This window comes from Bos taurus, chromosome 21 (assembly GCF_002263795.3).
Source record: "Bos taurus isolate L1 Dominette 01449 registration number 42190680 breed Hereford chromosome 21, ARS-UCD2.0, whole genome shotgun sequence".
Lineage (NCBI taxonomy): Eukaryota > Metazoa > Chordata > Mammalia > Artiodactyla > Bovidae > Bos > Bos taurus.
Window position 1 is genome coordinate 67,918,306 of NC_037348.1, and position 245,843 is coordinate 68,164,148.

Below are 245,843 nucleotides of genomic sequence, written 5' to 3' on the forward strand. Positions count from 1 at the left end.
GAAGCCCACATCAGTTTTCCCAGACTGAGTAGGAAAAAAGGAATGTAAAATATCTCACGAGGTTTTGTTTGTTTGCTTGAATGGCTGTGGTTCGCAGTACATGGGATCTTAGTTCCCCAGCCCTGGACGGAACCCAGGCGCACCGCATGGGAAGGGGCAGAGTCTTAACCACTGGACCACCGGGGAAATCTCTAAAACATCTTGATAGTGATAATGCTGATTGGATGTTGAAGCATGCTGAAATACTACTTTAGCCTAATAAAACAAATCAGTAAAATAATTTCACCTATTTCTGTTTTTACTTGCTCCCGTGACTATTAAAGCTTCCCGTGTGTGGTTCACGCTGTATCTCCACGGGACAGCCCTCTCCTGGAGCTCGCACACCGCCCCCTTCCGAACCTGAGAGGAAACCCCTGTTGATCCCGCCCCACCCTGGCTCCCCTCTGGGTGGGAGCACCGATCCCCCTCCCCAAAAAGACCAGCCACCCTTACAAAATCCTGAGGTCCCTCAGGGTTCCGACGAACACGACTGTATTGATGCTGTCAGCAGGAATACTGGCGGGGACGGGGTGAGGCCAACGAAGGTCAGACATGGGGTGGTGGCCCCTGCTGTCTCCACACACGCCCAAGCGATTGGGTGAAGGCAGACAGGCCCGGCCAGTGCCCACCATGCCCTCCGCCGGCCGGGAACCTGAGGGCAGCTCAGCTGCCCTGGACCACCTGACCATCTCCCGGTTTCCCCACCAGCCACACATGGGCCACCACAGTTGGGAAAGGAAGGGAAATGACCCTGGCACAGTGACCATCCTGGCAAAAGTGCCCCAATGTCACCAGGCTAGTGAGGACCCGGGAGACCCCCTCCGAGATCCCATCTCCTGTGAGTCGACTGAAAAATGCTTGTCCCTTAGGGAATGATGCTGGTCACTGTCCAGATATCAGACATAATGCCGGTGGGGCGCCCTATCCCCCACAACCCTGGGCTCCCACCGCAATTCTGCAACTTCCCACTGCCCACACAGAAAACCTGGAAAACCATGGAAGCCTTTCTCTTCAGGAGAATTCTCTCTAGCTTATAAAAGCACCAGCCCCTCCAAAATAACCCCAGCCTCCCCAAGCGCCCCCCCCAGGACCAGGGCCTTAATTAACAGGGCAGTTCAGCCCCACTCCCCACTCAAGGCCATCCAGCGAGCTGCCCCGGACATAGACCCGAGCTGTGGGGACACAGGTGTGGGTCCCCCACAAAGACACACCCAGCCCCACACCCCCCCACTCCTCTTCTCTCACTCCCGCGCCCCAGAGCCGGGGGCACAACCCTGTACCCAGTTCTGGTTGTCTGGATGGGAACACTGACCCCCTCACTTGCTGGGCAAGTGACTCAGCCTCTCAGAACCTCTGTTGCCCCAGCTTTGAAACGAGCTTCACGTGAAATCCACGGTGAGGCGCGTCTCACGAGAGGGAGGCCTCTTGGCTGACAGACTCTGTGTGGGCACCATTCCTGCCCCCCGTGTGAGCGCGAGTCCCCCCCGCCCTGCCCCCGGCCCGGGGCTCGGCTCCATCCCACCCCCGTGGCAGCCGAATGTCAACAAGCCTGCACCCCCACCCCAGGTGCGGTCCTCCAGGCTTGGCAAGGAGGGGTCTCATCACTCTGCTGGGTCCCCCCAAACCCTCAGCGTGACAGCCTAGAGCAAAAAACACTGAAAGAAGGGATGGATGAGGAACAAAGGAACGAACGCCCCGAGAAGGAAGAGACAGACACGCCTTTCTGCCAGATGGAAAAGACAAGGGTGACCCGGGTACCTCCAGAGCTTCCTGCCGGAGGAGCAGCAGCGCTCCGGGGGTCTCGATGCCTGCGGAACCAGGCCAGGATCGCCCATCGTCTATTTTTGGGCTGGCTTTTGAGTCTTCTCTCTGCTTCTTCCCTTTCCTCTCTTGATTTCTTTTTCCACCGACCCATCTCCCTCCCTTGACCGTCCAGCTCGGCAGACAGCCGCTCAAGCCTTCTGAGTCACTAGCTTTCTTAGTCATTCTCTATCAAACAACAGAAATTAAAGGCGGGAAGTTGGATGACAGCCTGAGAAACTTCCTCTGCAACTTTGTAGGCTTTCCCGAGTCTCCCTGACCAGGGCTCCCTTCTAATGGCAGGTCCATTAATTAGCCCATGGATGCTTCCCTGGTGTCTTGGGTCAACTCTCAGATGGAGCAAAGGCCAGGCAACTGGGCAGGCCACGCGAATCCTGTGCTCACAGCGGACCACACCACCAGCACACTCCCACCTCATCACTGCCATCAGCGGGAAGAGTGCACTTTTGTTTAGGTTGTTTTTTTTTAATCTGTCATTAAAGAGAAATTATTTATAGCTGTGATTTCTTTCTTTTTAAAACAAATTGTGGTAAAATATATACAACACAAAATTTCCATTTCGATCATTTTTAAGTGTTCAGTTGAGCAACATTAACTAATACACATTTTTGGGCAACCACCACCATCATTCCCTCCAAAACTCCTCTCTTGCAAAACTGAAACTCTGTCTCCATACTGACTCCCCACGCTCCCCGAGCCCCTGCCAACCTCTCTTCTCTTTTCTGTCTCCATGAATTGAGTATTGTAGGAACTTCGAGTGGGAGAAGGCAATGGCACCCCACTCCAGTACTCTTGCCTGGAAAATCCCATGGACGGAGGAGCCTGATGGGCTGCAGTCCATGGAGTCGCTAAGAGTCGGACACGACTGAGCAACTTCACTTTCACTTTTCACTTTTATGCATTGGAGAAGGAAATGGCAACCCACTCCAGTGTTCTTGCCTGGAGAATCCCAGGGACGGCGAGCCTGGTGGGCTGCCGTCTATGGGGTCACACAGAGTCGGACACGACTGAAGCGACTTAGCAGCAGCAGCAGCAGGAACTTCATGTAAGTGGAACAAACAGTATTTGTTCTTTAGTGGTAATTTATTTCAACTCAGTTTAAAGTCCTCCAGGTTCATCCATGCTATAGTATGTGTTAGCCTTGCCTTCCTTGTAAAAAAAAAAAAACAAAAAAACAAAAACGAAGGGCTATGACCATCGTCTGTGGACCACCCGCTAAGATCCTGCAGTCCCAAGGGAGGGGCCTGGGTTCTATCCCTGCTCAGGGAACTAGTCGCACGCCGCAACAGAGATTGCTCCCGTGTACCACAGCTAAGACCCGTCTCAGCCAAACAAATAAATATTTTCTAAAATATATGAAACTTTATTATCAATTCACTTTTTACAATTATTTTATTGTGTCAAAACACACATATCTTTACCATCTTCTCTAATAAGGAGCTGACTTTTTACATTTTTATGTATTTATTTTTGGCTGTGCTGTTTCGCCGTCACTGCTCCAGGGCTTTCTCTGTTGCCGCGAGCGGGGCTCCTCTCTGGTTGAGGTGCGGGGCCTCTCATTGCCGCGGTTTCTCTGTGGGCCAAGCACAGGCTCGCGGTGCGCTGGCTCCAGGAGCTGCGGCTCGCGAGCGCTAGAGCACAGGCTCGGTGGTGGTGGCGCACGGGCTTCGTCGCTCGGGAGCACGTGGGATCCTCCCAGACCAGGGAGCTAACACGTGTCCCCTGCATTGGCAGGCGGGTTCTCTATTGCAATTACTCTTTTAAGTAGATAAATTAAGCTTTTAGTTGGAGTTTCAATATCAAACTCAAAAATAAATAGAATGAGTAGATAGAAAAGTAGAAAGATAGAGTAGATCTGAAAAGCACTATGAACCAGTTCAATGTAATTAGAGGGTTTCCCTGGTGGTTCAGATGGTAAAGAATCCACCTGCAGTGCAGGAGACCCAGCTTCGATCTCTGGGTCAGGAAGATCCCCTGGAGAAGAGAATGGCTATCCGCTCCAGTATTCTTGCCAGGAGAATTCCATGGACAGAGGAGCCTGGTGGGCTACAGTCAACAGGGTCATAAAGAGTTGGACACAACTGAGCGACTAATACTTTCAATATCAAACTCTCAAAAATAAACAATGAATAGACAGAAAGCAGAAGGCTGGAGTAGACCTGAAAAGCACTATGAACCAAATCAACATAAGTAAGGTTTATACAATTTTCACACAACAGTAGGACAATTCTATTCAAGTTCCCATAAACTATAAACCAGGAGACGTGGGAACATATCCAGGTCCCTAAAAAACAAAGGTGCAAAAATTTCATCGCCCAAAGGTGTTGAAATCATACAGTCTGTTCTCTTATCACTGTAGCATTATGTTAGAAATTAACATCAAAAGATATTAAAAAAATAACACTTATTTTCAAGTGCAATGTGAAGTTTACCAAGAGAGAACTTTAACTTAGCCATTGAAAGCCTCAATGAAGTCATAAGACTGAAAAAACAGAGAGGATGATTGCAGAGGAGAAAGCATTTAAATGAGAAATTAACATCAAAATGAGAAGTTACTACCAAAGATATTTTAAAAACCCCATGTATTTGGAATTTAAATGTCTACTTTTAAATGATAGGTCTATCTAAGAAGCCATAACAAGGAAAATTTGAAAATATTTGTAACAATAAAAATGAAAACAGAATTTATCAGAATTTGTTGCGTGTAGCTGAAGCTGCTCAATGTGACTGGCAGGTAGATTCTTAACCAGGGGACCAGAAATCCTCACTCACCATTTTAACTGTTAGGTGAACCAATGTGGGTTGTGAAAGAATTCATAGAAGTGTTAACAAGAGAAGAAAAGAAAGTTTTTATTCACTTTTCCAGGGAGGAAAGGGGCAGATGCATAGAGTGGCTCTGGCCTTGGAGGCAGAGGGTTGAGTCTTTTATGGAGTTTAAGGGGCAAAATGCAGGAAAGAGGGGGAGCGCTCACGTCTATTCTGGACTCCAGCAGCATCCGGGCAGGCTGCTGTCTATAAGATGTGGTTTTTCTGGGAATCTGTAACGTCTTGTCTTCAGTAATTTTCCAGTTCTTGGGTGTCTGCATGAGACTTGATAGTGGCCCTTGACAGACGTTACTCTATTCTGAACAGTGTTAGATGAGTTTACATTTCCCCCTCGGAATGGTAACTTATTCTTTGGTGTTACATGTGCTTCCCTGATGGCTCTGTGGTAAAGAATCCGCCTACAGCTTTAGAGATTCTGGAGACCTGGGTTCGATCCCTGGTCAGGAAGATCCCCCTGGAGGAGGAAATGGCAACCCACTTCAGTATTCTTGCTGGGAAAACCCCACAGGCAGAGGAGCCTGGTGGGCTGCCGTCTGTGGGGCCAGAGTCGGACACGACTGAGGCAACTGGGCATGCCTGTGCCCGAGTGCTACATGGGACTCAACTGACCCATTTTGGGGAACTGAGGCTGAGGTTTCCTTTTCCATAACTTCTCCCCACTGAGCTGGGAATGGAGCTGTTTTCCTTGGGAGGCCAGGTGGGTTGTCTTGGAGGTGAATGAAGACCCTTGACAGGGAAGAAAGGTTTGGTAAGGGCAGTGAGATGGATTTTTTAAGAAAAGAGGAGAAACCTGATAAGACAGGAGCCGGGGCACTTGGCTGGTGGTCCAGTGGTTAAAACTCCTCCTTGCAATGCAGGGAATGCGCGTTCAATCCCTGGTGGGGGAACTAAGATCCCACATGCCAAGGGGCAGCTAAGCCCATGCTCCACAACTACTGAGTTTGTACTCGAGAGTCTATGCTTGGCAGCTAGAGGTCTGTGCCCCACCAGGAAAGATGCCGCATGGCAACGAAGGTCCCTATGCTGCAACTAAGATCCGACACGGCCAAATAAATGAATAAAGATTTTAAAAAGAAAAAGACAGGAGCCCGAATGAAGGAGCAGAGTCTGGCAGTTATGGCTGAGTGCTTGATGGCTGCAGTGCTGCCCCTGAAGCCAGAGCTGTGGCCTCAGTTACCGGGACCGACAGAGGTTCTCGTTTAGTCCAGTATCTGCAAAGGTGGGCGAGAGGCCCCCACCTGGTGCGGGGGTGCATCGGGGTTACAGGGGCACGACGGTGTGGGTTTGGATCCAGGTAGGAGGTGTACGGAGATATGCCAAGGTCCAGAAGGAGGGTGTGCAGGCTGTAAGAGTCATGTTCAGGAGGAAGCTTGTACCTGAGCCTTCTAGCAGGGGGCAGATGGCAGTCGGACAAGTCCCGCCAAGGGGTTAAGCAGGCAGAAGCTTTGGGAAGGCTGGAGGTGTTATTTTCCCAGGTGAGACGCTATTATCAAAAAGCAAAGCCCCAAGCTTTGGGGGAAAGAAAGAGCCGATGTGTCTGGGGCAGGTCCCACACTCTCCTGCGTAGGGAAGGCGCTGCGGGTCGTCTACAGGCGAGGCCAGGCGGCAGTGGTGCATTTGACAGGATGACAGACACAAGTACTGCGAGACAGCCGTTGGTTCAGGAGGATGTTGGTGTTGCGTCGTGCTCAGTCACTCAGTCCTGTCTGACTCTGCGACTCCACAGACTGTAGCCCGCTGGCTCCTCTGTCCGTGGGATTCTCCAGGCAAGAATACTGGAGTGGGTTGCCTCCTCCAGGGGATCTTGCCGACCCAGGGACCGAACCCTTGTCTCTTATGTCTCCTGCATGGGCGGTGGGTTCTTTACCACTAGCGCCCCCTGGGAAGCCTCTTAATGTCTAGAGCTTGAGACACCTGTTGGGTAACTTAAGAGGTGAAACCTGGGTAATACTTTTGTCCTGAGACTCCCTGGGCGATCCCTCTTCTCACAATTGTATCGTAGGAAGGGCTTCTCCGAGTCTGGGAGGGCCAGGGCCGGAGCGGAGGTGAGGGCTGTCTGGAGGGAGGAAAAGGCTGACAGGAGAGAAGAGTTCCCCTCCAGGGGTTCATTTCCAAGTCCCTGGAGGGCCTCAGAAAGAGGTCCCTTTATCAGGCCACAATGCGGTATCCAGATGCGAAAGGAACCAGTGAGGCCCAGAACCTCCCTTAATTCCTTTTCGTTATGACGCAGGAGAGAGGCTATAAGCTCTTTGTGTTGAATAGTGACTGCTTGCTGTCCTGGGGACAAGAGAAATTCTAGATGTTTGACTGGGGCTTGGTTAGTTTGTGCTCCGGAAGGAGAATCAAGAGACTCTAACTGTATTCCAAATACATGAAACAACCTCACTGAAGGAATCGGGGCAGGGGGAATTTGCTAACTTAACTTTTGAAGGGAAGAGGCTGTAAGGTGAAGGGCGAAAGAAACTGCACGTGCAGTGTTCTACGGTTGACGAAACTGCTTCCTGCGGGAGAACGGGGATTGTGACCCGGCTCTACACACGCGGCGGTAGTCCACTTGCTCAGTCGTCTCCGACTTCTGTGGCCCCGTGAACTGTAGCCCGCCAGGCTCCTCTGTCCATGGCATTTCCCAGGCCAGAATACTGGAGTGGGTTGCCAATTCCTCCTCCAGGGGATCTTCCCAACCCATGGATTGAACCCAGGTATCCTGCATTGCAGGCAGATTCTTTACTGACTGAGCCACCAGGGAAGATTTACTCTACATGCATAGAGGATTTGAACAGTTTAATGAATTGATGACAATGCAGGAGCCAGGTTTCTCTCTGGGAAGTGGGAATTTAGAAATCAGCAAGGGTAGGAGGCGAGAATGATCCGTGTAACGGATTGGCGTTGGAGATATCAGTGAGACATCAGTGAGAACTCATGTTTAACTTAATGTAGACACAAATGACAGGAATACGCACCTATGTGTACGCACAGGTGATCGGGATTGCTGTGGCTGTGTAACCATCACCACAATGGGTTGCTAAAAGCAAGCAAAATGCCAGGAGCCGCAAGGCCAAGGTCAGCGCGTCAGCAGGACTGCCTCTTTGGAGGCCCCGGGGGAGAGTCTGTCCCTGCTTCTTCAGGTTCTGGCTTCAGGCATCCCTTGGCTTGTGGCCGCCTCACCCCAGTCTCACCTCCAGGACCACATCACCTCCTGTTTGTGCGTCTCCCTTCTCTGTGTGTCTCTCCTCTTTGTGTCTCTTTTATAAGGACATAGGCTGTGGCATTTAGGGCCCACCCAGATAATCCAGGGTTATCTCCATATTTGCAAGACCCTTAACTTAATCACAATTGCAAAGATCATTTTCCCAAATAATGTACATTCCAGAGGATCCAGGGACTTAAGGTAGATATCTTTGTTTTGGAGGTGGGGGAGCATCTTCAGCCCACCACATGCAGGCTAGTACACACCCATATTTCTCGTCCCTGTCGGCTGAGGAGGCCTAAGCAAGCATGACCTGGCGGCAGCAAGTAGGCCCATTGCCCAGACTTTGGTTTCTAAGTCCGTGATCTGGTGGAGGCAACTGGGGCCCTTTGGATCAAGGGCTGATCCTACGACCCAGGTAGGATACATACAAGCCTTCTAGTGCCTTCTCAAATGACAACAATAATAACACATTTATAGGAGTATTTCAAAGTGGCAAAGGAGCCAGCTGAGAGTGTTCTCAATGGCCAGAGCTGGGGAAATTTGAACAAGAACAGCAAATAATACTCAATTACGACCCAAAGTATAAAATCACTATCCATGAGTCTGTATTGGCATAAATAAATGACTGAGCAAACCAATAAGCTGGACAAATCTCCCATGAAGAATTCTGAATAACTTGTGTAGACACTTTACCTAAAGGAGGAGAATGTGATGACGCATCCTTGAGTGTGGGCTGTAAATAGTGGCTGCCTTCCAAGCAGAACATTATGGAAAAGGGAGGTAAGAAGGTCACTTCCCGCTGGAGAAACCTGACAAATACTGCTTCAGCTGGGTGATGAAGGCCAGCGTCAGTGGTCATAATGCACAGTGATGGTTTGTACTGTTGATACAGCATAAGGAAAATGACACTTCACCTCTGAGCTCTTCCTTCCAGAACCCAAAACCCTAGTTATCATGATAAAAAACATGAGGCATGTGTGAAATAGATCGCTAGTGGGAAGCTGCTGTATAACAGGGAGCTCAGCCCAGCGCTCTGGGACGACCCAGCGGGATAGGATGGTGGGTGGCTGGGGGAGGCTCAGGGGAGGGTATGTACGTATACCCATATGGCTGGTTCACATTGTTGTATGGCAGAAACCAACACAACATTGTAAAGCAATTGTCCCCCGACTAAAAAAGAAAACTGAGGGACATTCTACAAAATACCTCACCTGTACTCCTCAAAACGTTGAGGTCTTTGAAGACAAGGAAAGTCTAAGAAGCCGTCACAGCCAGGAGGAGCCTAAGGAGGCATCACAATTAGCCATGGTGTCTTAGACGATGTCCTGGAATGGAAAATGGACATTAGGGAAAAATGAAAGAAATCTGAATAGAGTGTGGGCTTAATTTAATAATATGTATATGTACTAATTCGCTCAGTTGTGTCCGACTCTTTGCAACCCCAGGACTGTAACCCACCAGGCTCCTCTGTCCATGGAATTTCCCAGTCAAGAATACTGGAGTGGGTAGCCATTCCCTTTTCCAGGGGATCTTCCTGACCCAGGGAGCGAATGTGTGTCTCCTGCATTGCAGGCAGATTCTTTACCATCTGAGCCACCAGGGAAGCCCCAAGTTAATAATAATGCATTAACATTGGCTCATTGTCACAAATATGCCACACTACTATTTTCTATCAGTAAAATGTGACTAATAGAAGCAAGGTGCGCAGAGGTGGGGGTAACATATTGGCACTATCTGTATGATGTGCTCAATTTTTCCTGTAAATATTGTATCCAAGAACAAAGTCTGTTGATAAAAAAAAAAATACTGAATAAGCGTGCTGCGTGGAAGCACTAGGGTGGATGAATCAGAGGCTCAGGCTTGACCAAAGAGGCGGGGGCTCTTTAAATCCCCGAGGGAGGGAGGGCCAGGTGAGTTGTTGAGAGTGTCAGAGTCCATCCATGTAAAAGCACATATATCCTGAGACTCTCAGGAGAGAGGGATAGTGAAGAAAGCATCTTTTAGAGGGAGGACAGTAAAGGCCTGAGTGTTAGGAGGCGTTGAACCGAGGATGGTATTGGGATTTGGGACTGCAGAGTGGAGAAGGACCACCTCCTCGTTAGCGATGTGAAGATCCTGGGCTGGACCATAGAGGCCACCTGCCTTTTGATGGGCAGAATAGGGAGCTCTAAGGGGGGCTGGTGGATCCAAGGAGTCCAGCATGTAGAAATTTGTTACTGAGGGGTCTTTGAGTTCTAAGACCCCTCAGATCTTCCACTTCCACAGGATGTTAAGAGCGACGGGGACAGTGAGAGAGGTGCCCCATGGTCATAGTGACAGGAGGTTAGGTGAGAGGCCCTCCCGGGGGTCCATGTCCCACACAAATGAGGGAATCTATTTATTTCTAGTGGGAGGGGGGAGTGCTGAGCATCAGAGGACGAGCCTCCTAAGATTCCAGGGAAGGAGGCTTGTGGCTGGAGAATCAGCTGATCATTTGGTCATAAGGCCCCTGCCTACGAGTGGGGTGGGAGAATTGGGAAAGACAGGAGAGGATGCAAGATCTGATCTCCAGTGAGCATACTAAGTCAAAGGTTTGGAACATAGGTTGAGTTTTGCTTTCTCCTCCTATAACGGTGATAGGCAAGGGAATCAAGGAACCCGAAAGCTCGAGAAGAACAGAGTGAGGGTCTTCTGTATCAACTAAGAAATTGATTTCTTTACCTGCTATCAAGAGAGGTACCTGAGGCTCGGCCAAGTCTATCTGACATTGTGGAGCCAGGGAGGGCAGCGTCGGGCCGGATAGTCAGAAGGTTGTAGAAGTCCTCAAAGAGCTGCGGGGGAAGAGGAGTTCACCTCAGGGGCATCGCTGCTTCCAGAAGGGGATTTTGTCCCCTCGAATCGAGGAGAGGCAATCTCGCTTCCGGTGCCCTGTTAGTTTACAAAGTGGGCACACTCCCGGGGGCACCTTTCCCAGGTAAGCTCAACTCCAGTGCCCCACTTGTTTGCAGCTGAAGTAGGAGCCAGTGCTGGGGCTCAGCGGCTGTTTTCCTTTTCGCTGATTAGGGGACCTCGGATAAGTCTTATCCTGAAGGCCTCTCTGATTGACAGCAGTGGCAATCATTTGGAAAGATTATTTCAGCTCTCAAGACCCTTTTGGGTCTCCTTCCCTCTTTTCCTTTCGTACATCCTCATCTCAGCTGTTAAAGACCTTAAAGGCTAGTCAGTGAGTTTGGACTGGAGAGTCTGAGGGCCCTTTTTCAATTTCTGGAGTTTGCAATGGCTATCAGGGCTGACTGAGAGATGAAATACAAACCCTAACCCTAACCCAGGAGAGTTTTGTTTGTCTGAGAGGTTAAATCTAAATCGATGAAAAGGTGGAGAGCCTCTGAAAGGTCAAACCGATCACACTGTTGTATACCAGAAAGTAACATAACATTGTAAAGCAATTATACTCCAATTAAAAATTTGTCTAGGGCTTCTCTGGTGGTCCAGTGGTTAAGAATCTGCCTTGCAATGCAGGGGACACCAGTTTGATCCCCGGTCCGGGAAGATGCCACATGCCATGGGGTACCTAAGCCTGTGTACCGCGACTACTGAGCCTGTGCCCTGGAGCCCATGAGCCACACTACTGAGCACACGCGCAGCCACCACCAAAGCCTGCATGCCCAGAGCCCGTGCCTAGAGGTGCCCAGAGCCCGTGCCCTGCCACCGGAGGCCGTCGCAACGAGGAGCCCGCGCAGCGCAATGAGAGAGGAGCCCCGCTCGCTGCAACCAGATAGAGAGCCCTCGAGCAGCAACCAAGACAAAGACCCAGGGCAGCCAAAATAAATAATAAGTACGTATTTTTAATTGTTTAAAACACAACAAGGCTAAAGATTGGATTCCATTGTTTTTGACAAAGAAGCTTAACCAAGGTGCTGTGACATACAATATTTTAAGATAACAACTAGAAGTATGCCTGGTAACACTATACCAGGACATATCCGAGTTTCAGAAATGCACACAGTTTCTAGAATGTCTATCTCAATACATTTACCAACACAGTATCATCTGAGGAGGCTTGTCACTCCTTTACAAAGCTTCCTACTTAACTTAACATACCAACCAATCCTAGTTAGTTTAATATTTCTCTCTGACATGCCTTAGGGGCCCTCTGAAGCATTCCAAAGTTAGCTGGAGGTCAAAAGAAACTTTAATTAGAATTTAGGGGCTGGTGCACTGGGATGACCCAGAGGGATGGTACGGGGAGGGAGGTAGGCGGGGGGTTCAGGATGGTACACCTGTGGCGGATTCATGTTGATGTATGGCAAAACCAATACAATGTTGTAAAGTAATTAGCCTCCAATTAAAATAAATAAATTTATATTAAAAAAAGAATTTAATAGGAAGTTTGTCAAACAATATCAAAGTTTCAAAACACTTGGTCAAATAGAATCATGGGTCACTGTGAATATTTATTCACTTAATCAACGTGACAAAAGATTTGAAAAGCAAATACAGATCACTTAAAGACAAGTCCACACAATCTGTTATCAAAGGCAGCATTCCAAGAAAACTTTGAACCAAATCTAGTCCTGCACAGGCCTACTGCTAATAACAAAATCAATTTGCCTAGTTAAATTCCATCTAATCCCAGCCTGTCCATACATGAAGCTCCTTTTGCAGGGCTCCTCCTTCTGCAAGCCTTTCACAACTTTCTGTGTCCATATTAATTGGCCCTTATTCTTCCTTCCAGAAGCAACTAGCTCTAGGATAAAATTACCCGCTTTTCCTTTGAGAAAAATGTATTTTTGGGCTTCCTTGGTGGTTCAGTGGTTAAGAATTCACCTTGCAATGCCAGGGACACCGGCTCCCCTGGTCCGGGAAGATCCCACACGCTGCAGGGCAACTACACCTGTGTGCCACGCCTACTGGGCTCTGGAGCCCGCAGGTCACAGCTGCTGAGCCCGCGTGCAGCGACCTCTGAGGCCTGCGCGCCCTGGGGCCTGTGCTCTACAACAGGAGATGCTACCAGATTGAGAAGCCCGTGCAGCGCAGCTTGAGGGCAGCCCTGCTCTCCACAGCTAGAGAAAGCCTGCGCGCAGTAACGAAGACCCAGTGCGCCCACAATAAATAAAGATGTATTTTTTGAGTGTATGTTTCATTCTTCATGCTTTCTTACACATCCTACTTTCCTGGCATACTGAAATGTTTCTCTTATTATTTTAGTAGCTGTATTTACATAGACTATAATTTTAGCCCTTAAAAACCTTAATCTCCAGGAAAAAACAAGAAGCAAGCAACTGTGGACTGTCTGTCATACTAGCATTTCCTGATCGGAACTTATGAACACATCCCCTAACTTCCTGAAAGATCTGTTTACTCATAGTAGGATTTCTTTCCTAGATGTGATGTAAGACATGTGTCTAACAACCCCAAACATCCTTAGTTTTCCTTCCATCAGAAGGCAGAGGTAAGTGGACTTAGAACCACCCAGCAATTAACGTTCCAATGTTTTGTCCTCTTTGAAGTGATCCATATAGTCAATGAAATTTTGTTATTTGACTTAATTTAGCAAGTTGCCAAAATCTGGGGAGACTATTCTTGAGTAGACATTCCTAAAACATGATTATTCCAAAAGAGTTAACCCAAAAAAACTATCTCACTTACATATAATTTTCTTGAGTTTTATCACATCAAATTACTTTTCTTGCTGACAAATTTGCAACAGATATAAGGTCTTATTTGACCTTTAGTAATCAGGTACAAATAGGAAAAGGAGTACGTCAAGGCTGTATATTGTCACCCTGCTTATTTAACTTATATGCGGAGTACATCATGAGAAACGCTGGACTGGAAGAAACACAAGCTGGAATCAAGATTGCCGGGAGAAATATCAATGACCTCAGATATGCAGATGACACCACCCTTATGGCAGAAAGTGAAGAGGAACTAAAAAGCCTCTTGATGAAAGTGAAAGAGGAGAGTGAAAAAGTTGGCTTAAAACTCAACATTCAGAAAACCAAGATCATGGCATCTGGTCCCATCACTTCATAGGAATTAGATGGGGAAACAGTGGAAACAGTGTCAGATTTTATTTTTCTGGGCTCCAAAATCACTGCAGATGGTGACTGCAGCCATGAAATTAAAAGATGCTTACTCCTTGGAAGAAAAGTTATGACCAACCTAGATAGCATATTGAAAAGCAGAGACATTACTTTGCCAACAAAGGTCCATCTAGTCAAGGCTATGGTTTTTCCTGTGGTCATGTATAGATGTGAGAGTTGGACTGTGAAGAAAGCTGAGTGCCGAAGAATTGATGCTTTTGAACTGTGGTGTTGGAGAAGACTCTTGAGAGTCCCTTGGACTGCAAGGAGATCCAACCAGTCCATTCTAAAGGAGATCAGCCCTGGGATTTCTTTGGAAGGAATGATGCTAAAGCTGAAACTCCAGTACTTTGGCCACCTCATGCGAAGAGTTGACTCATTGGAAAAGACTCTGATGCTGGGAGGGATTGGGGACAGGAGGAGAAGGGGATGAAAGAGGATGAGATGGCTGGATGGCATCACTGACTCGATGGACGTGAGTCTGAGTGAACTCCAGGAGTTTGTGATGGACAGGGAGGCCTGGCGTGCTGCGATTCATGGGGTCGCAAAGAGTCGGACATGACTGAGCGACTGAACTGAACTGAACTGAATCAGGTACAGGGCTTCCCTGGTAGCTCATCTGGCAAACAATCTGCCTCCAATGCAGGAGACCCTGGTTCGCTTCCTGGGTTGAGAAGATACCGCTGGAGAAGGGATAGGCTACCCATTCCAGTATTCTTGGGCTTCCCTGGTGGCTCAGATGGTAAAGAATCTGCCTGCAGTATGGGAGACCTGGGTTCCACCCCTGGGTTGGGAAGATCCCCTGGAGGAGGGCCTGGCAACCCACTCCAGTATTATTGCCTGGAGAATCCCCATGGACAGAGGAGCCTGGTGGGCTACAGTCCATAGGGTCACAAAGAGTCAGACGCAATTAAGAACAGCACAGCACAAACTTAGGTACAGCAGAAGTACTATATTTAACATTAATGAGTCTAAAGACAGGTTCATATTAATCAAACCAGTGAGCTTAAGCTAGGTTTAATACAAGGTATTAATTTAATGAATTCATTCTGGCCAGTTTCTTTTGCATTTCTGAGAATGTATATGTGCTCAATTTCCTTTAAGGCAATGGAATAGAGCTCATTTGCGAGTTAACTTTGACATCCATCCATATATACAAAGAACTCAAAATATTCCTGCTTAAATTTTAAAAATCCTTTATTTTTCTCTGCAGTCTCAGGGATCACAGATAATTAAACAGAAGTTCCTGAGAGCCAGGTAGACCATTTATATCCCCAAAGCAGGTTCATCCTAGAAAACTGGCTTCTTCTAACAGCCTAAGCAAAACTCAGCCACCTTGGCCATTTCAGGGATTTTTTTTTTTACTTTCCAAATATGTCTATTACTGCCTGATAGTAATAAGCAATAATACATGGCATTCACTCACATTCATATCCCTCACTTTCAGAGGAACATGAATCAGCATTCAAGTCACCAGGACACTTAACAAAAGAAACCAGGAAGAGAGCACAGGATATGGAGTCAGGTGCAGAGACACTCACACACACCCCCAAGAGAAAGCCAGACCAGTTCCAAAAGACTCACTTTGCTGTAACGGCAGAGCTACTGCGGGTCTTTGTTCTCCGGCTATCAGGGAGTACTAAACCCAAACAGTATTACAATCAAAGTCTCATCTTCTTTCATTTGTGGGAGTGTAACTGAAGATCTCCCAGTTTTGCAAAATACACCCTAAGGGGACCACAAGACGGAACAGAGCTCTGACCACTCACACTTCATTATCCATGGCGGGTATTGGCAAACAGCAAACCAACCGACCATCACAATGCAAATCGGTCTCTCAGGGGCGCAGCTTCCCAGCCACAGAAAAGATTCCCAGCAAAGTCACACGACCAAGTCTTAGTTCAAAGGGGAAATCCCAGCCAGGGCTCCACTGGAGGTGAAGCCCACACACTAGGGAAGGCTAGCTTGGTGTCATCACCTGCGAGCGCCCCATAGACATCTCAGTTGGGCAGTGCGAGAGCCTTGTTTCCTCTACTACAAAAACCGAAGGTGTTAAAGACAGAAATATAGATCAGTGGGACAAAACAGAAAGTCCAGAGATAAAGCCACGGACCTATGGACACCTTATCTTTGACAAAGGAGGCAAAAATACACAATGGAGAAAAGACAATCTCTTTAATAAGTGGTGCTGGGAAAACTGGCCAACCACATGTAAAAGAATGAAACTAGAACACTTTCTAACACCGTACACAAAAATAAACTCAAAATGGATTAAAGATCTTAATACAAGGCCAGAAACTGTCAAACTCCTGGAGGAGAACATAGGCTAACATTCTCTGATATAAATCATAGCAAGATCCTCTATGACCCACCTCCCAGAGCAATGGAAGTAAAAACAAAAATATACAAATGGGACCTAATTAAACTTAAAGGCTTTTGCACAATGAAAGAAACTATAAGCAAGGTGAAAAGGCAGCCTTCAGAATGGGAGAGAAACATCACCAGAGGAATCAACTGACAAAGAATTAATCTCCAAAACACACAAGCAGCTCATGCAGCTCAATATCAGAGAGACAAACGACCCAACCAAAAAGTGGGCAAAGAGCTGAACAGACATTTCTCCAAAGAAGACCTACAGACGGCTGGTGAACACATGAGAAGATGCTCAACATCACTCACTGTCAGAGAAATGCAAATCCAAACCACATGAGGTCCATCTCACTCCAGTCAGAATGGCCACCACCAAAAAGTCTACAAACAATAAATCCTGGAGAGGGTGTAGAGAAAACGAAACCCTCTTACACTATTGGTGGGATTGCAAACTGGTACAGCCACCATGGAGAACAGTGTGGAGATTCCTTAAAAAACTGGAAATAGAACTGCCATACCAACCAGCAATCCCACTGCTGGGCATACACACAAAGGAAACCAGAATTGAAAGAGACACATGTACCCCAAGGTTCATCGCAGCACTGTTTACAATAGCTAGGACATGGAAGCAACCTAGATGTCCATCAACAGATGAAGGTTAAGGAAGTTGTGGTACATATAAACAGTGGAATATTACTCAGCTACAAAAAGGAACACATTTGAGTCAGTTATAATGAGGCAGATGAAACTGGAGCCTATTATACAGAGTGAAGTAAGTCAGAAAGAGAAACAATAATACTGTATATTAACATACATATATAGAATTTAGAAATACGGTAATGATGATCCTATATGCAAGGCAGCAAAAGAGAACAGACTTCTGGACTCTGTGGTAGAAGGCGAGGGTGGGATGATTTGAGAGAATAGCACTGAAACATGTATATTACCATATGCAAAATAGATGACCAGTCCAAGTTAGGTGCACGAAACAGGGCACTCAAAGCCAGTGCTCTGGGACCACCCAGAGGGATGTGATGGGGAGGGAGGTGGGAGAGCAGTTCAGGATGGGGGAACACATGTGCACCCATGGCTGATTCATATCGCTGTATGGCAAAAAAATCACAATATTGTAAAGCCATTATTGTCCAATTAAAATTAATTACTTTAAAAAATCAAAGGTGCTGAGGGTCAGCTACACCTGATTGGCAGCCAGCCCTTGAGGCTGTCCCTGAGACAAATGCACTCATGCAGCTGCCCTTTCAGGAGCCGCCAGCGCCCAGGGGCCAATGTGCCACCAGGGGGATGTCCACTTGGGACTCAGGCTCCACGCTGGACACCAGAATTGTTTTTGAACCAGTGTTGGTCTGCTTGCCCACATGCAGTAAAGCATCTACTGACACCAGGTGGTGGCGAAGGAAGGCACAGCGTTTATTGTAGGGCTCCAGACAAGGAGTTGGGAACAGATAATGCTGCTGCTGCTAAGTTGCTTCAGTCGTGTCCGACTCTGTGCGACCGCATAAACGGCAGCCCACCAGGCTCCCCCGTCCCCGGGATTCTCCAGGCAAGAACACTGGAGTGGGTTGCCATTGCCTTCTCCAATGCATGAAAGTGAAAAGTGAAAGTGAAGTCGCTTAGTTATATCTGACTCTTCACAACCCCATGGACTGCAGCCCACCAGGCTCCACCGTCCATGGGATTTTCCAGGCAAGAGTACTGGAGTGGGGTACAGATAATGCTAAAAAGCCCAAATTCCCCAGTGAGTTCAAGGCAGCCTTTTTTAAAATAATTTATGTATGTATTTCTTTTCCGTTGCGCTGGGTCTTCGTTGCTGTGTGCGGGCTTTCTCTAGTTGCGGCATGCAGGGGCTTGCTCTCCATTGTAGCATGCAGGCTTCTCACTGCAGTGGCTTTTCTTGTCGCAGAGCACAGGCTCCAGGCATGCAGGCTTTAATACTTGCGGTTCGTGGACTCTTGAGTTTGGGCTCAGTAGTTGTGGCCCACGGGTTTTAGTTGCTCCATGGCATGTGGAATCTCCCTGGACCAGGGATTAAACCCATGTCCCCTGCATTGGCAGGCGGACTCCCATCCACGGTACCACCCTGGAAGTCCTAGAGTGGCCTCTTAAAAGGCAAGAGCGGGGAGGGAAATTGCAGGGTATGTGAATGGCTCGTGCACAATTCTCTGACTGGTAGATGGTGAGGGAACAGGGTGATGTCACAGGGGTTAACATTATCAATCCTCAGGCTCCAGGAGGTCTAGGGGCTATGTGCTCATGGTCATCAAGTATTAATAGTTAATTTTGCCCATTGGGGGTGATTTTAGCACCTGTAAAACAACTTAGGAAATGTGCATCAGATACTATTATCTGGGTACTTCAGAGAGGAGCTAAAGCAGCGGGCCTGGGGGAGGGGTCTGTCCAGGGAAGGCCTGTGGGGTCCACTCAGTTACAACAGCCAGCAGGACACAGAGATGGGCCTCTTCAGGAAAGGGAAAGATGGAACCATGTTGGGATCATCTTTCCCACACCCTAAATTCTCATGAAACATAAAACTGTACAACAGGCCTGCCAAAGAACTGTCAGATCTCAAGGTTCATCTTGACACCCACTTTTGTTTCCAAAACCTGACTGTCCGGCCCCAACCCTGCCCGGGCCTGCTGCCTGAGGCAGGTGGGCGTCTTGTGAGCAGGGCAGCACCCAGCCAGGTGAGTAGGACCCAGTGGAGGCAAGGCCGTGGATAGTGGAGGGTGGGCACAGGTGGGAAACACAGGGTAAGCCCAGGTTACCTCGGGTGCCCGGGGTCAGTCTGCTCAGCCCAGGTAAGAACGGACTCTGAGGAATGCGGCTCGGCTCGCGTGGCCGGAGGCTGAGGCTACAGGAAACACCCCTGTCCGTCCTCAGACCCTAAAGAACATGCACCCAGAGGGTGGGGGTGGACGCTCCAGCCTTCATCCACCCTCATGTCTGCAGAGGAGCCCACCTGAGGGCCCGCATGGGCCCAGGCTGTGGCCCCCAGGGTGGCACCACTGGGTGGGCAGTCACTCCAGCACCCGCTCCCCACCCCTGTCAGAGTGTGAATGCACCCTGACTGACCCCCACCTCCCCCAACCCCCCGAAGCCCACCGCCTCTCCTCCAGGCCCAGACTTTCACCCAGCCTCGGCTCCCAGAAGCCCGGCAGCAGAGCAGATGCGGGCGCAGGGCTGGGGTGTGGAGGCTGGGAGCCCAGATCTGGAATGAGGGAAAGGCCTCCTCCCAGAACAAAACACCCGAATATCTCAAGGAGGTGCCCCTTCCGGCAGTGTTGAGTAGCTGGGCCACTAGTTATCTCAACAGGGTTAAACAAATCAAACACAATATTGATGTTCTGTTGGTTATTTGGTCACCTGAATCAAATCTGGAAACTATTTTAGCAGAAAATTAGAAAAGATTCAACTCACCAGATTTCAAAATTAAGACCAAACAAAAAACAAAAACCACTATATGCAAAGGTTGCAATGAGTGACACAAGCACGTGCGTGTGCGCACGCGCGCGCGCACACACACGGAGGATTTATTCAAGCCAATTAAGTGAGAAAAGGAGAAATGACAAAGTGAAGCAAGTGGGAAATGTAAACATGAGACTTGCTACCAGATGACTCAATAATCCACGTTCATGGTTACACGTCTGAGTAACAGCAAACGAGGGTAAAGTAAATTCAGCAAGCTTCTCTTTAACTCGGCGAAGACTGCAGTGCATTCTGAAGGTTTTCCGTCTAGACTGGAGCTCCGGTTTCCTCGTGGGCTCTTTGCTCTTCCCTCTGCTCCGCGCGGCGAGGCGATCCGTTGAGGGGAGAACAGCGCCAGCAGCAGCGGGAAGCAGGTGCGCCAGGAGAAGGGGGCGCGGCTGCAGGGGCGGCGGCGCGGGGCTGCCCCGGGCGCCTCCTCTCGGCTACGCGGCCTTTCGCTCGCTTCTAACCCGGTCCCAGCCGCCCTGCCCTGGGGCGGACCGTCCCGCAGCGGCACCTGGAGTGCCCGCAGGTCTGGCACCCTCGGCCCACGCTCACCGGGCGGGTCCCGACGCCAGAGGGCTTCTTTCCCCCGGGCCGTAGCTTCCGGGTGAGCAGAGGGCACGCCCCGGGGCGCTGGCGGGACCGACCGGAAGCGCGTCGCCGCGGTGCCGGCGCCTGACGGGCTGAGTCGCTCCTCGTGGTGCTGCGTGCAGGTGTTCCACGGGAAGGGCGCATTGCCCACCTGGGGGCGTCTGCTCCCGGGTGAGCCCAGAGCGTGGAACTGGTCTCTTTCCTTCCAAGGAGAGCTGAGAGTCTGATCAACAGGGGCTACTTTCGGAGTACTATTGCAGCAAACATTTGAAAACTTAGAGTTCTTTCAAGAAAAATCCTCTCCATGGGGCTTCTTTGGTAGTCCAGTGGCTAAGACTCCGAGCTTTCAGTGCTGGGGGGCCAGGGTTCCCATCCCTGATCAGGGAACTGGATCCTGCATGCTGCGACTAAGTTCGCATGCCACAACTTAAAAAAAAAAAAAAAGGTCCCACATGCCAAAACTAAGACCTGGTGCAGCCGAGTTAAAAAAAATTTTTTTTAAGAGAGAAATGTTCTCCAAAACAAAAATGTGGAGTAGGGCAGAGAATGGGGAACACTGATTATTACAGCAGCAGCAGTGCCCTTATTATCACCAGGCGCTGTTACCTCTCTGGTTCTCTGACACCAACACGGCCACCGGAGACAATAGCTTTCACACCCCAGTCCACAGTAAGAGACGCATCTCAGGTGTGACCCTGTGCACACCCACACAGACACCTGAAGTAACATCTACTCTCACACTGTGAGGCCCTTTCTGAGGCTTTCATTTCTACACCACTTAGGGTTGCCAGATTTAGCCACAAAAATAAGGGACTCCCAGTTAAATATGACCTTAAGATAACAAAGACTTTTGATTAGTATGTGTAAGCCCTGTATAACACTGCGGGTATATTTATACTGAAAACAATGCCTTCATTGTCTGAAATTCAGATTTAACGGAGGTCCTGTATTTCCTGACAACCCTTTAAAATGCTGGTCACAATCCCCTAACCTGATGTCACTAGTGAGTCTCAGGCCCCTTAGGTGACAGGACCACAGCACTTCTTTCTTTATGGGAAACCAAGTTAAGTGCAGGAACTAGATCCGAAGCCCGCGGGCACCACCCCTCCCGGCTGTCACACTCTCCTCCCCTCCGCCCACCCCACCCCAGCAAAGGCCTGCACTTGCTGCAGTAAAAGGTTTGTGGTTTTTTTTTAATCAAGCAAGAATCTGTTAACAGTTTTATTATTTTTGTGTTAAATACCACGGGGCCGGATTGGAAAAATGAAAAACTCAGTCAACAACTGTTTTACAAGGGATAAAAAAAAATCCTGCCTTGATATCAGCAAAGGTGAAGGAGAAAACTTACACTGTACAAGGCACCATTCCCCCACAGAACACCTCCTGGCATTTCCTGAATGAGTGGGATTAGCAATCTAAATAGATCATATTTCAAGAGTTAACAGCAACAGATAAAATTCAAAGGGATCATTAAAATAACATTTGCAAGACTCTGGACAATTCTTGAACTCTTATTAAAACCACAAAGAAAGAACAGTTCTTTATTTGTGAATTTCATAAAGGACTGAATGTGCAACCACACCCCGTAGGGATTGTCTGGTGACAGTGGCGCTTCTGGGGGCCAGAGATCTGCCCTTCCGTGTCTCTTCCTAACCATGAGGCCGAGGCTGGCGAGGCCTGCAGGACGCTGTACACACAAAGCGTGGTCACTGTGGACCACATTACCAGTAACACAGTTGTTCAGTTGCTCAGTTGCATCCGATTCTTGGCAGCCACATGGACTGCAGCATACCAGCCTCCCCAGTCCTCCACGATCTACCAGAATTTGCTCAAACTCATGTCCACCGAGTCGGTGATGCCATCCAACCATCTCATCCTCTGTCGTCCCCTTCTCCTCCTGCCTTCAATCTTTCCCAGCATCAGGGTCTCTTCCAATGAGTCAGCTCTTCGCATCGGGTGGCCAAAGGATTGGAGTTTCAGCTTCAGTCTTTGCGATGAATCTTTTCTGGTCAAAAGGAAACAAAGAGATAGCACTCTGTGTGCTTCGCTCTTCAAGCTGAATGTCCCTATAAAGAATCCAGTGACGATGGCTGCAGTGACAGCAAGAAGTAAAGGCGGGGTACTGGTGACATTCTCTCTGGAGGCCCCAGGTGGATCCAGGTTTCTCCGGATGTGCTACCTTCCTGAGCCTGAGTCTCCTCCCTCGGGGGCTGGTTTACCTCTTCCAGCTCTCCCTTGGAGCCTCCTGCACTGTTCCTTGAGCTTCCTCGTCTCCGTCTTGTTGAGGGAAACACAGTGGGGCTTTGGCAGGGGTCGTCCAGCTTCACAGCGCTCAGAGGAGCGGCTTTGCTGGGTTCTATGTCCTTCTATTTATCATTTGCGCTGGGCATCTCAAATACACATCTCAACTGAGAACCCATTCCTTCATGGGGTTTTGCCTCTTTCCACATGGCTTCCATGTCTGAAACGCTTGGTGGAGCAAAGATCGCCTGTACCGTAAACTTGTGTTTACTCGTCTCACTGGGGTCACTGTCCACCCTGGGTCAGCGATTCCCCTGTTGGGCCTCACACAGTACCCACGAGGTGCTGTCATCTTCACTTTGAAACACACCTTTCGATCTGATGGATTTTTCGATGTGAGATTTGTAGTGACTCCATCTGTGAAGGGGCCTTTGAATTTGACAGGATCTGCTTGTGCTTTGCCACGGCCGCAGAGGTGGATGCCATCGGAAACAGCGCAGAGCCAGGGCATGCCCACAGCGTGTGGCTGGCTGCGGGTGGGGGTGGCAGCGGCATGCCCAGGCCTCCTGAACCCCGCACCCGCCACTCTGTCGCCGGCTTGCCGGGCCACCCGCGGGTCCACAGCTCCAGGTCTCACGACTGACTCAACCCCACACCGGCCACTGTGGCCATGCGCACTCTGGAGTTTATTTAAAGATGACTTTTGTGTGCAGAAACAACTAGTAGCAGTCACTTTGTTTTTTAAATAAAGTTTTTCAATAAATTAATTAAATTCCATTTATTGAAATACTACGTTTAAAAACATAGTTTTTCCTTAAGCATTGACGTCCAACTTAAAAATCTTTTATGTTTATAAACCCTATGTTCTGTGCTTAGTCACTCAGTCGTGTCCAACTCTTTGGGACCCCACGGGCTGTAGCCTGCCAGGCTCCTCTGTCCATAGGGATTCTCTAGAAGAATACTAGAGTGGGTTGCCATGCCCTCCTCCAGGGTGTTTTCCCAAGCCAGGGATCGAACCCAGGTCTCCTGCATTGCAGGCAGATTCTTTACTGTCTGAACCACCAGGGAAGCCCCTTTATAAATCCGGTCAATTTTAACAGTCATTTACCAGCAGCCTTCTTTGATTGATGTTCAGTCTTCCTGACAAACCAGTTTAAGTAAAAACTCTTAAACTTTTAAAACTACATATTTAAATGCTTCAAACACTTCAATTCAGTAGTGAACAAAGCATTACCTAGCAATACGGTGGGTCTTCGGTCCTGGCACAGAAGTATCTTCTTTGCATCACTCGCTGTGCTGATGCAGGGCTGGAGAGAGAAAGAGACAGATGGACACACATATACACACCCACAAACCAAGCCATGTCCTAGAGGGGGCAAGTGTTACCCTCTTTACAAACCCGTCCGTAACAACCTCTTATCAGTGACCACTTGTCCGCCTCCTGAATCTCAGCAGAAAATAATTCATTCCAGATAAAGCATTGCCGGCTCCCTTCTGAAGAAGATGAGCACCTTGGGGAGCAGTGGCGCTGAGTGGGAAGGACAGGAAGGCACGCTCACAGCTGGAGAGGCGGAGGACAGCCCAGCCATCTTTACGGTTAGAGAAAACCAGCCTTCCAAACACCTCGGGATATCACCTTTGGGGTGACAGAGCTGGTCAAGAGTGCGGTTTCAAAGTGCAGATGTAAGGTTCTGTTTCGTGATCGGGGCACTGGTTCCCACAGGGGTCAGTGTGTGAACAGTCAGTGGGCCATACATTCTGCATGTAGATCATGCTTCGGTTTTGTTGTTGGTCAGTCGCCCAGTCATGTCTGACTCTTTGCGACCCCGTGGACTGCAGCACGCCAGGCCTCCCTGCCCCCACAGTCTCCTGGAGTTTGCCCAAGTTCGTTCCATTGCATCAGTGATGCCATCCAGCCATCTCATCCTCTGACACCCTCTTCTCCTTCTGCCCTCAGCCTTTCCCGGCATCAGGGACTTTCCAGTGAGTCGGCTGTTCTCATCAGACGACCAAAATACTGCAGCTTCAGCTTCAGCATCAGTCCTTCCAACGACTTACTCAGAGTTGATTCCCCTTAAGATTGACTGGTTTGATCTCCTGGCTCTCCAGGGGACTTTCAGGAGTCTTCTCCAGCACTGTAGTCCAAAGGCATCAATCCTCTGGTGTTCTGCCTTCTTTACGGTCCAACTCTCACAATCATACGTGACCACTTGGAAAAGCATAGTCTTGACTGTACAAACTGTTGTTCGCAGAGTAATGTCTCTGTTTCTCAACACACTGTCTAGGATCGTCATTGCTTTCCTGCCAAGAAGCAATCGTCTTAAGAATTCATGGCTGCAGTCACCATCCACAGTGATTTTAGAGCCCAAGAAGAGGAAATCTGTCACTGCTTCCACGTTTTGCCCTTCTGTTTGCCATGAAGTAATGGGGCTGGATGCAATGATCTTAGTTTTTTAAATATTTAAGCTGACTCTTTCACCTCCTTCACCCTCATCAAGAGACTTTTTAATTCCTTTTCACTTTCAGCCATTAGAGTGGTATCATTCGCATATCTGAGATTGTTGATGTTTCTCCCACCTGTCTTGATTCCAGCTTGTAACTCATCCAGCCCGGCATTTCTCATGATGTGCTCAGTGTATAGGTTAAATAAACGGGGTGACAGCAAACAGCCCTGTTGTACTCCTTTCTCAATCTTGAACCAGTTCCATACAGGGTTCTAACTGTTGTTTCTTGACCCGCATACAGGTTTCTCAGGAGACAGGTAAGATGGGCTGGTATTCCCATTTCTTTAAGAGCTTTCTACAGTTTATTATGATCCACACAGTCAAAGGCTTTGGTGTAGTCGATGAAACAGAGGTAGATGTTTTTCTGGAATTCCTCTGCTTTCTCTATGATCTAGAGAATGTTAGAAATTTCATCTCTGTTTCCTCTTTCTTTTCTAAACCCAGCTTGGACATCCGAAAGTTCTTGGTTCGCATAATGCTGAAGCCTAGCATGCAGGATTTTAAGCACGGCCTTATTAGCATGGGAGGTGATTGCAATTGTCTGATGGTTAGCACATTCTTTGGCACTATCCTTCTTAGGAACTGGGATGAGGATTGACCTTTTCCAGTCCTGTGGCTACTGCTGCATCTTCCAGATTTGCTGACATATTGAACACAGCATCCTGATGGCATCGTCCTTTAGGGTTTTGAATAGTTCTACTGGAATTCCATTGCATCCACTAGCTTTATTAAAAGAAGTATTTCCTAAAGCCCACTTGACTTTGCTCTCCAGGATGTCTGGCTCTGGATGACTGACCACACCATCATAGTTATCCAGTTCATTAAGATCTTTTTTGTACAATTCTTCCATGTATTCTTTCCATCTCTTCTTGATCTCTTCAGCATCTACTAAGTCTCTACCATTTCTGTTCTTTATTGTGCCCATCTTTGGGTGAAATGTTCCCTTGAGATCTCCAATTTTTCTGAAGAGATCTCTAGCTTTTCCCCTTCTGTTGTTTTCTTCAATACTTCAGTAAAAAGCTCCAAAGTTTACTTTGAAAGTCAGTTAAGCTTCTCTCCCTCTGGATACACATTCGTAAGCCAAAAGTTCACTTCCTGCAGGCCCAGGTAGAGGAGCCTTTTTACAGTAGGGTTCTTACCCCAAAGCATGCATCTAGCAGCAAGTACCCCGGTGTTAGCTCATTGTTCTGGTACTTCAGGTCAACCAGCCCTCTCCCACCAGGCATCAGCCCAGGCCCTGGACCCTCTGCTGGGCCCCAGGACAGCCTGGGGTGGCGGGAGGGGCAAGGCTGAGCTCAGCCGTGGACAGGAGCCCAGGCACAGAGTGCCCAGGACAGGCAGATCAGGCTGGTATAAGGGGGAAGTAGGGGAAGATGCAGGGTTGAGCCGTCTAGGGAGGGGTGGAGGAATGGGGGTCCTGACATCCAGGCAGCAGGGGGAGAATCACTGACACCCTAAATGCCACCTTGAAAGTGAAAATCAAAGTCAAAGTTGCTCAGTCGTGTCTGACTCTTGGTGACTCCGTGGACTTAGTCCATGGAATTCTCCAGGCCAGAATACTGGAGTGGGTAGCCTTCCCTTTCTCAAGGGGATCTTCCCAACCCACGGATCAAACCCACATTCCAAGCAGATTCTTTACCAGCTGAGCCACAAGGGAAGCCCAAGAATACTGGGGTGGGTAGCCATTCTCTCCTCCAGGGGTTCTTCCCAACCCAGGATTTGAACCAGGGTCTCCTGCATTGCAAGCAGATTCTTTACCAACTGAGCTATCAGGGAAGCCCAAATGCCACGTTAGAGCTCCCAAATTCAAGCCAATCTTCTCACTGCATCTCTAGAACTCTTAATACATTGTCCCAGGTTGTACACAAGGCCAGCAGGGCCAACACTAACCAGGAAGCAGTCACGCCAGCACCAGGATGAAAAGCTCCTAACTCCGACTACAGACCTGACCCCGCAGCTGTCACTCCCAGCCAGAAAAAACCCCGTGCTCAAACCAACTGAGGCCCAGCGGACCAGGGCCTCGCCCGGGCTCCCGCCTCTGTGTCCAGCACCACCAAAGGCAGAGACTGAGCCTGGGTCCAAGCCGGTCACTAGGAACACCAGGGCAAGTCCATGGCCCCCGAGCAAGTGATCCGTCAAGTTCAAAGTGTGGGCCACACTGCTGGACACCTTCTTAAATGTCAACAGCCTTACACTGCAGGGAGGGCGGGGGGTGGCGGAGCGGTGATGAGAGTTTGAGACATAGAGACCTTACAGACATGTGAGTGAGTCTTCCCAGTGCTCTTCTGACTTTTCCCTCATCATCCTAGAGAACTGCTGGCAAGTTCTCTGCCTTAAGGAGAAGGGGGAGCACACAGAGATGGAGCCCAAGGCCGAGCCCCTCGGCAAGTTCATCACTTTCAACAGACACCCACGGAAAGAAACCCACCTCCATTATCACCCAGAGCACTCGGGGCTCAGCACTGGGCCCTTGGGGCTGACAACAGGAGACATGGCTCTGAGCTCAAGTGATCAGGCCCAGGACTTCTTCCCAGACAGCGCAGTGGTAAAGAACCCACCTGCCATTGCAAGAGACATAAGAGATGAGGGCCGAATCGCTGGGTAGGGAAGATTCCCTGGAGAGGAAATGGCAACCCACTCCAGTATTCTTGCCTAGAGAATCCCATGAACAGAGGGGCCTGGTGGGTTACAGTCCACGAAGTCGAAAAGAGTCAGACATGACTGAGTGACTAAGCACACACACCATCAGGCCCAGGTGTGACCCACACCCCTGACCCCACTGCCTGGGGCAGCCCCCCTCCCCCCAAGCTCAGTGGGAAGTGCGGAGGGCAAGGACCGTGGCCCCTCCTTTCCTCACTCAGAAAGAAAGAACTCCTGGGGGGACATAGCCTGGGACTTGAGCCCTGGGACTTGAGCTCCAGCCAGAACATCCGGTTCAGCTGTGGATGGGCCGTTCCTCCCCAGGGCCTCACCTGCCTCTGCTGCAGAGTAACACCAGGATTTGGTGATGGCTCAGTTGCTAAGAGTCGGACATGACTGAGCGACTTCACTTTCACTTTTCACTTTCATGCATTGAAGAAGGAAATGGCAACCCACTCCAGTGTTCTTGCCTGGAGAATCCTAGAATCCTAGGGGGAACCTGGTGGGCTGACGTCTATGAGGTCGCACAGAGTTGGACACGACTGAAGCAACTTAGCAGGAGCAGCAGCAGCAGTTGGTAAAGAATCCGCCTGCAATGCAGGAGACCCGGGTTCGAATCCTAGGTTGGGAAGAACCCCTGGAGGAGGGAACGGCTACCCACTCCAGTACTCTGACCTGGAGAATTCCATGGACTGTATAGTCCATGGGGTCCCAAAGAGTTGGACACAACTGAGTAACTTTCCCTTCATTTGGTGATTTTACTAAAGATGGCTCCCACCTTATGAAAACAGACTCATAGACCCAGAAAACAAGCGGCTGGCTGCTGGAGGGTGGAGGAAGGCAATTTGGAGAAGAGCATCGAGAGGCAGAACCCTCCAGTTAGGAAGTAAATAAGTCACGGGATGTAACACACAGGATAAAGAATATGGTCAACGATATTGTAATAACTCTGTGTGGGGACAGATGGTTACCAGACTGACCGTGATGATCACAGCGTGTGCAATGTGAAGTCATTCAGTATACCTGAAACACAACACTGCATTAGCTACATGTCAATCGTTTCAGACTTCCCTCGTGGCCCGGTGGATGGGAATCCACCTGCCAGTGCCTGGGACACAGTTTCGATCCCTGGTCCGGGAAGATTCCGTATGCCATGGAGCAATTAAGCTACTGAGCCCGAGCTCTAGAGCCCACGTGCCTCAACCACTGAGCCCGCATGCGTAGAGCCTGTACTCCGAAACGAGAGATGACACCGCGATGAGACATCGACACGCTACACGTACAGAGCAGCTCCTGCTCACCGCAGCTAGAGAAGAGCCCCCACAGCAGCGAAGACCCAGCACAGCCAAAAATAAATAAATAAAAGATTTTTTTAAAGTTTGCTCCCACCTATACTTATTCCACAAATGTTTATTAAGTTACCCAAATACACCAGACGGTGTTTTCTAGGTCCGACATAAAGCACCCCAGACTGGGGGTCTTAAACAAGAGAATTTTCTCCCAGTCTCAGAGGCTGGAAAGTTCAAGACCAAGGTGTCAGCAAGGCTGGTTTCTCCCGAGGCCTCTCTCCAGGCTTGGGGACACCCGTCTTCTCTCTGCCACCTCCACGGTCCCCCCTCTGTGCAGCTGAGTCCTCGTCCCCTCTTCCTGTAAGGACACCAGTCGTAGCCCATCGGGACCCCCTAGTGACCTCTTCCTGACCTGACATCATCTGTCAAGACTCGTCTCCAAATACAGCCCCATTCTGGGAGACTGGGGGTTCGGACTTCAACCGGCCAATTTTGGATGGACACAACTCAGTCCATAAGATGGATATTGAATCTTAAAAAAGACAAAGAAAACAGAGTCCTGGGACCCCTCAGAGTCTGGGAGATGTGACTACGGCCCCACCCAGAGAAGAGCTCAAACCCGCACGGGACCATCAAGGCAGGAGCCCAGAAAAGGAAGGCATGGGGGCTTGCCTCACCATCGTGGAGAAACCCCACCCGGCCCAGCAAACCGTGTGCGTGCGTGTGTGTGTGTGTGTGCGCGTGCGTGTGTGTATGCGCGTGTGCGTGCGCGTGTGCGTGTGTGCGTGTGTGTATGCGTGTGTGCGTGCGTGTGTGTGTGTGTGTGTGTGTGTGTGTGTGTGTCCAGGCCACAGATGCTACGTCACCTGTGCTGCAGGTACCAGTGGCTCCCACCACATCCCCGTCCCCAGGGAAGCCTTTCAGGGAGCCATGCCGCATCACCTTTCCAGGCAGCACTCAGGTCAAGGCCCGGAGAGGAGAAACAAGAGCGCAGCACAGAGCAGAGGTCACAGAGCAGAGGTCAAAGAGCGAATCCCTCCTCCGTCCAGCCCCTCCTCCTCCCCAAGAAGTCCCCCGCCGTCCCAGCTGCTAGCTCCATCCAGCAAACACTGCTCTTACAAACAGCTGACCCAGATTCTCAGCTTGAATTAGGATGTTTCCCAGGCAGGCCAGGACGTACAGGGATGAATTTAAATGTTTCTTAAAAGCAAACTCGGGCTGCCCTCCCCAGCGGGGACAGCGGTGTGGGCACCAGCCAGTGGCCGTGACCCCCAGGCGGGACCTCATCACGGTTGCCGCATCTTGGGCCTCCTTCCCCATGCTCCACGCTGACTCACGGAACCACTGCAGAGACATCTGTGTTTTAAATTTTAATTAACCCACATTCTTTCCTAGATCTCCTGACCTGATTTTCCATTCTCTCTCTGCTGGGACCTCTGTGTAGCAATAGAATCACGTTCCATTTTAACCCCAATACCCATCAAACAGGGACTTGACCCTCCAAGCAAAGGACACACACATCAGGCAGCAAGCAGGAACTGGTGACAAATGAATGCGTTGGTTAGGGCCACTGTTCCCCTGGACCACTGCAGCTGGGATCACAGAGGTGGAGGGGAGGGGCCCAGTCCAGGCCAGTCATGGGCAAGGGAGTGTGGACCCTGCAGATCCAAGAATGGTAATCAACCCAGGGTCCCAGCTGCTGAGTCTGAAATTCATGCTCCCCGCAGCCCCTCCCAGCCAGGGACCTAGAGCAGCAAGGTGGAGAAAGCAGGCCTGCTCCTAGGAGCCAGCTCCTCTGATGGCCTGGCAGGACCTCTCATAGGCTGCAGGGCTCACAGGATGCCATCAGTCTCCCCTCCTTCCCTGGGGTCCGACCTGCATGCCTGCCCACCCCCTCATGTTCCCTCCCACAGACATTCTCATGTTAAAACGTTTAATCCCCTTGCTTCTCAGAAAGTGAAAGTCGCTCAGTCTCTTTGAGACCCCAGGGACTATATACAGTCCATGGAATTCTCCAGGCCAGAATATTGGTGTGGGTACCCTTTCCCTTCTCCAGGGGATCGTCCCAACCCAGGGATTGAACCCAAGTCTACCCACATTGCAGGTGGATTCTTTACCAGCTGAGCCACCAGGGAAGCCCAAGAATACTGGAGTGGGTAGCCTAGCCTTTCTCCAGGGGATCTTCCTGACCCAGGAATTGAACCGGGGTCTTCTGCATTGGAGGCAGATTCTTTACCAACTGAGCTATCAGGGAAGCAAAACAAAGAGACCAGCTGCCAGGCCTCATGCCTCCTGAGCTGACCCCATCCTCCACCAGACAGTGGCCAAGCCCTTCCTCCCGGTCCCCCACCCCCAGAGTCTGTCCTTCAATGCAGCAACCAGACTGACCCCACCTGTGGCCTGACCCTGCTCCTGTCTGACCAGACATCTTCTGCAGCCCCTTTTCTCCCTCTGCTCTGGCCCCCGGCCCCCATCTCTCTGCACAGCTGTTCCCTCCACCAGCAGCTCTTCCCAGACGCCTCCTCCTCCACTCGTTAGACCGGCCCTGACCACCAGCTCCTGGGGCAGCCTCCCCTCCCCCTCCCTCTGCTCCAGTTTCCTCCACGGCAAGGATACCTGCTTACAGAAGAAACAGTTCACAGCGTCACTCACTCTGCCTCACCACTCCACAAGAACAAGGCAGGCCGCGTATTCATTTGCTTACCAGCGAAGCCCCAGGAACCAGGAAGGGCCCCTGCATTAAACAAGGGGACGATGGAGCAGAGGAGAGAAAAGCCAAGCGTCTTTACACCGTCATCTCCTAGGACTTTTCAGAAGAGGAAAATAAAGGGGAGACAAAGAAATAGTAAAACTTTTCAGAGCAGAGAAGAGACTCAAGTTTTCACTGTGAAAGAATAAGCTGAGTCCGGAGAGGGACAAAAGTAAAATAAAAATGAACTCTATTCACAATATATAAAGAACTCTTGAAACTTAGAAAACAAACACCACAATTTTTTAAAAGGCCAACAAATTTGAACTGACACTTCACCAAAGAAGTCACACAGATGGCAAAAACCATATAAAAAGATGCACAACGTCATTAGTCATTAAGGAGATGCAAATTAAGGCCACGATGAGGTGCTGCTATGCACTTATTAGAAAGACTGAAATTAAAAAGGTGGACAAGGCGCTTCCCTGGTGGTCCAGTGGCTCCACACGCACAATGCAGGGGGCCCAGGTTCAATCCCTGGTCAAGGAACTAGATCTCACATGCCACAGCTGAAAAAAAGAAAAGAGGAGACTGTCCAGCACGTCACAGTGAAGACGGAAGGCCCCGCGTGCGGCAGCAAAGACCCAGTACGCCCAAATAAATAAGTGAAATATTTTAAAAATTAATTAATTAATTAAATGGTGTTCTGTTTAAAGGAAAAAAATGTTTTAAATATGGCCAGTTTTGTTGCCCAAGCTGTTCCAGGCCCTTGCTCAAAACCTACCATCCCCCACCTTTACCACGAGTTAATAAATCCTTAAGCCACAGGTTCTAGAGATAAGAAACGAAGCTCTAGAGAGAGCCAGACAAAAACCAGATGGCACAGACTGGAATCAGTATGGCCTTGAATCTGACCTCCAGTAGACCCTGAGTCCATTATACCCTGATTTTAATATATTAATGTATTGAATGACACACCTATTGGCTGCGTGACTGGAAATTACAAACCAAAAAAGGACCTTTGTCAGCAAAGTGATGTCTCTGCCTTTTAATACGTTATCTAGGTTTGTCATAGCTTTTCTTACAAGGAGCAAGCATCTTTTAATTTCATGACTGCAGTCACCAGTCTCAGCGATTTTGGAGCCCCCAAAAATAAAGTCTGTCACTGTTTCCATCATTTCCCCATCTATTTGCCATGAGCTAGTGGAGGTGATGGAATTCCAGCTGAGCTATTTCAAATTCTAAAAGATGATACTGTGAAAGTGCTGCACTCAATATGCCAGCAAATTTGGAAAACTCAGCAGTGGCCACAGGACTAGAAAAGGTCAGTTTTCATTTCAATCTCAAAGAAGGGCAATGCCAAAGAATGTTCAAACTACTGCACAATTGAATTCTCTCACACACTAGCAAAGTAATGCTCAAAATTCTCCAAGCCAGGCTTCAACAGTACGTGAACTGTGAACTTCCAGATGTTCAAGCTGGATTTAGAAAAGGCAGAGGAACCAGAGATCAAATTGCCAACATCTGTTGGATCATCAAAAAAGCAAGAGAATTTCAGAAAAACATCTGTTTCTGCTTAATTGATTACACTAAAGTCTTTGTGTGGATCACAACAAACTGGAAAATTCTTCAAGAGATAGGAATACCAGACAAACTTACCTGCCTCCTGAGAAATCTGTATGCAGGTCAAGAAGCAACAGTTAGAATCAGATGTGGAACAACAGACTGGTTCCAAATTGGGAAAGGAGTACGTCAAGGCTGTATACGGAGAAGGCAATGGCAACCCACTCCAGTACTCTTGCCTGGAAAATCCCATGGACGGAGGGGCCTGGTAGGCTGCAGTCCATGGGGTCGCTAGGAGTTGGACACGACTGAGCGACTTCACTTTCACTTTTCACTTTCATGCATTGGAGAAGGAAATGGCAACCCACTCCAGTGTTCTTGCCTGGAGAATCCCAGGGACGGGGAGCCTGGTGGGCTGTCATCTATGGGGTTGCACAGAGTCGGATACGACTGAAGTGACTTAGCAAAGGCTGTATATTGTGACCCTGCTTATTTAACTTATATGCAGAGTACATCATGAAAAACGCTGGGCTGGAGGAAGCACAACGTGGAATCAAGATTGAGGGAGAAATACCAATAACCTCAGATATGCTCCATCCTAAAGGAGATCAGTCCTGGGTGTTCATTGGAAGAACTGATGTTGAAGCTGAAATTCCAATACTTTGGCCACCTGATGTGAAGAGCTGACTCATTTGAAAAGACCCTGATGCTGGGAAAGATTGAGGGCAGGAGGAGAAGGGGACGACAGTGGATGAGATGGTTGGATGGCATTACCGACTCAATGGACATGGGTTTGGGTTGATCCTGGGAGTTGGTGATGGACAGGGAGACCTGGCGTGCTGTGGTTCATGGGGTCGAAAAGAATCAGACATGACTGAGTGACTAAACTGAACTGAACTGATGCAGATGACACAATCCTAATGGCAGAAAGCAAAGAGGAACCAAAGAGTCTCTTGATGAAAGTGAAAAAGGAGAGTGAAAAATCTGCCTTAAAACTCAATATTCAAAAAACTAAGATCATGGCATCAAGTCCCAATAGATAGATAAGGGAACAATGGAAACAGTGACAGTCTTTATTTCCTTGGGCTCCAAAATCCCTGAAGATGGTGACTGCAGCTGAAATTAAAAGACACTTGCTCCTTAGAAGAAAAGCTATGACCAACCTCGACAGCATATTAAAAATCAGAGACATTACTTTGGCAACAAAGGTCCGTCTAGTCAAAGCTCTGGTTTTCCCAGTAGTCGTGTATGGATGTGAGAGTTGGACCATAAGAAAGCTGAGCACTGAAGAATTGATGCTTCTGAACTGTGGTGTTGGAGAAGACTCTTGGGAGTCCCTTGGACAGCAAGGAGATCCAACCAGTCAATCCTGAAGGAAATCAGTCCTGAATGTTCACTGGAAGGACTGATGATGAAACTGAAGCTCTAGTACTTGGACACCTGATGTGAAGAGCTGACTCACTGGAAAAGACCCTGATGCTGGGAAAGATTGAACACAGGAGAAGGGGACGACAGAGGATGAGATGGTTGGATGACATCACTGACTCGATGGACATGAGTTTGAGCAAGCTCCAGGAGTTGGTGATGGACAGGGAGGCCTGGGGTGCTGCAGTCCATGGTGTCACAAAGAGTCAGACAAGACTGAGCGACTGAACTGAACTGATTTTCCATGAAGTGATGGGATCCGATGCCATGATCTTAGTTCTCTGAAAGTTGAGTTTTATGCCAGCTTTTTCACTCTCCTCTTTCACCTTCATTAAGAGGCTCTTTAGTTCCTCTTTGCTTTCTGCCATTAGGGTGGTATCATCGGCATATCTGAAGTATGTGTTAGTCACTCAGCCCTGTCTGACTCTTTGCAACCCCATGGACTGGAGCCTTCCAGGCTTCCTCTGTTCATGGAATTCTCCAGGAAAGAATACTGACATGGGTTACCATTTCCTTCTCCAGGGAATCTTCCCAACCAAGGGATAGAACGCAGGTCTCCTGCATTACAGGCAGATTCTTTACCATCTGAACCACCAAGGAACCTCTGTATCTGAGGTTGTTGATATTTCTCCTGGTAATCTTGATTTCAGCTTGTGATTCATCCAGCCCAGCATGTCTCATGACGTACTGTATGTATAAGATAAATAAGAAGGGTGTCAATATACAGCCTTGACGTACTCCTTTCCCAATTTGGAACCAGTTCATTATTTCACATCTGGTTCTAACTGTTGCTTCTTGGCCTGCCTACAGGTTTCTCAGGAGACAGGTAAGGTGGTCTGGTATTCTCATCTCTTTAAGAATTTTTCCAGTTTGTTATGATCCACACAGTCAAAGGCTTTAGCATAGTCAATGAAGCAGAAATAGATGTTTTTCTGGAATTTTCTTGCTTTATCCATGATCTAACAGATGTTGGCAATTTGATCTCTGTTTCTTCTGCCTTTTCTAAATCCAGCTTGTACATCTGGAAGTTCTCGGTTCACATACTATTGAAGACCAATTTGAAGGATTTTGAGCATTACCTAGCTAGCATGCGAGATAAGCGCAATAGTCCGATAGTTTGAACAGTCTTCAGCACTGCTCTTCTTTGGGATTGGAGTGAAAACTGACCTTTTCCAGTCCTGTGGCCACTGCTGAGTTTTCCAAATTTGCTGGCATATTGAGTGCAGCACTTTGACAGCATCATCTTTTAGGATTTGAAATAGCTCAACTGGAATTCCATCCCCTCCACTAGCTTTGTTCATTGCAATGCTTCTTAAGACTCAATTGACTTCACATTTCAGGATGTCTGGCTCTAGGTGGGTGACCACACCCTTGTGGTTATCTGAGTCATTAAGACCTGTTTTGCACAGTTCTGTGTATTCTTACCATCTCTTCTTAATGTCTTCTGCTTCTGTTAGGTCCATACCATTTCTGTCCTTTATCGAGCCCATCTTTGCATGAAATGTTCCCTTGGTATCTCTAATTTTCTTGAGAGAGCTCTAGTCTTTCCCATTCTACTGTTTCCTTTATTTCTTTGCATTGATCACTTAGGAAGGCTATCTTATCTCTCCTTGCTATTCTTTGGAACTCTGCATTCGGTTGGCTATATCTTTTCCTTTCCCCTCTGTTTTTCACTTCTCTTCTTTTCTTAGCTATTTGTAAGGCCTCCTCAAACAACTCTTTTGCCTTCCTGCATTTCTTTTTCTTGAGGATGGTTTTGGTCACCACCTCTGTACAATGTTACAAACCTCTATCCATCGTTCTTCAGGCACTCTGTCCATCAGATCTAATCCCTTGAATTTATTTGTCACTTCCACTGCATAATCATAAGGGAAAAGATCTAGGTCACAGCTGAAGGCCTAGTGGTTTTCCCTACTTTCTTCAACTTAAGTCTGAATTTTGCAATAAGGAGCTCATGATCTTAGCCACAGTCAGACCCAGGTCTTGTTTTTGCTGACTGTATAGAGTTTCTCCATCTTCAGCTGCAAAGAATATAGTCAATCTGATTTTTATATTGAGCATCTGGTGATGTCCATGTGTAGAGGCATCTCTTGTGTTATTGGAAAAGGGTGTTTTCTCTTACCAGTGCATTCTTTTGGCAAAACTCTGTTAGACTTTGCCCTGCTTCATTTTGAACTCCAAGGCCTAACTTGCCTGTTACTCCAGGTATCTCTTGACTTCCTACTTTTGCATTCCAATCCCCTGTAATGAAAAGGACATCTTTCTTTGGTGTTAGTTCTAGAAGGTCTTATAGGTCTTCATGTAATTGTTCAACTTTGGCTACTTTGGCATTAGTGGTCAGGGCGTAGATCTGGATTACTATGATGTTAAATGGTGTGCCTTGGAAATGAATAAAGATCATTGTATCGTTTTTGAGACTGCACCCAAGTACTGCATTTCGGACTGTTTTGTTGACTATGAGGGCTATTCCATTCATTCTAAGGGATTCTTGCCCACAGTAGTAGATATAATAGCCATCTGAATTAAATCTGCCCGTTCCCATCCATTTTAGTTCACTGATTCCTCAAATGTCAATGTTCACTCTTGCCATCTCCTGTTTGACGACTTCCAATTTACCTAACACTCCAGGTTCCTATGCGATATTATTCTTTACAGCATCAGACTTTACTTTCACCACCAGACACATCCACAACTGGGCGTCGTTTCTGCTTTGACTCAGCCTCTTCATTCCTTCTGGAGCTATTTCTTTGCTCTTCCCCAGCAACATATTGGAAACCTACCAACTTGGAGGGCTCATCTTCCAGTTTCAGATCTTCTTGACTTTTCATTCTGTTCATGGGGTTCTTAGGGCAAGAATACTAAAGTGGTTTGCTGTTCCCTTCTCCAGTTGACCACGTTTTGTCAGAACTCTCCACCATGATCCTGTCTGTCCTGGATGGCCCTGCATACGTGGGTCATAGTTTCATTGAGTAACACAAGGCTGTGATCTGTATAATCATTTTGGTTAGTTTTCTGTGGGTTCCATTCGGAAAGCCATGGGGTAGCAGTTCCTCCTTCTGTCTGCCCTTTGACGGATGAGAATAAGAGGCTTGTGCAAGTTTCCTGATGGGAGGGACTGACTATGGGGAAAACCAGGTCTTGCTCTGGTGAACGGGCCATGCTCAGTAAATCTTTCCAATTTTCTGCTGATGGGCAGGGCTGTGCTCCCTCCCTGTAGATTGGCCTGAGGCGGCCCAGTCCTGGAGTCCACAGTCTCTATGGTAGCATTACAGCCTCTACAATAAGGCTAACCGCAACCTGCTGCACGAGAACTTATGCTAACATGCTGCGCCTCCCCGGACTGCGGCTGTCCGTGTTCCTGACCCTGCAGCAGGCCGCTGCTGACCCGTGCCTCCGCAGGAGACCCTCAGACTCTCACAGGCAGGTCTGGCTCGGCCTCCTGTGGGTTAGTGCTCCTTTCCCCTGGGTCCTGTTTCACACAAGGTTTTGTTTGTGCCTTCCAGGAGTCTCTGGCGGGTATGGGGTTTGATGTTAATGTGATTGCGCCCCTCCTGCCATCTCGTTGCAGCGTCTCCTTTGTCCTGAGATGTGGGGTATATTTTTTGGTGGGTCCCAACATGCTCCTGTCGATGGCTGTGCAGCCGCTAGTTGGGATTCTGGTGTTCTCGCAGGAGAGGACGAGCGCACGTCCTCCTACTCCGCCATCTTGGATGTGTTCACAGGCACAGACGTATATCCAAACTTAGCAGGTTATACATTTTAAACATGTGCTGTTTATTGTATTTAGTTACACCTTAATACTGGGCTTTCCTGGTGGCTCTGGGCTTCCCTGGTGGCTCAGACGATAAAGCATCTGCCTGCAATGCAAGAGGCCTGGGTTCGACCGCTGGGTTGGGAAGATCCCCTGGAGGAGGGCATGGCAACCCACTCCAGTACTCTTGCCTGGAGACTCCCTATGGACGGAGGAGCCTGGCAGGCTACAGTCTATGGGGTCGCAAAGAGTCGGGCATGACTGAGCGACTAACACACACACATATAATATTATTCAGCTTTACCAGGAATACAGATGGTCAGTAAATTATGGAAAAACGACCAAATCACCAAGACAGTAATGTGACTTCAAACAAGTGTGTACCAGACAAGAAGGTTTACCGTAGAGCACAGGGAACTGTATTCAGTATTCTGTGATAAACCATAATGGAAAAGAATACTTTAAAAAAGAATATATATGTGTGTGTGTGTGTGTGTGTGTATAACAGAGTCACTTTGCTGTACAGCAGAAACTAGCAACGTTGTAAACCAACCATACTTCAACGAAAATAAAATGTGTAACTGATAACACAACCTCAAGACCTCTAAAGTGAAGACTGGAGAACTTCAAAGAGAAAAGGCACAGAGCGACTGTCTTAGGAAGAGATTTCAAGTCATCCTTCAGATATTGATCCTTCAGATACTGACAGAAAAAAAAACAGCATGGAGGTAAAAGATCCGGAGCCCAGTGGGTAACACACAGAGTTCTGTGGCCTGTAAGGAAAGAATGCACACAGGTGCCCTTTATGAGAACCTGTCATGGGCCTCCCTGTGGTCCAGTGGCTAAGACTCCACACCCCCAGTGCAGGGGCCCAGGGAACTGGTGAGGGAACTGGATCCCCCTGAGTTCACACTAAGTGGTCCCGTAGTAATCCCACTAGAGTTCGCCACAACTGAAGGATCGAGGGCAGCCAAATAAATAAATATTAAAAAAAAAAATCTGCCATGGGCCCAGCTGTCCTCCACCTGCCTTATACAAGGTCCAGGGAGGCCCCTGGGGGCTTCAGAGTCCCCCACGGGCCACAAGTCCCAAGAGTGGGGACAGCAGCCGGTTCGCTGGGATTTCCCAGAGCCTGACACCAGAGGACTGGTCACCCCGCACCCTCACCACATGCAGACCAAGGCCCATTTCCTCTTGCCCCTCAATGGGCCTCGGAAGGGCAGATGCTGCCCAGCATTGGCTCCCCTGTGGCCACCGCTCTGCTTGGAGCCTTGGAGAGCTCTCCTTCTACCGCTTTCAGGCATACACCTGCGGTCACACTTCACACTTCACTTCACTGCTTCTTCATCCTCCACGAGCCCATGTCCCTGTTTCATTCTGAGCCCTTACACCTGCTGTTCCCTGCCTGGAACGTCCCCCACTCTGCTCATCTGGCCATTTCCTGCTCAGAATGTACAGCTTTGTGGAACCTGTCACTTCCTGAGTCAGCGCCCTGGGTTCCCCTTTGCGCTCAGCTCGTCAGGTTCCTGCTGTCTCTGGTTTACATCTGTCCACACCCGAGAGCAAGGACCACAGCCATCCAGGTCATCGCCGTATCCTGGGGCCTCACACATGGCCTGTATTCAGGAGGTGGCTGATAAACATAATTACTTAGCTGATCAAAAGCGGAGGCTACGACATAGCACTCCCCACCCTCCTCCCCAGCTCAGCCCTGCCTGCCACCGCTGGGGGGCTACTTTGCTTTCCAAAGGCGGTCTCTGCTTCCACACCTCCACCTCTGCGGTTGGCTCCTGCTATTCACCACCTCAGGACAGATGCCAACCATCCCCTCCTTCTGCCTCTGAGGCTGGGTCTCCTTTCCTGCCCACCCCAGCCCACGGTGCTTCTCTGAACACGAGGCATTCTGGATTTAGCAGTTGTCACATTGCATCAGACATAGAAAGTCGGTGTTCTTGGAAGCATGGGGGAGGTACTCAAGGTGTGCTGCTGGATGAATGGAAAGTCAGGGCCACTGGAGGAGATCCTGGAAGGTTAGCATCAGATGCTCTCTCAGGCCCATTGCCCCTCAACCGGGTGCTTTTCTGAGGGGAAAACAGCTGGGGATGACTCTTCCACAGCTGTGTGAGTAGTAAGTATCACTACACCCCGTCCCCTGAGGCGATGGGGTCTCATCACCAACCCTGATACTCAGCACCCAGTAGCTGATGCGGCAGGACACCTTCCGGGTGCCACAGCGGCCCAGATGCCAATTGTAGCATCCGGTCACCAGGAAACTGGCTGGAAAGCAATGGAGTGTCCCAAAGAGGGTCAGAGAGACCCTTGGTCCCCTGGTGGCCCTTGGGAGGATGAAGCATGATAAATAGATCTTTTTGTTTCAAAGTCTAGATCTCTCAAAGCAGCAGATTCAGTTGTTCAGCCTGGGAAGTCATTGGCAATGGCGTTTCCCAAAAAAGCAGTAGGAAGCTGTTGCGTGGATGTGGGGCTCCCTAAACAGCCATAACAGTCCTGGATCCTGGAGTGGGCTGCCATTCCCTTCTCCAGTGGACCACATTTTGTCAGAACTCTTCACTATGACCCATCCATCTTGGGTGGCCCTGCCTGGCATGGTTCATAGCTTCCCTGAGTTACCCAAACTTCTTCACGATGACAAGTCTGTGATCCATGAAGGGGATAACAGTCCATAAACAGGTAGAAAAACTGGGGCTTGCCAAGGTGGAGGAGGGAACATGGGCATTCTCCAGGAGGGGACTGGCGAGAGCTAGAGGGGGTGCCAGGGCATAGAGAAGGCCCACAGCATCATTTGGAAGAAGACGTGGCACCCATTCCAGTCCGGGGGCAGCAGGTACCCTGAATTCAGCACAGGCTCCATCCAAGGCGACCAAGCTGAACCGGCCAAGAAGCAACATCCCTGGTCACTTGGTTTAAAAGAGAAAGTGGCCAAGGGTGGCCCCTGACTGCTGAAGGCATCCTGACCTGTGTTGGGCCCACCCTGGGGGACTCCAGCTGCACGAGGAAAGAGCCAGGCATGCCACAATGGGAGGCCTGGGGTCCTGCAGGAGTCTCCTTGGAGCCCCCAAAATCCACATCCCTCCCTGGCCCCGAGGTCAAACCTCCACTCCACGAACAAGTCAATACAGCAAACACGGTGATCTCAGGGTGATCTCTGCCCCTTGAAGCAGAACATGAGAGAATGGCCAAAACAAATTTTCCCCCACCTCAGATCTTTCATTTGGGCCCTCGGCGTCCCCGCCTGCACCCCACACCTGCCGGCCACCTGGTCAAACGCCATCTCTGACCTCCCTCAGCTCTTCTAGGAGTGGCTGCCCCCAAACCTTCCGAAACAAAGCCTGACTGTAGCAGCAGGTAAATCACACCTTCTCCCCACACTCCAGGCAGGATACTAGCGCAACCTGCCCGGGAGGCACCGTGACCACCCCCATCTCACGGCTGACAAGCAGGGGTCCCCAGGGGTACAGTATGTGCTGGGGTCACACACCAGTGAGCCACAGAGCAGGTGTCAAACCCTGACCGCCCCCAGACTTCCAAGGCCTCAAGATTCCGGGTCCTCCACCCCCGTCCTGCCTTCCTCCACGTTCCCAGCTGTCTCTTCAGTCCCTTCCCCGGGGCCTTCTCGGGGATTCCTCCCTACCCAAGGGAGCCTTCCAGGTTCTCCCCAGCCTGACGTGCCCCTGGCCCCTCAACTCTAAGCAGTGCATCTCGACCACCTGTCACCACGACCCCGTTAGAAAGTTTTACATGACTGCCTGGCACAGGTGTGCTTGATAAGGGACTAGTGATCCATTTTACATCCTTCCATTTTCTTTGAGATGCTCTTCCACATAAAATGTCCACCAAGAGTGAACCCCAAATCAATCCATGGACTTTAAGTGCTAATTATGTGTCGTTGGAGGTTCATCAACTGGAACAAAAGTCCCACCTGGTGGGGGTGCGCGTGGGGGGTGGGTTGTGGGGAGCCTGTGACAGGCGAGTAGTAGAGGGGAGCTCTGTACTTTCTGCTCAGTTTACCGTGAGCCCAAAGCTTCTCTAAAAAAATTAAAAATACACATTTAAACAAACACTCTTCTGGCCTCACTACACTGCTTTTACCCCTGGCCATCACCTGCAGAGTTGAATGTCCTAGAGAACTTGATCTTGATCATGCTTTTGGCCCACTTTTTTTTTATTCCTCTTGGTGCTATACCAGGTTATTTAGATAAAATGAGTGCCCTCCCCTGGGTGGCTCACTGCTGGGGTTTGCTGGGACAGAGAGGAGTGGGAAGACCGGGAAAGTCCTGAGCAAACTGGAACAAGTTGTTCCCCGGAGTTCCCCTCGCAGCCAAAGCTCCGTTAGCGCCATGGAGTCTGACTTCTAACCCTTGAAAAGAACCTTGCTCAGAATCCACAGGAGGTGAACAGACGTGGGCCACTGCTTTATGAAGATTATTCATATCGATGGCCCCTGTGCACCTGACCATGGGGATGCTTCCATAAATGCTGACTGGGCTGCATGGGACCGGAATGGTTTTAAATTCCATTCCTAAATGAGGGTCTCCTTTGTATCTCCTCAGCCCTCACCCCTTCCATGAGGATACGACTTCCAACACTCTGGCTAAAGAGCCACACAGCCAGAGGCAGAGCAATAAATGGATCTGTTCCCTGTCCAGGGGGCCAAGTCCAGTGACCGCACGTGGGGCTGTCCTGACATGGTCAGATGATACGCTTGACCTCGGAACTCTCCTTCTAGAGAACCTCAGTTTCACAGCACGGCACTGTGATCTTGCTTTAGTGAGACAGATCATGACCTTGCCTGGTGGTCCAGTGCTTAAGAATCATCTTCCAATGCAGGAGTTTCAAACTTGGGTTTGATCCTTGGTCGGGGAACTAAGATCCCACATACCAAGGGTCAATGAAGCCCAGGTGCCCCAGTGAAGATCCCGTGTGCTGCAACTAAGACCCAACACTGCCATAAATAAATAAACAAAAAGAGTCATTGGTGGGGGAGTGGAGGAGTGTGCTGGTCTTCCCAGAGCACATGATGACCTCAGGCATTTCATTCCCCTCTTCTCCTCCTCGCCAAGCACAACCACATCTGCAGGGGCCATATGCATTCCAGGTAGGCCAGCTCGTGCCGGTTCAGAGTTTTCTTAGAATAATCTGAATTCTCACAACTGATGTTAATAATCAAAGAGCCAGAGAAAAACCTGTCTTTTGCAAGACATGTTAAAATCTCTCAGAAGGCCAGCAGAAGCAGAGATGCGAAGATGTCCACCAATGAACTCCTTTTGGCATTTTAATCCAAACAACCAGATACAGATATAGCATATTGAAAAGCAGAGGCATTACTTTGCCAACAAAGGTCCATCTAGTCAAGGCTATGGTTTTTCCAGTGGTCATGTATGGATGTGAGAGTTGGATTGTGAAGAAAGCTGAGCACCGAAGAATTGATGCTTTTGAACTGTGGTGTTGGAGAAGACTCTTGAGAGTCCCTTGGACTGCCAGGAGATCCAACCAGTCCGTTCTGAAGATCAGCCCTGGGATTTCTTTGGAAGGAATGATGCTAAAGCTGAAACTCCAGTACTTTGGCCACCTCATGTGAAGAGTTGACTCATTGGAAAAGACTCTGATGCTGGGAGGGATTGGGGGCAGGAGGAGAAGGGGACAACAGAGGATGAGATGCTGGATGGTATCACTGACTTGATGGACGTTGAGTCTGAGTGAACTCCGGGAGTTGGTGATGGACAGGGAGGCCTGGCGTGCTGCGACAGGGTCGCAAAGAGTCGGACACAACTGAGCGACTGACCTGAACTGAAGCTTTTTTAAAATATTTATTTATTTTTGGCTGAAGTGGGTCTTCATTGCAGCACACAGGCTTTCTCTGGTAGCGGAAAGCAGGGTTACCCTCTGGCTGCCATGAGTGGGCTTCTCATTGAAGCGGCATCTCTTGTTGCAGAGCATGGGCACGCAGGCTCAGCAGTTGTGGCGCACAGGCTTAGCTGCCCTGCAGCGTGTGGGATCTTCCCTGACCAGGGACCGAATCAGTGCCCCCTGCACTGCAAGGCAGATTTTAACCACTGAACCACCAGGAAAGCCCCAGATAATTGCAATTTTAAAAAGCTACTGGCATATAATAAGTATATCAAAATTTCTGCCTACCGTTGAGCATTGGATTTTGTTGGGAACTGGCAGCTACTATTAAAATAGAAAAATGTTGTACTATGGGCTGACTTGATCTGGGCAGTAAGATGAAATTAAATAAATTTTTCTATATTGAAAAAAAATAAGGTTGCTCCCTGTGGCTCAGACGGTAAAGACTCCACCTGCAACCAGAAGACCAGGGTTTGATCCCTGGAGAAGGGAATGACAACTCACTCCAGTATTCTCACCTGGAAAATCCCAAGGACAGAAGAGCCTGGTGGGCTGCGGTCCATGGGGTCACAAAGAGCCAGCCACGACTGAGCGCACACAGCAGCAACGGCCTCTGTGGTCCCCGCCATTCCTTACTATTCACACCGTGCTGCCGCTCTTGCTCTAGGGGGCTAAGAAATTTCCAGAATTACACTGATTCCTTTACACTGTACACCCTACTAAGGGGTGATCTCAATTTACTTTGGTTCCCACTTGTGTTTCAGAGTCTATTTCATGTCTTTAACTCTCCCTCCCTCTTTGGTAGCCCTGTAGAGTTAGTGTCCCTATTTTACAGGATAATAATAGCTCAAAATGCTAAAAAGACTTGCACCAAGTCACACAGTAAGTCAGAGAGCTAAAATTATTTATATTTGCCAAGGAACTTTTTAACTTAAAAAATATAGACAAGCACAAAACAGTGAACAAATTCTATAAAACTATACATGTAATTGTTAACAATATTTATGATATATATCATATTTAATTGTGGGAATGTGAGGTTTTATATATTTTGTATGTATATAGATATGTTCAATATATGTTGATAAGGGTGAAAGAGGACAGTGAAAATCTGGCTTGAAACTCAACATTCAAAAAACTAAGATTATGGCACCTGGTCCCATCGCTTCATGGCAAATAGAAGGGGGAAAAGTGGAAGCAGTGACAGATTTTCTTTTCCTGGACTCCAAAATCACTGTGTACAGTGACTGCAGCCATGAAACTAAAAGATGCCTGCTCCTTGGAAGACAAGCTATGAGAAACCTAGACAGCGTTTTAAAAAGCAGAGACATCACTTTGCCAACAAAGGTCAGTATAGTCAAAGCTATGGTTTTCCAGTAGTCATGTACAGATGTGAGAGTTGGACCATAAAGAAGGCTGAGCACCAATGAATTGAAGTTTTTGAACTGTGATTCTGAAGAAGACTCTTGAGAGTCCCTTGGGCAGCACAATGATCAAACCAGTCAATCCTAAAGGAAATTGACCCTGGATACTCATTGGAAGGACTGATGCTGAAGCCCGAAACTTTTGCCACCTGATGTGAAGAGCCGACTCATTAGAAAAGACCCCGATGCTGGGGAAGATTGAAGGCAAAAAAAGAGGAGCAGTAGCAAAGGATGAAGTGGTCAGAAGCATCCCTGAGTCAATGGACATGAACTTGAGCAGATTCTGGGAGTTAGGGGAGGACAGAGGAACCTGGTGTGCTGCAGTCCATGGGGTCTCAAAGAGTCGGAAATGACTTAGTGACTGAACAACAACATAAATACATATTATATGGATTTACAGTGACTTGGGTTATTGTAGGCATTTTCCCCTTACTGTGGTGAAATAGACAAAACATAAAATGTACTGTGTTACCCATTTTTAAGTGTATGTTCAGTGACATTATATAATATATGTTGTTGTGTAGCCATCACCTCTGTGCATCGCCAGGACTTTTTCATCTTCCCAACTGAAACTCTGTCCCTATTAAACACTAACTTTTAGGAATGGAAATAGTTCTTGCCATATCAGTAAACAAGGATGTAACAGTCGTCAGCAATTCCAGCCTTCCAGTGTGAGCCTAAGAGCATTCGGGACGGAGAAGAATACCTGGGATCTAACGGCCAGATTGCAGCCACTCCCTATGGTGAGCCCTGGGGAGCTTGGGGCGTGAGACACACAGGACACTGACCCAGGATTGCTGAGATGCCCACGGAATGATGCCTCCAGTGAGCTCAGACTCTCCCATTTTTCCCTTCGTGGAAAAGTACTAAGTTCCTTAACTTGGGATATCTGGTTTTCTTTAATTAACAATGATATTTTGATGCTCAGATTACCTGCCCTTCATTGTAAAGCTTCTGTATAACCTGGTTCCTCCCCTCGCCTCCTTGGAGCACTTCTCTCAGGGTTACTTGAGATGCTATCTCCCAGGCTTGAAGTCCTAAAAATTCTCACCAATAAAGCATAACCCTCAACTTTTAGGTGATGAATATTTTTTAAGGTTACACTCTCTACTACTCCTCCCCCCTCTTCAGGCCCTGGCAATATCCTTCTACTTTCTGTCTCTCTGAATCTGCCTACTTTAGGAACCTCATATAAGTGGACTTACACAGTATTTGCCCTTTTGTGACTGGCTTGTTTCACTTAACTTTCACTTAGACATTATGCTAACTGAAAAAAATCAGTCATAGCTTTAAATTCTGACTGTGGTTTTAAGGTAGCCGAGGTGTGTGTTAAAAATAGCCATGAACTTTGTATATACCTAGCAAGAGAGTATGAAATGTGAGTGACCTAGCCCAGAAGACTTCTTTCTGCATGAAATACCCAAACATACAAGCAGCCTTTATGAGCTAAACTAAAAAAGGAACTCTGAGCTCAGACTCCTTGCACATGAAGCTCAGAATAGCTGTGCTTAACTTACCAAGTATAACAGTACAAAATGTCATACTGGGAATATTGAATGTGGGAGTCGATCACCCAAGGAAAAAAATCTCTCATCTAATTTAAGGGAACTCAAAATGAATCCATTCTCTCGTTCAGAATTCTGCTCTGCAAAAGTCCCATCTGGTACTAACTATATTTACTTAGATAGATCAGTACCACAAAAGAAAGGTTATTTAGAGCATCTTGTTATGGTCTTCTGGATGATTCTTCCATCTACGAGAGAATGCAACAGAGACACAGGAAATTGACCCTAAATATGGACTATATTTTGCTCAAATGTAAATGTAGAGACATCACCCTTCCAGTCAAGAAAACAATCGGACCTTTCATACATGACACACACAGCCTCTGCAATCACCCTGGGAAGTCCCTGGAGCAGCAGGGAGTGTAAATGAGGGGACTGTAAATGAGATAAGCACAGGTTTCATGATGGGGGCCAAGATACAGGCTAGCTTCACGCTGTCTGACGTCCACATCGTGGGGAAAAGTCAGATGGGCAGGGGAAAGCAGTTTGCTGAGCTTCACCCACTCCCTGGAACTCACTGTTCTGTTTTCACACTGAGCTCTGCTTCCTTGGTGACCTTCACAGTGTAACCTTTCCCTGCCTCAGTTTCCTCATCTGCAAAGTAAAGTCACAACAGTCCGCCTCAGAGGACACAAAACCGAGTCAGCGTACGTGCCCCACACAGGTTGTCACTGGGGTGCTTTGCTGACGTTTCAGGAGTCTTGTCTCCCGAAGTGGATGCTGAGCAAGGGCCGTGGGTTGTTTGAGGTGGGTTTTTTCATGATTATTATTCACTTATTTTGGCTGTGCTGGGTTGTTTTTGTTGCGCTCGGGCTTTCCCTCCTTGCAGTGAGCAGGGGCTCCTCTCCAGCGCTGGTGCAGGGGCTGCTCATGGTAGTGGCTTCTCTTGTCTCAGAGCATAGACTCTAGAGACCGTGGGCTCAGTACTTGCAGCTCGCAGGCTCCAGAGCCTAGGTTCCATAGCTGTGGTGCACAGTTTGAGCTGCCCCACAGCCTGTAGGATCTTCCCAGACCAGAGATCAAACCAGAGTCCCCTGCATTGCAAGGCAAATTTTTAATCACTGGACCACCAGGGAAGCCCAAGTTGTTGGGTTTTTTTTTTAATGTCGGTTGTGAGTTGAATTGCATCCTCCCGAAAGACATTAAAGTCCTGACCCTGATGAAACTGAGTGAGGCCCTGTTTGTAGCTGCCGCTTGCTGCAGATGTAATCAAGGTGAGGTCAGGGCTTCTCCAATGGCCCAGAGGGAAAGAATCCGCCTGCCGATACGAGAGACATTGGTTTGGAAGATTTCACATGCTGCGGAGCAGCTAAACCCTTGGCCACAGCTGTTGAACCTGTGCTCTAGAGCCCAGAAACCGTGCTCCAGAGCCTGTGTGTTTCGCAACAAGAGAAGCTACCACAATGAGAAGCCCGCTCACCACAACTAGAGAAAAGTTTGTGCAGCAAAAAAGACCCAGCACAGCCAAAACTAAATAAATATATGTATCTAAATAAATATAAAGATGAAGTCACACTGAACTGAGAAGGAGGGTGGTGTCCTTAATGCATCATGCCTGTTGTCCTTCTGAAAAGAGACACAGAGACAGGCACACAGAGAGGAAAAGGCCATGTGAAGACAGACACTCGGAGGGCAGGTCACACGACGGAAGCAGAGACTAGAGTGATGCAGCTGCCAGTCAAGGACTGCTGGCCACCCACTGCGGGCCTTGCCAACACCTCTGGCCTCCAGAACTCTGAGAGACTAAACCTCTGTTATTTAAGCCAGGCAGTTTGTGATGCAGCAGCACTAAGAAACTAACACAATGCCGTAAGTGTTTAAATTCCTGAGAGCTGGCACACGGAGGGCATTTGATGTGTATCAGTTGAAGGAATGAACCCATGAATAGATGCGTGAAGAAAACAGGGAGGCAGGCGACGGGAGCAACAGGACAGATGTAGACACGGGTGTCCACGCACACCTGGATGGACAGGCGTGACACTGGCTCTCGTCCACAAACACTCACGCCCCATTTAGGCTCTGAACGACAGAGAGTTGGTTCCTGGCAAAGCTGGCATGTGGGAATAGGTCCCCGTGTGCCAAAGCCTCCAACTTTCCAAAGAACCAGAGATCTGGGGTTTTAGGTGAAATCTCCAAAGTTCTTAGATATTCGTTCACAGCAAAGTGAGTGTACAAGCACCTCCAGAGGCTCAGCTGCATCTCTCACGTCTGGCTCAGCCTCAGGCAGGAGACACAGCGTCTGCCTGATGAAAACCACTGGCATAAAATAGGCATCATTCGTAGTCTTGCAGATCTTTGGAGAACAGCACTAAGATAGGGACCTACAGATAAGTCTGTCCTTCCTTCCTTCCCCCTTTCTACTGTCAGGGAAAATAATCAATAAACAACTCATCATAGGTACAGAAAAGGGTTTTATTTGAGCCAGACTGAGGACTACAGCCCAGAAGCCAGTTTCCCAGATTACTCTGAGAAGCTGCTCCAGAGAAGCATGGTTTCCAGCACAGTTTTAGGTCTGGCCAGAACAAAGAACATCACACAAGTCAAGAATATATTCCCTCAAGATTTCAAAAATCAAATCAGTACATACCCAGCGAGTCAGTATGGCCTCGGCACCTGGGAGGGGAGTCTTATCATTGAAAAGAATATAAGCATTGGTGCTCCAGAAAGGGAGGCATTTAACCTTTGTTTTTAACATGGACGTTCTTTCATTCTGGTCAATGCACCCTTTTCTTCAATAATTAAAGCAGACGTATAATGCATGCTTGGTAGACCGCAAACAGGCTATTCTAGTCAGCGTAAGACTCAAGCTAACTCAAGTTATAAGCCAGAATGACTCACCTGTACATCAATATGTGAAATTTCCTGTTATCATTTCCCCTTTTTTGATTGTAAATCTTTCTATGGAAAGCCCTGATGATCAAAATATTTGTCCCTCGGGGCTTCCTTGGTGGCTCAGTGGTAGAGAATCCACCTGCAGATGCAGGACACAGGTTCGATCCCTGATCCGGGAAGGTCCCGCATGCCACGGAGCAACTAAGCCCACGAGCCACAACTGCTGGGCTTGTGCTCCAGAGCCTGGGAGCCGCAACCACTGAGCCCTGGCGTCCTGGAGCCTGCGCTCTGCAACAAGAGCAGCCACTGCAATGACAAGCCCGTGCATCACAACCGGAGAAAAATCCCGTGCAGCAGTGAAGACCCAGCACAGCCAAAGATAAAGAAATAATTTAAATTATCTAAAATATATTAGTCCTTCAATGCCAGGGTGATTTCTGCCTGCCTTGGGGCTATCATGTCCCTTGATCATAGATCAATCTCTTTCCTTTGCGCTTTTTTTTTTTTTTTTGTATTTTTATTTTTTATAGGAAAAGAGTTGCCTAGTTATCCTCATTTGGGGGTAACCAATTGAATGTAATGGATATATATCGATGGGGGAAACATAAGCTATATGTATTATCAACTGTTATCAAATTGTCACACAAACATAATACTTGTGATCTCAGCAGTAGATAATGCAAGCAGTGATACGTATTATGAGTAGCTTGACAGGAAAATAATGATAGCATATATTATAAATATAATAATCATCTGTAAAGCAGAGTGGGAAGAAACATCTTATTCCTGAAGGATGCTAACTAAACAGGTGACTTAAGGGTCAGTTTTCCTTATGTCTTGTAACTACCTTGCCTTTGGGGAAGTTATTTCTAGGCAAGTCTCAATTTCTCCAGAGGTACTGATATAAGTAGAACAAGAAGTATGCACAATAGCAGAAACGGCTCCTTGTTTAGCCAGTAGACCATCCAAGGCAACCCCACTATCTAACAGTACTTTGGGTAAGGAATTTAGGATGTCTGTTATGCTTCAGTGTTTTTTGCAGTCTCTTCAGCTATTTGACCAATGGTAGCTGATAGATTTCTAATTCTCTCTCTGTTTACATATATTCTTGTGTTCAGAACAAAAATATTTTGCTTCCAGGGATCTTGGCCTTCCCAGGTGGCACTAGTGGTAAAGAACCCACCTGCCTATGATGCAGGTTCAGTCCTGGGTGGGGAAGATGCCCTGGAGGAGGGCAGGGCAGCCCACTCCAGTGTTCTTGCCTGCAGATCCCATGGACAGAGGAGCCCGGCGGGCTGCAGTCCACAGGGTCACGCAGAGTCGGACACGACTGAAGTGACTTAGCACACATCTTGGTGTCTTGTTAACGTGGACCTCTTGACTCTGTAATGAGGACAGAAAGGAAGTTCATCTATTTCCTGATGTGTACACAATGGGGCAACGTAATGTCCTAGTAAACATAAACCTTCTGTTTGTCAGCTGTTGAGACATTTATGTGCCCGTCCTTGGGAAGCTGGATCAGTTCCAATACCACATGTGAAGACAGAACCTGGGGAGCACAGGAGATCCCCGCCAGGGTTCTCCCACTGATAGCCTCATGAACTGAGAGTTCTGTCAACACAATTTTATTAAACTATAGATCACTTCTCTTGTAGGTTTTCCAAAAATCAACTAGACTCTTGATATAAAGAAGTTGCTAGCACAATTTCTAGCAACTTTTCTCTTTAAGACATTTTTCAGTTGAGTAAGGAACAGGGCAAGGGTGTCCTGGGGTAAATATGTCCAGTCTCTGAGAACAGAGGATGGTATCAGACAGGGGCGGGCATGTTAGTATGTTGGAGAATCTGAACCTGAAAGGTTAGGTCAGAGGGCAGGTGGCCTGGGTGAGTGGTCATGTTAGGAGAATCTGAACGGTCGTGGATAGGTATTACGAGGGGCTTATCCCAGTAACTCTATTGATGACAACTTTACTAGAGCATTTTCTTCCCACCCTGACTATTGGAGCAAAAATATAGCTAGAAGTAAAACAATAACTTTCCTTTATGATAGGAAGACAAATGTTTGATAAACAGTTCAACTGAACTAGTAGGATCAGTCTCACAGGCCTGACCCAGATTCTTTGGCCAGCTGTTTGCCGTTGTCATCTTCGTATCCTGATGAGGGTGTCATTTGAGCTTAGTTACTTGAAGTCAGGTGTCAGAAATATGGAACAAAGTCCACTCAGGTGGAGAGGCCTTGTGTGTGTGTGTGTGTGTGTGTGTGTGTGTGTGTAGGTTCAAGATTCTTTTTTAAAAACTGAAGTACAGTTGATATGCAATGTTGTCTTAGTTTCTGGAGTACATCAGAGTGATTCAGTTTTACATGTATATATTTCCCTTTTTCATACTCTTTTCCATTATGGGTTGTTACAGGATACTGACTATAGTTCCTGTGCTCTACAGTAGGACCTTACTGCTTATCCATTCAATATACAGTCACTTGCATCTGCTAATCCCAAACTCCCAGTTCATCCCTCCCCAACTCCGCATCCTCCTTGGCAACCATGCGTGTTTCCTCTGCGTCTGTGAGTCTGTTTCCGTTTCTGTAAGTCAGTTCGTTTGTACCATAGTTTAATTCCATGTATAAGTGATACCATATATTTGTCTTTCTCTTTCTGATTTGCTTCATTTAATTAATTATCTCTAGGTCCGTCCACATTGCTGCAAATGCCATTATTTCATTATTTTTTATGACTGAATAATATTATACATATGGATATATTATGTAATAGTATACATATGGATATATATATAATGTTAGGCTTCCCTAATGGCTCAGACAGTAAAGAATCTGCTTTTGATGCTGGAGACCTGGGGTCAATCCCTGAGTCGGAAGATCCCCTGAAGAAGGACTGGCTACCCACTCCAGAATTCTTGCCTGGAGAATCCCATAGACAGAGGAGCCTGGAGGGCCATGTTCCATAGGGTCCAAACAGTCAGACACGACTGAAGTAACAGTATATATATGTATATATATATATATAGTATCTTCCTTATCCATTCATCTGTTGATAGATATTTAGGTTGCTTCCACGTCTTGGCTATTGTAAATAGGGGTGCATGTGTCTTTTTGAAATAGAGTTTTGTCCAGATATACACCCAGGAATGGAATTGCTGGATCATACAGCAACTCTGTTTTTAGGTTTTTAAGGAAAATTCATACTATTTTTGATAGCAGTTGCACCAACTTACAATCCCACCAACAGTTTAGGAGGGCTCTCTTTTAGAGGAGGTTTTTAAAATTAGATGTGGGCAGTAGCAGCGGCGCCGGGTCTGCAGTGGAGGTGCTCCAGCGGTGTTGTTTTGAGCGGCGGCAGTTCTCGCTACAGCGCCAGGGCAAGTCCGGTTCGTGTTCGTCCGCGGAGATCTCTCATCTCGCTCGGCTGCGGGAAATCCGGATGAAGCGACTGAGTCCGCGATGGAGAGAGAAAAGCACCAGTTCTGTAAACTCTTTATTGGTGGCTTGAGCTTTGAAACTACAGAAGAAAGTTTGAGGAACTACTACGAGCAATGGGGAAAACTTACAGATTGTGTGGTAATGAGGGATCCTGCAAGCAAAAATCAAGAGGATTTGGTTTTGTGACTTTTTCTTCCATGGCTGAAGTGGATTCAGCCATGGCCGCAAGAAGTCATTCAGTTGACGGGAGAGTGGTTGAGCTAAAACGTGCTGTTGCAAGACAGGAATCTGGAAAGCCAGGGGCTCATGTAAGTGTGAAGAAGCTGTTTGTTGGTGGAATTAAGGAAGATACTGAGGAACATCATCTTAGAGATTACTTTGAGGAATATGGAAAAATTGATACCATTGAGATAATTACTGACAGGCAGTCTGGAAAGAAAAGAGGCTTACTTTTGATGACCATGATCCTGTGGATAAGATTGTGTTGCAAAAATACTATCAATGGTTATAATGCAGAAAAGAAAGGCTTTGTCTAGACAAGAAATGCAGGAAGTCCAAAGTTCTAGAAGTGGAAGAGGAGGCAACTTTGGTTTTGGAGATTCTCGTGGTGGTGGTGGAAATTTTGGACCAGGACCAGGAAGTAACTTTAGAGGGGGATCTGATGGATATGGAAGTGGCTGTGGATTTGGGGATGGCTATAATTGGTATGGAGGGGGACCTGGAGGTGGCAATTTTGGAGGCGGCCCTGGTTATGGAGGAGGATAAGGTGGTGGAGGACTTGGATATGGCAACCAGGCTGGGGGCTACAGAGGTGGTTGTGACAACTATGGAGGAGGAAATTATGGGAGTGGAAATTACAATGATTTTGCAAATTATAACCAACAACCTTCTAACTATGGTCCAATGAAGAGTGGAAATTTTGGTGGTAGCAGGAACATTGGGAGACCATATGGTGGAGGAAGCCATGGTCCAGGAGGCAGTGGAGGAAGTGGGGGTTACGGAGGGAGAAGCAGATACTGAGCTGCTTCCTATTTGCCATGGGCTTCACTGTATAAATAGGAGAGGATGAGAGCCCAGAGGTAACAGAACAGCTTCAGGTTATCGAAATAACAATGTTAAGGAAAATCTTATCTCAGTCATGCATAAATATGCAGTGATATGGCAGAAGACACCAGAGCAGATGCAGAGAGCCATTTTGTGAATGGATTGGCTTATTTAATAACATTACCTTACTGTGGAGGAAGGATTGTAAAAAAAAAAAAAATGCCTTTGAGACAGTGTCTTAGCTGTTTAATTGTTGTTTCTTTCTAGTGGTCTTTGTATGAGTGTAGAAGCATTCCTTCTTTGATAATGTTAAATTTGTAAGTTTCAGGTGACATGTGAAACCTTTTTTAAGATTTTTCTCAAAGTTTTGAAAAGCTATTAGCCAGGATCATGGTGTAATAAAACATAACGTTTTTCCTTTAAAAAAATGTAAGTGCATGTGTAAAGAAGCTGTTGTACATTTATGATTTAATAAAATAATTCTAAAGGAAAAATAAGAGATGTGAATCCACGAGTCTATGCCTTCTATTAATAGTTTGGCAACACATGGATTAGTAAATAGTAACTGATAAGATCCTTTCTGATGTTGCTGCAACAAATCTTTTATGTCTTTTCCAATAAATAAAACCTCCAGATTATAATCCATGATCTTTAAGGATTTCATCTTCCAAGAGCTCACAGTGAAAGGGGCTAGCTACTAATTTTTCATTTTCCTTATGTGTTTTAATAAGGCCCTGACAATAATGTAATATATCCCCTTGGACTGAGGTTGGTCCATATATTCCCTCATCTAATCACAGGCCATCCTGTTAATTCTTTCAAAAGGACATGGCTCGTGCTCACCAAAAGGCATAGGTCTAAGGCCAAGAGGCTCTAGGAGAAGAGTTTTTGGCCGTGAAAGAACTGTTTCTGAAAGTTTTGCCAGTTGCAACTTGATGGTGCCACTAGTCCTTTCTACCGATGCTGAAGATGTGCACAGTGAAAAGGCCACGTAATTGGAAATGTCACATTAGATTTAATTATTTGTGCAGTAAAATGTGTTTCCCAATCACTGTGTAATTCAGAAGGACTTCCCCAGACAGGAATTATTATCTTTCCTATGACAGCATATTAAAAAGCAGAGACATTACTTTGCCAACAAAGGTCTGTCTAGTCAAGGCTGTGGTTTTTCCAGTAATCATGTATGGATGTGAGAGCTGGACTATAAAGAAAACTGAGCACTGAAGAACTGATGCTTTTGAACTGTGGTGCTGGAGAAGACTCTTGAGAGTCCCTCGGACTGCAAGGTGATCCAACTAGTCCATCCTAAAGGAGATCAGTCCTGAGTGTTCATTGGAAGGACTGATGTTGAAGCTGAAACTCCAGTACTTTGGCCACCTGATGGGAAGAGCTGACTCATTTGAAAAGACCCTGATGCTGGGAAAGACTGAAGATGGGAGGAGAAGGAGATGACAGAGGATGAGATTGTTGGATAGCATCACCGACTCAATGGACATGAGTTTGGGTAAACTCCTCCAAGAGTTGGTGACAGGGAGGCCTGGCGTGCTGCAGTCCACGGGGTCGCAGAGTCAGACACAACTGAGCGACTAAACTGAACTGAATTGAATAGCAATTTACCTACTGTTAAAGCCATTGCTCTCTTGCATGGAAAAGTGTCAAGCCAGTGTGAAAACATGAAGATCATTATGAACATATATTTATTTCTTTGAGATGGTGGCAGCTGGACAAAATCCAACTGCCATACGTCAAAGGGTCCCTTAGGAAGGGGAAAGTGGGCCTGTGACCCACAGAGTGACTTTCCTGGATTATACATAGGATGTACATTACAGCAAGCGTATACACTATGAACCAGTTGTGGGGAAAAAGCTCCTAAACATTCTTTTCCCCACAGAATCATTTTCTTAGGCACCCAGTGAGTAAAAGAATGTATATATTGGAGCCATGGCAATTGGGCTCCAGCAGGCACAACAGGTTTCCTCTCAGGTCCAAACCATATTTGTGTGACAGGGTTAAAAATTTCTCCTTTTTTATTACCACATCTGTTCTTCAGTGGCAGTTTCTTGAGCTTGCAGAAGGAAATCCTTCACTGAGTGAGCAGGGTTGACAGAGAGCGGTGGACATTCTCAACGCTGGACAGAACGATTATTTAGAGCTGCTTGCTGTCGGTGGCCGTACCAGCAAGCTGATTTCCTTTAGTTTCCATAGCCTTCGATTTCAAATGTCCTGGGGCTTTAATAGGTGGTAACTCTTTTGGTAATTGTATAGCATTTAATAACTTTGCAAGCCGTTTCCCATTATCATTGATTTATGGCTCTGTTGGGGCTTCCTTGCTGCGTAGGCTTTTCTCTAGTGGAGAGTGGGGGCTACTCTCTAGCAGCAGTGCAAGGGCTTCTCGTTGTGGTGGCTTTTCTTGTTGCCGAGCACGGGCTCTAGGGCGTGCAGGCTTCATGGCTGTGGCACGTGGGCTCAGCAGATGCGGCTCTCAGGCTCACAGTTGTGGTGCACAGGCTTAGCTGCCCCACGCCAAGTGGGATCTTCCCAGATCAGGGATCAAACAACGTCCCCTGCACTGGTGGACAGACTCTTTACCACTGAGCCACCAAGGTAGCCCTCGTTTACCATTTTTTTTTTTTGGTAGGTTGTCCCGAAGAGGTAAAAAAACCTCATTGTTGCCATAATATCCCAAAGTCACGGGCCACTCCAAATGTATAAGAATTATCAGTATAAATAGTTGCTATCTGGTCTTTAGCTAGTTGACAAGCTTGAATTAAAGCAGTTCCGGTAAACAAGAGTTTTCAATTATGTGCACGTTGGACGTTACTATATTTACAGCTTGGTGATATTCTCGTGGTGCTGGAGAACACTCCTGAGAGTCCCTTGGCCTGCAAGGAGATCCAACCAGTCCATTCTGAAGGAGATCAGCCCTGGGATTTCTTTGGAAGGAATGATGCTGAAGCTGAAACTCCAGTACTTTGGCCACCTCATGCGAAGAGTTGACTCATTGAAAAAGACTCTGATGCTGGGAGGGATTGGGGGCAGGAGGAGAAGGGGACGACAGAGGATGAGATGGCTGGATGGCATCACTGACTCGATGGACGTGAGTCTGAGTGAACTCCGGGAGTTGGTGATGGACAGGGAGGCCTGGCGTGCTGGGATTCATGGGGTCGCAAAGAGTCAGACACGATTGAGCGACTGAACTGAACTGAATATTCTTGTTCATCTTTTAAGCAGGACCCATCAGTAAACCAAATCAGACCAGCATTGTCAATGGGAGTTTCTTGTAAGTCATTCCTAGCAAGAAGATAATCCATCAATAGAACATAGTCAGTCTTTCTAGATGGTGCTAATGGTAGAGAACCCACCCACCAATGCAGGAGACACAAGAGACTTGGGTTCGATCCCTGGGTCAGGAAGATCTGGTTGAGGACACGGCAACCCACTCCAGTATTCTTGCCTGAAGAATCCCATGGACAGAGGAGCCTGGCGGGCTAGAGTCCATAGAATCACAAAGAGTCAGACACAACTGAGTGACTTAGCACACAGCAAACAGAATGCAGTCATGGTTGTTTAATCAGCAGTCCTTTCTACAGACCAAGTCTAGTGCATGACTTAGCAATGAAACAACAGGTAGAGAGAAAAGATAAATGCTTCCAGTCTGTGTGTTTGTTTAGTCACTAAATCATGTCTGATTCTTTTGCTACCCCATGGGCTGTAGACCACCAGTCTCCTCTGTCCATGGGATTTTCCAGGCAAGAATACTGGAGTGGGTTGCCATTTCCTTCTCCAGTGAATCTTCCCAACCCAGGGATCGAACCTGTGTCTCCTGCATTTCAGGCAGATTCTTTACCACTAAGCTACCTGGGAAACCCTCTAATCTGTTTACAAATGTGCAATTTACCAAATTGCTGTAAGTCATAATTAGCTTAAAGCAAAAGATCCCCTTATCTGGAAGATTAAAATTTAGTAATATTTCAGACAAAAAGTCACACAAATTTTATTTATATTTCATATTTATCAGTTCATTTAATCCAAGGTAATTAATTTTTGTTCTACTTGAGTCCAGTTTCTCCATTACTGTTTTGACTTTGCCTGATAACTGAGGAGCACAGTCACAGCGATAATTTTAAGAAGTTCGTGAGGTTTTTGTTAAGATTAGTATGATTTGCCCAATAAAGTGGGTGCCTTGATCACTGGAGATTGTGGAAAGCATAACCCTAAGTGGAAAACACAATTTCTATCAGCTTATTTGTCTCTGTGAGGGCATTAGCCTTGCAGCAAAGGAAGGCTTTAACCCCCCAAATGAAAAGCAGTGTTTGCCAGGGAGTCAGGAGGAGCCAAGCAGGCATCTTGGGTTTCCTGAAGCCCCAGCTGCTCAACTCACAGCTATCGTTACCATCTAATTTTTCTGATTTAGGAGCAGACTGTCCTAAGGACCTCAGGATGGCAGAAGTTTGACAATGAGGGGTTAATGTTCTGTAGAAGCAGGATGGACTTTATCTACATGTGCCATCATCTCTATGGTCAGTCGTCATTGCCTTGGCATGAAAGTCAGCGAGGGCATTTCCCAAATACTCGGGTTCAGTTCTTTAATGGGAGCCTCAATTTTGATGACAGATAGCATTTTATGTCAGAACATCTATGATTTCCAGGAATTTCATGTAATTTCTAAAATACATATAATACATATACTTACATAGACATAACATAAAGAAGGCTTAATGGTACGTCTTATTTGACAGTGCTTCCTACATAATTTAATCTACCAAATAAGCTTAGTTAGGTTAATATTTTTCTGAGATGACTCAGGGGCCCTATGAAGCACCTCAAAGTTAGCTGGAGGTCAAAAGAACTTTAATGAGAATTTGATATTCTAGACGTTTGTCAAAAATATCAGAAAGCTTCAAAACACTTGGTCAAATAGGATCATAGGCTACTGTGAAACAATACTTATTTACTTAACCAAAGTGACAAAAGATTTCAAAAGCAAGTACAGATCATATAAAGGCAAGGAAATTCACACCATCTGTTATCAAGAGTGGCACTGCAAGAGAATTTTGTTCTCTCAGCAGAGAGAAAACCAAATGCAGTCTTGCTTCAGCTTACCTTTAATAACACGTTTTATTTACCTAATTAAATGCAATCTAATTTTAATCAATTATGACCACATACAAAATTCTCAAGTTTTCTTTTCTATAACCTTACATCACTGCTTGTATTCATTATTTATTTGTCCTTTTTTTCCACCCAGAAACAACTCATTCTATGACAAAATTATACTCCTTTTTTTTCTCCTAAACAAAGATATTTCATTTTTTATATTTTCTGTCAACATTAGATAGACTACTTTTTTATAACTGAAATGCTTACTTTATTATTTTAGTATCTTTACTTACATAGATTATAATTTTTAAACCTTAAAAAACTTTAGTGAAAATCAGGAAGCAAGTAATTGACTCTGTCATACCAGTATTTCCTGATTAGCAAACCTAAGAATATACTCCATAACCTTTAAAAACATACCTTTTCCTCATAGCATAATTTCTCTTTTATGTGGTGTGAGACGTGTCTAATAAACCTGAATATCTTTAGTTTTTTTCTCTTGTAAGACAACAAAGTAGGTAAATGTAGACATGTTTACCAATGAAGGTTTTGGTACTTTTATCTTAATTGGAAATGATCTAGATATCAAAAAAAAATTCCCATCATCTATCCTAATTTAACAAAACTCTGGAGTTTTAAATTACCAAAAATCTGGAGGAACTACATTTAGACATCCCATAAAACATAATCATTCTTTAAGAGTTCACCTAAAACTTTTATCTCATTTATCTCTACTTCATTACTTGTGAAAATATCATCACACCAAGTTAATTTTCTTGCTGAGAAATTTTGTGACATAGATAACATGAACTTATTGACTTTCAGCAAACTTGTGCCAAGTCGCTTTAGTCATATGTGAATCTTTGAGACCCTATGGACTGTAGCCTGCCAGGCTCCTCTGGCCATGGGATTTGCCAGGCAAGAATACTGGAGTGGGTTGCTGTGCCCTCCTCCAGGCGTACAATAAAAGTTATCATACTTAATGCTGATGACCCTAAAGACATGTCTGCATTAATCAAACCCACAACTTAAACTTGTTTCCATTTATTAAAGATTAATCTTGATTAATCCTGGATCACATGATCCTTTAAGCATTTGGATTACTTTTATGTTACGTTTGCTGCTGCTGCTGCTGCTGCTGCTGCTGCTAAGTTGATTCAGTTGTGTCCGACTCTGTGCGACCCCACAGATGGCAGCCCACCAGGCTCCACCGTCCCTGGGATTCTCCAAGCAAGAACACTGGAGTGGGTTGCCATTTCCTTCTCCAATGCATGAAAGTGAAAAGTGAAAGCGAAGTCGCTCAGTCGTGTCCGACTCTTAGCAACCCCATGGACTACAGGCCACCAGGCTCCTCCATCCATGGGATTTTTCCAGGCAGAAGTACTGGAGTGGGTTGCCATTGCCTTCTCCATATGTTACATTTAGAAATACTTACTTTTTAAAAATTGAAGTATTATAGATTTATAATACTGTGTTAGTTTCTGGTATACAGGAAAGTGATTCAAAGATAGATACATACATATAGAGAGAGATATAGGTATATAGCTATAGATACAGTGTATATTCTTTTCAGATTATTTTCCATTATGGTTTATTACAAAATATTGAATATAGTTTTATGTGCTATACAATAGGACCTTGTTGCTTATCTGTTTTATATACAGCAGTATGTCTGCTAATCCCAAACTCCTAATTTATCCCTCCCCCGTTTCCCTTTTGGTACCAAAGTTTGTTTTTGATGTCTATGAAACTGTTTCAGTTCTGTAAATAAGTTCATTTGTGTTGTTTTTTCTGGATTCCACATAAGTGACATCATATGATATTTGTCTTTATCTGACTTATTTCACTTAATATACTAATCTCTAGGCCCACCCATGTTGCTGCAAATGGCATGATTTACTTTTTTTTATGGCTGAATAATGTAAGAGCTTGGGCTTCCCTGGTGGCTCAGATGGCAAAGAATCTGCCTGCAATGAAGGAGATCCAGGTTTGATCCCTGGGTCGGGAAGATCCCCTGGAGAAGGGAATGGCAACTCACTCCTGTATTCTTGCCTGGAGAAGACCATGGACAGAGGAGCCTGGCGGGCTACATACAACCCATGAGGTCGCAGAGAGCTGGACACAACAGAGCAACTAAGCACAATGTAAGAGGTCACTTTTAAGTCAATCAAATAAAGCTCTTTTACAAATTCATATTGATAATATTGTCCAGAGGTAGAAACATATCACATTCATAACATACACACAGACATACATACATCTAGATAGACACAGAGATCTCACAGTTTTCTTACTTGAATTTTAAAAGTTCTTCAGGACTTTCCTGGTGGGAATGCAGGGGACACAGGTCCAATCCCTGATCTGGGAAGACTCCACGTGCCGCAGGGCAACTAAGCCCATGCACCACAACTGCTGAGCCCACGCACCTGAGAGCCTGTGCTCTGCAGCAAGGAACCACCACAGTGAGGAGCCCACACGTTGCCGTGAAGCGTAGCCCCAGGCACAAGTAGAGAAAGCGCACACACAGCAAAGAAGACCCAACGCAGCCAAAAATTAATTAATTTTTTAAAAAGAGAAAAAGCCTCCCTCGCTTTTCTCCCCCTTTGGTTTTAGGTTCTACTCATTGAGCTAAGGCTGTAGTCTCAGGCAATGCTGCTGTTTGTATTTCAAGGACATGATAAGAGTTACAATTTTGTTTTCTCCTGGGAGCACTTCTGTTCTCTCAGGGTCAGAATTTTGAAAAGATGTTTATCAAGCCAGCTTTCTTTAGTTGTGCATGCAGAAATCAGTTTTGGAATGTCAAAAAAGCTTTATCCTGGCTATTTAGGGTTAGGAAAGTACTTATAAGTATTCTTTCCGTACAAATTGAAGAAGCCAGCCAGAGTTCCAATGGATGACTGCCTGCCCGGGTGCTGATAAGCTTTAGAAACACATTTTCCCCCCTTTTTAAAAATACTTATTGACCTATTTATTTGGTTGCTCCAGGTGTTGGTTGCAGCATGTGAGATCTAGTTCCCTGACCAAGGATCAAACCCGGGCCCACTGCATTGGGAGCAGAGAGTCTTAGCCACTGGACCACCAAGGAAGTACTCCCCCTTTTGTTTAGATTCATTTTGTTATAAAGTGCAAGTCTTAAGGGCTTCCAAGTGGCTCAGTGGTAAAGAACCTCCCTGACATTGCAGGAGACACAAGAGATACAGGTTGAAATGCAGGAAAATCCCCTGGAGTAGGAAATGGCCACTCTCTCCAGTATTCTTGCCTGGAAAATTCCATGGACAGAGGAGCCTGGCAGGCTATAGTCCATGGGGTCACCAAGAGTTGGACACGTGCATGCTGCATGGCATGAGCAAAAAAAAAAAAAAAAAATACAAGGAAACCCAGATATCAGGAACAATGTACAGAATCGCCTGAAGGGTACTGAGAAGCAGCAGGGGTGCAAGAGGCCCAGGCTTGGTACCAACTGCTGGTCCAAAGCAGAGTCTGGGTGACATTATGTGGGTTTTTCTGATATCCTGCCAACTATGCCAAGTAACTTTGACAAAAACAATCAATAAACAACTTATAATAGGTAGAGATAAGTGTTTTGTTTGAGCCAAACTCTGATTACTCTTGAGAAGCTGCTCAGGAGAAACATGGTTTTCAGCACAGTTTTATGTCTGGTCAGAGTAAAGAACATCACACAAGAATATAATCCCTCAAGGTTTCAAAAATCAAATTGGTACATACCCAGCGAGTCAGTGTGGCCTTGGCACCTGGGGAAGGAGTCTGATTATCAAAGGAGGATGTCCCCGAAAGGGAGGCATTTAATCTTTATTTTTAACAAGGACATTATTTCTGGTCAGTATGCCCTTTTCTTTAATAATTAAAGCAGATGTACAATGTATATATGTTTGATAGGCCACATAAAGGCTATTCTAGTCAGTGTAAAACTCAAAGTTAACGTGTATAAGCCAGAATGACTTCCCATACCTCAATACGTGAAAATTTCTTTTATCACTACCTTTTCTCTTTTTATTTTTTGCTTAGCAGTGTACTGAGTATGCAACTGGTACCTAACAAGTACTTGCACAATAGAATCAAACATTTTTAAAATATTGAAAACTACAGAGAATGATACATTAAACATCAATGTATCCCCATATAGAACTAACGCATTTCAATAGCCTGTAGTCTTTGTTCCAGATCTTTTCCATTACTCATGAAACACAGACAATACAGATTCAGTTGAATCTTTCTTTAGTATGTAAGTTATCTTTTTTTCTTAATCTCAAGGGCTACCACAATCATAGATGTTACGTTTACATACCTGTTATATTTAGACATTATATATTTATCATATAATGTTTTGCATATATAATAACTTGCATTTTTTTATTCTATACTTTTTGAGAAATTTAGGCATATTCCTATTATGTAAATTAACTGCCATGTAGTACTTTATTACATACATATACCTCAACTTAATTATCCTATTCTGTATTGATGGATATTTTAGAACATTTTTAATTTTAGAAACAATGATGCAATGAACATTTGCCTTATATTTCTAGAATACATACCTAGAAGTGGAATTTTTGAATTGCAGTAGTCATTGCCAGAATAATCTCCAATGTTGTTCATTAAATTTATACAACTATTGATGGTTTATAGTCATTTGCACTTTTCAAGCTGTAGTCAGAGACAATCAATACCATCTCCAAGATGTATTAATAAAAATGCTTCCCTGAAAAAGAGTAGTTCGCGCTTTTCCAAGATCTGGTCAACACCTGACGAAGCAGACTTTAACTTCTGCTGACAGGTGGGCAGAGTGGGTGCTCGGCTCTAGTAAGGCGGGATGTTTATTTTCTAGTTTTATCAACCATTTAGAGTTCTTCTTCTGTGAATCTGCTGTTGGTATTCTCGAGTTCACTTTTCAATTTGGTTGTTTGGGTTTTTTATTGATTTGTAGAAGATTCTTTGTTATGTTTTGAATATTAGTCCCTTCCTAGCTCTTTTGTCTGCGTGTGCACGTATTAAAATCTGCAAAAGTCCATTGTTTTTCTTCGTTCATTTTGTGTACGGTGACTTTTACTGAACAGGATTAAAATTTTCCATATAGTAAAACAAAAAATAAAGAAAAATGAGTGGCATAAAGAAAACGTTATCAGCTCATAGATCCCACCTCCTCTAAAGAACACAGCACTAGAGCCACCGGAATCCGACTAAAGGAGAAGCCAACTGCATGAATCTGGACACGCCAAGCAGGGTAAGTAGTCCCTACCACATGGGAAAAGCCCTAAAGCTGGGAGTCAGAACACCTGATCCCAAGAACGAGGTAAACCCTCTCTCGTTCACGAGGAGGGGGTACCGTGCATACTTGCCACCTCCCTGAGGTGTCAGGATCCCAACGAGAGAAAGCAGGCGATAGGGCTTCAGCAGCAATACAGCCTCATCAGAACTGTTAGCCTAACTCTAGTGGGTGCGGTCAGAATAAGGCAAAGTCTCTGGACAGCCAGTCTCATAACTCCGCCATTAGGCCAGGTGAGCACTGCTGCAACGCAGTCATGGGGCATCAGTTTTGTTCTTTACTTATTTTGATTCACAGACAGACTGCCTGAATCAGGGCACATGGACTATCTCAGAAGAAAGCTACTGGGACTCTGGTGTGGGGGAAAAGAGGGACCCAGACTCCAAAGTCACATGGTCCTGTGGCTCTAAGGCAACGTTTCCGGAGGCCAGCAGCTCCCACAGCACCTGGAAATCTGGTAGAAATCTAAACTCCGGGCCCACCCACACCTACTGAATCCCAGTCTGAGGAAGGCCCAGGGATCTGTGTTTTTCTGAGCTCTCCCAGGAATTCTAAAGCTCACCCCTACTTGGGAACCACTGTCTTAAGGAAAACAGGCCATGCACAGATAAGTAACATAGGAATCCTTCAAGAAATACAGAACCCAGAAGGTAATCACAGACGTTTGCTCTCAAAAACTAGTCCTAAGTGTCAAGCCTACTCCAAGTGGCAGCTTACTCAGCGAAGAATGTGCTTCCCTGGGCGTGGGTCTAGGGCTTGAATCCAAGGCCTAGGCCACAACCTGAGAGCAATCAGGGGGCTCATTGGCTGGCTCGTGGATAAACTGTTCCCAACGTGACTCCCAGCTAGAGAGGCAGTGTGTGGCAGCAATGGGAACATGTTCTCACTGGAACTTCTCTGGTGGTCTAGTGGCTAAGACTCTGCGCTCCCAATGCAAGGGGGTCTAGGTTCAATCGCTGGTTGAGGAACTAGATCCTACGTGCCACAACTAAGACGCAGTGCGACCAAACATTTTTAAAAAACATACGTTCTCTCACAGAGGTTTGCAAATGTCAGGAATCAGAATGGGAATCCAGAGTCTCAGCAGGAGAGCCGGCTGCAGGGCACCCCGTGAGCGAATGCTGTGCCCACTGCCACTAAAATCTCGGAGGAGAAGGTCCAGTTCAGTACACACACACCTTGCTTCCCTGAAGAACCCGAGGGGACCAGAAGCCACCAGTGTGGTCACTGTCCCATCCGGAGATGCTGTGTGTGACTGGGACAACCAACCCACGGGCAGGGCCTGCCTTCCAAATCGCCCTTATTTCCCTGTCATCTACTGACTCGATGCCACTTTGCACTTTTCCTTTTCTTCCCAGGAGTGACACAGGATAGACTCTGGTTGGATTATCAGTCCCCACTGACACCTGGCCTAGATACCTCCTCTTTCCCTCAGAGGCACCTGTCCCCTTCCCCAACTGAAGGTCCCTAGTCCTCAGCCAAAGTTCAGATTCCTTGTTTCTCCTCAAGGATAACTGTCCTGTCTACAAGTTACTTACCCTAAGGAAGAAGAGGGCCAAGTGAACAGGCAACTACAATAAAGTGCCGTGAATGCGCGGTTTGGGGTGGGAGTGGGGCCAGTCACAAAGGCAGGGAGACATCCTGCCCAGAGGGTCGCTGAATCCACAGAGCGGGGTAAGCTTCACTTGGGTGTCCACCAGGAAGGTATTAGCCCCTACTTGTTGACATGTGGTCTCCCTTGGCAGGGCCTGAGATGTAGGCAGGGCCTTCATCCTCTCTGCCTAGTAATCCAGGAATGTTTGCTGACATGGGTGCATTAGATTAACATGGCTCAGGACGCTAGCCCTCAACACAGCCAACGCCCTCCACTACCTCTGTACTCCCCAGATAACCTCGTTTCCTCCAGCAGCTTCGAATGTCTGCCTGCATACATTTACAGACTTGTGCTAGAAAAAGAATGATGCATACCCCCCGTAGCCCATCCTCAAGGGGGGAAGACAGGAGCTTAAGTCACAGCTAATAATGCACAGCTTTAAAAGTATGCTAGAGAGTAGAGAGAGCTGAGAGGGATGTCTTAGAAACCCAACACAGAGGGCAATGCCTTGGTCCCTTCAGTGGCCCTCAGCTCAGCACAAGGTTCCCAGGGCACACAGACTTGGTCTTGCTTAATTCATGCCAAACAGACTCACAGACACCAATAACTAAGCAATCATAAGGCCAAGTTAATAATTTACCTTTTCAGTAGCTAATCATGTTTGTCCAGGACATTCCCTGAAACGCACAGCTCAGGCACTCATTCGACAGGGATTTCATAGGCACTAAGTACCCCTATTTAGTAAACTGTGAGCACCTGGTTGGGGGAAATAATGCAGCCAAATGAGGCGGAGACCCAGAAGTGGCAGATGGAATTGTGCAATGAGCTTGGCGTCAAGCTGGAGTTCAAACACTGTGCACTATTTACTAGACAGGTGACTTGAGGAAACAATCTTCCTGAGTCTCTTTCCTCACCTGTAAATGTGCATAACAACACTCCCTCATGTGAATGCTTATATTCATCTGGAGAGGCTGTGTGGGTAATGGTGAAGAGAACAGACCCTGGGATCAGACAGATCTGGTTCTAGTTCTACCACTTACTAATATATCTAGGGCAAGCTGCTTTATTTTTTCCAGTAAGCTTCAGTTTGCTCATTTGTAAAATGGGAATAAAGACTCCTCAGAGGCAAAGAAGTAAGTGAAATAGTGTATTCAAAGGACTTAGAAAATTCTAGGTTATGAAAAACATTCAACAAATGGTATGTTTGAGATTTTTAAAAATTGTCCATGATTAGATACAATGAATGACACATGTACTAATTAAAATTAGTACAAACTTCAATGAAATAAAATACGGGGCCATCAAACATGATCCAAAAAAAGTGATCACTTTGTATTTAGTTATTAAAAAACTCTTTAAGGAAGCAGGCCTCTAGCCTCAGACTAGTTTCATGCTCATAAACTAGTTTCTAAAATAGTGTCATTTGTGTGCAGTCATGCAAAAACTCCAAAGTTTCAATACTGCTAAGTCATGCCTCAGCGTGAACCAGAGAAGCATGTCTGGATTTATCTATCCAGTTTGTGTGACCAGAACCCTGGTATCCATAAAGCATTATGCATTTGGTTTAACAATTATGTACCAAAGTATACACCGTGTGATTATAATAAAAGCCCCTGCAGCAAGGGACAGATCACTTCTCTCAATTCTGGATCATCCATTTTATTTATTCTCTCCCTTTTATTTATTTTTCCCACTGACCCTGTCGGGTTTTAAATGATTTATAAAGCTTATAAAACCTTGCAAGAGTAATCTTGAACTTTGATTTTAAAAATCAACATTTTTCAATCCTAACCTTGCAAATTTGAATGGTGTAAATCAAAGGTCAGCCCCTTATCCAACTCACCCTGTCCTCAGCAACACTGCTACTTCATCCAGATCCGGGAAACCACACAGCTGCCCAGGACACTGCTCCAACCGCCCGGTTATTTGGCTCTTACTCTATTATAATCAAGTATGTTTTCACATTTAAAGGTGGACTCTGCATTTTTACAGTCGCAACCGAAATTTTACACAAAATAAAAGTATCTGAAAGAATGAGAGTTTCTGTAATCACCAAAACTAAAATTTGAGAAGCTCCTGGTAAACTGTAATCGTTTGCAAGTGAATACACTGGAACTGGAACCTCACTAGTACACCCACTTTGATCTCTGCTTTGCCCAGCAAGGAGGTCACAATTCGGAAACACTGCGGGGGATGATTCCACGAACGGTAAGGTGATGTGAGGCTTATTTTGAGCAGTGATGGTAGAGCACGAGAACGTGGAGACATTCCCCCCGCCAAGATCACTTCCAGGAGGTCCAGGGGTTAAGAATTACTTTCATGTTTTCCTCTTTAGAAAACATGTGGACAAGAGACACCAGTCAAGCTTGGCCTGCAGACCGGGCGCCGGGGAAGGGGCGAGGCGGACGGTTGAATCACGATCGCCGCGACTACGCACACCTGAGCTTCGGAGGATAAAAGGCGGCACGTGGGACGAAAGACCCAGAGCCTCCAAGCTTCGCTCTCTGCCCAGGCCTAGAGAACTGTGGAAGAAAAGCAACTTCTTTCTTAAGACTGGAGGACGAGGGTCCCCGGAAAAGGAGGGACAGAGAGGAGCCCCCGAGAGTTCCCACACCCATCTCGGGAACACCTGAGGAAACGCGGCCTCGGGAGCCGCGACGCAGCCAGCGGGGGAGGGGGAGGACCAACCGCCATCTTCCCCGGCGCCCAAACCGACAAAGCACAGTGTAGCGGCAGATCTCCGCCGCCGAGGCCCGCCCACTCTCGCGAGACCGCAAAGGCCTCTGGGAAAAGCGGGGGAGGGGAGAGCGAGAGAAGGAAGCCGGGACGCGGGGCTGGGGGCGGGCGGAGGCGGCGAGTGGAGCCTCAGGAAGCAGAAAGGGCGGGGAAAAACGCGACAGACGCGGCATGCAGGCCAATGACGAGCGAGCTCGGGCGGACCGCCAGCCAATGGGCTGTGCGGCTTGGCGCGGGGGGCGGGCGCTGGGGCCGAGGGTAGCTTGAGCGCGGCGGCGGCGTTGTTCAGTCTGAGCGAGAACATTCCAGAGGTGAGTCCGGTGGAGGGGCGGCAGCCCCGCGCCCCCTCCCCCGTCTTCCCCGCCCCCTCGACCCCCGCGGGCCGCTGGCTGGCGGGGAAGGCGCCCCGTCGCCCGCAGCTCACTGCGCCGTCTCTCCGCACCAGGTCGCCAGGCCCCGGGCGCTGAAGGGTGTGGACCCCGGACGTCGCTGGGACAGCCCCTCCCCGCTGCTCGGCGGCGCCTGGCCCGGCCGCTGCTCGCTGCGCTGCCTCCGCCGCCGCTCCTCGGACTCGGGTTCGCGCGCCTCACTTCATCCCAGTCCCGGGCGAGCAGCGTTGGGTTTATGTCTTTATTTGACGAAAACGGTGAGTCGGCGAGCGGGCGGGCTCGGGCCGGTGGGGAGATGGCGGCCGCACAAGATGGCGGCGCGCCGCGTGACCCGCGCGCGCGCGTGTGTGTGTGTGAGCGCGCGCGTGTGTGTGAGTGTGTGGCGCAGTTCGGCGGGCGGCGGGGCCGGCCTCCGCGTCCCCTCCTCGCCGCACCCCGCTCTCCCCCACCCCCGCCGCGGCCTCCCGGGAGCGCGCCGCGCGGCCCCGCCGCCGCCCGGGGCTGACTCAGGCCTAATTGCTGCATTTATGAGTCATCGCCGCGGCGGGGCGGGGCGGGGCCGGCGCCCCTCGGCCGGTTTCGCTTCCCCCGGCGGAGAGGCGGCCCTGCGTCCGCGGCGAGAGCCCCGGGCGGCGCACATGGCGGAGCTGCCGTGGAAGCTGGCGATGTCGCGCCGGCGCCACGCTCGCCTTGCGGGGGCCGCCGGATCAGCCCTGACAGCTGGGGGCGGGCGCGAAGGGGGCCGGGGTGTTTGCGTGGAGAAGGGAAAGGGGGCCACACTCCCCGCGCGCCAGTCCGGCGAGATCATGCTCCGCAGGCGTAGTTACCGAAGTGTGGCTCTGAAGTAAGCGCTCGCTGCCAAAGGCTTCGACCTCGAAGAACAGCTGCACAGCCTGCCGTCCTGGAGTGATGTTGATGTGTCTGAGAAGTTTGTGGGTACCACAGTCTGGGTTGGTGGGGGCGGGGTAGGTCTGGGTTGGTCCTTCGGTTAAAATACGGCCAACCCGCGGAAGCAAGCCGTCGACGTGATGACTGGTCTGATGAAAAGCTGATGCAGCGTAATTTGTCTTGTTTCAGTCAGGCACCGACCAAAGTCACATCTTCGTCAAAATGAAGGCTTTTTGTTGCTACAGGTGTCCCGAGTTACATGAGACTAGTAGCTGTTCTTTGTACATAAACTCATGTTTTTAACGTAGGGGAAGTAGGCGTAATTATACAGAACGGACACGGAGGGATTTCGTTGCAGGAGTTGTTAAACGTGGGGGTTGGTTTGTTTTCTCTTTCAGAGCTGTTGCGCAGCCATTGGTACCTGTATTGGGGAAACATAGCATACAAGCAAGAAGCTTACAGCCTCAGTGGCGAAAAATTTTTCATGTCAGAGACCGAGAACTCTTGCAGTCGTTTATGTCATCCCTTCTTCTCCAGACAGAGGATACCAAAAAATTGCAATCAAAGATCTCTTCATCTTATTGATAAAGTCACTAATAAGCCAAAATGTCTGTCAACGTCAACCGCAGCGTGTCAGACCAGTTCTATCGCTACAAGATGCCCCGTCTGATTGCCAAGGTAATACTAAATTTTCATTTTAGTAGCAAGTTCTCTGCTTTTTTCATGGGTTGTTAAAGGTTGCTTCTCCCAGTGTGGACAATGCAAAATTAAAATTTTTACTTCCTTTAGGTTGAGGGCAAAGGAAATGGAATCAAGACAGTTATAGTCAACATGGTTGACGTAGCGAAAGCGCTTAATCGGCCTCCAACGTGTAAGTAATGCCTCTTAAAAGGAGTCTGAGAACGCATTTTATTGACATAATTGTGATGCTCTCGGTCTGCAAATCTTGCCTGAATTGAGTTAGCTTTTGAGTTAAGTGGAAACTTGGATTTAAAACTGATTGATAGCATTAGTATATAAAATTACCAGGGCAACACTTTTTTAATCTTTTCCATTTAAAAAGTGATAATTCTATAAATGAGGGTGAGTAGCCAAAGAGTTCTAGAGTAGGAAATGGCAACCCATTGTAGTATTCTTGCCTGGGAAATCCCATGGACAGAGGACTCTTGTAGGCTACAGTCCATGGGGTCAAAAAAAGTCAGACATGACTTGAGTGACTCAGCACTCATCCAAAGATTAGTTAACTGTAATAAATTTTTTCCCCCCAAATAGATCCCACCAAATATTTTGGTTGTGAGCTGGGAGCACAGACCCAGTTTGATGTTAAGAATGACCGTTACATTGTCAATGGATCTCATGAGGCGAATAAGCTGCAAGACATGTTGGATGGATTCATTAAAAAATTTGTTCTCTGTCCTGAGTGTGAGAATCCTGAAACAGATCTGGTGAGTGCCTTTGAGGTTCTTGTCAATAGGAGAAAAACTGTATTTCTGTGATGTCACCAAATCATGTTTCCAAGAAGGCAGAGCAGACTTACATAAATTGCAAAACCTCAAATTTTATTGATGTTTCCATACTGACCTTATGTTAAAAAAAATTCTTTTGATGTTAAACTGGGTTTAGGTGGCTTTTGATGGTTAGTTTCACACTGTTTTTGAATTTTCATCATGTGTTAATGGATGACATATTTTTTCTTTTTTGACAGCATGTCAATCCAAAGAAGCAAACAATAGGTAATTCTTGTAAAGCCTGTGGCTATCGAGGCATGCTTGACACACATCATAAACTCTGCACATTCATTCTCAAAAACCCACCTGGTAAGTGCTTATGATGAACTTCTAAAACCTTAATGTGAAGCAACTGATTGTTGAAAACTGTGGAAGTGTCTTTACCACTATATAGAATAAGGTTAATCCTTGAACACCCCTGCAAGTGAAAGTTTGCTTATAACAATAAGGTCAGCCCTGTGTATACAAGGATCAACCAACCAACAGTGAATAGTGTAGTACTGTGGTATGTAATTATTGGAGGGGGGGGGAAACTCCATGTAAATGGATCTGTGTGGTTTCAACTTACGTTCAAAGGTCAACTGTTGAATAAACCTGCTGTTGTATGTACTACTAAAGGTTAAGTACAGGCTACCATTAAACTCAACCATATCCTCAGTTTTTAAGACATCTTAGGATGTATGAAATATTGGACAAATTGTGATGGGGTCATAGTAAAAGATCTACCTCTGGAATTGTTTAGTCGCTAGTTGAGTCTGACTCTTTGCAACCCCACGGACTGCTTCTGGAATACTCGTTTGTACATGAGGGCCTTGGCTCAGTAGGCCGAAGTGGCTTTAGAGCATGCAAGCAACACTCTGTGGCAGATAACCAAAATTGTCTGACACAATTTGAGCTTGCTATAACAAGAAAGTCTAACCTATTCCGGTGTTCTCTTTTCTGTGAGACTAGCCGTTATATAGACTTAAACACTGTTCCAGTTTTTGGCTGAAGCATAGTTGAGAATACCTTTGTTTATCAGTTTATGAGGAGTGGAAAGAGAGGGCCATGAGTGCCCACTTTTAACTTGAAGTACTTGATCCACTGAGGTGTCACCTTGTGGTCTTTATTTCATTGTTCAGTCGCTACGTGGTGTCCAACTCTTAATTTTACTAAAACAGCTAACATCTTTGATATTTACTGGCTTTTCTTTCTTAGACTTAGTCGATTACCTATGAAACACAGTAAATGAATTTGATTTATGAACCCTTATAGAATTACAGGTAGCATTTTCTGTGGTTTTCTGAGGGGAGGGTTTTAAATGTTAATGGTGGCAATAAGGTGTAATTAACTCATGGTACTCAACTTTCTTTCTTTTTTATCTGTGTAGAGAATAGTGATAGTAGTACAGGAAAAAAAGAAAAGGAAAAGAAAAATAGAAAGGGCAAAGACAAGGAAAATGGCTCCGTTTCCAGCAGTGAGACACCCCCACCACCACCAAATGAGATCAGTCCTCCTCCACATGCTGTGGTGAGTGCAAGGTTTGAGGGGTGGTGGGCACTAAAATGGTGTAAAATGTGACCTTTGGTTGAGGTGGGCAGAAACAAACTGCTTTTCTGTGAACAATGCACCAGTACATTGGGTTCCAGGTGCTTATTGGTTGATTAAATAGAAATTTAGTGAGAAAATGATAATTTCACTAGAAATCTGGATTTTTTTTTTTTTTTTTTTTACACCTTTAAGGTCTCTTTTTGGCCAAGCATTTTTGTTATTAAAAACAGGAAGAAGAAGAGGATGACGACTGGGGGGAGGATACAACAGAGGAAGCTCAAAGGCGCAGAATGGATGAAATCAGTGACCATGCAAAAGTTTTAACCCTCAGTGACGATTTGGAAAGGACTGTTGAAGAGCGGGTCAATATCCTGTTTGATTTTGTTAAGGTAAAAACATTTTGTTGATCAGTAAGTCAGCTTCTACCTAGCCTTGAGCTTTTGCTAGATATTTATTACCTTAAGTTGTTTGTTCAAAAAATTTCTGAGGGTGGTTCCAGGCACTGTTTTTGGCAGGTGTGTATTATTTAGAAGTTGTAGAATCTTCAGTTAGGTAAGGGAAAGGTTCATCAGAGCAGAGACTATGGTGCTGTGCTTAGTCACTCAGTCGTGTGCAACTCTTTTGCGACCCCATGGACTATAGCCTTCCAGACTCTGTGGAATTGTCCAGGCCTGAGTGGGTAACCGTTTACTTTTCCAGGGGATCTTCCCAACCCAGGGATCGAACCCATGTGCAGGATCCTGCATTGCAGGCAGATTGTTTACCATCTGAGCTACCAAGGAAGTCCCTGGGGATAAGAATGAGAGTCCCTCCATCTCACTGAATTGCTTCTTTTGTTTTGTTTTTAACGTGCTTCCTTTTATTTGCAGAAAAAGAAAGAAGAAGGTATTATTGACTCATCTGACAAAGAGATTGTAGCTGAAGCAGAAAGACTGGATGTAAAAGCCATGGGCCCTCTTGTTTTGACTGAAGTTCTTTTTAATGAGAAAATTAGAGAACAAATTAAGAAATATAGGCGCCATTTCTTACGAGTAAGCAAATTGTTCTGTGTTCATAGTGAGATTTGCAGATGTGTGACCTTGGAAACAACATTTTAAGCTCCCGTTTATTCTGTCATCCTGAAAAAATGGAAATAACTGACCTACCTTAACAAGCATGAGAGTATCTGGAAAATGCTACATGTGGTCCCGTATACGTGAAGTAAATTAGAAATCTTTAAGCATTGACTTCTTACTGTTATAGGGCCGTTACATCTAAGAAAGCTTGTTAACGCCAAGAATATCTATTTGCAGTTTTGTCACAACAACAAAAAAGCTCAGCGGTACCTTCTTCATGGTTTGGAGTGTGTGGTAGCAATGCATCAAGCTCAGCTCATTTCCAAGATTCCACATATCTTGAAGGAGATGTATGACGCAGACCTTTTGGAGGAAGAGGTCATCATTAGCTGGTCGGAAAAGGTGGGGAATATATTGATGAGCTCTAAAAGATTAGAAGGATTGGGGCTTTTTTGGAAAAAGTTTTCTAACGCCTAGTCTCTACTTGCTTGACTGGTATAATCTGTAGGGTGATCCCCACCATGGTAGCTTCTAGTAACGACCAAAGAAAATCTTTTCCTCTTTGCTGAATACGTTTAATCTGTTGAGAGTTTGAGATTAATATGTGTGCCAGTCTCCTCAAAGGATGGGTATAGACAATTATGTATAACTCAAGTTAACTGTTAAGTAGTTTGAACTAAAAATTTTACTAAACGTTTTTTAGACCTCTAAGAAATATGTCTCAAAAGAGCTTGCCAAAGAGATTCGTGTCAAAGCGGAACCTTTTATAAAATGGTTGAAGGAAGCAGAGGAAGAATCTTCCGGTGGTGAAGATGATGATGAAGATGAGAATATTGAGGTAAACGCTGGGGAAATTGTTAAATACCATGTTAGTGGTAAGTGTTTGAGAACTATAAAATGCCAATATTAGATAGTTGCAAATTAAACATAATTAGGAAGGGAATTACATTAATAGAAAAGGTGCTAGAAATCTCTCCTACCCCCGGACATCATGATTTCAAATAAATACTGTGTGGGTTCTCAGAGGGTTTTGTTTCACCTCAGTTATATAGGGGTCTATAAATGCAGAGTGTTAACTTAGTTTTTACATAAATTTAAAATTTTTCATGAACAAATGCTATTTCTAGGTAGTTTTTCTCCTTTGTTGACCACTCAGAGGGTTTTGTTTCACCTCAGTTATATAGGGGTCTATAAATGCAGAGTGTTAACTTAGTTTATACATAAATTTAAAATTTTTCATGAACAAATGGCTATTTCTAGGTAGTTTTTCTCCTTTGTTGACCACTGACTATTGTTTTTATGAGCAGTTTTACAGGGATAAAAGTTTACAATGAAAAATCTTCTGTTTTACCAGGTGGTGTATTCAAAGACTGCCAGTGTACCGAAAGTTGAAGCTGTAAAGTCTGACAACAAAGATGATGACATTGATATTGATGCCATTTAAAGGGGTGGGTGCAGCCCAGCTTAACAATGTAATGCTGAGAATCTTTTTGCATCATTGGCCAGAAGTGCAACATGAATGTGCAAAAGCTAAAATGGCTTAACATCATGCTACACTTTTCTACTAAAAATGTATTGCTGTGAGTGGTCTGTATTTAAACCCAACAAGACATCTAGGGAGTCCATACACATATCAGTGAGCAGGTATAGTTTGCTTATTTATAGCATGTTTCTTTTTGAAAAATTAGTGGTGGACACATTTGGATCACATTTATACAGTTCTAAAAAATAAAGATTTGATTTTGGTCATTCTTCAGATTTTTGACTCTGAATGACTTAAGTAAGCTGAAATAATCGGCTCCTTGAAAAATGTTGTACCATCATTTAACCTGATAGGATTGTTGGAGCCTGTTAGATATTAGGTGCCGAGACTTTAATGAGGTCCTTTAGCAGAATGTGAACATAAACTTACAAATACCTTACTCAGTCATTAGGGAATACATAGTGCTTTTTAAGTCTTACCTCTGGTCCCTGAAATTGGCATCTGATGATGTGTGTGCTTCCCGTGCCGAGGTGGACAGATGATCAAATGGCAGTGCAGCACCTTTATCTCACCAAGAAGCGAAAATGACCTGAGTGTCCTATAAACTTAAGAGCAGGTTTTGAAACTTGAATTGTGTTTGTTTTTTAAAAGTCTATACTTGCCCCAAATTGTAGTCTTGAAGTCGTATGCATTGCACGTTGGATGAGCCAGGGGAATTATTACATTAACATAAAAGCATTTTATTATGTGTATGTAGCTGTTGCTTTATACTGAGAAAATGGAAATTTGGGGGAGTGATTAAATACTAACAATCTCTGATTTTATTTGAGGGAAACAGGAAAAGATGAAATTGATCTCAAGCAAAAACTGAGCGTTAACTTCTCAGCATTTACTCTTGATTCAAATTACAGTTTCAGAATACTTAGACATACTGTATCTTTTGTTTAGTGTGAATTTTTCCCTGGATACTATGGTTCTTTTATTTTTGCATTTGGATACGTAACTTATGCTTTTTCGGTTTTTGTTGCTATCTTGCCAAAATAAGTATTAACTGTGTCTCAAACTCCCTGCTACAGCCCCCCAAAAATGTGTTATTTAAAAGAAGAAAAAAAGCTAAAAGCATGTTTCTAAATCATAGCCTATATTTTGGTGTAAGACTTGGTGTGTTTTTATTTCATACTGAATATAGTGAGATACCCAAGAAGACTGGTGATGGCAACGAGGGCCTGACCCAGCCCATCCTGGGCTTTAGATTTGGGAATAACATCATTGGGAATTGCTTGCCCAATTTGCTGATCTAAACTCACTTGATAGAAGGGCTTATGAGAATATCTTAGAAGTCTTGAAGGTACAAATTTACACAGAACATACAGTGTGGGAATCAAATGCATGGAGTGAACTTTGCTTGGAACACTGGCTTACATCATTCATCTCTTTGTGATCCATCTCATAGATTACAAGATGTTAACAAATGTATGTAAGTTTTTTTCACATTGAAATTATACAATCTGGTATAATAAAACCTTGTTAGCTTGATACTTTAAGGAAAAACACTGGCATTCTCACTGGGGAGATACAAAGTGGTCTCCAGCTGCCTTTTTTTTTTTTTTTTTTAATTTTGAGATTAAAGGAGAGTCATATGTCTATGTGGAGGGAATGTGCTTTGTCACACCAAAGATAAGAGGCTTTTGTAAATTCACATCTTACCTAGGTGTTAAATTTCTTGCCATTTTCTGAAATTTTGGGGAGTACCAAGTTGCATTCAGGATACCCATTATCAAGCTAATGAGGTTCTGTTATAGAAGGGTTTTTTCCCTTTTTTCCTCCTCTCCCCCGCCCCTCTTAAATCTGAAGGAAAACGTTCAGGGCTTCTAAAACACTAAAGAGAAAATTTTGGCTTAGACCAGTGTTCAGTCTAGTGCCAAACTTAAAATGGGATTCAAATCCACATAGTAAGGAATTTATTCATAGTAGCTATCCTGGTAGAGTGATCTTTCACTTTGCTCTATTCAACTGTCTTAAAATTTCCTGTTTCAAACAGCTGTTATTTGATTAAAACAATGTTAAAATTATTTTTGTCTCTGCTTTAATATTAATCTGAATTTTTGTTTATAAAGTTGGAGAATTGAGAACTCCCTTTTGGTAGCTGTTGCTTCAAATTTGTGTTGGATGTTTCTTTGTGCCGTTGTGTCCCTACTCAGAAAACCCATGTTGCTAATTAAAATGGCTTTCCTTAGATCTTGTGTTCCTAATCTGTATCTCAAATTGATTAGAAACTGAAAAAATCTGCCTTCATCTGATTTCTTAGTTGATGAGTGACTTTAGCTGGGTCAAGTATGCAGTTAAATAACTGGGTATAGCATTTCTCTTTAGTTAAGAAAGGAATGTTTCTAAAATTCTCTGAGGTTAATGAACTTGTAAGGTGCTATGTGGGGTCCTAAAGGTTTGAGAGAAGTGGTGGTCTCTGAAATCCGGTGTGTTCCACGTGCAGCTGTGTTAGGATTGCTCCCCACTGTTTACTGTAATACACTAAGCCTTTGACCTGGACAAAAACAACCAAAGGGTACTGGTGTGGATGAGCCTTCTACATTTTGTGTGTTAGCTCAATCTTTGTGGTATCTGAGATGTATTACCCTGTGGTCACTCGACTAGCCTGGCTGCTGTGTCTTGTAGGGCTTAAATAACATGTTTAAAACCCAAACAAGATTCTGTTGGAATCTACTTAAATTTTAAGTAAATTTTACTTTTAATGAAACCAAACTCTTAAGGGTTTAAATTTTTGTTACCATGCAAACCTTATCCAAGGAACTCTCGATTGCTCTGACCTGCCAGTATTCCAAGAGTAGCTCCAAAATGCCAGTTTGTCCAGTTTCTGCATTGTCAGTTTCAGTGGTTGTACAAATTTCAGTTATACATGACCATTCCAAAGGTTCAGAGTGCTCTCAGTACCAGGAACAGTATAGCACTGGAATCTCTCTGCCTCTCGCACTGTTGTGTGGTTTGTGTTCCGTGTTTCCTAAACTGAGTTACGCTTACATCTTCTGTATCCCCGGTACCCTGTACAGACCATTCCACAAATGACACTTCTTAAAGACCTGCTGAAGTTGTTACGGTGACTGTGCACAGCCTCCAGAATTTGTCCTTTTGAGCCCTTTGTTCATAGGAGATTGGGAGCGCAAGTGCAGAGTTCTTTCTTCTAGCCCCAGCCCGATAAAGAGGTCTTCAGAAATTGCCAGTTCTTTATTGTTCAGTTGCTGTTATGTCCAACTCTGCAACACTCAGGGCTGTAGCACACCAGGCTTTCCTGTGCTTCACTATCCGAAGTTTGCTCAATTTCACGTCCATTGAAATTGGTGATGGCATTCAACCATCTCGTTCTTCGCCGCCCTCTTTGACCTTCAGTCATTCCCACCATCAGGGTCTTCTACATTGAGTCAGCTCTTCACATCAGATGGCCAGAATACTGTAGTTTCAGTACCAGTGCTTCCAGTGCCAACCTTGCACCCTACCTGTACTGGCCTGCACTCACACTTGCTCCAACTTTGGCTGTAACTTTAAGATTTACTTAATGGCCGCAGTTGGTCTTCATTGCTGCATGTGGTCTTTCTCTAGTGCCAAGTGGGCTCTGGTGCACAGGCTTCACTAACTGGCAGCATGTGGGCTCAGTAGTTCTGGAGCATGGTCTTAGTTACTCCTTGCCATGTGGCATCTTCCCAGACCAGGGATTGAACCCAAGTCCCTAGCATTGGCAGGTAGGTTCTTTACCACTCAGCCACCAGGACCGCTGTGCCCACTTCACACAGGACAGGGATGGAACTCTGGAGGAGGGAGGAAATGATTGAGACTTTGAGGAATGTCTTTTAAGAGGTAGCATTTCAAAGAGTATTTTGCCTGGTAGAAGTAAGCAGGGGAGCACTAATGAAAAGTAGAAGCTCCTCTTAGCTGAATGCAGTGCATGGTGGTGGTGAGGCGGGAGGAGAGGACAGGATTGACCTGGAAGCTGAGCTCCAGAGGGCTGAATGTCTACAAGTTGCAGGAATGGAATTGCATTTGTATCCTGCCAGGAGTGCTAAGCCACTGTGGGAATGGAGAGGTGTGGAATGGAGATCTATATCCCATGGCTCACAAAACCAGCAACTGCCTCAAGGGTAGACTGGTCAGATGAGGATGCACATTGCCTCAGGAAGGCTGGGGTCCCCAAGCAACGTGTCTGTTCTAAGGGCATAGTGTCAAGTTGGAAGGATTAACAACCCCAAACCCCTGTCCCATCTGCAGCAGAATCTGAAAGTGCAGGAGTATTGGAATTTTCCCTTGAGACAAAGATATCCTGTTTGGGGTAAGGGCAGCACCCAGGAGGGGGTTCCAGGAGGTTTCAGAGCCTGAGTGAACATGGTTCTCCGGTTAGGACCTTCAGGTCGAGAGCAGCCATCAAGTGGTTGCAGGGTTGGATTCCTCACAGAGCAAAGGAAGAGTTTCAGATGTGATCAGCAATCACGTGTAGTCAAGTTCATTTGGTGACAACCCAAAGTCATGTGGAGAAGGCAATGGCACCCCACTCCAGTACTCTTGCCTGGAAAATCCCATGGATGGAGGAGTCTGGTAGGCTGCAGTCCATGGGATCACTGAGAGTCGGACACGACTGAGCGACTTCACTTTCACTTGTTACTTGCATGCATTGGAGAAGGAAATGGCAACCCACTCCAGTGTTCTTGCCTGGAGAATCCCAGGGATGGTGGAGCCTGGTGGGCTGCTGTCTATGGGGTCGCACAGAGTTGGACACGACTGAAGCGACTTAGCAGCAGCAGCAAAGTCATGGGGAGAAGGGTTTCCCAAGGGTTTATGACGGTTGTATAGCACAAGCCTGGCCTTGCACAGATCCAAAGATAGCAGCAGATCCAGCCTTGTGGACACATGATATCAACTAGGCATCTGAGCAAGAAAGGACATTTCCTCCAGTGTGCTGCTCACCTGTGCTTCTCTCAAGGTTTCTCTTGACTGTCTCCACTACCCATGAGTTTTCTGGCCCTGCAGGGCTGCACCAAAACTATTTGGCTCTTTCATGGCAATCGGGGTTCTGTTGAAGCTACATAATGCCTAGTTTTCCAGACTTCCCAGTTCAGATCTGATGGGCTCCACAGGTCTTCAGCATTTGTCAGGTTGACTTGTACTATGAGCTTCACTGGCAGCTCCAGTCAAACGTACCTGGGAATGAAGGGGTGAGGGTGTGTGGATTTTAAACACTGCTGCCAAAGGCTACCTCACAATGGGAATTTGTGATTGGAGCCAGAGAAATCCTAGTCCTTGGAGATATTTAGAACAGGTTACTTTTCACTGGAACCTAAGTTCTCTGTAAAGGACATCTGTTCACCAGCCACCTGATACCACCGGTTTAACAGCAAATGGACTCTGCCCTTCATTGAGTGACCAGCACTTGAGTTTTCCTGTGTGGGAGGCAAGAGGGGACAGGACATGGGTCCTGCTGAGGCGATCATGCAGTCTGCTGGAGGCACAGTTTGGGAAGCTGCTGGAGGTTACTTGAGAGGTGGCCTTGCACAGTTGTGGTTCGTGTCTGTGAGTGACCATCAGTGACGGTTTCCTGAGAGGATGCAGAGTGGAGGAGTCCATGAGTTTAGTAACATTCTCTGGGCCATTTGGGAGACCCGAATGATAGAGCCAGAGAGAGTAATATTTGATAGAAAAATCAAGACTGGTGGCCAGACTATAGGTAACAACACAAGGGACATCAAGGAGCTAAAGATGTGGAGAAAGTCAAGATGATGTCTTAAAATGTTGAATTATGGAGTTAAAAAGTACAGTAGCCAAAATGAGAAATTCACCAGAGGGATTTAAGGCAGCATTTGGACACATACAAGAGTCAGGAAACTTTAAAGATAGGCCAATGGAAATTACAGACTGAAAAAAAAATTTTTAATAGAACCTAAGTGACCTGTGAAACACCATGAAGAGTAACATATGCATTGTGGGAGTCTCAGAAGGGGAAGAGAGAGAGCTAAAAGGACGAGAATATTTGAAGAAATAACAGGTGAGAAGGTCCCTAAGTAAATGAATGAGGCTCCACAAACATCTAAGAGACTTAAGTTCCAAGTAAGATAAACAGGGCCACCAGAGACCATCAGATTTCTGAAAGGTAACAGAGATCTTGAAGGCATTAAGAGAAGCAAGTCATACAGGGCCCTGATAACACACAGGTTTGCATCAGGAATCTCGGAGACTAGAAGGCAGTGAGTTGATCTTTTAAAATTCTGAAAGAAGGAAAAAGCCTGTCAACCAAGAATACAAGACTGTCAAAACTTCAAAAAGGAGGGAGGAATTGAGACATTCCTGGATAAACAAAAGCTGAGGGCCTTGGCAAGAAATGCTTGAGGGATTCCTGCAGGGTAAAACTAAAAGGACGGGGCAATAAAGCAAGCAAAAAATTCCGATAAAGGTAAATACATTAAACATTACAAAAGCCAACATTGTTAACTTGTAATTGTCTACGTGGTTTAAGAAAATGATACATTAAAAATAATTATTCATCTAAAAGCTAGTAGTATAACTGGTTTGTGTTATGTTTGAGGGCACTACACAGTATAAAGATGTTACTTCGTGACATCAACAGGTACAGTTAGGGATAGAGGGTAGGGTAAAGCTATAAAGGAGAAGAGATTGTTAGAATTGTGTAAATTCAAGTTAGAGTGTCGTAACTGAAGGGTGTCATATGTAGTGCCCATGATGACCACAAAAGAAAACAGCCCTGGATGCGATGGCAGGGACGACTTCCCTGGCGTCCAGTGGTTAAGACTTTGTGGTTCCAGTGTACGGCTCGCAGGTTTGATACCTGGTTGGTGATCTAAGGTCTCACATGCCATAAAGTGTGGCCAAAAAAATAAACTGCAAAAGAAATTCAAGCATTTATTGCAAAAAAATTTTTTTCAAATGCAAAAGACAATAGTAATGCAGGCAGGAAGTGAACAAAAAGCTATGAGACATACAGGAAGAAAACAAGTAGCACAAGGACAGAATCAAGTCCCTGCTGCTGCTAGTCCGACTCTGCGATCCCATAGTCCCTACTTAGCAGTAATACTTTAAATGAATTAAGCTGCCTGATGAAAAGATGGAGATTGGCAGAGTGAATACAAACATGACCCAACAACAAGCCATCTACAAAAGACACACTCGAGATTCAAACACAAAAAGATGGAAAGAGTAGAAAAAAATATTCCATGGTAATAATAGAAATGAGGGGTGGCTATACTAATGTCAGACAAAATGGAGTTTAAATCAAAAAAGTCTATGAGAGGAAGACTGTGTGTTAAGAGTTTGAATACAAGATGAACAATTACACACCTAATAACAGACCAGCAAGATGTAGGAAGGAAAAACTGACAGAATCGAAGGGAGAAATAGACGATGTATAGTCGTGGTTGGAGACTTTATATGCCCTACTGTCAGTAATGGATAGAACAAGCAGAAGATTGAACACAACCCAGGTCGATGCGATGAATATATGCATGACGCCATGCCCAGCAGCAGCATACACGTTTTTCTCAAGTGCACGTGGAGTATTCTCAGGATAAACCACATGTTAGGACACTGTCTTGCATATGTGCTGAGTTGCTTCAGTCATGTCTGACTCTCAAATTTATGGACTGTAGCCCACCTGGCTTCTGTTCATAGGATTAAGTCTATCAACAAAGTATCTTTTCTGACCATAATGAAGTTAGAGACCAACAACAGAAGTAAAACTAGGAGGAAAAAAGCTGTAAAAATCAAAATGTTCTTACACAATTGATGGATCAAAGAAGAAACCCAGGGAAATTAAGAAATGCCTAGAGACAAATAATTTTAAAAACAGAGGAGTTCCCTGGTGGTCCAGTGGTGAAAGCTCCGTGCTTCCACTGTAATGGGCAGGGGTTCGATCCCTGGTCAGGGGACTAAGATCCTGCATCCCGTGCAATGTGGCCTAAATAAACCCCACACATCATACCGAAACTTAAGAGACAGCAAAGTGGTGCTAAGAAGGAGATTTACAGCTATATGTGCTTACATTAAAAATGATCTCAAATCAACAACCTAACTTTAGAATTTAAGGAACTGGAAAAAGTACAAACTAAATATATAGTGGAAGGGAGGAAGTAATAAAAACCAGAGCAGAGATAAAATAGAGAATAGGAAGATAATAGAAAATAAATGAAGCCCAAAGTTGCCTGTTTTTCTGTTTTTTTTTTTTTTTTAATTTTTATTTTTAACACCAAAAACATTTTGTTTTGGGGTATATAGTCAATTAACAATGTTGTGGTAGTTTTAAGTGAACAGTGAAGGGACTCAAGCATACATATGCATGTATCCATTCTCCCAAAAACCACGTCCCATCCAGGCTGGTTCATTGAGCAGAGTTCCAAGCATTATCCTATAGGTCTTTGTTGGTTAGCCATTTTAAATATAGCAGACTATACATGACCTTCCCAAATTCCCTAACTATCCCTTCCCCCCAGCACCAAAGTTGTCTATTTTTAAAAGATCAACAAAACTGATAGACTTTTAGCTGGAAAGAATAAGAAAAAAATAGAGAATTTTCAAATTACTAAAATCAGAAATGGAAATGGGGATACTACTATCATCTATAGAAATAAAAAGGTTCATAACAGCAGTATGCATAACTGTACAAACAAACCAGATAACCTAGGTGAAATGTACGTTCCTAGAAACAGTCCTGTGGAAAATTAAAGAGATGGGAACATCAGACCACCTTACTTGCCTCCTGAGAAATCTGTAAGCAGGTCAAGAAGCAACAGTTAGAACCAGACATGGAACAATGGACTGGTTCCAAATTGGGAAAGGAGTCTGTCAAGGCTGTATATTGTCACCCTGCTTATTTAATGTATATGCAGAATACATCATGCAAAATGCCAGGCTGGATGAAGCACAAGCTGGAAGCAAGATTCCTGGGAGAAATATTAACAACTTCAGATATGCAGATGATACTACTCTAATGGTAGAAATTGAAGAGGAACTAAAGAGCCTCTTGATGAAGGTGAAAGAAGAGAATGAAAAAGTTGGCTTAAAACTCAGCTTTCGAAAACCAAAGATCATGGCATCCAGTCCCATCATTTTCATGGCAAATAAATGGGGGAAAGATGGAAATGGGCAGATTTTATTTTCTTGGGCTCCAAAATCACTTCAGACAGTGACTGCAGCCATGAAGTTAGAAGACGCTTGCTCCTTGGAAGAAAAGTTATGACAAACCTAGACAGCATACTAAAAAGCAGAGACATAATTTTGCCAACAAAGGTTTGTCTAGTCAAAGCTATGGTTTTTCCAATAGTCATGTATGGATGTGAGAGTTGAACCATAAGGAAGGCAGAGCACCAAAGAATTGATGTTTTTGAACTGTGGCGTTGGAGAAGACTCTTGAGAGTCTCTTGGACTGCAAGGAGATCACACCGGTCAATCTTAAAGAAAATTAACCCTCAGTATTCACTGGAAGGATTGATACTGAAGCTAAAGATGGATACTGAAGCTAAAGCTACAAAACTTTGGCCACCTGAGCAAAGAGCTGACTCATTGGAAAAGGCCCTGATGCAGGAGAAGAGGGCAACAAAGAGTGAGATGGCTGGAGGGCATCACTGACTCATTGGACATGCTTGCTGTGCTAAGTTACTTCAGTCGTGTCCAACTCTGTGCAACGCTATGGGCTGAAGCCCGCCAGGCTTCTCTGTCCATGGGATTCTCCAGGCAAGAATACTGGAGTGGGTTGACTCGCTTTCCTCCAGAGGATCTTCCCGACCTCGGAGTCAAACCTGTCTCTTACATCTCCTGCATTGGCAGGTGGGTTCTTTACCACTAGCACCACCTGGGAAGCCCCAGTACATGAGTTTGAACAAACTCTGGGAGATAGTGAAGGACAGAGAAGCCTGGCGTGCTGGAGTCCACGGGGTCACAAGGAGTCAGACATGACTTAGCAACTGAACAGCAACAAAAGAAACACAAAGCCTGCCAAGACTAAATCGCCAAGAAATAAAAAATCTGCATTGACCTGTAACTAATAAGGAGATTGAATCAGAAATACAAAATTTCCAAGTAGTAAAAGCTCCAGACCTGATGGCTTTACTGGTTAACACAACCAAACATTTAAGTAAGAACTAATATAATTCTTCTCAAAATCATCCTATGAACATTGAAGCTAAAGTCCTCAATAAAATACTAACATACTAATTCAGAAACATATTAAAATGACTGTGTGCTTAGTCACTCAGTCATGTCTGACTCTTTGTAACCACATGGACTGTATCCCACCAGGCTCTGTCCATGGGATTCTCCAGGCAAAAATACTGGAGTGGGTTGCTATGCTCTCCTCCAGGGGATCTTCCCAACCCAGGGATCAAACACAGGCCTCCCGCACTGAGGGCAGATTCTTTACCAGCTGAGCCACCAGGGAAGCCCAAGAATATTGGAGTAGGTAGCCTGTTCCTTCTCCAGGGAAACTTCCTGACCCAGGAATTGAACTGGGGTCTCCTGCTTTGCAGAAACTTCCTGACCCAAGAATCGAACTGGGGTCTCCTGCTTTGCAGGCAGATTCTCTACCAGCTGAGCTACCCAGGAAGCCCCTAAAAGGATTATACATCAGGCCTAAGTGAGATTTCTTCCTGGAATGAAATGATGGTTCAACACAAAAATTGGTGAGTGTATACCATATTAACAGGATGAAGGAAAACATCTACACAATACATAATGCATAAATATAACGCATAAGCATAATGCATAGAAAGCATTTGGTAAAAGTCAACACTTCTTCTTGATAAAAACAAGCGACGATGTAGGAATAGAAGTCAACTACCTTGGGGGCTTTCCTGGTGGCTCAGTGGTAAAGAATCCACTTGACAATGCAAGAACAGGTTCAGTCCCTGGTCTGGGAAGATCACACAGGCCTTAGGACAACTAAGCCTATGAGTCGCAACTACTGAAGCCCAAGTACCTAGAGCCCATGTTCCACAACAGGAGAAACTTGACATCGCAGTGGAGAGTAGCCCCTGTTCACCACAACTGCAGAAAGCCCTGGTGCAGCAACAAAGACGCAGCACAGCCTTAAATAAGTAAACCTTCTTTTTTTAAAAAGAAGGAAGCTACCTTAACATAATAAAATAAATAAATGAAAAGCCCACAGGGAAGGTTGATGGGAATGAATGAAAACTTTTCCTCTAAGATCATAAACCAGGCAAGCATACCTGCTCTGCTTTCAACAGCTCTATTCATCATAGTATTGGAAGTTCTCGCCAGAGCAATTAAGCAAGTAAAAATGCTAAGAATTCCAGCAAAACAAACAATAGTTAGACAAACTATTAGAACTAATTAATTCGGCAAAGTAGCAGAATACAAAGTCAACACACTAAAATCTGTTTCGTTTCTATATACTAACAATGAACAATCTGAAAAGGAAATAAAGCACAATTCCAGTTACAATATTATCAAAAAGAATAAAATACTTAGGAATTAACCAAGGAGATGAGAAAGACTTGTACAGTAAAAACTACAAAACACTGCTGAAAGTGATTAAAGAAGACATAAATGAGAACCTATCCAATGTTCATGGATTGGAAGACTTAATATTGTTAAGATGTCAATAATACCCAAAATAATCAGGGATATTTAGGATTGCATCCCAAAGTTTGAAAACACTGATTCAAATGTATATCTTTTTAAATTCAATAGCATCCTATCAAATTTTTTACCACACCTTTCATAATTGCTGCTAGAAATTACATCTTTATGGATTGTGTGTCCAAGAACAGGCTAATAATTGTTTCTTATTCATTAGCTTTTTAAATCATATAAAGATAAAAAGTGGAATTACAAACCAAAATTCCAGCAATGCTAAGTGTTTTTATAATTGCCTATGTGTTTATCTTTGCTGGAGATCTTTACTTCATATGACTTTGAGATACTATCTTATGTCCTTTATTTCAGCCTGAAGGACTTGGAGGACTGATCTAGTGGTGATGAACACTCTCAGCTTTTATCTGCTGCTGCTGCTAAGTCGCTTCAGTCGTGTCTGACTCTGTGTGACCCCATAGACAGCAGCCCATCAGGCTCCCTGTCCCTGGATTCTCCAGGGAAGAACACAGGAGTGGGTTGCCATTTCCTTCTCCAATGCATGAAAGTGAAAAGTAAAAGTGAAGTCGCTCGGTCGTGTCCTACTCTTTGCGACCCCATGGACTGCAGCCTACTGGGTCCTCCATCCATGGGATTTTCCAGGCAAGAGTACCAGAGTGGGTTGCCATTGCTTCTATCTAGGAATATCTTAATTTGCTCTCATTTTTTTGGCCCCAAAGCTTGTGGGATTTAATTCCCCAAGCAAGGAGTGGCCCTGCACCCGCTGCACTGGAAGTGTGGAAGTGTGGGTTGTTTCCCTCCCCCGCCCAACACTTGGGGTATATCAACCAGCTGCCTTCAGGCCTCTGAAGTTTTTAATGAGAAATCTTAGTGGGCATTCCTGTATGCTATGATTTGCTTCTCTTGCTGCTTTCAAGATTCTCTCTGTGTTTTGAAATTTTGAATGTAATGCCTTGGTGAGCGTCTTCTTGAGTGTTTCCAATCATGTCTGTCATCAAAGTCAAGAAGTTTGCAGCCATTTTTCAGTAACCTCTCTGCCCATTTCTCTCCCTCTCCTTCTGAGGCTCCCACGGTGCGCATTTTGCTCCCTTAGGTTCTGTTTATTTTCCTCAGTCTTTTTCTTTTCGTTCCTCAGACTCAATATTATTTTCATTTTTCTATCTTCAAATATGCTGATTCTTTGTTCTCCCTGCTCAGGTTCACTTTTGAAATCCTCTAGTGTATTCTTCATTTCAGCTATTGCACTTCTCAGATACAGAATTTCCTTTCGGTTCCTTTTTATGCTTTCTATCTACCAAAATTTTCATTTTGTTCGATTATTATTTTCTTGTTTCTGTCCTTATATTCCTTCAGTTCTTTCTTGAAGACAGTTGTTTTAAAGTCTTTTCTAGCAAGTCCACCACGTGCTGCTTCTTAGACAAAGTTTCTATCAATTTATATTTTCCTTTGAATGGGCCAGACTTTCCTGTATCTTTATACGTCTTATGATTTGTTGTTGTTGAAAACTAGATGTTTGAATTTTGTAATGTAACTCTTGAAGTCAGACTGTCTTCTCCAGTGTTTCCTTCCTTCTTTCCTTCCTTTCTTTTTTAAAAATAATTGTTGGGACTTCCCTGGCGGTCCAGTGGTTAAGACTCTGGGCTCCCAATGCAGGGGGCCTGGGTTTGGTCTCTGGTCAGGGAACTAGATCCCATATGCTACAACTAAGACCCAGCACAGCCAAATAATAAATAAATATAAAAAATAAAAATAAAATAATTGTTGCAGGGTATCTCTGTGCTGGGTATCAGCCTGAGATACAAATTTAAGGTCTTCTCAGGTCCTCTCTGAGACTCTATGTCTTTTCTTGGGCATGTGCAGTGACTTTCTAAATTCCCCTGTATATGTGGTTACTTTCAAATGTCCCCATCCTTAGGAATTTCCTGGCAGTTCAGTGGTAAGGACTCTGCTTTCCCTGCTGAGGGCCCAGGTTTAATCCCTGGTCAGGGAATGAGGATTTCACACGCCACTGGACAAAAAACAAAACAAAAACAAAACTCCAAAGTAAAATGTCCCGTCCTTACTCATCCAAAAAGAGAAAAGGGAACAATAAAAGGAGACTGGGGACAGCAGATTGTCTCTTTAGAGTCTCTGGAGGCCACCTCGACCAGTGGCTGTGTGCTGCAGTGACGACCGCCCACCTCTCTATCCGCACATTTGTGGTCAGAAGAAGCAACCAATCAGTGCACAGATCCCTGGCATTCAGAGAACAGGGTCCTTGTCCCTTCCCTACCTTGGCTCCCAGAAACCACTCCAGCATTACACGGGCCGAGGGGATTGGGGAATGGGTACCGGCTACTGCTCATGCTAAGAGATAAATTGCCTGGAATTAGCCAGAGTTTATCATCTAAGCCTTCCCTGGAAACTAAAAGCCTTCCAGCCGACTCCAGAGTTCCAAAATAGTTACATCAGTCAGATTCTGCCAGTGCAATTGTTGTCTGATGGAGAGACAGAGCCCTGGCACTTCCTGCTCCATCATCTTCCCTGATGTCACTGCTATATAAAGAAATCAACTTCAGTAACCCAGTTTATAAATTATAAAGACAAATACACCAGTTAAAAATTGGGCAAAGGATCTGTATAGACATTTCTCCAAAGAAAATGTACAGGTGGCTAATAAACCCATGAAAAGATGCTCAACACCATTAGCCATCATGAAAATTCAAATCAAAACCACAATAAGATACAATTTCACTCCCACTAGGATGGTGTGCTAGGTTGGAAAATGGTATCTCAAAAGAAAGGCATGTCAAACCCCTGGAGCCTGGAAATGCCACTTTATGTGGCAAAAGATGTGATTAACTTAAGGACCTTGAGAGGGAAAGTGTATCCTGCATTATTTGAGTGGACAGTAAAATGCAATCGCGTGTATTCTTATAAGAAAGAGGCAGTTTTTATTGTTGCTGCTGTTGTCGTCTGTTTGCTTATTTGTTTTGGCCATGCCCCGTGGCATGTGGGATCTTAGTTCCCCAACCATGGATCAAATTTGCACCCCCTGAAATGGAAGTGCAGAGTCTTAACTACTGGACTGCCAGGGAAGTCCTGAGACGGAGTTTTGAGAGAGAGACACACACAGAGAAGGATGCATAAGGACAGAAATAAAGATTGGATGTCTCCTCTTTTTTTAAAATAAAATTCATTTTATTTAAGTACAGTTGACTTACAATGTTGCATTAATTTCTGCTGTGTCATATCCTCTCTTTTCTCCGGAAGAGTTTGTGTGAGATTCGTGTTACTCCTTTTCAAAAGGTAGGAGAGGGGTTGCTGGCAGTCCAGTGGTTAGGACTCTGCTCTCTTACTGCCGAGGGCCCACGTTCAATCCCTGGTTGGGGAACTAAGACCCCACAAGCAGCACAGTGCGGCCAAAAAGAAGTTTGGTAGGACCAGCTAGTTAAGTCATCTGAGCCTAAAATTTTCCTTGTGGGAAGGAAGGTTTTGACTTGCAAGCATAACTTCTTTGCTGGCTATTTAGATTTTCTACTTATTCTCATGCCAATTTGGTAAGGTGTATTTTTCTAGAAATTTGTCCATAGTGGCTACATTTGTAAATGTATTGCTATAAAATTGTTCATAATACCATCTTATTGGCATTTTACTGTTTGAAGGAGCTCTAGTAACGCCTTTTTTTCACTCTTGACGTTATCTGTGCTACCCTCTTTAACCGTGATCAGTCTCACCAGAGCTGACGCTTGCAGCTTTGTTCATTCTTTCTTTTGTTTGTTTTCTCCTCTGTTATTTCCTTTCCTCTACTTTCCTTGGGTTTAGTTCACCGTTCCTTTTAAAGCTTCTTGAGATTCTTGCTTCGATCTTGGATTTTTACTCTTTCTTCTTCTTGTCTGAAAGACTTTGTATAAAACTGAAATTATGTGTTCTTTTGATCATTTGGTACAATTTGCCTGTAAAACATTTTGGGTTTGCTTTGATTTCTTTAATAGTTATAGAGCTATTCATTTTCTATTTTTTCTTCAGTAGTTATTATGTATCAGTTTTCTAACAATTGCTTCCGTATGAGCTTTAAAATGAACTCCTTATTGCCAAATTCAGATTTAAATTGAAGAAAGTAGGGAAAACCACTAGATCATTCAGGTATGACCTAAATCAAATCCCTTATGATTATACAGTGGAAGTGAGAAATAGATTTAAGGGCCTAGATCTGATAGAGTGCCTGATGAACTATGGAATGAGGTTTGTGACACTGTACAGGAGACAGGGATCAACCCCATGGAACAGAAATGCAAAAAAGCAAAATGGCTGTTTGGGGAGGTCTTACAAATAGCTGTGAAAAGAAGAGAAGCGAAAAGCAAAGGAGAAAAGGAAAGATATAAGCATCTGAATGCAGAGTTCCAAAGAATAGCAAGAAGAGATAAGAAAGCCTTCCTCAGCGATCAATGCAAAGAAATAGAGGAAAACAACAGAATGGGAAAGACTAGAGATCTCTTCAAGAAAATTAGAGATACCAAGGGAACATTTCATGCAAAGATGGGCTCGATAAAGGACAGAAATGGTATGGACCTAACAGAAGCAGAAGATATTAAGAAGAGGTGGCAAGAATACACAGAAGAACTGAACAAAAAAGATCTTCATGACCCAGATAATCATGATGGTGTGATCACTCACCTAGAGCCAGACATCCTGGAATGTGAAGTCAAATGGGTGTTAGAAAGCATCACTATGAACAAAGCTAATGGAGGTGATGGAATTCCAGTTGAGCTATTTCAAATCCTGAAAGATGATGCTGTGAAAGTGCTGTACTCAATATGCCAGCAAATTTGGAAAACTCAGCAGTGGCCACAGGACTGGAAAAGGTCAGTTTTCATTCCAATCCCAAAGAAAGGCAGTGCCAAAGAATGCTCAAACTACCGCACAATTGCACTCATCTCACATGCTAGTAAAGTAATGCTCAAAATTCTCCAAGCCAGGCTTCAGCAATACATGAACCATGAACTTCCCGATGTTCAAGCTGGTTTTAGAAAAGGCAGAGGAACCAGAGATCAAATTGCCAACATCCGCTAGATCATGGAAAAAGCAAGAGAGTTCTAGAAAAACATCTATTTCTGCTTTATTGACTATGCCAAAGCCTTTGACTGTGTGGATCACAAAAACTATGGAAAATTCTGAAAGAGATGGGAATACCAGACCACCTGACCTGCCTCTTGAGAAACCTATATGCAGGTCAGGAAGCAACAGTTAGAACTGGACATGGAACAACAGACTGGTTCCAAATAGGAAAAGGAGTATGTCAAGGCTGTATATTGTCACCCTGCTTATTTAACTTATATGCAGAGTACATCATGAGAAACGCTGGGCTGGAAGACGCAAAAGCTGGAATCAAGATTGCTGGGAGAAATATCAATAACCTCAGATATACAGATGACACCACCATTATGGCAGAAAGTGAAGAGGAACTCAAAAGCCTCTTGATGAAAGTGAAAGTGGAGAGTGAAAAAGTTGGCTTAAAGCTCAACATTCAGAAAACGAAGATCATGGCATCTGATACCATCACTTCATGGCAAATAGATGGGGAAACAGTGGAAACAGCGTCAGACTTTATTTTTTGGGGCTCCAAAATCACTGCAGATGGTGACTGTAGCGATGAAATTAAAAGACGCTTACTCCTTGGAAGGAAAGTTATGACCAACCTAGATAGCATATTAAAAAGCAGAGACATTACTTTGCCAACAAAGGTCCATCTAGTAAGGCTATGGTTTTTCCAGTAGTCATGTATGGATGTGACAGTTGGACTGTGAAGAAAGCTGAGCGCCGAAGAATTGATGCTTTTGAACTGTGGTGTTGGAGAAGACTCTTGAGAGTCCCTTGGACTGCAAGGAGATCCAACCAGTCCATCCTAAAGGAGATCAGTCCTGGGTGTTCTTTGGAAGGAATGATGCTAAAGCTGGAACTCCAGTACTTTGGCCACCTCATGTGAAGAGTTGACTCATTGGAAAAGACTCTGATGCTGGGAGGGATTAGGGGCAGGAGGAGAAGGGGACGACAGAGGATGAGATGGCTAGATGGCATCACCGAATCCATGGGCGTGAGTCTGGGTGAACTCTGGGAGCTGGTGATGGACAGGGAGGCCTGGCGTGGTGCAATTCATGGGGTCGCAAAGAGTCAGACAGGACTGAGCGACTGACCTGACCTGACCTGAAGCTTTAAAATCACTGATACAAGGACTTCCCTAGTGGTCCAGTGGTTAAGAGTCCACCTGCCAATACAGGGGACACGGGTTCAATCCCTGGTCTGAGAACTAAGATCCCACACGCCCTGGTGCAACTAAGCCTGTGCACCACAACTACAGAGCCCGAAGCCTGGAGCCCGTGCTCCACTACAGGAGAAGCCACCCCAGTGGGAAGCCAGCACAACCGGAGAGAAGCCCCCGCTCCCCTACAGCTAGAGCAAGCCCGTACGAGGCTTTCTACAAGCAGCAAGCAATGAGACTCAGTGCAGCCAAAACTCTTTTAAAATAAATTTTTAAAATTATTGACACAATTTGTTGATACTAGTCCCTTATTTTTTTAATCTATGCAACACCTGTGGCCCATCCTCATTTATATTTTCATATGCGCTGTTTATGCTTTCTCTCCTTTATTCTTGGCTAACCAGGGTAGCAGAGAAGGTGATGGCACCCCACTCCAGTGTTCTTGCCTGGAGAATCCCAGGGATGGGGGAGCCTGATGGGCTGCCGTCTATGGGGTCGTACAGAGTCGGAAACGACTGAAGCGACTTAGCAGCAGCAGCAGCAGCAACCAGGGTGGAGTTTTGCCTTTTTTCCTAATTTTTTCCAAAGAACTATTTCTTAGTTTTGTTGATCTCATTTTATCTTTGTTCTCTATTTTAGTAATTGCTGCTTTTCATCATCTTTTTACTTCCTTTGGGTATACTGGGTTCTTTTTCTAACTACATAGTATCAGCACATAGCTCATTAATTTTTAGCTCTGATTTTCTTACTGAACCATATAAGCCTATAATTTTCTCTCTAAATGCCTCTTGCGTTGTATCCCACAGGTTTTGATGTGTAAACTTTTCATCATCATTCAGTTCTACTGCTTTCTCTTGATTTCTCTGACCTGTGCACTTTCCCTGTGTATGTGAGTCTGTGTCGGTTTCTGGTTTTAGGGGCGTTTTTGGAAGTTTGGTGTTTGGTTGCCGTCCCCATGTTTGTTGCCTGCCATAGGTCTAGATTCAAGAGTTTAACAGAATCTCTTTGGGGTTTCCCTGGCTACAGAAACCAGTTCCTACTTATTAATATTCAAGCACATCTATTATTCATCTGAGCTTGGACACATTACACACTCCGAGTCATCCAAGTTCCTGCCCTCCTTGTGAAAGGAGGCTTTGAGTCTGAAGGCCCCACAGAGAGGGTGTGTAGGTAGGACTCAGGGCTGACTCAGAAGGCCAACCCTGGACAACTCATGTCTGAGGTCACACCCGCTGGAAGAGAATTTTGTTCTAACAATTTGACAGGCTCCAAGCTGCCTCACCATGCCCAGCTCCTGCGCTGTCCATGTGAAGTCAGGGATTTATCAAGATAAAATGCTAGACTTCTGAAGGTTTCATTCCTCAAGTCCTGCCCTTGTCGTTGACCTGGAAATCGTACCGGCAGCAAACATTTTCCACATGCAGTCGTGACAACTGCTTTCCCAGCTGACATTTGCTGGGGAATATGATGAACCATCTGGAGAAGGCAGTGGCACCTCACTTCAGTACTCTTTCCTGGAAAATCCCATGGACGGAGGAGCCTGGTGGGCTGCAGTCCATTGGGTCACTGAGAGTCGGGCACGACTGAGTGACTTCACTTTCACTTTTCACTTTCATGCATTGGAGAAGGAAATGGCAACCCACTCCAGTGTTCTTGCCTGGAGAATCCCAGGGACGGGGGAGCCTGGTGGGCTGCCGTCTATGGGGTCGCACAGAGTCAGACACGACTGAAGCGATTTAGCAGCAGCAGCAGCAGCAGCATGATGAACCATCAGAATCATGGAGACCAGCAGATTAGGGAAACAGAAGTGAGGGATGGAGAAAGGGTCTTCGGCAGGGCTACTCAGCCAACCAGGTGCAAGGTGGGCAGAGCTCTGTCTGCTCCCCACACTGAATCCACAGTGAGGGACAGAGAGGAGGTCAGTCGACCGTTTATGACACCCTCATGCACTGACTTCAAGACAAAGTTAAATCCTTTAGCAGCAAGTAAAGAATTGCTTTCCTTACTTTCAAAACCAAAAAATAGTCCACATAAACTGTCTGTCTGCATATTTTAACACTCTCTTGGTCATTTTGTCACTTCAGGTTGGTGACCTTGAGCAAGTTAGTTAGTTCCACTAAACCCAAGTATTGTACACTGAATAATGACCCTCAAAATGCCAGGTCTGATATCTGGAGCCTACGAGTGTTACCATGTGTGCCAAAGGTCTTGCAGATGGGATTCTGTTAAGGAGTTTGAGATGGGGAGGTTGGGGAAATTGATTATCCTGGCTTATTCAAGTGGATCCTAAATGCCATCACAGTATCCTTTTTTTTTTTTTTTTTAATAGTAAGTATTAATTTAGCTCAAGAGTATTCAGGTAAGCTGAGTGGCTCTGCTGATCTGGGTGAGTCTGGTCGATCTCAGCCAGGTCCATCCGCACAGGTACCTGCAGTCAGCGGTGGACAGACTGGGAGCTGCCCTGTTCAGCACGGCCTCAGCTGGGACAAGGCCATGGGACATTAGATGCACAGAGGAGATGGCAGTATTACTAGAGACTGAAGTGATGCAGCCACAGGGCAAGTCACACCAGCAGCCACCAGAAGCCGGGAGAGGCCAGGAACAGATGCTCCGAGAGCCCCCAAAGGAGGCAGCCTGCCAACACCTCAATTTGGGTCTTCTGGCCTCCAAAACTGTGAGAGAATAAACGTACGTCATTTTAATCCACTATCTGTGGTCAGCTGTTACAGTGCCCGCAGGAAACTGACATGTGGAGACCCGGGGGCAGCGCGGAGACGATGTGGGTGCGCCATGCTGGTCCCCAGGGAGCCTACTGCTCTGCTTGGTGGGCGTGGCCTGCTGGGGCTTGTCCAGACCCAGCTGATGCCCCTTTCTGCACCAGAGGGAGCCCAGGCCTGGCAGGCCCTAAGCATCCCCTGGGAGGTCAGAGGTAGAAGAGCTGCCACCTCTCCAGCACCTCTGACCCTGGTGGGTCCCTGGCTTCTGCTTCCTCCTGGTCTGCTAAGGGATTAACCACACGAGCAAACTCAGGCTCCTTCCTCTGAGTGGAGGGACAAGTCAGCCATTCATTTTCATTTTCCCACTGCTCAAATTCAGGGGCCCCAGGGACTTCCCTGGTAGTCCAGTAGCTAAGACTGCACTCCCAATGTAGGGAGCCTGGTCAGGGAGCTAGATTCCCCCATATCCCAATAAAGATCCTGCATGTTACAAAAGTGGGACCTGGTGCAGCCAAAACAAAAAACAGCTAGGGACTTCCCAGATGTCCAGTGGTTGCGACTCTACGCTTCCACTGCAGAGGGCACAGGTTCAATACCGCATGCTGCTTGACAGGCATGGCCAAAAACGAAACAAACAAAAACCCCAAAGAGCTAGTTTCTATCACTTTACCCCAATTCAGTTTTTTAGTTTTTATATGTCCTGAAATTATATTATTCATGAGTTCTTTTACACATCTTGTAAGTGACATTGAGGACTTTAAATTTTTCTGTTCAAGGTCATTGCTTACACCACTGCTTCGTACAAAACAGGTGCTCAACTAACATTGTGGAAGAAAGGAAGAGAGGAAAGAGTGGAGGGAAGGATAGAGGGCCCCCGTGAAGGGCTAACACGGCATATGTGGGGGTTCAGGGGCTCCAAGGGTTAGGTGGGAAACTTAGTAGAAGAAGTCTTTGCTCAGACACAGCTTACACTTAAAAGTCATGATTTTTATTGGGGAGATCTGTATTACTTGGGGGGTGCTTACTTTTTAAATATTATTTATTCATGTGTTTATTTATTTGGCTGCATCGAGTCCCAGTTGAGGCATGCAGGACCCTTCATTCGGCCCACGGTGGCGTGGGCTCCCCAGTTACGACACACAGGCTTAGTTGCCCCGGCACATGGGATCTTCATTTCCCGATCAGGGATCAACTCTGCATCCCCTGCATTGGAAGGTGGATTCCTGCCCACTGGACCACTAGGGAACTCCTGGGGTTGCTTGCTTTAATAGGGCAACCCCAAAGGAATGGGCAGACAGGAGGCTCCAGGAGAGAGTGGGCTTTATTTACCTGCTCATCCTTTATCTCCCTCTTCCTTTTGTTGTCTGTATTTGCAGGCAGCAGGGTGTCAGGGCCACCGAAGTGGAATATGATGGCATTACTTTCTGCCTAGAGCAGCTTGAGTGAGCCTCCTGCCCTTCCTGAGTTTCCATGTACCTGTCTGCAAAATAGAGACAATAAATGTGAGTACCAAGAATTTTTGTATTGCAAGGCCCCTTGCCAAGCACATTTGCACCCACTGCCTCCTATAATGAGCTCAACATGTGAGCTGGGTGAAATTGGATGGGAGGAGGAGTGACCCCCGAGCTCCAGCCACCTGTGGCCTGGTAAGCCTTGACCTAAGTCTCCAGCCTCCAAGTCCAGTGCTCATCCAGGGGAGAACAGAGAAATGCAGCTGCCCGGGAAGGTGGGTCCCCTCTGTGGTGGGAGGTGAACTCCACACATACATGCTGGCTGTTCTCTAGGCATTATCTCCATGGATCCCCACAGCAACCATGGGTAGAATGTTCTATTATTCCCATTTGACTGATTAAAAAAATTGAGCCTCAAAGACATGAAGCGATTTGCTTAAGGTCGCCCAGCATTCAGGGCCACAGCCAGGACTCACATCCAGGGTGGAAACTCCAGAGCCCCTGCTTTTCTGCCACCTCTGTTGTCTCCGTAGACCTTTTTCTTTTTACATTAGTTTTGTTTGGCTGTGTGTGGGTAGATGTGGCAGGTAGGGACTACTCTTGTTGCGGTACGCAGGCTCTGGGCATGGGGGTTCAGGAGTCATGGAGTTGTGGTGCATGGGATTAGCTGCCCCGAAGCATGTGGGATCTTCCTGGGCCAGGAATTGAACCCGTCCCCTGTATTGTCAGGCAGATTCTTAACAACTGAATCACCAGGGAAGCCCTCTCCATAGACCTTTGGGTACAGTTCTAAACAGTGGGTTTTCCCAGCTCAGAGTTGAGAGGACAGGGAGCTACTGTCAGGATGTAGCAAGGACACCCAACAGAAGGTCACATACATGCACACCTGGACAGATAAGAGAATAGAACATTTCAATAGCCTGGGGCCAGCAAGTACAAGGGAAAATGGCCCTTTCTATCTTCATATCCCCCAAGATCACCCTAATATTGCAGCGCTTCACAGGAACTGACAGGACTATGAGTCCTTGATAAAAGCTGAAATTTTCAGAATAGTGTGTTTAGGAAGGCTGCGAAGTCTATGATCTATCTCAGAAGCAGTCCATCCACAATTATCCTGAAAAGATACAGTACTGTGGAAGACAGAAAGGAGGAAAACCCTCGACAGGTCTATGTTGGGTTTCTAACTGAGCCCTCCACGGAGGTAAGCAACGCGACTAGAATGCCTTCCGTGTACTCAGAACAAAAGGGACCAATCGCCGCTGGACAGTTGGAGGGCAAATCACAGCTTCGGAGTCTGATCATGGCTCTTTTTTGGACTGTGGCAACGCCGGGCAACTTCCAGCCTCTCTCTGAGCCCGGCTGCCAGCTCCCTCAGCAGGCTGGTGCACTTGGTGGTCTTAGCATAGGCGCCTGGTGCACTGCCGATAGAGCTGGAGCTCAGTGAATGTGCTATGTACCCGGACAGCAAACACCAAGGATCCTGCTCACTGGGAGCTAGTCTGAGAAGGCCCCATGCAGGAAGTAACATGACAGGGCTTCACAACAAGAGGGAAGATCCAGGTAGTCTGGAAGTCATCCTGGCGCAATGGCCAGGACGCGAGAATTCCTAAGCTGTCTGCTGGCCCTTGCAGAGGACAACAGCATCTTCATGTGGGTGAAGAAGGAATTTAATTCATCAGAGCAGTGAATTAGAAAAATAGTAGCATGTCTGCTCTGCCCCCTGCTCTGCCCCCTGCCTGTGGATGTTGCGGCGGGTGGAGTCTGGAACGGCATCGTGTTTCCCTGGGTGGTGGCCTCTGAGCACCTGTGACCAGTTGAGGACACGCTGTCCCTGCCTCCAGGCATGAGGACCCCAGATGTCCCGAAATCACCACAATTCTGTTTAAAAAAGAAAGCGAATATTTAAAAAGATAATTTTATTTATTCACTTTTATTTACTTTATTCTTTTTTATTTAAATAAAAATATAAAATTACTTTTATTTACTTTATTATTTTATTTATTTGCACATTATTTATTTTATTTATTCATTTTCGGCTGTTCTGGGTTGGCTGCTGCAGGGGTTTTTCTCTAGTGGCAGCAAGCTGGGGCTACTCTAGTTGCGCAGGCTTCATTGTGGTGGCTTTTCTTGTGGCGCACAAGGTCCAGGCATGCAGGCTTCAGCTGTTGCAGCTCTCAGGCTCTGGAGCAGAGGTTCAATAGTTGTGGGACATGGGCGTAGCTGCTTTGCAGCATGTGGAATCTTCCCGAATCAGGGATCAAACCCGTGTCTCCTCCACTGTCAGGCAGATTCTTTACTGTTGAGCCACCATGGAAGCCCCTCCTTCTCTTCTTGACTTTATTTATTGTTAAGTGCTTAGCATTCTGTTCCTTATCAGTTACACAGCAATGACAACAACACACTTGCGCACACTTGCTGAGGAATGGATCCTGGATCCCAGCAGTTCCCACACCCTCTCACATCAGAATTGTGCTTGTGAGTGCTGTGGTGCGATGGGCAGGCAGAAGCGGGTCTCTCCACCTCTGTCCAAACTAGGTGTGGTGCAGAGAACACAGGCCCGGGGGTCAGATCTGACCACTTGACATGATAGTACTGGTTAGGAATGCACTGAGCTGCAAGTAACAGCCAGCCTAAACTCTCCTGGCTTGAACACACAGGGGCTTATTTTTTCTGGCATAAGAAGTCTGGAGGAGAGCAGTTTCAGGCCTGATGCAGTTGCTCTTTCTTTCTGGTGCTGGGATGAAGTGGGTGCTAAACAGATTTCCCCACCATGTGCCCTCAGTAGCTGTGGACAAGGACACAAGTCTGGGGCTTCTGAAATCAGGGCCCATTCTGGCTCTACTGCTAATCAGCTGTGCAACTTCAGACAAGTCACTTCCCCTCACTCAGGCTCAGTCTCTCTTCTGTCCTACAGCAGCAAGTGTAGGACAAGATTATCTTACATGAGAGCAGGCACCATCTGTGCACATACACAACTTGGTGTATTTAGTTATATCTTTTCAGTCCAAGGAGCCTGAGATAAAACCTATTTTAATATGAAGACAGGAAGGGCTTCCCTGGTGGCTCAGTGGTAAAGAATCTGCAGCAGACATGGGTCCGATCCCTGATCCAGGAAGTGCCCACATGCGACAACTGAACTTGTGCGCTACAACGACACAGCCTGTGCTCTGGAGCCCACGTGCTGCAACTACTGAAGCCTGAGCATCCTAGAGCCTGCGCTCCACAAGAAGAAGCGCCACTGCGACGAGAAGTCCGGGCACTGCACCCGAGAGTGGCCCCACTCGCCGCAAGAGAGAGAAGGCCACGCAGCAGTGAAGACCCAGCACAGCCAGAAATAAACACATAAAATTATTTAAAAAATGAAGACAGGAAATAGGAATGTGAAAAAGGACAGAAGACATTTCAAGATCAATTTTCAGATCCTACTCTTTCATCTCTTCCAGACAGATCCTTAGATGTACATAATTTAGGCTACAGAGGGTCCTTTAGACAGAAAAGTGGGTTGTTTTTCTTGTTTTCTCCTCCTCCATTTTTGCATGTAACATGTACACCTTGCCTCCCATTTCCAGGTCTTTATAGTACAATCATACCATTTGACGCAAGTGCTACGAAAATTTCGAAGTGTTTCTTTAATTCTAGCCTTTATGAAAACCAGAAGCATCTTGTTGAGTACTGTCAGTTTCATTTCCTACCTCTTGGCATTCACTGACTCATTATTTAACGTGTGCCTTCAGTGAAAAAAGCGTTGAGGTGGAAATCTCATCCGCCAGCCACTTCTCTGGCCAATGTGGAATGCTCTGAATCGTCCAAACCCTTTCTCTCAGCTCCTGCCCCAGGCTGAAACCCTTTCGTGGGTCCTCCGGGTGTTTATGCAGCTGACCTAGTTGACATTCCTATCACCAGGAGTGCCATGCTGTGTCCAGACCTGGCCTGGGCCTGGCCTACCCCTCCAGTCTCACCACTCACCTCTTGACCTTTACCTAAACCACCACCTTGCTCCTCGTCTGAACAGGCCATTCTGCTTGGCATCCCTTTTCAGCCACCCTCACCTGGCTAACTCAACTCATGCATTTAGATGTGGCATAACCACCACTCTTTCAGGAAGCTTTCTTGACCAGCTTCCCAGGTTGGGGGCCAAACGTGCCTACAGGGACTCCCACAGTCTTGTGCTCACCCACATTTCTCAGTTGAACTGTGTGAAACACACATTTAACTAACAAAAATTCAACCATCTCTGCTTGGCCAAAGAGAGAAAGAGAAGGACATTTTAATTCAAACAGGGCAGTCTTTGGCCTGAACACTTTCCTGAGAGGAAGCGATGGAAGCCCTGACTGCATCTTAGTACTCCTATGTCCTAACATTCGGAGAAGGCAATGGCACCCCACTCCAGTACTTTTGCCTAGAAAATCCCATGGACGGAGGAGCCTGGTAGGCTGCAGTCCATGGGGTCGCTAGAGTCGGACCCAACTGAGCGAGTTCACTTTCACTTTTCACTTTCATGCATTGGAGAAGGAAATGGCAACCCACTCCAGTGTTCTTGCCTGGAGAATCCCGGGTACGGGGGAGCCTGGTGGGCTGCCGTCTATGGGGTCGCACAGAGTCGGACACGACTGAAGCGACTTAGCAGCACCAGCAGCAGTCCTAACATTGTGAGCATCTGTCCTTTCTGGGAGTGATTCTGGTGTTTAAAGACATATATGTCTCACAGGGCAGGAAATGTCCCAGACAGAGCAAGAGGAGTCACACCCTGGGGGACCAAAGGAGAAAACATTAAAAATAGAAAAAGAAAAGCAGGACATACCCACTACAAGCTCTTTTCTTTTATGGGAAATTTAGGATATGAGTTCAAATCCCAGCCTTGCAGCTAACCAACTTGAGTACTTCGGTCACGTGACTGTAACCTGTTTAGACTTGGGATCTCTAGGTGTGCCTGCCCATCTTGGAGGGTTACCCCGAGGCTTGAATGAGGTAACAGATGTCTGGAGCCCACAAGGTAGACTCTCAGTAGCAGTTCAGTTACTCCAGCTCATTCCGCCCTGCCTCCTTAGAACCCCGCACTGAAGCATTCCATCCACCTCCAGCCAGACTCTGGGCAGGTCCACGGGACACATTCAGAGGCTCAGGAGCTAGGAAGGGTTCCAGGGGAGGTTCTATTTCCAACGCCTCAGTCTGCAAGCGTCCACCAAACTCCGCCCCAAGGGATGGAGTCCGGTTATAACCCTCCCCCACGACGGGGGTTCAGGCAGTGGTCACAGGGGGACTCTAGGACTCCGGGCCCCCTTGGAGCACTCTTCCTTCTGCAAGCTGCGTCCGGGTCTATCTCCCTCCCGACCGCGAGTTCCTCGTGGGCGGGACGGCCTGCTGCCCTCAGGATGCTGAGCTCAGCCCAGGGCTGCTCAGCGTGCCGGGGGCAGGAAAGACGACCGAGTTCACGGTTCCCGGGTCACTGTTAACGATGCTCCTGCCCGCAGCCCTGGCCTCAAAACTACTGTCACGGCTCCATCTAGATGCGGCGCGCTCCCAGCTTTTGAGGGACGCGACCTCGGCTGTTGCACACAGCAGGCGCTCCATCGACGCTACAAACGCCTAGCTCAGGCCGCCGCCCAGGACCATTTGCCGGCTCCTTCCCGAGGGCCGCGTGGTCAGGACGCCGGGAACCCGCCGCCCCAGCCGCCCGCCGGTACCAGCCAGCCCTTCCCAGCAATGGGTGCCGCCCCCTCGGCCCGGGAGTCGCCCCTAGCAACAGCAGTCCGGCCGGCTATCTCGAGCCGCGCTGATTGGCCGAACTCCGGGAGGCGGCGGTGTCGTCACTTCCGGCATCCGGAGGCAGCAAAGGAAGCCGAGAGGCGGCCATCTTGGGTCCGTGAGGCTCGAAGGTGCCGGGAGCGGCGGTGTCGGCAGCCACCGGGCGGAGGCTGAGGCGGAAATCGAGCCGAAGGGAGAAGAGCAGCCAGGCGCAGGCGCCGCTTCCGCAGTCCCCTCCATGGTCGGCGCCCGCAGCTCGCGGGGACCTGTCTCGCACTCCACATCCTCTACTTCAGGGGCCGCCGGCGGCGCTGTGTGGAGGCTCCGGCGCTGAAATCCGCGGCGCGACGGGCGGGGGCGGAGGAGGAGGCGAGGGGGTCCGGGCCTGCGGGGCGCCCTGAGGCGCGGGGACGCCGGCGGGCCGAGCCGCAGCCCGCCGCCGCCGCCGCCGCCGCCGGCCCGGCCCCGCCACCGCCGACCGCGGGGCTCCTCGGCGCGGCCGCCGGGGCCGGGGGAGCATGAGCCCCGCGACCCTCCGGGAGACGGCCCGGGCCCGGCCCGGGTTCTAGACGGCCGTGGGGGAGGGGAGCCGCCCTCCCGCGGCGCCGCTCCGGAACCGCCGGGCGCTCGACGCCGCGACGCCGGCCCCGGGGCCGCGCTGTTTTGTTTCGCCCTCGCGTTGTGAAGTGAAGTGAAGTAAAATGTCCACTAGGACCCCGTTGCCGACGGTGAATGAACGGGACACTGAGAACGTGAGTAACCTCGGCGGCCGCCCGGGTCGGGTCTCCGCGCGCCGCCCCCGGGAACGCGGCCGCATCCCTCTCTTCGCCCCCCGGGGTCCGGGGGGCGGCCGGTTTCCTGAACGCGCGGGGCGGGAAGCGCCTCCGTGGCGACGCCGGGGGCTCCCTCGGAAGCGACGCGTGGAGGCTGCAGCGTGGCCGCCCGCGGTCCTGAGGCGGTGGCAGCGCAGTGGGCGCTCGGAGCGGGTGTCGGGTCTCCGCTACTGGACTCCTTCAGATGAAGTAGGCGGCTCTTGAGAGGCTCTCGGGCTAGAAACTGGTTCGTGGTGTTGACTCAACGTACTTGATTGGACCAAGTGGACTGTCCTTTTTGCCTCGTTCTGTAAATCGTCTGCAGCTGAGTTTAGTGACAGTCACTAGAAGTAAGCGCCCTCTGAGGGATCTTTTCGGCCCCCTTAGGTGGAACTCCAGAGCTGTTCAGAAGTTCTTGGAGAGAGTTTAGACCTACCGAGGAGCAGCCGCGTTTCCAGACGGCTGTTTTGAAGGAGTTGGTTGAGAGTTGGTTGAGCACCTTTCAAAGGAAGGTGTGTATAGTCAGGCTGCCTGCCTCGCAGTGCCTAGCCGAGGGTCACCCACTCCGGGCTTAGCTCTTCTCCTTCCTGGAAAGAACTTGGCTTAGATGAGCTCTCTGGTCCACCCTGGCACTCACATTCTATGATTCTGTAAAAGGAACCTTGGCACTTGTTCGTGTGAACTTTTTAAAAAGGCAAGGAACAGCAGTTTTAGTGACTGACAACTTGTAGTAAAAATTCCATTGGAGCGATGTTGCTTCTGTCCCAGTGCGATTGGAACTCTTTTCTAGCTCTGGCTTCGGGACTGTTCAGTCTAGCTGTGAGTTATCGTCTGTTAAAAACAAAAACATCTAGGTTGGGGGTGGGGAGGGAGGGATGGACATGTACACTCTGCTCTGTGGATAACCAGCAAGGACCTGATATGTAGCGCATGAAACTATTCAGTGTTGTGGGGGGCCTAAATGGGAGGGGAGTTTGGGGGAGAACGGATACACGTATAGACACGGCCGAGTCCCTCTCACCTGAAACTTACAGCATTGCTAATCGGCTATACCCCAATACAAAATAAAAAGTTAAAAAAAAAATCTGGAAAATAACTTGTAATGAAACTTCACTGGCCTTTTATTATAAGTGTTATGAGGTAATTCCTGGCAAGAAAATGCTGTCACTTAGGAAAAGCTTCCTTGCTCTGCCTGTTATCATGCTTTCAATAACGTCCTGAAACCTTGTGACGTAGTGGTATCAAATACCTTCATTTTAATCTTCAAAATGCCACTTATTTGCTGGATAACTATTAGGTGATTTAATTTGTTTATGTAAATCTTGGCTTAAAGCATCCTTTTGGTATATTAATGGGTGATATTTAATGTTCTTTAACCTTGTAAATCAGTAGCACAGTGATATATGTACCTTTTCATGACATGGATTAGAAAATTACATAAAAAGTAATAGAAAATCTAGACAAGGTGAATTGGTGAGTTCATTTTCTCATAGAACCTAATTCTTCATTGTTTTCTTGTTCTTTGTGTAGAGTGGAGCAAACAAAAATGTGAGTTAACTTACATCATTGACTTTCACTCAGAGAAGCACAGTCTTAAATTGAACCAGAGCAGGAGGTCCATACTTCCTATTTTGTTACTACTATTATTTTTCTATTTTTTGACTGCACTGCCTGGCATGTGGGATCTTAGTTCCTTCACCAGGCATGGAACCTGGGCCCCCTGCAGTGGATGTGCAGAGTGTTAACCACTGGACCACCAGGGAAGTCCCAGGAGCTCCATAGTTTCTAAGTAAACTATAATCAGAAACAATGATAGCAGATTTGTGATAATGAAGGGTTTACACCAAATGGGTCTTTACTGGTTCTCTGTTGAATTTGTTGAATTATGGTGTAATCTTTTTGTGTGTCATTAGAAATTACTAAGTTTAAAAAAAATGTGGGGTATGGAGTGTGCCTTTATTCTCTTGGAATGTATTTAAATTGAATTTCTGACAGTGGTGAAATAGAGGTTTGTAGCACATCATTTCATTATTGCACCATGCCGTCTTTTTAACTCAGGTATTGACATGTTCTGAAAGTAGTTGTATATTTTTCACAGTGTGATACCTTGTGTGGTGTTTGTCTGGCATATACAATATTATTTACCTGATACTACTGAACTGAGTGTTAGACTTCTTGCCAATTGAATGATGAGGGTTCAAGAATGAATGGGAGTTCTCAGTCTGATGGGCAGCTCTTTTAAGTTGTGTATGTTGAGATAGAACATTCACTCTTCCCAAGTGTGCAGTTTGATGAGTTTTGACAAATGTATAGTTACGTAATCAGTGTCACGGTTAGAGAACGTTGCCATTGCCCGAAAAGGTGCCCTGTGTTTCTTTACAATTCCCTTTCCCTTCCCCCAGCGGTTGGCAACTATGGATCTGTTACCTGTCTCTGTAGTTTCTCCTTTTCTAAAAGTTACTTGAATGGCATCAAAGAGCATATAGTCTTGTGTCTAGCATCTTTAATTTGGCATAACATTTTTGAGATTTATGTGTGTTTGTGTGTGTATCAGTAGTTCATTGCTTTTTATTGCTGAGTAGTAAGTAGTTCATTGTTTGGGTGTGTAACTTTTTTTTTTTTATCCGTTCACCAGTTGATGGACAGTTTTGGCTGATATGACAATTAGCTTTGTCTTTATATTTTGTAAAAAGATTCCATTTTTGCTTACCCCAGGAATCTTATTTAAATTTTAAATAATTATATATAAATTGTGTAAAGAATGTTGCTTATAGGTCAAGAATAATAAAAGGCAGATAATTTGCAAAAAGAAAATTCTCTTCATGCTGGTACACGACTCTATTTTCATTTATTTGATTTCCAGATTTGAATATCCACCTTTAGCTGATAGACTGTTACCTTTTAAAACTTAAAAGGATAAAACAAACAAACAAACAAAAAACTCAAAAGGACTAGTCAAACAGTTGGACCTAATGAAGATGTTGAGGCTCAAAAAGGTGACAGGACCTGCTTGCAACTATTGACTTTAGCAGCAGAGCATCTACTAGGCCTCAGATCTCCATCCCAGCCCTCTCTGCTTTTTTGTGTATCAGGCTGTTTCTCTAAATTTTATGTAGTAATTATTCAGCTAGGGAGATGCAGTTGTACCAATACATAGAGTATAATTAAAAGTAGACTTTAAAAAATATTTTTCTATGGAAAGCAAATAGAATTTAATAGGTATTTATCAGTGGTTCTCAAGTGGGGACAAGTTTGACCCCCAGTGGACATTGGACAGTGTTGGTTTTGGTTGTCACAGGGAAGAGGGTTGCTCCTGACCAGGAATGCACCTAAGCATTTTACAATACATAGCACAGTGCCCCCTACCCCCTCAACAAAGAAATAGCCAAAATGGCAATAGAGCCAGAGTTCTCAACCCTGGTATATAGTTAGCCCCCCCATTCCTATGTACTCAGCAGCTCAGTGACCAGACTAATTTTATATGTTCTGTCCCTAAGAATCAAGCTCAGAACATATCATTTCATTTCTAAAGCTTTTAGAAGAGATAAAGCTTCTTTAAAAATGTAATCTTAATCCTCTGCCATAATTTTTTAATATCAAATATCTAGTTAGCAGTGTTCAAGTTTCCTCAGTTGTCTTTTTTTTTTTAAACAGTTTGTTTAAATTAGAATCTATATTGGGTCTACATATTATAGATGGCTAATATGTGAAACAAGATGCTTTTTTTAAAAGGCAGCAAAAAGTTTGCATTTTAGTTTATGTTCCACAGTTGACTTGCATAGAGGTCATGAACAAATTGTGTACTGGTAAATTTGAAATGTATTTTCCACTTACATTTCAAAGCATATGACACTTCGTAAGCAAGCCTGGGTTACTTGCCAGAGTACCAGAGGCCCTGGAGTACTTTGCCAGTTAAACAGCTCCGGGTGTGTGCACGTTGTGTCCTGACTTAGTGCATTATTTGTTAATGCAAACAGTCATCAGAATTTCTTATCTCTGTGAAATAATAAACTGATGTTGTTATTGTCTAGCTAGCCACCTGCTGTTTGACTATTACCTGCTCAGACCTGAGTGCCTACTTTGTGTGTGGCACTGCTCTAGGCTCCATGGAGGATTTACCTAGGAACTATTATCACTCCTCTGCCTTTGGGCTCCCAGTCCCTGCAGAACACAGCACCCCGAGCTCTGTGAAACTAGCCTGCTAACTCTCAAACTGGAGCACACACCGCCTGGAGGGCTTATGGAAGCTCTGATGGCTGGGCTTCACCCCCAGACCTTGATTCTAGCTTTGGGGTCCTAGAGTTTGCATTTCTAACAAGTTCTACCAGATGATGTTAATGCTTCAGATCTAGGGATCACACTTTAAAGAATTGCTGTGTTAGTATTCAGTGAAGGCTTGCTGACTAAATTATGTTCCTTTAGATTGTATTGTGACTAAAGAAGAGATTTCGGTGGTTTCAATAACATTTTCAGGTTCCTTGAGTTTTAAAATTGGTTCTTTGTTGAAAGTGAGGTTATCGAGAATAAAAATAGTTACTGGTTGTTGGTTACTATGTGTCAGGCAACAGTACTAAGTACTTTATATAGTATTTAATTTAAAACATGTAGTGTGGTTTCATTTAATCTGCTTAACTTCTAAGCATAACTGTCTTTTGAATCAAGCTGTTTGGGCCTTAAAAAAAAAGGTTGCTTTCTGAAGAATTAATATTTTTTATTGGGTCAAAGTGTTTGGGAAAAGATCTTATTCAATTTGAGAGTTGTTTTCATTTCTTTTTTTATGTAAATTAGGTGAAGGTGGAAATTTTCAATGAGTAGAATATTTTTCGTTTAGATCGTGTGTGTGTGTGTGTGTGTGTGTGTGTGTGTGTGTATGTATGTGTATGTAGGCTTGGTTGTGTCTGACTGCTTTGCAACCCCATGGGCATGGAGTCTTCCAGGCTCCTCTGTGGAATTCTCCAGGCAAGAACACTGGAGTGGGTTGCCATTTCCTACTCCAGGGGCTCTTCCTGACCCAGGGATAGAACCCCCATCTCCTGTGTCTCCTGCAGTGGCAGGTGGGTTCTTTACCACTGCTCCATCTGGGACGCCCCTTTGATTGTGTAGTGCATGATTGTTTGTATTGTAATTAGTTTTAAGAGATTCATACACAGTTTAATGTGAATTAATAGTACGTGTTACCTTTAATTTCAAAGAGGATTGCTCTGGATTCTAAAACATGGATAGATATTATCCCTGGAATTTGTTTTCAAGCTGAAAGTAAGAGTCAAGGAGTATAGCTATTTCTGATCACCACTGGGAAGATAAAAGTATAAATTCACTTGTCTCCCATCCATTTTAAACTTTCAAAATAATGAAAAAACAGATCTCTTCCTTGGGAATCTCCCAACTTTAGTGTTGTCTTACACAGGAATTTAAAGAATGTGCTTGGAATTGGTCTACAAGTAGTCACAAAGGGTCTGTGCTGACCCACACGCACCTGCCTGTACAGTCATTGAGAGGGCAGCTGGCGGCACTGGAAGAAAATGACTTTTGAGGCGAGTCCAACTTTTTCTTCAAACTAGATTCTTTAGCACTGCTCTTAGGTCACCTGAGCTGCTTGGCGATGGTTGGTTAGTCTTACACAGTGTTGTGTAGACTAGATAAGGCATTGTTTCTACCTTATTGTATCTGGGTTACCTGGGGTCTTGGTGTTCACAGCTGAAGCTTGAACAAAGCTTAAGATGTTTTGTTTGTATTTCTCACTAATAGGCAGTTGCTTGGGAGTGGAGGTTAAATATTGTGGGACTTGTATTGTTCATTCGCCTAGTCATGTCTTTGAGTCTTTGTGACTCCATGGTCTGAGCACACCAGGCCTCCCTATCCCTCACCATCTCCCAGAGTTTGCCCAAGTTCATGTTCGTTGTATTGGTGAAGCCATCCAGCCTTCTCATCCTTTGACGCCCTCTTCTCCTTCTGCCCTCAATTTTCCCCAGCATCAGGGACTTTTCCAGTGAGTCGTCTATTTATATAAGATGACAAAAATACTGGAGCTTCAGGTTCAGCATTAGTCCTTCCAGTGAATATTTAGGATTGATCTCACTTAAGATTGACTGGTTTGATATTCTTGCTGCCCAAGGGACTTTCAGGAGTCTTCTCCAGCACCACAGTTTAAAGGCATCCATTCTTTGGCGTTCTGCCTTCTTTATGATCCAGCTCTCACAACTGCACGTGACCATTAGGACATTTTATATGAAAATCTATTTTGGGAGAGTTTCATATGAAGTTTGAGTAAGCTGAACTCAAGGGTCTTATTCTAGAATTTTATATAGCCCCATTCTTTTTATAGTCAGTACCTTTATGACTTCACTGACCACAGTAGCAGATTAAAATGAGAATCCCAGAGAGGAGTACACGTAGAACAATTTCCTAACATAGCCTTCTGCCCTTTGCATTCTTTGTCCGGAAGCATAATTTAAGCTGGGCAGGCAACTTTTATTGTTGAAGGCACATGAGGTGTTTTTGGTGGCACTCCGTTCACATTCTGTCTCTACCTCTTTCCGTGTCTTCCTTCCTTTTCGTAGCCCTTGCCTGTCCCAGACTTGCCTTGGTATTCATAGGCATGTGTTAGCTTCACTAGTAGAATGGACTAAAGGAACTTCATACTTTTTTTCTTAAAAGAAGGTTGCCTTCTAGACATTAAAGATTTTCAGTGATAAAGAACCTTCGACATACCATGGTCATGTATTCTAGTTTCTTTTTCTGTTTCTGTTAATAAATGCTTAACATTTATTTCCTGCTTATTATATAGTTATCCTACTTATTATTCCTGTGGAACTAGCCACTCCACAACTTAGTAGTATAAAACAACTGTTTCATTATACTCACAGATTTTGTGTGAGTAGTGTAATTCAAACGGGAATGACTTATATCTGGGACTTCACTTGGGATATCATGAAAGGCTTGGGGATTTGAACAGCTGGGTTGAAAGATGCACATCCTAAGTGAAAGTGAAAGTCGCTCAGTCGTGTCTGACTCTCTGCGACCCCGTGGACTATATACAGTCCATGGAATTCTCCAGGCCAGAATGCTGGAGTGGGTAGCTCTTCTCCAGGAGAATCTTCCCAACCCAGGGATCAAACCCAGGTCTCCTGCATTGCAGGCAGATTTTTTACCAGCTGAGGCACCTAAGACCACTTCTTAATCTGGCACATTGACAGGTATTGTCAAAAGGCTGCTGGGGCTCTTGGTCAGAGCCACTATGTGGGCCTCTCCAGCCTGGAGACCTCAGTGTGATCAGACACGAGGTGGCTTGATATTTTAGCAAACAAGACAGAGCTGCTTGCCTTTTATGGCCTATCCTCAGAGGTCACATAGTATCAGTTCTTAGAATGCTAAAGCAGTCATGGGCACCCAGATTCAAGTGAAAGAGACATAGCCCTTGTAATGGGAGTCAGAGACTTCGGGGTCTTGTTTTCCAGCCACTGTAATAGTAACTTCGAGTTTATAATCTGACCTAGCATTTTTTGTGTGACCTTGGACAAGTTATTTAACTTCTTCATGTCTCATCTATAGAATGGGATTGGTGGTAGTAATCACCTCATGGGGCTGTTAGAATACCTTCCATGCCGTGCCTCCCTTACCTCTCTGTTCTCATCTCTTGCCTTGCTGTTCTTTGAATACACCAGGGACACTCCAGCCTCAGTGCCTTGGCGTTGGCTCTTCTCTTTGTCCGAACACTTTTGTTCCAGGTACCCACATGGCTAATTCTCTCACCTTCTCCTCTTTTCAGGCATCACCTCAGTGAGGCTTGCTCTAACCATTGATGTCCCTCCCAACCTGCCTAACCCTGATCTAGTTTTTTTTCTTAATCCCCATTGTGTTGTTACCTTTAACATAGTATATAGTTTATATATTTCTTAGGTTTATTGTGTTTTGTCGATCTCCTGTGGCTACTGAATACTCCATGAGAGCAGGAATATTTGTTTTGTTTATTGATACTATTTCAAATACCTAGACAATGCTGGTCATTTATTACAGGTGATCTGTAAATAAATATTGGTTGAATTAGTGATTAAATGGGACAGTATGGGTAAAGCATTTAGAATGGTGCCTGGCACATCATAAGTAATAGATAAATGCTAGCCATCATTAATGCTTGTTACTTGGTCTTTTCATCTCATCTCTGTGTTGTCATTTCTTTCATCTCTCATGTCCTGTGTCTTCAGCCTCTTCTTTCTGTAGTTCCAATGAATTCATCTTCTTTCTCCTTTTTTAAAACCTCAGATAGCTTTCTTTTTTTTTTTTTCAGATAGCTTTCTTAAAGGGAGGCTTAATGGAAAGAGTCTGGGCTTGGAAGTCAGAGGTAAAGATGGGAGCCTAAGACTGTGGTTGAGGGAGAGATTCTGAAGACACTTCTGGTGTAGAGTGGACCAGATGTGGAGCCCAAAAGAAGGAGCAGCAAAACATGAGAGAAATTCAGATTTGGAGTTAGAGGCTTGCATTTGAACCTGGTCTTCCAATACTAATACAAGTATTTGACCATGAGCAAGTTAATTACTTGTCTGTGCCTCATTTAAAATTTTTTAATATAATTAAAAACTTATTGATATAATTGACGTGTAGCATCATATTAGTTTCAGGTGTACAACATAATGATTTTATATTTGTATATGTTGTGAAATGATCACCACAATGAGTCTAGTTAATATTCATCACCACATATAATTAAGGTTTTTTTTCTGTTCACGAGAATTTTAAAATCTACTCTCTTAGCTGCTTTCAAATATATAATTTAGTGTTATGTGTTCAATATTATATAATCAGCATGCTACACATTACATCTTTTTATCTAACAGAAGAGAGTAACATCATCTATTCAGGGTTGTTGTGACTGAGGAAACTGACACCAAGAAGAGCTTGGCCGGGTCTGCTCCACGTGACGAGGGTTCTGCATGTACATGTCAAATTCCCTCTTCAGGTAGCTTTTGTAGTGTGATTCTAGAAAACTGGGTAATCTAAAGTCTGGTTTATTATTCAAATACTGACCCACGCTTTGTTTTTTCTAACTGTTTGCCTGTTCTCCTTGACTGTTCACCTAGCAGTTTCACACCTGCTGGTTGCCAGGTCCTGTGTTCTAAGAATACAGAGAGAATTCTTACCATCAAGGAGCTCTTAGTCAAGTACTTCAGTGCAGAAATTAACTAAAGCAAGGGGATGCAAGACAGAAGTGCCAGCCTAGTCAAGAACAGAAAGAGAAGAAATTTCCAGCAGTCACGATGTCAAGGAATTAAGCCAATTTTTTTTTTTTCAGTGTTAGAGGTGTGTGAAAGAATTGTGAGAGGTGAAATTGGCTGGACCTTCAGGTTAAGGGATGTCTCTCCCGGCACCTCCAAGCTTTTTAAGCTTTCCTTGTGCTCATGTCTGGCTTGAAATGGCCTTCATCTTCCTTTAAAACTCTGCTACTTGTCTTTCAAAGACTCCATCCCGTTTTTTTTCCTTCATCTTGGACACCTGTTTTTCCTTCATCTTGCCCGAATGTGGTCATGTTGTCTGAGTGCTTAGAGCTGCATTGTCCAGCACAGTAGCTACCAGCTATGTGTGGCTACTGAGTCCTTGACATGTGACTGGTCTGAGTTAAGATGTCTTGTGAATATAAAGTATATTCCAGATTTTAAAGACAATATGAAAAAAGGAATATAGAATCTTACTTTTTTATATTAGGTGTTGAAATATTTGGGAATATATTTTTAAAAAGAAATTAAAAATTGAATAAAATTAACCTATTGCTTTAATAGCAAGATGAAAACACATTTCTCACAAACCTGTTGGGTGGTGCTTAGAGTATTCGCACTTTGATTTTTTCATGGGGCAGGGATTGCCCCTCGTTTCAGTAACTGTTCTCCGTTAGCTCCTCAGCTAAACTGTGTGCATATGTTCTATTTGTTTTATTCTGCTGTTATTTAATGAGTACTGGTCCTATTATTTAATGAGTACTGGTCCATGGGGTCGCTAAGAGTCAGACACGACTAAGCAACTTCACTTTCATGTATTGGAGAGGGAAATGGCAACCCACTCCAGTGTTCTTGCCTGGAGAATCCCAGGGACGGGGGAGCCTGGTGGGCTGCCGTCTGTGGGGTCGCACCGAGTCGGACACGACTGAAGTGACTTAGACTAGACTAGACCAGCATATAATTAACTGGTCAGAAGCTACTGAGTCAGTTTTCTTTAGCTGCAGTTTGTGCTTTATTCTTCTGAGGGTAAATCAAGTAAATTATTTTTCAGTATGTTTCATTATTACGATGCTTCATCTGCTATACCAGTAATCAGTTCAGTTGAGTCACTCAGTCGTCGTGTTCAAGTCTGCGACCCCATGAACTGCAGCACGCCAGGCTTCCCTGTCCATCACCAACTCCTGGAGCTTGCTCAGACTCATGTCCATCGAGTCGGTGATCCCATCCAACCATCTCATCCTCTTGTCGTCTCCTTCTCCTCTTGCCTTTAATCTTTCCCAGCACCAGGGTCTTTTCAAATGAGTCAGTTCTTCACAACAGATGGCCAGAATATTGGAGTTTCAGCATCAGTCCTTCCAATGAATATTCAGGACTGATTTCCTTGAGGATTGACTGGTTTGATCTCCTTGTAGTCCAAGGGAGTCTCAAGAGTCTTCTCCAACACCGCAGTTCAAAAGCATCAATTCTTCGGTGCTCAGCTTTCTTTATGGTCCAGCTCTTACATCCATACTTGACTACTGAAAAAACCATAGCTTTGACTAGACAGACCTTTGTTGGCAAAGTAATGTCTCTGCTTTTTAATATGCTTTCTAGGTTTGTCATAGCTTTTCTTCCCAGGAGCAAGTGTCTTTAATTTCAAGGCTGCAGTCACCATCTGCAGTGATTTTGGAGCCCAAGAAAATAAAGTCTTTGTCGCTGTTTCCATTGTTTCCCCATCTATTTGCCTTGAAGTGATGGGACTGGATGCCATGATCTTTGTATTTGAATGTTGAGTTTTCACCCAGCTTTTTCACTCTCCTCTTTCACTTTCATCCAGAGGCTCTTCGGTTCCTCTTCGCTTTCTGCTGTAAGGGTGGTGTCATCTGCGTATTTGAGGTTATTGATATTTCTCCCAGCAATCTTGATTCCAGCTTGTGCTGCATCCAGTCCTGCATTTCCATCATGTACTCTGCATAGAATTTAAATAAGCAGGGTGACGGCGTACAGCCTTGCTGAACTCCTTTCCCAATTTGGAACGAGTCCGTTGTTCCATGTCTGGTTCTAACTGTTGCTTCTTGACTGCATACAGATTTCTCAGGAGTCAGGTCAGGTGGTCTGGTATTCCCATCTCTTTCAGAATTTTCTACAGTTTGTTGTGATCCACGCAGTCAAAGGCTTTGGCATAGTCAATAAAGCAGAAATATATGTCTTTCTGGAACTCCCTTGCTTTTTCCATGATCCAGCAGATGTTGGCAGTTTGATCTCTGGTTCCTCTGCTGTTTCTAAATCCACCTTGAACATCTGGAACTTCTTGGTTCATGTACTGTTGAAAGCCTCACTTGGAGAATTTTGAGCATTACTTTGCTAGCGTGTAAGATGAGTGCAATTGTGCGGTAGTTTGAGCATTCTTTGGCATTGCCTTTCTTTAGGATTGGAATGAAAACTGACCTTTTCCAGTCCTGTGGCCACTGCTGAGTTTTCCAAATTTGTTGGCATATTGAGTATCATCTTTTAGGATTTGAAATAGCTCAGCTGGAATTGTATCACCTCCACTAGCTTTGTTCGCAGTGATGCTTCCTAAGGCCTGCTTGACTTCAGACTCCAGGATGTCTGGCTCTAGGTGAGTGATCACGCCATCGTGGTTATCTGGGTCATTTAAGATCTTTTTTGTGTAGTTCTTCTGTGTATTCGTGCTACCTTTTTTAAAAAATATCTTCTGCCTCTGTTAGGTCCTAATACTGATAATAAGCGTTTTGTTACAAATGAAACCAAGTTGGCTGAATTTCTGCAAATGAACAATAATAGTTCCCCTTCCCTATTATTCATATTCTTGGAAAAATTTTCATAAACTCAGCTGCAGAAGTCACATCTTGATGAGTGTGAGGCCGTTCTTTTTATTCCTGTTAATCCCTATATATCATGTCCCTTATCTTTCCAAGATGTTAGTGTTCTCAAATGTGTTCTTAAACGTGTGTGTTTTGTGCTTTGTGTAAATAGTTCAGTCTCATCTATGCATCAAACCTGTTGCCTCTAATTGTAGAAGAGCACTTCTGTGGTATGAGTCTGCCACATTTTACCTGCGTGCCAGGGGTAGACTGTCTGCTGCATACACGCATGCACACACAGTGCAACAATGAATATCTTCATACATGTCTCCTTGTGGAGCTGTGTAAGAAAGTCTTGGAGATGTGCAGCTAGGAGTGGATTTCCGGGGTCACAGGAAATGTCACGTACTTCCAGGTTGCTCTTCTGGGTGGCTCTATCAGCCCATACTCCCACTAGTAGTGCACAGGGGTTTTTGTAACACTGGTTCCTCCATCAGAATTCTCCAGTTTTCTAATTTTTTTTTTTTTTGCCAGCCCTAAGTATGATGTGATACTTCATTGTTAACTTGTGTTTCTTCCTGATTTTTCAGTTCAGTTCAGTTCAGTCGCTCAGTCGTGTCTGACTCTTTGTGACCCCGTGAATCGCAGCACGCCAGGCCTCCCTGTCCATCACCAACTCCCAGAGTTCACTCAAACTCACGTCCATCGAGTCAGTGATGCCATCCAGCCATCTCATCCTCTGTCATCCCCTTCTCCTCCTGCCCCCAATCCCTCCCAGCATCAGACTCTTTTTCCAGTGAGTGAACTCTTCACATGAGATGACCAAAGTACTGGAGTTTCAGCTTCAGCATCATTCCTTCCAAAGAAATCCCAGGGCTGATCTCCTTTAGAATGGACTGGTTGGATCTCCTTGCAGTCCAAGGGACTCTCAAGAGTCTTCTCCAACACCACAGAAGCATCAATTCTTTGGTGCTCAGCTTTCTTCACAGTTCAACTCTCACATCCATACATGACTACTGGAAAAACCATAGCCTTGACTAGACGGACCTTTGTAGTACATCTATATATTTCTTGGCTTTGGGGGCCTTTTATAAATTGCTGTTTTTTCTCTGTCCCTTTTCTACTTGATGATTTTTTTCTTGTTGATTCTTAGATACTCTTTGATTTTCTAGGTATTAATCCAATGTAGGTTTAAGACATTGCACGTATCTTATATCATCTTAGTAGAAGTCCCTTTGGACAGAAGCTCTTAATTTTGGTGTAACTCACATGAATGTTTGCCTTAAGTTTGTGCATTTGAGGTTTTGCTTAAATATCTGGCTCACAAGGATATTTTCTTAAATTTCATTTTATATTTCACATATGGGTTTTTTAGTCCCTTTAGATTAAAAGGGAACGTCCTTTCTGCACAGGGACTTAGATAGGGATCTAGTTTTATTTTTCTCTGTAGACTGATCCAGTGAATCAGTTTTCCTCCTGCTGTCCACTCAATAGTCCGTCCTTTCCCCAGTGGTTTATAGGATTGCTTTCATTGTATCTTATGGTCCCGTACATTCAGTGGCTTTTATCTTGGTGTTTTGTTGCATTGTCTATTTTACTGTTGTGCCAATACCCTATAGGTTTTCTTTTCTTTAAAAATTAGTATGGCTTTATAGAATATTGTAATCTTTGTATCTTTATATGTATATGCTTATCAAACTTTTCATGTTAAAATCAATTCAGACTTAAAATTGTGAGATTAGTACAGAGTATGTGTGTACTTTTCACTTAGTCTCCCCTGATGTTGACCACTTAGATACCAGTGAACCAGTGAAGTCGCTCAGTCGTGTCCAACTCTTTGCAGTCCCATGGACTGTAGCCTACCAGGCTCCTCCATCCATGGAATTTTCCAGGCTAGAGTACTGGAGTGGGTTGCCATTTCCTTCTCCAGGGATTGAACCCAGGTCTCCTGCATTCCAGGCAGATGGTTTACCGTCTGAGCCACCAGGGAAGCCCAAACCAAAACTAGAAAATTAACACTGGCCCAATACCGTTAACAAGGGCTGCAGAACTTACTTGAATTGTCACCTGCTTTTCTCCAGGGTTCTTTTCTGTGTTTCAAGATCCAGTCAAAGATCCCACAGTTTAAGTTTGTCTAATGTTTTCTCAGAATTAGATTAAGGTTATATCCTTTTGGCAAGAAAGCCACAGAAAAGATGTTGGGTCGCTCTTAGTACATGCTTTTGAGGGTACAGTGTGATACGGGTATGTCTTGTTACTGGTTTTAACCTTGATCACTTTTTATTTCTGAGCTTTATTTAACTCTTTTTTAAGGCTAACCTGGTAGCCATGAAATATTTGTCCATGTACACTTTGGAGTAAGTTTAAAATTACTCATAAACTACTGGCTGGAAATGTTAATTAAGATTGCCTTGAACTTATAGATAAATTTGGGTAGAATGTATAATATTATCTGTCCAAGAGTGTGGAATTCCCATTTTACAGTATTTAGAGTATCTTTTATGTCTTTTATTGAAAATTTAAGGCTTTGTCCAGGGAGCTCTTGTTTCAGTTAGTCTTCAGTTAATTTCTACCTACTTTTTATTGCTATTATGAAGGTTATTTTTTACTTAAATTTTGTGGTAGGTTACTACTAGTGTAGGGAACTTTTGTTATAGGTTGATCTTGCACCTTGCTAAGCTCTCTCTTGAGTTCCAGTGGTACTTCCAGTTCTTTTGGTTTGCAGGTAGTTTATATCATCTACAAATAATGACATTTTCTCTCTCTTTTTAAGATTCTTATAAGTTTTTCCTAAAAGTATTAGCCATGAGTTCCAGTTTTTTGTTAAATAATGGTAGTGATAATAGGCAGCTTTGTCTTGTTTCTGATTTTAAGAAAATGATTCTAAGTTTCTCTGTTTAGGATTTCCCTGGTGGTCCAATGGTTAAGAATCTGCCTGCCAATGCAGGGAACACGGGTTTGATCCCTGGTCTGGGAAGATTCCACATGCCATGGGGCGGCTAAGCCCATGCACTACAACTGCTGAGCTGTCATGCTGTAGAGTCCGTGCTCTGCAACTAGAGAAGCCACCACAGTGAGAAGAAGCCCACGCACCACAGCTGGAGGGTAGCCCCAGCTCTCTGCAGTTAGAGAAAGCCCATATGCAGCAGTGAAGACCCAGTGCCGCCAAAAAATAAAAATAAAATAAAGTCTCTATTTAGTGTAATATTTGTTAAAGGGTTTTTGGTCTGTGATTTTTGTCAGATTGAGAAAGTTCCATTCTATTCCCAGTTTGCTAAATTTTTAAAAACACAAGTGATTCAGTCCTAACAGGTATGTTTCCTTCAGTGAATGAAATAACTGCTCAGTTGTTTTCAAAAGTAAATTTTGGCTTTGTGAATATCTCTAAAGTATAAAATACTTGTAGAACAGCTTTTTACTGTCATAGTTTGGCTTTGTAGACCCCCCCACAACTTTTGTAAATCCCCCCCCCCCAACTTTTGAAAATCCTGCTCATGTGTTAATGAGGTGGCTTGTTATTTGAAGGATTAGAAAGGATGTGTGGGCACACATTTTATAGACAAGGCCGAGCTCTGTTCAGGAAGAGTTCAGATATGGCATAAAGTTGTTGTTGTAGACATTTAAACCTGATTTCTTAAGTAGGCCTCTCAAATTTCAGGTTGGTGCTTTAGCACATAGATCCAAGGGCAAACCTGGAATCATACAGTTTAAAAAATCATACAGTTAAAAAAATTTTTTTCTGTGTGCATGTGTCTAAGGTATGTTCTCGTTTGTGGTCACCATAAGCACAATAGTTTATGTTCTGTGGCTCTGTTTCCCTCTAGGTTTTCTTTTTTTTTTTATTGGAGTATGGTTGTTTTACAGTGTTGTTAGTTTCTCCTGTACAGCAGAGTGAGCCAGTTAAACCTACATCCACTCTTAGACCTCATTCCCATGTTGAGCATTACAGAGTTGGGAATAGTTCCCCGTGCTGTACCGTAGGCTGTTCGTTACCTGTTACACTGTGGTTATATGTACATGCCACTCCCAGCCCCCTCGTTTGTCCCCCACCCACTTGCTCCCTCTGGTAACCATGTTCGTTTTCTACATGTGTGACTCTGCTTCTTTTTGGTAAATAGGTTCATTTTTACCATTTTTTTTAGATTCCACATACAAGTGATAACACATGATGCTTGTCATTCCGTCTGACCTACTTTACTCAGTATGACAATCTCTGAGTCCATCCATGTTGCTGCATATGGCATTGTTTCTTTTTTTTTTTTTTTAATGGCTGAGTAATACTGCATCATGGGGCTTCCCAGTTGGCGATAAAGAACCAACCTGCCAATGCAGGAGACGCAAGAGACATAGGTTTGATGCCTGAGTTCCATAGGGTAGGAAATGGCAACCTGCTCCAGTATTTTTTTTTCTTTGTATTTTATATTGGTGTATAGCTGATAACAATGTTGTGATAGTTTCAGGTGCACAGCACAGGGACTCAGCCATTAATATACATGTATCCATTCTCCCTCCAAACTCCCCTCCCATCTAAGCTGCCACATCACATTGAGCAGAGTTCCCTGTGCTATTCAGTAGGTCCTTGTTGGTTACCTTTTTTTTTTTGAAATTAAATGTTCACTTTTAAATGATGGGTGTATCTAAGAAGCCATAACAAGGACAATTAGAAAATATTTGTAACAAAATAAAAATGAGAAGAGAATTGGCCAGAATTTGTTGCATGCAGCTGAAACTGCTTGATGCAGTTTAAGTACAGTGGGGAATCTTGAATAAGGTATGAACACAAATAGTGGACAGTAGCATAAAATTTTGTGAAATTTGAACAAAATCTATACTTTCATTAATATGGTATCATGTTAATTTCCTGTTTTGTTTCTTTTTAACAGCATAGTATTTCTTTATATTCTCAGAATTGGATTAAAAGTTTTAAACCTCATTCAAAATTTTTTTAAGTCATAAGATAATAAACTTTCTAGACTTTTAGTAGTAGCCGCTTCAGTATTCCTGCTTAGAAAATTCCATGGATAGAGGAACCTGTCAGGCTACAGTCCATGGGGTTGGAAAGAGTCAGACAGATTGAGTGACTGAACACACACACTATTCCATTTTATATATATGTTTAACTGATGGACATTTAGGTGGCTTCCGTGCTGCAGTGAACATTGGGGTTTTTGATGATGACCATTCTGATTGGTGTGAGGTGATACCTCTTTGTAGTTTCTAGAGCTCTTCTACATGTAGACACATTTTAAAAGAAGAACTAATATGTATAACGAAATGGAGTGCACTTCTCATTCACTCTTTATTGCTTCTTTCTTCAGTATTGATATGGCACCTGGGACAGTTTAGTAGTGCTTTGGCTAAAAGTAACTAACTTACACCATGGCTTAACCAAATAAGGGTTTATTTGTCTCACAAAACAAATCTAGACGGCCTCTAGCTTTGGTTCAGCAATTCAATATTGTTGGAGTTGGTGGTTTTTAAAAATATTTTTGTCTTTTCTCTCCTGTTTGAGACCTACAACTACAGGGTAACTTACAGAGCTGTAGCTCTTGTGGTTGCATTCAAGGCAGCAGAAGGGAGGAAGAGGCCGTATTAGTTAGTGTACCTGTCTGCCTTTATGAGAAACAAAATTTTTCCAGGACCACCCAGTAGACTTTCACTAATGAGAACTGACCAGAACCAAGCCATGTGCTACCTCCAGCTACAGAGAAGTTTGGGAAAACAAGAATTTCACTGGCCATGTTTCCTCCCCAGATTCACGTCTGGCTTCTGTTAGATAAGAAGGGAGGTATGGATGTTGAGTAGATACCTACAGTTTTGCTCCACTCCTTAATAACATTACCTAGCAGCTTAAATATTTTGCATTAAACAGAAACTTTAGTTTGAAAATGAACACTTTATGAATTTGTTAATACTTTTTTATTTTTGCCTTGATTCTGCAAAATTTTTAGTAGCACTGTCCATGTTCTAGTGTTCTTGGTGGATAAAATGGTTCAGCTCAATTCCCTGAGAGAGAGAAAGATCTGGACTCTTTTACTCTTTTCTTTTTCTTTTAATATAAATGTACTTATTTTAATTGGAGGCTAATTACTTTACAGTATTTTATTGGTTTTGCCATACATCAACATGAATCCGCCATGGGTGTACACATGGTTCCCCATCCTGAACCCCCCCTCTCACCTCCCTCCCCATACTGTCCCTCTGCGTCATCCCAGTGCACCAGCCCTGAGCACCCTGTATCATGCATCAAACCTGGACTGGCGATCCATTTCATATATGATATTATTCATGTTTCAGTGCCATTTTCCCAAATCATCCCACCCTTCTTTTACTCTTTAATAAAGATTAAACAGCTTTGAGTGCCTGTTGGGTTTTTAGTGCTTCCACAAAAAGTGGCTACTATTATATCACTTTTTGTCACCTTAGGGAGAAAAAAATTTATGGATAAATTGGCTATTAGTACAAGAATTTATTTATTTGCTAAAACGCTAGGAAATTTTTTCTTCTTTGGGCCTACTCATGGATGCATGGGGAAGATGGAAGCCAAGTAGAATCAAAATGCAGTTTAATTTGCTTCTGTTCTGAGAGAATTTTTTAGTTAAAAACCTTAGATTTTAAAATTTAGGGAGTTTATCAAACTAAATATTCTGAGTTTAACTCTATTGGAATTTAGCAAACATCAGCTATTTCAATCTGTTATATGAGTTTATATTCTTGTGGGAAAATACAGGTTTCTTTTTGGGTTTGTATTAGTGTTTATTTGCATGAGGGTGTATTACGTAGGCTAGGTTATGCTGTGGTGACATAGATGACCAGAATCTTAATGGCTTAACATTGACTCTATGAAGCCTGATCTCCATTTCCAGGCCGTTTGGTCCTCTGACCTTCACTCTTTGGACAGGATTCTAAATTCAGGAGAACAGAAGAACACAGGGCTTGAGTCAAGCACTGTCAGTAAAGACTTCAGCATGAAAATGACATATTCACTTTCACTCGTATCTCATCGGCCATACTTGGACAAATGACTGTGTGGAACCTCAAGTTGAGTGAGTTTCTGTAGGAAGTCAGTGTAGTGTGGTGGATAAGTGTCTATGACAAAGTAGCAAGATAGAGACAGATACAAGCGAAGTACATTGGGAGTCCAAAGAAAAAGCAGTTCTGCTGGGACGCAGGGAGAGTCAGGGAAGATTGCTTAAAGATGGCGACAAATGATTCAAGCATACGGGAAAGAGTAGGATGTCCTTAGGTTTGAATGGAAGAAAGGGCACTCAGACTGAGGAGAGAATCACGCTAGAAAATAGTGGGTGATGGAGCGGCCGAGGAGTAAAGGCTTAGATCAGAGAGGACCTTGACTTCATCTGGTATTCGTGCAGTAGGAGTCCATAGTAGGCACTGTTACAGTTTCTGGGAATATCTGATAATAAACAAAATAGACATCTCTGTTCTCCTGACATACCAGTGGATGTAGTGCTAAGGAGTTAGTTTGGGGGGGCAGTTGTTTGTGTTTTGTTTTTTTAATGTTTTGGCCTTACTTCGCACAGCATGTGGGGTCTTAGTTCTCTGACCAGGGATGGATCTGGGCCCCCTGCCATGGAAGCGCAGTGTCTTAACCACTGGACCGCCTGAGAAGTCTCAGGAGTTATTTTTTTATTATAAATAGATTGGAGAGTAAGCAAAGGTATAAACTTCATGCCTATGAATTTTAAGCTAAGCTAAGTCACTTCAGTCGTGTCCGACTCTGTGCAATCCCATAGATGGCAGCCCACCAGGCTCCCCCGTCCCTGGGATTCTCCAGGCAAGAACACTGGAGTAGGTTGCCATTTCCTTCTCCAATGCGTGAAAGTGAAAAGTGAAAGTGAAGTTGCTCAGTTGTGTCTGACTCTTCGCGACCCCATGGACTGCAGCTCACCAGGCTCCTCCATCCATGGGATTTTCCAGGCAAGAGTACTGGAGTGGGGTGCCATCGCCTTCTCTGCTATGAATTTTAACGTTCTTCTAATATTTCTATTTTACATGTAGTAGAAGACAGTTGATTTGTGCAAAAGTTAATATTTTGTCTACTTAACTGTGCCACACTCCAGAAAACTAATTTTCTGTAAACTAATTAATACATGAAGGGTTGAATTTATGAACATATAAATTAAAAGTCTATGTTTGCATTTAAAAAGCTTTTATAACCAAAATTTTAAATAGTAGTTTAATTTTAATAACTGTGTTTTCATTGTATAAAGAGCAAAACCGCTTGACATACACCTCATGGTTACAGGGACTTTGTTTTATGTTCTGCTGGGTTTCTGACACTCAGAACAGTGCCTAGCTCATAATTATATAAAATCTATTATACATTATCATTCAATAAATATTTGAATAGAAGAAAGAAATTTGGGAAATAAAAATTTCTTGTAATTTAACCATCTGAATGCTACAGTGATTAGTGTTTTGATATCATTTATTTAGTCGTTCCAATATTTATTAAGGCTTCCCTGTGGCTCAGTTGGTAAAGAATCTGCCTGCAGTGCAGGAGACCCAGGTTTGATCCCTGGATCAGGAAGATCCCTGGAGAAGGAGATGGCAAACCTTTCTCTTATCCTTGCCTGGAAAATCCCATGGACAGAGAAGCCTTGTGGGCTGCTTTCCATGGAGTCCCAGAGAGTTGGGCACGACTGAGCAACTAACACTTTTCACTTTGCAGTGTTCATTAAGTACCTGTTATATATGTCTACTATTCTAAGATACAAGGGATAGTAAATTACTGTCCTTGTTTTTAGGAAACATGTCTAGTTTGGAAATAAGCATATATGAAACACGTTTACCAAAATTATTTTAAAACAGTACTTTGTTGCTGTTTGGACTGCAGCATGCCAGGCTTTCCTGTCCTTCACCATATCCCAGAGTTTTCTTTAAACTTGTGTCCATTCAATCGGTGATGCCATCCAACCATCTCATCCTCTCCTGCCCCCTTCTTCTGCTCTCAGTCTTTCCCAGAATCAGGGTCTTTTTTACTAATGAGTCGGCTCTTCACATCAGGTGGCCAAAGCATTGGAGCTTAAGCATCAGGTCCCTCCAATGAATATTCACGGTTGATTTCCTTCTAAAAAAAAACCATAGCTTTGACTAGATGGACCTTTGTCAGCAAAGTGATGTCTCTGCTTTTTAATATGCCGTCTAGGTTTGTCATAGCTTTCCTTCCAAGAAGCAGACGTCTTTTAATTTCATGGTTGCAGTCACCATCTGTGGTGATTTTTGGAGCCCAGGAAAGAAAATCTGTTACTGCTTCCACTTTTTCCCCTTCTGTTTGCCATAAAATGACTGGATGCCGTGATCTTTGTTTTTTGAATGTTGAGTTTTAAACCATCTTTTTCACTCCTCTTTCACCCTCATAAAGAGGCTCTTTAGTTCCTCTTCGCTTTCTGCCATTAGAGTGATATCATCTGCATATCTGAGGTTGTTGTTTCTCCCTGCAATCTTGATTCCAACTTGTGATTCATCCATCCTGGCATTTTGCATGATGTACTCTGCATATAAGTTAAATAAGCAGGGTGACAATATATAGCCTTGACATACTCCTTGTCGTATTCCTTTCCCAATTTTGAACCAGTCAGTTGTTCCATGTAAGGTTTTAAATAGCTGTTGCTTCTTGATCTGCGTACAGATAGCTTTCTCAGGAGGCAGGTAATATTCCCAGCTCTTTAAGAACTTTCCACAGTTTATTGTGATTCACACAGTCAGAAGCTTTAGCCTAGTCAATGAAGCATAATAGGCGTTTTTCTGGGATTCTCTTGCTTTTTCTATGATTCAGCAGATGCTGGCATTTGATCTCCGGTTCCTCTGCCTTTTCTAAAACCAGCTTGTACACCTGGGATGTCTCGGTTTACGTACTGTTGAAGCCTAGCTTGAAGGGTTTTGAGCATTACCTTGCTAGCGTGTGAGATGAGTGCAGTTGTACACAGTGTACATTCTTTGGCACTGCCCTTCTTTGGGATTGGAATGAAAACTGACCTTTTCCAGTCCTGTGGCCACTGCTGAGTTTTTCAAATTTGCCAACATATTGAGTGCAGCACTTTAACAGCATCATCTTTGAGGATCTTTCCGTAGCTCAGCTAGAATTCCATCACCTCCACTAGCTTTGTTTGTCGTAATGCTTCCTAAGGCCCATTTAACGTCACACTCCAGGATGTCTGGCTCTAGGTGAGTGATCACACCATCGTGGTTATCCTGGTCATTAAGACCTTTTTTGTACAGTTCTGTGTATTTTTGCTACCTCTTCTAAGTCTCCTGCTTCTGTTAGGTCCTTGCCATTCTGTCCTTTATTGTGCCCATCCTTGCATGAAATGTTCTCTTGATATCTCCAGTTTTCTTGAAGAGAACTCTAGTCTTTCCCATTCTGTTGTTTTCCACTACTTCTTTACATTGTTCACTGAAGGCCTTATCTCTCCTTGCTATCCCTCATTTATAATGGGCTATTTTCCCAAAATTCTCATTTGAAAATTAGAATCTTTTTGCTACAGGAATAAAGTTGTTTAGATTTGTAACCAGTTTGTAAAAGTCTTTTTAACTTAAAATAGAAGAAAACCTATCTCAAAACTTGGTACAGGAATGACAGAGATTTACTTAGAGGAATATAAAAATGTAGATGGAAATTAATGTGGACATTCTGAAAAGGATATCTTTTGAGGAATTCAGAGGTTGATGGCACAAATTCTTAAGCTCTCACTGTAAAATACTAATTGGTTTTTTTTTTTTTTTTTTTCCATTTTTCCTTGATAAGAATGTGTTACAAAGTGTAGTTTCTTATGTTTATCACCTAGAATCAGGCTTGTTTGACCTACAGGTAGAGAGTGAACATGAAGAACAAGGGGTGTTTTCCTGGACAAGAGGAGAAAGGGATGAAGGTGCTTGACAGTGTCCCGAGAGGAGAGGAAGCAGTTAGCGCTCAGGAGAGGTAGGCAGTGAGGTATGGAGAGAGGAAGCGCTAGGCAGCTGGTTGCTCACGCATGCAGCGCTGTCCTCATCAGGCACTTTGTAACTCGAGCACCTTTCTGTTTAATGTGGTTAGAGGTGTTTATGATTTGTTTTACGTTTTTGGAGTATGTTGAATACTGTATTCATCTGTTCAACAGATGTTTATCAAGGGCTTTAGAGTCTGGCACACACTGTCTTAAAAATCATTGTTAGCAGCATAGTTTAGAAAGAAGTTGGGAATCCATATTCTTTTTGAATTTCTCACTAGTGATTTGGTGGTGAATAAATCTCAAGGTATCCTCATCTGGTTAATGGTGATGTTACCTGTTCTACCTATATCATAAGGTGTGTTGACTATAATATGTGCTGGTGTATTTAATAGCATGTGGGAAAGTTAAGTTCTTTATGACTGTAAGGCAGTCTTCTTTCTCCTATTTTATGGTATAGCCACATTACAGAAAATAATCTTCATCTATCTGAACACCCAGTTGAAGTTCAAGACTGGTATTTCTCTTCTCAGCATTTTATTTTCCTCATGAGTTTATATCACATGGGCAAGTCCCCATAAAGTGCCATATGTAGTGGGATTAAATTAAAGCAGAGATGTTTTGTTTCTTCAACTGGAGACTCTTAAACCTTGTCAACTACTGTGGGTTCCTCATTCCCTGCCCTTTGTTGTCTATTTTACTGCAGCACACGTCACATGGAGATGGGCGGCAAGAAGTTACCTCTCGCTCTGGGCGCTCTGGAGCACGGTGTAGAAACTCTATAGCTTCCTGTGCAGATGAACAGCCTCACATTGGAAACTACAGGCTGTTAAAAACTATCGGCAAGGGGAATTTTGCAAAAGTGAAGTTGGCAAGACACATCCTTACAGGCAGAGAGGTAAGTAACGAATTATGCTTGGGTTTCTGTTAATACACTTTCCTGTTTATTTCCATGTGAGACAAAGAGGAACACAATGTATATATTTGGGCTTTCTGTAAGCTAGTTAAACCTTTTTTAAGAATAGGAAGCTTATATATTAATTATCCTGGGAGTTGTTTTACTTTCTCATTTCTTTACTTTTCATTTACTTTCTCATTTCTTTCTCTGTTGTAAAGATTACATATTGAGTGTTTGAATGATTTTGCCTTTATAAAGAGATAGCGTTCTTTTTCAGTGGTAAATATGTACCACCACAGTAAAAATGTTTTAACTTCATTATAAGCTCATGGTACTTGCAAAAATCGTGTTGACTGTTTTTATAGATTTATCAAGAAGCTTCTTCATCTCCCCAAACATTTATCTCATAGCTTATGTTCGATAGGTTATTATATAGAAAGGCACATGCTTTCCTAATTTTTGTCATATTTGCTTTCTGCTCAACCACATTCCATGTTTATAAAAAACACTTCCATTAAAACTGCTCCTTAATTAACTCCCTCCTCACATTCTTTTTGTGCAGCACAGAACTGTTCTGGTGTGTTTGGTTTTTGGCTGCGCTGGGTCTTCATTGAGACACACGGGCCATTTGCTGGTGTGCAGGCTTTTCTCTAGTTGTGGCGCACAGGCTGAGTCGCTCTGCAGCACGTGGGGTCTTGGTTTCCCAACCAGGGATCAAACTTGTGACCTCTGCACTGAACCGTGGATTCTTAACCACTGGACCACCAGGAAAGTCTCTGTTCTGCTTTTTTTTACATAGTTTCTTGGATCTTTGTTACCTGCTGTTTCTTGCCTAAAATACACTTCATCCTTTTGTGTTGGAGTCACTTCTTGGGGAAAGTAGTGATTAACAGACTCCCTTTCCCCAGGCACGGCACTCATGTTAAAAATCACGGTACTTTTTCCCTAGCTAGCATTTTTACCATTACAGTTAAATAAATAGTATGTTTTACTATTATAATTACAATTATATTGCAAATTGCTTATTTATCTGTCTTTCCACTCTAATCTATGGGGAAGATATCAGCACTTAGCCATATTTGGCACATACTAGGTGCTCGTTGTTTAGTCGATAAGTTGTGTCTGACTCTTTTTTGACTCCATGGACTGTAACTCCCGGGCTCCTCTGTCCATGGGATTTTCCAGGCAGTGGATTTTCTGGAGTGGATTGCTTTTTCCTTCTCCAGGGAATCTTCCCAGACCAGGGATTGAACCCACATCACCTGTGTTGACAGATGGATTCTTTACCACTGAGCCACCAGGGAAGCCTTATTAAGTACTTAATAAATTTTTTAAAAAACTTTGTTTTATATTGGGATATAGCCGATTAACATAGTGCTGTGATAGTTTCAGGTGAAGAGCGAAGGGGCTCGGCCATGTGTCCATTCTCCCCCTGTACTTGATAAATATTTATTGGATGAACTTAATGCTACTTTTGAAGGAAACTGTAAAGAAATAATTCCCATGTAATGGAGCCTCCTGATATGTGTGCCAAGGCAGTGTTAAGATGTGCTGAGGCCTGCAGTCCACTGTGCAAGGGCCTGCTGGAGTGAGACCCACCCTGGGTTTGCTACAGTTTGCCCTACAAATATTCTAACTTCCTCTGTGTTCTGGGACCTGAAGAAGATTGTGCATCATTGGTCTATTCTAACTGGAGTCTTAAGTAAAGACTGTAACTAAAAATTTGCCTCCTCACGTTTCATCTCAATTTTAGTGGCAGTTCCCTAGTTAAGACTCCATAGAGATGCCGGGACTGCTTTTGGAATCAGTAAATAGCATGAGTTAGTGGAGCTTTCTTTGCTGCCCTAGATCCAAACTTTTTGAAATAAGGAACAGAACCTCTGAGTTTATTTCCCCCAACCAGTTTCAGGTGGTTACTTGGCCAGTTTCCTTATATAGATAGAGATGGTGGGTTAAAAGAGGAGTGAGACAGATAGACCCTCTCGCCTTTTACATAACTTACTTGTGCTGGAGTGAGACTTGCCATGTTTACATCTAGTGTGTTCTCTCCAGAAATGCTTGAATTTGACTATATAGTGGCTAACTTAAAACACTTTTTTTTTTGAGGTCTGAAAAAATTGATTTTACTTTTTTCCCCCCCTATTGTAGGTCTTACCCAGAATCATGTAAAATATAAACATTATAGAAACTCATTATGTAGAAAATAAAATTCCTTAAACTTTCTCTCTTCTCAGAGGATCACTTTCAGCAGTTTGGTATACATTACCACAGTTCTTTATAGACACAGTAATTTTTGTTTATTTTAACAAGAAAGGACATAATGGTGGTTTTTCTTACCAAGTGCTCAGTCACGTCTTCATCACGTCTGGATTTCAGTGCTTCTGGACCTGACATACTCTTTTTAGGGGCGTTGCCTTCTAGTGTGTGCTGGCACCATAGTTTACCTATATTGATGGGCATTGGGTGGTTTCTGATTTTTTTGCTATTACAAACATCTGCACTGAATATCCTTAAACATAACTTTCTGTCCTTTATTAAGAGTGTTTCTGTAGGATAAATTCCTAGATGTCTGGAAGTCCTGGTTCAGAGGGAATGTGAGACTGTAGTTTGTTGCTGTTCAGGCGATAAGTTGTGTCTGACTCTGCGACCCCACGGAATGCAGCACACCAGGCTTCTCTGTCCTCCACTAACTCGCAGAGTTTGCTCAAATTCATATCCATTGAATTAGTGATGCTGTCTAACCATCTCATCCTCTGCCACCCCCTTCTCCTTTTGCCTTCAATCTTTGACAGCATCAGGGTCTTTTCCAGTGAGTCAGCTCTTGGCATCAAGTGGCCAAAGTATTGAAACTTCACCATCACCGTCAGTCCTTCCAATGAATATTCAGGGTTGATTTCCTTTAGGAGTGATTGATTTGATCTCCTTACAGTCCAAGGGACTCTCAAGAGTCTTCTCCAACACCACAGTTCAGAAGCATCAATTCTTTGGCATGCAGCCTTTATGGTCCAGCTGTCACATCTGTACATGACTACTGGAAAAATCATAGCTTTAACTATATGGACCTTTTGTTAGCAAAGTGATGTTTCTGTATTTTAATACCGTAATGTTGCTGATGCTGCATCGCTTCAGTCGTGTCCGGACTCTGTGCGACCCCATAGACGGCTTCCCACCAGGCTCCCCCGTCCCTGGGATTCTCCAGGCAAGAACACTGGAGTGGGTTGCCATTTCCGTCTCCAGTGCATGAAAATGAAAAGTGAAAGTGAAGTCGCTCAGTCGTGTCTGACTCTTAGCGACCCCATGGACTGCAGCCCACCAGGCTCCTCCGTCCATGGGATTTTCCAGGCAAGAGTACTAGGTACTGCTAAATTGGTTTTGAGAGAATGTTGTACTGCTTTATTAGCCTACCAAAATGAATGAGAGTGCCTATTTTTCTACACCCTTGCTAACACTGTAGATAATTTTTGTCTATCGAATAAACAAAAAAATGATATTTTTTTAAAAAGATTGCTTTTTTGATAGCTGCTTACATTGATGATATTTTCATATATTTGTGTCATTTATATTTTCTTTTTAAAATAAGCTTCCTGCTGTATATCCTTTATCTGTGTCTCTTTTCTCTTTTCCTCTTAGTGATTTAAACCTTTTATGTGTTTTTAGACATCGGTCCGATCTGTCTGGGTTTCATGTCTTGGTGAGAACAGTTTACTTTTTTTCCCAGATTGTAAAAATGATTCTGTTTTTTTCTTTAAATACTGCTGTGACTGGCATTTGAATGTTTAATTGACTTACTGTGTATTTTGGAGGATTAGTATGAGGTGTAGAGTCTTAACTTTTTCCCCCTACATGCATTACTGCTTTCCCTGGATCATTGGTTCTTTCCCCCGATTGTTAAATTCCCTTTTGTCTCTCTGATTTAATTTATTTAGTTTTATGCCCAGTCATGGTGTTTTTATTACTGCAGCTTTTGATTGTACATTTTGATTTTTTGAAGTAGGTTAAAGTTACCTGATGATTATTCTTATAAGAATTTCCTTGCTCTTCTCGCCATTTAGTCTATCAGATGAATTTTTATTATATTCCATTTTTTTTGGGTGGGGGGCACACCATGTGGCATAAGGGATCTTAGTTCTCCACCAGGGATTGAATCTGCACCCTGCATTGGGAATGTGGTGGAGTCTTAACCACTAGCCCACCAAAGAAGGCCCTGTACAGGTCTTTATGTGAGCATAAATTTTAATTTCTTTAGGATAATTAATCCAGGAGTGGGATTGCTGGGTCCTATGATAAAAAACTGAAGTTTTTTTAGACAGTTGATTTTATTATAGGTTTATTATAGTATATATTTTATTACAGGTTTATTATAATATTCCCAATAGATTAAAAGAAACCTAAAAACTATAGTTATTGTATTTTTATCACTTAGTACTGTTCTCCAGTCAGCCCATTGAAAACGAAAGTTTTTCCATCAGCATTCTCTTGCCCTTTTATGGGAATAGGATGTGTCTTTCCTATTGAGGTACTAAGACCTCTAAAGAAAACCCAGAGTGCTTCAGGAGGTGATTTTGGTAATTCAGAGACTTAATTCATTCAGTCAGTAGAAGATAAAGAGTTATTATATGGTATGTTAAGAGACATCAAACCAGTCAATCCTAAAGGAAATCAGTCCTGAATATTCTCTGGAAAGACTGAAGCTGAAGCTCCAATACTTTGGCCACCTGATGCAAAGAGCTGACTCATTAGAAAAGACCCTGATGCTGGGAAAAGATTGAAGACAGGAGGAGAAGGGGACAGCAGAGGATGAGATGGTTGGATGGCATTGCCAACTCAATGGACATGAGTTTGAGCAAGTCTGGGAGATGGTGAAGGACAGGGGACCCTGGCATACTGCAGTCCATGGGGTCTTTAGTTCCCTGACTTGGGGTTGAACCAGTGCCCCCTGCAGTGAAAGTGTGGATTCCTAACCACTGGACTACCAGGGAATTCCTTGGAGTTCCAATTAATCAGAGATTGGAAGCCTTGCAAAGGGCCTTTTATATGATTTTTGATTGTGCCATACGGCTTGTAGGATCTTAGTTCTGTGACCAGGGATTGAACCTGGGTCCTGGGAGTGAAAGTGCTGAGGCCTAACCATTGGACCACCAGTGAATTCTCAAGAGGCTTGATTTTTTAGTTTCTGGGTTTTTGTTTTGTTTTCTCTCTGTTCTGCTTTCTGGGACATGTCTGTATCTTCCAGTCTTTCTCTTAAATGTGTGTATGCTCCTGTGGGTGTCCTCCTCCCCCCGGTTCTTTCTTGTTCTCTGATTATTTGTCTTTATAGCGTCCAGTTCTGGTATCAGTGCTGTTTCTTCTGTTAACTCCCTGAGGATAGTAAAAAGCATGATTCTTTTTGTTGTTCTTGTTCCCTACATTATTTCTCTTGTCGCTGGGATTCTTTCTTGGTGTCTTCCTTAGAGACTTCATTTGGAATCTGGTAAGTCTTGGTTGTCTGTCTGTCTTAGGTGGAACCCTAAGAAGCTGATCGGAAGCTGGGTTTGCGTGCATAGAATATGTTTGACCACTTTCATTTGGGAGTTGTCCAGTGCTTTTATTGGAGGACCCAGGTATCTCTGCCATCTCTTCTCTGGGACCCTTCTGTTCTCTAGATTAAGAATCCTCTGTTCTGCTTGGGAAGCTCCGTGGTCCCACCCCTCCTCAGTGGCAGTCTGACACTTAATCCCCCCCTTTTCCTCTCATGCCTCACTCCTGCCCTCTCCTGGCTTGTTGACTTGGAGTCCAGAGCCTCTTTAACTTCTGGAATCGGTAGTCATTGGTTGGGCTGAGGAGCAGCAGCATTCTTTATGCAGACTTTTGACTTGGGAATTAGCCCAGCAGCTCCTGCCACCTGGAAGCTCCGGGTCCAGAGCCCTTTCAAGCCTGCACCCTGTCTCCTTCAGAAGGCCCCTGAAGTGCGTGCCCGCCGTTGTCCTCGCAGCCTGCTCTGCGCTTTTGTGGCTGCCCACGTTCACTGGCAGTCCGTGTCCTGCGGTAGAGGAGAGGCCAGAGGGGAGCGGGAGGAAAACAGATTTCAGTCTCGAACCTCATTTGTCCTCGGCCTCTGAGTACTCAATTAGCATTAGTTGTTGGTTGTAAGAATGATAAAACCTCAGCTTTTCATCTTTGAATGTGCTAAACTTCTTGAGATTTTAGTTTACAACATTTTGTGTGTGTCAAGACTGTGTTAACAGCTTTACAGAAAGTTTGGAGACCAGAAAGGAAAAAAATTCCCCCAATCAAAATATGCATAATACCATTATTTTGGTATATCATATCCTATATATATTTTTCAGCATACTTTTGGCCCTGATTTTGTATGCTGGTTTTTTCCCTTCAGAATTTTATCCTTAAAAGTTTTCCCCAATGCTGCATAATCATAAATTGTAGGTTTCAGTGGTTATATGCAGTTTCATTGATTTGAACAGTAGTTTTCGATTTTTTTAATCTCACAATTCCATTAAACTTTTTAAATTGAGGACTCAAAACAAGCTTTTGTTTATATGAGTTACATCTATTGCTGTTTACTGTTTTAGAAGTTAGCACTAAGAAACTTAAAATATGTATTAATTTATTAAAAATAATAGACCTTTTACTTGTTAATATAAATAACATATTTTTATGAAAAATGACTTATTTTCCAAAACAAATTACAAAAAAGAATGACATTGTTTAAATTTTTAAAAGTGCAATTCACTTTAATATCTCTTTTAATAGAAGGTAGCTGTATTTTAAGTCTGCTCTGCATTCAGACAATTTTGGTATGTGATTCTGGTTGAAGTGTATGAAGAAAATCTGGCCCCACTCAGATAAGTAGCGAACGAAGAAAAGAAGACCTCATTATCTCTCTCAGGTGGTTCCAGGTATTGCCCTTTGCTGCTCTGTTAAAACTCAGTAAGTAGTCATTGCTGGGATTTGGGCAGTGATTAATAGAATGTTTTCTTCAAAACAACTGTTGACACACAAAAAGAATATTTTGAACAGTTTGCTTTTATTGGAAATAATAGTAGCAGATTTGGAAGTAAGCCAGCAGAATGGTAAAAGATAGCCTTAGTAGTTTAATAACATATAACTGAAAAGGCCACCTGATCTGCCTCTTGAGAAACTTGTATGCACGTCAGGAAGCAACAGTTAGAATGGACATGGAACAACAGACTGGTTCCAAATAGGGAAAGGAGAACATCAAGGCTGTATATTGTCTCCCTGCTTATTTAACTTATATGCAGAGTGCATCATGAGAAACGCTGGGCTGGAAGAAACACAAGCTGGAATCAAGATTGCCGGGAGAAATATCAATAAGCTCAGTCAGATATGCAGATGACACCACCCTTATGGCAGAAAGTGAAGAGGAACTCAAAAGCCTCTTGAAGAAAGTGAAAGTAGAGAGTGAAAAAGTTGGCTTAAAGCTCAACATTCAGAAAACCAAGATCATGGCATCTGGTCCCATCATTTCATGGGAAATAGATGGGGAAACAGTGGAAACAGTGTCAGACTTTATTTTTGGGGGCTCCAAAATCACTGCAGATGGTGACTGCAGCCATGAAATTAAAAGACGCTTACTCCTTGGAAGGAAAGTTATGACCAACCTAGATAGCATATTGAAAAGCAGAGACATTACTTTGCCAACAAAGTTTCGTCTAGTCAAGGCTATGGTTTTTCCTGTAGTCATGTATGGATATGAGAGTTGGACTGTGAAGAAAGCCGAGCGCCGAAGAATTGATGCTTTTGAACTGAGAAGACTCTTGAGAGTCCCTTGGACTATAAGGAGATCCAACCAGTCCATTCTGAAGGAGATCAGCCCTGGGATTTCTTTGGAAGGAATGATGCTAAAGCTGAAACTCCAGTACTTCGGCCACCTCATGTGAAGAGTTGACTCATTGGAAAAGACTCTGATGCTGGGAGGGATCGGGGGCAGGAGGAGAAGGGGATGACAGAGGATGAGATGGCTGGATGGCATCACTGACTCGATGGACGTGAGTCTGAGTGAACTCTGGGAGTTGGTGATGAACAGGGAGGCCTGGTGTGCTGCGATTCATGGGGTCGCAAAGAGTCGGACACAACTGAGCGACTATTTACAGTTAGTGTGCAGAGAAAGAAACGAACATGACATAAAACCTACTTTCTACAAATTAAAAAGCACTTAATTACATAATTGTAACACTTTTTTATTGTGATAAAATATACATAACATAAAATTTACTATTTTAGCCATTTTTAAGTATGCAGCTCAGTGGCATTAAGTGCGTTTATGTTGTTTGCAACCATCACCACTGTCCATCTTCAGAATAGACCCACTAGTCAATCTCATTATTCCCAAATTCCAGATTTGCAAATTTACATACTCTCCAAAATTTGTTTACAATCCAGAAATCAATACCAGCAGTGCATTTGCAGTCTGTTTTGGCCATGCACAGAGCAGTGAGAAGTTTGAATTGCTTTATGTGTGTTTGCTCTGCTGAGGTCCAACAAGGTAACACTTGGCATTCTTTCAGCTTTCATACTATTAACAGATGCCTGTTTTGTGGTTATTTAGTCCATATTTTCCACATTTTTTGGTGCATTTTGATAGTGATTTTGCTATTTAAAATGACCCCCAACTGTAGGGCTGAGGTAACTAGCCAGTGTTTCTAAGGGCAAAGGCTGTGAGCGCCTTATAGAGAAAATATATTTGTGAGATAAGCTTCATTCAGGCATGAGGTTGGATAGTGCTGCTGCTGCTGCTAAGTCACTTCAGTCATGTCTGACTCTGTGCGACCCCATAGACGGCTTCCCACCAGGCTCCCCCGTCCCTGGGATTCTCCAGGCAAGAACGCTGGAGTGGGTTGCCATTTCCTTCTCCAATGCATGAAAGTGAAAAGTGAAAGTGAAGTCGCTCAGTCCTGTCCGACTCTTAGCGACCCCATGGACTGCAGCCTTCCAGGCTCCTCTGCCCATGGGATTTTCCAGGCAAGAGTACTGGAGTGGGATGCCATTGCCTTCTCCGTAGATAGTGCTAGTCAGTGTTAATAAATCAATAACGTATAGTAAATGAGATGTCCTTAAGCAGAAACATAAAACAAGGTTATGTATTGGTCAGTTGATGAAAATGTTATGACCAGGGGCTCACAGGAACCTCTTCTAGAAACAGTGGTTCAGTATCCACCAATTCCGTGTTCACAGTGAATTTATAGAATGGAATTACCATGAGTAATGTGAATCAGCTGTCTTTTTTTTGAAATAGGAGGAGGCTTAATTGTTACCGATGTTTTCTTGTGACAGCAGATACATGGGAAGGAATATTAGGAAAGATTGTAGGCTTTGGGAAAGATTGAAGGCAGGAGAAGGGGGCGACAGAGGATGAGATGGCTGGATCGCATCATCGACTCCATGGACGAGTTTGAGTAAACTCTGGGAGTTGGTGATGGACAGGGAGGCCTGGAGTGCTGCAGTTCAATGGGGTCGCAAAGAGTTGGACACGACTGAGCGACTGAACTGAACTGAACTCAGGTGTCTTGAAAACATTTTCAAGAGCGGAGGAATCAGAAGCACCCTGAGAGCTCTTTACATGAGGTGTGTGGAGTTGGCTGGCTTAGCTCCACAGTGGCTTGGATGAAAGTTGGCCTTTCACTAGGACCTTCATGTACACAGCATTGAATTGTTTTCTGTGGTCAGTGAAGTTTTTCCTGGGTTGTATACTTCCTTGAGCATACTCTAGGCTTGTGTGTGCCCTGTTGTGTGTACCTCTGATTTTTGTCTCCCAGAAATTGTTTCAGATCTCTTGTTCGCTGGTGCTACCTCTCCCATTCTCTTTGCCATTTTTTTTTTTTTTTTTTTGGTCATTTAATCTTTATTGTTTAATGGGACTGTCAGATGGGAGAAGAGCGAACGCACATGATTAGTGTGCCATCTTTAACTGAAAGTACTCACTATGGGTACGAAAGAGCTTCTTAATCAAACGAGAGTCTCCTGCATTGCAGGTGGGTTCTTTACCAACTGAGCTATCAGGGAAGCCCTTTAGTTATTTTTATTCAAGTTAATGATCTATTACACAGTTTAAAGAATCGATGCTGGTTTTTTTAAGTGTTCCCTGGCCCCACCCCAGTTTCCTAATCACTTTCAGCCTTTTATTATTATTTTTTTTTCCTTATTTTCTACTATTAATTTAAAAAGAAAATCCATCCTGAACCCTCCTCCCTCCTCCCTCCCCATACCATCCCTCTGGGTCGTCCCAGTGCACTAGCCCCAAGCATCCAGCATCGTGCATTGAACCTGGACTGGCATCTCGTTTCATACATGACATTTCACATGTTTCAATGCCATTCTCCCAAATCTTCCCACCCTCTCCCTCTCCCACAGAGTCCATAAGCCTGTTCTATACATCAGTGTCTCTTTTGCTGTCTCGTATACAGGGTTATCGTTACCATCTTTCTAAATTCCATATATATGCGTTAGTATACTGTATTGGTGTTTGTCCTTCTGGCTTACTTCACTCTGTATAATAGGCTCCAGTTTCATCCACCTCATTAGAACTGATTCAAATGTATTCTTTTTAATGGCTGAGTAATACTCCATTGTGTATATGTACCACAGCTTTCTTATCCATTCATCTGCTGATGGACATCTAGGTTGCTTCCATGTCCTGGCTATTATAAACTGTGCTGCGATGAACATTGGGGTACATGTGTCTCTTTCCCTTCTGGTTTCCTCAGTGTGTATGCCCAGCAGTGGGATTGCTGGCTCATAAGGCAGTTCTATTTCCAGTTTTTTAAGGAATCTCCACACTGTTCTCCATAGTGGCTGTACTAGTTTGCATTCCCACCAACAGTTTTAGAGGGTTCCCTTTTCTCCACACCCTCTCCAGCATTTATTATTTGTAGACTTTTGGATCGCAGCCATTCTGACTGGTGTGAAATGGTATCTCATAGTGGTTTTGATTTGCATTTCTCTGATAATGAGTGATGTTGAGCATCTTTTCATGTGTTTGTTAGCCATCTGTATGTCTTCTTTGGAGAAATGTCTATTTAGATCTTTGGCCCATTTTTGATTGGGTCATTTATTTTTCTGGAGTTGAGCTGGAGGAGTTGCTTGTATATTTTTGAGATTAGTTGTTTGTCGGTTGCTTCATTTGCTATTATTTTCTCCCATTCTGAAGGCTGTCTTTTCACCTTGCTAATAGTTTCCTTTGATGTGCAGAAGCTTTTAAGTTTAATTACGTCCCATTTGTTTATTTTTGCTTTTATTTCCAATATTCTGGGAGGTGGGTCATAGAGGATCCTGCTGTGATGTATGTCAGAGAGTGTTTTGCCTATGTTCTCCTCTAGGAGTTTTATAGTTTCTGGTCTTACGTTGAGATCTTTAATCCATTTTGAGTTTATTTTTGTATATGGTGTTAGAAAGTGTTCTAGTTTCATTCTTTTACAAGTGGTTGACCAGATTTCCCAGCACCACTTGTTAAAGAGATTGTCTTTAATCCATTGTATATTCTTGCCTCCTTTGTCAAAGATAAGGTGTCCATATGTGCGTGGATTTATCTCTGGGCTTTCTATTTTGTTCCATTGATCTATATTTCTGTCTTTGTGCCAGTACCATACTGTCTTAATAACTGTGGCTTTGTAGTAGAGCCTGAAGTCAGGTAGGTTGATTCCTCCAGTTCCATTTTTCTTTCTCAAGATCGCTTTGGCTATTCGAGGTTTTTTGTATTTCCATACAAATTGTGAAATTATTTGTTCTAGCTCTGTTAAGAATACTGTTGGTAGCTTGATAGGGATTGCATTGAATCTATAAATTGCACTTTCAGCCTTTTAAACTGTTCTTTAGGTTTTTTTCTTATTTTTGAATTTTAGGCATCATTAGCTATTGACTTTTGGACTGTAGTTTTTAAAAGTCATCACTGACTTTAAAAAAATTAACTCCATATTGAAATATAGTGCACACATTGAGAAAAAAATATAAGTATTTGCAAAACCATGACCCAGAGCAAAAATACGCCATGACTTAAACCCCAGAAGTCCTCCCTTCTAGCTCCTTCTAATCACTTCACTTTCCTCCCCCTGAGATAACCACTATAATGACTTCTAAAACACCGCAGGTTATTCTGTGTGTTCTCCTCTTAAAATCATGGAGCCGCACAGCGTTCATTAACTTGTGTGCCTCTGTGACTCTGCCTTGTGCTCGTGACAGGCACTCATCTTGCTTTGCATTGTTAGGTTTAATTTGAAGTTGGTAGGCTTGTTCTCCATTGCTGTGGACTGAATTGTGTCCCCCAGAATTCAGATGTAAAAGCTTATTTGGAGATAGAGCCTTTGTGGAAATATTTAGGTTAAATTAGGTCATAAGGGTAGGCACCCGATCTGATAGGATTAGTGTGCATATAGGAGACACCAGAGAGCTTGCTTGCTTTTTCCACCTCACAAGGACACGGTGAGAAGCTGAGCGTCTGCTCGCCACGAGGAGCTGCCTGTGCTGGTGCCCCGATCCCTGACGCCCAGCTTCCCAAACCGTGAGAAAATACATTTCTGCTCTTTAAGCCACCCTGTCTCTGGTATTTTTGCTGTGACAGCCTGAGCTGACCAATATGCCATTCTTCTGGATCACTGTGTACTTCTATAGGACTTGGTAGTCTTTCTTGCCCCTGCTCTTCTGTAAAAGCTGTAATGCTTTAACACCCGCCAGGAGCAGGATATAAGGGTCTTTTGACCAGTAGTTAATTGACAGGAACTGGAAGATAAAGATTTTTCTCCATTGGGTGTTTGCCGCAGGTTTGTTGGACTCTTGATTTGAGGAATGTTGAGGGAAGCCTTTCTTACATGTGAGCTCTCTTTTATTCCTATTTTGTAATTTTCCACTTTGCTTTAGGCATCAGGGGGAACAAATGGAATTTCCCGGAACTTTACACAGTGGCAGGGACACTTCTGTTTCCTTGCCTAGTGAACCCCCGTGGCATTTGTTGTGCAGGTGTGAGCTCACTTGAGAGCACCCCCATACACACACACCCTCTACAACCTTGGGCGTGGCTGAGTGGTCTGTCAGGTCTCTGTCTTTCTCAGGCAGCTAGTGATGCCCCACAGTTGCCTCGAGGTCGGAGCTCTTCTCCTGGCTCCAGCTCTGGCCCTGGGTTATTTTGGTAGTTGAGTCATCCCAGCAGGGAGCTGGAAGGAAGAAGGGATTAGGAGCTTCCCCTTCAGCTTTCATTGCCACACATACACGCATTGTGTTAAATGAGGACTCTTGCTTTTGATAAAGCCTCTCGTCCACAGTGAGATTTAGCTGAATGCAACATGTTTTGAACTGATCTTGCTTTAGATACTATTTGAACAGCTGCTGCTGCTAAGTCACTTCAGTTGTGTCTGACTCTGTGCGACGCCATGGACGGCAGCCCACCAGGCTGCTCTGTCCCTGGGATTCTCCGTGGAGTGGGTTGCCATTTCCTTCTCCCATTTGAACAGCAGTACTTGAAAGTGAATATGTGTACTAACAGAATCAGAATGGAATCTCTAGAAGGTGGATACTGAGCAGAAGAAATGAGTGAACAAGGGGCCTCTGAGGAGAATAGAAATTGAACTGGAAAGACAGCATTTATGGTGGATTTGGATATGAGAGGAAGAAAGAAAGCAGGATTGTGGCCAGAACAGTGTTATCAAAGGGGTTTCTTTGGGAATGGGCAGATCCAAGTATACCACATAAAATTACTTATGAGAGTAAAGTTTGTGGGGGTTTTTTGGCCACACCGCATGGCCATGTGGGATGTTATTTCCCCGACCAGGAATTGAACCCGTGTCGCCTGCAGTGGACCACTAGACTGTTGAGGAAGTCCCTTGACTTTGAAATAATGTAATTTTAAAACCACACTGATGTTTGCTAAAACATCAGAAACCCTGTTCTTCACTGTTCTGTCTCCATCTCTGATGTGTCTGTGGTTACTGATGCGAGTGTTCAAGGCCTCGGGTCACTGCAGTAAGCGTTCACTGACTGCTTCCTGTGTACAGGCTGTATGCTGGGGCTATAATAGGAGTCCTCTCGTCAACCAAGGTACGCAAAAGGTGGTCATCATTTGCATACGTGAGAAGCCAGTATTTCCTTTTGCTTTATTTAGTTTCCATCAAGTAGTTTCCATCAAGACTTAAATTTTCTGAATATAAGAATTTCGACTTTGCTTTTTCAGACATGTACACTCATTAACTCTCCCCTCCTCCACCAGTTCTGATTTTTTTCCTCCCAGGCAGGGGTGAAGGGGTGGTGGGTTTCTTCCACTCCAGGGTCAGACTCACTGGATGCCTTTCTTTAGCTCATTAGGAGGCTAATAGAGTCCTAGGAAGTAATCAAATATATGGGCAGATGAAGGCTTTAAACCATGTTAAGCAGTTTTTTAAAACATTAATATGAGTAGTACAGGGTTCTTGAAGTAGGAATGTGGACCCCTGTATGTGTTCTGAGATCCTTTTAATGGGGGTCTGCAAAATCAAAACTGTTTTGGTAATACCATTAAGACATTATTTGCTTCTTTGATTCTTTTCCACAACTGTAAAGTAGAATTTTCCAGAAGCGGTGTGACATGTGATACAGTAACCGATTGACTACAGGAGGACATGTGAGAATTTTATTAAAATGTTATTTATATTAACATGCAGTGGACTTCTCCCATTTTTTATTGTGATAACATGCACATAGTATAAAATGTATTAACTATTTTAAAATGTGTATTTCAGTCATATTACATACATCCATAATGTTGTGCAGCCATCACCACCATTCATCTCCTGAACTCTTCGTCTTCTAAAACTGAAACTATATCCATTAAATTCGCCATTCCCTCTTCTCCCCAGGCCCTGGCAACCAGTGTTCTGCTTTCTGTATCTATGCCTTTGAATATTCTAGGAACCTCATATAAGTGCAAGTACACAGTATATGTCTTTTTGCTGTTGATGTTGTTTAGTCGCTAAGTTGTGTCTGATTCTTTGCTACCCCATGGACTGTAGCCCACCAGGCGCCTCTGTCCATGGAATTTCCAAAGCAAGAATACTGGAGTGGATTGCTGATTCTTTCTCCAGGGACTCTTCCTGATCCAGGGATCGAACACACATCTCCTGCGGCTCCTGCATTGCAGGTGGATTCTTTACTGCTGAGCCAGCGAGGAAGCCCAAATATTGATAGATATAACCTGTATTTGGTTCAGCATAATCTTTAAGAATATAAAAGGGACCAAAAAGTGCAAGAACTGTTGATAAAGAATCTTTGAATCTGTGTTCTGAGGGACACGTGGTAGGAACACAGCCTTGTCAGTTTGGGGTGAGATCATTTGTTGTTCTGGACCTCAGGTGTAAAGCTGGGTTAATTATGTATGTTCCCTAGTTCCTGGTACAGCCTCTCTATTCACTTACATCCCCTTCTGTCCCCTGTCGTCACCCTATCCCCCCTTCTTGCTGTCTGTAGCCCCTAGTTTTGGATATCTGTTGTTGTTCAGTCGCTAAGTCATGTCTTAACTCTTTGCGATCCCGTGGACTTCAACTTGCCAGGCTTCCATGTCACCCGGAGTTTGCTCACTTCATGTCTATAGAGTTGGTGATGCCATCTAACCATCTCTTCCTCTGCCACCCCCTTCTCATCTTGCCCTCAGTCTTTCCCAATATGAGGTTCTTTTTGAATGAGTCAGCTCTTTGCCTCAGGTCTGCAAAGTATTGGAGCTTCAGCATCAGTTGTTCCAGTGAATGTTCAGGGTTGATTTCCTGTAGGATTGACTGCTTTGATCTCTTTGCTGTTCAAGGAACTCTCAAGAGTCTTCTCCAGCACCATAGTTCGAAAGCACCAGTTCTTTGGCGCTTAGCCTTCTTTATGTTCCAATTCTCACATCCCTACATGACTACCAGAAAAACCACAGTTTTGACTATGTGGACCTTTGTTGGTAAAGTGATGTCTCTACTTTTTAAAGTACTGTCTAGGTTTGTCATTGCTTTTCTTCCAAGGAGCAAGCGTCTTTTAGTTTCATGACTGCAGTCACCATCCACAGTGATTTTAGATCCCAGGAAAAGAAAATCTGTCACTGTTTCCACTTTTCCCATCTATTTGCAGTGAAGTGATGCCATAATCTTAGCTTTTTGAATATTGAGTTTTAAGCCAGATTTTTCACTCTTTCATCTTCTTCAGGAGGCTCCTCTTCGTCAAGAGGCTCCTCTTCACTTTCTGACATTAAAATGGTATCATCTGAATTTCTGAGGTTGTTGATACTTCCCCTGGCAGTCTTGATTCCCCCTTGTGATTGAGCCATCCCAGCATTTTGCATGGTGTACTCTGCGTATAAGTTAAATAAGCAAGGTGACAGTATATAGGCTGGGCATAATCCTTTCCCAATTTTGAACCAGTTTATTGTTCCATGTTTCATTCTCTTGCCTGTTGACTTGCATTACAGGTTCCTCAGGAGGCAGGTAAGGTGGTCTGGTTTTCCCATCCCTTTAAGAATTTTCCACAGTTTGTTGTGATCCACACAGTCAAAGGCTTTGGTGTAGTCAGTAAAGCAGAAGTAGATGTTTTTCTGGAATTCTCTTGTTTTTTCTATGAGCCAACGGATGTTGGCAATTTAATCTCTGGTTCCTCTGCCTTTTCTAAATCCAGCTTGAACATCTGAAAGTTCTTGGTTCACATAATGTTGAAGCCTCACTTGGACAATTTTGAGCATTACTTTGCTAGCGTGTGTGATGAGTGCAGTTGTGCGACAGTTTGAACATTCTTTGCATTGCCTTTCTTTTGGATTGGAATGAAAACTGACCTTTTCCAGTCCCATGGCCACTGCTGAGTTTTCCAAATGTGCTGGCACATTGAGTGCAGCACTTTAATGGTATAATCTTTTAGGGTTTGAAATAAGTCAGCTGGAATTCGATTTGGATCCCAGATTAGATAAAAATGATGAATAATATTTTCATTATATAATATCTCCCCCTTTTGGTGTGGTTTCTGGGAGTTTTTTTCCCCCCTTGTCTATTTATTTATTTATTTATTTTTTTGGAGAGGACATTTTTTAATACTGAGGGCCAATTACCAGAGAAAAATAATCAATTGATATAAGTTATATAAGAAAAATTTCCTCATAATTTGGCAAGTTTTAAGATAATTATATAATCAGATCAGATCAGTCGCTCAGTCGTGTCCGACTCTTTGCCACCCCATGAATCGCAGCACGCCAGGCCTCCCTGTCCATCAACTCCCGGAGTTCACTGAGACTCACGTCCATCGGGTCAGTGATGCCATCCAGCCATCTCATCCTCTGTCATCCCCTTCTCCTCCTGCCCCCAATCCCTCCCAGCATCAGAGTCTTTTCCAATGAGTCAACTCTTCGCATGAGGTGGCCAAAGTACTGGAGTTTCAGCTTTAGCATCATTCCTTCTGTCACACTAGTGTATGTTCCTTGGTTCTTTGTCTCGTCACAACAAAGATTTGGAGCGACGGACATTAAAGCCCTCGGCGCGTCACAGCTCTTGGGTCTTGGACAAACCATGCTACAGCTCTTAGGCAAATCAGTGTTACAGCTCTATTTTATTTAGAAGATAGCAGGAGAATCCAAGACTTGAAGTGAAGAGAGTGGAGGAGTGTGTGGGGAGGGGGGGAGAGAGAGAGAGAGAGAGCGCGCGCATGCCCGTGGGAGAGAGAGTTCGAGAGAAAGCGCTTTGGCTCCTCCTTTTATATGTTTTTTTCCTCCACCTGGGCATGCCCTATGCAAATTGGGCTTAGCCAGGAGTGCTGTTTGTTCTGTTTGTTCTGCCTGAAGTCTTCACTCTGGTCCTCGGACCTTCCTTGTCTTTTAGCCACCGCCATTTTGGACTCCTTTTCCCTATTCTGCCTACCTAACATTCCCCCCTCAAGAGATGGGAGGCCCAATTCTTTGGGAATAGGGGCGTCAAGGTCTTTCTGGCTACTTTGTGCTGAACTGGGATGGCGAGGGGTATTGGGCCTCCCCCTCTTGCTAGTCTCAATCCTCAGAGTCCTTAGAGCAGTGTCCAAGGGTGTGTGATATCTTCTGTGATCAGCTGTAGTTTTATATCTTTGTTGAACTGGCACTGCATGTTGTAGCTGGTTGACCCGGCTCTTCTTTTTCCATCCAAGACAAAGCTGCTTCCATCAGTGTGCCAGATTTCCTCAGGATTGGTCAGAGGATCTTCTGACAATCCCTCTCGGGGTTTTGTCCAGTGGTCCAAGGTTTCTTAACTGGAGGTCTTCTGGAATCTGAGACTGGGCCGTGTGAGCTTTCTGCTGAGTTTGGTTTTCGTTGTCCTGGTTTCCAGCACGATGGGCCTTCCCCTGCACTGGGTTTCTTCGCCTTCCGCTTCTAGCGTGGGAGCTTTGCTGAGTTGGGCTCCTGTTGTGCTTGGCCTCTTCCACGCAGAGGTTGTTTCAGCCAGGTTATATCCGAGTCACGGCACCATAGATGTCACACTAGTGTATGTTCCTTGGTTCTTTGTCTCGTCACAACAAAGATTTCGAGCGACGGACATTAAAGCCCTCGGTGGTCACAGCTCTTGGGTCTTGGACAAACTGTGCTACAGCTCTTAGGCAAATCAGTGTTACAGCTCTATTTTATTTAGAAGATAGCAGGAGAATCCAAGACTTGAAGAGAAGAGAGTGGAGGAGTGAGTGGGGAGCTGGGGAGAGAGAGTGAGGGGGAGAGATAGTGAGAGAGAGAAAGAGAGAGAGAGAGATAGAGCACATGCACGTGGGAGAGAGAGTCCCCCCCTTGTCTGTTTAAATGTAAAATGTTGTACCCGTATTTGTATGAAGCCCCTCTTGTCAATTATAAAATATTTATAAAATGTTAAATAATTGTAACTAGTTGAGTTTTAAGTTTTTAAGGTTTGTTTTTAAGTACTTGTTTTTTAACGATGTCTCGTGTCTGGGTGTTTACAAACCTGTTACCAGTTAATCTATGATTACCAAATTCTTGGGCTTCCCTGATAGTTCAGTTGGTGAAGAATCCGCCTGCAATGCTGGAGACCCTGATTAGATTCCTGGGTCAGGAAGATCGGCTGGAGAAGGGATAGGCTACCCATTCCAGTGTTCTTGGGCTTCCCTTGTAGCTCAGCTGGTAAAGAATTTGCCTGCAATGCAGGAGACCTGGATTTGATCCCTGGGTTGGGAAGAGCCCCTGGAGAAGGGAAAGGCTACCCACTCCAGTATTCTGGCCTGGAGAATTCCGTGGACTGTATAGTCCATGGGGTTGCAAAGAGTTGGTCATGAATGAGTGACTTTCACACCAAATTCTTAAAATCCTTAAAATTTATTAATTTATTTTTTTTCTAGGTTGCAATAAAAATAATTGACAAAACTCAGTTGAATCCAACAAGTCTACAAAAGGTAAGATTGGTCCAACAGCCGGTATTTTTTTAAAAAATGATTTTCAGTGCTAATTGCCATCTAATTTGTGCATTAATTACCTGTACTGTTATTTTTATTGTGTTTAGCACACAGTAAAGCTTCCTCTTCCTCAGATGACTACTACTTTAATGTAATATTGTTTAAATGCAGTATTGTTCAATTTTTTTCCTTCCTTTCCAGTTGAAGATAATGATTTTTAAATGTTCTTAATAGCACAAACTGAAGGCTGTACTTTCAAATTGAATTTTCTAAATATTGACTAGAATAGAATTATAAAAAAACAGAAAAACGTATTTTCATGTAATTAGTGTAATGCAGAGTTATACATATTTTACAGCTAATACTGTGATCTTTTTTCAAGTCAGCACTTTAGCTTTATTAAGCTATCACTATATGTCTAATTAAGGAGTGATGATTAATTCATGTGAAAGGAAAAAAGTAAACCTGAATTGATAGTTGAAAATGTGTTTGTAATACACTGCTGCCATTTGTATCATCTGATGTAGCTCAGAAGTTCTCAACGTGCTTCATGTTAAAATCACCTGGGCCTCTTTTCAAGCTCCTCATGGCCCATGGGAAGATGTACTTGCTGAGGCAGGGCCTGGTCATAGGTATTTCACTGGTGCATCAGTGAATGATTAGCACTCTTCATAAAAAGATCCTTTTAGTTCTTTTTAGTTTTGCAAAGCCTTTTTGCATTCTTTATTAGATTTCTAGACTTGGCCTGTGGTAGCTGGAAGGTATGGAGACCTAGAAATAAGAACAGGAAGTCCTCTGTCACTGAACTGAATGTCTAACTTCACCTGGAGCAAGTCACTTAACTTTCTGACATTGGGTTTCTCATCTTTAAAAACAGAGATAATTTCACTAAGTGAAATAAGTGAGACAAAGACAAGTACCATGTGATCTCACTTATATGTAGAATCTACAAAACAAAACAAACAGACAAAACAGAAATAGACTTACAGAGAGCAAAACTGTTGGTTGCCAGAGGGGAATTGAGTGAAATAGGTAAGGAAGACTTAAGTGGTAAAAACTTCTAGTTACGAAGTAAGCAAGTCATGGGGGTGTAACATACAGCATAAGGAACGAAGTCAGTAATGTTATAATAATTTTATATGGTGACAGGTGGTAATTGGACTTACCATGGTGATCATTTCATAATGTATTTGATTGTCAGATCACTATGTTGTACACCTGAAGCAAATGTAATATTGTATGTCAACTAAACTTCAATTGAAAATAATAAAAAATAACTAAATGGAGATTTAATCTTTTCATGATGGGTTATATCAATGAAATAATGCATATAAAAGAGTTTTGTAAATTGCAAAGCAATGTATAAGGTATTTTAAGTATAATGCCTTATGTACATTTCTAATGTAGTTCCAATGGTTATTTCCCATTTACATCATGATTTTGAAATCTTATCATTGAGGGGTGGGGTAGAGGTTGAGGTGGGAAAAGAGGTAGATTTTATCTTGTACTGAAAATGTTATTTAAATGAGTGGTTCTGCAGGGCATAGTGGGCCTTAAGGATTTTCAGGGTGGCCCTGGAAGTATCCAGAAATTCTAGCTAGTCCTTTGTTCTGAAGATGAAATTATATCCCTTTCCTTAAACTTTGATTTCTTCATGTACCTAGGGACTTGGTGCTAATTAATAGGTAAGGGGTTATAAAAATTTGGTATTCAGAACTAAAATTAGTATGTAAAGAGGTTTGCTGAGGATTCTAATGATGTTACAAATCTTCCATTGTTCAAGTGTACTTGTAAATAACTGGAATTGTGGCATTTTTCTAGGAAGAATTTTGTCATAGTATTGAGTTGATTGCAATTTTTGTTTCAAGCTTGATTGCTTTTTTCATTATTTTTGGTCATAGTTTTTAACTGCCACTCTTCTTTTTTATTATTATTACAAATTACAGTTTGTTATATCACTATCAATTCAGTACATGATAGGTTGTCTGGTTAGCTTGATTATGCAGATATGTTTAGCATTAATTTTGGCACATGAACAATAGGTATGACTTTTAAGATTTGTTTGGCATAGTACAAGTATGAACCATTCACAGAAGATTTATACTAAAAGGAAGATCCATCCAAGTTAAATAATCTGAGAAGTGTAATGTTTTCAGTTTTAGGGCATTGTTTTAAGCTGTAAACCATGTGTTCATATTCTTTTCTTATAAATTAAAAGCGTTCTATAAATATTTCCTTTAAAATTATTTTTTACTGAGTTCCTTTTCCATTGAAAAGTGGCAGCAGAGTGGTATGTATACCTGGCATCTTACGCCCCTGGAGTAGTGGTTCTTGCACCTGGTTTTCTTCCTCAGCGTCACTTACAGTTGTTATCACACCTGCGTCAGCAGCAGAGCTCTTTATATTGTGATCTTAAACTCCGGAGCTTGGTGTACAGCCTTAGGAGCCAGCATTCACATTCAGGAGCGTTCTGTCCGCAGTGTGTAATCTTTCTGTACTGCCACTGCCACAACTGTGCACACTGCTCATTCAGGCAGCGTTTGATCACTGATGTTACGATAGTTTAAAAGTGTTCTCAGTGTCCTGGCTCACACACGATCGTGTCTGATAAACACAGATAAGCAAACCTGAGGTGACTGCGTATTTGTAAACTGATGTTATTTTCACTGCCAAGTTCCCTCATTTTTCCTTTTAATTTTTCCAGCCACTGAGTGAATACATGTTAGATTCTAGTAAGATATATCTTTCTCCTGTTTTTTTTTTTTTGTACTTCTTAATTTCTAAGTACTATCCCTGAGACATTTTGCTGTTTATAAATGTCTTTTAGGTCAGCCTTTAAAGAAATGTGTAACACTGTGTACTTATAATGCTGTTGAAAACAACAGGAGCTTAAAAAATGTAGTTTTCTTCCTGGTTTTATAGAATCATTTTTAGCTGTGATTTGGTTACATGCAGATGATCTTGCGATCTTGTTTTGTTTTGTGTGTCATTAAGAAGCAAGTTATGACTTTATTAAGACATGCCAGTACACTGAGTGTAACCCACCTGAAGTTATTTTCTTTTCTAATCTTGGAGTAGTACTAACAAGAAGAGAGGGAGTATAGAGTCATGGATGGGAAAATGGTGAAGCCAGGCTACATAGATTCGAGTTTAGGCTTCAACCTAGCCTAGCTTTGTGACACGTCACCTCCCTGGATCTTCATTTCCCTGTTTTTAAAATGGAAATAATAACCTTATCTCTAGGGCTGTGGTGAGAATTAAATAAGTTAACATTTTAAAGCCCTTAGAAGAGCTGAGTGTAGTTCCTAGCATATGCTAAGGACTGAGTGTTATTATTGTGTATCCTGTTTAATATTGATTTTGAGGGGGAGTAGGAGATTTTCTTTTTTTTTTTTGGAGTGTAGTTGATTTACAGTATTGTTTTAGTTGCAGTGTACAGCAAAGTGAATCATTTATATATATATATATAAAAATATAAATATATATATATATATATATATTCTCTCTCTCTCTCTCTCTTTTAAATTCTTTTCCCAGAGATATTTTTGTTTGTTTGTTTAATTTTACCCTCACAAGAAGTAGGTAAAGCTTAAGAATTGAATTGTGGGTTCTGACTTGGGTCTCATAGGACCTATGTGCTGTAGACTACTTCTGATAATGGCTTAAATTTGCGTGTTTAGTATAACGTACTGGAGTAGTTTGCTCAAGCTGCTATAATAAAATACTGTAGACGGGGTGGCTTTTGCAAATTGTTTATTTCACACTGTTCTGGAGGCTGGGAAGTCCAAAATCAGGGTTGCCGGCACGGCTGGGTTCTGGTGAGAGCTTGCTTTTTGGATTGCAGAGAGCTGCCATCTCACTGTGTCTTCACAGCAAAGTGGGGGGAAGGTGTGTGAGCATGTGTGCATGCTCTCTGATGTCTCTGCTTAAAAGGGCACTAATCCCATCATAAGGAAACACCCCCATGACCTCATCTAAACCAACGTAATTCCTGGATGCCCCGTCTCCGCATATCACACTGTGGAGCAGTTTCATGAGGTAGGCTCTGTTATTCAGGAGAGAGAGGCCAGGAGGTAAAGTGACCTGCCCAGAGTCCCCTCGCTGATAGATGTGCGAGCAGTCATTTTATGGTGGATGTAGTCAGCGTGGAGTTGAACTCTCGTGAACTCTAAGTGAAAGCGTGTTTAGCACAGTTTAGATAACAGAGCACTTGCTGTAGGCAGTGTCCTTGGGTCCTTCACTGGATAGGATTGCATTGTCGGTAGATGCTAGAGGGGCTTCCTGTGTCCTCACATGCAGAGGCTTTTTCACACTCACTAGCCTGATGGGCATCTTCCTCTTCATACTCTGTTAGGTGAGTATTACTGCCGTCTTGATTTTCCATTGAGGAGACAGACTAAAAAGTTATTCTAGTCAAGCTGTCCAGTTCGTAGGTGATAGAGCAAAGATGTAGATCTTAGTCCAGCTCCAGAGGATGGACTCATTGCATTTCCTTACGCTGCTGCTAAGTCACTTCAGTCGTGTCCGACTCTGTGTGACCCCATAGACGGCAGCCCACCAGGCTCCCCCGTCCCTGGGATTCTCCAGGCAAGGACACTGGAGTGGGTTGCCATTTCCTTCTCCAATGCAGGAAAGTGAAAAGTGAAAGTGAAGTCACTCAGTCGTGTCTGACTCTCAGGGATGCCATGGACTGCAGCCTTCAGGCACCTCTGTTCATGGGATTTTCCAGGCAAGAGTACTGGAGTGGGTTGCCACTGCCTTCTCCTTACGCTACCCTCCTGTGATTAAATCTCGCTTGTTGAGGTGGGAACTAACTTGAGACTTCTCTGTAGTGGTGGTGAAGAAGTTAGTTAATAATTTCAAGTTTGAAGAAATATTTCAAGTACGTAAGAAAAGAAAGCCTTGTTCCCCACCTCCCCGTCTGAACTTTGCATAAGTCATGTCTTAATGCAAATTTGTTTACTTACTCCTTCACTTAACAAGCACTTATTAGTAAATACCTGCTGTGTGCCAGGCATTATTCAAGTACTGATGATAAACATTGAACCAAATGAAGTTCTGGCTTTCATGGACTTGACATCATAGTGGGGGAGTAGCAGTGAACAGATACATGGTGTCCCGTCATGTCAGTGCCATAAAGAAAAACAGAGCAAGATGTATGAACTGTATTTTCTTATTTTTTATATTCTCGATGCTCTGTCTGATCTGGGAGAGAGTATTCCCAGAATTTGCTAGTTTCTGGAAATAGAAAACTGCTCCCCTGTGAGGACTGTTCAGGTGCAGACCAAGCAGCACAGAGCCTGTGCTCCGACCACGCCTTCTGCTTGCTCTTAAACTCCAGGAGGCAGCTACTTCTCTGCCCTGCAGGTACTGGGCACCTAACAACTATACTTATACCTGAGATCTGCTGAAATTATCCAAAGGAACCAGTCCGCAGCCTGCTCGCCCTGCCTGGACTTGCCTTTCCTGTGGAAACCAGGATAAAAACTTGCCCATGCTTTCCCCTTGCTCTTTCTGCCTCCTGACCCGTCTTGGTGCTCCCTCACAAGGCCCTGGATGGCACTGTGTGCCCCCTTTTGGGAACTCTAAGTAACCATCCTTTTAGTGGTAGTCTTCTCGTAGCCTCTTGGCTCACCATACCTGAGTAATAACTTATGCTTTAAAGTGCAGGGTGAGGAGATAGTGTTGCGAGGAATGTGTAGGGGTGTCCTCTTAGCAATTCATTTGAGAAACTTTATTGTTCTTCTGAACCAAGCCTTGCGATAAGAAGTCAGACAAGTGCAGTGGACTCTGGGTGAACCTGTGTGGTTTGCAGTAAAATTTTACCTAGGCCTTGAGGATCTAAATATTTTTCAGTAAGTAATGAAGCATGGAAAGACATTTTCAGTCCTCATTGCAATGTTGACATGGAGGTCCTCATTGAGCATTCGTGGAGGATTGCACAGACAATTTGAGGAGCAGCAGCAGCAATGGGCGGCAGAGGCCTGCAAGTATGCAGGGCCCTGTAAGGCCCTGAGCCAGAGGATGTGTCAGGGCGAACGGGGAGCCTCAAATGCCCCGGCTCTTTAAGGAACACTCATCTGTGTGTAGTAAACTTTTTGGTGGTTCCCTAACCTTCCCCTGGCCTCTTCTGACTGAGATTGTGTTATTTTGGAAATAGTCTTGGGACTTAACTGGTGGTCTAGTGGTTAAGAATCCACCTTGCAATACAGGGGATGCAGGTTTGATCCGTGGTCAGAGAACTAAGATCCCACATGCTGCGGAGCACCTAAACCTACGTCCCACAACTACTGAACCTGGAGTGCCACAACTAGAGAGTCCATGTGCCGCAACAGAAGATCCCGCAGCCACAACTAAGACTCAACACAGCCAAATACATTTTTTTTAAGAAAATAGTCTTCTTGATCACCATACTGTGACATCAATATAAGCAGTCCGTCGTCTCTTTCTTAAACTGGAACCGTTTAGTTAAAAACAAGAACTATGTAAATTAATGAAATAATTGATTTTTTTCCCCTTAGTATATGTTTGTGATAGCTGGTTAGCCAGCTTTAGAGTTTCCGTGGTGGCTCAGTGGTGAAGAATCTGCCTGCAATGCAGGGGACCTGGGTGGGGAAGATCCCCTGGAGCAGGGCATGGCATCCCACTGCAGTATTCTTGCCTGAAGAATCCCATAGACAGAGGACCCTGGCGGGCTACAGTCCATAGGGTTGCAAAGAGTTGGACATGACTGAAGCAAGCGACTTAGCACTTCTCCAGCTTTAAACACATAGAGAGATGGAGGCGATCTTCTTCCTGTGCCTCTCTGCTCCAGTGTTGATGACTCCAGTTAATGACCAGATTTTTTTCTTTTCTAGTTGAACATCTGTCGTCTAGAAACATGTACAACACTGTTCTCCATTCTTTCATATGGAGCTGTGGTGAATATGGCAATCCGAAAAGAAAAAACCCAAACCCTACTAATGCAGTATAACCACCTATTTTGAGTCTTATTGGTCCAATCTACAGAGTATACACTGAGCCTCTTGGGCCAACTACAGGACTTGCCTTCAACACAGGGCTAATTTATTTCATATCTGTATTTGATTCTTTTTCTTATCTGAATTTATCTGATTTTTGCTAAAAACCATTTAATTGGTAATCCCAGTCTGCTGGGGGTATTTCTAAAAAATGAGTGTTTTGTATTACCTGTCACTTCTAGTCTGGTGCTCTGTGCTTTGGACAAGGATGTGTTTGTCTAATTAAAGATCTGACAGGGCAGAGACAGAGCCCTCAATGGAGAATCCATGTTTTAGTTGATCTTGCTGACCCAGGAAAAACATTTTTTCAGTAAGATTCAAGCACCATTCCTTTTTTTTTTTTTACTTTTTATTTTTTTTTTTTAAATTTTATTTTATTTTTAAACTTTACATAATTGTATTAGTTTTGCCAAATATCAAAATGAATCCGCCACTTAAATCCAGACTATTAGAAAAGGAAATCCCTGTGTTTAAAAAATATTGATCAAAATTACAGAAGAAAAAGAAGAATGAACCTTAAATTCAAGTATGTGCAAGTTATGAGAATTCCCTGGTGTTCCGTTGGTTGGAACTCTGCCCTTCCACTGCAGGGGGCATGGGTTCAATCCCTGGTCAGGGAACTGACATCCTGAGTGACAGCACAGTTCAGTTCAGTCAGTCAGTCGTGTCTGACTCTTTGTGAACCCATGCAGCACACAAGGCTTCCCTGTCTATCAACCACCCCTGGACCTTGCTCAATCTCATGTCCATCAAGTCTGTGATGCCATCCAACCATCTCATCCTCTGTCCCCTTCTCTTGCCTTCAGTCTTCTCCAGGATCAGGATCTTTTCCAGTGAGTCAGTTCTTCATATCAGGTGGCCGAAGTATTGGAGCTTCAGCTTCAGCATCAGTCCTTCCAATGAATAATCAGGACTGATTTCCTTTAGGACTGACTGGTTTGATCTTGCAGTCCAAGGGTCTCTCAATCTTCAACACCACAGTTCGAAAACATCAATTCTTCAGCGTTCAGCTTTCTTTATGACAACACAGTGCAACCAAAAAAAAGTGTGCATAAGATACATACCAGTTTACTGAATGATTATTGACATATTGACTATAGATTCCTTTTATCACGGTCTTTCTGGGAAATTCTGCTTACACCCACTCAAGTCTGTTTTCTTAAGTCGGTTTTTTTTTTTTTTTTTTTAAGCTACTGTAATGCTTAGAGGTCTGTAAGTGACTTTTTCTTGGCATCCCAGGAAATCTTAGTTGTGGGACAAACCAAAGAACTGTATATTTGGAAGCAGAACTGGTTCATGCTTTTCATATGGTCTACAATGTAATTTACTTTTACTGTTAACCACACTAGGTTATTTGGAGTACCTTTGCTTCAGTCTCAGGCCAATCTTTTTTAACCCTTGCTGTGCATTAGAATCATCTCTCATGGAAGCCTCTGGCTCAACGGGTAAAGAATCTGCCTGCCATGCAGGAGACACAGGAGATGTGGTTTCGACCCCTGGGTCGGAAAGATCCCCTGAAGGAGGGCATGGTGACCCACTTCAGTGTTCTTGCCTGGAAAATCCCATGGACAAAGTAGCCTGGCGGGCTACAGTTCATGGGGTCACAACGAGTCTGATATGACTGGGTGACTGAACACACAGTGGAGTTTTAGAGGAAAAAAAAAAAAAGGCCCATGTTTTCTTCAGAATACTCCACCCCCTGGAGGTGCCGACTGGTTGGGTCTGGGGTGAGGCAGAGGGATCCGGGTGCACATCTCAGATGAGAGTGGGTCCCGGACTTCTTTGGTTCCCTGCAGGGTTCTTAATTTCTCTCTTCTTTCTGAGGCTGCCCTTTGTTAAATGTGACCCCTTCCTCCAGTGGTTTTAAGTCTTGTAGGCTGGTGCCACTACCAGTACTGAATATCTCCTTCTCTCAAACTCTTCCTAACCAGATTTCTGGATTTCTTTACTTTTCCTTGCCCATCTGGTGAAGCCCAGGTCATTTTTGGAATCTTTTTCATCAAGCAGCTCTGTTCATCTTTTCCTTTGTCAGTAGCTTCCTCTTTCCATATTGACTTGTAGAGGCTAAGTAGCTCAGGCCACTAACGAAAAGAGTTGTTAGAGTCCTGGGTTTTTTTAAATTCATTTTTAAAAATTGAAGTATAGTTACTTATGTATATTATATAAGTTAAAGGTGTACAATAAGCAATACACAGGTTTTAAAGTTTATATTCCCTTTACAGTTGTTGTAAAATATTGGTTATAGTCCCTGTGTTGTACAGTGACCCTTGTAGCTTACTTTATGCCTAATAGTTTGTGCCTCTTACTCCCCTCCCCCTGTACTGCCCCTCCTCACTCCCCTCCTGCCATGGTAACCACTAGTTTGTACAGTGAGTCTGCTTCTGTTATAGTCACACTTTGTTGTATTTTTAAGATTCCACATTTGAGTGATATACAGTATTTGTCTTTGACTTTTCTTAACTAGCATAATGCCCTCCAGGTCCATTCATGATACTGTGATGGCAAAGTTTCATTCATTTTATGGCTGAGTAGTATTCTATATATACACACACACCACATCGTTATCCATTCATCTGTTGATGGAGATTTGGGTTGCCGCCATATCTTGACAGATGTAAATAATGCTGTTGTCAACATTGGAGTGCATGTATCTTTTTGAATTAATGTTTTGGGGTTTTTTTAAATACGTACCCAGTGATGGAATTGGTTGTATATAGTTCTATTTTTAGTTTTTTGAGAAACTCTGTAGTTTTCCATAATGGCTGTATCAGTTTACATTCCCATCAATAGTGTGTGAAGGTTCTCTTTTCTCCACATCCTGACCAACACTGATCTTTGTGTTGTTTTTGATAGTAACCATTCTGACAGATATGAGGTAATATTCATTGTGGTTTTGATTTGCATTTCCTTGATGATAAGTGATATTGAGCATCTTTTCATGTGCCTTTTGGCTGTCTGCATTTCCTCTTTGGGAAAATATCTGTTCAGTTCTTCTGCCCATTTTTAAATTGAGTTTGTGTTTTTTGATGTTGTGTAATATGTGCTGTTCATATATGTTGGATATTAGTTCTTGATTGGTCATATCATTAGCAGATATTTTCTCCCATTCAGGAGGTTGCCTTTTCATTTCGTCAGTAGTTGCCTTTGCTGTGTAAAAGCTTTTAGGTTTAATTAGGTCACATTTGTTTATTTTTGCTTTTGTTTCCTTTACTTTAGGAGAAGTTCCAAAAAATATTGCTGTGATTTACATCAGAGTGTTCTGCCTATATTTTTCTCTAGGAGGTTTATAGTATCCAGTCTTACATTTAGGTCTTTAACCCATTTTGAATTTATTTTTGTATATAGTTTTAGAGAATGTTCTGATTTCATTCTTTTACCTGTAGCTGTCTAGTTTTCCCAGTACTAGTTATCAAAGAGACTGCCTTTTCTCTATTGTATATTCTTGCCTTGTTTGTCATACATTAATTGACTATAAGTGTGTGGGTTTATTTTGGGCTCTCTGTCTTGTTCCATTTATCTATGTTTATTTTTGTGCCAGTGCAATACTGCTTTGATGACTATAGCTTTGTAATATAGTCTGAAGTCAAGGAGTGTGATTCCTCCAACTCTGTTCTTTCTCAAGATTGTTTTGGCTATATGAGGTCTTTTGTATTTCCATGCAAATTTTAAAATTATTTTTTCTATTCTTTGAAAAACACCATTGGTATTTTAATAGAGATTTCATTGAATCTGTAGATTGCCTTGGTCATTATGGACATTTTAACAATATTGATTCCTTAGAGCACTCCATCTGAAAGCAGCAGAATACACATTCTCTTCAAGTGTACACAGGACATTTTCTAGAATAGATCACATGCTGGGCAACAAAACAAGCCTTGGCAAATTTAGGAATGCAGATCACATCAAATGCCTTTTCTGACTGCAACACTGTGAGACTAGAAGTCAACTACAAGAACAAAAAAACTACAAAAAACACAAAACACATGGAGGCTGAACAACGTGGATCACTAACCCAGTGGATCACTGAAGAAATCAGATAGGAAATTTAAAAAAATACCTAGAGCCCTATTATTTACAGTCCAGGATCTGCATTTGGATCAGTGTAACGAATCAGATAGAGGATACTGCTGCTGCTGCTGCTAAGGCACGTCAGTCGTGTCCGACTCTGTGTGACCCCAGAGACGGCAGCCCACCAGGCTCCTCCGCCCATGGGATTTTCCAGGCAAGAGTACTAGAGTGGGGTGCCATTGCCTTCTCCGATAGAGGATACAGACTTTTACACATAGAATGTGGTAAATGGAATCTAAGACAAACCCTTCTTCATCTTATGTATTTAAAATACTGAGAATTAAAATATATGTATATTGTTAGATTTCAAAAGTGGTGAAATAGAAGTGAAAGAAAATATAGCTTCAGTGTTGCTGGTGCTTTAGAGGGAAAATTTCAGTTTATTGCCTGACTTATTTTCACTTTGGTAGGAGGCTTAGAGTAGATTTTGAATTGAGGATATTAGAATTTATTTTTAATTATACCAGTGGTTCATTGTGCTATTTAGAAAAGTCACTGAAAAACCAAGTATGTTAACACATTATTGATTGGGGATATACTAATATGTCTTTTGTTACCTGAAGGTTATTGACTGGAGACGTATCAGCGCGTTTTTAGAGAATGGTACAGTTAGCATCACCGTGAGAATGCTGTTAGAGCTTAAAATTATCAGGGGTTCACTGTACGACTTACAGTTGTCGTCGTCGTTCATGTTTTGCTCTGTTAGGTTTTTCAACCAAAGTGTATATTATAAACAGAAAATTTCCAAAAATGATGCATCATGATATTTTGAGCATAGAAGAATTTTTCAGTTTTATGCAGATACTTTCTCTGATTGTCCGAGCAAAATACGTATTAGTGTCTCAGAACATGGTAGTTCTTCAGAATATAGTTCCGATTCAGACAGTGTGAATGTTACACCAACAAAAAGAAAAACCTTAGTGATAGATTCTGATCCAGAAAGTGAAAATGAAACTCATGGTGCTAGAGAATGCTCCTTTGCTTCAGTGAAAGAGGCAGAAGATATTTCACAAAAATTGGAAGACTTAACAGGTGTGTCAGGTATAACTGTTGGATGTAGTGACCTGCAGTGCTGATGAAATAACAGAATTAATTTTTAGCTGACCAAAATAAACATCACCGGCCATATGCATTAGTTTCTACAAAAATCCCCTGGTCAGTAATGAGTTAAAGGGGTCAGACTGGAGCCCAGCATGGAGAAATTCAGTTTGCAAAAAATTGAAAATAGGTTTAAAAACTAGACCTTTGGGAAAGAATCCTGGCAATAACAGCTAGAATCACAGCCGCGTGTTGCTTACTGTGTGCCGGGCACTGTTCCAAGATCTCTGCCTGTCAGATCCTTTATCCTGGGAGTACCAGAGGCCTAGGAGGTCCACCCACCTTGGTTCAGTCAGTCAGTGAGTGGCAGAGGCCTAGGTGGGGCCAGATAGTGTGCTCCAGAGGCCAGATTCTCAATGACTGTGAACGGTCTGCATCATTCATTGCCTGTTGTCACAGCAGCCCTGTGACATCGTTATTTTTATCTGTAGTTTACAAATGAGCAGTTCAAGTAATGTCACATCCTTGTCAAATTTTTGTCTGATTTTTCAGTTCTTGCCCATCTAGTAGATATAAAACTATGTCACTGTGGTTTTAATTTGTATTTCCATGATTACTGATGAGTGTTACATCTTTCATATTTGTATTGGCTTTTGTTTCTTCTGTAAATTGCCTGTTGAAGTCTTCTGTTCAGTTTGTATTGGATTCTTTTTCTTAATCATTTTAGAGACTATATATTCTGGATACTAACATGTGACAGACATGTAGCTTCTTCTGTTTGATGGTATGTATTTTCATTCTCTGGACATTGTCTTTTGATGAACAGCAGAGATTCTTAATTTTAACACACCTGAATTTATCAGTCTTTTCTTTTATGGTTTGTACATTTATGTCTTTAACAAATTCTTCCCTGCCTCGGGCCATAAGGATAGTTTTCTCTCTTGTCTTTAAGTTTTATACTCTTGAATCTACCTTGAAGTTGTGCATATTGTGAAGTAGGAATCTTAATTTCATGTTTTTTTTTTTCACGTGTTATATCTTACTGTCTAGGCTCTCCTTTCTCAACTGATCTGCAGCAGTTTTCATTCATACCTGTACACACACACTTTGTTCTTTGAAGTGGTTTTCCTGGTTCATTGCACAATTGCTATTTTAAAGACATTTATTTTACATTTATTTTTGCATTTAAAATTTTTATTTTCAATAGTACAAGGGCAGATGATAAATAGAATCCCAAAATAGGTGACAGGTAAAAAATCTGAGCTAAAAGTAGAAACACAAGAGTAACAAAGGAGGCTTAATCTCTCTCAGGCTATGTATAGCACATTAAGTAGAGAGAAAAAGATACAGATCTTTATATACAGCTCCTCCACTAGCCCATATTGCAGACTTGCGCATTTTTAATTTAAATTATTTGGTCACAGCTTGTGGCATGCGGGATCTTAGTTCCCTGACCAGAGATGGAGCTTGTGCCCCATGCAGTGTAAGCAGAGAGCCTTAACCAATTGACCAGGGAAGTCCCACAAATTTGTGAATTTTTTTTTTTTAAAGCATCCCTTTCTTAGGATACATTACTGCTGTGTGCCAGGAAATTATTGTGATAACTATTCAAAACTGTGATGACTGCAAGCAAAATGATTTCCTCAGGATTGGGCACTTGTGCAGCTGCTGCTGCTAAGTCACTTCAGTCATGTCCAACTCTGTGCAACCCCATAGATGGCACCCACTAGGCTCCTCTGTCCCTGGGATTCTCCAAGCAAGAACACTGGAGTGGGTTGCCATTTCCTTCTCCAATGCATGAAAGTGAAAAGTGAAGTCACTCAGTCGTGCCCAACTCTTAGTGACCCCATGGACTGGAGCCTACCAGGCTCCTCCATCCATGGGATTTTCCAAGCAAGAGTACTGGAGTTGGGTGCCATTGCCTTCTCCGACTTGTGCAGCTAGCTATAAGCAATGGTCCAGTTAATACAATTAATAAGCCTAAGTAAGAGATATTTCCAGGCTGCATTTTCTGAACAAGCAGTAAAAACAGAAACAAACAAAAAGTACAAACGAATGGAGCTTAAAGCACTCACAGAACTCCTGGGGTCTAAGAGAAAAAGCAAATCAAAATTGCAGTGTATCTAGAAAGTAACACTGTGTATCAGCACCTATAGAATACTGTTTTTGTTGCTCATGAAAATTTGAAACCTTAAACATATTATTAACAAAAAATGACAGTACATTGAATACGTAGTAAGTTAGAAGAAGGAACAGAATAAATCTCAGGAACTAAGAATAATGTAAGGAACTAATAATGGACTTCCCAGGTGGCACAGTGGTTAAGAATCCGCCTGCCAGTACAGGAAGACACAGAGTCCTGAGTTTGATTCCTGGGTTGGGCAGATCCCCTGGAGAAGGAAATGGCAACCTGCTCCAGTATTCTTGATTGAAAAATTCAATGGACAGAGGAACCTGGCAGTCTACAGTTCATGGGGTTGCAAAGAGTCAGACATGACTCAATACCTGGAGTTCACTGTGGCTCAGATCGTGAAGTCCTTATTTCAAAATTCAGGCTTAAATTGAAGAAAGTAGGGGAAATCACTAGGCCATTCAGATATGACCTAAATCAAATCCCTTAAGATTATATAGTGGAGGTGATGAATAAATACAAGGGATTAGATCTGGTAGCCAGAGTGCCTGAAGAACCATGGACGGAGGATTGAAACATTGTACAGGAGGCGGTCACCAAAACAATCCTGAAGAGAAAGAAATGGGAGAATGCAAAGTGGTTGTGTGAGGAGGCCTTACAAATAGCTGAGAAAGGAAGGGAAGCGGAAGACATAGAAGAAAGGGAAAAATATACCCAACTGAAAGCAGAGTTCCAGAGAATAGCAAGGAGAAGGCCTTCTTTAGTGAACAATGCAAAGAAGTAGAGGGGAAAAGTAGAATGGGAAAGACTTTCTCTTCAAGAAAATTGGAGGGACTTCTCTGGTGGTCCAGGGGTTAAGAATCTGCCTTGCAATGCGGGGGATGCGAGTTCAGTCCCTGGCTAGGGATTGAACTAAGATCCCACACGCCATGGGGCAACTGAGTCCCTGGACCACAACTAGAGATCCTGCATGCTGCAACAAAGACCTGCCACAGCCAAATAAGTAAAATATATAAAAGAAAAGAAAATTGGAGATACCAAGGGAGCATTTCATGCTAGGATGGGCATGATAAAGGACAGAAGCGGTAAAGACCTAACAGAAGCAGAAGATACTGATAAGAGGTGGCGAGAATACACGGAAATACGATACCAAAAAAAGGTCTTAATCACCCAGATAACCACAACAGCTGTCAAAATGTATCAGAAACAGGGAAGAAAGCTGTAGTTCAATCTCATAACATCCGTTCAAAAATTGGGAATTAACATAGCATATAGGCCATCCAGTTAAACATTTATCTTTGCTTGTTCCTCCCACTCACTAAATAGTAGTAAAAAAATTAAAAAGGAATGTCAAAAATAGAGAAGACTAGCAGACAAAGAATTAAACCAACTTTGCCAGACGGAAAACAGATGGGTGAATGGTGCATGTGTGTGTGTATACACATTATTGTATGGTTTTTTTCACATAATAGATTTTGTATATCATAGTGAGCTGAAACCAAGTCCCCAAAGGAAGCAGCTAGGGGTAGGAATAGGTAGGCTGGTCCAGCAAGAATCATGCTGAACCATGCTACAGAATTCAGGAAGTTTAAGAGTGAGTTCTCTTGGGTCCTTTTGTGGGTGGAGGTACAAGTAGAACTGAAAACAGGATTGGCTGAAAATCTGTAATTGGACCTTATATCACCTTAAGGCAGCCCACCCTTCTCTCCCCCAGTAGAAATTGGGCAGATTGTTTTCTGAAGAGGTTCAGTCAAAGAGCATTTAGACTTGGGGTCCCCCATACTAAAAACCGGAGAAGGCAATGGCACCCCACTCCAGTACTCTTGCCTGGAAAATCCCATGGACGGAGGAGCCTGGTGGGCTGCCGTCTATGGGGTCGAACAGAGTCCGTGGGGTTGCGAAGAGTCGGATACGACTGAGCGAGTTCACTTTCACTTTTCACTTTCATGCATTGGAGAAGGAAATGGCAACCCACTCCAGTGTTCTTGCCTGGAGAATCCCAGGGACGGGGGAGCCTGGTGGGCTGCCGTCTATGGGGTTGCACAGAGTTGGACACGACTGAAGTGACTTAGCATAGCATACTAAAAACAGGGGCCCGCTGAGTGATGGACGTCTCCCGTCTCTTTGCTTGCTCCCCAGAACTCTCTTAGCCCTTCATGCTGCCTAATAGGAGAGTGGAGGATTCTTCTCCAGGAGAATTGAGCTAAATGAAAATACAGCTAGAGACATTTAATGTCTTTCAGTGAATCTACTTAATCTCTGCCTGGTCATCCTCTGGTCCAGCTCTTATATAACATTCAGTCCAGTGTTTTGGTGCCTCTCTTAAATATGGGCAGACAGCCAAGGATTTCCAGATATTTGAGGATAACCTGAAGCAAATAGGAATAAGAGAAAGGAACACTGAAGAGGAAACTCAACTACTTTAGAAACACACACACACACTGCAATTGGTGTTTTCAAAGAGCTTAAAAAGAGGGAGACAGTGCAACAACCACCATTGCATTCATGAGAGAAGAACGTGGCACACTGAGGACGCACTCTTGGGGAGAGGCGAGTTCATGGTATTGGAAAGAAATTCAGTAAAGGGGTTACAAAATAAAGGCAACAAAGGCTCTCAGTTCATAGAGATGAAAATTAAGATACCACATAAAACTGAAGTGCCTATCTAGGAGGTCTAGTTTCTGATGAAGAGGAGTTGTAAGAAGAACTGGGGATAGGAGGGAAGATTATCAAAGACTAACATGTGACTTCCCAGAACTGTAGGACCTGAATTTCCAGATTGAAAGGCTTGGTGCCAATGCAGTAAAGGACAAAAGATCTACAGTGCGTCTGGACTGAATGCTAATGTACCACAGAGACTGAGTCTGTGGTACATTAAAACATATATACATCAAAATTAGAAGAAAGAGGGGGAAGATAGGTCATAAAGAATTGTAACAGAATGTCATCATACCAGTCCATATCACTGTAAACGGGAAGAAAATGGATCAAAGCCTTTAAAATTCTGAGAGAACTGAATATTCCTGTGTAAAAGAATGAAACTGGACCCCTGTTTTACACCACTCACAAAAATTAACTCAAAATGGATTAAAGATTTAAGTGGAAGATCTGAAAACAAAGTTCATGGAAGAAAGCAGAGGGGAAAAGCTCCTTGACATTGTTCTTAGCAGTGATTTTTTTATGTGACACTAAAAGCACAAGCACAAAAAGTGGGTCTACAGAACTTGCGCACAGCCAAAAAAAAGCGATCAGCAAAGTGAAAAGGCAGCCTGCAAAAGGGAAGAAGAGGAACGCTTAAAACCCAACAGCAGATAAGACCCTAAAGAATCCAAGTTAAAAAACAACAAAGAATCTAAATAGGATTTCCAAAGAAGACATTCGGATAACCAACAAGTACATGAAGAGGTGTTTAACATCACTAACTATCAGGGGAGTGCAAACTGAAACCACAGTGAGATACATCACCTCACACCTGTTAGAATGGCTATCAAAAGAGTGTAGAGAAATGGGAAATGTGTACTGTTGGTCAGAATCTAAACAACTACTGTGGAAAACAGTGTGGAGGTTCCTCAAAAAATTAAAAACAGCTATCATACAACTCAGCAGTCCGTTTCTGAATGTGTATCCATAGGAAACACAGTTACTATCTCGAAGAGGTGTCTGACCTCCGTGTTTGTTGCAGTGGTGCTCTCAATAGCCAAGTCAGGGCCACAGCCTAAGTGTTCATTGACAGATGAGTGGATAAAAAAAGTGTGAGGGGTATTATTATATATTCCATAATTGTCTCTGCTATATAATAATAGGAATATTGTTCAGCTGTAAAAATGGAAATCCTGCCCTTTGTGACAACATGGATGGACCTTAAGTGCATTATGCTGAGTTAAATCAGACAAAGACAAACACTTGTTGTTCAGTCACTCAGTTGTGTCCGACTCTTTGCGACCCCATGGACTGCAGCACGCCAGGCTTCCCTGTCCTGCACCGTCTCCTAGAGTTTGCTCAAACTCATGTCCATTGGGCTGGTGATGCCGTCCAACTATCTCATTCTCTGTTGTTCCTTTTCCTCCTGCCTTCAGTCTTTCCCAGCATCAAGGTCTTTTCTAATGAGTTGGCCCTTTGCATCAGGTGGCCAAAGTATTGGAGCTATGATATCAATTATGTGGAATCTTAAAAAAAGGAAAAAAAGCTGAACTTATATGAACAGTGTTCATTGTGGCTGCCAGGGTGTGGGAGGTTGAGGGACATGGGGAGCGACTGGTCAGAGGGTACAGGCTTCCAGCTGTGAGATGGGAAGTTCCAGGTGTCTAATGTACAGCATGGGGACTGTGGTTAACAAGTGTTGGGGACTTGACAGTTGCTCTGAGAATGGGTCTTAAATATTCTCACCATAACAACAACAAAAAAATGGTAATCATGTGAGGTGAAGGATATGTTAACTAGCTTTATTGTGGTAAAGCTATCACAATATCTGTGTGTATCAAATCATCACATTGTACACCTTAGACTTAAACACAATATATAGTATATGTCAGGTATATCTCTCTAAATTGGGGGTGGGGCACTTTCAGAGAAAACTTTAGAATTCTTTACCCAGCCAAATGTCAATCAAAGGTGAAGGTGGAATCAGAACATTCTGGGCCATGTAAGGTCTTGAATTTAGACATCTGCTTACCCTTGCTCAGGAATATTGGTGGGGCTAGCAAGGGAGGATACTCACAAGTGGGAAAGCATAGGATCCAGAACAGGAAATCCAACACAGCGGGTCTTAAGAACAGAACAAAGGCCTCCAGAATATTAATATCTTCAGAGAGGGGAAAAAGAATACTTGACTATTTGAAAGTATTTGAGAGGAGATATATACTTCCATTACAAAGCTTAAGGATGCACCAGTAAAGTGAGAGATAGACAGAAAACCTAAGTTAACAGAATAACTAAAACAATTATTAGCTCAAAGGAAATCAAAACATTTTTGATAAATAAGAAAGAATGGAAATGCATTCCTAGTGTGGCTGTAAAGAATATTTATAGTGCAAACTGAATAGTTTAGCCAAATATTATGGTGACTGATCAGAGGAAGGAGGGAAGGGATGTAGGGTGGGGGGGCAGGATGTCAGAGCAGTCTTCATTGCTAGTGTTACCAAGTCAATATCAAGAGGGAGGAGCTAAGAAATAAAGACTAGGGGCACTTCTGTTTTGAAGTAAGGCAGCTCAAATACTTGAGATAAGAGGGCTTGTTGCTGTGAACAAGGGTTGAGGGTGGAGAGAGAGACTACATTACACAGTTTGACTTTCAAAGCTACATATATGTACTACTTTTAGCAATAAAAATTAAACTATTTATTTAGCCAAAACTATAATAGAACCTCATGAAGAGGTTGGAGAGGGAAAGCATAAGTCTGTTTGGAAGGGCTTTAGGAAAGCTAAATCCACAGTGGGAAATCAAGGAAGCTGTATAATCTGACATTTTAGAAATATGTAGGTGAACAATAGATGACATAGCTAAAGAAGCTGAAAGGACTGTTTCTGAAAAGCCAGCAAAGAAAGAGTCAGGATGAATTTGGATAAGTACCCAACGTTGTCTGCTATTGCAGACAAAGATCCTGTTTCCTTACTATGGAAAAAGTCTTGCTAATTGAGGAGAAACAGGAGTATATAACCCAATAGAAAATAGTCAAAAGATATACTCAGGCAATTAATAGGACAGATGGTCAGTGTTCAAGTAAAACTGTTCAACATCCACATCCGAAAAGATAACGTGTTTTTCACATCAGATTTGCAAAACGGATAATTCATATTGTTGGCAAGAGTGTGGAGAATCAGGAACTCTCTTATTGGCAGTAATGTAAGTACGGACAAAATTTTAGAAGCATGTATGCTGTTGGCTTCTATTCAGTTTCTAGGAGTCTGCTCTGCCAATATAGTTTCAGAAATGTATGAGGAGGTATATATACAAGGATGCTCACTATAATAGTTCAACGGCCAAAAGTTAGCAATAAACCTACGTGATATCAGTAATCTATTTCTCACTTCCACTGTATAATCATAAGGGATTTGATTTAGGTCATACATGAATGGTCTAGTGGTTTCCCCTACTTTCTTCAATTTAAAGTCTGAATTTGGCAATAAGGAATTCATGATCTGAGCCACAGTCAGCTTCTGGTCTTGTTTTTGTTGACTGTATAGAGCTTTGCCATCTTTGGCTGCAAAGAATATAATCAGTCTGATTTCGGTGTTGACCATCTGGTGATGTCCATGTGTAGAGTCTTCTCTTGTGTTGTTGGAAGAGGGTGTTTTCTATGACCAGTGCGTTCTCTTGGCAAAACTCTATTAGTCTTTGCCTTGCCTCATTCCGTATTCCAGGGCCAAATTTGCCTGTTACTCCAGGTGTTTCTTGACTTCCTACTTTTGCATTCCAGTCCCCTATAATGAAAAGGACATCTTTTTTGGGTGTTAGTTCTAAAAGGTCTTGTAGGTCTTCATAGAACCGTTCAACTTCAGCTTCTTCAGCGTTACTGGTTGGGGCATAGACTTGGATTACTGTGATATTGAATGGTTTTCCTTGGAAACGAACAGAGATCATTCTGTTGTTTTTGAGATTGCATCCAAGTACTGCATTTCGGACTCTTTTGTTGACCATGATGGCTACTCCATTTCTTCTGTGTGGATCACAATAAACTGTGGGAAATTCTGAAAGAGATGGGAATACCAGACCACCTGACCTGCCTCTTGAGAAATCTGTATGCAGGTCAGGAAGCAACAGTTAGAACTGGACATGGAACAACAGACTGGTTCCAAATAGGAAAAGGAGTACGTCAAGGCTGTATATTGTCACCCTGCTTATTTAACTTATATGCAGAGTACATCATGAGAAATGCTGGACTGGAAGAAGCACAAGCGGAATCAAGATTGCCAGGAGAAATATCAATAACCTCAGATATGCAGATGATACGACCCTTATGGCAGAAAGTGAAGAGGAACTCAAAAGCCTCTTGATGAAAGTGAAAGTGGAGAGTGAAAAAGTTGGCTTAAAGCTCAACATTCAGAAAATGAAGATCATGGCATCCGGTCCCACCACTTCATGGGAAATAGATGGGGAAACAGTGTAAACAGTGTCAGACTTTATTTTTTTGGGCTCCAAAATCACTGCAGATGGTGACTGTAGCCATGAAATTAAAAGACGCTTACTCCTTGGAAGGAAAGTTATGACCAACCTAGATAGCATATTGAAAAGCAGAGACATTACTTTGCCAACAAAGGTCCGTCTAGTCAGGGCTATGGTTTTTCCTGTGGTCATGTATGGATGTGACAGTTGGACTGTGAAGAAGGCTGAGCGCCGAAGAATTGATGCTTTTGAACTGTGGTGTTGGAGAAGACTCTTGAGAGTCCCTTGGACTGCAAGGAGATCCAACCAGTGCATTCTGAAGGAGATCAGCCCTGGGTGTTCTTTGGAAGGAATGATGCTAAAGCTGAAACTCCAACACTTTGGCCACCTCATGCGAAGAGCTGACTCATTGGAAAAGACTCTGATGCTGGGAGGGATCGGGGGCAGGAGGAGAAGGGGACAACAGAGGATGAGATGGCTGGATGGCATCACTGACTCGATGGACGTGAGTCTGAGTGAACTCCGGGAGTTGGTGATGGACAGGGAGGCCTGGTGTGCTGCAATTCATGGGGTCGCGAAGAGTCGGACACGACTGAGCGACTGAACTGAACTGATATCAGTAAAATACTGGTTAATTACATGCAGTACATCTACACATGGGCTTCCCTGGTGACTCAATAGAAAGAATCTGCCTGCCAAGCAGGAGACTCTAATTTGATCCCTGGGTTGGGAAGATTTCCCTGGAGAAATATATGGCAACCCACTCCAGTGTTCTTGCCTGAGAAATCCCATGGACAGAGAAGCGTGATAGGCTATGGTCCATGGGGTCACAGAAGACAGCGACTGAAACACAACAACATCCACACATTTATGTTCCCCTATCTGTAGGCAGCTCTTCCTGGGTAGGAGACAGGTCATGCTTTTGCCTAGTGTTAGACAAACAGATTTTAATAATGCTTTTAATTAATTTCTCTGTCATTTGTTAGCTTTCCTATTCTGTTGTTTATTTTCATGTTAGGGTGGTTCTGAGAGTAATTGAACTCTCTTTAAGCTCCTTAGGTTTTGCCTTACTATGCTGGCTCTCATATTTGCTGGTCTTTAAAGACATTCCCTGGAAAACTTGCTTGCCTTCCACCCACCAGCAGCTTTGGCCCACACCATGAAAAGAATAGTAAACTCTTGTTAACAGTCCTCAGAATACAGCAACTTTCAGCTACCTTTTCTTTTTCAGAAATTCCCCTTTTATAAAAAAAAAAACAAACTTTATTTTCAACCTTTTTCTTAAAATTAATAGTAGAAAAGGAGATAGATAATTAGATATTTAGATAAATAGATAATTAGATAGATAATTCAATTGTGCTTCCGAGTTCACAGGACAGATAAAAGTCAAAGTCTTTACCTGCCCAGATGCCTGCCCAGAGACAGCCAGTGGCATCAGTTTCTTTGGTCCTTCCAGAAATACCCTGTTTATAGAGAGGCGAAAATATGTGTATTTTTTTCTTGTTCACACCAGCCTTTCTTGGCAATTCCTTCTCCATGAACTCAGGCGTTTGCCAGGCTCTCCCCCTCAGGACTATCTGAGGGTCTTTGATCTGTTCTTTTGTTCAGCAGAGGTTCTGTGGTCAGTGTGGTGAGTGAGACAGAGGGACATACTGAGGAGAAGTAGGTGGCCGTCCTCCCCTCCTTCCTTCATGAAGTACCCCGGAGGTGTTAGGGTCGGGGAGGCTGGGCATAAATCGAGGTTTGTGACCCCCCCCTTGTCAGTCTGAGGGAGGCACTGGACTCTGGTGTCTGGGTTTCGTTCTGTCGCTCCAGCTGCGTTTTCCTGTGTCTCTGTTGTGACCCCCATCTCATTCTCGCACTGAAATGCTTGTTTGTTGATGTTTCTGTCTTTCCATTTTTCAGTTAGGCAGTTGTCATTTCCTTCCAAGGATACTATGCCTATGCTGATAATTCTCCAGAATAGCCCAGATTTCTTCCTGAGCTTCAAACCAAAATACCAGCTACTGAGCTTTGTTCTCACTGTCCTCACTTAATTGCCCTTCACGGGGTGTGTCCTAAAGCAGACTCAGCCTGCCACCCTTCCTCACTGCAGCTTGAGTCTTCTCTGTCTCACAGTGGCACCCAAATTCACAAACATGGGTGTCTGCTTCAACTCTGCCTCCTCTCCCTTACCCACTCAGTGTTTCCTTACAATCTTGAGTTTACAGTACAGCTCTTTCCTAGTAAAGAAGAGGTTGTTGATTGTATACCTGTTCATTATTTTTAACAGATAAGTTGTCATCCAGTCAGTTGCCCAGCTGACAGGCTCTCAGCCTTTGGCCTGTCTCATGCCTGTATATCCGGAGAAGCCAGTCGGGTCACCTTTGCCATGATGACTTATGTCGCAGTTTGATGGCTATGACAATACCTCACCCCATGCCCTCTCTGATATGCTTATTTTTTTTATTTTATTTCTTTATTTTTGGCAGTGCTGGGTCTTTGTTGCTGCATGGGCTTTCTGTCTAGCTGCCAAGCACGGGCTGCTCATTGTAGTGGCTTCTCTTGTTGCAGAGCACAGGCCCTAGGCACACGGGCTTCAGGAGTTGCAGCTCCTGGGCTATAGAGCACAGCTCAGTAGTTGTGACACACAGGTTTGGTTGCTCTCTGGCATATGTGATCTTCCTGGATGAGGGATTGAACCTGTGTCTCCTGCGTTGGCAGGCAAATTCCTCACCACTGAATCCCCAGTAAAGACCCTGCTCATTTTATTTTTAGGTCAATTGATAAAATTGTTTTTTCCCAAGGATAATTTCTGTATGTCCTTGGTCCTGGCTTTGGGGACATTTGTTTTTTCTGTGGTACTGTAGGCTTAGTGTCTCTTCAGTATTCTCATCACCAGGATCCAGGTCTTTGCCTTCAGAAATGTTTGTTCTCCTCCTATCTGCCAGTTTCTAAAGGACATAAAAACGGGAAGATGTGTAGAGCAGGGGTCCCCAAACTCAGAGATCTCGTGCCTGATGATCTGAGGTGGAGCTGAGGTAGTAATAGAAACAAAGTGCATGATGAATGTACTGTGTTCGAATCGTCCTGAAACCACCCCCCCACCATCCGTGGAGAGCTCGTCTTCCACAGAACTGGGCCTGGGGCCAAAAAGGCTGGGGGCTGCTAGTGTAGAAGATGGAGATTAATAAAGAGAGGAGAATTTTTTCACTTTACACATTTCTGTGTTATTTCAGTTTATTTTTTACAACTAGCATCTGGATAAGGTTGAAAGGGAATGTAGAGAAGTAAGATAGTAGAAATCGGTGAGCTTCATATTTAAATGTCCTTTTATATAGCAAAACTTAAAAAAATATGTATTGTACTATCCTAGTGAGGCCTTTCCTTAATGTGCATTTTTTTTTTTTTTTGATAGGTGAGTAGTGGATTTATTTAGAAAGATGCACAGTCCATAGACAGAATGTGATCCACCTCAACAGGTGAGAGCAGCCCGGAAATATGGGCTGGTTAGATTTTATAGGTTGGGTAATTTCATAGGCTAATGAGTAGGAGGATTATTCCAGCTGTTTTAGAGAAGTTGTGAAGCTTGGAATTGGGCCATTGCCCACTTACTGCCCTTTTATGGTTGGCCTTAGAACTGTCATGGAACCTGTGGGTGAGTTATTTAACATGCTAATGTGTTACAATAAGTGTATAATGAGATACAAGGTCTCAGTTCAGTTCAGTTGCTCAGTCGTGTCCGACTCTTTGCGACCCCATGAATCGCAGCACACCAGGCCTCCCTGACCATCACCAACTCCCGGAGTTCACCCAAACTCATGTCCATCGAGTCGGTGATGCCATCCAGCCATCTCATCCACTCGTCCCCTTCTCCTCCTGCCCCCAATCCCTCCCAGCATCAGGGTCTTTTCCAATGAGTCAACTCTTCACACGAGGTGGCCAAAGTACTGGAGTTTCAAATGTGCATGTTTTCAGCAAATTATTGCTACCCAAATTTATCTTCAGCCATCAGGTTCACAGTTGATGGAATGAGACCTCTGGCATGTGAATCACAGACGTAAACTGTCGACGTTAAACAAAATTCTGTGCCAGTACCCCCTGTTGCTCTGGAGTTTTCTGTCTTGCCAACTTGAAATGTATCCATTGCTTTACTTGTACATTTCAAAGGTGGCTGTTTGGAATCATGAGATGAGTTAGGACTTTGGAGTCAGACAACTCAGACTCTGAGCTCTGGCATGGGTTAGCTGGGCAAACTTGGGCTGGTTTCTTAACTTTCTCAGTCCTCCTTTCCTGTGCACTGGAGATGATCATAGTCACCTGACAGAGCTGTGAACATTCAGTTAGGTAGGATCATAGCCGTGGAGCATCTGGTGCTGAACTTCAGACACAGGTGACACTTGACAGCTGCTGGCTTCATGCCTCCTCTCCCCACCCCCTGCGATTAAGTTGGTATAGAGTTGATTCTAGCTTCTGCCTGATATGTAATTCTGACCGAGGTAAATACATAAAGTTATTTGTATAACTTTGGACGCTGTCCAGCTGGGAGACCTTCAGCTACTCTGTTTGCCTATGGAAAGAAACTTGTACTATTCATCCCTCTGTCTGGTCCCACTCACCTGTCCTGTGTGTTTTCACAACATTTCCCTTGGTGTGGCCTCTGCTGTGTGTGACCCAGTTCAGTCGCTCAGTCGTGTCCGACTCTTTGCAACCCCATGGAAGGCAGCACACCAGGCTTCCCTGTCTATCACCAACACCCGGAGCTTGCTCAAATCCATGTCCATTGAGTTGCTGATGCCATCCAACCATCTCATCCTCTGTCGTCCCCTTCTCCTCATGCCGCCAATCCCTCCCAGCATCAGAGTCTTTTCCAATGAGTCAGTTCTTCACATCAGGTGTCTAAGTACTAGAGCTTCAGTTTCAGCATCAGTCCTTCCAGCGAACATTCAGGACTGATTTCCTTTAGGACTCACTAATTGGATCTCCTTGCAGTCCAAAGGACACTCGAGTCTTCTCCAACACCACAGTTCAAAAGCATCAATTCTTCGGCCCTCAGCTTTCTTTATAGCATGGCTAGAGGAAAAACTGTAGCTTTGACTAGACGGACCTTTGTTGCCAAAGTAATGTCTCTGCTTTTTAATATGCTGTCTAGGTTGGTCATGGCTTTTCTTCCAAGGAGCAAGCATCTTTTAATTTCATGGCTGCAGTTACCATCTGCAGTGATTTTTGGAGCCCACAAAGATAAAGTCTGTCACTGTTTGCTTTGTTTCCCCATCTGTTTGCCTTGAAGTGATAGGACCGGATGCCATGATCTTAGTTTTTTGAATGTTGAGTTTTAAGCCAACTTTTTCACTCTTCTCTCTCACCTTCATCAACAGGCTTTTTAGTTCCTCTTCACTTTCTGCCATAAGGGTCGTATCATATGCGTATCTGAGGTTATTGATATTTTTCCTGGCAATCTTGACTCCAGCTTGTGTTTCATCCAACCCAGCATCTCGCGTGATGTACTCTGCATGTAAGTTACGTAAGCAGGGCAACAACAATACAGCCTGACATACTCTTTTCCCAATTTGGAACCAGTCTGTTGTTCCATGTCCGGTTTTATCTGTTGCTTCTTGACCTGCACACAGATTTGGTTTTCAAACTTCATTGTGTTTCCTCTAGTGTATTACCTACTACTAGTCTCTAAAAATTACTCTAAAACTTAGCAACTTAGAACCTGTGGTAATTCAGTTTCTTTGAGTCATCTGTTTGAGGGTAACTTAGTTGGATGGTTCTGGCTCAGATGCTGTCAAGATACTTTGGGGAAGAGCCACAGTTGCAGGCGCCCACAGGTTTGACTGGGGCTGGTGCATCCGCTTCTAGGAGGCCCTTTCACCTGGCTCTTGTCTAGGGCCCACGGTTCCTCAGCAGCCGCAGGTGTGAGTCCTCAGTTCCTTGCCACCTGGGCCTGTCCACTGAAGTACTTACTGTCCTTACGACGTGCATGTCAGTGATCTGTGAGAGCAAGGAGGAGCCCCAGTGCCTTTACAGCTTAGTCTCTGATGTCCCCTCCCTATCGCTCTGCTTTCCTCGCTTCATGAGAAGCAAGTCTCTAAGTGCAGTCCACACTGAAAGGGAGGAATATTAAGTTCTACCTTTTGAGAGGAGGATTGACAAAGTATTTGTGAACCTGTTTTAAAAGCACCACACCAGGGGTGCTAGTTGAAATGTAAAATTCTCAAAGCTCATTTCAGATCTAGTGATAGGTAGAACCCAGGAACCTACAGTTTGCACAGATACCCTAATGTTCTGATGCTGGTGGTGTAAAGTCCACACTTGGAAACCCGTGCTCTGGCAGGTGGAGCACCTGGTCTTCTTGAAATAGTCTTCATTGGTTGCGCCTCCCTGTCTTGCTCACATCACCAGCCCATTTGGAACTGCATAAATCCAGTTACCTCCATGGTGCCCAGCACCGCAGGCAGAGGTGAGCTCTCTGTCCCTTGGGTCCCTGCAGGACTCTGTCTTTCTCTTGCTCTTTGGTTCTGATGTTGTGGTGATGTGCTGCTAGTAGGATGTAAGGTGTTTTTGTTGGGCCCCTTTTGCCAGCAGAACTGTGACAGCCCTGTCTTAGGCATTCTGCTACTCAGGATCTAAAAGCAGTGTGGTCATTAGAATGCTAAGGAGACTGGCTCAAACCACACTTCTTGGTACCCAGTACTTTCTTGCAGGCTTTTATCAGACAGATGAGTTCCTGTTGTGTGCCAGGCTGGGTTTCGAGGTTCCACTGATGACAGGAGGCAGACACACTCCCTGTAGATGAGGCGGCAAAAATGCACTGATAAACACAATGTATTATCACAACGTGAAGGACATTCTGGGAAAGAAGTGCTATGATGTAAAACGAAGGAAACCTACTTAAGTAAGGTTTTCAGAGAATCTGCCTGAGACTTGAAGGATGAAAAGGAGAAAAAATTTTAAGGAAAGAAAGAGTATGTTCTGGGAGAAATCAGAGTGCCTGGAGTTGAGGCTGAAAGTGTAAGCAGTCTGCCATGGCCATGCTCAGGGTTTCATTTTAAAACAGTGTCCTGAGCTGAGTTAGTATGACAGCCAACTTGTCACTCTTCTAATTTAACAGCCATAGAAATAACTGGGAGGTTCAAATTATAGGTACAAGTCCAGCTGTAATGAATTGGGAAAACAAGGTTCCTGTGTTTGCGTAACAGAAGGAAATGAAGAAGGAGCCCAAGCCTTTAGTGGATGGTCCAGTATCATAGGTGGTCGTGGTTTAGTCGCTTCAGTCATGTCCGATTCTTTGCGACCCTATGGACTGTATAGCCCGCCAGGCTCCTGTGTTCATGGGATTTCCCAGGCAAGCATACTGCAGTGGGTTGTCATTTTCTTATCCAGGGGAATCTTCCCAACCCAGGGATCGAACCTGCATCTCTTGTGTCTCCTGTGTGGCAGGCAGATTCCTCACCACCGCACCACCTGGAAGCCCGGTATTGTAGACAGAAAGGCCGTTCATCTGGATTCCATGTTTCTAAGCTCTGAGCTGTTTGTAGGTCAGATGCTGTGCCTCCCTGCCTTCCAGCTGCCTCCATGCCTGTTAGTTGCTGATTCGTTTCTAGATTAGACCTGGTGGACAAAGACAAGGGCGGGGAGAGTCCCACCTTCCCCATCCCAGAGGCAGCCGCTCCTCCTTCCCAGACCACTTTCTAGCCTTGCCTCCTACAGGCTGTGATACCCTGGGTGCTAGGAGACTAGTTCTAACCACATTCCCCACAGAAAGATAGGAGAACCTTGGAAGATCTTTCCTCTCTTTTTCTGGTTTCCACTGGTTTGCAGGAGGGTTGTCTAAGATGACCTCTCAAATTCTGTTATTTTATGAGATATCATATTAGCCCAGACCATGATGCTCTGAATTCACAGCATGTTTGTACAGCAACAGTTTAATATTCTGCTTTATTCTGTGTGATGGCTAGGCAGCTTGAAGTGGTTTTATTTAAAGCCTTATAGAATTACTTGGAATTATCAATCCATTACACTCATGATGCAGTTCATTGGGACTGTACAAGTTTTGATTTGCAGAATTAGAATTCCTCGATAGATACTGAATTGGACTAAGTCTAATAACAAACTATTCTGCTTAAATCTGATTTCTGTGTTCAAGATAGCAAAATATAATTCAAAATAGCAAAGTATCATCCTCTGGGAACTCTGCCTTTTCATACGATAAAACTGACGCATTAGTATTGGAGCATTGAAATGGACTCATTTAGTATTAGACAACAAAATTACGTCATAATTACTCTGGATTTCCATGTCTTAGATGTGGACTACTAAACATTATCAGTGAATCAGTTATCTAAGAGAACAATTTAATTGATATTGCCACTGTGGAATATAATGTTTAATAACCTGTGTTGGGGGGATTGTGTGTGTGTTTGTTTTTTAGCTCTTCAGAGAAGTGAGAATAATGAAGATTTTAAATCATCCAAACATAGGTACTTTCTGCTTTCTTAAATACTTTTGGGTCTAAATGCATTCTTGAAAGTTTTTCATAAAGCTAAACATATATTCCAGAAGTGACAGGAGATTTCTTCCCTTCTCCCATTCCAGGTACACTTTTAGAATATATGTGTGTGTGTGTGTGTGTGTGTGTGTGTGTGTGTGTGTGTGTGTGTAGTTGATCATTTCTGTTAACTTTTTGAAATTGCTAAAGATAGGTTAAAAGATTCAGTATTAAACATTCAAATGTAAAGCTTTAATTTAGTAGAAACATCTGTAATCAGATTGTAATTTTCTAAATTTTAATATATCAAAATGTCATAATTGCACCTAAATTTTAGATAGAGGGAATTACAGTAAGCTAAAGTTTTCAAAGGTGTTTTTTGCTCTAGCTGTATTCCTGAGGAAATAATGGTGCATTGAAACATATTTTAAAAAATAAAGGGAATTTCCTGTCAGTCCAGTGGTTAGGACTCCGTGCTTCCAGTGCAGGGGGCACAGGTTCGATCCCAGGCCAGAGAACTAAGATCCTACATGCTGCTCAGCACGGCCAAAAAAAACAGATACAGGGTACTTGCTATCTAATAGAATTTTTTGGTATGAATTGTTTTGCACTGTGCAGACCTGCTTTCTGTGTCCTCTGTGCTTTATGCAGTGAGGTGTGTCTAAAGGTTAGAGTGGGTCATGGTCCTGCCCTCATCGTAGTCGTAGGAACAACATGAAAGCTGACCCTGTGTACACACCTCAGTGAAAATTTTTGATTCCATGCATAATGCAGATCTTTTAAAATAATACAACTGCTTTCTTATATAGTAATAAGTCCTACAATCTAAAAATATTTGAGTGAAATAGCTCCTAAGAGAACCAGTTGTATCAGCTTAATATCAAAATCAGTTCTAGGAAGTGGGAGTGTGATAACTTTGGTGTTAGGGAAATCTTATCAAGACTTCTTGAAGCACAAGAATAGAAAAATAAAATGGAACCACAGAATGGAAAAAACTTACACCCTATTTCATCTAATCTGAGCCACCATCATGTAAAAGGCATTATTGTGTTCATGTGCTATTAAGAAAATGCTACCAAGCCGTTATCCCCTTATCAGTGATGTTAGTTAAGATGTGAAATGATCCGTATCATGGGCTGTGACAGGGCTGGGGAGAATAGCGAGGGGTGTGGCAGGATATATAGCAACGCAGAGAGGCCTCCATATTGCACTGCAGCTGTGTGAGGGCAGCCAACCAGCGCTAGACTTCAAACTCCAACTCCCTGCTGCAAATGCACTGCCAAGAGCCCGCTCACGGAAACCTGTTGTGTTTTTTCTTAAGTTGTACCCTGATTGAAGTTCTCTATACTTACCACTAAATGACATATCTTTGAAAATATAAATTTCTAAAAATTTAAGTTCCCATTGGATTAAAGTAGTTTTCCTAGAAGAGCCAATATTTGCATTGGAATTTTATTTTTTAATTTATTTTTGGCTTGCCAGGTCTGAGTTTCCCAACCAGGGATCAAACCCAGGCCCCCTGCAGTGAAAGCACAGAGTCCTGTCCACTGCACTGCCAGGGATTCCCCCTGCATTGGAATTACAGAATTTACTAATATGTTGATGGCTTACCAGCATATGTCTTACATTTATTTAAATAATTTTTCTTAACAACCTGAACATATGCCATCTTAGAAATGATATGATAGTTTTAACTCACCAGTTTGACAAACACATCAAATACTGTACAAGCTACTGATTTGATTTAATACTCTGTATTAAAGCATCAGAAAATAACCCACAATAGAAGAGACTAGCATTCTCGCTCGCCGCTCTCCTTTTTGCTGAATTTAATTGTAACATATGTATTAACAAAATAGATACAGGACATAGTGATTTGATAGTTTTGGAAATCAACTTCAGTTTTATTTAAAAATTATATATTTCTGATTGATTTGTTATGGTTTTATGAATTAGCAGTAATAGAAATTTTAGTTTTATCTGTAATAAGAGACTGCTATAGCAGTCACACTGACCCATTGAAAATAATTAAAAAGTTCTTTTCAGTATAACCTGTTCTATTTTTTGGTCTCTGGCTTTAGAATAGAAACAAAGGAATCTTAGGAATTCCCTGGTGGTCCAGTGGTTAGGACCCTGCACACTCGCTGACAGGGCCCAGGTTGGATCCCTGGATCCTTGGTCAGATCCCTGGTGAGGGAACTAAGATTCTGCATGCTGCATGGCTCGGACAAACAAAAATAAAATATACATCATTAAAAAAGAAAGGAATCTTTTTCTCTGAGAATTGTGATAAATTTCTTAAGCAACAAAAGTCTCAAGTGGAATTCTATGTATCCTTAAACCCACAATGACAGGTGAATGGACATGAACATACAGGAGTAGGCTAGATACAGACATACTACAGGGGCATGAAATGAGAGCCGAGAAACTGCTGATGCATCCTGAAGTTACAGTGTTTGAGAACCCAGAAATCATTTTTATGGAATTCCATGTTTTTATAAAGTCTTTTCTGCTTTTGTAATATAAAGTTTCCTAAAATCATTTTTTTTTAAGAGGGCCAGGTATTAACAGGGAAAAAGTTAACTTTTTGTAGTTAGTTTATATGTATATGGTATGTACATACAGACATTTGTTTCTTTTTCTCCTGTATCTTCTCTCCTCTCGTAGTGAAGTTATTCGAAGTCATTGAAACTGACAAAACACTCTACCTAATCATGGAGTATGCAAGTGGAGGTAAGGCATTTATAAATTGTTTTTCTTTCGTCCCTCCCTTTTAGAAGAATATGCAACTGCACTGCCCATGTAGATAAAGATAGAGTTTCATGTAACCTTCAGAATCATAATACACTAGGACGAGAATCAGAAGAGCCGATTCCTAGCAGTTCAGTGGTTTGCTGTTAAGCGTTTCATTGTTATCATCATTAATCGATAATATGCAAATAGTTGGATTTTTTTTATGGTATAACATAAAGTTTACCATTTTAACCATTTCAGGTGTACGGTGCTATGGCATTAAGTACGTTCACATTGTTAACCAATACCATCATCCATCTCCAGAACTTTTTCATTTTCCCAAAATGAAACTCTGTCCCTATTAAACAATAATTCCCCGTCCTCCCTCCTTGTAGCCCCTGGCAACCACCATTCTGCTGTCTGTATGACTTTGACTGCTCTAGGGACCTCATATGACTGGAATCGTACAGTATTTGTCTTTTTTGTGACTTCCTACGTCACAGTGTCCTTCAGGTTTATCCATGTTGTAGCATGTGTCAGAATTTCCTTCCCTATTAAAGCAGAGTAATATTCCATTGTTTATAGCACATTTTTTTTATTCCAGTGCTTGAATTTTCAAAAGCATCAATGCATTAGCCTGTTTGAAATAAATGTGTACTGCATGTTGGATGGATTTCTTTATCAGATTTTTACATCAGTTGTGCCCCTTGTTTCCCAAGGCCAGAAATGGTGGTCACAGTGTATAGGATTAGATTTCCTTAAAGATTAAAGACTAGTAATTACTTGCCTATAAGGATATATAAAGGTAGACATTTTTATGAAATGAATGTATATAGCTGTTCTCTTTCACAGAGATTCTTATTTTAAGGTTTTGGCTAGGCTATGCTTGTAGGTTGTGGACCACGCATGAACTTTCATTGTGAAAGGCAGAAGCTTTGTTGCTTGTATTTTCCCTGCCTCTAATACAGTGCCTGGCACATAGCAGGCTCTAAGCAAATAAGAATTGAGTTGAATTAATGAAATTTTAATCTACTAGCGACATGTTCTGTTTAACTCCACAGTATAGATTTAATTGTTTTGATTATAGTAGAGTTTTATTAAACAAACCCTTTGATCCAGAATGTAAAACCTGGAGACAGAAAGTTGAATCACAGCCTCATTGTGATGAGTTGACCACTAAATAAAAGATTGTAAATCTGTTGTGGGCAGAGCAAGCGCACCCCCTACACCACTTTTTCATACTCCTGATTCATTATTTGGAGAAGGAAATGGCAACCCACGCCAGTATTCTTGCCTAGAGAATCCTGTGGACAGAGGAGCCTGGTGGGCTGCTGTCCATAGGGTCGTACAGAGTCAGACACGACTGAAGTGACTTAGCAGCAGCAGCAGAAGCAGTTCATTATTAGTTGTGTGCTTCGTATTTTAAATGTGTGGTTTGAGATTTTAGTTGGGATTTTCACAGTTGAGGAGTAGTAGGAAGAGTTGAATTCAGTTCATGAATTGTAGAACCATGAATCTGTATGGAGTTCCCGTGCTTTCTACTCCTCTTACAGTTCGTAATCTTCTCCTTTATGGAGCCTCTACAGTGCACAAGTGCTTTTTTCTCTTACTTGATCTCCTCTGACTTTAACAATGGGTCCATGATGTGGCCAGGCAGTGAGTGAGGAGATGGAGGCGAGGAAATACCCCTGTGGTCATGTTACCAGGCCTGGAGCCCGAGCCTTCCAATACCACATAGCCTCTCCCGATTGGTCAGTCAGTCATGGCTTTCTGTTTCATCTATTTTAGGTCACAGGGTCATAGCAGTTGCTCTGTATTGGAGAAGTGTCCATCCCGAAAGGATCGGCTCTGGAAAGGACAAACATGGAGTCAGTCTAGCCAGTGCCCCTCATTGGCAGTGTGACCTTATAAGTTGCATGTCTCTGAACTACTCAGTGGACATGGCCGCACCGTCCTCCTTCGAGGCCTCAGTGCCATTGCTTAACATGATAACAGCACTGATCAGTGGTGGTTTATTGGCTTGGACCATTTGTTTTAATCAGCTCAACAAAGCACCTTCTGTCTCCAAGGCAGCTGTTTATTGTTGATATGTTTGCCAATTTGAACAACAAAAGTTTCATTAAATTGGCTACCTACTCCTCCCTAGCCTCATATTCTTCAGTTTTATAGAATCATAGAATTTTAGAATTGGAAAGAATCTCAGAAAGTCATCCAGGGCAACTGCCTAGTTTTTACAGATGAACATCTGAAAAGTTGGTCTGGTGCCCATGGTTTCATCACTGGTTATAGTGACAGGACCTGAACCAAGGGCTTTCTGAACTGTCTTGACATGGGTGGGGAGAACTACTGTTTGCTGTTTTTTCTACTAGTAAATAATATCATGCAGAGATTTTTAATTTAGTTGCTTACCCTGAGTGCTAATGCATTTTTAATGGAGCGGGGGGAGTCTGGGTTGTATGCCTGGTTTATAACAGTGATTGTGAGTATGACTTTATGGTTCCAAAATCTCTTAACAGGTTTATATCGCATTGGAATCCTAAAATATTTTAAAATTACATTGACATTATCTGTGTGACTGTACAACTACTGGGTTTAATCCATAATTTTTTTTTTAAGTCAAAACTGTTCCATGTGGTATGCACACATCTTTGTTTTTTCACTTTTTAACCACTTGTTTTGACATATTTTTTTATTCTGCAGATAGAATGGCATTCTTGGAGAAAATACTGACATTTAATTTTATAATTCACCATAGTTAAATGTATTGCGTAGTGTAAATTAACAGTATGTAATTCCTTTCAAAAGATCATTATGCAATCAGTAATAACTTGAAAATATTTATGCCCATTTATTATTTTAAAATTTATTCAGAGTTAGGGCCGAAAGTTCAAAAGTCAGATATACTAATGTACAGTTCAGAATAAGGTTTTCCTCAGAAATACTTAAGTTCTGAAACTAAGCTTTTTAAGTATCAAAATGTTTCATTTGATGGTTGACTACAGTATGCACTCCCTCACAGCAGTCGGCACAGTGCTTACGCGTGCACACGCGCACACACCCTGTTCCTTTCCCCTGAGTTTTCTCCACAGTACGTTTTATCATCTGATACACTGTATATTCATTTATTTGCTTATTATCTGTCTACCCCCTCCTGAAATGTAAACTCCGTGAGGAGAAAGACTTTGCTCTGTTCACTTCTGTATTTCCCCAGAGCCAAGAACAGTTCTCAGCAGTTAGTATACTCTCAGTAATTATTTGTTGCATGAATGAATTTAGGAAATGCTTTTCTGTCATAATCCTATAGTGAAAACACCTTCTTTGAACACAAATAACATTTCCATTTTAACTTTCAATTTTCATTGCCAAGTTTTTACTAAAGCATACTGGAAACAAAACCTTTAAAGTAAAAGTGTCACAATTGAAATATATGAGAATTTAATGTTAAGGCTTTTCTATAACTTAAAAGATTTTATCAATAAACTTCTCCTATAGTTAAGGCTGGGTTAGTTCAAATTCCACATATTTCTGTTTATCTTCATAACTGCATTTTAAAAATTAAAATTACAGCATTGCTAAAAGTGAAGCATTTTTAATTTATGGGAAAGTTAATGCTCAGAAATAGGCCTTCTGCTTACTTTTATTTTTCTCAATTATAGGTGAAGTGTTTGACTATTTGGTTGCACATGGAAGAATGAAGGAAAAAGAAGCAAGAGCTAAATTTAGACAGGTATGGATTATTGCACGTTTAGTTTATTGATTAAATAACATTATCGGGCTTAAACCCTGAAGCAAACAAGTGTTTGCCTCTATAAATGTCATAAGGTGCATTGGATGAAGCAGGGGTTGGCCATTCAGTTCAATGCAACAAAATATTAATTTATTAAGTGCTTTCATGCCTAAAGCACTGTGCTAGAGGCAGCTATGAGTTCTGTTTCTAGCTTTGTAATTGGAATTATAGTCCCACTCTTAATCTTAGTTGTTTGACAGTTGAGCCTTAAAAAATGAGTCTTTGAGCACTTGGTGATTGCATTAATTAAAACTGTTTCCAATTTTTAGCAAAAGTGTTATAATCTCAAAATTCATTATCGGTTTTGTCTTACATAAGCCAAAACCAAACAGAACTTAACCTGTGAATTAATGACTTGTCTTCTTGCTTTGTCTCTGCCCATTGCCTTAAAGAGACTCATTTTAATACGTAGGTTTTGAGCATAAATGTGATATAAGTCTCTAATAAAGGTAACTATTGATTGATCCTTACCCGTGAGTATTGGATTAAGTCCTTTACCTCCATTAATGTAAATCTTGCAGCAGCTTTGTCAGTAAAGATCATCATAAGTAAGTGAAGTCACTCAGTTATGTCCGACTCTTTTTGCAACCCCATGGACTGTGGCCCACTAGGCTTCTCTACAAGTCCATGGGATTCTCCTGGCAAGAATACTGGAGTGGGTTGCCATTTCTTTCGGATCTTCCCAACACAGGGATTGAACCCAGGTCTCCCGCATTGCAGGCAGATGCTTTAACCTCTGAGCCAGCAGGGAAGCCCAAAAGATCATTGTGCTCATTTGTTAAAGATAAGGAAGCTGAGGCACAGGAAGATTACATAATTTGCCCAAAATTTGATGCCTGGCAAATAGCAGACCTTCCATTGATTCAGAGCCAGGACCTGTGATTCCAAACTAAAATTCTTAATCGTTATGGTGTGGTCTTACTTAGAGTAGGCATCAGCAAACTCTTTCTGTAAAGTGCCAGATAGTAAATTTTAGGCTTTGTAGGCCATACAGTCTTTTGCAACTATTTAATTCTGCTATTGTAGCGTAGAAGCAGCTTAGACAATATCTGGATGAATACACTCATATGATTGTGTTCCCAACAATACTTTCTTCGCAGAAACGAGTGGTGGGCCATATTCAGCCTACAGGCCATAATTTGCCCACCTCAGATTCAGGTAAAAGGAAGGGCAGGTACTTTATTATCTAACTATCCTCCCATAGTTTGAAGTTCTGTATGTAAATGGCAGTATAGCCTCATTTCTTTTAGAAACTTAACATTTTTGTTTTATTCACATGTAAGGTTGTTAAGGTGGAAGTATAGGTAGAAGTCTTTAAGGGTTTCACAATATTTATAAAGGCAGGTTTAACTGATTTTCAAGATTTTGATCTGCTTAGTCTAGTGTTTACAGATAAGGACTTATAAATAAGTGTCTTAACTTTTGCTGTTGCTTAAATTTACTTTTAAAATCTTAAGACATCCTAATGGTACTTTGAATTAAAACCTGTTACATATCAGACTTTAACCATCATTTAACTTTTCTGGTCCTCAGTTTTTCTAGCTCTAAAAAGAGGAAGTTCTCTTTGATTAATTCTGAAGTCCTTTCCAGTTTTGATACCACTTTATTCTGTGGTCTATGGAAGGAAGCTCAAATTTCTCTTTGTTACAAAACAAGTCTGTTTGGCCCTTTCCGTATCTGTACTCTTAATTTTTATAAATTGGCCACCTGAAAATCAAGATTTTTTTTGCCTCATAAAACTGGAATTTCTTCCCACTCAGATGAGTGTGACTTGCAAGTGTTTATGTGAGTGTGATTTATTGACTGTGAGGGAAGGGCTCCTGCCAGCCCTCGTATCAGATGTGAGTCTGGACCTTCTCCAGGGAAGCAGTGTGGTGCTCCGATCTCTGGCTCCTCTCTTCTTTCTTCACCCATTTTCCAGGTAGGATCTGACTTGTCAAAGGGACTTGGACATTTATCACTTTTTATTTGTATTTTTTGACCGTACTGGGTCTTCATTGCTTAGCTCGGGCTTTCTTTCTCTAGTTGTGGTGAATGGGGGCTACTCTTCCTCGTGGTGCTCGGGCTTCTGTTATTGCAGAGCACGGGCTGCAGGCTTGCCAGCTCAGTAGTTGTGGCTCAGGAGCTTAATTGCTCCACAGCATATGGGATTTTCCCAGACCAGTGATCGAACCTGTGTCTTCTATATTGGCAGGCAGATTCCCACCCACTGTGCCAGGGAAGTCCTGTCACACAGCTTTTTATCTTAAAAATTTCCAGCACAGATTCTGAAGTATGTAGTTGAGGAATCTATTAGTTGGTCTAGGAAAGATAGTTTATGTGCTTTCACAGTTAATGCCTTGATTTACAGTGCTTATAATTAATGTCAGCTTTTCTCCTTGCCACCATGTTTCCTTAAGTCCACTTGTGTAAACCTGGAAAGGTCAGGCATGATATTGGTACCTCCACTTTTCTGTTTCTAATTGCCATGCTTTCCAAAAGGTTTTGTTGTTGTTTTATTGGAGGATCCAAAAACTTAAGTCCTCATTACTTTGACTAAATAGAAAGTTTTCCTGTTTACAGCGAAGACAAAGGTATGCCACACACACAGAGTACACTGTGCTTCATCTGTTTTCTGCCAGAAATAAGCCCTTCGTTCCATATTCATCAGCAGATGGTCTTTCCTCTTCCCACCTCCTTCACCACTCTCATCCTAATCACTGTTTATGCTGCTTTAGTTTTTTCTTTCCAAAGAAGAATAGATTGCTGGCTCCATCTTCTTTCCTCGCTCTTCCTTGATGGGTTGCTTGTGTTGCTACGTCTACTTTTTCATGTGTGACCAGAAGTGAATTAGGCTTGCATTCTTATTTTAACCTGAGACTCAACCTAGGTTCTCAGCCTTCCATAGAAATAACTACTTTTACATTAAAAGCAGAATGTGAAAAAGCAATAATTTAAAGTTGAGTACTTCCAAGTTGTTGTGGCATTTGCACTGTTTGGAGGTAAAAGAAGAGAAATTCTCTTTGAGAAATGGTACGAAAGTGTCACATCTGGTTCAAAAGTAGAATTTGAAAATAACCTATGAGAGAAATCTGACTATGGGGGCAGGGGGGCGGGGGCGAAGAGACAGGGAAAATTGGATCAGGCAGAAGAAGTAAGATAAAATTGTGTCCTCGGCAATAAACCTGTTCCTTTGGGGAAACAAATCTATTTCACTTTCCCAGTTCTCATGCTGCCAGAATGGAGCAGCGTCGTTACTAACAGATGCTCTAGAGCTGGTGTCTTGGCCACAGGATTTGTGGGCCTCTAGATGACTGTGGGAGAAGGCAATGGCACCGCACTCCAGTACTCTTGCCTGGAAAATCCCATGAACGGAGAAGCCTGGTAGGCTGCAGTCCATCGGGTCGCTAAGAGTTGGGCACGACTGAGCGACTTCACTTTCAGTTTTCACTTTCATGCATCGGAGAAGGAAATGGCAACCCACTCCAGTATTCTTGCCTGGAGAATCCAAGGGACAGAGGAGCCTAGTGGGCTGCCGTCTGTGGGGTCGCACAGAGTCGGACACGACTGAAGCGACTTAGCAGCAGCAGCAGGTGACTGTGAGTGGGTCTAATCTTCGTATTCACTTTATAAAGTAGGAAGCTGCTTAGTGAAGCCTTGACTCTGGCATCCTTCCCAAACCCAGCCCAGCGTGTCCTTGCTGCTTATTTTGAACCAATATCAACCAGGAGATCAGCCCTCTCTGAGTTTTTGTGTCCAGTATAGTTAGGTGCATGTTGCTTACAACTGAAAGTTGATGATTTGGAGAAACAAGAAGTATTTTCATTATGGCCCCACTTTTGTATGTATATAATCATATATATTTAAGTACACGTACATAATACCAAAGTAAAGACTTGAAGCAAATACACCAAAATAACAGGAAATGTCATCTCTGATGGTTCAGTTCAGCTCAGTTCAGTCGCTCAGTCGTGTTACACTCTTTGCGACCCCAAGAATTGCACCACGCCAGGCCTCCCTGTCCATCACCAACTCTCGGAGTTCACTCAGACTCAGATCCATCGAGTCGGTGATGCCATCCAGCCATCTCATCCTCTGTCGACCCCTTCTCCTCCTGCCCCCAATCCCTCCCAGCATCAGAGTCTTTTCCAATGAGTCAGCTCTTCGCATGAGGTGGCCAAAGTACTGGAGTTTCAGCTTTAGCATCATTCCTTCCAAAGAAATCCCAGGGCTGATCTCCTTCAGAATGGACTGGTTGGATCTCCTTGCAGTCCAAGGGACTCTCAAGAGTCTTCTCCAACACCACAGTTCAAAAGCATCAATTCTTTGGTGCTCAGCTTTCTTCACAGTCCAACTGTCACATCCATACATGACCACTGGAAAAACCATAGCCTTGATTAGATGGACCTTTGTTGGCAAAGTAATGTCTCTGCTTTTGAATATGCTATCTAGGTTGCCCATAACTTTCCTTCCAAGGAGTAAACGTCTTTTAATTTCATGGCTGCAGTCACCATCTGCATTGATTTTGGAGCCCCCAAAAATAAAGTCTGACACTGTTTCCACCGTTTCCCCATCTATTTCCCATGAAGTGATGGGACCGGATGCCATGATCTTCGTTTTCTGAATGTTGAGCTTTAAGCCAACATTTTCAATCTCCTTTTTCACTCTCATCAAGAGGCTTTTGAGTTCCTCTTCACTTTCTGCCATAAGGGTGGTGTCATCTGCATATCTGAAGTTATTGATATTTCTCCCGGCAATCTTGATTCCAGCTTGTGCGTCTTCCAGCCCAGCGTTTCTCATGATGTACTCTGCATATAAGTTAAATAAGCAGGGTGACAGTATACAGCCTTGACATACTCCTTTTCCTATTTGGAACCAGTCTGTTGTTCCATGTCCAGTTCTAACTGTTGCTTCCTGGCCTGCATATAGGTTTCTCAAGAGGCAGGTCAGGTGGTCTGGTATTCCCATCTCTTTCAGAACTTTCCACAGTTGATTGTGATCCACACAGTCAAAGGCTTTGGCACAGTCAATAAAGCAGAAATAGATGTTTTTTCTGGAACTCCCTTGCTTTTTCCATGATCCAGCAGATGTTGGCAATTTGATCTCTGGTTCCTCTGCCTTTTCTAAAACCAGCTTGAACATCTGGAAGTTCACAGTTCACGTATTGCTGAAGCCTGGCTTGGAGAATTTTGAGCATTGCTTTACTAGCATGTGAGATGAGTGCAATTGTGCAGTCGTTTGAGCATTCTTTGGCATTGCCTTTCTTTGGGATTGGAATGAAAACTGACCTTTTCCAGTCCTGTGGCCACTGCTGAGTTTTCCAAATTTGCTGGCATATTGAGTGCAGCACTTTCACAGCATCATCTTCCAGGATTTGAAATAGCTCAACTGGAATTCCATCCCCTCAACTAGCTTTGTTCGTAATGATGCTTTCTAAGGCCCACTTGACTTCACATTCCAGGATGTCTGGCTCTTGGTCAGTGATCATACCATCATGATTATCTTGGTCGTGAAGATCTTTTTTGTTCAGTTCTTCTGTGTATTCTTGCCACCTCTTCTTAATATCTTCTGCTTCTGTTAGGTCCATACCATTTCTGTCCTTTATCGAGCCCATCTTTGCATGAAATGTTCCCTTGGTGTCTCTGATTTTCTTGAAGAGATCCCTAGTCTTTCCCATTCTGTTGTTTTCCTCTATTTCTTTGCATTGATCGCTGAGGAAGGCTTTCTTATCTCTTCTTGCTATTCTTTGGAACTCTGCATTCAGATGCTTCTATCTTTCCTTTTCTCCTTTGCTTTTCACTTCTCGTCTTTTCACAGCTATTTATAAGGCCTCCCCAGACAGCCCTTTTGCTGTTTTGCATTTCTTTTCCATGGGGATGGTCTTGATCCCTGTCTCCTGTACGGTGTCACAAACCTCAGTCCATAGTGCATCAGGCACTCTATCAGATCTAGTCCCTTAAATCTATTTCTCACTTCCACTGTATAATCATAAGGGATTTGATTTAGGTCATACCTGATTGTCTAGTGGTTTTCCCTACTTTCTTCAATTTAAGTCTGAATTTGGTAATAAGGAGTTCATGATCTGAGCCACAGTCAACTCCTGGTCTTGTTTTTGTTGACTGTATAGAGCTTCTCCATCTTTGGCTGCAAAGAATATAATCAATCTGATTTTGGTGTTTACCATCTGGTGATGTCCATTTGTAGAGTCTTCTCTTGTGTTGTTGGAAGAGGGTGTTTTCTATGACCAGTGCGTTCTCTTGGCAAAACTCTATTAATCTTTGCCCTGCCTCATTCTGTATTCCAAGGTCAAATTTGCCTGTTACTCCAGGTGTTTCTTGACTTCCTACTTTTGCATTCCAGTCCCCTATAATGAAAAGGACATCTTTTTTGGGTGTTAGTTCTAAAAGGTCTTGTAGGTCTTCATAGAACTGTTCAACTTCAGCTTCTTCAGCATTACTAGTTGGGGCATAGACTTGGATTACTGTGATATTGAATGGTTTTCCTTGGAAACGAACAGAGATCATTCTGTTGTTTTTGAGATTGCATCCAAGTACTGCATTTTGGACTCTTTTGTTGACCATGATGGCTACTCCATTTCTTCTAAGGGATTCTGCCCGCAGTAATAGATATAATGGTCTTCTGAGTTAAATTCACCCATTCCAGTCCGTTTTAGTTCGCTGATTCCTAGAACGTTGACGTTCACTCTTGTCATCTCCTGTTTGACCACTTCCAATTTGCCTTGATTCATGGACCTGACATTCCAGGTTCCTATACAATATTGCTCTTTACAGCATCAGACCTTCCTTTTATCACCAGTCACATCCACAACTGGGTATTGTTTTTGCTTTGGCTCCCTTCCTTCATTCTTTCTGGAGTTATTTGTCCATTGATCTCCAATAGCATATTGGGTACCTACCGACCTGGGGAGTTCCTCTTTCAGTATCCTATCATTTTGCCTTTTCATATCATTTTCCTTTCATTTTGCCTTTGATGGTTATAAAAGCATATTCTTGTATGTACTTTCTGTATTTCCTAAAATTTTTATAATCATATAAAACTTTAATAAAGCTTATAAAGTTTTAGGATAAGAGTCTTGAAAGTTGGTAGTAACTGTTAAATTTCTAGAGCAGTTATTTAACAGTGCCAATCAGGGAATTCCCTGGCGGTCCAGTGTTTGGGACTTGGCACTGTCACAGCTGAGGACCCAGGTTCAATCCCTAGGGTTGGGAAACGAAGATCCTGCAAGCTGTGCTGTGCAGCTGAAAATAATAGGAATAATAACAGTGCTAATCCCAGGAGTAATCAAAAGTTGGCTAAATAAAAGGATATCATTTGCTAAGTGTAGAAGAGATTCTTATTGATAAAGCACATAATAGTTTTAATAGTTTGTAGTTCACATGCATTACAACATTCATTCTTCCATTTTAAGAAAGAGGACACTGGTCATTAGAGAGGTGAAGTCATTTTTGCTGCCCTTGAACCTACATTAGCCAAAAGGAGGAGAGTGTTGTCAGGAGCGGATGGCAGAAGAGAGGCAGCCTGATGACACACCTGGTGCGGAGGGTCTGCCGCTGCCAGCTGGGCTGTGAGCTGATGGCGTGGGCGTGGAGAGCCTTCTGATTCTGGGCTCTGGGTCCCAGTGGTTTGCTGGGCCCCAGCACCACACTTAGAAATAACTGGAATGTTGAGGGACAGGGCCTGAGAAGAGACTTTATAGTTAAAACTGGAGAGAACAGCCTCACCTAGCTCTTCTTGCACTCACCCCTCAGTCTCTCCAAATTGAAAGGTATAAAGCATAAGAAAATTATCTGTAGAGATCTACACAGCCGTTGAAGTGCCCACTGAGTGCTTTGCGTATGTGGACATTAGAGGTGTTTTTCTGTCTTGACCGTGAGTCTGCGTCGGTGACGGTTAATGGCCTTGCCTCTCTCCTGTCCAGATTGTGTCTGCAGTGCAGTACTGCCACCAGAAGCGCATCGTTCACAGAGACCTCAAGGTGAGCCACGTGCCCTTACTCGTGTACGCTTTCCTTGTGTGTGTTCAGCTCCTGCTGCTCACGACACAAATGAGGGATACATTAGATTGTGTTAGTAAATTTAGAAGGAATCCTAAGGTTTAGTTTCCATTTTAGTTAAAGCAGCTTATTGTTGGTCTCTGGAGAAAAATCACCCACCACCCAACAGCTGAGCACTCCCAGAAATGCACGCTTTCCCCTGGACAGCATGCTGAGTGCTGCCCTCACCCTTTTCTGTCTCCCTAGTCAGCATTCTCTCCTATTAACAGCAGCGGCTATTTGAGACCGACTGCACGGTTCTCCGCCTTTGCCCACATTCCTGGCATAGGCTCAGGTTTCCTACTGCACAGAGAAAATAGAAACAGCAGGCAGAAACTCCCTGTTTCCCAGCAGGCCCTCAGCTTAGCTGCACCTGCATCCACCCTTGACCTTTCAGAGTTTTCCTCTTGTCACAGGACAGCACAGCACTGCTGCTGACCCCTCTGGTGTTCAGGATCTGTGTCCCTCCCTCCCAGGCTGCTTTGCTGTCTCCTCCCACCCCTCCTTCTTCACCTCCTGTCTCTGCTGGCACCTCAATAGCAGCATGTGTAAAACATGCTTACATTCACACCCTCTTCTACCTAAGAACCTCCCACCCCAGTTCTTCTTCCCAATATACCCTTTTATTCTCTTCACCTTCACAGCCATTTTTCTCTAAACATTGTCTAGATTCTTTGTTAACTTGGTGATCACTTCTTCTCTCTCCTCACATAACTGTTGTTTACTGATTCGCTTGTTCCTCTGTTCACCCACCCTTGCTGCATTCACATTCACTCCATCACCTCTGGTTTGCTAACCCCCAGATCTGTTCCTGCACCCAGAGCTCTCTTCCAGGACTCAGTGTCCAGCTGACAGAAGGACAGCTCCTCAGCAACCCCCAGGCAGCTTGATTTAGCACGTTAGATACCTAAACTCTCCCTTGCTAAACTTAAATTTGTATTTCTCATTGTGGCGACTGATGCACCCCAGGTGCCTCTGTCTCCTTTGCTCTGACGCCACCTCGGTCCTCAGGTCCCTGCTGCTGCTCCCTGCGTGTTCCTGAGTGTGATTTTCTCCGTCCCCACTTGCACTGTCCAGTTCTAGTCCCCTGGTGTCCAGGGCCGGATCACTGCACTAGCCTCCTGCCTGGTCCTCCCTGCTTCCAATTTTGCCTCTTTCCTACACTGCAACCAGAATGGTCCTTTAAAAACACAAATAAGATTGTTGTGGGACTTCCCTGGAGGTCCACTGGCTAAGACTCTGGGCCTCCTGCATTCGGTGCCCAGGTTTGATCCCTGGTCAGGGAACTAGATCCCACATGCTACAACTAAGACCCAGCACAGCCAAATAAGTAAATAAATGTTTTTTTAAAAAACCACACACACAAATAAAACTTGTCATTTCCCTGCTTGAATGACTTCTCAGTGGCTTCCCATTGCCCTTAGGATAAAAAGCTAAACTTCCTGAATATAAGTCGCTTCAGTTCAGTTCAGTCACTTAGTCGTGTCCAACTCGTTGCAACCCCATGAATTGCAGCATGCCAGGCCTCCTGTCCATCACCAACTCCCAGAGTTCACTCAGACTCAGGTCCATCAAGTCAGTGATGCCATCCAGCCATCTCATCCTCTGTCGTCCCCTTCTCCTGTTGACTCATTGGAAAAGACTGTGATGCTGGGGGGGATTGGGGGCCGGCCACCTTCGCATGAGGTGGCCAAAGTACTGGAGTTTCAGCTTTAGCATCATTCCTTCCAAAGAAATCCCAGGGCTGATCTCCTTCAGAATGGACTGGTTGGATCTCCTTGCAGTCCAAGGGACTCTCAAAAGTCTTCTCCAACACCACAGTTCAAAAGCATCAATTCTTTGGTGCTCAGCTTTCTTCACAGTCCAACTGTCACATCCATACATGACCACTGGAAAAACCATAGCCTTGACTAGACGGACCTTTGTTGGCAAAGTAATGTCTCTGCTTTTCAACATGCTATCTAGGTTGGTCATAACTTTGCTTCCAAGGAGTAAGCGTCTTTTAATTTCATGGCTGCAGTCACCATCTGTAGTGATTTTGGAGCCCCAAAAAATAAAGTCTGACACTGTTTCCACTGTTTCCCCATCTATTTCCCATGAAGTGATGGGACCAGATGCCATCATTAGAGGGAACTGGAATGCAAAAGTAGGAAGTCAAGAAACACCTGGAGTAAAAGGCAAATTTGGCCTTGGAATACAGAATGAAGCAGGGCAAAGACTAATAGAGTTTTGCCAAGAAAATGCACTGGTCATAGCAAACACCCTCTTCCAACAACACAAGAGAAGACTCTACACATGGACATCACCAGATGGTCAACACCGAAATCAAATTGATTATATTCTTTGCAGCCAAAGATGGAGAAGCTCTATACAGTCAACAAAAATAATACCAGGAGCTGACTGTGGCTCAGATCATGAACTCCTTACTGCCAAATTCAAGTCGCTTAGCCATTTGTAATTCAGCCATAGCCGTGTCCGCAGCCCTCTCTACCGTACTCTGCCTTTCAGTTTCTTGAGCAAACCATGTTCTGTCTCACCTTCTGGGTTTTCAGACCGTTACTGTGCTTGAAATCCCTCACGTTGACACATCCACTGCCATCACCTAATCCTTGCAGTGGTTCAGTCCATCTGGTTAGGAAGCCAGACCGCACCTCTCAGTGCCGGGCCCACCACTCCCCTCTTCTCGGTCACAGCACTGGGGGCCTGGAGTATAGCTGCAGGTTTTTCCTCCCCTCCCTTTGTAAACTGTGAGCTTTCTGAGGGCAGGACCCTGTCTGTCTGTGCATCCAGACACTAATATAACACCTGGTGTATAATTGCCTAAATGTCTCTTAAGACAAGCAGGCATGACTGTGATCTCTGTCTTAAATGAAGTTTAGGATGCCCCTGTTTTCAGTAATAGCCATTATACACCTTATTTAGCAGTGTTTGTAAAATGTGACTGTCCATTTAAAAGGATACTTAGAAGGATCTGTTTTTTAAAAGCCCCTTATTCTTAGCTGAATAAGCTCTTCCAATATTGTTTTGTCATGAACATTTGCTGTTTAAATTGGTGCTGGAATTGATCTATACAGTTGGGCCCCCATACCCCCAGGTTCTGCATCTGTGGCTTAGGAGGGCTGGCTGGCTGGACCGTTTTATATGATGGTGGAGGATGGTGTCCACGGTGCCCTAGCCAGTGCCCTCAGAAGACCGAGGGACCACTGTACCGTGCACCTCTTGTTGGTGGTTAATGCTAGAACATTAGGTATTCTGAATTATCTTTTTTTTTCTCTCTAGAAAGAATGTTTTCTTATTCATTAGGATATATTAAGTTTATATCATTACAGAAAGGTTTTATGAAATGCCTAATTCTCTCACAGTTCACTATATTTTTTTGTTAAATTTCATTTTTGTCTTGATGTTTTCCCTCTAGGCTGAAAATCTATTGTTAGATGCTGATATGAACATTAAAATAGCTGACTTTGGTTTTAGCAATGAATTTACTGTTGGCAGTAAACTGGATACGTTTTGTGGCAGTCCTCCGTATGCGGCCCCAGAGCTCTTCCAGGGCAAGAAATACGATGGGCCGGAAGTGGACGTGTGGAGCCTCGGCGTCATTCTTTACACTCTAGTCAGCGGGTCGCTCCCCTTTGATGGGCAGAACCTAAAGGTATATGAAGCAGTTTCATCCTAGTTCTTCAAAAAGCTTAAAGGATTTTGTCAAATGATTAGAGTTAACGTGTCAGTGTTGTTTCAGTGGGGGAGTTGGGTTCTTTTTTAACCTAAAAGTTGACTTAGTAGTTTTCTTTCCTCTCTACCTCCCCAAAGGAACTGAGAGAGCGAGTATTAAGAGGGAAATACAGAATCCCTTTCTACATGTCCACAGACTGTGAAAACCTTCTCAAACGTTTCCTGGTGCTAAATCCAATAAAACGAGGCACTCTAGAGGTAATCACATAAGTGGAATAAAGAACAACAGTGGAGAGTCTTTAAACGTATTTTTAGAATTTTGCTTAGTTTGTATGCCATATTGAATACTATCCTGGGTTTTTTTTTTTTTTTTTTAAACAAGATTGAGACATTTTAAAAAAGTTATCGTTTGAACCATAATTGATGAAATGTTGAGAATAAATTTCCCTAAATATTGTGATTATCAGAATGCTTCATTTATACTGCTAACGACCCAGTTCACCTTTCAGCAAATCATGAAGGACAGGTGGATCAACGCAGGGCATGAGGATGATGAGCTGAAACCGTTCGTTGAACCAGAACTGGACATCTCAGACCAGAAAAGAATAGGTAATTACTCTGTGCCTGCATGCTGGTGTATGTGCAAGTAACATACTTTTCCCTTCACTTATATGTGTACACCTAAGACAGGGATGGGCTTCCCTGGTAGCTCAGTCAGTAAACAGTCTGCGTGCAATGCAGGAGACCCAGGTTCAATCCCTGGGTTGGGAAGATCCCCTGGAGAAGGAAATGGCAAATTGCTCCACTGTTCCTGCCTGGAATATCCCGTGGACAGAGGAGCCTGGTGGGCTACAGTCCATGGGATCACAAGAGTGGGACACAACCCACCAAAACGGGGATTATAACTGGGATAAATGTAGGTTACATGAAGCAGCTAATATGTTTTGTCATATTTAGGAAGTTATCTGCAGGCCCTGTAATAGTACTCAGTGACTCAGAAATAAGCCAACTGCCCATTTATGTTAGAACAATGTGTGATCTTTTCAGTCAAATGAAGGAAATTAGTTTACCCTGTAATGTAATGATTTCTTAACCAAAGGAAACCCATAAACTGTATTATGCCCTTCTTTTAGATATTATGGTGGGAATGGGATATACACAAGAAGAAATTCAAGAATCTCTTAGTAAGATGAAATATGATGAAATCACAGCTACATATTTATTGTTGGGGAGAAAATCTTCAGAGGTAAGTATAACCAGATAAAAATGTATAATATCCTTTTTGTGAATTATTAGCTCATGTAATAATTAGTTTTGGGTTTTTTTAGTGTGTATAACATTGATGATATTTTTAAATTTACCTTCAAATGACTTCAAATTACCTTCAAATTTACCTCCTATGACTATTATGAGCTACTATTTTAGCTTTAAGAGAATAAACTTTAATTAACTTGGCTTTTGTTAAGTTAACCTATGTAGTCAGTGATACTTTTAAAATGGTGTAAAGTATCAGATGAAATAGAGCATTTTTAGTTTTTTGAAAAAGCCTAGAAGGACATAAATATCTATCCTTGTGTGAATTTTTCCAGTAGTCAGAAAAATACTATTGCCTGAGTTTAGGGTGTCTCTTTTGTACACTGTGGTTTTTCTCTCTAAATGAACAATTTGTAAGAGGTTTGTGTGTTATGAGAAGTTTAGTTTCATAATAAACCATTTGGGCTCGTGTTGTGGTTTGCTCTGTTTTTCTCATTTTCTCTTAGCTGGATGCTAGTGATTCCAGTTCTAGCAGCAATCTTTCACTTGCTAAGGTTAGGCCAAGCAGTGACCTCAACAACAGTACTGGCCAGTCTCCTCACCACAAAGTGCAGAGAAGCGTCTCTTCAAGCCAGAAGCAGAGGCGTTACAGTGACCACGGTGCGTAAGTTTGAGATCGTTCCAGTGTGTTCCAGGCCTCCCGTTAACCAAGAGGCCTCCTGACATTGCCAAGCATCCTTTTGCTTATGGCCTCCTGGGGTTAAGGTTGCTTGATTGCCCTTCTTAGCATTTCTTGCAAAGCAGTCCTTCGTACACTCAATGTACCAAGGTACACTCAACTTGGTACACTCCTTGGTACACTTAGTCTTGGGTTGACAAGGCCTGGCTGGGTAGAAACCTGAGCCACATGGGAATTTATCAAGCACTTGAACGGAGAAAGTGATTTTCAGTTTTGTCGAAGTTAAATTTATAAAGCCACATGTGGCCAGTGGCTACCACCATGGACAGCACAGCCCTGGAAAATGTATAGTACACCAGTTTTGCCTTAATTGGTTTAAATTTTTGACTCAGGTCATTCTCGACCACACTCTTAACTGTCCACGTGTCTAAACACCCTCACTCTTACATTTTCACCATAGAGTCAATCTTTCGTGAGACTTAGGACCCAAAAGGATGCTTACCACACGTGCCAATTATTCTGCCTTCAAGGCAGTCCCGTTTGTTGGAATCCAGAGACTCTAGCAGATGTGCATTTATTCACGTGTTAATTCCTTTAATTCCAGTGCACAAATTTATGTTGGCCTAGTCCTGACTTTTAAAAATACATCCTCACATGGAATCCTCGTTCATTTCTTTGTTCAGTTCACTTCCCTTCCCTGGGCTTTGTCCTCCTGTGTTCTTCCACCTTGAGAGCTGGCACTTAGAACTGTACAGAGTATTCCAGGTGTCTACAGCTTTGGCTTTGTGCCGAAAGTGATGACTGTTTGCTTGGTTTCCATTTCTCTTCCTGCTGCCAGTGCCTCTGTGTGGTTTAGGCTGAAGCAGCACATTGTACTGCTTACTGATGCTGTCAGTAAGCTGTCTGCACGTCTGCTGTTTTCCAGGCTGAAACTGAGAGCTCAGAGCCTGTCTGATGCCAGAATTTTGCAGATGGCATTTGTAAATCAAGTGTTGATCTGGGTCTCAGTCTTTTGTGTTCATATTCGTTGCTAGCAAGGAGGGGTTTTTCTGTGTACTAGGTACAGAGCAATTAGCGAAATGCCTACGTGTTGCTCTGAATTTAAATAAAGAGAATTGTTCCTAAATCCTGGAAGAAACCTGGTATTAGTTTTCTCACGTCCCTAATGACTGTCTTAGTAAGTTCATTCTTCCTTAAGCAGAATCTGTCTGGATTAGTAATGCCCTTTTCCCAGCTCAGAAGATTGTAGAGCTAAAAAGAGATCACCAAACCCCCCCGTACTGGCAATAAAGAAATAGGTCAAGATTGCTCACCAGGTTTTCTGGGGTTAAATGGAAGTGGAGTGCTCGCAACAGGACCTAGCACTCCTGGCCCTGGCTCGGGCTCAGCCCACTAGCCCACCACTGCCGCTGTCGCGCTGCTTGTGTGGTGATGGTCATCCTGCCTTCTTGGAGCCTTTAATACTAAAAAAATTCACAAAGGAACATATCAGGAAGTTCTGTACACAGATTGCAGACCCGATTCCATATTCTTTTTTACTGTCTTTGGGGATGAAGATAGTGGTCAGCAATAAAAGAAGAATTGATTATGCCTCTGGCACTGTTCATATAAGTGCTAAGAATGGGCTAGGTTCCAAGTACTGGGGTCTCATAAAGCACATCCAGGTGCGGCAGGCAGCCTGGCCAGTCCAGCTCAGCCTCCCACCCTCATCTCTCCTCTTGTCCTCTAGCTCTCAATGCCACTGACTTATATATGCCTGCTTCTGTAAAATGGTAACAAATTTTCTTTGTGTTTTTCGTTTGGGTCCCCTGTGTGAACACCCCCCCCACCCTGCTGCCACGTGTGTATATTTTTTCCTTGGAAGGGAGCTCTTCATCAGATGTGTAAGGGATTCTTTTATTTAAAAAAAAAATGCTGAAGACTCACTATTCTATTAATAAATGGTATTGGGGTAGTTGGTAGTGATCAGAAAAAAAAAAACTGCATCCATTTCTCACATCCTACGCAAGGTTGGATTCCAATTGAAATGAAGATATAAATATATATAAACAGAAACCAGAAAAATGTTAAAAAAAAATGAGATAATTTCTTTGTAATTTGGACTTGTTAAGGTCTTTTCAACTATGGCCCCAAACACTAAAAGCCACAAAAGAAAAGACTTAAAAAATTTGACTACATAAAAGTCATATTTGGGGGAATTCCCTGGTGGTCCAGTGGTTAGTTAAGACTCTAGGCACTTTCATGGCACAGATTCAGTTCCTGGTTAAGGAACTAAGATCTGGAAAGCTGCGCAGTACACCCCCCTTTGCCCCTAAAAAATTAAAAAGGAACGGTTACTTTTTTGTGTGATATGAAACACAACATGGGACACTCCTCAGCAATGAAAAGGAGCAAATTGTTGATAAATACAGCAATTTGGAAGGATCTTGGGGGAGTTACGCTGAGTAGGGGGAAGCAATCTCAGAAGGTTGCATTGACTGTATTCATATAACATTCTTGAAATGAGGAAATTACAGAGGTGAGAACAGATTGGCCAGGATTTAGGAAAGGGACTTGTGGAATAGAGGTGGCTCTGAAGGGTTGCCCTCAAAATCCTTGAGACAGAACTGTTCTGTGTCGTGGCAGAGGGTGAACACATGAATCTGTATGTGTGATTAAAGTGTGTAGAACTGAATACACTGCACACAATGCAAGTAAAGCTGGAGTGGTTTGAAGGAATGAGGTCAGTGGGCTGTATCAACAGCCATCTCCACGCACAATCCCAAATCCTAAAATGAAAAGAAATTTTTTTTCTTAATCAAAATAATAGATGTTGAAAACAAATTGATATAGTAACCGTAAAGGTTTAGAATGTCATTGGATGTATCATGATAGTGAGAATAAAAATAAGTTTTAAGGGTAGTATCATCTTACATTTGGCTGATTCTTTGTTTTATATGTTAAAATTGCCAAACTGGGAGCTTAATTGTTCTCTTCCCACAAGTGAAATCAAATCTCTGTTCATTTTTAATTCATTTCCAAATAGATTTACTGTTTATATATTTATTATTTCTTGGTCAAACTGAGTGGCTTGTGGAATCTTAGTTCCCCACCCAGGAATAGAACCCGAGTCCTTGGCAGTGAAAGTGCAGTGTCCTAAGCACTGGACTGCCCGGGAATTCTCTAGGTTTACCATTTAGATTTTTGTCCAAGAGGTAGCTTTTCTGTACCCCACTTCATCCTATTTTTTTATTGATTTATTTTTCTATTGAAATATAGTTGATTTGCAATGTTGTGTTAATTTCTGCTGTACAGAATGTATTTATGTATACTCAGTTATACATAAATATACACTCTTTTTTATACTCTTTTCCATTATGGTTTATCTCAAGATATTGACTATAGTTCCCTTTGCTGTACAGTAAGGCCTTGTTGTTTGCCCATCCTGTGTGTATAGTCAGAGGACAGTGACGCAAACTCATAGTCCCTCCCTTCCCCTTCCATCCATTAATAGACCTAAGTATATAAAAATCTTTTCTCAACATAAATGTTGAGCATTTGGTGCTATGTCTTAAGATTACCACTGGACATTATAATGAACATGCAAGTTACCTTGTTCATTTCCAAAATCCTTTGAACGCCAGCTCTCCTGTGTCATCACAGTCTCTGGATGATGTCCCTAAGCACCCTCCTGGGAGCAGGCTCGAGCTGCGGCACCCACACCCCATGCCCTCCCAGTCACTTGCATGAGGAACATGCTTTCCTCTGCTTGTGCTGCCTTTCCTCATCGACTCAAATTCCTGTTTATCTAGATGAGCATGAGTGCTTTAAAAAAGATGCAAGATAAAGTGTCAGAAGAAATGGCCTGTAAATCTGTACTGTCCTTTTCCAAAAGGTGAAGGCATCTCTTGTACAAAAAGGATGAGATTCACTCAGATGTACCAGGTGAAGCAGTTATTCTGCATGATGTGTGTGCATACTTATCTGTCCAGGAACACCCTGTGAAGATGTTTCAGGACAACTATATAAGCTTACTAATTAAAAAAAAGAAACAAAACACTTTTAGAAAGTTGGGGACTAGTAAGTAAAATTTTAAAATTGAATTCATTGCATAGGGAAAGCATACATGAATGGGAATCATCTTAGAAGATTTTACTGTTTTATATTAGATGAATATAAATCTTGGATCATCTTATAAAGTTTATTTTCATAAGATAAAATATAAAACTTTAAAAATATTCAGAAGATAAAATACTCTGAATTTTAAAAAGTGAATTCTTTATTTTAGCTGGACCAGCTATTCCTTCAGTTGTGGCATATCCAAAAAGGAGTCAGACCAGCACTGCAGACAGTGACCTCAAAGAAGACGGAGTTCCCTCCCGGAAACCAGGTGCCAGTGCTGTTGGAGGAAAGGGGATTGCTCCAGCCAGTCCCATGCTTGGGAACGCAAGTAATCCTAACAAGGCGGATATCCCTGAACGGAAGAAGAGCTCCACTGTCCCTAGTGTAAGTGTTGCTGGGCTGTATGACCTGCCTGGGAGTGTAGGACTGAAATGACACGACGTTTTGCTCCTCTGTTCTTCTCTGCCTGCAAAGCCCTGCCCCCTGGGCCCCTGTGTACAGTGTCACCATGTGGGGTCACTAGCTTTGTTGCAGATGTTTCTTGTTGCATGCACGCCACCCCACTGGATGAGATCCTTCATGTCAGGGGCTGTTTATAGTTACTCCAAAAATGTCTGAGAGATGGAAAGACCGCACAGTCTGACAGGAAATCAATAAAAGCAATGGTGACAGTGCAGACAGGTGGTCACAGCTGACGGATTCTGTCCAGGACACTGTGAGGTCTAACTGCAAGGCAGGAACACGGTGTTGGCCCAGCATGTCAAAGGGCTCTATCAATACAGAACATTGACTGAGCCCTAATCTTGTGCCAGGCACCCTGCCGAGTGCTTTTCCATGTGTCAGCTGAATCTTAAGGCAAAGAAATCAAAGGAAAGTTAGGTAATTGTCCAAAATTATACTACTGACCTAAATCCATCTCTTCATTCTTGCACTTAACAAAATCTCCCTAGAGATTAGGTAGTGTTTATTAAATTTAATCTGTTCAGTTTCAGAAACTTTTCATGGATTGAAATGTGTTCTCTGAGCTAAAAAAATAATCACTCTTCTTAGCACTCTACAGAATTTTTTTTACTTGTGATGAGAACTTATGTTTATTCTCTTCAGTTCAGTTCAGTCGCTCAGTCATGTGCGACTCTTTGTGACCCCGTGAATCGCAGCACGCCAGGCCTCCCTGTCCATTACTAACTCCCAGAGTTCACTCAGACTCACGTCCATCGAGTCAGTGATGCCATCCAGCCATCTCATCCCCTGTCGTCCCCTTCTCCTCCTGCCCCCTATCCCTCCCAGCATCAGAGTCTTTTCCAATGAGTCACCTCTTCGCATGAGGTGGCCAAAGTACTGGAGTTTCAGCTTTAGCATCATTCCTTCCAAAGAAATCCCAGGGCTGATCTCCTTCAGAATGGACTGGTTGGATCTCCTTGCAGTCCAAGGAACTCTCAAGAGTCTTCTCCAACACCACAGTTCAAAAGCATCAATTCTTTGGCGCTCAGCCTTCTTCACAGTCCAACTCTCATATCCATACATGACCACTGGAAAAACCATAGCCTTGACTAGACGGACCTTTGTTGGCAAAGTAATGTCTTTGCTTTTCAATATGCTATCTGCTGCTGCGTCGCTTCAGTCGTGTCCAACTCTGTGCAACCCCACAGACGGAAGCCCACCAGTCTCCCCCGTCCCTGGGATTCTCCAGGCAAGAACACTGGAATGGGTTGCCATTTCCTTCTCCAATGCATGAAAGTGAAAAGGGAAAGTGAAGTCACTTAGTCGTGTCTGACCCTTAGCGACCCCTTGGACTGCAGCCTACCAGGCTCCTCTGTCCATGGGAGTTTCCAGGCAAGAGAACTGGAGTGGGGTGCCATAGCCTTCTCCTAGGTTGGTCATAAACTTCCAAATATACAATGTAGTATTACTAACTATAGTCACCATGCTGTATATTGCATCCCCATGACTTATTTATTTTAATAGAAGACTCCAAAAGTAATTTTGATAAGAATTTGCAGAAAATGAACAATTTTAAGGATATCCTGTAATCACATTTTCCCTGAAAGTTAACAGTGACACAGCCTTCCTCCAACCCTAAAGAAACCCCAGAGTCAGGATCCTGTATTTGTGCAGCTCCCTTGTCCTGTTCTGGGGAGGGGCTCATACAGGAGCCCAGAGAGTCTTGTCTGCTCTGTCCGCTGACCTTGTGCTTCATCGGAATAAACACTGTATGGAAAGGCTTTTTATTTTGACTTCAATCGTCATTCCATAGCCCTGCAGTTTAAATCCAGCCTTAAAGAAACTTGTTCCTTGCCTTCATAATGTCTGTTCCTTGGCTCTACTCATTAGCACATCCTCTTTTGAAAATATATCCCAAGCATTATTAGCCACTCATATTTATTTATAAAGGAAAAAAGTATGTTGCTTTAATTTTCTCCCATTTGTCTTCAGTTTCCTTATACACGACCTGCTCATGCTGTGGTAAAGGTGGCTCCTTTTAATCTTTTTTTTAAATTATCTAATAAAAGTTGTGCCGTGACTTTTGTTCTCCTTTTTTTTAAAATTTTGAAAGTATTTAACTTTTAAAAATTGATGTGAAGTTCACGTAAAGTTCCCCTACATACAGTTAACCATTTGAAGCATTTATTTGGCACATCTGGTGCACGTTCAGCCTCTGCCTCTCTAGTTCGCAAACACCGCAGAACGCCCTGTGCTCATTGAGGAGTTCCTCCCCAGTCCACCCTCCTCCAGCCCCTGCAGCCACTAACCTCTTTCTCTCCTGGTAGATGTGCCTCTTCTGGACATTTCATATACGTGCACTTACACAAGCCTTTTGTGTCTGACTTCCTTCACTCACCATAATATTGTCAAGTTTCATCCAAGTTGTTGGATGAATTCATTCCTTTTTATATGCCACAGTTTATCTCCTTATGTGTCGATGGACACTGAGTGTGTTCCTACCCTTTGGCTATTATAAATAATGTTGATATAAGCATTTGTGTACAAGTTTGTGTACCACAGCTGCACTTTTTTACGTCCTTACATATTCACGTCCTTGTTTCTCCACATTCTTGCCATATTTGTTATTTTCTAGTTTTTTTTTTTTTTTTGATTGTACCTCTCCTAGTGCATGTGAAGTGGTATCTCATTATGGATTTGATTTGCATTTCCTAAATGACCAGTGGTATTCAGCATCTTTTCATATGGTTATTGGCTGTTAGTAGGCCTTCGTTGGAAAAATGTCTATTCTGTCCTTTGCCCTGTGTGACATATCTGAATCTCTTGTCAGATCCAAGATCATGCAGATTTATCTGTTTTATTTATTTATTAAAAAAATTTTTTTTCTAATAGTTTTGCAGTGTTAATTCTTATATTTTTAAATTTTTGTTTCATTTGTATATTTACCTTATAATCTGTGCTTTTTAATGTTTTAATTTGAAATTATTACCTTTTAAAAAGTGAATTTCTCTACCTTCCTTCTTCATTTCTCTACCTTCCTTCTTCATTTTAAATAATCCATGAGTTATTACTCTATAGATTATTGTAGCCAGCTTTTCAAAGTCACTTTTCCATAGCCATTTTTCATTATTGCAGAAGTACTGGAAGGTAGGAAAGAGGGTAGAGGTTGCTGCCTTTGTCTTCTCTTCTGATCTAGTGCCTAGTGCTGTTAATACTTTGTTGTTGTTTAGTTGCTAAGTCTTGTCTGACTCTTTTGTGACCCCTTGGACTGTAGCCCTTTGGGCTCCTCTGTCCATGGGATTTCCCTAGCAAGAATACTGGAGTGGGTTGCCATTTCCTTCTCCAGGGGACCTTCTCAAACCTGCATCTCCTGCATTGGCATGTGGATTCTTTACCACTGAGCCACCTGGGAAGCCCATTAATAATTCAGGTTTATTTAAAGACTAAGTACTTATGTTTATTTAAATAGGACTTTTTTTCCCTGTTGTATTATACTTAATAAATCGTTTAAAACCAAAATGCCCTTTTTTTTAAATAGAGTAATACGGCATCTGGTGGAATGACGCGACGGAATACTTACGTTTGCAGTGAAAGAACTACAGCTGATAGACATTCAGTAATCCAGAATGGCAAAGAAAACAGGTATGGAATTTTACCTGTTTGCAAGAAAATGTGTTTTTCCCAAGAGAAATGGAAGGATGGTATTTACTTCTTAGTTTTTATAATCAAAATTCAAATAATAGTGGTAAGTATTCTCTAATGGTAAGTTAAATTTAAATGCAGTTCTAGTGAGATCCTAGAATTCCAAATTCCTCTCCTGGTCCAGAGCCTATTCTCGGGGGGCTGGGTATGATGATTGGAAGGGTTGAGTTAAACCAGGGAGCTTTCCCAGGTGAAATAGGTGGTAAGCTGTGCTTTAATTGTAGAACTATGAACAGGGAAATGGAGTTTGCTTTGTGCACGTGAATATCTTGAACCAAGACTGGAAGCGGGGAAGGATGATGACCTGAGACAGGGAGCCACGCCTCAGGGGCATGGAGCACCAGATGGGGTGGGTGAGCCATCTGTTATAGGTCAGCAGTGTGCCAGAAGGGCCGGGTAGACAAGTAACATTGTAAAGGTAGTCTTCACCTTAAAAGAGACACACTTGAATATCCAGAGAAATGGAGAGTTCAGTCTTCTCAATGATTTTAATCTGGTAGAGAGGCAGTCTTAGATTGAATAAGCATGATTTTAAAATACTAACAGTAATATATCAGTAAGGAATCAGATCATACAGACCCCTTTCTAGGGGTTTCAAAATAAGAAAAGTAGGATTAAGTAGATCCAGCAATGATGCAATAGAGTTCAGTTTGGGTGGAGAGAAAAGAGAGGAGAACGTTGGCTTGGCAGAGCAGCTAAATATATTCGGTATAGAAAAGATTTCGCAAATGGGTATGGTTTTCCTTCTTCTGTTTTGGAAGAGTAGTATAAAACTAAATTCAGAATGATGAGATAGAGTAGAAAAGTTCTGAAATAGAAATCCATAAAATAAATTCACATCATCGTTCATTGTCCCCTGGCCTCTCAGCTTGAACATTATTTGGTCATAGCACATTCTCATGTGTAGCATCAAAATTGTTTTTCTTCTTTTTCTGACATTTACTTTCTGAAATTGCACTGTAAAGTTTCTGTCGTTAGATCTCACTAGTCAAATGAAATGTTTGATCACTAACTTCTATAACAACCTATCTATCATTTTTATCCTTAAAACCAGACTATTTTGTCATTCCCCTCTTGCACAGACCACTTATGTTTGAATTGACATGAGGGGAAAAGCTTGTTCTGTGAAATTACATTCATTCATTTTTTTCAGTGACTTTTTAGAAATATTTACATCTTGGTATTCTGTCTTTGAGTCCTGTCTATGCTTGTTCTCTCCTAATAACTTGAGTAGAGCCACTGGGCTAGATAACTTAACAGATTAATGATTGGTATGTTTATTTTTTTAATAGTCTGTTCTTCAGTAAATTTTCTTTTATTACAGTTGCTTTCTCAAATCTATCAAATTGCTTGTGGTTTAGGGGACTGAGTAGGGGATACCAATAGAAGACTTAATTAGACAGAAGTTTCTTTCTTTTTCTTTTGGCTCCACAGGAGCCACGATTGATCCTGGGTCCCTGCAGTGAAAGCGCCAAGGCCTAACCCTTGGATCATCGGGGAGTTCCCAGACATTTCTGTTACGAATTTTAATCTGTAGAACTAGAAGAATGTTGTTTCATGACTATTGTTTTTTAAAAATTCTTCTAAATTGTTGAACTGCTCTCTCAGATTCCTCTTGAACTTTAGAATATACAGCTCTCTGAGGTAGAGTCAGACTTTGCTTTAAAAGGCTGTTATGACCGCAATCTCTCTGCTCCCTCGACTTGGGTTTGTGCACATGGCTCCTCTGATTCTCCTCTCGTGCAGCTACACAGTTCACTCCTTGGAGACAGTTTTAAGAATACTCTTGATTTCTTTGGAGTCATTACCTGGTTTCTACCTGCAGATACCTTCCTCAGTGGGGCTGCCCCCTCCTTATCCAAACCTGGGCCTTGTTGCTCTGTTGGCGTCAGTTATTTAAGTGCTCTCCTTCTGAAAGTGTTGTCTTTATCTTAGTAAACAGCCTCCTGCCACACAAAACGGGGCACATAATTTTAATAATACCTGGATTTTGTTTTTGTATCTTATAAATGAATTGAAAAATTAATGGAAAAATATTGGAGGTTTGAGTTCCAAACTAGTGGTCATATTTTTTTTTTTACTTTCAGTTAAGGAAGACATTAAGTGTGACAATTTTTCCACCCTTAAAATAGATGCTTGAGTCATAAATTATTCACAGAGCCTTCTCTGTGCACAGATGACTTCTTTGGAAGATTGTTGCTTTTTCCTCTCCTATAGATATATATATATACACACACACACACACACACACATCTTATTCCTTGACTAAAATACTAGTGAGGTACAGGATGCCTGGATCTATGTTAACTTCTGGAAGAAAGACATGAATTCCTATTTTAGCCTTTAGTATGTTTGACTTTTTTCTTAAATATGTGAGTGTTGTTACAGAATTCCAACATAAGAATGACCACGGCTAATAAAAATTAGATGAGCAAAGAAGGTTTTATCACAGTTAACACATGTATCTTTGGATTTTATTTTTAATTCTGCTTTTGCCCAATCACTGAGTATGCTTTGCATAAAGCATCCAAAATGTTTCATATTGGAATATTTCAATATGGAATAAAAGTCATATTAGACATATTTAGATATAAAGTCAAAAGATCAATAGGAACTTCACACAATTTGAATTTTAAGAACTAGTGCTATTTCTTTAAATAATGATTTTTTTTTCCTTGGACCCAGAACTGCTAAAAATATGATGCAACTACTGTTTTGTTTGTGTAAATTTTTGTGGGATAGTCTGTGGAACATAGCCAGCCTTTTTGCCACATTTCTGAGGAAAAAATTTTGTCCAGCTTTTTCACAACAACCAACTTGATGCAGCCCATTGTGAGTTGGGGTTGTTTGTTGTAAATAGAACTTTTGTGAATTTGTACAAACATGAAATTCCACAAACATTTCTTGAGTTTACTGATTCCTAATTTGAAGTCCTAGGCCTGCTTTGAGAGTTCAAAAAAAAATCTGTTTTGTTGTTTGCTTTGTGGAGCTTGTGATATGACATGATTAAATTTCTAAAGAAATAATTCGTTTCATTGCTTTTAAGATTATGCCAAAAATTGAATAATTTATAGTTGAATATATCAATTTGCACTTCCTTTTTAAGAAGGTCTCTGACTCTAAGGAAGGTCAGTTTTTTGCTGCAGAGTACTTGTTCACGTAATCTTGCCTGCACTCTCCAGCCAGGGGGATAGCTCAGGGCGAATAGACTGAGCCTCTCCCTGTTCGGGATTCTGACTAAAGCCAATTTCCTCATCTGAGTCTTTGGGACCATTTATATATTCTCCAGAGAACATGCCAGGTAACCCCTACCACCTCTTCTTCTGCTGCTTTTTTTAGTGCACTTACTGATTCTAGGTCCTAATTTGGGCAAGAGAATGTCAGCTGCTGGGCAGGGGAATAAAGCATGTTGACCCTTGAGCTGCTCTGAACAGATAATAGAGCACAAAGGACAGTTGCATTTATCTGTAGGACTTCCTGGTGGCCCAGCTGGTAAAGTTATTTATCTGTAACTTAGTAAAGTAAACGTGTATGTATCTCTGTGTGCGTATGTCTATATGTGCATATTGGAAACAACAAAACATTTCTTCACATAGTTGAATCACTTAAGACTCTTACGTTGAGGTGGCAGAAACTCAGTCCAAACAAATTTAAATTAAAGGGCATCTATGAATTCTTGTAAGTGAAAAAGTCCAGGGATAGAGTCAGGGTTTGTCTCCTAGTTTTGCTGCTTCTGCAGGAGTTCCTTGGTGGGCTCAGCGACATCCGCCTTGATGTTGTCCCACACTCAGCTCTGCTCAAGCAGAAGCCCTGGGGCAGTGTTGGTTTGGCTGTGGCCTGCCCATCTCTAAATCTGTCACTGGCCAGGATAGCAGGAAAATCCAGCAGGGAGTCAGCGACATGGGGAGACGGAGACCAAGAACCTATTTCTCCCAAAACAGAATTCAGGTGCCAAAGGGAAAAAAGTGTCAGAGACAAAAAAGCGAATCCGTGTTTATCTTTTATAAGGTGTTTGTACAGTTCTGTGACTGTATTCAAGTCACACCCAAGTCAGAGGGCAGGGTTGTCAAAGACACAGGGCAAGCAGATCTTCTTGAGTAGTTTGTTGCACAGACCTGTCTCCTCCATTATTGGGACTGCTGGAATTCCAGTGGCTCACCTCACTAATGTTCCTTCTCAGTTATTGAATATTCTTGAGCACCTGCTCTATCTGAGGCATACTGCTGACTGCAGAGCACCTGTCCACATGGTCTTGCACATACAGTGTGGGGTCACACTGAGGCTGCAGGCCGTGTTTCCAGAGCACACAAGAGACGAGTCACTGCAGTGCAGTGGGGTGTGCACAGCAGGTGCTGTCACTGAATACACAGAGGGAAAGGGGTAACTCCTGGTGAGAGAGGGCACTGGTGCAGCCTTCGTGGAGGGATAACTTCGGAGGTGAAATCTGATGAAAAGAGAAAGATGTCAGCTTTCCAGACACAGAGACTAGCTCCTGCAAAAGTTCTTTGACCTGATGCATGACCAAGAGACGGCAGGTCATCTGATGTGCCAGAAAGTCAAATTCTGGGAAGTAACAGTGGAAGGTCAAGCCCAGAGAGGTGGCAGGGTCGCAGCCAGACGGGTGCCTGAGGATGCGGCTCAGGGCCAGGGTGAGGAGTCTGAACTTTATCCTGAAGAGGCCGTGTGCTTTTCCAAGGTTAAAAGCAGATAAGCGACAAGGACGAGGTCAGGTGTGTGTTTTAGGAAGTTCACAGCTGTATGGTGGACAGATGGGAAAGTGTGAGATTGGAGAGCAGTGAAGACAGGTGGCTGAGGTCTGGGCCTGGGAGAGAGACGAAGCTCTGCACAGGGACCCTCAGGTGGGGAGGCGCGAGCCCAGTGAAGTGCTGTGAGGGGCTGACACCAACAGGAAGATCCAGCTGCTCTGTATGTCGGGCGTGAGGGGAAAACCTGATGTTTTCTAGGTTTCAGGCTTTGAGAGGATTTCTGCAGAGAGGCACTGAAAGAGTATGGTCAGAATTCTAAATCCCTGATTATCCTTAACTGCTCCCTTTGAAATTGCACGGACGTGATGGCTGTGCTGGCGTTAAGAGCGAGAGAAGCCCTGGGTCGCTGTGTCCTGTAGCTGTGCCTGGTGGGACTGCTGGTGTGTGGTCGCTTGTGTCGCTCTTTCTCTGTCTGTAAACAGTTAATTTGCTCTTATTAGTTTTCCCACCTTGAAAAAATGGGGCTTTGTTGACCTCTTAAGAATTGTGAGTGTTTTTTATAAAGAAGTCAGTGTGCTTTGAGTAGGAATGGTTTGATAACGTAGGATACTTTGATAAGTACAACTAGTTACTACCATAGCCGTAATTTTTCCAGTCCATTTAATGTATGACAGTGTGCTTGGGAACAGGTTGAGAGCACAGTGTACGTATTACAGATTCGCTTTGATTTGAATGGAGATATCTTTTAAGATAAGCTTTATTTTACGCATAGCTCGGAGATCATCATCACTCACATAAATATTCAGACATGTACAGTGTTACTTTCTTTTCTTTAAAACTAATAAACTTTTTAAAATTACTGGTTTTTAAAAAGCAGATACAGATTAGCAATTGCTCCAGAATCCCCAAAACGAGTTTAAGAGATTTTTGTTCTTTGACAGAAATGAGATGGTTTGGGGAGGAAGGTAATGTGCTTTGAACAACAGGTTGCTCTTTTTGTCACTGGTCCATCATACTGTTGTTTCTGCCTCTGCCTGAACCCAAACCCCCTCCCAGCCTGACAGAAATGTTCGCTTACGCAGCTAGCCCTGCCTCTGTTTGTAAGACATCTTCCACCTGTCGGCTGAGACATCAGAAGTCGATGTCCATGTCAGCCTCTGGGCACCCCAAGATGATGTTACCTCCAATAGACAGTGAAGGAGATAACTTCAAGGCTATGTAAGAAAAATGCACATTCCTTGTGAAACTAATGTGTACCCACTGCTTCTTAATTTTGTGCTGTGGATATTACAGTCTAAGGTTTTGTTCCAGTTGTCCACAAAGTGTCCTTCCTGTGTGTGGTTTTAGTTACGCACATCCTGTCTCATGGTGTCCCTGGTCATCTTTGTATTTTCATGCCTCTTCATACTATAAAGGATGTAAGACATTCCCCTTTTTCTCCAAGTTGCTTTCAGCATGTGGGATTTTACAACACTTACGCCATTTTTGTGCTTCCGAAACTTTTTAGTTGCCTGTTCTTCAGTTTCACCTGCATAGCCTTTGTTTCTTTTGTATTGGCAGGGTTCTCTGCATGTAAGCAATTTGAGAGGGAAGCAAAGGAAAAGAAGCTTGAGTTAGCTGTTCTTTGTTCTAGAATTTCCCTGCATTAATCTTGTCCTTGAAAATATGTACGTATTGTCCCCTTCAACCCCATAAGGTGTCGTTTCACTGTGTACTATTCCTTTGGTACCCTTGGCCATTTAACTTGCCTTTTGCTCTTAAGTCCTATAAAATACCCGTTGGATCTGGATTTATATACTGGTTATTTCTACTCTATATCAAAGGTATATTATGACTACAAATGTTTGTGTGCCCTGTTTGCTACGAAGCCAGGATTTTGTGAACAGGGATCTAACAATCTGTCTTTTGCTGGTCTCCTAGCACTATTCCTGACCAGAGAGCTCCAGTCGCTTCAACACACAGTATTAGCAGCAGCACCACCCCAGATCGAACCCGGTTCCCAAGAGGCACTGCCAGTCGTAGCACTTTCCACGGTCAGCCCCGGGAGCGGCGCACAGCCACGTACAATGGCCCACCTGCCTCGCCCAGCCTGTCCCATGAAGCCACACCGTTGTCGCAGACTCGAAGCCGAGGCTCCACTAATCTTTTTAGTAAATTAACTTCCAAACTCACAAGGAGGTAAGTGCCAGGTGGTACTGGTTGGTTGGAGCAAACACAAGGGCAAAAGGAGAAATGTTTTCCCCTCCATTATGTGAAGCCACTGCCCAGATGCTTTTCATTCTGCCTTTAGCTCACATTTTTCTGGTTTGTATATCTAACTCTGTACTTCTAAAACCTTTTAAAAGAGAAATTATAGAGCCCCGAGTCCTTTCACAACACTGAAAGTTCTATAGCGCTTGGGAAATTGTTGTTCCTTAATTACCGTTTCTGTTAATCATACACCTCTCCACATGGCGCGTGCACTGCAATTTAGCAAAACCCCAGATCTGCTGTCGTCCAGCGGCTGGTGCCCTGCAAGCTGCCACTGAGGAAAACTGTGTGGTCTGACCCCCCGTAGACACAGAGGGGAGACACAGTGCCTCTTTTCTCATTTCATCCCAGTGTCATGGAGGAGCACTAAGTTCCTGGGAGCTTAGATCTGGACATTGCTCTCTGTTGGCCTCAGGCATAACGAGAACAAAGCCGCATTCTTCTGTTGTGTAGTTTTGGAGATAAAATCCCTGCTTTATCCCCAGGAAGAACTATTATCTGGTCATGTATGAAATCTTTTGTTTGTCCAGTTGACTGTCAGCTGGGGCCTTGGGAGACCTCTAAGGCGCTTTCCTTGCAGAAGCTAGTCTAGAGGTTGCTAAGCCTGGAAACATTGGGCCGCTACGAGAGGACAGAGAGAAGACAGCATGGCGCACTGCGCTCAAGAAAGCAAGGGCACCTTAAGCCAGGGCCACTCGCAGGGAGCCTCCACCCGCTGCAGTTCCCGGATACCTGGAGGAAATCCTTTGTACTGGAGCCTCTCTGTGCAGTAGTCTCTTCTCCAGGTGTTCTGCAGATTTGCCTGTTAGAGACCCTCACAGGACAGTGATGGGGCCTTCCCAGCGTCTGGAATGATAGATGCCCTCCTCATTCCGCACTTCTCTGCATTCCCTGTGGTGCATTATCCTGCTGATGTGTTCCATTCCATCTTTGTTACTTAACTGTAAGCTGGATATCACTTGGCAGTCTCCTTAATGCCTCCAATAATGTTATTTTAAATCAGCCATCTAAAACTTAGACAAAATGGGACTTTCCTGGCAGTCTAGTGATTAACACTTCACCTTCCAATGCAGGGGGTGAGGATTCAATCCCTGGTTGGGGACCTAAGACCCCACATGCTCAGGGCCAAAAAGACAAATTGTGAGACAAAAACATAGTAACAAATTCAGTAAAGACTTTAAAAATGGTCCACATCAAAAATAAAAAATAATTCAGACAAATCACATTAAGCTATCTTTCCCTAGATTATCTGTTCATTGTCAGGATGTTGAATACCAGATTAAGGAGGACTTCAGATACCCACTGGCAACTGACTAGAGGTCAGAGGAATAAAAAGTTTCTGGCCTACTCTCTCATTCTCTTCGTAGCCCTTTTGCTGAGACCTCCCATTCCAGGATGGGCTAAAGAGCAGAGTGGTCCAAGGGGCCTTGCCAGATTCGAGGCACCCATTTGTGAGCAGCAGGAGAGACAATGAGTTCAACCCAAGGAGAGTCTGATGACCCCAGAATAATGCATTGCTTCCTTTCAGGGTCATTCCAGGGGCTCTCCCAAGCCTCCCTGTGCCTTAGCTCCTTCCTCAGAGACTAGGCTGCTTAGTATCAACTGGTGTTTTGCCTTCTGGTGCCCCAGCGCAAAGAGGGGGTGTGGCAGTCAGGTACACTGTCTAAGCTCCGGTCGCAGGATGATCAGCTTTGTGTCCTTAGGTTTTGGTCTCAGATGGGCTCTTTAAATAAAGCCTTGCACATCATTAAAATCCTTGTATTTATTTGTCTCCTTTGTGTTCTTTTTCTTTTGTCTTGAATTCTATCATTGATAAAAGTAATATCAGCCACAGTACATCAAATAACTTATTATGTGCTAACAAATAGATGTCTGTACATTTATCGATATGGAGATACTTGTTTTATATACCTGTGTATGTGCGTATACACACATACATTCTCTCTCACACATTTAATCTCCACAGTCTACCCCGTGGAGTACACATTACTCCAGTTTTATAGAAGAAACTGGAGGTAAGATTCAGAGAGACTAAGGCACGTGTTCAAGATCCCACGGTAGAAGAATGCTGAGTCAGGTCCATGCTTCCAGGAGAGGCCCTTGATCCCCACCACATAGTGTCCCTGGGAGGGAACAGTGAAGGGCTGTTGTGGATGTGAGTCCTTTTCCCTCATTTTCTAATTGTTTATTTTATGTATTTGAATTGAAATTGAAGGCTGGGGCCCCTTGTTAAAAATATTCTAGAGAGGGTCATCTAACTATGATTTCCACCCCCAAGTTTTTTCAGAAAGTCTTGTTCATTAGTTTGCAGGCAGACTTGGAGCCTCCCGCGGTGCTGTACTTCTGTTGTAGTCAGTTAATTCTTAAAAGCAGCCAGCGTCCTTGCTGCTGCAGCAGCATCTTATCCGCCCCTAATAATTGAGCTGATCAAAGTGCTAATGCCTGAAAGGCTCAGGTGTGGGCACACAAATGCCTCAGGGGAGACCTGCCGGGATGTGGCAGAACAGGGCCTGGTGTCCGAGCTCGCCCTCTGCCCCCGGCTGCGCACTGGACAGTGTGAGTGCTTTAGAGAGTCCGTTCCCTGCAGGCGGGACAGCCCGGGTGCACGCATGGGGCCCTGTGCCCCCGAGACTTCCTCCTCTAATCCCCTCAAGGGGTTTGTGAGAGGACAAGTTAAAATAAGTCCTATGACTCCTGAGCAGTCCCCTTGACTTTTCTCAGGTAGAAAAATTGGAAATGAAAATAGGTCTTAAAGACCTTTTAATCAGTTTTCACAGGCATCTTTCCTACTGTGTGTAATCCAAAGTGTACTACTGTTGATGTGAGCGTGGAGTAGATGCTGGTTATCTCCAGTGGTTACGTACTTTTCAAATTGGTAGGTATCTGAAGCAGCGCCAAAGTCATCCCAAATTAGAGAAAAATAAAACAACAAAAAGAAAACTATTAATTCAGTCACAGCAAAATACTTATGGGTACTTCCTGTGCTGCCACAGATCTGAGATTTAGAAATATCAGTAGTTTTACAAGCCCAGGATGCATTCACCCAAGAATGCTTATCGTGTGATCATACAGGCCTGAGCCACAGCTGGAAGTTTTCTTTTGTCAAATTCAGTTCAGTACAACCTAAACATCTCCTTCAATTTTTTAACAAGCAGAGTCAGTTCTTTTAAATACAGCTCTTTCAGTTGTATTACTTAAAAATGAAACTCCCAATGTTGTCATTTAATTTTCTATCATTTTGGTATAAAAGCTTTAAAAAGTCTACTTCATTTTAGAATCCCAGAAGCTTATTACAGTGCTGTATGTCAGTTATATCAAAACTGGAAGGGAAAAAAAAAATCTCGGATGACTTTTTTTTCCCTCTCCTTAAAAAGTGATTTATATCGAGTCACTGTGATACGTATTGATTCTCTTCATGAATAAACATTTTATAATGACATTTTTAATGTTTCTGAATAAGGTGATATTTTTTGTTCAAAGATATTTTGAAGAAAATTGAGAAATGTTATTTTATTTCTAGTACATTGAAAATAGCTTTTCTTTAATACAAGATGTTGAATTTTATTATCTTAAGGTGTACCCATCTGAAGAACCTTAAGAAATGTTAATTGTAGATACTGTCAATATTTACTGCTAGGTTTTTTCTTATTATTTTTTTATATTTTTTTATATTTATATTTAAAAGACAGTTGTTTGTGATAATTTTACTTTTTCATCAGATGTCATTGTTTTCATTGTTCATTGGGCAAGAGAGGAGCCCTGTTTTACTTGCTGGTTTTATTCTATCTGTAATTAACTATTTAACTTGTGCAAGTCATTTTTGTTAATTTTTTTTTTTTTGGCTTAATTTCTTTTAGAAACATGTCATTCAGGTTTATCAAAAGGTAGGATTTATATATACACATTTTTTTTTCAATCCTCACCCCAAAATGGCTCCTGCAATTAACATCAGGTTTGGCTTTGTAGCCCTGTTTTTTTCCTTGAAAACTAAACTTTCTGCTGAGAACTAAATACTTATTTCTTTGAAAGGAAATTGGAGAGAAAGAGATTAACTCTGTCAGGCATCTTAAAAGGGACTGTTGCACCCATGTAACAAGAGGCCTACGCATGCTCTGTGCATTTTCTTCCTTTGGTAGAATTGTTTAGCATCCAAATAATTCTGTCTTCATACTAATAACACTTAGCATGCTTCTGTTGGAAGAATGAGATGTTCAGTAACAATATGCAATTAATGATTAGCCCCAGGCATGCAAAAGGTAAGTGGTAATTGTGTTGATTTTTTTATTTTTTTTTAATTTCATGGAGGATTGCATTAGGGAAAAGCTAAGAGTTGTAGAGTAAATAGTTTTGTATCTAAAAGGCACTTTCCACCAACCTCTGAAGAAAGTATGTCTTATTCTAGTAAATGTTACTCTTATTAGGTGGATATTTTGTGATGTGACAGTCAAGAGACCAGGGGCATTGCTCACACTCTCAGGACACACGCCCTTCAGGGGAGAGTGGCCATTGCAGCCTTGTTGTGCCCGCGCCTCTCAGGTCCCCAGAGGCCAGGCCATGGGTTTACCTGAGATGCCACAAGTGGGTCACAGAGAGGCTTTATTCACGGGAGTTCTTTGTCAGAAACCACAGGAAGAGTGCTTTCTTCTTCCTTCTTTCCACTCTGATGATGTAATTGGAAACGCACTGTACTTTGGGGCTGGAGATGGAAATGGCAACCCACTCCAGTATTCTTGCCTGGAGAATCCCATGGACAGAGGAGCCTGGTGGGCTCCTGTTCATAGGGTCACAAAGAGTCGGACACGACTGAGTGACTAAGCACATACTTTGGGGAGTGATTAAAAAGTCAGAATAACTCCACTAGAAAGCCATGCATGTGCAGAGATTCCAGAACTGGGCAGGAATACCTGTTGTGTATATGAAGCAGATGTGCAGCCTGCCTCCTGCACAGCCTTTGTGGGCACACAGATGGTTTTTGGCTGAGTCACACCTACGAGAGTAAGAATTGTAATGAGCTCAGCAGGTGACCAAAAAGTACTTCGGGTTCGTTTTATAATGTCTGTGTTTATATTGGGGTTGGTCGTGTTCTGGTGTGTAAGATTTCTTTTCTCTTTCCCACTTCTCTGTGCTTCTGCCTTCTATTCATTGAGGCTTCCAACTGAATATGAGAGGAACGGGAGATATGAGGGCTCCAGGTGAGGGAAATGATTTTTACTTAAAATATTTTATAGGTATTTACTTCATTTCTGTGGCGGAGGCAACACTTTTCGAACGTTCTGCGTCATATCCTTGCTCCACGTGGGGTTGGCTTAGGGCGGGCAGCAGTCTGTGGTCAGGAAGTGTGTGTGCTGGTGCCTGGCGGCCACGCGAGGGCGCTGCGGTGCCGCCGCCTGCACGCCGCCCAGCCCCGTCGGGTTCACGCTAGTGTTTAGGTGTTAAGGTGCCATTCCTCCTGCCTGCGCGCCCCTGAGGCCCGGGAGTCTGTGGCAGCACTGTCGACATGTGAATACTCCTGGCCTAGTTCTGGTCTCGAGGAAGGAAAGCAGAATATTCAGGAGAATGTCCTTTTTTTTTTTTTGGCCTTGCAACGTGGCTTGTGGGATCTTAGTTCCCAGAACAGGGATTGAACTCCAACCGTGGCCCCAGCAGTAAAAACACTGAGTCCTAACCACTGGAATATGTATATATATAATAACTATGTGGGGCATTCCCAGGAGGTCCAGTGGTTAGGACCCTGAACTTTCACTGCCAACAGCCTGAATTCAGTCCCTGTTCGGGGAACTAAGATCCCACAAGCCATGCAGTACAGCCAAAAAAATGAAAAAAGAATGATTATGTGGTTGAGTGGGTTTTGCTTTTAAGTTTTGTTTAGCTGTCAGTGCATGGATTTGGCTGCAGAGAGAGTGACCAGATGGACTCAGGACTCTAGATTTCTTCCACTTGGGCCCTTTTTTATACCGGTCACCACCGTGCTGTTTGAGGTCCTTGTTAGCTTTCTTCCTGAGGCACAACTCTGGTCATATGACTTCCCTGAATGGAAGCCTGCGGTGGCCCCATCGCCTGATCGAGCGTGTCCACACGAGGCCCTGTGTGGCCTCAGCAGCTTCAGTTTCCCCCACACACAACCTCCTCAGCTGAGCAGAAGTCTGGGGCGAGAGCCAGGCAGCACCCCCAGCCTGCCCTGGAGCAGGTCTAGCTGCCTTGAGTTTGTTTCTAGCCCCGGGGTAGGGGCAGGACAGACCCTTGTTCCTGATGTGCTGAGGATCAGGGGCTCGGGACGCATTCTGTGCCTCCATACCTCCTTGCCTGCCTTAGATTGCCTCTGCTCAGCAGGCAGGCTTAAACCACCTCTGTCTTGTTGTTGAAAGTCCCCAGGCTCTTCATAGCTCTCCTCAGACGCTGCTCCCCACCCCTGCCCTTCCTGTCCCTTTTCTCAGTCCTCCCGCGAGGCGGGCTCTGCCTCTCTGCGACTCTAGCAGACTGCCCGCTCCTCACCTGTGCTGCGGCTGTGTCCCTGACCCCAGCTCTGAGTGCTTTTGCTTTTTTTTTTTTATAACCTATGTCATATTTAACAGCACTTTATACTTAAGAAGCTTTCAAACAGTTTTGGTAGATGTGAACCAAACTGCATATTCTCCTAGCAGGTGGATGACAGGGAGGGCTACGTACACAGTAAAACCCATAGCCCACCCTTAGCGCTGATGAATTTGCCAAAGGATTGAGTGTATTAACACATACACTGGGAGGTTTTAATGATCGAGAGTGATAGGTATTCACCATCCTAATTGAGACCTTCAGAAACACACAGGAGAACGTAAGTAGTGGTTCCCGGCAGTAATGATTAAATGCTGCAGAGCAGACCTGGTAGGCGCCTGTTGGAGTTCCTCAGAGAGCCGTGCCTGGGGCTGCAGCCTGCACTTTGTGAGTCTGTAGGGTTTGCATTTAGACCAGTCATTTTAGTGCTCAGCAGCAAATTAGTCTCAACATGTCACTTTCCTGTTTCAGTAGTAAGAATTATTTTTAACTGTGATGTATTAGAAGTTTAAATGAACAGAATAGAAGGAAAAATGCTGAGGTTTTTGTAGGGGTCTGAGAGAATGGCCCACCTGCCACCCAGCTCTGTTTAGCAACTGGGGCCATTTACAGGGAAAGTGATTTTAAACTCTTTTGTCACTGATTGTCCTGAATAACAGTGACGGTGGAGGTTATGATGAGTTGAATTTTTAAAAACTGGTGGGGAAAGCAGCCAGGCAGGGCAGAACTGGAGGCTGGCCTGCTAACGCCACCTCCCCGAGCTGGGCCTGTGACGGGCTGTGATGGGCCTTGCCGCCTGCAGCCAGCCCAGATGACAAGGGCTGGGCTCTTGGAGATGTGCTCAGATCACTCTCTACCTTGCCTGACTCCCAAGGATTCTGTTTAACAAATTATTTTCTTAATTTTCACCAGATGACTGGTGAAGATTTTTCAGCCAGGTAGATTTTTTGTGTCCTGGCTTATGATGGGATGGGAGAATGGATAGATAGATGAATGCTTCTCAGAGAAGGAACTGGTTACCAACGGTGAGCCTCTGCAGGAGCCACCCAGGAATCGTTTATCGTGCTGCATTGAGCGAGCTAGAGTAGAGAAGGCGGGGTTTCCTGTGCTGTTAAGAATAAACCTGCCACTGTGCATTTCAGTCGCAACGTGTCTGCCGAGCAAAAGGAGGAAAACAAAGACGCGAAGCCTCGTTCCCTGCGCTTCACCTGGAGCATGAAAACCACTAGCTGCATGGACCCCAAGGACATGATGCGGGAGATCCGCAAGGTGCTGGACGCCAACAGCTGCGACTACGAGCAGAGAGAGCGCTTCTTGCTCTTCTGTGTCCACGGCGATGGGCACGCGGAGAACCTCGTGCAGTGGGAGATGGAGGTGTGCAAGCTGCCAAGACTGTCTCTGAACGGGGTCCGGTTTAAGCGGATATCAGGGACGTCCATAGCTTTCAAAAATATCGCTTCCAAAATTGCCAATGAGCTAAAGCTGTAACCCAGTAATTATGGTGTAAATTAAGTAGCAATTTAAAGTGTTTTCCTGAACACTGATGGAAATGTATAGAATAATATTTAGGCAATAACGTCTGCATCTTCTAAATCATGATATTAAAGTCTAAGGACGAGCGCACGCCTGGGAGCGAAAGCTGGCCTTTTTTCTACGAATGCACTACATTAAAGACGTGTGACACGCGTGCCCTCTGTCTCTTTTCCATTGCCTGAAGTCAGCGTGTGACACCCGTCTCCACGGGCCTCCTGCCTGTGCGGGTGTGAGAGTGGACGGTGTGCGTGTGTGTAGTGCTACAGAAGCATCTCCTTACACTGGCAACCAGAGTTTTTATGAGTACCTCTGTGGGAGATTATTTGGTGCTAAAACATTAAAATTGCCAAGGAGGAAAATATTGAGTTACTACTAAGAATTAACTTTAAGACTAGTTGATAATTAATACAGGTTTACAGTTCATGCCTGTGGTTTTGTGTTTGATGTTTTGTGTTTTTTTTTTTTTTTTTTTTTAGTGCAAAAGGTTTAAATTTATAGTTGTGAACATTGCTTGTGTGTTTTTCTAAGTAGATTCACAAGATAATTAAAAATTCACTTTTTCTCAGTAAAATCTTGCTTTGTCTCCTGATGCTGTATTTAAGACTCAGATTAAGGCAGTGACTAAAAGTATGTGTTTTTGCCTCCACCACCACCTTGAACAAAAGCAAATGGAAAGCGTGTGAAGGCCAGGCCACTTTTTCCTTATTGTGGATCCTAATATTTTGTCATTTCTAGCATCTTCTTTCCCCAAAGGCACTGAAGGGAGAAGACGGCCCACATGGCGACCAGAGCTGGATGGGAGTGGGCCGTGGCTGTCTGCCTCACCCTCGGGAGTCACATGTGCCCCTGCGTGGAGAAACGCCAGGCCTTGGCTGTTCTGGGTCTGTTCTCCAAGAAGTATGTAATTTTCCTCTCTTGTTCATTGTGATTCAGGACATGAATTAGACCCACAGCCTTTTCCCAGCTGCTGCATGATTACGCAGAGAGGATACTGAGGTCATCGGTCAGTTTGACGTCTCGGTCTCGTGGGAATGCTGTGACACTGATGGCTGTGGGTTCTGGGCTTGTCTGTGGTAGTCCAGATGACAGTCTGGACACAAGGTCGTCAGTGCTTTCCATCTACACAGGCAGGGAGGTGGTGTAGGTGTTTGGGATGCATCCCTGACCTCTTAAAGTTTATGTCCTAATAGGGCAGCAGTCAGTAAACAGTGATTAAGTGTCTAGTACAGAACAAAGGGGTCAGTGGCACGAGGAAAATCAGCGCAGGGTAAGGATCCAGAGGTCCCGGGGTTTGAGTGGTGCCATGTTAAATGGGTGACGGGTGAGGATGAGGTGCTTTAGCCAAGACGTGGCTGCAAGGGAGGCACCCGAGTCTGTGTCTGGCTGAGGCCAGAGTGCACCGTGGCCTGGAGCAGAGTGATGGGGGTCAGAATGCCCACCTGGGCCACAGAGGCCACACCAGTGTGTCTGCTCTGAGACGGGAGATGGGGAGTGGGGTTTCGGATGGAAGAGGAGTGGCCTCAGGCTTTCAGATGCTTGTTTTGGCAGCTGTATTGCAAAAAGGCCAGAAAAGCCATTTGCAGGCTGTCGGCAGTAATGAGGTGAGAGGTGGTGCTGTCCTGGCAAGACAGTGGTTGGATTCTAGGTATGTTTTGAAATAAGAGTCCATTTGCTCCTGATTGCAAGTGGGTGAGAAAGAGCCAGAATGGTTGTCCCTTTTTTTTTTCGGCCAGAGCAGTAGAAAGTACAGGGTTGCTGTCCATGGAATGGAGCAAGTTGTGGGAGAGTTTAGGGGTGAGAGAGCAGGTGTAGACGCAGTTTGAGGTACCTTTAGGTATAGGTGGTGACTCGGGGGAAGACCCCAGAGCCCTCAGCGAGTAAGAGGAGCAGAGGAGAGGACCAGCGCTGAGCCCTGAGACGGGGCTGGGGGAGGCCAGGAGAAGGGGGCCCGGCGGGAGGGCCCTGTGGTCGGGGGAGGCCAGACCGGTGGGCCTGAGTCGGGGCTCAGGGAAGGGTGGTGGGGTGAACGCCCTGTGACCTAACAACAGAGCAGGTCCTTTTCACCTTCCTGGAACTTGATGCTCTAAAGGACAAACGGAATACAAAGTTCTCTTAAAGGAGTTTAATTTCTCTGATTACTCATCTGTCATAAGCTGTCTCTGTAGTTTAGTATGTTCCTGACCCAATGAGCAATGCTATCTTTAGCACCAGTGTTCACCTGCAGAAGTCATCTGAACTGGTCATATTTAAAGGGCTCCAACAATACAGGTTTGATTTTAGTGGCAGCATAGATAGTGTTACCTTTACTGAGGTTAAAATGTGAAATCTCATCCGTTACTAAAGGACCCGTGTCCTTCCTTGAGATACTGTACCCTCAGGATAGAGCATTTTTATTCTTCATACAGTGAATTTTGAAAGAGAATATTCTAGAGTACTTGAGTCACTTGAGACAAAGCCATATTTTTTGAATCCCCAGAAGTGAGATAAGATACCTGGTGGGGGCATGCTACTGTTTTTATTTACCCGACACCCAGAATGTTTTCTTATTCCTGAAAATAAGGCTTATCTCCTAGTTAGGTTGACTTCCCGCTCATCTAGGTCAGGCACATCGGGGGAACCAAGACAGCATTCTTTAATGACAGGCCTTGTCCTCAAACTGTCCTTTTCATTTCCAAAAGTGAAGACCTGTGCAGAAAACTTAAGAAACATGACTGAAACTTTCAGAAGAACAACTGTGAGCGCTTTCACAGCATACTGCTCCAAAAACCTAGAGAAGATGATGCTTAAAAGAAAAATTTCCCTCTGTGCAGTATGAACAAGTTACCATTGCCTTGGAAACTGTCCCTGGAACACCCTCTCCTAGCAGTTCTTGCTCAGTGAGTGATGCTTGGTGACCGTGGGATTCATGGACCTCGTGTGGCTCCGTGAGCAACACCAGAGATGCCGGGGGGCACGTCTGTGAGGTGCTGCCTCCTGGTCCGGCTCAGGCAAGACAGGCAGCAGGTATAGGAAGGGCTTGGAGCACAGGGCCCAGAACTTTGCTCTTCTGGGTTTTGTTGTTGGGGTGGGTTTTATTACTAATTGGCCGTGAAATCCTTTAGACAGTTCAGCAGCCCTTTAAGTGGGGAGAAAAGTGGTAGCTTTGAAGGGAGCGACGTGAAGAGCGTGGCATGCCTTGCAGGCGTTCTGATGATGCACAGGTGAGTCCAGGTGGCTCTGTCCCCCAGCGCAGAACCCGGCTGTCCCCGCCAGTCCACGAGGAGGCCAGAGGCCAGCAGCTCTGTGAATTGGTCTTGGTTTGCCTCTTGAGAGACCAGAGGCCAGCCAGAGGTGACAGGAAACTGGGCCTCACTGTGTCCCCAGGGGAGGGAGCTCACCGGGTGAGGGGGGCATGTGGAAAATGGGTTTTGCTGGGAGAGTCTGAGACTTTTCTTCACTTTGGGCCCAACTCTCAGGACGCTGAGAGTGCAGCAGTGGCCTTAGGGCCCAGGACAGATAGTAGACGGGCATTTTGAGGAAGGCTATGTGAACTCAAAAGTGAACGTCCTCTGCCGGGAAGGGGGCCGCTGGCCACCGTGGGGCCTCTGCCTGCTCCTTGCCACAGCGGGGTCAGTGCCACCAGAGGGGCCAGGGCGGAGCAGGTAGGGACCAGAGTCCCTCCCCGTGGTCCGCAGAGCCCTGTTCAAACGTGGGTCACGCAGCGTGCCCTCCTGTTGTATGCCCTGCACCTGGGTGGCTTCTTTCCGGATCCCAGCTTCTTAACCTCGGCTTTCCTCCCCAGAAAGTCGACATGTTTAAGGTGTCTCACGCTGGGATGCTGGCCGGGGCCCCCAGACGGCATGTGCAGAGCAGGGCTCCTGGCAGCCGTCTGGAGGTCAGCAGCTCCCCAGGCGCAGGCCCTGTTAGGTGGGAACACGGGCTAGTCCTTGTCTCTCCCCTCCCGGCTTGCCCAGAACACAGAAGTCCCTGAACGGCGTGCTCTGGCGCTCAGGAGGGGACCTGCCCTGCCTGCAGAGACTTCGTGAAGACATTCCACCTGTGTCTGTAGGGTTCTGGGCTCAGAGCCCGCTGTGAGGAAAGTTGACAGGCCCGTGCCAGTGTGCCCAGAGGACAGGGAGAAGCGGTGGGCCAGGTGTGAGTGCCAGGCAGGAAGCTGAGGGCGCCTCACCTCCTCTGGGCTCGAGTCTCCACCGCCGATGCCGGCCACTCCCGGGCCTGCCTGCCCCACTCAGCCCTGAGTGGCCACTGTGCCTGCCCCTGCCGCCCTGACAGCCAACAGCAGTTACAGGTTTCTCTTTTCTGTATGCTGTTTACTAGACTACAAGCGCATGGGTCAAGGAGCTTGGTCTTTTTTTTTTTCCTTCCTGTAACCCAAGGATCTAGCATGGTGCCTGGTACATACTACAAAAGAGGTATTCATTGGCGACAGTGACGGAGCACAGGCCCGAGGGTCTGGGACACATGAGGCGGCTGTTCTGAGTCTCCCCCGAGCCGCCTCTGCCCTGTCGGCCCAGGCTGAGATAGGCTGACACAGGCTGCAGCTGCAGGGAGTGGTGTTTGGTCCGGACAAGGCCCATCCTGCTTGATCTCCAGCAACTCTGGACCCTTCCTGTGTTGCAGACGAGGCCCAGCGGTGGGGTGAGAATGGAGCCCGTGGTCCCGCTTGGGCCGGTGCTCCTTGCTCTTCACCCGTCTGCCTGTACTGATGCCCGTGCAATGTCATTCAGTCCAGACCCTGCAGGTTCCTGCAGACGTCGAGGAGGAGGCCACCTGGTGAGGAATCGGCCATGAGATGCGAACCTTCAAATTGAAACGCTTGGCTGAGCGCCTTACTCTGGGCCTGGCCATGAAGCGTCACACAGTCAGCGTGGCATTTGGGTTTCAGTCCCTTGAAAGAGTAGCGACCTGAGGCTCGCCAGCATGTGAGGTGTGTTCAATCGGGAGGTTAGTCAGGATTCACTTGGGCATCAACAGCGGCCACCACCATCTCCTCTGTTTAGAGGTGGCCCCCACCGTTAACTCTGATTCACAGTGGCCACCACCAGTTACCTCTGACTGCTTAGTCACGAGCCGGAGCCTCCCGCAGACCAGGGTCACTCTGGGGTGGAGGTTAGACCAGACCACACTTGCCGAGACGACCCAGTCTCAGGGTGACAGCAGGGGCCACTGGGGCCGGATTGGCGGGTCTGATGCCGTCAGCGTTGGTTTGGTTGCCTTGTGGATTTTTTTGTTGTGGTTTTTTTGTGGCTGTCTGTGTGACAGGGCTGAGTGGCTACATGCTCTCGTGCCCTCCCCAGCTCCCTGGTATTCATCCCTGCAGTTTCTGACTGTGGTGACACACAGAGGCCTTCCTGGGGGTGTCACCGAGGGAAGAGCCGGCGGAGCATCCATACCCAGCCCGTGCCATGCCTCCTTCCTGCCCCCTCCACCCACCCTCTTAGAAAGGAAACCTGCAGCTGCTCATCAGGAACTTCTGCTCTGGGGGCCTCCGGTGCCTGGGTCTGCGGGGAGTTCTGGCGGCTGCTGCCTTTTCCTGACGTGTCGCAGCTTCCTACACCGCCCTGGTGCTCTCCTCTCCTCGGCAGCTTTATGCTCAAGGCTCCAGTGTTTGAAGATCAAAATTGTATTCCTTCCCTGAGTTTTATCACTCCAGGTGATTACTGTCCTAGTTCTTTTCAAGTGTTTCAGGACAAGATGGGAAGAGTCTCTCATTGTTTCTACGTTTGTGTGTTCACTTAGCAACACTCACACTAGGAGGTTCAAGGTGGGACAGCTGCTCTCAGAGGGCCCCGTGCTGAGCTCTGAGGATCCAAGAATGAGGTAACAGCCATGTTCTCTTGTAAGTTCCCTCACAGGAAGAGGGACACAAGCACAGCCGTGAAGCCTGGCATGGCCAGTGCTGCGTAAAGGAACGCCGGGCTCAGGGCTGAGCAGGAAGCCCAGTCCAGGTGGAGGAGGCAGGTGGAGACGAAGGAACGACCAAACGCCCCAGGTCACACAGTGGGAGGGAGGGACTGAGTAGCCTGTGCCAAGGCAGGCAGGGCGGACTCACCGTGTCGCCAAGTTGTGGGGCGAGTGTTGGGGCAGCAGTGGGCTCAGTGCTGCTCTGTTCCGTTGAGGGGACTCGGGTTCAGCACTCCTTAGGGAGTGGCAGGCTTTGGGCACAGTGCTGCCTCCAGAGCAAATCAGACCCTGCTGCCCTGGGCAGCCAGGTGCTGGGGGCCAGACAGGAGGTATCCGGTGTGGCCCATGTGGTCCTCCCATTCTTTCTGGAGTGAGGGCTGCACTGGCTGCCCGTCCCCCTCTGGAGGGTGCTACCAGCGGGCAGGAGTAGGTGTGAATGCACTCCCACGCAGGCGTGCTCTGCATGGAAGGAAGCCGGGAAGTGGGAGCATATGCAGTCAGTCCTTCGTATGGGACCAGGAGAACTTGGTAGAGGGACCCCTGGGGGTCGTGTCCCAGCACCAGAGCTGCAGCCCACTCCACCACCCCAGACGCACCCTGTTCCCTGAAGGACTGTGTGCTGCTCCCTCCTCTGTCGGCCTGCAGCATCCAGCTCCACTGGCATCCGCTGCCTCCTGTCTTTGGTGTCCTCCCCTTTAGCCCAGCTGGCTTCTCTCTGCAGCCCCAATACCCTGGGTCCCTGGGTCCTCTCCTCCCCTTCTCTGAGCTCTGGAGACTCCGCGTGGGCTTATCTCGTGGCTTAGCCTGTGAGTAGAGGGTGGGAGTCATGTTATCCTGAAAGAGCATGCCGGACATCCTCTTGTCTTGACCTCGCTCAGGATGTGGGGTGTGTTTTGAGTTTCCTAGCCTCGCAGTATTAATGAATTGAACCAAAATACTGAAACAGGACTAGAGAGGCAAAGTTGTGTTAGCATGTCTCGTTGATGCTGGAGAATAGAGGAAAGACGTCAGCACCTGCATCCTCTCTAGTCTCGAGGAAGGAGGAGGAGGCAGGACCCTGGCCCCCCCTGCTGAAAGCGTTTCCGCTCTGAGACAGACACTGCACTGGTGCCGTGACTGTTGGTGTTGCCTGCAAGTGGCCCCAGTCAAACAGTCAGCACTTTCAAGTGTGGATGAGTATGGACCACCTTTATTACAGTCTTTTGAAATTGTGATTCTCTTTGAAGTGTTGCGCAGTTGATGGGTCAAAAGTATTGACAAAACCAGACTTTTTACTCCATTAGAAACCTGATAGTTTGTTTATTTACTAAATGGTACATTTCTAAAATAACCAGGGCATGTATTAACACAGACCACCTGTACCAGACACAGGAGCAGCCCAGTTTGGGTGGGGTGGGACGAGCGGGGAAAGGCCTAACGCCTGACCCCATAGCCAGTGTGGGATAACGTACACGGAGGAGGATGGCTGAGGGCCTCCTTTTCTGTTTAGTGAGAAAGCAGGTTTATTCAGGGGCATACTATTAAAAAGCAGAGACATCACTTTGCCAACAACAGTCGCTATAGGCAAAGCTGTGGTTTCTCCAGTGTCTCGTACGATGTGAGCGCCTCCATAAAGAAGGCTGAGCGCTGAAGAATTGATGCTTTCAAATTGTGCTGGAGAAGACTCTTGAGAGTCCCTTGGACAGCAAGGAGATCCAACCAGTCAACCCTAAAGGAAATCAACCCTGTGTATCCACTGGAAGGACTGAAGCTGAAGCTCCAGTAATTTGGTTACCTGATGGGAAGATCTGACTCGTTGGAAAAGACCCAGGTGCTGGGAAAGACTGAAGGCAAGAGAAGGGGGCAACAGGTTGAGATGCTTGGATGGCATCACCGACTCAATGGACATGAGTTTGAGCCAACTCCAGGAGATGGTGAAGGACAGGGAAGCTTAACGTGCTGCAGTCCATGAGGTTGCAGAGACTGGTCTCAACTTGGTGTCTGAACAAAACCACTGTGTTCCATAGACAGAGCGTGGGCCGTCTCAGAAGGTGAGAGTGACCCCAAGGTATGAGGATGTCAGTTTTTATAGGGATGGGTAATTTCATATGCTAATGAGTAGGAGTACTCCAGCTGTTTGGGAGAAGGGGCAGAGATTTCCAGGAATTGGGCCACTGCCCACTTTTTTAACCTTTACTGTCTGCCTTGGCAGTATGGTGCCTGTGGCTGTGTCACTTAACTTTCTGACGTGTTGCAGTGAGCGTATACTGAGGCTCAAGGTCTAGTGGAAGTCCGCTTGTCCACCGTCTTGGACCCAGATGGTTCTAGTCAGTTTATGGCATGTTCTTGGGCCGTGTCATTCTTCTAAAGGTTGTGCCAGACCCACTTCCTGACTAATTCACCCCTCAGAGATTTACTCCCCGTTCTTATGGAAAGCAGAGGGACAACAGTCTGTCTTCTGTAGCTGCTTCCGGGCTGAGTAGGGGCATCGACCCTGCCTGTCAGGGAGTGAAAATCTCTGGATGCCTGATCTAAGGGCCCCAGGGGCAGGACACCACCTTGTTTTGAGTAGGTATGGCCTGCAGTCCTCACACAGCCATTATCTTGATGTGGAATTGTTATAACTGCTTCCATAGCTTCCTATTTTTGAAGATGAAGCATTTTTGTAACAGCATCAGGGTACGATAACTCTATAAACGACAAAAGACTTAAAAGGCACAGTTAAACATCTGATTACAGTGTAATTGATCATCTTAGTTACTGGTACGACATACAGCATTTTAAGGTAACAACTAGAGCTCTAGAATTATACCAGGACATGTCCAGATTTTAGAAAGTGTGTAGTTTTTAGAATTTCTGCATTAATAACATCCATACATTATATTTTTAAATTAAGAATTTTTTATTGGGGTGGAGTTGCCTTACAGTGTTGTACAACAAACTGAGTTAGCTGTATGTATACATATATCCCCTCCCTCCCACCCCCAAACAGTATGTTTTTAAGTAGGATTATGACTTATGTGATAATGCTTTCCATGTAATTTAACATGCTAAATAATAATAGTAAAATATTTTTCTCTGAGATGCCTCAGGGTCCCTCTGAAGCGTCCCCAAATTAGCTAAAAGTCAAAAGAACTTTTGATTAAAATTTGGGATTTGGAAAGTTTGTCAGAAAGTTTCAAAATAGTTGATCAAATAGGATTTCTCACTGCTGATACCATTTACCTCAGATTGGGACTTGAACCCGTGTGGCTAGGACTCAAACCCACATGACTGTACTCAGAGTCAGCCAAAACCCACAGTACCTGGTTTGAGGACCTTCTAATGAAGCTCAGGTTCTTGATGTCTCTTCACAAAGAATTCAGTGAGACAAAGTGATAGGTAAGAAGTGGATTTATTCAGATTCAGAGAGAAGCATACTCCACAGACAGTGTAGACCATCACAGAGGGTGAGTTCAGCTGCGAAATGTGATGTGGTTAGTTTGTATAGGCTGGGTAATTTCATATGCTAATGAGTGGGAAGATTATTCCAACTATTTGGGGGAAGGGGCGGAGATTACCAGGATTTGGGCCACTGCCCACTCAGTTCAGTTCAGTTCAGTGGCTCAGTCATGCCTGACTCTGCGACTCCATGGACTGCAGCACACCAGGCCTCCCTGTCCATCACCAACTCCCAGAGCTTGCTCAAACTCATGTCCATTGAGTCCGTGCTGCACCCAACCATCTCATCTTCTGTCATCCCCTTCTCCCGCCTTCCATCTTTCTCAGCATCAGGGTCTTTTCCAGTGAGTCAGTTCTTTGCATCAGGTGGCCAAAGTATTGGAGTTTCAGCTTCAACATCAGTCTTTTTAATGAATATTCTGGACTGATTTCCTTTAGGATGGACTGGTTTGATCTCCTTGCAGTCCAAGAGACTCTCAAGAGTCTTCTTCAACACCACAGTTCGAAACCATCAATTCTTCCAAACTCAGCTTTCTTTATAGTCCAACTCTCACATCCATACATGACTACTGGAAAAACCAAAGCTTTGACTAGACGGACTTTTGTTGGCAAAGTAATGTCTCTGCTTTTTAGTATGTTGTCTGTTGGTCATAGCTTTTCTTCCAAGGAGCAAGCATCTTTTAATTTCATGGCTGCAGTCACCATCTGCAGTGAATTTGGAGCCAGAGAAAATAAAGTCTGTTTCCATTGTTTCCCATCTATTTGCCATGAAGTGATTTGGAACCATTCTGTTCCACATCTGGCTCTAACTGTAGCTTCTTGACCTGCATACAGATTTCTCAGGATGCAGGTAAGATGGTCTGGTATTCCCATCTGTTTAAGAATTTTCCATAGTTTGTTGTGATCCACAAAGTCAAAGACTTTGGCTTAGTCAATAAAGCAGAAGTAGATATTTTTCTGGAACTCTCTTTTCTAGAAACGCCCACTCCTTGGTCTTTTAACAGAAGGGAAAGATGAAATAGTTTGAGTTTCCCTGGTAGCTCAGAGGTTAAAGCATCTGCCCACAATGTGGGAGACCTGGATTCAATCCCTGGGTTGGAAAGATTCCCTGGAGAAGGAAATGGCAACCCACTCCAGTATTCTTGCCTGGAAAAGCCCATGGACAGAGGAGCCTGGTGGGCTACACTCCACAGGGTAGCAAAGAGTCGGACACAACTGAGCGACTTCACTTCACTGGAACTGTCATGGCACCTCTGGGTGTGTCATGTCACCAGTTGATTGAGGATCAAGGTCTAGTCTTGTCTAGTCTTGGTCCCTTTTGATTCTAACCGGTTTATGTTGTGTCCTTGGGCTATGTCATTCTTTCAAAAAGTGTGCCCTGCCCCTTTCCCTCCCATTACACTATTTATTTGCTTCACTGGTGGTTCAGACAGAAAAGAATCTGCTTGCAATTCAAGCAACCTGGGTTCAATCCCTGGGTTGGGAAGATCCCCTGGAGACGGAAGTGGCAACCCACTCCAGTATTCTTGCCTGGAGAATTCCATGGACAGAGGAGCATGGTAGACTACAGTCCATGGGGTCGCAGAGTTGGACAGGACTGAGTGACTAACACTTAAAAGTTAGATCTCAAAAGCAAATACAGATCACTTACACAATCTGTTATCAGAGGCATTCCAGGACTTTCTGGTGGTCCCGTGGCTAAGATTCTGCACTTCCATTGTAGGGGACAAGGATTCTGTCCGTGGTCAGAAGTTAAAAGACATTCCAGGAAGACTTTGTTCCCTTTTAACAGAAAAACCAAATCCAGGTGTTACTTTACCTTACTCCCAACATAGTAAATAATACTAGCTAAATATTTCTCTCTGGGATGCCTCGGGGGCCCTCCCGAAATACCTAACTAAACTCAATCCAATCTTAGAAAATCCTGATTGTACATAACTCTTTTCAGTATTTTTTCATTCCTCACACCTTCTTTTACTGAAAACACATGCTTTCCTTAAAAGTTTTTCCATGTTATTTTTCTTGCTGATACATTAGCAATAGATAGAAGGTCTAGTAAACCATGGTACATAACATTGATGACATCAGTTTAGTACTAAATATTTTCCAGATGATGTGAAACTGAAGTTCATTCTGGCCAGATTATTTTCTGAGTATTTATATAAGCTTAATTTTCTTGAAGTCAATTTTACGAATTAATTTTTGCCAGTACCTTACATCTACAAGACACATAAACACAGAGGCCTCATAGTTCCTATTCTAAAATTTAGCCATGAGTCAGGTACAGCAATATAAACCCATTAGTCTGCAAAAGAAGTTGGATTGAAATTGAGTTTCTGGCAGATGGAACAAATCAAGCTTATTTGTCTCACTGGCTAAACCCTTTCTACTAATATTTATGGAAAATGCTTAAGATTTTTATTTGTCCTTGACAAGTTCCAAATTATTAATTTGTAAAAATTTGTCTGTGTGGGTTATTAGTTGCAGCACATGGGATCTTTTGTTGCCACACACAGGCTCTAGTTTTGGTGTGGGGACTTAGGTTTTCCTTGGCATGTCAGATCTTAGTTCCTTGACCAAGGATCAAACCTGCATCCCCTGCTTTGCAAGGCAGATTCTGGACCACTGGACCATCGGTAAAGTCCCTGTTTCAAATTATTTACTCCCTCTTTCAAAATTTGCATTTTATTATTTTTAATGAAACAAAGATGAGTATTTTTAATGATAAAAGATACAATTCACAGAGAAGATAGATATCATAAACCATTAGACATATAACAACAAATAAAAATAGATAAAGCAAAAATCTTATCACTCTTATGTCCTACACAAATATATTTAAAATGTTGTATCTCGCTCCTTGTTACTGGATGTCCAAAGGACATTTAGAAAACTTAACCAAAAATAAATAATTAAAAAGTTACTTATTTTCAAAAAGTAGATTCTTTTTGGTGATTCACTTAAATACATGTATTATTTTTGAAGTTATTTTCCATTGTAGGTTATTACGAGATATTGGGGCTTCCCTGGTAGCTCAGCTGGTAAAGAATCTGCCTGCAGTGCAAGAGACCCTGGTTAGATTCCTGGGTTGGGAAGATGCCCTGGAGAAGGGATAGGCTACCAACTCCACTATTCTTGGGCTTCCCTGGTGGCTCAGATGGCAAAGAATCCACCTGCAATGTGGGAGACCTGGGTTCGATCCCTGGGTTAGGAAGATCCCCTGGAAGACAGCATGGCAACCCACTCCAGTGGATTGGGTTGGGTTGGACAATCCCCATGGACAGAGGGGCCTGGCGGGCTACAGTCCATGGGGTCACAAAGAATCGGACATGACTGAGCAACTAAGAACAGAACAAGATGTTGACTATAGTCCCTCGTGCTGTACAGTAAACCTCTGCTGCTTGTGGCATGTCTATTTTTTTAAAATCTGAAAGCGAAAGAGTCGCTCAGTTGTGTCTGACTCTCAGTGACCCCTTGGACTGTAGCCCTAACAAAAATTCTCCAGGCCAGAATACTGGAGTGGGTAGCCTTTCCCTTCTCCAGGCAATCTTCCCAACACAGGGATTGAAGCCAGGTCTCTCCCTTTGCAGGCAGATTCTTTACCAGCTGAGCCACAAGGGCATTCTATTCATACTGAGTCAAACAAGTGATTCTGCTTTTTTGTATTTTAAAAAGATGGCAGAGGTAAGAGTTCCTGGAGAAAACCAGGTAGGACATTTGTATCTCAAAGGCACAGGCACTTCCTCCCAGCCTGACTTTGTTTTCCCTTTCTTTAATCTTAATACTTTTTTTAAGATCAATAGACAAGGTTTTGGGAGTGGTAAAGGATTGGTGGGTTTTGGATTGCTTTTAGAGCCACACCTCTAGTTCTGTGAAGACTTGTAAAACAGGGACAATTTTTTTTTCTTTTTTAAAAAGAATTAGGTGGCTATCTAACTGCCATTGAGAGACTGACACACCCGTGCTCACCCATGTTGGGATGTTTTACTTTTCCTGATTTAACTTAGCGGGGAATCCCTCACCCAAAATTCCTGTCAGGTACGGCTGTTGAGTCAGACCATTGGCCTCCCGTTTTGGTAATCTATTTACAATTTTGTATGGCCCTCAGTCTGGCCTTTGATGTGAGGAGGCTTGTCTACAGCCCCATGGAATCCCATTTTTAAAGGTACTGGGACAGTTTTTTGCCAGACTTGTTTCCATTCATATCCTGTGGGCACCGTTGGCTTGAGTTTTATAAGCACACAGAGCGGAAGCATTCATGGCATTACAGTGTCTGGGTCTGTCCACTCGAAGGCAAAGAGGTGTTGAGAGTCTGGGTGCAGAAGAAAGCCACCTTTACTTCCAGCACCGTGAACCAGGTCAGCAGCCCATAGTTTGACAACTTGGATGGGGTAGAACGGAGACCTGTCTCTTGGGACTGAGCATGCTCCCCTCCCCACCAGGAGTAACTTTTTCTTGGTGGGTGCCTTTTCTTTGAGGGTCTCCAGACTGTACTGTTGCCTGGGATTTAGTGAGCAAGCAAGGGAGCGGTGCACTCAGGCAGGAGCAGCTCTTGGTCTGGGGCTTTCCATCAGTCCCCATTGTCGTACAGGGTTGGGAGGGAGGTCAGAAAGCCCCCGTGTCTGCTAAGAATACTTCTACCAGCCATGTCAAGGCTTACCTGAGGCTTTTCCAGGGAAATGAACCCCAGAGGCTTCTCCAGGTGTTCTTTGGGAGACAGGGAGGCCCTGGGCCCCGTCAGCCTCTGGTCCTCTCATCCATCATTGGTTTGAGAGCCCCAGTATCCCTTCAGGACTGGTGACGGTCATGCTTCCAGTGGCCCTCTTGTCCACACTTAAAACTTGTTTTCTCAGGGAGAGAATGGCTCTGATCCAGGCTTCCTGGGTCCTGTCCTTAGCATGGGTCTTCGCAAGGGTGCGTGACCCTGAGGTGGTGCTGGGGTTAAGGCTGCTGCCAGTGATTAGGCTTTTTCATATTGTCCCCAAATCCTTTTCGTCTCTTGTCCCCTATAAAGAAAAAGAGAAATAGTCATGTCCAGCTCTTTGCAACCCCATGGACTGTAGCCTGCCAGTCTCCTCTGGCCATAGAATTCTCCAGCAAGAATACTGGAATGGGTTGCCATTCCCTTCTCCAGGGGATCTTCCCACCCAGGGATCGAACCCACATAGGCTTTACAGGCGGATTCTTTACCATCTGAGCCACCAGGGTAGCCCCTTGTACGTTATCTGTACTGTTAAATATCCCAAAGACCATATCCATGAGCTTATTGATAGGAGTCTGGGGTCTCCAGCTCCCCAGATGGTACATTAGGGGTAAATGGTCTGGAAAACTGTCACCCCTTCAGAATTGGGATATGTAGGAGCTCCCAATTGTGGACCTCAGGGAAGTTGACTCATAAGGGTATCATCTAAAACATGGGGTTCCTGTGGGGGGACGGGGTGTGAGCCAGCAACGCCAGGCAGTTCTCTAGACTCGGATTTTGGAATAGGGTCTTGCTTCCCTGATAGTAGGTAAAGAATTCCCCTGCACTGCAGGAGACCCCGGTTCAATGCCTGGGTCGGGAAGATCCACTGGAGAAGGGATAGGCTACCCACTCCAGTCTTCTGGCCTGGAGAATTCCATAGACTGTATAGTCCACGGGATCGCAAAGAGTCCAACGTGACTGAGTGACTTTAATTTGAACATTTGGATGAATGGACTCCCCTCCCCATTTGCCTTTTCTTTTACAAAATATGACCAGCTGCAAGATGGTATTGTAATTTAATGACCTAATATTTTTTGCCCTATTGGTCTAAATTTTCCCGTTAGCTAATATGCATCCTAGCAGGGAGTCCATCTGGATGCTTACAGTTGCTCCTGTGTTTTATTGGGATGGCTTGACAGGGGGTCTAATGGGTCCTGGCTGGTGGTACTTACTTGTCCTGGTATTCTCCCAGTGTCAACAACGGGGTCCTGTGATCTCCAGGTTGGTTAGCCTAAGGAGGTCCGCTGGATCAGTCAAGGAAAGGATCAAGAGCCAGTCGGGAACAAGCAACCAGAGTCAGACCGAGAGGGAGGAGACCTAACTAAACAGTTATCACTGAAACAACAGAAAGAAAGGAGCAGAGCCCAAGGGCAGGGCTGTGGTGCCTTAAGGCAGTGATACCTGCAGGAGACAAGCTCCCCTCTTTAGGGTCCTTGCGAAGGAGGCTGCCTGTCTGCAGAAGTGAGGCAACACCCACCTGCTGGCTGGGCTGGCGAGGAGTCTAGGACCAGTAGACAGTCCAGGAAGTCAGGAGAGAAGCCTCAAGTCTCCCACCAACTAGGACACCTTAGAGCGTTTATTTTAAACCACTCAAAAAGAAATTTGTTTCAGCTATTTATATAAGGAATACATGTTCACTGTAGAAAATCTGGAAAAGAAAGTATAAAGAAGGAAGTCACCTGTTACCCCGCCACCCACAGCCGACTACTGTTCGCCGGGATTTTTCCATCCATGATGATCTGTGTGGGATCCCACAAGGACAAGTTGTTTTATAACCTGCTTTTACACTTCTGTTTTAAGCGTGTCGCCGGCTCACCAAGTTCTCGTCCGCGTGGCGCCACGTCGAGGGAGGGAGGTGGCCCGGTTTTGTAGCCAGACCTTTATTGTTGGAGTCCTGACCAGCTCGCCCCTGTTCTGAGTGATTGCCTTCTTTGTTATCTCTATGCAGTGATGGTTCTTGAAGGGGCTGAGGGCTATTTGGGCCCCCAGGAGACACTTCGCAGTGCCTAGAGAGAGAGTTTCTTCCCACTGTCCCGAGCAGGGTGAGTGAGACTGCTGGCATCTGGAGGCGGGCGACAGCGAGCATCTGCCTCCTCCCACCTGCTCTTGTTGGCACCACGGTGAGGGGCATCCTGGCCGGGCCCTGGCTGCACTGCAGGTGCGATGGGCTCTGGTGCTCCCGGATGACTTCCACTCCAGACACCGAATGGGAACCAATGTGTGTTTCCATGTGGCTGGGCATTTCTTAAACTTTCCACGTTTGACCGTAGTTTCAAGGGATGTTAAAATTGCCCCATGTAAAGGTCTCTTGAATCCAGAGGAAAGGCAGGGAGGTTGTAGGGACTCTGGCTGAAGGGTCCATGGACGGCCGAGCAGAAGTGCTCTCACTGGGTGTATCATCAGCTATGTCTTGTTCCAAAAATGGTGCAGTTTACAAGTTTATGTTTAGTAAAAAGTGAGAAAACAAGTGGCCCAGTGAGCAGAAGTGGGTTTGAGTCAGAGTAGCCCTAAGCCTGCAGAAGACACTTCTTACAGGGTCCCAGGGAGCTTGACCTGGTTCCTGAGGGCCCCACCCCAGCTGCGGGCACAGGGGCGAGGCTCCCAGGGTGTTGACTTTACTGTCTGGTAAGGGAGCCCTGCCCACCCGGCCTTCCTGGTGACACGCCCGCACAGGGTGACTTGAAGTTCCAGCTCCTTTGGTGTGATCACTGCTAGTGCGGGGCACATCCCACTCGGACAGCCTAGGTGCTGAAGGCATTGGGCATCTCTTTATCAGGAAGCAATGTGCCTGCCAGGCCAGGCCCCTCAGGTACCCATGCACAGTCATTCCTGAGCCTGCACCCTGACTCAAGTCCCGGGTGGTGAGGGGGGCTGGTCAGGCAGGGGCGACTTCAGCTGGAGGGAGCACACAGGCAAGGGCCTCAGGGTGGACACGGGCAGACAGGCCTGGAACCCTGCCTGCTGGCCACGCAGATGATGGGAACACAGCTACCCTGGCGGCTCCTGGACCAGCGGGGAGGCCTCCCACCCTGCTGCTGACTCTTCTGAGCTGCGCAAGCCCCCCTCAGCATGGAGAGGCCTTCCCAGAGGGGTGCACTTCCGTACTTTCTGCTCTGAATCACCGGGCAGTCTACAAAGCCACTGCCTGGCCTGGTCCAACCCCCCACTTGCTGGAGGGGGACCGTAGCTGAAGAGGAAGCTGAGAAAAGGAGTCCTGCCTATACATGGCCCTGACCTGGAACTTCGTGGTGAGAAGGCAAGTGCAGCATTGGCCCGCAGGCTAGTCAGGGACCCCCAGGATGGTGCAGAGACCCCTTCTGTGCCAGAGGGCTTGCCCTCTTAGGCCCAGCCTACTCAGGTGTTCACTCACCCAGCCTCTGCCCCCTCCCCCGGCAAAGGCTCTGCCTGCATGAGTCCCTCACACCCGCCTGGCCACCGTGGAGGACGCCAAGGCATGCCAACTCCACAGCTGTCACCCCAACCTCCTTGTCCGGGGCCCCAGGGTCTAGATTGACAAGCTGCCCCTGGGACATGAGAGCCCATGGTTCTTGGTAGGCATGACTGCCAGCCCGGGGTACGCTTCTCCCAGCGGTAGGGTAACCCCAGGAGGGTCAGGTCTTTGCGGCTGACTTTGCAGGGGCAGCCCTGGCCAGCAGAGGGCAGGAGACTGTCGGTGAACTGAGGAGCTGGAGCGGACAAGCCCAGGAGAGGGGCGCGGCTGGCTCATTTTTCCTGCGTAGGGTGCCTGCCCACCCACCCATGGTGAGACTCCCAAGTGAGATGGTGGGTGGGGACTGCAGCAGCCAGGAGACAGACCAAAAGATCTTATCCCGAACAGCCCACCCCCTCCCTGTTTGGGGACCCTGTGAGGCCCAGGAACTGGGGCACGGAGGGTCCTAGAGAGGAGGCTGCAAGGATGGGGGTACCGCGGGGGCCCTGGAGCTCCCTGGGAGGGATGGGAGGGCTAGGCCTGAGGAGGCTAGAAGGGAAGGAAGCAGAGCAGAGAGATTATTTAGGAAATAGAGTAGGTGTTGGGGTGGGAGGGGGAGGCAGCAGGGAGAAGCTGCTTGGAAGAGGAGGAAATGGCTTTCGGGGGCGGAGCTGGAAAGGTACCAAATTTCTGGGCTCCTGCCCTTCCCCCCAGCATCTAGAGCTCCTCCAGGCTACAGTGCCAGTGAAGTGCCAGGCTCCACCCCGCAGGCCCCCGAATAGATCTCTAGATGCTCAGGCTGAGTCTCTGCCAGCAGCCCAACCCAGTCCTGCAGGGAGGGCCAAGGCAGGAGGGCAGAGGTTCACGGAATAGGACGAGGGGGCGGGGGGCCACAGCAGGGTCCCAGCTGACAGTGAGGTGGATGGGGTAGGCCAGGCCTCAGAACCAGGTGCTGGGCCCTGGGCTGCCCTGGAAAAAGGAGGCACCACTCAGACCTGGGGCAGGCCAAAACCCTAGTTTATTTCAGCATCAGCAACATCTCAGCCATCACAAAAATAAACTCTACCGAGGGCGACGGAAGTCTCTACAGTAAGGTTAAGGGCTCAGCCACCACACAGCGAGCCTCCAGGGCACGTGGTGGGCACGGCCCGGGCAATAAGTTAGGAAGCAGCTGAGGAGCTGGTGGCGGCGGCAGGTGTGGCCAGGGCTTCACTTCTGGGCCGGCATGAGGTCATCGATGGCCTGGCCCTGCTCCAGCCGCTGCTCCATCTCGATGAGCAGCTTCACACCGTCCACCACCATCTGCACCAGCTCCACCTCCGAGAAGCCCAGGCGATCGGCATTTGAGACGTCGAAGACCCCGCCCACGGCGGCCGTGTCCACACCGCCTGGGGAGACAGCCAACTCAGCCGGGCTGGGTGGGGGGCGGCCCTGGGGGAGTGGGCAGCTGCCCGGAGCCCCCCTACTCACCTGTGCCTCGCTTCTGAAGCCGCAGCCGCTTGAGCACCTCGGGGAACTTCTCGTGCTTGCCCAGGTGGGGCAGCTTGATGTGCACCCCGGCCCGGAGCCCCGTGCCCAGGTTGGACGGGCAGGTGAGGATGTAGCCCAGGTGAGGGTTCCACATGAACTCGTAGTTCTTAGACTTGAAGAGCGTTTCAATCTGGAAATGGAAAAGGTGTGAAAGGGGAGGCCTGGCTGAGACACCCCTCCCCAGGGGACCAGCTGGGACCTGGGGTGCCCCCTCCCATAGGACCCTGAGGCAACAAAGACCTGGGCTCCCCGGGGGGTTGATGGGGCACCTCCATCTCTGCCTGAACCCTGGGGCCTGGCCCTGACCTGGGTGAGGCCGTTGCAGAAGCGTGTGAACACCTCCTTCATGTTGCCACCCTTTTGCATGGAGATGACCCGCAGATGGTCCTCCTCGTTGATCCACACCAGGAAGGTCTTATTGTCGTTATGCCTGGGGGAGGGGCACAGTCAAGCCTCCTCCCTGGACGAGGGGCTCGGGACACATCCAGGAACAAAACCTCGCGAGGCCCCCAGGGCCGGGGCACTTCCCAAGTCGCTGAGGTGCTAGCTGTGCCTAGGGCCGGGGGGCGGGGGAGGGGGGCGGGGGGGGGTTGCTATCACGACTCTAGCCCTATCAACACCCTGGGGGCACACAGGGCACTTCAGAGAGGGCACACGAAGCCCTGAGCTGCTTCCCAGCTAGCCGGTCAGGTACCGTGTGGTCCCCACTTAGGGGGTGAGGGGCAGAGGCAGCTGGCCCAGCCCCGCCCACGGGGGTCGCTTTATCCCGGCGCAGAGGCCCGGTGCCCGGACCGTGCGATCAGATCCGGAGCCTGTGAGCCCTGCTCCCCACCCCAACTCGAGGAAGCGTCTGCGTCATCCCGCACCTGACCGACTCCCCGCGGGAGGCGGGTGGGAAAGGAGAGAGCAAACAAGAGCCGCGGCTCCCGGAGGCGGGGGGAGGGAGGAGAAACGCCGACACGACGGCCCCACCCGCCCGAGGCCCTCCGCACCAGCGAGGTCAAAGTCTCCCGCGAGGAGGCCCGGCGGCACCAAACCCACCTGAGGAGCGCGGCGCCGCCCTCCTCCTCCGGTACGGGGCAGGGGGGGGGCCGGGGGATACGCACCAGATGCCGCGGGCGTCGGGCCAGTCGCGGGCCATGCCCGAAGCCAGCAGCAGGGGCGACACGGGCTTATCGAAAAGGAAGTGGTCGTCGATAAGCTGCTGCTGCTCCGCCTCCGTCATGCTTTTGAGCGCATAGTACCTCCCCGCCAGGTCACCGTCCAGGCTCGACAGGGCTGCGGAGGAACGCGCTCAGGAGGACGGGTGGGCTCCTGCCCCACCCCGTACCCCCAGGATGCCCGCTCGGCCTGGCTTGGAGCCCAGTTAGTCCTCCAGGTCCGAGCGGCGGGCCGCTCCGGAGCTACACGGCCCAAGCCGACCCTCGGCCGGCCCCAGGGCTCTGTGGGCGCGGGGCTGGCTCGGTCCCTCCGGGAAACCCGAGCCGACGGGGAGATAAGAGCGCGGCAGCTCGGGTGACTGGTAAACAGGCCGGCAGGGCCCGGGGCCGAAGAGCGCCGCTCAGCGGGCCGGACCCTTACCTTCGACGGCGAGCTTCTCGATGGCGCGGCGCTCCCCACGGCTGCAGTGCGGGGGGAGGCAGAAGCCGCGGATGCTGCGGCCCGTGCGCACCCGCGAGCTCAGCACGTAGTTGGGATCCAGGTCGTCGCCGCCCTGGGGGCCGAGCAGGGCTGAGCGCTGGGCAACCCCTCCCCACCCAGCCGGCCCCTCGCCCTGGGCCACCCCGCACCTGCAGGTTGTCGGGGTTGAGGTCGGTCTTGTGCTCGTCGGTGGGCTTATAGCCTCCGTGCCGGTCCTCGATGATGGGGTCAAAGAGCTCTTTGAACACGTCGTACGACTCCTCATCGCCGGCCACACAGCCCACGGTCATGATATAGGGGTGGCCTGGGGGGAGCGCGGAATGGGGACAGTGACGTCACTGCCAGACCCGAGCAAGCCGCCGAGGACCCTGCAGCTGTGCGCGCAAAGAGGGCGCCCGGACCTTGGCCCGGGGGGCGGGGGACGAGGGAGCGGGGGCGCTGGACCCCAGCCGCGGGCTCCTGTCCTGACCTCGGGACTGAGGCGCGCGTACCTGGGTTGTCCACGCCGGTCTGGATGACGTCGTCCACCGTGAAGCCGCTCGGAGTGCTCTTAGCGCGCAGCTCGGCGTACAGCTCGGGGGTCAGCACCTTGGCCATGTGGTTGTTGTGGCCGCTGAGGTCGGGGAACTCATCTTCGGCCGGGAAGCGCAGCTTCAGCGTGTTGTGGCTATTGGAGAAGGGCATGGCGGCGGCGGGCTGCGGGTAGACGCGGGAGTCAGCGGGTCCCGAGGCTCCGGGCCTCCTGGTGACCTGCTAACCACCCAGGGCCCCGGGCTCCGGTCAGCCCGGTCTCGGTCAAGGTCAGCGGGGTCGGCGCTTGCACGCAGGGGGTTACCACAGCGCCCAGGACCCCCGGCCCAGCTGGCGCGCCCACTCCAGGCGGCGGACCCCGGGAGTTCCGGAGCGCGCGACGCCCTGGCCCTCGCCCCCCGCTCCGTGCACAATAACCCCCGCCTCGATGCCCCGCGCCCCCTACCCCCGGCCCCGGGCTCACTCACTGAGCAGTCGGGCAGGGGCGGGGGCTCTAGGTCCGTCTGCAGCTCAGGGCGCGGCGCAGGCGAAGAGCGGCGGCTCCGCGCTCCCGCGGCTCTTAAGGGGCGCGACGCAGGCCGCCCATTGGCCGCTATTTATAGCCCATTCATTCGATTGGGTCGCGCTGCGGGGTGGTGCCGCCGCTTTGTCCGCCACCCTCTGCCCCCGGAGCCCCCCCACCCCACCCCAAGCAGCCCACCCCGACTATCCCCTGGCCGGGACCCCGCACAGCCTGCCTAACCCCACCTCGCTCCCGCCCAGGATCCCGAAGCCAGAACCTCAGGCCCTCGGACATTCCGGATTCCCCCACACCCACGCCTGCCTCCGAGCGGGAAACCGAGGCAGAAGAGCCTGCAGGCACTTGAGAACGCTCGGCCTGGTCTGCACCCCGGCCCCTGCCTTCCCCCCTCCCGCTAGTCCTCGCGGTGGTCGCAGAGACAGGCCAGGCGGGAGCCGTCCTGGGCTTCCACGGCAGGTACCGCCACCCCCCGCCGCCCAACACCCCCCCCCCCCCCCCCCCGCCAACCTTCTCCCGCCCAGTCTGAATTGGCGGCGAGCCGCCGACCTTCTTCAAGGTGCCCGCAGGCATCTCCCCGGAGATCTTGGTGCAGAGCGAAGGCACGCCAGAGGCGCAGTCTGGCTGCGGCCCAGCCCGGCGGCACCCTTGGTGCCGTGACCTTGGGCAAGTCCCCGGGCTTTGGGGTCATCTGAGCCAGAGACTCAGCCCCTTCTGGTTGATGAGCGAATACTGACTGCGGCCCTGCTGGGAAGTGCACAGTCTTAGAGCCCCCAGACCCCAGGCCTGGGCTCTCTCTTCCAGGGACAAATCCATCTCCACACCCCACCCCAAAGGTCATCCTCAGAGAATCTCCGCAGGGGCTAGAGGAAATACTCACAAACAGTAAGCACATGTGAGATTTAAAAAACAAAAAAACTCACTGAAAACCAGAATCATGCAAGTGAAAGTAATGACTCTGCCTTCCACTGTCCCCAACGCCCCAGACTGGCACCAGCCAGTGTTGGCTGTGGACTGGGATGTGGGGAGATAGGCATTCACAGGCTGCCTGCAATTGAGGAGTGCTACATCAGTTTTGGAGAGTAATTTGGCAGTATTTATTAAAACGTAAAATCTTTGTACTCCATGACCCGGCAATCCCACTTCTAGGAATCCAGCCTATAGTCTCATCTCTGTCTGCACACAGGCCAACCCTCTCTAGTAGGAGAAACAGACACAAACAACCTGTATGTGACCGGATGCCCGTCTCCTGGGGGCTGGCCGGGGGTGGGGAGGGCATCACCCCAGTGTGGAATATTATACAGCTATTGAAAAGTGCGACTTAGGGACTTCCCTGGTGGTGCAGTGGATAAGCACCCAACGACCAATGCAGGGGACAGGGATTCGAGCCCTAGTCCAGGAAGATTCCACCTGCCCAAGGGGCAACTAAGTCCGGGCACCGTAACTTCTGAGCCCTGAGAGCGGAGAAGCCACTGCCAGAAGCAGCCGGCGGGCCACGACACAGAGCAGCCCCTGCTCCCTGCAACTGGGGAAAGCCTGAGAGCAGCAACGAAGACCCAGAGCAGCCAAAAATAAATCAATAAATATTTTTTTAAAGGGTGAACTGGCGCTTTTATGGTTAATGTCCATCATATGGTTGCTTTGTGAACAAAGCAAGGAAGGGGGGAAACACTTATCTATGTGTTTATTCAACAAAATCCCTCCAGGACTGCACAGGACTGCTGCTAGAGGAAGACTGTGAGCTTGGCAGCTGTGAGCAAGCAGCCAAGGGAACAAGATATAGTCAAGAACCAGGAGGAGACGGGTGCCTCCGGCGGGGCCAAGCGGCGATCCGTGTGCGGGGGCCTCTGAGGGCGCCGGAGCCGAACGGCGATCCGTGTGCCGGGGCCTCTGAGGGCGCTGGAGCACAGGGTGAGCACGTCCCTTTGCCTCTGCCTCTGTGCACCGCCTGCGGTTACCATGGAGGACTCCTGACTCTTCCCTTGCTCAATTTGGCGTGTTTTGACCTGCTCCCAGTCAGCATTTTTTTAGACCCATAAAGCAAAACAAGGTAAAAAGACAAATGGCTCTGGACTGGCCAGACAGGTGTTCTTTAAGCCTGAAATTCCTGTGTTCCGTGCCCCCTGCTGCCCCTCTCCCTAATTTTAGGAATATCTGCACCTGCCTTCCCCATCTCCCCATGAACAAAGGCCTGATGGACTCAAGTTTCTGTTTCTAGAAAATGAGCGCTGGCCCTGGAGGCCTACTTGACTTTCAGACCCCGGGGATTGCAGGCGGGGGCACTCAGGGCTTCCTTCCTCTTTGTAGCCTCAGCAGCTTCTCAGAAGGTCCCCCCCCGCCGCCGCCCCCCGCACCTTCAGGCCACCAACGGTATGACCCACTTGGGGGGCGGGGGCAGGGAAAGACCCCGGTTCCCCTCTCTCTCCACAAGCGAGGTCCTCACTAGAGAAGCGAAGACCAGAGGCTTGAGGTCTTGCCCAGGGCCTGCTCTGGGGCTCCAGCAGGTCTCAGCCTTCTGAGATGCATGTTTTGTCCTAGTTTTGCAGATGAGCAAAGGGAAGATGAGAAGTGGGTGATGGGGAACTAGGTCCGAGGTCTGGCAATCCCCCTGTGATCCTGCAGTGCCTGGCCCTGTGCTAACCTGACCGAGGGCCCACCCTGCAGACCTCCAGCTGGCCACGCCTGGGCTGGACTCAGACTGACAACACATGTGGTCAGCAACTGTGACGGGGGAAGAGAGGAGGGGTCTTGGAGGCCTTTAGACCCAAAAGTCAGGGTGAGGCCCCTACTGGGCAGTGGCCACTTGGGAGCCTGGGTGGTCTTGAGCAAGGGAACAAGGAGGGGGGCCCAGGAGGGTACCAGCCTCCAC

At 44.7% G+C, this 245,843-nt stretch overlaps 4 protein-coding genes, 1 long non-coding RNA gene, 2 other non-coding genes and 2 pseudogenes across 19 annotated transcripts; 4 read left to right on the forward strand and 5 right to left on the reverse strand.

Annotated features, from left to right (window-relative positions):
- Window positions 1-21,552: 21,552 nt before the first annotated feature.
- Window positions 21,553-23,162, reverse strand: LOC100139514 (vesicle-associated membrane protein-associated protein A-like; annotated as a pseudogene).
- A 30,470-nt stretch (window positions 23,163-53,632) lies between these two features.
- LOC112443177 (heterogeneous nuclear ribonucleoproteins A2/B1-like) lies at window positions 53,633-54,776 on the forward strand (annotated as a pseudogene).
- A 1,559-nt stretch (window positions 54,777-56,335) lies between these two features.
- On the reverse strand, window positions 56,336-70,286 carry LOC132343398 (5E5 antigen-like). Its single transcript, XM_059879379.1, has 2 exons — window positions 64,315-70,286; window positions 56,336-57,946 (listed from the first exon to the last, which is right to left on the reverse strand). Exon 1 carries the CDS (start codon window positions 70,284-70,286, stop codon window positions 69,066-69,068), a length of 1,221 nt encoding a protein of 406 aa, XP_059735362.1. The 3' UTR covers window positions 56,336-57,946; window positions 64,315-69,065.
- Window positions 58,449-58,519, reverse strand: TRNAF-GAA (transfer RNA phenylalanine (anticodon GAA)). The gene has a single exon. It is a non-coding gene; the product is annotated as a tRNA-Phe (tRNA).
- Window positions 69,614-78,974, forward strand: EIF5 (eukaryotic translation initiation factor 5). Of its 3 annotated transcripts, none has more exons than XM_005222135.5 (12): window positions 69,614-69,683; window positions 69,818-70,018; window positions 71,048-71,327; window positions 71,439-71,520; window positions 71,922-72,094; window positions 72,355-72,466; window positions 73,527-73,666; window positions 73,918-74,076; window positions 74,557-74,718; window positions 74,980-75,144; window positions 75,446-75,580; window positions 76,097-78,463. In XM_005222135.5, the coding sequence occupies exons 3-12, from the start codon at window positions 71,256-71,258 to the stop codon at window positions 76,184-76,186; spliced, it is 1,290 nt and encodes a 429-aa protein (XP_005222192.1). In that variant the 5' UTR covers window positions 69,614-69,683; window positions 69,818-70,018; window positions 71,048-71,255; the 3' UTR covers window positions 76,187-78,463. The 3 variants fall into 3 exon arrangements, with proteins under 3 accessions (XP_005222192.1, NP_001180152.1, XP_024837390.1); NM_001193223.1 differs by having other exon boundaries at window positions 69,660-69,683; window positions 71,187-71,327; window positions 76,097-78,974; XM_024981622.2 differs by lacking the exons at window positions 69,614-69,683; window positions 69,818-70,018 and adding an exon at window positions 70,604-70,693.
- On the forward strand, window positions 73,005-73,130 carry LOC112443329 (small nucleolar RNA SNORA28). The gene has a single exon (XR_003031666.1). It is a non-coding gene; the product is annotated as a small nucleolar RNA SNORA28 (small nucleolar RNA).
- Window positions 78,975-96,253: 17,279 nt separating the features above from the next.
- LOC132343399 (uncharacterized) lies at window positions 96,254-104,010 on the reverse strand. The gene is made up of 4 exons (XR_009492234.1): window positions 103,046-104,010; window positions 100,049-100,122; window positions 98,123-98,273; window positions 96,254-96,748 (listed from the first exon to the last, which is right to left on the reverse strand). It is a non-coding gene; the product is annotated as an uncharacterized lncRNA (long non-coding RNA).
- An 86-nt stretch (window positions 104,011-104,096) lies between these two features.
- MARK3 (microtubule affinity regulating kinase 3) lies at window positions 104,097-221,413 on the forward strand. Of its 11 annotated transcripts, none has more exons than XM_059879373.1 (19): window positions 104,097-104,741; window positions 128,470-128,661; window positions 147,952-148,005; window positions 177,780-177,828; window positions 180,504-180,569; window positions 184,226-184,296; window positions 192,275-192,331; window positions 195,804-196,040; window positions 196,199-196,318; window positions 196,570-196,669; window positions 197,194-197,306; window positions 197,821-197,974; window positions 202,261-202,478; window positions 206,074-206,177; window positions 212,000-212,161; window positions 212,864-213,121; window positions 217,051-217,077; window positions 218,341-218,385; window positions 220,867-221,413. In XM_059879373.1, the coding sequence occupies exons 1-19, from the start codon at window positions 104,691-104,693 to the stop codon at window positions 221,210-221,212; spliced, it is 2,424 nt and encodes an 807-aa protein (XP_059735356.1). In that variant the 5' UTR covers window positions 104,097-104,690; the 3' UTR covers window positions 221,213-221,413. The 11 variants fall into 11 exon arrangements, with proteins under 11 accessions (XP_059735356.1, XP_059735359.1, XP_059735358.1 ...); XM_059879376.1 differs by having other exon boundaries at window positions 197,869-197,974; XM_059879375.1 differs by lacking the exon at window positions 218,341-218,385.
- An 18,339-nt stretch (window positions 221,414-239,752) lies between these two features.
- On the reverse strand, window positions 239,753-242,954 carry CKB (creatine kinase B; the record flags this gene model as incomplete). Its single annotated transcript, NM_001015613.1, is given in 8 exon segments — window positions 239,753-240,143; window positions 240,226-240,415; window positions 240,592-240,715; window positions 241,392-241,563; window positions 241,867-241,999; window positions 242,076-242,230; window positions 242,418-242,622; window positions 242,925-242,954. Coding segments are annotated over 7 exon segments (1,146 nt in total). The 5' UTR covers window positions 242,611-242,622; window positions 242,925-242,954.
- Between the last annotated feature and the right edge of the window lie 2,889 nt (window positions 242,955-245,843).

Excerpts from the sequence above, each read along its gene's own strand:
- LOC132343398 (XM_059879379.1), bottom strand. The coding sequence starts at position 70,286 with ATGCAGCAATTAGGCCTGAGTCAGCCCCGGGCGGCGGCGGGGCCGCGC.
- EIF5 (XM_005222135.5), top strand. The coding sequence starts at position 71,256 with ATGTCTGTCAACGTCAACCGCAGCGTGTCAGACCAGTTCTATCGCTAC. Across the intron at positions 72,467-73,526 it reads CATTCTCAAAAACCCACCTG|AGAATAGTGATAGTAGTACA; the intron begins GTAAGTGCTTAT and ends TTATCTGTGTAG. Across the intron at positions 73,667-73,917 it reads GTCCTCCTCCACATGCTGTG|GAAGAAGAAGAGGATGACGA; the intron begins GTGAGTGCAAGG and ends TATTAAAAACAG.
- MARK3 (XM_059879373.1), top strand. The coding sequence starts at position 104,691 with ATGTCCACTAGGACCCCGTTGCCGACGGTGAATGAACGGGACACTGAG. Across the intron at positions 128,662-147,951 it reads ACATCCTTACAGGCAGAGAG|GTTGCAATAAAAATAATTGA; the intron begins GTAAGTAACGAA and ends TTTTTTTTCTAG. Across the intron at positions 206,178-211,999 it reads CAGAATGGCAAAGAAAACAG|CCTGACAGAAATGTTCGCTT; the intron begins GTATGGAATTTT and ends ACCCCCTCCCAG.